This window comes from Microtus oregoni, unplaced genomic scaffold (assembly GCF_018167655.1).
Source record: "Microtus oregoni isolate MIOR12 unplaced genomic scaffold, Mior012 000011F_ref0000422, whole genome shotgun sequence".
Taxonomy (NCBI): Eukaryota; Metazoa; Chordata; class Mammalia; order Rodentia; family Cricetidae; genus Microtus; species Microtus oregoni.
The window spans coordinates 17,526,394-17,814,751 of record NW_024543070.1 but is presented as its reverse complement, the minus strand read 5'-3'; the positions used below and the strand labels follow the sequence as shown (position 1 = coordinate 17,814,751).

Below are 288,358 nucleotides of genomic sequence, written 5' to 3'. Positions count from 1 at the left end.
TCTCTGTAAGTTTAAGGCCAGCCTGGTCTACATATTAAGGTCCAGGATAGCCAGGACTGCCACAAAAATTACTTACTTACTGAATTAATTAATTAATTAAAATAAATGCAGGAAACACAACTAACAAGCCATTGTGTCTTTGTTTCTAAGGACAATGAACAATAAACACAAATTTCTATAAAATTTCTTAACAGTGGATGGCTAGTTGGTAAACCCCTATAGAATAGGCTGAAGAAGCAGAGCAGGAGGATTATGAATTTGAGACACTTCCCAATGGCTCAGTGGTTAAGAGCAGTTTGTTCTTCCAGAGAAGTTGGGTTTGATTCCCAGCATGACTCACAGTGGTATGTAACTCCAATTCTAAAGGATCTGATGCCGTCTTCTGGTGTGGGAAGTCCTTCTGTATATGTGTTGCTTTTATTGGTTAATGAATAAAGAATATATTTTTGGCCTATGATAGGGCAGAATAGAGCTGGTAGGGGAAACTAAACTGAATGCTGGGAGCAAGTAGGTGGAGTCAGTGAGACACCATGTAGCTGCTGTTGGAGGAAACAGATGCCAGAACCTTGCCAGTAGGCCACGACTACACAGATTAATGGAGCTGGGTTAGTTTAGGATATAAGAGCTAGCTAGAAATACACTTAAGTTATTGACCAAACATTATTGCAATTAATATAGTTTCCGTGTAGTTATGTAGATTCTGGACGGCTGGGATTGAATGAGCAGCCTCTGACTACACTCTTCTGACCTCCATGGGCACTGTCGACATGTGGTACACAGACATACATGCAGGCAAACACACTTACACATATCATACCTGGCAAATATACTTTTTAAAAAAGGTTTTTAAAGTGTGTAACTGGGGGACTGGAGAGATGACTCAGCAGTTAAGGGTGCCTTCTACTTTTGAAGAGGACCAAGGTTTGGTTCCAAGCACCCACTGTGGTAGCTTCCATTTCCAAGGGATCTGATGCCTTCTTCTGGCCTTTGTGGGCTCCTATGCACAAACGGTGCACATCAACTCATGTAGGCTACACACATACACATAAATTTTTTTCAGAGCTGGAGAGATGGCTCAGAGGTTAAGAGCACTTGTTGCTCTTCCAGAGGTCCTGAGTTCAATTCCCAGCAACCACGTGGTGGCTCACAACCATCTGTAATGAGATCTGGTATCCTCTTCTGTCATGCAGATGTACATACAGGCAGTACATAATAAACAAATCTTTTAAAACTACCTGGCCAGAGCCATGTGTGGTGGTGCAGTTCTTTAAAAAATTTATTTCATAAAATATTAAAAAAAAAATTAAGTATGTGGCCAGTGACTGGTGAGATGAGTCAGTGAATCAGGCATTTGCTGCCAAGCCTGATGACCTTAGTTCTACCCCTGGGACCCACATAGTGAGATAGGAGATCTAACTACCAAAAGCTGTCTGCTGACCCCCACATACATAACATATAGTAGCACACACACACACACACACACACACACACACACACACACACACGTGCACGCGCGGTGGCCAATGCCAGTAGCCCTAGCATTTGGAAGATTGAAACAGGAGTTTTGCTCTGAGTTTCAGGTCAACTACTGTTAAATAACAACTCTGTTTCAAAAAGAAAAAAAAATGGGGCTGGTGTTGCAACTCAGTTGATAGAGCACTTGATACGTGCAAGAAGTCTTGGGTTCAAATCCCAGCACTATACAAACCAGGCATGGAGTACATACCTGTAATCCCAGCTATTGGGAAAGATTAAGAGCATTTGCTATTCTTCTAAAGGATCCAAGTTCGGTTCCAAGTATTCACATTAGTTGACTCACAACCATCTAAAACTCCAGCTCCAGAAGATCTGATGCCTCTGGCCTCCTGAGGCATCCGCACTAATGTAAAATACCCGCATATAGGCACACACACCTACAAATAATTAAAAATAGCAAAAGAATTATTTTTAAAAGTACATCATATATAGTGATAGAGTTCTGTAATTAACACTTGAAAGGTTAAAACAAGAGGATTTTGAGCAGGCCAGTTTCAGCCAGATCTACACAGTAACTCTATCTAAATGAATAACCTTTAATAGATGAAAACCTACATCTCTTTATAAATATACATGTCTATTATGGGAAGACCTCAATTTTATCCCTGGAACCACACACACACACACACACACACACACACACACTTTTGTACTTGTGTATGTGTCTGTGTGTGACTCTATCAATATCTATATTTCTCATATATCTTTTTCTATATACATGTGCTTTTAGTTATTGATAAAGATTATTATATCCAAAATGGCTTTTTCAACCAAAAAAAAACCCCCACATTTTGGGGCAAAATGTAACAGAGCCATCTGGAAGAAATTATTTTTATGGTTAATGTACATGGGTCAACTGATCACACCATGATGACTCTCTGGAATTTTGAAATCTCATTGAGAGATTAATTTGTGTTTTTATCATGTAAGCATGTCAAAAAGGGTGAGTTGCATCTCTTTGGTACAATTAAGATACAGAGAAATGTACAAATGTATCTTGACTAAAGTTGGTTCAGTGGAACTATTCCAGACCAACAGACTGGAGGAGGCTTTTCTTAAAATAGATTTTGCAGATTGGTGTGTGCTCCAGATCGGATTAATTTGTGATAGTAAAGAATAGTAAAGAATGTAATTTTACGTATTTCTATTTCTGTCGTTTATTGACAAGCACTTTTGGAGTACCTGTAGTTTGTTGTTGTGTAATATCAACTTAGGAGCCGTATTCAAACCATCTAGCCAGCACCCAATTCCTCACCTAAAATCTTAGATTCAAACCATCATATAAATCAACGGCTTTTTTAGAAAGGAGCTCCCAGGCATGCTAATGCCAAATGAGGTACAAGCTCTTAATATAGAAAGGAAGAAGACATTTTTAAAGCTTTGGGTAATTCTGAGTTTCCATTGTATAAAAAAATAGTTACATAGCATTTTATTCTCACTAGATTATCAAAAATTAAGAAATATAACAATATCAATTATTAATAGAACATATAATTCTTATGACCTGTGAGAGAGTGAGAAACATTTGGCATTAGTTATCTCACAAAATTAAAGATGTATATATTCAATAACCCAGCAATCCTATGTACATGGAGAAATGCTTGAATGTATGATCAGAAAGTATGCAAAGACTGTGTATGGCAGCAATATTTGAAATAATGTGTGTTGGGGGGGGTGAGAACTGGGAACAACCCTAATATGTATGGATCAAAAGAAGAATAAATTGCATACTATTCACGAAATAGGATGCTATATAGTAATAAGAACGAGTAAACTATTATTATATATAACATGGATAAAACTTTAAAAATAAATATAATTTCAAATGAATATTGGAAGATAACATTTTATAAAACTCAACAAACTTGTAAATTAAACAATATATATTTTGGAATACACACCTGATCAAATTCAATTTTAAAACACTAAGCTGACGCCTGGCAAGCTGGCTCAGTGGTTAAGAGCTCTGGTTGCTCTTCCATAGGACCCAGGTTCAATTCCCAGCATGGTGTCTCATAACCATTTGTAACTCCACTTCCAGGGGATCAACCCCCTCTTCTAGCCTCTGAAGGCACAAGGCACATCTGTAGTGCACAGTCACTCATATATCAAAATACTCCTATGCATAAAATAAAATGTTTTTAAATTTTAAAAACAAAACCAAAATAAAGCTGAGCCCTTGTGTGGTGACGTAAGCCTGGAACACAAGTACTCAGAAGATCAAGACAGGAGGGCTAAGAGTTCAGGGCTAACTTAAGTTACATAGCAAAATCTAATCTTTAAAAAGGAAGAAATGAAGGAAAAAAGAAAAGAAGAAAGAAGGAGTTGGGTGGTGGTGGCGCATACCTTTGATCCCAGCACTCAGAGGCAGAGGTAGGTGGATCTCTATGAATTCAAGGCCAGCCTGATCGAGAGTAAGTTCTAGGACAATCGGAGCTACTCAGTGAAATTTTGTCTAAAAAAAGAGAAAAAGAAAAAGAAGAAAGAAAAAAAGAGGAAAAAACTATCATTGAATAACAAGCACAAAAGTTAGGGTGCTTGTTACCCCTGTGGGCAGGAAGCCGAGACAGCGGGACAAGCACAAGTCAGTCCTACTGACGAGAAGGTGTTCTAGTTCTTAGGGTGGAGGTTCATGATGTCTATTAGAATAGTAAACTTTATACTTAAAACATATGTTACCTCTATGTCTGTTCTGTATTCCAGAACAAATTTTAAGAGCTCAGTCTAATCCATCTTTGGATCTCCATCCAGTGAGAAATATGAATGCTGATTCTTGCTGTGCATGTTTTTAAAAAAAACACACACACATGCCAAAAAAACTGAGGATAGCATGGCCCCTTCCTCAAACAGAAATGAGGGGGGGAAAGTTCTGAAAAATAAAACCATCTCAGAGCTACTTTCAGGTTTTAAGAGAAGTATGAGTCTAGCAGAAGCCAGGAGAATATATGTAAAACGACAGATAGGTGAATTACATTGCATCCCCACCCCACCCCCAACATGCCACCATAGTGTGCGAACTCTCTTCCCTCCCAGATTCAGGCTGAGGTCTCATCACTACCAGGTGAAGTTAAATTCATTATTACTAAGTAATTAAATATTTCCTCCGAATGAAGACATCACCATACATTGGCAAATACCCCAAAGGTGTGTCACAAAAATTTGAGGGTAGATTTTTTTCCAAAGGAAATGATGTAGGCCTGGGTTTATAGAACTTGGTCCCTAATACAGAGAAAGAAATTTACCCAAAATAAGACTTGGCAAAGCCCTCAGTTTATCATACAGTAAACTGATAGATTTTTACATTTAATCTGAATCTCTCTGCTTCTTTCTGATCATTTAATAACTGTCTTGGTAATTGTTTGGTTTAACATCGTGCTAAGGATGTAAAATGTATGGGTTTAACTGCTATATAGGTTTTATAGTCAGGCCATGAAGTGCACTTGTATGCCACAGAACAACGAACGGAGAAACTATGTTTGATACAGAGGAAGTTACACAAAAGATACTGCTTTATAGAATGTGTATTAGGATCTTTGTCTTTGTATTCAAGTATAACATTAATTTTCACAGTGAACAGCTAGGGCAGTTTGCTAAATGTCTCACAATGGATCTCTAAGATAGTGAAAAACAGATACTTACAGGTACTAGAGAGATAGTTCAGTGGTTAACAGCACTGATGGTCTTGCAGAGAACCTGGGTTTAATTCCCAGCACCCGCAGAGAGGCTCAAGACTGTAACTCCAGGTCTAATGGATCCCTTTCCTTCTTCTGGCCTTTGCAGGCACAACATGCAAGTGGTGCACAAATATACATGCACAGGCAAATAACCCATACACATAAAATAAATTTTTTAATTAAAAACAAAATAAAATAAAACAAAACTGGAAACCAGGCATGGTGGTTCATGCCTTTAATTCTGGCCTTTAATAGGAAGGCAGAGGAAAGCTGATATCTGTGAGTTTGAGGCCAGACTGGTCTATATAGTGAGTTCTAGAACAGCCAAAACTATCTAGAAAGACTCTGCATCAAAAGAGAGAAGAGAAGAGAAGAGAAGAGAAGAGAAGAGAAGAGAAATAAGGAAGAAAAAAGAGAAAGAATTGGTACAGGAAAAATATTGTCCTTGTTTAAATTACCCTTACCACGCCGCGCGGTGGTGCTGCACGCCTTTAATCCCAGCACTCGGAAGGCAGAGGCAGGTGGATTTCTGTGAGTCTGAGGTCAGCCTGGTCTACAAGAGCTAGTTCCAGGACAGGCTCCAAAGCTACAGAGAAACCCTGTCTTGAAAAACAAAAACTAAAACAAACAAACAAAAAAGTTACCTTACCCGAGTTACATAGTTGCACCAGTCTTTGTTCAACTTCATAATGAGATCCAATCAATCCATCTTGCTTTATATAGCCCCAAATACTTCAACTTCTGATTGAGGACAGAAAAACTTTTGCCTGAAGACAAACTAAAGAAGACAATCTCAATTACAGCTCAAGAATGCAAATTTAACGTCTAAAATAAAGTGATCCGAAGCAAGTTACACAATTTATTAAGAGAGATTGTAAAGCAGCCACAGAACTTTAATAGATGCTGTTGCTCAGCAAACAAGACCCGAATTTGTAATGTTTTCTGACATCTGACAAGCCCACAGCAGTAAGGAAGGTGTTTCTTAGCTATCCAAAAATACTCAGAGCAAAGGAAAAGGTGGTGCAAGGCGTTAACATGAAAACTCATCGGAGACTAAGGAGAAGAAATATGTATTAAAAAATCTTCGTCTCAACTGGAAACAAAAAAGTGTGACATTATAGGAAGATCAAATAAGAAGGGGAAAATGAGGCTGTCTAGGATGTCAGAGCAGAAGAGAAAATCATCCTCTCAAAGGGGCTGAAATGTAGTGTGTCCTAAGAGGAGGACAGAGAGAAGTGATGGAAAAGGGGGAGAAAAAGAGAGGGAGACAGGTGACAAGAAGAGTGAAAGGTATATGTATATAAATATAAATCTCCATATAAAATATATATGCATACACACACATATATATGCCACAAGTGTTAGTGTGCACCTTTAATCTCAGAACTTGGAAAGACAGACAGAGGCAAGTGGATCTCTGAGAGTTTGAGGTCAGCCTGATCTACACAGTGAGTTTTGGCCAGCCAGGGCTACATAGTGAAACCCTATCTCCAGAAACAAACAACTCACAACTCCAACCAAAAAAAAGGGGGCGAGGGGAGTGGAAGCTAAGAAGGAAGTCTGTCTGGGTTCAGTTCCTAGCTCTGATACACAGCCAGTTGAAATCTGCAAGCCAGGGTCTGTGTGTTTCAGTGTTCTTATCTGTAACACAGGGCTGTAAGAATTCTATGACTTAATCTGAGTGCTTACATACACCAGGCATACAAAAGAGTGCTATGGGGCCATTGGGATGAATGATCTTGATTATCAGCTACCAGTGTGTGCGCACAGAGTAGAGGTCAATGTCAAGGGTTCTCAATTGGTGGCTACTCTTTTTTTTTTTTTTTTGAGACCGGACCTCTGTTCATCAGTTCTCCTAGACTGGTCAGCAAGCCCCAGGGATCCTTTGGTTTCTGCATCCCCAGCTCTGGGATTACAGGTGTGCACGTCTATGCACTTCTGGAGAAGTTGAACCAAGGTGAGAAGACACACCCTGAATGTGGGTGACACCATTGGCATACACCCTGAATGTGGGTGACACCGTTCCATGGTCTGGGGCCCCAGACTACACGCCTTTAATCCTAGCACTCAGGAGGGAGAAGCAAGTGAGGTGGATTTCCGTGAGTTTAAAGGCAGGCTGGTCTACACAATGAGTTCTAGGATAGTCAGTGCTACATAGAAAGACCTGTTTCAAAAAAAGAAAGAAAGAAAGAAAGAAAGAAAGGAGGAAGGAAGAAAGAAAAAAAGAAAGAAAGAAAGAAAGGAGGAAGGAAGAAAGAAAGAAAGAAAGGATAAGAAAAGCAAGAGTTTGATAAAGAAAGGAACATGAGTGAGTTTGAAGTTGCCGACGAGGACACAGAAGTAGCCAATAACTGTTAAAGAGATTAGCACAAGCCTCCAACTTGTAAAACTTAAACCTAATTGAAAGGAGAGAGACTGAACAGAGAACCAACCACAAGGGAGGTGTTTTCCCAGGTTTAGCCTCTAAGTACACAGTGGCCACTACAGCTATGGTAGAATAGAAAAAACAATATCTCAAACTGCCAGCAGAATTGCTAGCATCATCTGTAAAGTTTTTACAGCCTGATAGGCCTCTCCGCTGGTGCAATAATCCGAATCAGACCAAATCAAACCGAATTAGAAAAAAAACAGTTTTAATGGGTGCCAGCGCTCTGGATGGCCTTCCAGTCCCCAGAGAGGAGACAGAGAGGGGGAAGGAGAACCAGGAAGATCACAGAGAAGGGAAAGGAAGACCAGAAGACTACCTGTTTGTTCTCTGGGGGGCAATTTAAATAGCCCATGGGAGTGATCTTAACCCTCTCTGGAGAGGAGTCACCATTTGGTGGGCTTTCTCAGAGGTGGAGTCTGGACTGCAGCAACTCCAGGGGAGGGGGCTTGGGGTGGAACTTTTTCATCCAAACATTCCAGACTCCTTGGATGCATGGATGCCAGGGGCTGAGGTGGAGCCTTAACCCAAACATTCCATACTCTGGGTATAGAGGTGTCAGCTGGGGTGACGCTTCCAACCAAACATCATCCACCTGTTGCTGGTCTTGGAGGTAAGCAAAATGCAAGTGTTATGGGGTCCTAGAGGTTTGCTCCAAGGCTATTGAGCCAGGTGGGGTGTGCCAGGGTCAGATTCACTACAAGAGACCTTGAGAGGTCATTGAAAAGCAGCCTAAGTTACAATGAAAACTCCAGGATGTTAAAGATGCCAGGACCTGGAGATGTCCAACAAATGGTGCTACCAACAGTTCCAAGAGCAGAATATGAACCTGCAGGATTTAGTGTTTGCCATGCTAGGTTCTGGTCTTGCTTGGTCCTATATTTCCTTGCTCTGCCCCTGTTTCTTCCTTTGGGGATGGGAATTCTTATTCTGTACCATTGTGTGTTGAAAGGATGTAATTTTTAAAAAAGATTTATTTGTTTTCTTTTTTAATTTTATGTACATGTCTGTCTATGTGAGGGTGCCAGAGCTCTGAGACAGGAGGTGAAGACAGTTGTGAGCTGCCATGTGGATGCTGGGAATTAAACCTGGATCATCTGGAAGAACAGCCCCTGCTTTTAACCTCTGAGCCAACTCTCCAGCCCCGTAATTTATTTATTTTTTTATGCTACAGAGGATCACAAAAGATTCCCCAGACTCAGTAGACACTCTGCACTGAGCATTTGAACAGTGATGAAGCTGTTAAGACTTTGGGGAGTCATGAAGATGGACTGAATGCATTTTTTTTTCCACTATGAAATAAACATGAAAATTTAAGGACCAGGGATGGATATTATGGCTTTAGGAAAAGCTAGATGGGGCCACCAAGATGATTCAGTGGGTAAAGTGCTTGCCCCTCAATTCTGACAACTCAGTTTTGGTCCGTGGATCCCACAGTGTAATGAGAGAACCAGCTTTTAAAGGTTTCCCTCTGACCTATGTGGAGTAAAGAATTAGGAATGGTCCTCTGACCTCCACGAACTCAGCCACGTATACACATCATACAGGTACACACAAAAATAAATGAAAGAAAAAATATTTATTTATTTTATTGGTGTTTTGCTTGCATATATGGCTGTGTAAGAGTGTCCAAATCCATGGGACTAGCATTACAAACAGTTCCAAAAGCTGCCATGTGGGTGCTGGGAATTGAACCTGGGTCCTTTGAAAGAACAGCCAGTGCTCTTAATTAGTGAGCCATCTCTCCAGCTCCAAGATAAAAAATTAGGTTATGTGTTTGTAGTTGTCAAATTGACAAGGAATAGACTTGTTATTAATAATCAAGACTGTCGTCCCAATAGCATTTTGATTTAACAAGGAGACAAACCTCTGGGTGTGTCTGTGAGGGCATTTCTAGAGAGGATTAGCCAAGGTGGGAAGACACCACTCATAGCAGGTGTCACAGATGGACTAAAAAGCAGTATGCAACTCTCCTTTTCCCTGACATGAACAGTACCACCAGCAACCTCGCGACCCTCTGCCATAACTAGAGCTGTTCTTGCCACCATGCCTGCCTCAGCAAACTGTGAGCTAAAATAGCCATCTGTTCCTTTGGTCTCATTTGTCGGGACTTTCTTACGGCAATGAGGTGGTTACCAATGCAATTGTTGCTATACTTTTGAATAAAAGTATCTAAAGCCTTGCATGGTGGCACATGCTTAGAATGTTAGCACTGAGAATGCTGAGGCAGGAGGGTCAAGAGTTTAAGGACAAGCTTATCCAGGCAGTGGTGGCACATACCTTTAATCACAGCACTTGGCAGGTCAAGACGGGTGGATCTCTGAGTTTGAGGGGCCAGTCTGGTGAATTCTAGGACAGTCAGGGCGACACAGAGAAACCCTGTCTAGAACCCCCCCACAAAGCCATCCTGAGTTATATAGCAAGACCACATCAAAAATAAAAAGGGGTAATACTGATGATGATATTTAGCCAGTAATTAAGAAAAAATCGGGTACAGGTTTATAATCTTTTATCCAAAATCCTTGAGACAAAATGTATTTTTGAACATTAATTTTCCTCATACTTAAGAATGTAATGTTATCTACATCTTACTGAATATGGTGTTCTGAGCAGCAACCCTTTATCATACATTAATATTTCTATCAATAGGCACATAAAAATGGAAGATATAGACTTAAAACAGACTATATCAATTCCAATCTGATTTTATCACCAAATAAATTTTTTTTTTTGGATTTTGGGACCAAGGATAAAGGACTGTGAAGCTGTAACTGTAGCAAATTGTAAATCTTATTGTATTAAATAATAGAATCATCCAGACAGAGAAATAGTGGTATTAAGTGAATGATTTCAGCAAGCATAAGAAGTATTCAGAAGCTCCTAAAGACCTTTATCTCTCAAGGGTAAACTAATATACACATTACTATAATAAAGGATTCTATTTGACTATACCTATATGTGATATAAATTGTTCATAATGCCTAGACCATCTCTTACATGCTCCAGTGACTATTTTGATCTGTTCAAATATTTCCTCTTTAGAGAGGCTTCCTTGATTTAAAATATAAGGTAGGGGGTGCACACACACATTCACACACAGTCATATGGACACTCTTTCCCCTTGTCCACTTTTTCTTCTTAGTACTTACCATTGTCTACAATATCTGTAGATATTATAATATCTATCTGTTTATTAGCTGCCTTACGTAGATGGAAAGCTCCATGGTATCAGAGACTTTGTTTGGTCTGAGAATCTAGAACGGCGTCTTATATAGGCAGTTGATAAATACTGTTTGAGAACTGACACAAGATAACAAGCCTGATGGACACCGAGGGTTCCAAGAGCTAGACCTGATATTATAAGTAACTATATATTATACTTACTTTACAGAATGAAGTTCAGGGTGGCTTTTAAAAAATGGGAGCTGACATGGAGAGAAGACTCAGTAGTTAAGAGAGCTGCCTGCTTTTCCAGAGGTACTGAATTCAATTCCCAGCACTCACATGGTTGACAAAACTGCCTGTAACTCCAGTTCCAGGGTATCTGTCACCCTCTTCTGCCCTCTGAAGGCACAAGATACACAAGTAGTGCACAGACACACATACAGGCAAAATACTCATACACACAAAATTTAAATCATGAAATATATACATGTATAATATATAATCTAAACATCAGCTGTACTAGTAATAGGACTCCAAAATAGTAATTAAAAACATCTCATCATCCTATACACATTTAAGTAATACTGATTTGCATCTATGAAGTAAAAATTAATCACTGTATTTGTATTTAATAATTCATTTTGTTTGAGTATTTCAGTAGACAAGAAGAAAAGGTACTGAAAAGATAAAAACAAGCCATACTTACATTATATTCTTAAATATGAGGAAAATTATTATTATTACTGGCGTTGGATGCCAGTAATCCCAGCGCATCAGAGATAGAAGCAACAAGACCAGGAGACCAGGAGGCCATCTTTGACTACATAGCAAAGTTACATAAGACCCTGTCTCAAAACAAAAGGTTAAAATAGTCTAGTTAGTGCAGACTATAATCCAGCTATGCAAGAAGCCAATGCAGGCGGATCACAAGTTCAAGGCCTGCCTGGGCTACAGAGTGAGTTTAAGGCTGACTCATAAAAGCTTTAAAAAAGAAAATTAAGGACTTTCTGAGTAAGACTCTGTGCACTCAGGAAATAAGGCCAACAACTGACAAACAAGAGCTCATAAGATTAAAAGGCTTCTGTATGTGGGTAAAGACACTGACCACCAAACCTGATAGCCTGAGTTTGATTCCCAGGACCCTCATGGTAGAAGGAGAAAATCAACTCCTGTAAGGTGTCCTCTGACTTCCGTATGTACTATGTGACCAACTTGTATGCACACACAGAGAAATAAATAAATGTAATTTAAAAAATTTTAAATGTGGTGTTGAAGAGATTGTTCAGTGGTTAAGAACACATACTACTCTTACAGAAGACCTGAGTTTGGTTTCCATCACCCATTTGGGTGGCTCCAACTACCTGTAACTTCAGTTCCAGGCGATCCAACATTCTTCTGGGCTCTGCTGACACCTACATTGAGAAGTGCACATACCTGCACACAGACACATTCACATGTTTGTAATGAAAATTATATATTTATATATTTTCAGACAGCATTTCTCTGTATAAGTCCTGGCTGTCCTGAACTCACTGTGTAGACCAGGCTGGCCTCAAACTCAGAGATCCAACTGCCTCTGCCTACTGAATGCTGGGATTAAAGGTGTGCACTACCACTGCCCAGCAAAAATAATTTTTTTTTTTGAGACAGGGTTTTTCTATAGCTTTGGATCCTGTCCTGGAACTCTTGTAGACCAGGCTGGCCTCGAACTCAAAGAGATCTGCCTGACTCTGCCTCCCAGTGCTGGGATTAAAAGGAGTGCACCACCACCGCCCAACTTGCAAAAATAAAATTTTAAAGAAAGAAAATGAGATACATATACGGGACACATACAACAAAACTTTATTCATCTCTGAAGGAAAAATTATGAAAATTTCTGGAAAATGAATGGAACTGGAAAATATTATACTGAGCAAAGTAACCTAGGCCCTGAGATGTAACTCTGAGTGTTCTCTTTCAAATGCAAATCCTGGCTTCACATGTTTAGATTTATATGCTTAACATGGAGCACCTGGAGAGGCCAGCAAGGTAGAAAGGGGTGCTTTGGGGTGGAGGGGAGACCTTCAAGGAGGGAAAACAGAGGAACATGTGATATTAACTAGAAAAGGAGAATACTAGCAGAGCAAATATTAAAGTGGGGATGGGGTGGCTGGATGGGAAGATAAGGAAATGGGAAAAAGAAATGCATGAAAAAGATGCATGTAAACCTATTTTAAAAGTTAATTTAAAAATAAAAGCTAATTAAAAATATAATGGAGGATTGGTTCAGTGGATAAAGGGGCCTGCCACCAAACCTGACAACCTGACTTCAATCCCTGGGATCCACATGGTGGAAGGAGAGAACCAACTCCAGTCAGTTGCCCTCTGACCTCCTGTGGGTGCACATACACACATACTAGTAGTAATAATAATAATGATGATGATAATAATAATAAATCCCCCAGCACTCGGGAGGCAGAGGCAGGAAAATCTCTGTGAATTTGAGGCCAGCATGGTCTGAATGGCTTCCAGGCCAACTAGGACTATATAATGAAGCCTTATAAAAATTTAGTTTAAAAGTATATATATATATATATATATATATATATATATATTTACACACAAATATATATAATAAGAAAAGAGTTTGAAGGGAGGTTCCAAGGCACCTCATATAGTGGCTAACACTGCTCACAGAAGTTGTGGGTTATTAAATAAAAATTCTAGTACCAGGTTTAGAATACCACCTTGTGAGTTGTTGGCCAGTGAGACCCTAGAGACTCTTCAAATAGTATAGATGATTAGTGTTGCCCTTGAGTGCTCACCAGAAGTAGATGATAAAACCCTATTGCAGAAGGCACCACACATTTTAGCTACAGGACATAAAGAAATCAAACTAGAAGCTTTCTCCCTATTGATTGACTTTCTTAGCTACCAAAGATGTTATGCAGGCTTCAGGGGTATAAAGGTCACCACTGATTTTACTCAGGTGTGAACCCTGCAAGCTATAACACCAGCCTTCCAGGCAAGATGTACTTTCTGGTTCAGTAGTGGCATGGCTGTTATAGGGGTAACCAACCACTTTCTCGTTAGATTTGAGGCCCACACCCCAGGAGAAATTCATTCCTGGTACTATAAACCTGGTCAAAAGCCTACAAATGGGGAAGTCACCTATTCAAGAGAGGGGAAACTTGCTGTTGTTGGTTTGCCAAATGAACATGGTGTCAAATTATGTTTATACCCATAATTAATGCTCTCAGATTTGGTTAGAGAAACTTGTTTGCAATGGGCAATGATTAAAGCAGAGAATTATAACTGGTCACAGTGCTAAGAATAAGTGACTGTCGACTGCTCAGCCTTAAACGGGCTATCTACATTACCCTTTCCAAAGCTCAGGGAATGTGAAAGATGGGGGAGCGTGTGAGAGCCAGAAGATGGGAAGGACTGTTTTGAAAAACTGTCTTCTGGAGAGGACAAGTGGCCTGTCAATATCCCATCATGGCATGGGGAGGGCTCATAAGGCCCATCACTCCCTGAGAGGAGCTGTAGGCAGCTAAAGGTTGTTGGGGGAGGAGAAGTCATATTCCTTAGTGGTGGATCCACTATTAAAGCGTTCTTGCTCAAGTGACTTCAGTTAAATGGGTAAAAAGACATAAAAGTAGGAGGGACGCTTGTTGGGAAGAAGGGGTTCGGTGAGATGGAGAAAGTGGAAAGGAAAAGTCCATGGGGAGAATGCTATCAAAGCACACTGTGTGAAATTCTGAAAGAAAAAGAAAGAAAGAAAGAAAGAAAGAAAGAAAGAGGAGGATTGGAGAGGTAGTGCCTTGCAAGCTCAGGGAACAACAGTCTGAAACGCAGAAACTTGTGTATCCTGCATAGCCTGCCTGGGATGACGCAGGAATAAAGAAATGACAGATACACAGCCGGTAAAAGCTGTGAGCTGAAGCTGCTCTGACAGAGGGAACCAACTCTACAACCTGGGAACTCAGTTCTTTTATTATGCACAGCACAACAGGAGGGATTAGCTAGTCTCAGTGGGAAGTCTCTGTAATAAAGTCTCAGGTTGCAGTTGGGGGGTAGGACGGGGGAGGGGGGTGGGGAGTTGCTAATTTTTGCGTACTCTGTCAGCAACATCAGCATGAGGACCAAGGGATGGCTTTGCCCCTTCCCATGGGTGTCAGGCCCTTAACATGGCCATGCCTGTCAACAATACATATTCCCCAGGACTTCATTCACTCTCCCACAGAATCCATATAAAAATGCAGAGTGTAAGATACACACTCCTAATCCTATGCTGGGGGTGGGCAGAGACAGGAGGATCCTGGGGCTTGCTGACCAACCCACTGTAGCCTACATAGCTTGGTAGTAGAACACTCGTACAACACAGAACATGTATGTTCAGCCTCCAAAATCTAACAAATAAAAATAAAAACGATTATTACAACACAAAAAGAATTTAGTTTACTTTGTATTTGAATTTGAATTATTGCCTTGTTCCCCCACCCCCAAACCCTGAAACATTTTACTCAACACAGAAATTCTGCTGGGATCCATCTGGTCACAAAGTGTTACTGGATTAGGTTACAAAATGGGTTAGACTCGGAGGTGATCCAGGCAGCATAGTGGCAAAACATTGAGGTTCTAAAAGAAGCAGCAGAGGAATTATGCAGTCATTGTACAATGCCAGCAACACTGAACACACAGATTCACCCTTTGAAAAGGCCTACCTTTCCTGTCCATATCTCAGCTCATCCGTATGTTGATTTTAATATACAAATTTGTTTTTATCTGTTTTCATATTACTTTAAGACTGTACATGATGGCATATACCTTTGATTGCAGCACTGGTGAGACAGAGGCAGGTGGATGGCTCTGAGCTGGAGGCCAGCCTGACCTACATTGTGAGTTCCAGGCCAGCCAGCTCTACATAGCAAGGCCATCTCTCAAACAACAACAACAACAACAACAAACCCCTCCAAAACACAAAATTAAATTGAGTTTAAAGAGAAGGAAAGGAAAAGCTATAAAGTAGTTACACCCTCTTGGGGCCAGTGAGAAGGCTCAAAGGGTAAAGACACCTGCCACCAAGTCTGACTTGTCTTAGATCCCTAGGACCCACCCAGTAGAAGGAGAGAACGAGTTCCCACAAGTTGTCCTCTGACATCTAAATATGTGCCATGGGTGTGCATACACATACAATGTAACTTTAGAAAAACTTTAAAGAGGTTTTACCCCCTTGGGAAAAGTATCTAGGATATCTAACACTTTCAAATTGCTGTACTCGTAGCCTAGAAATTGATATACCATTAATTATAGTAAGAATGAGACATTGTATTATTTTAGTGTGTTACTTTTAGCAAGTGGCATATACTTTTAATCACAGTGCTCAGAAGCAGAGAGAGGTGAGTCTCTATGAGTTCTTGGTCTGTATAGAAAGATCCAGGCTAGCCATGGTTATACAGTGAGACTTTGTCTCAAAAAAAATAATAATAACTTTTGCCTTTAATTTTCTGCTCCTACAGTCTTTGATGACTAAAACTGTCATAACTAGATTCTGCAAAGATTTTTAAGTGCATATGTCTGAGTGTATGGCACCATGTACACAAAGGCCTCTGAGGAGGTCAGATCCCTTGGAACTGGTATTACAAATGGTTGTGAGCCACCATATGTGAGTGCTAGGACCTGAACCCAGATGCTCTGCAAGAGTAGTAAGTGCTCTAAACCACTAAGCTAGCTCTCCAGCCCTGGAAATTTTCTTTTAACTTGGATAAAAAAATAATAAAAATAGCCAAGCATGGGGGTGCACACTTAATCCCAGCATTTGGGAGGCAGTGGTAGGTGAATCTCTGAGTTCAAGGACAGCCTGGTCTGCATATCAAATTTTGGACCAGACAGGGTTACATAGTGAGACACTGTCTAAAAAGGGGGGGGGGTTAAAAAAATAAATGAAAATAGATTGTATGCTTCCAAGAAGAGGGACCCCCATAACAAATTAGCACCATGTTCCACTAAGCTATGATTCCAGGCTGGAAAGAAGTAGGTCAAATATATGAAACCAGAGAACTGACTCAAAAAATCAGAGGTATGGGGCTGGAGAGATGGCTCAGCGGTTAAGAGCATTGTCTGCTCTTCCAAAGGTCCTGAGTTCAATTCCCAGCAACCACATGGTGGCTCACAACCATCTGTAAAGAGGTCTGGTGCCCTCTTCTGGCCTTCAGGCATACACACAGACAGAATATTTTATAATAATAAATAAATATAAAAAAAATCAGAGGTATATAAAATTTGATACACGAGATCAGACTTAATTACTGGTCCCATTGCTCTGAGACTGCACATTAGTTAGTGTGTTTCCTCTAAATAAACCCATTTTGGTGGTGTTATAGGAAGGAGGATGAAGAAAGATCCCCTGATTCTCCACAGACAGGAACTTGTTTATCTACTAGTGAGAACTGGTTCAGTATCATGTTAATATTGAAGAAGTAAACTAAAAGAGTACAACTCAGTAACTCTCACACCAACAAAGAAAAAAACTGAGCAAAAACTGAGTGAAAATTCAAAATTGTTTGCTTGGTCTCTTTCAAGGAACCTGTGAGTTCAGTCTCATGCTTCTAACCCTTGTCTTCAAGTTCCCAAACTAGAATGAAACCAGATAAAAGCCCGAGGAACCACTTCACACCCTAAACACGTGCAAACTTTGCTCAACAGAACATTCTACTGCCAAAATAGTGCTGGCAGAAGTTTGTAACAAAAGCCCCAGGCTGCATGATTTGCTGGCACTGGAGAGCTTTATAATACAGCCGAGCTTGAGAACTACTAACTCACTTGAGACTCCTCCTCCAAGTCTGACTTGAGAAGGATGAAAGCTATCATCAAGGACTTTATCAACACTTTATCCTCTCTCCAGAAATAATTGGATTTCCCACTCTTGGTTGTCATGCCTCTATAGCCCTTGGTGGCTCTGTTTACACAGCAAATCTAATGCAGGCTATTTTGAAAGGCACATAAATTCAATTTTATTGGGTTGGTTTGGTAAAGGATAAGGAGAGAACTACTATACATCAACAAAATTAATTATGACAAACATGTTTAGAGAATTCTTGATCCACAAATTTTCTACACATCACAATTTATTATCTTCAAAAAATGTGGGGGATAGTGGGTTTGGGACCTAGGCTACATGAGACTCTGTTGTAAAAAATAAACAAAAAATGTGGGAGAAGTTAAGATATAGAATTACTTGTAAATTGCTGCCACTTTCCATCTGTTTCAGCCAGTCTTCTTCACTAAGTTTGAGTGATGACGTTTACTTTGTGTGATTGATATAAGAGAGCCAGAAAAGAAGCCAAGAAGAGTTTCTTCACGAGGGTCAGCAACAAAGCACTGTCTGGGGGAATCTTCTTAAGCGTGATAGTGGAGAACTGAAAATAAATTGTACTTAAATTTAAAAATTGCAGTTAGAAGCCAACACTCAAGAGGCAGAGCAAGAGGACCTTTGAGTTCAAAGCCAGCCTTAAAATAGTGAGTTCCAGTTCAGCCAGTTACATAGTGAGACTCTGTATTTAAGAAGAAAAAGTTGCAGTTAGAAAACCAATGTCTACACGGGTTGTGACTTTATACTTGCTAAGTATGAAATATTGTGAAGCATGGTTTGTTTTCTGATTTAAAAAGAAAAGGCACATTCAAAAGCATCACTTGCTTCTCACATTTAAATGTTCCCTAAAGTTCTCGGCTTTTCCTTCAGTGACCCATGCAGCTCATCAGTTTCTGTGGTCTTTTCTAGAAGCACTCTGATTCTTAGCTCCAACTCATATTTTCACCAGCTTCTAATTTCCACAATGGAAACATTTAGAACAAGATACTTGAGGATGTCAGGGCACTGACTATCTATAGTTTTAAAGACATTTGTATAGTAGTGCTGCCACCTAAAGATGAGGTGACTATAAAAGCAATTCAAAGAAAACGACCCATCACTCTTCAGCCCTTCTCATTTTCTGGCCTCTGACCAGAGATTAATGAATATTTTGTTGCATTTTAAAAGTGTAAGTTCAATGGTTTCACGATGTATTACCGAGTATCATGTTCTATAGCACAAATATCAAATTCAAACCTTTTCAGCGGTCCCTCTAATTCTTTTCAGCCCTTCACCACTATCTACAACATATAAAAGGGTCATTGAATGATACTCTGAAGACAACAGTGGAGGGTGGTGGACAGAAAGACTAAAGCTTTCTCCTTCATGGGTGAAACCATCCTTAAAATTCTGGACAACTAACTTTTCCAACTCAAAAATTCTTATCTCTAAACCAGGATGTATCGTGCCTCCTTTCTACTTTCTCACAGGTTTCACCAGATAAAATTCTCTTGAAGATTAGTGAATTTTAAAGTTCTATTGCCTAAAAACAGGGCATTTGCCGTGGATGTTCAAAATAACTTTAAAATCTGGTCAGTTATTTAAGTTATTCTCGTACTTTAAGAAAACAACAAAACGTTCATTACTCCGTAGTTAGAGGCGAGAACGTGTTGGAGACAGGCTGAAGAGTAATGGGTCGTTTCCTTTGAAATGCTTTTTTAGTGGCCTCTTTATTTTCCCAAATAATAGATGGCTTCTCTGGGAGATCTATTTAAATAAAGATGGTGAAAGCCGACTGTTATTTATTCTGCAGACCATCATTAGCTGATCTATGTCAATTCTGTGTGCTGCGTGTTGAGGTCTGAGATGTTACATGCACCAAAAATCTCAAAGTTGGTAAGATGTCATAAGCAATCTTAAAGGACATTATACAGTCCTGGGTTTCACCCCTGCATAGCAATTTATGAAAAATAACTCGCCCCTTTCTCTCTCTCTCTCTCTCTCTGCACAAAGACGCATAAATAATATTTATCAGGGTTTTGTCCTTAGTCACATTCCCTCAAAGGGGCCCAGCTTCACCTACACTGCGTGGGAGGCTGGGCAGCAACCCCACACTTCCTGTCAATGGTTGCTGGAGCAAGAGCCTCATCTAGCCTCTCCGCTGTCGCTAATTCCTCCCCTCCTGCCCCTCTTGGCCGGTGTCTGAAGGCCAAGGTGAGACCCTCCAGGGAGATGAAAGGCTAGCTGCCCCTGAGCCAGCCCGGCGGAGGGAGGGGGCGTGTGACGAGGTGGCGGCCGGCAGCAGCCGCAGTGACGCTGAGGCCCTAACGCGGAGCTGGCGCAGGCCCTTCAGGCTTCCACCCGGGCCTGAGCCCCGCCTGGGCCTCGAGAACGCCGGAGCGGGATGAGCCCCCTAGGGGCGCCCCGGGAGCGGGGTGGAGAGGGAGCGACCACCCGGGCCCGGTCCTCAGACGCGCCTCGGGGCCTGGGCTGCAGTATTGACGCGCCTAGAGCGGCGAGGGCGCGCTCCCGCGTGTGAGGCAGGGACGGGGAGCGCGCTCGGCTCCCGCGGCCTCCACGGAGCCGCGAGCGCGAGCCACGGAGGGGGTGGGCAGCGCGGGGCGCGCGCTGACGTCGCCGGGAGTCACGCAAGGAGCGCCGGGTTACGCGCCGACGTCTGGCTGCCACGACTCGCCGTGGCGGCGGCGGCGGCGGCGGCGGCGGCGAGCGGATCCCGCTGGGGAAGGAGAAGGAGAGAGGGAGAGAGAGAGAGCCGGAGGGGCTGTGAGTGAGCGGGAGGAGCCGGGTGTCAGCCCGGCCTGCCCGCGGGAGCGAGACCCAGAGCGAGCGAGCGAGCGAGGCCCGAGCCCGCCGCGCGGCCGCCGCCTCCGCCTCCTCCCCTCCCCTCCCCTCGCGGCCCGCCCCCGCCCGCAGCCCGCCCTCGTCGCGGCTCAGCCCGGAGAGCCCGAGCGAGGCGCCGTTCGGCTCGCGCCGCCGTCCAGAACAGGTGTGCGCGCGCGCCTCCCCCTCCCTCCTCCTCGCGCCCGCCTCGCGCGCGCCGGCTTCCCTCCCTCCAGCCCGCGCCCTCCCTCACCTGCGGCAGGACAGCGCCCGCCAGCCCGCCCGCCCTGGTAAGCCCCTCGCGACCTTGCTTGCTGTCACTGCCACAGTCGAGGTGCCGCCCACCCTGTCCCCTGCCACAGTCCTCTCGCAGCCCAGAAATCATTAGAGTGCCATTGCAGACCCAGGCGGTGCAGCAACGCCCCCTCCCCCCCCATCCCGGGCCTGGCGGAGACGAATGAACCCCCTCCCACTTCCAAGAAGGAACATCATAACATTTCCCCCTTTTAAGAACAATTCTCCCCCCGCAGGCACTGGAGACCATAAATGATGCGGGGTTTTTTGTTTTTTCCCCTCTTCCATCTCTGAGCTCCATTTCCACAGACCACAGTGGCCCCGAGGCCTGGGACAGTGCGCTAGACGTGGCTGACACTCCCAGTCCTGCATCCCTTGGAGGTGGGAAGAGGAAGGAGGGATCTATAAATTAGATTCCACTACCAATCCTTCTTCTGCTCCGCCCCCCACCCCCATTACATACGCCCAAGGTGCGTTGTTGGCTTTTTTGTTTTTTTACATTTTTTTTTAAAGGGCAAAGCAAATCGGTGCTGACATCGCCAGGCCCAAGGATGGGTGGCCCAAGCAATAGCCCGAGCGCTAGGTCTGCCTGCCTGCTCATTAGCTTTTGTCGGGGTGGGGAGTGGCGGTGGGGGCAAAAGGAAGGGATGTGAAGCTGGAGGGTCTCCTCTGAGACCGACAGCAGGACCAGAGGTGACTTGCGATGTTGTAGGAACCCTGCAAATGTATCTACCGTAAGCCTGAACTTTGGTAGAGAGAAGCCCCTAGAGACCTGCAAGGTGTAACAGAGCTGTCGGCAGTCGTCCCCCTCCCCCGAAAAATGCCACCTTTTCCGTTGTCTCTGAGGGAACTATTTGAGGCTCGGTTTTCTTCTGGGCCCCTTACGTTACTGTCCAGCTAAGGACTTTAAGGCATATATTTTAGCGGTGATGTCTATGCTACCGTCCCATGTCCTTGGAAGGGAGATTTACAATAGGCTGGATTTGGTTTGGCATCTTTTGGTAGACTGCCAGAGGGGAAAGGAAAATTTTTATTTACTTTAAGACCCCCCTTTTCCCCCCGCCCAAAAGACTTAAAGGGAATTGCGGCTTTGAAAATTGGAGTGTTGGCTAAAGTATGGAAAAAGTTGCTGATTTCAGTTCCTTGAGTATAGTACTAGTAAAATCATTTAAGTATCAGATGAAGAGAGAGCTTTTGACATTTGAATCGGTTTTGTTTGGACCTTTGGGGTCCTTAAATGTTGGGTTCTGTGCATTTTTTTATGGAATTTAGAATGTGTGCTAAATTTAACTCCTCTGCAGATGTTTAAGATGAAAACCTTTTGGAGATGCAAAGTTTATTTATCACTAAATATTCCTTTTCTGAATTTGAATATTTAGTTCATATTTTTAGTTCTAAATACTCATTCAGTGTCAAAGAAAGCTAATTTTCGAGAGTGGGTAGGCTGTTGAAAGCTTCTTTAAAAGGACTCGGGCAATACTAGTGCTGTGAGATGGTTATGGTGCTAGCGTCCGTCCGCTTACTTGTGTCCCTTCCTCCCTTGGTGGAAGCCCTAAAGAAATGGAATTCTTCTGCTTTGAACATTTGCAGCCTAACATTCTGGTTGTTTTTTTTAATGATTTAAGTATTGAAGATAATTGTCTGGTTTAACCCAAGTAGCACTTGAATAAAGTTCAAATGTTCTCTTTTGGGGGAAGGAGGGATTTGGGCTTTGTAAAGTATTAATGTATTGTTTCTGTTGGGAGCACTACAATCAAGAGTTTACTACACAGAGGTAAATAGCTTCTCCTCAAGTTTATTTTATTACTATGTGTTGTTTTTTCCTGTAAAAATAAAAGGTGAATTACATTATTTTAGAATCCCTGTAGTTGAGGCAGAGGAAAATTGAGGATTTTTTTCCTTCTTGGTTTATCTCAATCTGTGCCCTAATGCAAAAAAAAAAAAAATGTGGGTAAGTGTGTTAAATATGTAGTGACTAAAATTTTTTTTTAGTCTTGATTCTCTTTAAAGTGTGTATATAGTGTTGATAAAGAGACTCAAAGGACCTACAAATCTTTATCAGGTAAATGTAAGCAATTTTTGAGTGAAAGGGAAATAATTCTTTTTGATGATTTTTCATTAATATAAATATTTTGCTACACATATTTCGTTTCTTTTTAGTTTTTCCTACACTGGAATGAAATTGTAAGGTTAGTCTTAACAGTTATGTATATTGAAGTAATAGATTCAAAGAGCTAAACACTAGAAAAGGTTTTTCATTTATCAAATTAGTATATTTAGGTAGTTAACAAATGGCTAACAACCTCTTTAAATCTACAGTTTTCTTAAAGATCTTCAAAGCCAGGAAGCAAATATAATTTTTAAATTTCTACTTAAAGTTCTAAACATTTTAAGACTGTCCTGTATGTTAATATTCATTTCTTCCTGGCTGCCTTTTAAGACGAATGTCATACCTGTAGCTTAAGGAAAGCCGCCTTTTACCTTTTAGACAGAGAAAAAGTCCACATTTACAAGCTTATCCTGAAGTTGACGCTCTTGATGAAGTAGTAAAAATATGCTACCTAGCTAACATTGTTGAATTGTTTGTGGGGGAAGCTTCAGTCTTGTTTACTTTTTAGAGATATAAAGAAGAGCTGCTGGCTTGTACAGGTAGAAATTACATATACGATGACTGTATAAAGCATATAATTACTCAGAAGTCTCAGTCATTTGCTGGTTTTCACTCGAAATTCCCACTCTAAGTGTGCAAATGATATTTAATTTGTATTCTACTTAGAAACCCCATCAGTTGCCTTCCTCTGAGGAAAATGTCAATTCCTGGTGATAGCTCCTCTTCCCAGAAAAGCAGGGCTCTCCAAAATTCAAACTGCTTCAGAACCCCTGGAAATAAATGTTTGGATTAACTGCGAAGTTGATTCGGGAAGGCGATTTGGAACCCCAAGTCTGGGAGAATGTAGGAACTGGCAGTGGGTGGCCTCATCAAAATCTCATTGGCCTTGCTATCTTGAGCTCTCGTTAGGCGTATGGTTTTGTTCTTTGTAAAGTAAACTCTTTTAAAAACGGCAGGTACCTCTCTAGAACCGGACTTCACTGGACCTTTCCTTCAGTCACACGTGGAAGCGTGAGACCGCTTTGTTCTATGCAGATCCCGCGTCACTCAGCATTTAGGTTACTGGAGTTGCCGGGGTCTATCCAGGGTCCTGACTGTTTCAAGGAACAAGTAGAGAGCCAGTAGGCACCTCTGTGTCTTCAGGAATTTGTTTTTGTGGTAGGAAATCCTCTAAAAGTTCCGGTTTCCCTTAACCCAACAGACTTGGGGATGGAGGAGAGAGTGCAGAAAACTCAGCACTGAAAAGGCCCTATGTGTAAGTGATTGCTTCTAAATTAAGGAGAAATTCTTTGTGAGGCCCTTAGCAAAGGTTTCTGTTTCAGAGTGAACTTCCTCTTCAGGGAGCGCTTTCAGATGTCACTGTATGCAGGTGCATGTTTCTCAGGCTGGTTCACGGGATTCCCTAATTTGCTCTTTGGTGACCAGGGTTATTTGCCCTCTTTCTTCTTTATTAATGGGAAGTGAATGTGCCTAACACTAACTAAAATGGGGCTCTTGCTGGGGAAGACATATACACCCAGTGGACAGGTTTGCCCCCAATATAAAAGGCCATATTAAGGGGCTTTTCGGGCTCAAGACCTGAAAGGCATCTGTCCATAGACTGATCTTACTTTAATTCTTTCCCCGTTAGGCAACCTTAAAGTTACCGGTTTCTGCAGCTAAGTGGGGAAGGCGGCTCCTTATTGTGGAAGAAAAGGAGTTCAGTAGAAGTGGAACCCACAGATGAATAGGCATATTACTAGGGTAGAGGCATCAATCTGTGTCGAAAAAGCCAGAGATAAGGCTGCATGGTCTGTATCCTCTCCAGTAATGTAGAGTTTGGAGTCCATGGCAAGGGTCTTCAGGAAATAGGCCTTCTCTGTGCCACAGGGCTGCACACTGCAGTAAAGTACGAGCACGCACTATCCTTCTGGATGTTGGAAAAGAAGCCCTAGATTATGAGTTATAGTTTAAAAAGAAAATTTTTATTTCTGAGCTCCATTTTTATTCTTGGGCCCCTTTCTATGGGCACAGGAGATTCCTTTTAGTAGCTAAGACTGATTGGTTAATTAATGGTCAGTAATCTGCATAAAATCCAAGATCTTTTAATATTTTACCGGGGGTGGGGGCTCTTTTGGATACTGGGAGTTTCTGGGTGGAAGAGTAAAGGGGTAAGCAAACCTGCTTTAATGAATCCCGTAAGGAACTGCGTTTCCCAGGAAATTCCTGACATTTTTAGTTCATGAATTTCCGAAAGCCTGATTGGGTTTTCTCCTCCGTTCTGGGTCCGTCCAAAAGAAGAGTGGGCCGGGGTCTGAATACTCAGCAGGGTCTGGTTCATCTGCAGAGCTGGCCGACAACCCAGGCTGGGCTGAGCCCTGAGCATGGTGCCCCCCTTCCCAAATCTCAGAAGGAGGAGGGGGGAGGCAACCAAGCAATCCTGGTCCCAAAGGGGTCTAGTTGCAGGTTTTGGGGTGAGTGTGGGTTTCTTTTCTATTATTGTTTTGGAGTAAGGGCATAGCCTACGGGAATCGGCACTGCGGGCACCTCGGCCCTGGTGCGGCTACTGTCCTTAGCCCAGCTCCCCCCGCTGGTGAGTGCGCCCGCCCGACTGTGCGGGGCTGCGGTTGGGAGGAGGGGGGAGCGGGATCATCTGAGGCCAGAGCCGCTGCCGTGCGCGGGGAGGGGGAGCGGCGGGAGCGAGGGGAGGGAGAGGGGAGGGACGGGCTAGGTGTCTGCTGCTCCGCGCCACTGCTGCCGGCGCCTGGTCCTCGTCCCCAGCAGCCCCCTCTGCAGCTAAGGGTTTACCACCGCAGCACCTCTTTTTCCTCGCCTGCCTCTTCGGCCACGGCTCTGCGGTAGGAGACAGCCCTGCCGGGTGGCGGGCAACCTTGTCTGGGTTTGGGTCTGGGTCAGGCCCACAGGGGAAAGGGAGGCCGTGACTCGGTATACCCTCTGCATCCTACTCTGCTGTGCTACGCAGGCCCCTCCCCCAATCTTCTCTTTGGGGGTCACTGGAAAGCAGAGTCAGGACTGATGTCTGTACTTAATACGGCATACCCCCCCCCCCAGTTCCCCGGCTCCCCAAGTCGAGGCTGCCTAGGGTCTGGTCAACAGGGGTAGCTACGGCGGCGGTGGCGGCAGAGGCTGCGGTGGCAGCAGAACTGCGACGCGGTGCTCGCTCCCGCTCCCCCCCCTCCGGAGAGGGGTGTAGGGCGAGGGCCGGCGGGTGGGCGCCGCCTGGCGGGCAGGCGGGCAGGGTTGCTGGCCTGGGGAAGGGGCGCAGTCACGTGCCGGCGGGCGGGTGGGCGCGTACAGTAGGGCGTCCTGCTACTGTACTGGGGAGTCAGTGCCCTGTTACCGGGTCTCGTCTGTCTCGTCTCTCCCGCAGATCTCGCGAGAGTGGCTGACTGGCTGTGGGGGTTGCGGCGGCAGCAGGCGGAGCCGGGGAGGGAAAGCAGCGGCGGCTGAGGCGACTGAGGCGGCGGGCGGAGCGGCAGGCGGCGGCGCGGCGGCGGAGCGCAGCATCATGGCGGACCGAGACAGTGGCAGCGAGCAGGGTGGTGCGGCGCTGGGCTCGGGCGGCTCCCTAGGGCACCCGGGCTCGGGCTCAGGCTCCGGCGGGGGCGGTGGTGGCGGCGGGGGCGGCGGCGGCAGTGGCGGCGGCGGCGGGGCCCCGGGGGGGCTGCAGCACGAGACGCAGGAGCTGGCCTCCAAGCGGGTGGACATCCAGAACAAGCGTTTCTACCTGGACGTGAAGCAGAACGCTAAGGGCCGTTTCCTCAAGATCGCTGAGGTGGGCGCTGGCGGCAACAAGAGCCGCCTCACCCTCTCCATGTCTGTGGCAGTGGAGTTCCGCGACTACCTGGGCGACTTCATCGAGCACTACGCGCAGCTGGGCCCCAGCCAGCCGCCCGACCTGGCCCAGGCACAGGACGAGCCACGCCGGGCGCTCAAGAGCGAGTTCCTGGTGCGCGAAAACCGCAAGTACTACATGGATCTCAAGGAGAACCAGCGCGGCCGCTTCCTGCGCATCCGCCAGACAGTCAACCGGGGGCCCGGCCTGGGCTCCACGCAGGGCCAGACCATTGCGCTGCCCGCACAGGGGCTCATCGAGTTCCGTGACGCTCTGGCCAAGCTCATCGACGACTATGGAGTGGAGGAGGAGCCGGCCGAGCTGCCCGAGGGCACCTCCTTGACTGTGGACAACAAGCGCTTCTTCTTCGATGTGGGCTCCAACAAGTACGGCGTGTTTATGCGTGTCAGTGAGGTGAAGCCCACCTACCGCAACTCCATCACCGTGCCCTACAAGGTGTGGGCCAAGTTCGGACACACCTTCTGCAAGTACTCGGAGGAGATGAAGAAGATTCAAGAGAAGCAGAGGGAGAAGCGGGCCGCTTGTGAGCAGCTCCACCAGCAGCAGCAACAGCAGCAGGAGGAGACCACCGCTGCCACCCTGCTACTGCAGGGTGAGGAAGAAGGGGAAGAAGATTGATCAAACTGAATGAAACACACACACACACACACACGCATACACGTACGTGTACACACACACACACACAGCCACACACAGAGAGAAAATATACTGTAAAGAGAGAAAATAAAAAGTTAAAAAGTTTAAAAAAAAAACTTAAACTCCAAGGGAGCACCACCCACAGAACCTCCACCAACTGACAGTTTCTCTTCTTGACTTGCCACCCATCGCTGGATGTTGTCCACTTTATCCACCATGTAAAACAGTAAGCAGCTGCTAAAAACAAAAAAATATACAAAAAGTAATAACATTATATGAACTGTGTTTCCTACTTGATTAAAAAATATAAAGAACTGAGTGTTTATTTCCCTAATTAACCAAGAACTTTTGTACACGTTTAAGCTATTATTATTAAAAGTGTTTGCAAAATGGTCAAGATTATAATATTGCTGAATTATATAAAAAGTCCTTTTCATGTTGAGCTAACATTTGACTTTAGCACAAAAAAGAGATATTTTAGAACACGTAAAATAATATTTTTAGTTTTTCTCATTTTGTTACCAAATTTCAAACCTTACATGGAGGTTATTATAGTATATTTGACATCCTATATACCTGTGATTAGAGATGTGTATATATATGAGGGCTAGGCATGCTGTGTGTCTGAGCTTTGTCTAAATGTTATGCAGAAGTTTGTAGAGTTCAAGGTACGTAGGTTTAATTCATGCAAGGTAAACAATAAGTGCTCTCTTTTATACAATATGCATTGCATCTGGACCTTAAACATATAAAAATGGTCAGTGAAACTTCTGTGAACATGAAGAAATTATTAAAAAAGGCATTTAAATGAAATTTGCTAAGTTGTGATTTTTATGGTTGGAACCAAAGTTATTCAAATAGTAAAAGAAAAAGAGAAAGAAAAAGGAAATTTCCCATAATATTTTTCTGCATCTGTTTGCTTTGACTGAGTAGGTGTTTTGTTATTATTGTGTATATGAGATGTACTTGTATTGTTCATAATATATATTTTTTATTATGTGTAGAAAGATTTTAAAAACCTAACTAACGTGCAGCAATTTCCAGTGAACCTGTACTTGGATATCAGGTAGTGAGTCTATTTGTGGTCACTAGCACTGTCTCCTAAACTTGTAAGAGGTCTGAAGCTATCCTTTGATTTTTTTGCCAGTGCTATTAACTTATGTAGACCTGTTTAAAAGCAAAGCAACACCATTATAGTTATCCTACTGAGCCATGGATTCTGAGTTTCCTTTAAAAGTGAAAGCCAAGTTGGTGTATGTAAAGGATTTCCATGTAGCTGTGGTGCTAGTTATTACTGGCTACATTATATGTAAGTGTTTTGTGTTCCCCAAGTGTACAAGCCTTCTGTCAAAAGTATGTTCTATTATCACTCATATTCAAAGTTTAGGGTATGAAAATGCAAGCTTAGGAGAGCACTTTACCAAGCTGGTGTCCTCCACTGAAATTGTTTGTAACGATAGTCTTTTACAGGTTTTCATTTGAAGATGTTTGTGTGCTTTTAATTGACAACTAACTTCTTGCTGCTGTATAGTAAAATATTAATATATTTTTTATCATTAAACTGCTGCATGACTATCATCTTTGAGTGAAGAGAAAAATGTTATAAAAAGATGCCTTAAATACAGTACATTTTGGTTTGGAATTCTGTAGAAAGTATTTTGGTAAAAAAAGAAAAAAGAAAAAAAGAGGATCTTGGATCTTGTCTTGACAGAGAGAGTTCTGGACATGCAATTGTTTCTTGGCAAATCCAGCCATCTAGATCTACCTGCTGTATGTAGAAGAAACCACCGGTAGGACTGGGAACGGTCAGTACCTTTCCCATTGGAAAGCATCCGCCTAGGAAGGCAGAACAGTTGTCTTTTTTGAAGGATTTTTTTTTCCTGCTGGCTCTTTAGGTTTTGATTTGATATTTTTAAGCTTTCTGGTTGTACGTGTTGAATAACAAGCTATTTTCATTGTACTGTGCATTTTCCACTGTTTGCTTTTCATATTCATACAATGTTAACTATGAGGTGACCGTACAATAGTTAGGGGTTTCTTTACTTACAAAATCACTGGAAATTATTAAATTGCTTTCCCCTCCCCCCAAGGTGCATTTTTTTATTATTTTCATATAGTAAAGTTGAGCTTTTACAGTGCATAATGTGACATTTGGAATGCTTATCAACTGCATGTAAACATTAATAACCTGCACTTTTGTCTTAAGGTTTGTTGAGCTGTTTTGTTCACTGTACTTTAACTGTGATATGGAAAAGATTGCATTCTCTGTGCTGTTTCTAATTAGGAAAGAGAATTGCTTTGATTTTGTCTCTTGTTTACTATAGCTTCTTAAAGTTAAGCCTTGTGCTACGAGTTGTTGGAGTATTCCTAGATCAGTGTTTCGTAGTAGCCAGCAGTCAGTAGTGCAAGTCAACAAAAACACAGCAAACTTAGGCAAAGTGTCCTTTCTTTGAGATGCAAGTTCTTTCATTAGGTTTTCTTTAGGGTCAACTGCCTAAAGTGAAACCTTTCTTACCTATAGACTTCAGATTCTGCTTGGAATCCTACTGGATCAAGAAGCACATGTACTGTGCTGTTGTCTTTACACTATAACAGTTAAACACAATCTTACTAGGACTTTGAATCCATTGTCTGATTTATGGTCAGTGGGTTTAAAAAGAAATCCACACGCAGATCTTTTAAGACTTAAAAAGTGGTCATATAGAGAAGACTGAGTGACTGTAAAGATGCTCTTTTTGTTCAAAGCATCTCACTTTCTCCCCATCAACCTCCTCACCTCCCTTCCCCTTCTCCTGTTTCATCCTCCCCTACATTTATTTCTCTCCCAGGTGCTCGGTACTTTACCAAGGTTCTATATTTCAGTGTATTATGTTAGAGTCTCTTCATGTTTTTAGTTTTACTAGTGGGTAGCCCCAGTTTGTGCTGAAAAAAGAAGGGTATATTTGACCATATGTGTTGTTCATAGAAGACAGTATGATCAAATGTGCCAAAAACAAGCAAACAGAACTTAATTCATGACAAGTATGCCTTATTTTTATTGATCTGCTTTGTCTTACAATTAAGGTCCAAGAGCTTGGTTAAACTATGTTATTTGCCTAAGTAAAAAAAGAAAACTTGAAATGCATTGAGCTATTGATGTTCTTTAAAAATGAGAGACACTGTCAAGTAATTTGATCCAGAGATCAGCCACCAGATTTGAAGAATATGTGCGTATGTGTGTGTGTGCGCGTGTGTGAGTGTGTGTGTGTGTGGTGGTAGTGGTGGTGGTATTTGTGAGTCCCCCCCCCCTTAAATCACCAAATCTTATTTTAAAGCTACCTTTTATTTGTGCCTCCTATTTATCATTCAGATGTTAGAAGCAGCAGTCATCCAGCCACAGGGGGAGCTAAAGTTAACTAACCAGAACTATAGAAATCATCATACATGCCTTTGACAACAAAGGAGGTTCATAAGAAAGCCATGTTGGCTTTTCCTCTACTAGACACACATTGAAGGTAGATGAACATTTGCCAAATGAGAAAAAAAGACAAAGTAGTCAGGAAAGACAAACTCTTTTCCAGCTTCTCAAAAGCCATGGAAAGTAGAAACCAAAACCAATGAGAAATTTAAAAAACTCTGAAAGTCTCACTTTCTAGTCCCATGCAGGGGTTAAAATTTGACTCAAAATGGAAAGTCTGTCAATTTTTGTTTTTAGGCCTTTACATCTAAAGATGGATAACTATTCCAGTTTGATTTTTTTTTTCAGGTAATGGAGAAAGCTGCTAGTGATTTTAACCCCTGCCGAAAGGAGACAGATAATTTCATTTGGGAGCAAATACTTATTGCCTTGAGAAATAGCACTATAATAGCCTATGTTAATTAGTCGTAGAATAACCTTTATCCCTTTCAAGCTATGCAAATTATTAAATAAGTGTAAATTAGAATTCAATTAAAGAGAGTTGATTATATTGCAATCAGATGGTATTCACAAACTTAACTGAAGCATATACAAATAAAATCTATTAGTTTAAGAGTTTTTTTAATGCTGACATAAATATAATTTAACTACCTAGTGCTGCACACTATTAACATTGTATGATAGGTCTGGGAAGACTGCCTCCTTTTTTTTGAAGAGAGATTAAGAATTTTTATAATTGTTTTTCATCAAACTTTAATATTTTTGTCAAGTTTTTAGGTATTTAATTTGTAAAACAGTTTGCTTTGTACTGGCATACAGATATTAGGGTATTGATTTTAAACTTTTTGAAGCCAAGTGATCAAGTACATTTGTAATAAAAATCAATGGATCTCTATCATTTGTACTCACTGTTTTTATTTCTTGTTCTTGTCATTGTAGGAATTTGTACCTTTTTCTGCAGGAAAATGGAGCTAAATTTGGGTAGAAGGGGTGAGGAAGATAAATCTGTTGAGAGTAGTCTGGGTGGATTTGGTGGCTCAAAGCATGTCATAGCATCAGAGTTAGTGTGTTGGAAAAGAAGTAATGTCATCTTTTTTCTTCCTGATTTTTTTTTTAAGTGGAACTTAATGTTTGGAGAGGTTATCTCAGTTTTGTTTCTGTACTTGAAAGTTTTGTGTTTTGGCAGTGTTGAAACTTTTTAAACACATTTTTCTCTCATGACATTTTGTGTTAATTGGCCAGCCATGGTGACCCCACTATGGGCATGGGATTATTTTTATCTTTACATGACTTACCTTCTCTTCTCCAATATTTCCATTAGTTTTTTTTTCATATTATACACTTATATTTCTAGATGATTTTAGAATGGGACTTCCTGAAATGACTCGGGTAGCTTTCATAACTCCAGTTAATTTTAATATATAAGTGTACTTTTAATATTTTCTTCCCCATAAAACAGAAAATCATCCCCCCCTTTTTTTGTTGTTTCTTGGATATTAGGATGAGATTTTGTTTACTGTGTTAAAGAAAGCTAAGACAAGATATTAGGATGAGATTTTGTTTACTGTGTTAAAGAAAGCTAAGACAAGGGTATCTTGAGCACTTTAGATTCGAAATAGTGGGTGATAACTGAATATAACATTTATGGTTGTTACCTCTAAATGTGAGTATCAGTAATTTAGAGGGAACTCAAGTTTTGTCATGAGAATAGACTAAGGGAAAGATCTTTTTTTTTTTTTTTTTTTTTTTGGTTTTTCGAGACAGGGTTTCTCTGTGGTTTTGGAGCCTGTCCTGGAACTAGCTCTTGTAGACCAGGCTGGTCTCGAACTCACAGAGATCCGCCTGCCTCTGCCTCCCGAGTGCTGGGATTAAAGATCTTTTTAATTGCTTAAGCAAATTTACCAGTTTTGTAAGTTTGTTTTAAAGTTTATCAAATTTTAAAACATTGTTTTCTTCATTGTAAGCCAATTTAGGCCATTCATAGTAACATATTCTATAAAACTAAAGTGATGACTACTTAAGATGACTATCCAGCAGCATTAATATTACCATAGCTCTGCAGAGTTAGCAGTGCATTTTTTTAAGAAAAGCTGACTTAAAGATTTATGAAGCTATTTGATCCTAAAACCAAACCTAAATTTAAGGCCTAGGCCATCCTAGCTAAGACTAGCTTCTCTGAACAGAAATTTCATTATTATGGACTACGTAATGGTGATCTAAACTAGCATTAGTAGAATTTCAAGATTCAAGAGCAACCAGATGAAATATAAGAAATGTGGCTGGTTCTAAGTAGTTTGTCATCTTCCATTTACAAAATGACTACCTGATTTTGATATTAAAGGGCCTGGGCAGCTTACATCTTCAGAAAAGTTGAATGTGGAAAATAGCCTCCTGGTGATGTTTTCTTGTAAGACTTTTATAGTTATTCTGTATTCATGTTAGGTTTTACGTATCTTTCCTTCCATTACATTTGGTTTCTCCTCTCTCCTTTCCTCTTTCCCTCCCTCCCTTCTGTTGTCTAGCTTTTATGGAAAATTGGCTTGTTGATAGGTGTAGAAATGTGGTGATCTTTTATATAAAATAAAACTAATTTTTACAGACCAGAAACATTTTATTCTTGGAATCATAATATTGTTGTGCTTCCATGAATACATACTTTTTATTAATAATTTACATATTAAATTTTTTAGCATTTCATGGGGGGAAAATTAAACTAATGAGTTTTAATTTTCTTGGTTTAGGTTCCACTTTAGTAATTCAGAAGCCCTATAAGGTTAAAGGTCATACTCTTGTGTTTTGCAGTTGTGGCAGTATTCTTGCTTGGTATATATTTTGGTCTAAGATGTCTTAATGCAAAAGGCTTCTAGGAGGATTTAAATAGCAGTTAAAAGTTACAAGACAGGTGAAATCTCACTTTTGACTAGCTCAAACAGTAATAACAATCAGGTAATGATTTACACTTGTTGACATGTCAAACTCTGCTGAAATGGACTGATAGTTGACAGTGCAATTAGTTGTTGGTAGCTCTTGACCTCCTTGCAACAACATCTGACACTTTGACTCCTTCATTCTCTCTTCATGATCCCACTCGTGACACCTGAGCATCCCTCCTTTAAGAAGAAGTGATGACTCTTTCCTTTGAACTGGTAATCCTGAAAGAGTTCTGTATTTTGAGGTAACTTGGCCTTTTTTCTTTTCTGACCATTGTTTTCCTCATAGTCTTAACTTGGCAATTTGAAGAGCATCTAAATGAGTGCTTGTTAGGAAATCTGTGAAATGAAGAATGTAAGAAGCATGTGTTTAAGTTACTGAGAACTGAGACTCACTGGTGTATAAATTGGAGAGCAGAAAGGGTAAAGCTGTTTGTGCATGGAGGTGTGAGAGAAAAGAATGATTGGAAGTAGGAGGGATTTTTATTGGCAGTAGGAAGTACTAAGATGAACTCTGGATGACAGTTGTTGACTAAGAAAATGAGGTTCAGCTTCACTAAGGAGGTGTCATGTCCACTGTCAGTGAAGAGAAAACTGTCCGTCTGTTGCTAGTTGTGGTGATGATGATGGATTATACAAATCTGCTTTGATGTGTATATATGATGGTTTGAGGGTTTATAGTATGTCTGTTCCTCTGAACAAAGTCAAGTAGCACAATTGTGAAACGGCAGGTTTCCTGGTCAACGCAGATTGGTGTTAGGAACTTACTATTTTGGAAAAAAAAGAACAGTTCAACCTTTTGTTTGCCATTTTTAAACTGCCAGTGATATTTATTGTACACTCTTATCTTGGGCTCTTGTCACATTGTAGCTTATGTTTGCATTTCAAGATTATCTTTCTAATCTACAAGATCCACACCCAGAGGTTCTTATTTTATAGATACTTTAGCCTTTGGTCCACATAATTTTTTTAGAAGACAGTAAACCAGATAAATCACTGAATGGCTATTTTAAGTATCTTTTCTATTTCCTTTACATTTGTGTCCTAACAGCTATCTAACATTATGGATCGTAAACCCTTGGTAATGCGGTTCCAGAATTAGACAACACATCCCCTGAATTCGTGTTTCTGTTTGTTTTCCTACTTTAAAGTTGTTGAATTCCTTAAAGTTAGTGTAGACAGGTGTTAATTCTAACTTAATATATCACCCAGGTTCTTGTTCTTTGTAAGGTGTGTTGACAATGATCAGTTATCTGTTCTATAATCCCTGGAGTGTTTTAAATTATTTAAGGTAAATACTTGTTTTAAAGTTACATAGTTCAGATTCAGATTGACTGTAAATTTACTATGGGTTTATTCCCAGTAATTTTGACACATTACTTTAAAGTTTTATTTTAATCAGATCCCTATACATTCTTGCGATAATTTGTTTTTAAAATAGCCAAAAGGAAGTTTTGGTCTATACTTGGTCTTTTCTCAAGTGTCAAATTCATTAACAATAGCAGGATTATTTTTACATAGCTTATTTTGCAGAGTTGACACTTAGTATAATTTTCACATTTTATTGTGTGTCAGATTTTAAATTATAGCTAACATACTATAGTTTAAGTCTGTGCAGAGCCTTCTTAAATAGCTCCTCCCTTAGGAATTGTTTAAAAGAAGTAAAGAACTAGTGCTTTAAATGACTGAGACAAGTCTGAAAGGTTTCCTTGAGTCTAGGCAATGGAGATAAACGATAGCCCATTTCTATGCTGCATACAGTTTTTAGGGTTTGATAATAATGTAGAAAAGTGCAAAAGCAGAAAAGACTGTAAAGTGGCCTGTAAATTTATAGTTTTCATTATTGCACTATTTATCTTTGCACTTGATTTTTTGGAAGTTAAAGACTAGTCACTTTCACTTTTGTTTCTAGTCTTTCTTAATTTCTTGCAAGAATTATTTCAATATTATCCCACCCAAAGTTAAACTCATATGCAATTACATATGCTTTATAAGGCCAAGAAAATATTTATTAATGTTAACTATGTAACAGTAAAATTTGTTTTTATAAAATTTTTAATATGGATCTTTATTTGCCAATAAAATTCTTTATAAATGTGAGCTTTATTAAACTGTTTAAGAAAATTAAAAGCTTAGGATAGGAAATATGTCTATGTATATGAAATTGTGTCTTTGAGATCCCACATCCAGCCAGGTATGGCCTGGCTTTGGAGTGTTGGTATGTTTCATTTAGCAAATGATATGAGTCTTACTGGGCACATGCTTAAGAAACTGGAAGTAAAGTAGACGGCAGTTCCCTTTTCTGTGTAGCTTTCCATAAAGTTCATATAGTTCCTTCGTGGTTTGTGTCACATAACTGGTATTACGTGAAATGACCGTTCCTTTTGAGAATTTAAGATTGACTCACTTTTTGAGGGATGGGTCCAGCAAAGGATGTGAGACTTTGATTTAACCAGAGGCAGTCTTAGCTTCCTTGATGTGCCTGCATAGAGAGCAAGCAGTGTACCTGTGAATGTGTGATGCTGTATTCAGAGCTGCAAAAAAAAAAAAAAAAAAGAAATTGAATTTTCTCAATGGAACAGAGAGATATATTTTTGGCTGGAATTGTTTTTATAAGTTACTTAATGATCTCATTTTCTATTTCTTTCCCTGTAGCTTTTTACACATCTCACATTTAAAACCAGCAAGTAAGAGGCCTCTTTTCAGATCTGGATATTCTGAATGTGTTCTGGATGGGGGTGTTGATCGTGACATGTTCTTCCCATGTTCTTCTGGTCATTGTGTTTCACAGTGTTTGCAAATTCTGTTGAAAATTGAGTGATGTTTTTGAAATGAGAATGTTGTCTACAACATGGTGTGGATGCTTGTGGCTAGATTCTATGGAGGAGCCTGTAGCTTTGTTTTTAATTTAAGTAGAAAGTTTTAGCATAGTCCAGGTTTTAGGGTTATGTACAGGAATTGAGCCAGGTTGTCTACATGTGGACCAATTTTGGAATGAAAGTTAGTGAATATGAATTTGACTCTAGATAATTCTGTACACGAAACCGCAAGTTAAAGGCTCATATCATTAGAGTTCCCTACGTTTGATGGCCTTAGCTCTTTAAATGTGGGTGACATTTATCATTGTATCTGTGAATTTCCTTAGGAAAAGAAAAGATTCAGTCTTTATACCTTTTCTTGGAGGCTAAATTTACTGCATATGGAAGTGAGAAAATTGTAGCAAGTGGCTTTATTTTTTTAGTGGAGGTTAACCAGCTTAATTTCTTTTCCTACTTTGAAGCACTTGTTTCCCAAATATGAGTAAAGGGAAAGGAGCAGCCCCCCAGGCCATTGTTGTCTGCCTCCATTTCCTAATCCTGTTATACAGTGAATTACGGGTATCCCTCTAAGTCCCTGTAACGCTTTGGGGGGGGTCACAGATACCTTTGAAAATCTGATGAAAGTGATGGACCTTTGCCCCAGAAGAAAGGTGCACATTATACAGATAATTTTACTACAACCTTAGAATCATCACTTATCTTCTGAAACCCAAGTTATGAATTTTTGCTCTTTGCAGACTGTACACAAAATTTTAATGCAAAGTAATTGATAAAATTTAGAGCTATTGGCTTAAAACATTTCGGATTGGAATTATTACATGGTGGCCCCTACTAGCGAAATGTGATATTGCAAATAGCTTTGTTAGACTTTATAACATCCAGATAGAAGGGAAAGAGAAGTAAAGTTATGAGAGCTGTGTATGAGGAGTCAGGTTATCTCCAGATATGGGAGCCATTCCTGGTTCAAGGTAGGGCTCCGGATGCCTGACAATGTTAGCAGGGTAGAGTTTGATAAACCACAATGCTCAGGATGCCAAGGGGTTAGCCATTATCTTAACCCCTTCCTCACCAAAAGATTTTAGTTTTGTCTGTTGGGAAAAAAGATGGCACTAGGAAAAAATAAGTTGCCTTACAACTTTGCTGGAACACATCAGTTTGGTGAAGTATGGGACACTAGTATTATTTTTGAGAAGGTGCATAAAACCAAAGTAAATTATTCTCTATGTAGAACATTATTTACTAGTAACATTTGTTTGGGTGTATTAGCTTTGACAATTTTTACCAGTAAATATTGACTTTATTTAAAACTGGGAGTCCAGTTTACATATAGGATAGTTGATATATCCATCTTTTCCCCATGTAAAGAGTAGTCTAAAAGATTTATGCATACTTTTTACTTTTCTCTCTTGATACCACGGGGTGGGAGGTAGGGGTGGGGGAGGACTTTCAACACCTGACAAATGTCTTCAAATTTAAAAATCAAGAAGCAGCACTTTAAGTCTAACTCCACGCCATTTTAGTGCATGTATTAGTTTAATAATGATTTTTGGTGCATGCCTTTGGGCTTATTCAAAAGTGTACAATAGAAAAGTGTATTTCCTTTCTTAGAAAGGAGATGTTTTTCTACTTTGCAACATGTGATTACAAAAATCTTCCTCTGTGGGAAGATTAACTATGTATTGAACTACTGAAAAGTATATATTTTTAGATATACAGAAGGAATCTACACGGGGCAGCATTCAGACCTATATAGAAGTCATAGCATTCTGTATAGGACCAAAAGGAAGTAACATTAAACACTTAAACAGACTTTGTTGGGTAGAAATACCTTTCAATCTTGCATTGACTTCAAAAAAGAAAATGCCGCAGAAGTTTGCTTAAACTTTTGTTTGAATTTTCTCTGTCAGTGTATTTAGCCCAAATGCAGCAGCTTTGGGTTAGCACAATGTAAGAATCAAAACACAAACTAAATAGTTCAGTCTGGTTTGCCAATCCAGCTTGACTGAAATAAGTAACCAATCACTTGCAAACTGAAAAACTGTCCAGCTTCTCTGAGGTTTTGACAAAATAACCTTGGCTGATGTGGGAACACTCCTACTTTGAATTCTGACCTGACAGTGAGGATTCATGCTTGACATGATTTCAAACCTGACAGTGTCTGTTTAAGGAGCCATGGTACAGTTTGCTAATTCAATCCCAGTACCTGTTGATTACCTGTAAGATCTAGAGTCCAAAGTAGCCAGCAGCCGTATCCCTGAGTGCTCTGTGCCCATCAGATATTGTGAAGTAAGCAGAGTTGGGACGGGTCACAGCTCTGAGGTTTGACCTCGGGTTGTAGACAGCCCCAGATTCAAGAATTGTATCTGCTTCCTTGGGAGTCATCACTGAAATAATGTCCCACACTGCGTTACTTACTGTAGATGCTCTCCAGGAGGAGGCCCAGAGCACACGTCCTAATTGTGGTACTCAGAGAGGGGGTGCTAACTCTGATGCCCTGGCCAAATTCCAGTTTAGGGATGTGGGTCTTCTTGTCATTCTGATTGGAAATGTACATCACTTCCCATTTTTCCTATTGCTCTCGGTGCAAACTACACAAATCTGTTCCTTTGCCCCAATCCCAAGTCTCTAAGATACTGACTGGTATTGTATGGGCCAAGTTCATGCCTTATCTTAATGCACAAGAGTTGAAATGAGTGAGCTTGACATCATCAGATGCCCTGTACTTGGAGGGTAGACTCTTGTGACGCTTGGGGATGAAACCAGCCCTCTTTTAGCATATGTTAGAAGATATGCACTGGTTGAAAGCTTCCAGCCATAAGGTATGAGCTGAAACCAGTCTTCCCTCTTTTCTTATAGCATGATGAGAACGTCTGTTGGGTTTTCAGCAGTTGGGGAAGGCCGGAGTTCTGCAGCTTTAATCTGGGTAACTAGCTGGTTTGAGCAAGACTTTGGTAAATTAACTGGGTTCTCAGATGCCACAGACTCCGTGAGAAGTCACCATTATTTTCAATGGCCATGATAGAGTCCCCTGTAGCCGTTACTTTAAGATACATGCAGAGTTGCTTTATTTTGAGCTTTTTGTGTACACACAATCCCAAACTGGAAAAACTTTAAAAAGAATCCTGCTGTGAAAGGTATATATTACTCTAGATTTTTCTTACTGTAAATATTGTAAGATTGTAATACTGTCGATATTTTATTAACCAACAAATGTTAATCTATGTGAAATCAGACTTATTTTCAATGTGCTTCTTATTTACTGTGTGTGGTCCCTGTTGCTGACAGTATTAAGTTATATTCTGATGTAAGATTAACTTTATTAAAGAATGTAAACATTAATGTTTCCTTATGGGAAAACAAATAAAGTATAAAGAAGACAATTCTTTTCATTGAAATATACTGTGTATTTACACTTGCTAGACCCAGCACCACTTATAAACTTAGTCCACTGTCCAGTTTCAGTTAACACAGCTGACACGGTTGTGCTCCGCCTGAAAGTCTAAGCCTTGCTGTTGTTGGAATATAAAGAGTTTGTATTTGTCTGCTGTGAATCATCTTGAAATTTCTAATCAAGTTTGTAAAATTTTTATAGTAAAAATTTTAATGACAATTTAAAAAATTACCTTCTCTAAAGGATGGTCAAAACAATGTCCTTTCAGAAATAGAGTTGTTCTTTACTATCTTTCCAAAATGACTTTGGTTAAATGGACCAGGTGTATATTAGTTAAAACCTAGGGCTAAGTTCTTGATATTCTTTGAGTTTACACGTTAATCCTTATTGGAGTTGTGCCAATATACAATAGAATATCATTAATTTGCACTGTTTGGGGACCCCATTTAAGAATGCTGAATTTTGCCAACTAAAAAGTAAGCAAATGCAATTTTAAAAGTAAATTTGAGCATTCTGTGTTAAATATGTGCAGTTATTACCATATGAAGAAGCGCAGTGTGTTGGGCTGTAATATAACCATATTTGCTGTCATGTTCTCCCAAATCAGCCGGCTTGAGTCTGTTCACTACCAAAGCTGAAGCTAGCGAGGTCTGCTGTACTGCTTAGTGAAGTATTGTGATTCTTTTAGGCCTTGGTTCTTACAAAATATATACTGTAACAGTATACTTTGTACAGATTTAAATTTTATTTGAAAAAAATGAAATAAAGTAGGCAAAAAATAAAGATGTTTATTTTTCATGTGACTACATAAACAGATCATCAGTCTTTTGTTTCAGTCTTTGGGGGGGGGCGGTTGGTGGCCTGTTTGTTTTGTTTCGGTTTGGTTTTTGGTCAATGGAGACACCTCCAGAGCCTGATAGTCGGTGGGCATTTGCCTACAACTCATCATTAATGAGGAGGTTAAATGTGCTTTCTCACATGGGAAAACCACATTTTTAATTTTATTTTAAAACAAATTTTTTCTTTATAAAATTTTTTTGTGAATAAACTTCCTCTGTGGATTCTTGAATCAACTTTTAATAACTTGTCTGGCCGTGTGATAGTTAACTAAGCTGCTCTGAAAAGGAGGGAGAACTTGCAATGAATCCTGCTCCTTTCCTGTGAAGACCTTGTTCTGTTCCTCTCAGCTTTATGTTGGAAGTTGGTTTGGAGAAGTATACGGGTTACAGGAGTCTATGACGTAAGATGAAGAGTTGTGTCTTGAAGTAAGATCCTTTTCACTGCTTTTCTAATAGAATAGAAAAGCAGAGAGAAAAGAAGCCACAAAAACATAGCACAGGAGTAAATCTTCAGTACACTTTTATTGGATCATTCTAGAACAATAGCCCAACCTTCCTAACATTGTGGCCCTTTAATACAGTTTGTCTTATGGTGACCCCCAACCTTAGCATTATTTCATTGCTACTTCATAATTATAGTTTCGCTACTGTTAGGCATCATATGTAAATATCTGATCTGTGAGTCCAAGGGGGTCATGACCTGTGGGTTGAGATCCCCTGTTCTAGAAGATCAGATTATCTAACCAAGGAGAACCACCTCTTGGACTTCTGAGTAAAATTTTAAAAACAAGCAAACAAAGGCCTTATGGATATGTCTCCTTGGCTTTAAGAAGTAGAGTTTTATTTATTTGTTTTGTGTATTTTTGCTTTTTATCATTATTTTAATATTTTCACATACCTTCAAGCAAGATCAGAGGACAAGTTACAACAGGTACTTCTCCGAGTTGTTCCTGGTAGAAAAATCACACCGTGTAAAGCCCTCTTGGTGATGGGCTATGTTTTAAAAACTTACGCATGACCACAGAATATTCCAGTTTACAGCTCCAGACTTCTCTGGGTTAATCCCAAGGAAATTTGCTATTTTTCTCTTTTCATAACAAAATGTAGAGACTAAGAGTTGGAGTAAGTTCCATAAGTGACAACTACAACTCTGATTAAAAAAAAAAAATGCTGGGCAGTGGTGGCGCAGGCCTTTGATTCCTTGGGATAAGGCCTTACTAAATTGTCCAGACTAACCTTGAACTCACCCTGTATCACAGATGGACCTTCAACTTGTGGTCCTTCTGCCTGGGTCTCCTGAGTAGTTAGGATTATAGTCCTGTGTCACCAGACCTGGCTAAACTAGTTTCCTCTAGTTCTACAATGCCTGTGGCTCTAGGGAACACACAGAAAACAGTTAGGTGCTTTCTGAAGAATAGATGCTCCTCTGTCCTCAAGAGTGGGGATCAGGTAAAATCCCTGGATCCTGCTAAGAGGAGCAGGAGCGTCTAGTGAAGACTGTAGGCAGAACCTGCTCCTGGGACGTACTGGAGTGGACAGAGTCTGAGGTGAGGGCCTATGGCGGCCCTGCAGGTCATCTCCCAGACTCAGGATAGGTATGAACTGCAAGTCTGGGCCTAGATGGCTTGGAGACTTCTTAAGAAAAGAACCCAGAATCACGTCATAAAATTGGCAGTCTTTCCCCACTACCTCCTTCCAGTGGCTGTGAATTTTTATTTAAGCATGTGGCATATAACTGACTTTGGCTCTTTTACATGGTGTATTTTTCTTTTTTAGCAATCTCTTTGTTCTTAGTTCCAGTAAAAGTTGCTTTCTAGGCAGATAGGACTTCCCCCACCACCACACACATGGACATCTTTGGGTACCAGGATTTGACAGGACTTTTTGATCTATGGTATGGGTTTTAGAGGAGTTTCTGTTCATTTGGGATCAAAGGAAAGAAATCCCTCTGTAGCATCTGACTGCCAGTTCTGCTGGGGTCCACACACCTCCACTACTATCACTTCAGTACGTCCTCACACTTTGAAAACTTCAGGAGCTGTATATTTCCCCTGAAAATGGGATTCCACTTTAATATTGCAAATCTCCAGGTGTTCCCAGTAGCATTAGTACAGTTTTCCTACCAATGATAATTCTAATTACTTTGATTTGTTCATATCTGACTGTCAGTGAGAAATGTCCCAAAAGAGACTGAATGCTCAGTGTGTACAAGCAGGATATCTCTGTTACAACCAGCAGGGTTGGCCTGTTAAAGCCATTCCCTTAGGCAGCCTGAGCCCGGGAGCAGCTCCAGCCTAGCTGTCCTTTTGTCTCTGGCAATAGCTCCGGTAGTGGGTGTATAATCACTGTCCTGAATTTTTCTGAGCCCCACTATCTTTTATGTTTTAAGTACTGAATGTGTAAAATTAGATGCCGAAGTGTTTTTCCTAGGTTATTTCATTCTTACTTCAGCCCCTGTAATGTGCAAGCACTCTTACTACCCACCTTTTACAGATGAGGATGCTCACTGTGGCATGGGATGATTAACCTGCCCCAGGGCTCCACCACCAGAATTCCACGCCCAGGTATGTGGATGTCAGAACACATCTGTGTTCTCCATGCTCTGCTATAGTGCCAAAGCCATGATGGTTTTGTCTACACACCTCACTAATAAGTAGATCTCTCTGACTTTGACATTGCCTCGCCGCACAGGTGGTAAAGCCAGTGTGCTCTTTACAAAAGAGATTCCTCTGCATAGTTCAGAGTCACATTTCCTGTTCTAGACTCAACTTGATTCATGAATGAATTATCCCTCCCTTTCATAGGCGAAAGATTCAACTTGGAGCAGATCTAGAGGAAGCTGGCAGATGGCCCTTCTAGGCTTCTCTACTGCTTTTCTTCAAGTGAGCACAGCCTGAAGCACTATTCTTCCTCCTCCCCTCACCACAGCAACCTCAGCCATGGGTTCCGTGAATTCGGCTCTTGAGTTGTCTTGTTGGATTTTGTTCCTTCTCCATTTTCCCATATTCTAACCACCCCACCCTCTGACAGACACCTGTTCTTCCTTAGAGCAAACCTCCAGTCCCAACCCTGATAGATTCACATAGAAGCCCAACAGTAGTTAGTATCAATAGGTCTCCAGAGAGGCTCTGGTCTGCCCAGATTCCCAGAACCCCTTCTTCACTAGCAGTTGGCCCAGTATTTGGATCAACCAAAGCCAATCTCATCAGCTTCCATTCAAGTGTTTTGCTTGGCTTTTTACATTTCAGAGGGCATTTCCCTGTACCCTCTAAAATGCTGTTTCCCAGATGTTTCCTGACCTCCACGGGGAGGGAGATTCAACATCTTTCTCTCCAGAGGCTTGTCCCAAAAATAAAATCTCAAATTCCTTGGGACTTAGGGTGGTTTAGAGGGCTGTGGTATCTTTGAATCTTGTCTAAAAAGGAAGATCATAATTTAAACTTAGCACCCCTATGATTATTGTAGTCTTTAAATCAGTGATTCTTAAATCACGGGCCTAGATCAAGAGCATTAGTGTCCCCTCAGAAACTGTTGTTGGCAATACAAAGTCTTTTTTGATTTTTTTCTTTTGTTTTGTTTGTTTTTTGTTTTTTTGTCCCACTCCCCGATAGCCTGGAACTAGCTCTGTAGACCATGCTGGCCTTGAGCTCACAGAGATCTGCCTGCCTCTTGTCTCCTGAGTGTGGGCCAACTCCCAACCCCTGCCCCCAGCGGCAGTACAAATTCTTGGGCCCCACAGACCTACCAAATAAGAACCTCTGGTACTAGAGTCCTTCAGGTGATGTGACACACACTAAGGTGTAAGCTTTCTTTTGAAGTCTTAGGTTTAAGAATATGATAAAAACTGGGGGCTTTCTCAGTGACTTCATAGAACCTACTCCAAAGTCCAAGTTAAACTCTGGAACTTCCCATCCCCACCCCAACTGCCACCTGCCATCAAAACTATCATGATAGGGGACGACAACCTACTCTCTGTGCATCCATACTGTCAGATGTCACCAAAGGTATGCATCCCCTGCAGACGCACAGGAGTCAGGTTTGCTGCTCTCTGTATGTGCAGTAATCATAATCCATTGATAATATTGATAATATACTACAACAACCAGAAAAATAGGGGTTGAAGAGATAGCTCAGCAGATAAGAGCATGGACTCCTCTTCTAGAGGACCCAGGTTTGATTCCTACATGGTGGTTCATAACCATCTGCAACTCCACTCTCAAGGGATACAACACCCTCATGATGCACAGACAAACATACAAGCAAAACATCCATATACATAAATGTTAATTTACGGAAAAAAATTTAATTCTAAGCTGGGTATAGTGGAGCATTCCTGTAATTCTAGCATTGCAAGCTGCATGAAGCAAGACTGCTCACAAGTTTGAGGCCAGCCTGGCCTGCACAGAGAGATCCTGTCTGAAAAACATGAAAGAAAGGAAGAAAAACCATGGACCATCAGTCCAGGCATCTGGGGCCAGATAAAGGAACTGCCTGCTTGTAGAGCTGGGAGCTGAGTGTCACAGTAGAGTAGAACTGTCAAACTCCGCAGCAGGCTAAGGCCAGGGGAAGGTGATGGCAGCTAGAGCTTTATCAGTGGCAAATCTTGATCTCTCAAGAGAGAGACTCCCAAGACCAGGGCCCCTGTTTGAATTCTTCCTAAAAGCACCTGAGCTGTCAGTGACTGGCAGCCATGCCCAGCGTCTGACTTTCTTTCTTAGATTTATTTATTTTTATTTTATCTTTATGAGTGTTTTGCCTACATTCTATGTGTGCCTGATATTTGTGGGGGTCAGAAGATGTTACCAGATTCTCCCAGACCTGGAGTTACAGCTGGTAGTGATCCACCATGTAGGTGCTGGGAACGGAACCTGGGACCTTTGGAGGAGCAGCAGGTACTCTCTAAGTCCTTGACTCATGACTCAGAGCAGCCTCATTGGGGTGTAGGCAGAGTTTTTCATGGGGACTGCTGGCTCCGCAGTAATCTACATGGAGACTTTTTATTGTAAGTGCTTGACTGATAGCTTAGGCTTGTTACTAACCAGCTCTTTCAACGTAACCCATATTTCTCATCTATGCTCCACCATGTGGTGGTACCTTTTTTCAGTATGTTCATCTCATGCTTTCTCTGCATCTGTCTGACTCCGCCCTTCTTCATCTCTGCTCTCTTTTTTGTCTGCAAGTCCTACTGTTGGCCAGTCCACCCTTTATTAGACCAGTGAGAGCAGCAAATATTCAGCACACAAAAAAAGATTATCCCACAGCTTTGGGGAAATCTTTCCTCTGTAACTGGAGCCTACTAAGGAGGCTGACTGAAAGATATGTCCAGCTATAGGGATTGATTACCCCATAAATCTCTCCCTGTGACTGGTTCTAAGAAGTGGCCAGGCTTGCTTGCTTGCTTATTTATCTATCTGTCTGTCTGTCTGTCTGTCTGTCTGTCTATCTATTATTTCATTAGGCCAGGTTTCATTGTGCAGCCTTGGCTGGCCTGGGACTCACAGAGATCCATCTTCTGTTTCCCAAGAGCTAAGACTAAAGGTGTGTGCCATCAGGCCCAGCAAAAAGAGGCTTATTTTTGAACTTGCTAACTTCACACTACTGAAACAGCAACTTAAATTCACTCAGAAGTCCATTTCTCTTCCCATCTTATTTCTCTCTGTTGCAATAAATAGCATCACCATATACAAATTGTTTAAATCAGAAACAAAACTTGTTTTCTACTCTACTCTCCCTCTTCATTGGCCACATCTCCTGGACCACACTACTGTCCCTGTAGCTCAGTGGTTCTCACACTTCACACTGTCTCAGAGTCTCCTGAGGGACTTGTTAGAACACATCTGCTCCAATAGCTGGAGGTGGAGGTCAGTGGGGAAATGCCTAGCACATGTGATGCCTGGGCTTTGATTCCTAGCACCGCATACATACATACATACACACACCACACACATACCACACACACACACACACACCTATACCACATGCATACACCACACACATGCACCTATACCACACACATACACACTCCAAACACACCTACACCAGACACACACAGACTCTACACACCCCACACCTACACATACACCACACACACATACGTATTCCACACACCAGACATACCCACTTTATCCCTCCACATACACACACCCCACACCTATACAGTATGCGTATATACACACACCTACACCACACACACTTCACACACCTCTATTACACACAAACTCCACACACACTACACCTCACATACCACACACACATCTACATACACACTCTACATCACAAACACACACGCACACCACTTACACACCATACTCCACAGAAATACTCCCCACAGGTCCTAATAGGCCTATCTTGAGTTTCTCATTCAACAGGTCTGAAGTGAACCCTGAGGATTTTCATTTCTAGCAAGTTCTCAGGTAATGCTCCTGCTAATGATGTAGGAAAACATGTTGAGAAACACCGCTCATCTGTTTTCCTACCTAAGTCATCCCTACTTGTCCCCTACTGCATCCTGCATCATCCCTTCTGGGCTCCTGGAACCAATCATGCCTCCTGAGGTCCATTCTTACACACTATAGCCAAAGGGAGCTGTTTGGTTTTGAGACAGAGTCTCACTATGTAGCCTTGACTGTCCTGGAACTCACTATGTAGACCAGACTCCCTGCCTCTGTTCCCTGCTTCTCACTCACTCAGGATAAAGTCTAACTCCACTGCAGTTACACGGCCACAGTGACCTGACTCTAAATCTGGCTTTCTCTCTTTCTTCTCAGCCCCTTGTCAGTTTCTCTCAGTTTCTTACCCATGTGGAGTGCAGGGCCGCCCAAGGGTTTTTACGCTTCCTGGAAGGCACTTCATATGGCTGCCCCCTTCACAGGCAGGCTTCTGCTCCTGTGTTGGCTCCTCAGAGGCATCCCTTGACAACCCAAACTGAAAAAATTCCCTTCAATCTCCCCCTCAGCACTCTGCCTAGTGCTTCCCACTGTTCAAATTTCCTTCCTTGCTTATACATTTTTGTTTTTTTGTTTTTTCCAGACACGGTTTCTCTGTGTTGCTTTGGAGCCTGTTCTGGAACTAGCTCTTGTAGACCAGGCTGGCCTCAAACTCACAGAGATCTGCCTGCTTCTGCCTCTTAAGTGCTGGGATTAAAGGCGTGCGCCACCACCGCTCAGCCTGCTTGTACGTTTTTATCTCTTGGTAGTATAATGCTGAGAATACGATTCCTAAGCTATCTCTAGTACCCAGTCAAGGCTGGCTCACATTTCCTGGGCCTTTCTCTTGGGAGTTGGATGCCCGCTTTCCTTGAGATGAGCCAACTGAGCAAAGGGAAGAGACTCGCTCTTTGAGGACAGTTCGCCCCGTTTCCACATGCTAGCGTTTTTTTCCCTCACTAAGGATCTAAAACGGAAATGAAAACAGCCAAACTGCGGACAACTTTCTAGGACTAAAGTAGAAAAGAATTGTCCTCATTTAACAGGCTGTGGTGGCACCTCCTAGGTAGAGGCAGGAGGATCAGAAATTTGAGATCATCTCCAGCTACATAGTAAGTCCAAGGCTAGCCTGGGCTCTATGAGACTCTGTCTCCAAAAGAGGGTTGGTGGGTAGGAATTTCTTCCTGGTTTTAAACATAAAGTAAAAATGAAGCTGCTAGGCTCAACTGAGTTTAAAATAGACGCCTTGATAATTTTAAGGCTATGGAATTGGACTCAAAAAACAAAGTCATACATAGAGGTGGGACACAAAGCTTGAAACTTGCCAGCTGACTCCCCAAAGTAAAAGGGTAATCTTTTGAGAACTAGGTTTCTCTGTGGAGGACAGGGACAGGGAGCATGACCTGGGAGACCAGATCCCGGTAGATTCCCTGATCTTTGGGGAAGGAACAGTGGGAATGGAGTCTAACGTGCTAGATGTGAAATCAGACTCAGGTGCAAAGCCAGGCTTCCCCCTCATTAGCTCTGCGGCCTCACAGCTCTACCAATAGCCCCTGCTCACAGTGTCCTGACCTGTGAATGGGTACACAGGTGCCTACCCAGCAGCCCCTGCTCACAGTGTCCTGACCTGTGAATGGGTACAGCGGTGCCTACCCAGCAGCCCCTGCTCACAGTGTCCTGACCTGTGAATGGGTACACAGGTGCCTACCCAACAGCCCCTGCTCACAGTGTCCTGACCTGTGAATGGGTACACAGGTGCCTACCCAACAGCCCCTGCTCACAGTGTCCTGACCTGTGAATGGGTACACAGGTGCCTACCCAACAGCCCCTGCTCACAGTGTCCTGACCTGTGAATGGGTACACAGGTGCCTACCCAGCAGCCCCTGCTCACAGTGTCCTGACCTGTGAATGGGTACACAGGTGCCTACCCAACAGCCCCTGCTCACAGTGTCCTGACCTGTGAATGGGTACAGCGGTGCCTACCCAACAGCCCCTGCTCACAGTGTCCTGACCTGTGAATGGGTACAGCGGTGCCTACCCAACAGCCCCTGCTCACAGTGTCCTGACCTGTGAATGGGTACAGCGGTGCCTACCCAACAGCCCCTGCTCACAGTGTCCTGACCTGTGAATGGGTACACAGGTGCCTACCCAACAGCCCCTGCTCACAGTGTCCTGACCTGTGAATGGGTACACAGGTGCCTACCCAGCAGCCCCTGCTCACAGTGTCCTGACCTGTGAATGGGTACACAGGTGCCTACCCAACAGCCCCTGCTCACAGTGTCCTGACCTGTGAATGGGTACACAGGTGCCTACCCAACAGCCCCTGCTCACAGTGTCCTGACCTGTGAATGGGTACACAGGTGCCTACCCAACAGCCCCTGCTCACAGTGTCCTGACCTGTGAATGGGTACAGCGGTGCCTACCTCCTTTGATTATTGGCAGACGCAAGTGAAATAGCGTACATCAAGGCTCATAGCACAGTGCTTGACAGAGTGATGTTAATAAAGTTTGCTGTTATTTTTGTCCTCTTTATTTTTTGTTGTTAGTTTTAAAAAATTGATGGAAACAAGGGTCAGGAGAGATGACTCAGAGGTAGGTGTGATCACTGCTTTTCTAAAGGACCTGTGCAGAGTTCCCAGCACCCACATCATCCGGTGTAGATCCAGATCCAGCGTATCTGATGCCTCTTCTGGTCTCTGTGGACACCACATACATGGCACACACAAACAGTCATAGATAAAAAAAATAAATCATTCCCCAAAGGGGTGGGTGACAGTGAAGGGGAGCCCTTGATAGGGTTCAGTAGCAGCCACATTCCAGGTAGGACACAGAAGAATAGCAAGTGTGTCCGAATGAAGAACTAGATTTCGTTTGGCTGGAGGGAAACCCATCCTGACTCCTTCCCTTTGCAGCTTTGGGCCTCTTCTACTGTTCTGCCCCTGCCCCTGACTTCACAGATAGGGCTATATGCTAGACCACATTTGCTGGGGCTTTCCCCTTTGTGTCGGTGTTCCAGGCCTGGGCTGTCAGAGACCTCCTGACTGGAGTAGAGGAAAGAGCATAAGCAGACTATGGCCTTAGTCTAGGGGCTCTGCTTTCTTCTGGATGCTGGTGGTAGCTCTATCTGTCAAGGGTGTGGGATGTCTAGAGGTCAACGTTGAATATTAATTTACCTGCTGGCCATCTAAGATAGCAGCTAATCAGCCCCAGAAATGGATCTGGAGTGAAGGGAACTGGATTTACCATGGCCAAGAACATTCTAGTCCTAAAATACTCTAGAAATTCTACCCAAGATTAGACCTTCGTGGACAATGTACATTCTTCTCATGAAATGATTCTTAGTTTTCATTAAGAAAACAAAAACAAACTCTCAAGCCACAGCTCAAGTCATTTCAGAATTACTTGTCTTTTTTTTTTTTTTTTATGTATACAACATTCTGCCTCGATGTATGCCCGCACGCCAGAGCAGGGCGCCAGATCTCAGTACAGATGGTTGTGAGCCACCATGTGGTTGCTGGGAATTGAACTCAGGACCTCTGGAAGAGCAGCCAGTACTCTTAACCTCTGAGCCATCTCTCCAGCCCCCCAGAATTACTTGTCTTATATTGACCATAGGGCAACTAAGAGGCTGTGTCTTTCAGCATGCCTGATGGTCAGGATTCTTAGCCAAAAAAGTCAGAAAACATGGTAGCTAAGGCAGCAAGGGAGGAGAGCCACCCTCCTTGGGAGGCCTCTCTTGTCTATATGAGGAGTTTGGGGATTCTTAAACCCACTACCCCATTTCCCCCAAAGTGTGGGTACAGTAGTAGCAAACACTGCTGTGCCTATTGTTGCTCAAGAGGGGACAGGAGCTCCGAGGTAGGAGGAGGAGTCAGATGGCTTTGTTATGTAGATATGTTGGTTGCAGTACTGGTCTGGGTATGACAGTCTCTTCCTGCTGTCCCCCTGTGGCTCATGGTTGGCCTACAGCCAATGTTTGTGCAGTTAGGAAGGAGCTGTTTCCTTCTGGGGGCAGTGACTCTAAGTCCTGAGTCTGCTTTCTAAGTTTTCTAGGGGCTAGGGCTTCTCTTTACCTTACCTCTGTCTGGCACATCCTTTCACGAGGAGTCAGATGCATTTATTTACTCCTTATATTTCTCTTGAAATCCTTCAATATAGCAGGGCAGTGTTGGCAGACGTCTTTGATCCCAGTACCTGGGAGGCAGAGGCAGGCAGATCTCTGAATTCCAGGACAGTCAGAGCTAACAGAAAAAGTAACCCTGTTTCAATAATAATAATAATAATAGTTATTATTATTATCATCATCATCATCATCATCATCCTGCAACCTCTGAAAGCTAAGCTGGGGTCTGAGGGATCCCCTGGTGAGTATGATCCACCATAGAGGCTGTGCTCCAGTCTGGCCAGTCTTGACTAGCATCTCCATTTCTCTCAGCACACTCCATTCCTTGTTGTAACTCTGGTCATGCTCTGCATCTGATCATGAAACTTCATCTACTCCCCTTCTCTCAAGTACACATATTCAACCCAGTTTATCCATTGGCATTGAATACTGTGAGATCCCGAAGAGTTGAAGGTGTCTGTCCTCCTAGCTGAATCAAGCAAGTACCTGCTGAACTTAGAATCTGCTCACAAATGAGAAATGGGAGCTGAGATAGCATAGCACGGTGGTTCCTGACTCCAGGAACAGACATGATCTCCACAAAGTGCAGTCATTGGCTGGCAGAAGCTCCATCAGACATTTTTTTTTTCCTTTGAGAGAACATCCTTGTCAGAATGTTCTCTAGACTGGGTGTCAAGTGAACTCTATAAGACACAGGCTTATAGACCTATATACTCTATATAGACTCAGTTCTCAGACTATACAAAGTACCCAGCTCAGCCAAGAGTCTTAGAATACCCAAGAGGGTGCCACAAGGTGCCATGGCAGGGGCCGTGATCTTAGAACTAAGCAAAGCTGAGAGGTCTTTTAGAGACAAAGACCACACAGGATGGCGTTTCCTTTGTGTTCCTTCCCAAAGCCTCTTCCTCTCCAAAGGAAGTGAAGACTGGAGAGATCGTGCTGTGTCCATACACTCTGAAAGAGGAGCCCACAGACTGGAGCCTGTGATGGCTACAGGGACAGCCCTTCCTCCAGGGGTAAAATTGGTCCTGCTCTTCCCACCAAGCTTTCCTTTTCCTCTGTACCCTGTTCCACTTAGCCCATAGATGTTGGACAGCTATCAACAGCACTAACTTGAGTTAGCTCTCCATGGTAGGATGCTTGGGGGGTTGATGGATGCTCAGAAACAGACTCTTCCTGCAGTAAGTTGAATTCTGTCAGAAAGAGAAGACATAGTTTCAAGGCCATCTCTTCTCCCATGCTGCTCCCTCTCACAATGATCCACTCCTCAGTGCCGGACAAATCATTTCTGTTTTTGTTTTAATACATATTTGCAAAAGGCTTTTCATTTTGATATACTCAAAGGCATTAGTTCTTTCCTTTTTGGCTTTGTGTTCTGTGGTTCTTAAAGGCTTACCTGTCAACTTTCAGATATTTTCTTGTGCTTCTTTCAGAGTTGGGTTTTCTGTTAGATCTTTAATTCATCTGGAATTTACTTTTATAACTCTCTCGGAGGTTTGCTTACTGACCAGTATTGTCCCATGGGCCATCCTCTCCCAGGGCCTTCAAATACTGTTTTCATACTGGATCACCCATGGATACATGTAGCTAATTTTTGATTCTTTGTTGCTTTGAACTGTTCTTCTGTTACCTGGTCCAGTACCATAACGTTTTAATTATTGTAGCTTTGGGGTATGATTGAATGAAACGTATTTCTCTCTTTTTTTTTCCTCCCACATATACTTACTAATCAGCTTTATGTGGTTTTTAATTCCGGGCATTTTTATTTTTGTTTTTATTTGTTTAGGTTGTTTTCTTATTGTTTATTTTTTAGAAAATAAATTTGACTTGCTGCAGTGTATAGCTAATCACTAGCGTGTCAGTTAACAGAAGAGCCCCTGACTTCAGGCTGACTTTCTAAATAGCTGATCAAGTTTGATTGAACAAACCATCTTAGGATTCTGGTTGGAATCTTACTGGTTGTGTGTATTGGGAGAATTGGTACATTTACAATGGTAAGTCTTCTCATCTAGAAACAGAATGTCCCAACTGTGTCTCAGAGGCTTCCAGGGAGACCTTGTCTCTTGGACCACCTCTAAGATCTTCTCATTTCCCCGGGCTGGTGTCCTGAGCCACCAAAGCCTTGTAGTGCTTTGTCCAAGACTCCAGTGGATGCATCCCTTAGTTCCTCTCAGAGCTGGCTCAACATTTGCTTTTGCTCAGAAATTCTAAGGTTTTTTTCTTTCTAAACCCAAAGACCTCCAGAGAGATTGGCCCATTTTTTCTCCCCTCCATTTGCATGTCATTCTCAGTATCTCCCTTTCCATCACCTTTTTGTGAGCCTGTTGTCTCCAGTCGAAACTTCCCGAAGACCCTAGCCAACTTGCAACACAGCTCTTCCTTCCTGCCTCCTGTCTTCACATCATCCGTCATTCTGAACTCTGTTGAGGTAAGAACGGTGCCCACAGGGTGTTTAAGGGGAATAAACACTGTCTGTGCCTCTGCAGTGCCCACCCTAAAGACACCATGTACCAGCCTGTAGCTCTCATTGCTAGCCTGAGCCCCACAGAGTTTCTAAGAATTCCTAGCCATTTGATTCCTAATTCTGTCCCCACAACAAGCTGCTCCATCTGGATAACTGCCAAAGGCCTTGGGGTGAAGGCAGAAGGCTGCAGACCCTCTCCTTAAATCCCTCTCTAGGACAGCAGCCGCTGTCTCATTGTCAGCATGAATCCTGAAAGGGCCAACACACAATTCTAATTGTGTGGGCTCTTGTACCAGGTGTGAAAACAAAAGGCCACCATGAGTCAGAGTACTCCAGAAGATATGAATGGACCGTAATCGTAGGTAGAGTGGCAATGCAAAGCCACAGAGTTCCAGCACACAGACACCTTTTGCCCAGCCGTGTTCCCCTCTGCTTTGCATCTTCGTGACTCTCCCTGTATCAAGCTCCTTGGGGAGTCAGCACTGGTTTCCACTCTACCATACGTTTGGTCATGAGGCATCTTCATCTGCTGCTTATACAGGGAATACAAGTTAAAAGTGAGCACTGTGGAATCCACAGCAGTAATTAGAAAATTGCTGTAGCTTGGGACTGTCACCAAAATGTTACCTTAGACATTTATGTTTTGAAAGCCAGAGAATGAAGCTAGGCATAGTGACATTAGTAATCATAACACTTCTGAGGCCGAGGCAGGATCACAAACTTGAGACCAGTGTGAGCAACACAGCAAGACCCTTTCTAAAGAAATAAATAACTAAACACATATTTTAAAGGGCAGAAGGAACCAGTCCCTACCAGAATTAACCAATTCAGAGACAGGAAGTCTGCCACAAGAGCCGAAAAAGTCCTGGTAACACAAGCAATACTTCAGAATCTGATTCCTTGAGATTCCCTCTTCCAAAGGTAACACTCTACAAAGATCTTTTCCCCAGCTAGTCCCCACCCAGCCCCCAAGTTGCTCAAGGCCCAGTCAGCCACCCAGTTTTACATGTCTAAATCTGAAATCAAAGTCCCAGGCAGGGGAAGGGATTGTCACAAGTAATTGCAACATCCCACAAGAATTTGTTTGGGAGTTAAAAGGCGCCAAACCTGGGTCTTCTCCAGAGCATGCAAGTCTGAGCTTTCTGAGAACCACATTTGATGCTTCCAGGGTGTTAAATGTAAATACTTTGTCTTAGGGCTGCCTGGCAGCTTTAGGGGATTCTGTAGGGCCCCCGGGTGGCCTTACATATGGTGACAGGTGCATATTTCCCTGAAAGAGGGTAGAGTAAGTTAGCCACAGGCCCTCAGAGGTGGCCTTTATCCTGGGCCATCCTCTGCACACCACCCCTGGGAGGAAGAATTGGGAGAATCAGGACCCAGGTAGCCTCAGGGGGGGACTTGAATGGGAAGAAAAAGGCCTGGCCTTCTGCTTCACCTTCATATCTTTCTCACTAACTTACACGTTGCCCCTTCCCTAGCCCTTACCTTATTTCATTTTATCTCAACATTTCATCTTTATAGGCATCATTTTGAGATGATACCCTCTATTTTCATGTATAGAAAAAAAGAGCTATCTTTAAAAACAAAAAACACTATAGAAGTTGAGTGTGTGGCATATCTCTGTAACCCAGGCACTGGATATGCCGAGGCAGGAGGATTGAGTCTTTGAGGACTTCTGCAGTCAAACCCTGTCTTTTTTTTTTTTCCAGGACAAGATGCCGGGCGATGGTGGCGCACGCCTTTAATCCCAGCACTCAGGAGGCAGAGACAGGTGGATTTCTGTGAGTTCGAGACCAGCCTGGTCTACAGAGCTAGTTCCAGGACAGGCTCCAAAGCCACAGAGAAACCCTGTCTCAAAAAACCAAAAAAAAAAAAAAAAAAAAAAAAGATTTCTCTATATAACAGTTTTGGCTGTCCTGGAACTCCCTCTGTAGACCAGGCTGGCCTCAAACTCACAGGGCTCACCTGCCTTTGCCTACTGAGTGCTGAAATTAAAGGCATGCACAACCATTACCTGGCCAAACCCTGCCATTAAAACTGGGGATGGGGTGTTGAAACAGTGGTTTAATGGTTAAGAGCACTGGCTGTTCTTCCAGAAAACCCAGGTTCTATTCCCAGCACCCATATGGTGGCTCACAACCATCTGTAACTCCAGTTCTAGGGGAATCTAACACCCTCTTCTGCCCTCCCTGGATACCATGTAAGCAAAACGCCATACATTTAAAAAAATTTTTCAAAAGCAGCCTGTAGATGGAGTTGTTACAGGCCACTGAGCACACGAATCCTGTGAATCCTCTCAGTAACCCCCTTTCTTGTTTTTGTTTGTTTGCTTGGAATTTTTGTTTGTTTGTTTTTGTAGATAAGCTCTCCCTTTCTCTCTCTCTCTCTCTCTCTCTCTCTCTGTCTCTCTCTGTCTCTCTCTGTCTCTGTCTCTCTCTCTCTCTCCAGAGCCCTGGCTGTCTGGAATTCTCTCTATAGACCAGACTGGCCTCACACTCAAAGAGATCTTCCTGCCTCTGCCTCCTAAGTGTTTGGATTAAAGGCATGTTCTGCTGCCACCTGGCGAGGGCAATATTTCTATTTCCCATCAAACAAAGAAGAGACCAGGCCTGGCAAGATGAACAAGCCTGGTCCAGCCATCCTACTTGTTTGTCTGAGTTTCAGAGGACCTGGGGATAAGTCACTATGGCCCGTTTTTCTTCCTCAAGGAGAAGAGGAAACAAAGCCATGACACACATGCCGGCCTCAGAAGTGTAAGCTGTGCAGACCTGTGTGGAGGGACGTGCACACCATGTCGTGCACACCGTGTCGGCAGGTCTCAGGCCTCCCCTGGATCATTCAGAGATATTGATACATGATGCCTTAGGGATGAGGATGAGAGGAGGGAAAGCCAGTGGTGTGTTGTAGCTTAGAGAACCTTCCATTGTCACAAGCATGTGGTACCTAAGAGGCATCTGAACCCTGACTACTTCCTCCTAGTTCTTCCAGCTGTCCCAGAGGAGTGGCATGATTTCTCGCTGACACCACACTGGCCCAACTTCAAAAAAAAAAAAAAAAGTGAAGGTCAGGGCAGTCAAAGCAGGATTTTCTGTTTGGAAGCCAGGGGTATGACTGACCCTCAACCCAGTTTCTTTTCAGCATAGCCTAATACCTCTGTCCCCTCTGCTGATTGACACGGTAGGTTTGTTTAATTAGTCAGAGGTTAGTCAAAGTGCAGCTTGTCCTCAGAGTCAATTCATATTTACGGAGTTACTGCAGTGGATGATGCCAGAGCTGCTGTGTGTTATCTGTATCAGCTTAGGGAACAGACTTCAACCCCTTGAACCTGGTTTGAGTGGGGAACAAGAGCCAGCCAAGGAGGAGAGCTGGGTGGATCTCTGAGCCATGGGCCTCACCTCCCTACCGACAGTGATCATGCTAAGCCTCAGTGCCTGACACAAGGGAGACTTAGGAACTGATGACTGTGTTCATAAATTTTCCAAAAGGGTGGCAGAAGAAGGTGACTGGAAGATCATGTCTCTCTGGGGCCCATTCCAGGGGACAGAGGAGTAATGGAAACAGAAGCTATGGGGGACATGCGCCCTTAGCTGTACTTGCTAAGCATCATACATGAATAAATGAGACAGTGTCTCCCTATTTTTCACATGGCCCTTTCTAGGAAAAGGAGCAGGAGGTAGTGACTGATGCTGGAGGAAGTGGAGTCTCCTTTAGCCCTGACTTGATTGCAAAGGGAAAGAAACCTAGTGTGGGGGGAAAAAAAGAAAAGAAAAAAAAGAAAATAACAACAACAAAACCCCACTAGACTATGTGGTTCCATTAGGCCAGGGCCCTCCTCCTCTTCTTTTGCCCTCTTCCTGAGTATGTTAGAATCACACCCCACTCTTAACCCTGAAGCCTTCTTGCTTGCCTCTTTTCCTAGATGGTACTTCATTGGGTTCCCAGCCAGAGCTAGCCCTCTCCTGTGGAGTGCATTCACAAAGCCATTATTGTGACAAGTTCTGGTGTCAGTGCTTGCTTCCGTCTTCCATGAACTCTAGGACTGCCATACCTGACAGATATCTCACAGCTTGCCGTCGTGACGTTGAGTGTTGGGTGGCATGAGAGTTCCATGCTCCACACTGCTTTATGGGTGTTAGTTTAGAAATGCCAGCTCTTGACTTTCCTGGAGCCTCCACACTCCTCCATGGAAGTGACAGCATAGCCAGATATGTCTGGGCTTTTCAGCTGAACTGCCAGGCTTGACCTGTCCCGGCCTGCCAGAGGGTCAGGTTACAGGGGTTACCATGAAGCAGCCCCAGGCATCTTTCTGGAAGCCGAGATCAAGTAAGTAGACATGCCACTGAAATAAGACTCGGCGGTCTTGTCTGTCTCCAGCTGCCAAAAAGATGACTCTTAGAAGTCAGACAGTGCACAGAGAAACCCTGTCTCGAAAAACAACAACCACCACAACAAAAACCAAACAAAAAAGGCAAAGACAGGAGCGTGGTTGCAGTAGCCCAAGACCTTCCCCCCCAGATTTGGACAGGAAGACAATGAAGCCTGCAAGCGTCCCTCCAGGTTTGCTTGTTTTCTCTCTACAAAGTCAGGGTTGGGATAGGAACTGCCCAGCCACCTGAATGACTTTGATGGGGCAAAACTGACAGCCAGATTGTCAGTTGTGCTCAACTCTGATAGATCTAAGGTTCAGAAATCCCTGCGCCCCCTGCTGGTCGCTCAGTCTGGCTTTTGGCTTCCTCCCCTGGAGCCCCCCCCCCCCCCCCAGGCTTCCTGGCCGTCCTTTTTTGCTCCCCTGTACTGGACTGACTGCTTCAGTGGTTTGTAGCATTTTTGCCTTTGACCCTAATGGGGAGCTGCTTCCCTGTCCCGCACGCAGGGTTTCTTCCTTTTTGACAGATACCCTTGGGTTCACCAGACTCTAAAAGAAGCCCAGGACTGGTACTTCCTAATAAACGCTGGTCAGGACTGTAAGTGGCAGTCTTCCCATCTCTGTTTTCTCGGTATGCTTGCCTGCCTCCCCTAGAGAAGAGGCTTTCTCCTGAATCTCCCAATGCTGAACCATACCTTTATTGGTCTCTGGGTTTGGCCACCCTCCTTTTCCCAATCAGCCCTCCACTTCACTCCAGACAGGCCAGGAGGATTCTCAGTTTCTCTTTATACATCCTGTCCAGTTGGGACATTCCTGTAGGCCCAGCTTCACCATTTTCCCTCAGGAGCCAATTGTGTTTCCCTACTGTGTCTGTTGTCTACCAACTGTGTTGGCCTTCTGAGACTGGAAGCATCCCGAGGTTGAAAGCCTTAACTCCCGTAAAGCCTGGACAAAGCCCTTCTCCCCAGGGGCTCTCAAAGGAATGTTGTGCCTCTCCTGAGGAAACGTCCTGACACTCACTTCCTCAGAGCTCTCCTGGGTGTGGCTGCCAGGGTTGAGGTCTGGCCAAGGCCGTCTTTGTCCCAGGTCACTCCTAGAGATTGGGTGAGGGTGGAAAAACGCTGGAAGATGAGGTTCCTAGGTGTCCTCCATCACATTAGTGGAGAAGCTTACAAGGAATTTGGAGCATATAGAAAGACCAAAAAAAAAAAAAAAAAAAAAAAAAAACCTCAAGGCTCATAATGGCCCTATCCCATCATCTGCCCCTTTTCCTCCCCAAGGCCGCTTGCCTCCCCATTTCCAGAGTGACCTCGGGCGGAGCCCAGTGCTGCTGTGGACAGCTCATTCCGCGGCCGCGCCCTGCGAGTCCCCGCGCCGCCAGGGGGCGAGTGCGGTGCCCGGCAGCTCCCAGGCTCCCGGGTGGCCCGCACTGCGCTTGGGAGAGGTCGGACGGGGTAAGACGCTGCCTTCGGTGACCTCCAAGCCCAGCTCTTGGGAGCGTCTCATGCCTTGGGGTTCCCAGGTCCCGGGATGGGATGCAGTCACACCGCCCGGTGATCCGGGCACAACGCGAGCTGCTGACGTGCAGGCTCTTGGCGCTGCCTCCCGCTCCTCCGGCCCCCTTGGCCGCCCGGGCCCAGCCTCGCGGTGGCCCACACCTCGAAGCCGGCAGCTGAGTAGGCCGCATCCGGGGCGCAGCGAGCCTAGGACATTGGAATGTCGGTGGGAGGGGGGCGGCGAAGAAAACGCACTTTTCCTCCCCGCTTTCTCCTCCAGCCCCTCCGAAGAGGCCGCGCGGGCCAGTGTCTTGCAGGGTGCGAGGGGCGGACCCCGAGCAAGCGGCTAGTAGCTGTGCAGCTCTGGGGCGCTGCCGCGCGCACCTGTTAGCAGGAGCCCCCGCTCTCAGCCCCCCACCTTCCAGACCCCCGGAGTGCGCGCAGTCTCCTGCGACAACACAGGCTACCAGAGCGGCAGTAGCCTCCCAACCCAGCAACGTCCAGCTTTAGGTTATAGAGGAAAACAAGACCGGGGTGGGATGGGGGTGAGTACGCAGCTACATTTCTAGGTTGCTTCCTGAGTCCCCCTCGAGTCTGCAGCGGCTCACAACAGCTCCAGGGCCGCATTAGACAGCCTGGTAAGAGGTTCTTTTCATGGAGAAATACTCTGCTCCTGGAATCACAAATCAACCCTTGTGAAAACTGCCAGAGTCGGAGCTGGGAGAGCCCCCTGTGTTTCCACACTATCCTTCATCCTTCCTAGGCGTTTCTTTCTTTCTATTGTTGAAGAAATCCTTCAAGTTGATGTTTCATTTTAAAGGGAGTCCTTGAAGCAACACCTCTGCTTGCCTGCTGTCTTACATTTTTGGGTTCGGTTGGTTTAGTTAGAGTCTCACATAAGCACTGATTTCACATCCAAGCGTTCAGAATGGGTTTCTGTCCTGGAAATGCCAAGGCAGAGCCAGATCAACCTATCTTCTGATTCATGGCTGGTAGATAGACTCTCAATCCTTTAAGGAGGGAGGGGATCCTGAATAAGGGTACTTCACTGCACACCAGGATGCTCACAAGAGCCTTGCCTCCCAAGCAGCTTTGAGCCAGTACTAAAGTATAGCCCTGCCCTGCTAACAGCATCCCTCTGTATGGTTACCAGTCTGTGGCAGATGGGAACATCTGTAGAGAATTACAGACAATGAGAAAGAATTCCACGGTGCTTGGAGCACATGCCAAGAGAGTGGGGAGAGAAGTCAGTCAGGGTGTAAGGGACCATCCCCATCCCTGACAGAACCTGTCCTGGTGCCTGCCCTTCTCAGGAGGCTGTGGCGCCCTGGTGGTCACTCAGGTTTCCTGGCCAGCTTAGGATGGCTTACCTCTGTAGAGCCAGCCATGATAAGGTACATAGAAACAGAGCACCCAAGGAAGCTCTCTACTTCAGCCATTATCACCTGCCAGTGTAGGACTCTGGCTATCGGGCATCAATAAATTTAATGGAGGTCGGGCATCAATAAATTTAATGGAGGCCTTAGTCTCAGTAGTTTGCCCTGAAGCAATACCTGGTTGCAGGAAGAACCACAAACTGAGATTACCTGAGCACCACCCAAGAACAGACCATCCAAAGGAAATGCCTAACGTTCCAGCTGTTGTAGATAGGATCACCTGCCAGCACACTCACCAGGACACCCCTAGGCAAATGTCAGCCAATCGGGTCCTGAACCTTAGAAACCCCTCACTCCCACCTTTACTACCTACTATAAAATCCCAACTCTAACTGAGTTCAGGGTTCTTCAATTATTCCAATATGTTGGACATCTGGAGAGACTTGAGTTTGTAAACGTGTATAAAATAAAGGCTCTTTGCTTTTACATTTGGGGCCCCGTCTCCTTGTTGGTTTTTGGGGGACTTTGCGGATCTGGGCATAACACCTCATCTTGTCCTCCATCAAGAGGAGTTAAGGTTTGGAACTTTTAATTAAAAAAAACACTTCTAAGACTGGAGCAATGAGATTTTGAACACTGATACTTGCACACGGCCCTCCTCCATTAGCCTCCATCCTTCTGGCTCCAGAACTGGCTCGTTTTCAAGGTCTAGCTAAAATAGGTCCCAACCCCCATCCCTCAGAATAGCGGCAGGGCCTGGGCAGCAGGGCTCCAGGTCTGGGACCCTTCCAACAACACGGCCATCCTAAGAGCTGCCTAGGTTATGTTTCTCTCCCACTCCATGTGTTTTGGTGGCACGGACTGCCCTGCTTCCAGGTAAGGACCACACTGCCTGCGCAGCCAGAAGGCCGCTCTGTTAAGCACTAGAACAAAGTTGTAAGAGGCAGCCTTCCATAGCCTAGCCATCCACAGACTGGCTTGGAGAAAGCTGAGAATTCCTCTGCTCCCCTGAGCAGGCATGCAGGAGTCCTCAGAAGGGCAAGCTCCTCACCATAGTGCAAACACTAACCATGGCCAGAGGGTGGGAAGGTATTCTGTATAGTACTGGGAACTTGATGTAGGCCTTAAGAAGCAGCAGTGTGGCCAGAATCAGCAAGCATCCCAAGTCTTTGTGTATAGTCTCTTACTCTCCCAGCCGACAGCTCCGGGGTGGCCTGCCTGGAAATGTTGGTGTCCCTCTGCAGACACACAAGTACCCATGCCAATACAACGGCTGTGCTGGAGCAGCCTGCCCATGATGAGACAGTCTTTAAACTTGTCCTGCTTCCTTTTCTCATTACAGCCCAGTCGTTCGTCTCCCTCACCAGTGTCTGGAGGTGGCATGCGGAAAGGAACCGCAGCTCCTGCCTTAGACCCCAGTGGCCCTGTTGCTCCCCCTTTTAAAGCACATTGACCTTCTCTGTAAGGCATTATGGATGCTAAACAGATTCACTGTTAGTCTGGACAGCACTGAGGAATCCTGGATCAATGCTAGGAACATAGATTAAAAATAGTCATTACCTTTAGTTGTTCACTTAATGGGTATACGCAGAGATAAATGCATGAGTCTTATTATTTAATCCTTTTAAATTAATTAGTTGTTTGATCTTATTTATTTAACCCTCACAGGTCTCTATGAGACATCTACTGCTGTTATATTTCATAGCTTAGGAAATAAGACTCAGTCTGGTGTGGTGGCGCACTCCTTTAACCCCAGCCCTTGGGAAGCAGAGGCAGGTGGATCCCTGAGTTCAAGGCCAGTCTGATCTACAAAGCAAGTTCCAGGACAGCCAGGGCTACTCAGAGAAACCCCGTCTTATTTTTTTTTTTAAGAACTAAAATCAAAAAGAAGAAAATAAGGCTCAAAGAAATGAAGATCACACGACCTGTCCTTGTCCACTTCAGGAGCTCCTGGTTTCCCACCCCTCCGTCATCCTACCCCCAGGTCCCTGAGCATGGGAGAGAGTACATGAGCATCCCTGCTTTTCCTTCTGCTCCACATAGATGGTCTCTCTGGCTCTGAATGTGGTAACTTGAAGGTAAGCTGTGGGTCCTCCAGGTGTGGGTACATCAGCTCCCAGAGTCCATGTTTTTGGGGGCTGACTTCCCCAGCCACCTGGGCTACCTGCCTCCATTCCCATCTTGGGCCTAATTAGTAACCCCCTAACACCCCTGACACCTAGCAGGTAGGCAGAGTAAGATAGCAGAGGACCCATAAAGCCAGACGCATCCTCTAAATCCAATGGGGGATGGGGGGTATGGGTGGGACATGGAGATGGAGAGTTCAGAGCCTCTACAACTGAAATACCTCAGAGCTACCCTCCCCTCTCCAGAGGCCCCCATTTCCTATGTGAACGTGGGAAGGGAAGGGGTCATGTGGGAGGGATCACTCTTGGCCTGATAGTCACCCCACATCTTGTGACAAAGGGATGAGGAGAATGAAGGGAAAAGAGGCCTTGCATATCTTCATATCTTACAGAAGGGGCAATGTTAGGCGTGGGAAATGAGTCTCCCCAACACCCCCCACACACACAACATCCACAGTTCAGCTGTGTGCTCTTAATGTTACCAGGTTTGGCCACCACCCACACTATGTGGACCCCTTTGGGCAGCTAACACTTGGAAGTCTTACATATTAGGACCAAAGATGAGACCCACCCCATCTTTGGCCGGTAGCAGTTGTGAGATGAAACAGATACTTGACCAGAATGCTGGAAATAGTATAACGATGGCCACTTGAAATAAAAGAAAGCCCCAGGTACTTAGGACAGATGCTGCCAATAGCTGGCCACTTGAAGGAGGGAGGGAGGGGAGAGAGAGATCCTGGGGTGCCTTGAGGGAGTCCAGGGGAAGAAGTAAGCATCAAGACAAGAGGGCCCTGCGTGGTAGGTGCCAGTGTCCCTGCACAAGAGCCTCGGGACTGCTGAGATTGGGTCGCTGGCCTAGACAGAGACAGAAGCGAGCTCCCAGGTAAGAAATCAAGGCCCAGGGACAGGACCTGTGGGTTTACAAGCCGGAGGAGGCAGGGACAGCCAGAACCTCCCACGGACTCCGGGATCTCGCTGCGAACCAGCCCGGGAACATTCCAGCATAATCGCAGTTCAGATCGGCAGCCCCGGAGGCCTAGCCTCAGGACCTGGCGCCCGCCCGCTGCTAGCGAGTTCGCCTGGGGCTACCCGCCTGACCCGGTGGGGACTTCGGAAACCCTACAAAAGCTGGAGGCCCAGGGGTTTCTCCCCTCTCCAGGTTCAGGGGAACCGGGTAGAATTGGAGGGTGGGTGGGCAGGGAGCCAAAGACCCCAAACCGGGGAGGAACACAAAGATCCTGTCCGGAACCAAATGGAACTTCGCAGTCACCACGCCTCTGGGAGGCCCTCCTTCGGCTACTATTTCTGGAAAGGACTAAAAGGGCTGCCCAGTGTCGCAGCCCAGGCCTCTGCAGCACCTGCTCCAGGTCCAGTCCCGCTGCTCTCCTCAGGAGGGGAGGAGGACTCTGTCTGGAGCAACAGCCCCCGCCCCGAAAGGCGAGGTCAGAGGGCCAGCTGGACAGATTTAACCGCTGAGATGGCCCCTTTCTTCCTGGTATTGGGGAAAGAGCCACCATGGTCATCCTCAACCTGCCCCAGAGCCTTCTTTACCCCGGTACAGGGAAGCGAGACTCTGGCATTAGTGGAGACAAAGTTACAGTCCCCTTACCACTGAGGCCAGCCAGGACACCTTGCTTTCTGGAGGTCTGTAGCAGGAGTTAGGAAAGTGATTCTGAAGATTTCTAAGCTTCCGGTGTGATGCCCAAAATGCGCTGTCAGCTACTACGAACCTAGATCGGGACACTCCTTCACCACCGGCTCCCCAGACGGCTTCCCAGACGCCCATCTCAGAGCCTTCTCCAACAGCAGCCAGTTTAGTGACGTCATCCCAGGATTCTTGCCACTACCGACATTGGTCTCCAATTTTTCATTCATTACTTTTTTTTTTTTAATCCCTCACAACCCTCATGAGAGTTTGGTCCTGTTTTACAGATGAGGTAACCCCAAGGCTCAGGAAGTGAAGTGTTCCCCCAAGGTCGTATACCTTATAGGAGACAGAAGCAAGATTGAAACTTGGCCTACCTGACTCCAAAACCTACGTGGTCGCTCAAGCCCTTCCCCCAGCAGACCAGCATTACCCCCTCCCCCCACCACCAAACCAAGGCCTCCCGGGCATCGGGCATCGGGCATGGGGCATCGTTCTGGCCCTGCAAGATACCTGTCCTTCACCAGCCCAGGACTGGCTGTCCAGAACTAGAGAGAAAACTGGGTTCAGGAGGAGTCTACTGTTCCCACACCCTCATCCTCTTCCCCAAGGCTCTTTAATCTAGTGTCTCAAAAACGAGAGCCTTGGGGGGTGGGCAGGCATCCAGCCAGCATGTCCTGGCACATGAGAAGAAGCTGAGCTCAACTTTGCCCATGGACTGGGCACAGCCTGGCCAGCGGCACGGGACACGGGGGGCGGGGGTCGTGTCAGAGTAGCCATAGTCGCTTTTGTTAGTTGGGATGACTGCATTCAGAAGTGGGGAGGAAGGGCCCCAGACCAAAACTCCTGGAGTTGCAATGGAGGGGATTTGCAGCTCAAGGTGGCAAAGAGGGTGCTCAAGTATCTAGGATCCCGCCAGCACAGCTCCCAGCCCCGGGAGCTCGCTGTCCTTCCTAGAACCCTTGAGAAAAAGAGACTGGAACGTTCCACCCTTCTCTCTAGATCTGAACCCATCAGTAGCATCCACAAAAATAGAACTCAGTTTCTTTCCAGTCAACCCCTGATGTACCCTCACCTCCCCAAAGAAGTCCAGGTTTTAGAGCCAGAGGAATTTGGGTTCAAATCTCAACGCCTCTGCTTTTAGTTGTGGGACTCTAAGCCTTTCTGGGATTCTGAACTGGCAGAAAATTGTGGCAAAAGTTCAGACTATGGGGCTGGAAGAGTGGCACAGGGATCGGGAGTGCATACTGCGCTTGCTCCCCGCATCCACACCAAACAACGCACAACTCCAGTTCCGAAGCCTCTGGTCCGCAAGAGCGCACGCACGCATGTACACACAGGCACACATACATGTTTTTCAAAGTGCTCATTAAAAATGTACAATGCTGCTCCTCGGATGCCACCACACACCAAGATAGCTCATGTATGGTCTCACTAAACTCTAATGCTAGTCTGTGGGCTGGGGAGACACTTCAGTCTGTCTAATGCTTGGAACACAAGCACGAGGAACTGGATTCACTATCCAGCACACACAATTCCTGGTGTGGCAGTAATCCGAAGCAGAGACCAGGGGATCCCTGGGGCTTGCTGGCCAGCAAGTTTAGCCAATTGGTCAACTCCAGGTTCTCGGAGAGAGCCTGTTTTAAGAAATAAAATAGAGCTGGGCAGTGGTGGTGCACACTTTTAATCTCAGCATGCAGGAGGCAGAGGCAGGTGAATATCTGAGTTCATGGCCAGCCTGGTCTACAGAGTGAGTTCCAGGATAGCCAGAGAAACCCTGTTTCAAAAAGATGAAAAAAGAAAAGAAGAAGAAAAAAAAAGAAAATGGAGAGTAATTGAAGAAGGCACAGCATCAACCGTTGACCCCCTTGCACACTCACATTTTCACATGCATCTGCACCCACAAACTCTGAGATCAGGGCTACTAACTGCCTCACGTTAGAGACAAGGAAACAAGGCTTGGGTTAAGTTGCAAGCTGCAGAGCTGGGATACTTACCCCCTCCCCTGACTCTGATTCACTGTGCTGTTGGCTACCCCTCTGTGCTTCTGGCTGCTGTGGATGGATACCCACAATTGGGTGGTTCCCTACCCCCTCAGTAACAACCAGAAGTGCCAAGCTCAGCCTCCTACCCTGCCTTTTGAACCTGTGACAAGCTTTTCCTGGCCGCCTCCCCAAAAGTCCCTACTCCTTCCCCAGGGCCCAGCTGGGGCCTGACATCCTGTGGGTGTGTGCAAGGGCAATGCCTTCTTAGCAGCCTGCATCCTCTGGTGTGTTTGCTTTTGCCTCCTCCCATATGGCCACTCACCAGGCCCAAGAAAGCCGAGTTCCACTGGGTCATCGAGTGGTTCCCAGGAAGGACTTTTCTTGGATAGTCCTTCTTCCTCAGCAGCTCTCATCTCGCTCCCTCGGGGAATATCCTGCGACCAGATTCTGCTTCCTAAAGCAGTTAAAACTACCGCTCCTTTTCGGCCTGGCTCATTACCCTACCCGCATGCTGTCCGATTTTTGTGAGCAGGCTCGCAGTGGCTCTGCTCACCATGGTCTCCATGGCACTGCGCAGCACAGGAGACCCAAATGGTAAATGAGGGAAGGAAATGGAGGCTGGCTTGTCTAGGCCCCATGTCCTAAGGAAGCGGAGAAACTGCAGGAAATCCCCCCCACCCCCCGCCCTAGCAGTGATTACAGCAGAAATAGCTCTGTCCTCAAGCAGAGGGCAAGACCTGTCACCATCCGGGCTTCCTGGACCAATTCACAGCAGAGACCAGAACCGCGCCTGCTCGCCCCAGACCCACCCCTCACCTCCGCGGTCCGTAGTCCGTTACTTGAACACCACGGTTGCAGCCTGAATTGCCAGTTCCTTCTCCAAAAGCAGCCCCAGAGACAATGACTAGTGTCGTTTAGTCCTTGTGCCCCACGTCCTGTGTTTTCAGCACCTCACAGTGGTCCTTAGAAATAGCTTTTCCGTTTCCATTTCACACCTGAGGAGGCTGAATCAAGAAAGGTTCTATCTGCAAAATTCTCTAGGACACATTCCTTGAGGGGAAGTGAAACTGAGCCGCCACGTGGTCACTGCTAGCATAGCTTAATCCCAAGTCTTTGCGCCTCAGGGACCCGCAGTCCAAGGTGACGACGGTCTGGACCAGGTGCTGTCTGGTAGGCTACTCCCGACGTACTCGAGCGTGCTGAGTTCTCTGAATCCGGAACGCAGCCTTCACCCTCGCTGCTCCCCCCCCCCCCACACACACACCGTAGGGCATCTTTCGCTGATTAAGTTGACAAATATTTACAGAATACCTACAACACACTAGACGCTTTAGCAAAAAGAGCTCCCAGAGCCCATTCTTACAGAACCCATACCAGTGGGAATTAGGCAAACGCGTGTCCCATTACAAACCACAATGTGAAGGAAGACCCTGAGTGGGAACATCAGAGACAGAATTTAGACAGGAGTGAGTGGCCATAGATAATATTTATGCATTCATGCAACAGGCGAATAAGCCGGTTGATTAGTCAGGACCAGGAAAGCACTCGGGGCCTCCTGCCCGGGCTGCAAAGAACCGGAGCTTTCCCGCGGTCTCTTCTCTTGGGGTAGGAGGTGGGGGATGCTGCAGCCCACGGCCATTTTGCTATTTGCTGAAGTAAAGAGCTCATGAGATTAGAGATCCCTGTGACTTCGGAAGTAAAGGACGACAGAAAAGGCAAACGTGACTTTTGTGTGTGTGCGTGCGTGTGTGTGTGGGGGGGGGGGGGGGGGCAGCGTTGCTCTGGGATAAAACTGGAAGGACAGCGCCCTCCACGCCCCGCTGCGTTTGAGCTGCTGGCTCCTTGCAGCCCTCCCCTGCCCAGAATGTGGTGCTTTGTCGCCACCTGGTGGTTGGAGCGGACACTGCATAGGGCGGCTGGACCCCGCCGCCTGGGGTGGAATGCAGGGCGTCGCTCTCTTTGCGCAGAGGCTAATGAACCCTCAGGAGGTTTGGGTGACTTCCCGGCACGGGGCAGAGGTGGGGAGAAGGAGCGAGGGTGGTGCATGGTGAACCGCTGCTTGAAAGTCAACTGACTGGGGACCGACAATGGCTTCATTGTGTCCGGGGCCTTGACCTTGATTTCCTGCCACTCTCATCCCTGGAGTATGGCATCACCAGGGTCTGATTGGCCAGGAATCCTCTTGGCGACAGTGGGAGGGCTACAGGGTTGGCCACTCATCCTTGGGCTCCCCAAAGGCCGCGAAGAGGAGCTGGCCCTACTCCCCAGGAAACCCAAGGGGCGGGGCAGCCTGTGGCCGGTGGCTCTTGGGAGTCAGCTGTCGGTCCTTCGCCAGCAGGAGGCAGACTCTGCGGATCCTGAAAGGCTGTGAGGCCTAAAACGTGGAATCCTCAGTCTGTGCGACCAGGTTCCATCGGGCTTAGCTCTAGGGTCCTTGTGCACAGGAGTTAGTGCCGCCCAGTTTTTTTGTTTTTGTTTTTTGTTTTTATTGCTCACACATAGTCACACATTTTCAATGTAAAAGGCAGGCATTCCACAAGGTAATAAAAGCTAAAGCTGCCGGTTTTGGTTAGCACTCCTTAGGTAACTATTATTCCTGTACTGTATACCCTTCCTGATCCCATCCAATCTATTTATATTCCGGTTTGTATATATAGAAATGTGTGTATCATCGAGGCAGGGCCTGGGAGCCCAACTCCCTACCTCCCGAAGCTAGGGCAGGAGGGTAGAAAGTTCTAGACCAACTAGAGCATTTTAAGGAAACCCTATCTCAATTTTCCTTTTCTTCTCTCCCTCCCTCCCTCCCTCCCTTCCTTCCTTCTTTTCCTCCCTCCCTCCCTTCCTCCCTCTTTCCTTCCCTCCCTCCCTTCTTTCCTTCCTTCCTTTCTTCCTAACTTAAAAAAGAGGGCCGGGGATATAGCTGAGGGAAAAAGCCCAGGATGTGTTGAGCTCCTAGATTAATGTCTAACACCGCAGAAAGAGGGAAGAAAGAAAGGAGGAAAGAAAGGAAGGAAAACGTGATGTTGGACTAGAGGAGTCGCCTAGCAGTGGAGAGCTTGCTTAGCATGTGCAAGGCCCTGGGTTCAGTCCTCGGGATATCACACACACACACACACACACACACACACACACAACACAACACACAGAGAGAGTCTGATTTTTGACTTCCAGCTCTGAAGATGGAAATGAAAATAGCAAAGTAGAGAGGTTGTCTGGGATAGTTAGCACGGTACTTGGCACACGGTGTCTTGATTTTGTTCTTGTCGTTGGACCCCAGACCCCAGCAGCTCCTTCCTCCTCCACGCACAGCCTGCTCCTCCCATCCTCCATCTCCCTCCTAACGAACCAGACTGATAAAAATCTGTGTCCCTAATGCCTGTGTTTTTTGAAAAGCTAGAAAGAGCAGCTGGTGTTTTTGCAGTGTGTCCTCCCCTCCCATATTTGACCTAGATGGGACCACTCACTCTCTGTAGAGAAAACATTCCTATTCCATGTCAGAAGAAGAAATGTTGACAGTGACTCTACACACAAAGACAAAGCTGTCCCTGGAGAATGCTGAAGGGGAGGCCAAGGGCTCTGCAGCACATAGAAAAAACTGAAGAAAGAGAAACTTGACCTGGGGTCCCTGCTAGAACATCTAGCTGTCACCTGTTGATGCTGTTGCGGTTCCCCTGTGCTCTCCACCCAGAGACCACAGGACCCGGAAGAATGCTACTCCAGAGGATGCAGCGGGACATGCATGAAACTCCACAGGAATGAAACAGGGTCAAACCACGGGTTCAGCAAGTACCCTCTGGGCACCTGCTATGAGTGGAGGGGGCCTCCACAGCGCTTCGCAGCCAGGGGTCCCTAGAACACAGTAGTTAGATTGAGAAAAAACACTTGCAGCAAATACCGACTGGTATTCTTTCTGAGTTTACTAGGTGCCCAGTGCTCTAGAAGACTTTAAACAAGAAGGCGCGTCTGGCCTTCAAGCAACTTGTCTTTCAATAAGTTCCCTACACATGGTAAGTAACTGTGTCCTTTTCTCTGACCTTTTTTTTTAAGGTCTAATTTACACGCAGTCTGCCTTTTAGTTTGCCGTCCTATGAGTGTTGACAGATGCAACCATGTAACCACCATCACAATTCTTATCGCTGCTACAGTTTCCCTCTGTGCCCTGGCACTAATCTCGCCTTCAGCCCTGACCACTGATCACCACTGCTCCCGTTCTCTTCTTGGAGCTTCTCCTTCCAGGTGAATAATCTCACAGTGAGTATGCCTTTTAAAAACAGTGCGTATGTGTGTGAGAGAAAGAGAGAGAGAAAGGGGGAGGAGAGAGAGAATGTGTGGCGTGGCGGACCTGTAGAGGTCTGTAGAGGACAGCTCTTTTGGGAACCAGTTTGCCCCTTCCACGGAGGGTTCTGGGCCCCAAACTCATCAGGTTTGTGTGGCAGGTGCTTTTGTCGTCTGGGCCTCGCTGGCCCCAGTGCAAAGCTTTCTGTGAGCTTGGCCCTCGTGCCTGCTAGGCAAGGGTCACACATTGTCACTGGGCTGTATCTCCCCACCCTCAGCAGGCTTTTGTCCCCAGCATTCTGCCTTGCCACAGTGCTATGGGGATTCATCTTCATTAATGTGCATATCCAATGATATACAATTGGCCTTCATTTTTTTCCCTTCAACTTTTTTTTTTATTATGAACATTTCCTAATATAGAGTTAAGAGACTAATACAATGAACCTGTCGGTCTACCGCCTAGATTCAGTAACTGATGACATTTTGTCATATTTTTAAATGACATCTTTCTATATAGACATACATTTACTGAACCATTTGAAAGTAATTTATAAGGGCTAGAGAGATGGCTCTGTGATTGCTTTAGGCAGTAGTGGTGCGTACCTTTAATTCCAGCACTCGGGAGGCAGAGGTAGGTGAATCTCTGTGAGTTCAAAGCCAGCCTGGTCTACAGAACTAGTTCCAGGACAGCTAGGGTTGTTACACAGAGAAACCCTGTCTCGAAAACCAACCAAAACAACAACAAAAAAGAGCGTTGGCTGCTTTCGCAGAGGGCCTGGGTTCAGTTCCGAGCACTCATATCAGAAAGTTGACAGCTGCTTGTAACTCCGGTTCCAGAGAATTGACACCCTCCTCTGGCTTCCTAGGCCTTCTGCAGGCACATGCACACACACATACACATAAATAAAAAGACCTTTTGTTGTTTTTTTTTTTTTCTCAACTGATGGGATTTTCTTTTTTCCCTCTTTCTTTCTGTTTTTCCAGACAGGGTTTCTCTGTGTAGCCCAGGAACTGTCCTGGAACTCGCTTTGTAGTCCAGGCTGGCCTGCTACTCAGAGATCCACCTGCCTCTGCCTCCTAAATGCTGGGATTAAAGTCATGCACCACAACTACCTGGCTGTTTCATTTCTAAACTTTTGGAACTTTAAGCTTTCTGATTTGGGTGCTGAGAACTGGACTAGGGTCCTCTGAAGGAGCTTCAAGCACTCTTAACTACCGAGCCATCTCCCTGAACTTTTACATTTGTGTTTAGGTTTTGCGTGAACACGAACAACTTCACATCCCTTGAGGAAATAAGTAGGCATAAGATTGGTGTGTTACAATCTTGTTTATTTTGTTGTTGATACAGGGTCTTGCTATGTAGCTCAGACTGGCCTGAAACTCATACATAGCCCAAGCTAACCCCAAACTGCACATTCTCCTGCCTCATTGTACCGCGTACTGAGGTTACAATCGTCCATCACACATCTGACTTAGTAATAATTACTGGACTTGCTCCTTGTTGCTCCCACTTCCGCTTTAAGGATGAGCTTAGCTTTCTAACAAGGATCTCCAGTGTATAAGATGAGATGTGGCACAAAAAAAAAATAGTGTTTGTGAAGTAAATGTGTCTAGGAAACTTCTTGTGACCCTCCTGTCATCTGGCACCTCCCGTTTTTCCCTACTGTCCCTGTGGTAGAGCTCCTTGGCCTGGCGGCCCCATTTAGAGTTTGCATCCTTTCTCACACCCACTCTGGATTCCTGCCGTGCAGCCTGGAAGACTGGGCCATGACACTGGAAGCCATGGAAACACCACACTCCCTCTGATGCTCACTGGACACTCGGAGGTCCACTCTGTGCTGCTCTGAACTGTGCTGCCCCTGGACCAAGACCCACTCGTCCCACGGCCGAGATCATTTCACTCTCCATGACCCTAACTTCTGTATCTTAAAGGCACCGAGCAAGCCTTTCCTTGATTTCTTTGCCTGCAAGGAAGTGGCTGAGATAGAGAAGGGCCCAGGCTAGACTAGAACAAACATGGAACCACAGAGAGATCAATAACTGTTAAAAATGCAAAATCTGAATAATTATAGGTGAAATGGTACTTCAAAAAATAACATTTTTAATTGATTCTCTGAAAATGTATTCATGTATACGATGTATCTTGATTATATCTACCCCTTATTTTCCACCTCCTCTCCTTAGGTCTTCCCAGGTATTGAGTTTTCTTTGGTTTTATGAGTTGATCTTACTGTGTAATCCTGGCTTCCTGGTCTGGAACTATAAATCAATTGCCTTGGACTCAGAGATTCTCCTGCCCCTACCTCCCAAGCACTGGGATTAAACATCTGAGCCACCAGGCCCCATCAGGTACTGACTTTTTAACAGATAGTGGTAGAATCATTGACTATCTGGCCTGACGAGATAGTTCCGTGGATAAAGAACTTACTAAACAAACCTGAAGGCCTAAGTTTGATCCCTAACTCACGTAAAGATGGCAGGTGAGAAATGATGCCACGGGGTTGTCCTCTGACTTCCACAGGAGAACCTTGGCACCTACACACACACACACTACTACACACACACACACTACCACACACACACGTACGCATGCACATGCACACACCACATACTCATCATATACATGGAAGACATCATACACACACATATCGCACACACAGTAATAAATACAGTTTAAAAAGAATTACTGAATATCCATATGGAAAGCATTGCAATTCAATCCTGACTTGGACCCAGCCACTGATTGTTTTCTGAAGGAGTAGTGTGGGCCTGGGCTTAGTAGCCACTGTGTAGCGTGTATGAGCCCTGTGTTTGAGCCTCAGCCGAGAGGGAAAGACAGAGAAATGAACACAGAGGTCATACACCAGAAACAACTTTGCACTATCTCTCTGCATATATGTGCGTGTGAGGACGAGTGCACGTACAAGTGTGAACGTGTAAAGGCCCAAAGCAGACTGCCTAATGCCTTTACGACAGGGTTCCTCATTTTAAAAAATTTTCTGTTTATTAAACCTATTGATTTTTGAGACATTGTCTTGCTATGTAGCTTAGGCTGGCCTTAAAGTAAACAGAGATCCTCTGAGGTAGTTTGGATCTCCGGTTGGTTGTTGTTGGGCTTTGTTCTTGTTTTTTCTTTCTTTCTTTCTTTTTTTTTTTTGGCTAGTCAGGCAGCCAGGGATCTTCTAGCCTCTCCTCTGCCCCTTGCAATACTGGAATCACAGGTATGTGAGGGACCAGACAGTTTTTATGTGGGTACTGGGATCAGAATTAGTCCTCATCTTTATGCACTGAGCAATCTTTTTTTTTTAATGTTTATTTATTTATTATGCATACAGTATTCTGTGTATATGCCTGCACGCCAGAAGAGGGCACCAGACCTCATTACAGATGGTTGTGAGCCACCATGTGGTTGCTGGGAATTGAACTCAGAACCTTTGGAAGAGCAGACAATGCTCTTAACCTCTGAGCCATCTCTCCAGCCCCTGCACTGAGCAATTTTAACCGCTGAGTCATTTCTTCAGCCCTAAATATTTTTTTCACAAAAGATTTTTATTTAGTAAGAAATCTTATAACTCAGCGTACTAAGACAGTCAAATTAAAATATGAAGGAAATAGTTTAACAAATGCCTCAAAACTACATCTACACATGGAAAGTTTCTCAACATCATTGGCCATTAGACTTGTACATTAAACTCCCAATGAGATAATGATGTAATACCAAGTGTCAATTAGACAATTAGGTCAGTTTTTTGGTTTTTTTTTTTTTTTTTTTTTTGGCAGGGTTTCATTATACAGCCCTAGCTGACCTGGAACTCTCAGAGATTCCCCTGCCTCTGCCTCCTAAATACTGGGGTTTAAACGCATGCACCACCACACTTGGCTAGAATAGCTAAACTTTGAAAGAGTGGAAATGCCAGTCTTTCAAAATGCATGTGTCTGTAATCCCAGCCATCAGGAGGCAGAGGCAGGAGAATCTCTATGAATTCAAAGCCAACCTGGTCTACATAATGAGTTCTAGGCCAGCCAGGGCTACACAGTGAGACCCTGTCTCAAAGAAAACAAACAATAACAATACTTTAAGAAAAAAAGAACTGGAAATAACATGTGTTTGGTAAGAATATGGAGCAATTAAACTCTAGCTTAGTGTGTGGAGAGATAGCCCAGTGGTAATGAGCACTTGCTCCTCCTCCAGAAGACCAAATTCAGTTCCCAGCACACTATTCTTAAGGTAGCTTGGAGCTTCAGCTCCAGGGAATCCAATGCCTCCAGCCTGTGAGGGCACCTGCACTTAAGCACACATACCCACACAGATACACCATATGTGTATGCATACCAAGTTAAAAGTAAATACTAAGGTTTTAAAGAAGGCTAGCAGGTTGCTAACAAGAGTGTGAACTAGAACAATTACTTTGGAAAAGAGTCAGAATCCCTTATGAAACTGACCATACTCTGACCGTAAGCCCAGCAAGCTCCATAGCCAGTATGCACTAAAAGACAGAAAGAAAATAGCTGTTCATACAAAGACAGGGATTGTCAGAGCAGCTTTGCTCAGAACATCCAGGACTGGAAATGGCCCAGGTATCCATCAGCAGGTGAATAAATTACAGTAGATTCCCACAATGGCTTATCATTCGGTAATAAAAAGGACAATAGGCCGGGGAATGCACAACATGAGCGCACTGATTAGTTTTTGTCAAATTGATACAAGCTGGAGTTGCCTGTGAGAGAAATTGCCCCTATCAGATTGGCTTGTGGGCATGTCTCTAGATTGCTTTTTCCCTCAATTAATGATTGATGTGGGAGGGCTCAGCCCACTGTGGGTGGTGTCACCCCTAGGCAGGTGCGCCTGGGTTGTGTAAAAAGCAGACTGAGCAAGCCGTGTGGTCCAAGCCAGTAGGCAGCACCGCTCCAAGCCCTTGCCTAAGTTTCTGTCTCTAGGCTCCTCTTGAGTTCCTCCTCTGACTTCCCTTAATGCTGGACTGTGCCATGGGAATGTAAGCGACATCAACCCTTCCTCTCCTCAGGTATTGGTCAGGGTTTTATTACAGAAACAGAAAGCAAGCAATGCAATGATTGAACCTCAAAAGCACACGAGCTCAGAGACACCAGATGGAAGAGTGTGTTCCAATCAAAGTTCTAAAACAAAACAAACCAGGAAAAGGTGATAGAGGTCTCCTGTAGGAGACCCAATCTTAGCAAACCAAACAACAAAACAATGATAATAATACTGAATTAATGAATAGCAGTATCATGTGATAAGTCCTAGCAGGAAGGAAATGTGGTGTTGTCAGAGAGAATGATGAAGAAAGGACTATTTTGATTGGCTGGTCAGGGAAAACTTCTCAAAGGGGTGACATCTGAGCAGTGGGTGGAAAGAGGGAACCACCCATGCAAAAACAAGGTAGAGGGCATTCCAGGCAAAGAGCATTGAAGAACAAAGGCCTGGGACCAGGAAGGAGTTTGATGAGTCTAGGCCCAGTCTGAGGCCATGGCAACTGACCAGGTCAGGATGGGCGGAGAGGGAACAGAAGCCAGATCCTGCAGGAACTTCCCAGCCCTGATAAAGACTTAAGAATTTGAGACTGTAAATCTCTCAGAGTCTAGTGAGCAGAAACACTTGGGCACATAGAAGAGTCATGATGACAGCAGAGAGTGGCCAGTGCTACTTGGTACATCTGGGAAGCCTTCACAGAGTGACATTTCTCAAGAACAGGAGGGTGGCCGAAAGGATGGGTTAGTCTGGTGGGGTGTACTGTCTAAGGTGCCTACAGGCATGAAGCCGCGCCTGGGACAGTCGTAAGTTGTAAGTATTATTGAAGGGCTTCCTGTGGGAGATGGGAGGCTCCAAACTTCTCTCAGCCTCGATCCTGCAGGGCATGAAACCCCCTGAAGAACTCCACATCTGGAAATATCAGAGTGATGCTATCCTTCAAGCAGGATCTCCAGCCTAGGCAGGCAGACAGCAGGAACCAGGGCGTAGAGTGAGCTAATGAGGGGAGGAGTGGGAGTGGGACCGGGTCCTGGAGAAGGGTCAAACTCGGCCACTCACCAGTACGCCCACCTAGGCTGAGGAAGAGCTGCGGAGTTTGAGGAGCCAGAGGACATAAGTTCTAGCTTCGGTGGACATCTGCTCCTGAGGACAGCTGCCCATCACACGGCAAGACCCAGAGGCTCCAAACGCTGGATTTAGAAACTTTGGGTCTAGTATGAAACTCAAGAATCTGTATACATAAAAAAACATGCAGGAACATTTGACAGGCTATGGGAATATTCTTCACTCACATGATAAGATGTATATGGGGGGATCTGTCAAAATTTATTTAACTGCCTACCTTAAAAGGGGTGCAACTTATCGAACATAAGATCTACCTCAGGAAGAAGAAAGTGAGCCAACAGGTGTGGTGGTTCACGCTCTCTCTGATATAGGGGACTCCACACCTTGTGGCTGCCCAGGGAGCCTCTCCAGGCTCCTGGAACGGGAGGCAGAATGGGCACACTCTCATCTGGGTTGAGGCTGAAATGGTCCAGAGAGCCAGGTAAAGCCAGCAGCTCCCATAAAGCTCTGGGTGTGATGCGAACAAAGACAAAGCTGGTGAAGAATTGTGATTGATTGGTCCTGGCTATCTGCACCACAGCGGTTCCTGATCAACCTTCAAGGATTTGATTCCCAGTGCTGCGGAAACTGTATTACATTCTTGTAATAATAGCACTTGTGTGTGGGGGGGGGGGGGAGAGGGCGAAGCAGAAGAATTAGCAGTTCAGGGTCATTCTTGGCTACTTAGAGAATTTAGATCAGCCTGGATACATGAGAGCCTGTCTCAAAAACAAATCAAGACACAGCAATTAAGGGGAATAACGTTTTAACTTGTAAGGGTGTGGATGGGCCGGTCAGCAGGTTCCCGAGGTGGGGGTGGGGACTACAGTGAACTGAAGAACAAGCACCTGGGAACTGAGCCGCCTGGACCACACTTTCGCCCTACTGAGCGTCCACACAGTGCTTGAGCCTGAACCTTCTAGGTTGATGACACTTTCGTGAGGGAACTGAGATTCAGAAAGATTCAGCTAATGGTTCTAACTCCCAAAGAAAGGATGTAGGAGCCTACAGCCCCCCCCGCCCGACACGCTGTGCCCTATGTAGCACCGTGCCACCTCCCCCAAAAATAAGAGAAGCCACCTGGTAATCATGAGTGATTTTCACAAGGGTGGGTGTGGGTATAAGCTGTGTCCCTGCTCCCCAGAAGGTATCCACGTCCTCCTTGTGTGTGGCTTGAGCGGCTTCCTATAAGAGGGATCTCAGACCCAGAGGAAGAGGAATTTGGAGCCTCACAGTGCAAACAGAGGTAGAGGTTCCAGCCGGCAGCACTTGCCTGGGTCTTCTAAGAATCTCACAGCAGCGCCACATGTCCTCGCCTTATCCAAGCAACAGAAGGAGGTGATGGAGGCAGCAGCAGCAGCAGCTACAGCAAATCTGTCCCCCTTGCTCCACAGGGTTGTTTTGCTCTCATGAAACACACATGGCAGATGGTTGTGAAGTTACTATCTTGAGAGCTGATAGAAATGAGATTTTTTTTTTCTTGTGCCAGATCTCATTTCCTTCTGAAACAATTCTTGTAGTAAACAGAGGTTTTTGATCTTGTTAAGATCCAAGGATGGGGATTCCTTTATATATTTTAACTATAAATATTTTCTTGAAGAGTTATAATCTGTTGATGGAGGGATGCTTTTGGTTGTTGTTTTGTCTGTCTGTCTGTCTGTCTGTTTGTTTGAGACAGGGTTTGTAGCTCAGGCTGACCTGGAACTATGTAGCCTAGACTGGCCTTAAATGCTTGGTAGGTAATTCTTCTGTCTCAGCTTCTATAAAGCTGTGATTACAGATGCAGATCACCCTACTTGGCTTGATACACACACACACACACACACACACACACACACACGTATGTATGTATGTATGTTCATTATGTGCATGCAGAAGCCTCAGAGAATAGGAGAGGGCGTCAGATTCCCTGGAACTGGAGTTACAGCAGCTGTGAGGCTGTGAGTTACTGTGTGGACGCTGGCAGCTGAGCACGTTTCTTCAAGAGCAGCCAGTATTCTTAAACCTTGAACCACCTCTCCAGCCTAGGGTGTTGTTTTTTGTTTTGTTTTGTTGAAATGGGGTCTCCTCGTGAAGTCAGAGTTGGCCTTCATATATAGTCAAGACTGGCCTTAAACTCTCTATATAGCCAAGGTTGGCCTTGAACTCCTGATCCTTCTGCATTAGCCTCCCACTGTGCTGGGATTACGGGTATTCACCATCATGCCCAGCTGGTGCTATTTTGCTGGTGGCCAGGAAAGGAAGAGACACTGCCACTACCAGAGACCAATTTCGGCTACAAACCACAGTGGATACGCCCTCCATATGTTTCTCTGTGGCTACCATCTCTTGACAAATGGGCCAGCGAGAATGAAAACCTTGCTGAGTGTAGGAGGTCCCAGGCAGAGGCGACATGGAAGGACCAAGAAGTGGGTAGACTGTGACTTGCATGAGAATTATTTTGAACCAAGCCTTGCTCGCTGACAGCATAATGATTATTATTAGAGCCTCGGATATAACATGAAGCCCACCCTAAAGTTAAAATTTCCCTTTCAGAGAAGTGTGGCCTGCCAGCCCTGTGTAAGATGAAGATACTATGCCAACCTCCTCCACGACACGGAGAAGGCTCCAGCTATTTCCTTCCTGTGCCTTCTCCAAAGCCCTTTGCTTCTTGGGTAAATAAGGACTCAACTTTCTTACCTTAGTCTTAAAAAAAAAAATCAACCTAAGAGATGTGAGCATTCCAGAGTTGCAGGCTTCTTCTCATAGCCAGCTTTGGGGTTGCAGTCCGGAATTCTACTTCCCAGGGACCCAGTGGGTCCAGTGCGACCTCAAACAGAGGAACAGATCTGTGTCCAGATTACACCCAGCAGATTTTGTTTGACTATTACAGTATTTTGAAACTTGATTTTGCTTTGTTTTTGTTTGTTTGTTGTTTGTTTTTCCATTGAAATGTTGCTTGCTGGGTTTTGCTGAAAATAAAATGGGAGCTGGTGAGATGGCTTAGTGTGTAAAGAAAGTGCTAGCGGCACAAGCATGGAGACATGAGTTTACATCCCTGTGTAAAGATGGACGGAGTAGCACACATCCACAGTTCCAGCACTCCTACAGTGAGACAGGAGGCAGCAACAGAGGCTCATGGGCTAGCTAACCTGGTGTGCATGGGAGAACGTCCACAGCCCCATCTTAAACAAGGTGGAAGATGAAGACCGACCATGGAGGACTGTCTCTGACCTCCACATGGCAAGCACACACGAGAGAGAGAGAGAGAAAGAGAGAGAGAGAGAGAGAGAGAGAGAGCAGAAATCTGAGTGGGACATGGTAACCCCTGAGAGAGAGAGACAGGCATAGGAAGGTCAACAGTTTGAGGCCACCCTGCTCTACATCCTGAGTTCCAAGCCAGCTAGGGCTAACCTGTAAGAATCTGTCTCAAAAAGACCATAACAAATCAGAGAGCCTGGCCACATTGAGCTGTGTTCCCCATGACAAACTGCTACTACTTGAATAGAGTAGTTGCTTCCTTTCCATAAAGCTTTTTCCCTGCTTCACTACGGACGCTACCACTCCCAACCATTTCCCACCCACAGGCTAGAAGTAAGTTCATGCTAAAGGCAGATATGGGCCTGTGGATTTCAGCCTCACTCCTGCCACTTAATCTCCATGTTCCCCTGAACAGAAATTTGCCTCTCTGTCTTTTGAGACGAGGGTCACATGTTTCCCAGGCTGGTTTCAGATTCGGTACGTGTCAGATGATGGTCTTGAACTCCTGATCTCTCCACTTCCCCAGTGCTGACTGGCTAAAATATTTCCTTGTTGCTACATCTCCAGAGCCTGATATAACCCCTGACCCGTGGTAGTTATCAGCAAATGTATTAGATATGTAATTCTAATGCCTCCCTAACTCTTGTGTCACATACTAAATTCTCCTTGTCCTATTTTATAAAAAAAATGCAGAAGAGCTGGTAGGTTCATTATTTCCAAATCATGTGTACTGGTTTTCCTTTTGTTCTTCTTTAAAAGGTTGAAAGGCAGGAAGATGTTTCAGGGTTGTCGGGGCTTTCTTTGTCATCGTCAGCAGAGACCCAGCCCAGGAGAGAAATGGCCTCTGCTCTAGGGCTGGCTTTCTGAGGTCACTTTCAGGATGCCAAGCTATGGCAGGAATCAGTTAGAAATGCATGCATTTTCGTGCTGCCTTTGAAAGCTTTACAAACACACTTAGGGCATTAAGTGCTCCTTGAAGCACCTTCCTTAGAAGCCGGGCTTTCAGAGAAGTCTGTTGCCGTAAAGCCAAAGGCCAGTGCTCTCGGTGGCTGGACTCTGAGTACCAGAGTTGTCTGCTCATTAGATGTTCCTTTGCTGGAACACCAAAGAAGATGAGTGATTATCAAGGGAGTTCAAGCCTCCTAGAATATTCTATGACATCAGCCTTTTGGAACTTTCAGTAAACTTACACTCTTGGTGTTGGTGGCCAGTAGGGGTCAGCTCCTACTTCTCCTTACTAAACTTCCACGTTCCTTGGGAAGCCATCCTTCCCTCCTGTGGAACTTAAGGAGAATGAGCTTACTTCTCACTCCAGAGGTGAGCACAGGGCCAGCCAAGGCTTCACACCCCTGCCTACAACCCTACACTCAGAAGAAAGCCAGTTCCATATGTTATCCAAACCCAAGATTTCATCCTGGGGCTTTCCCCAGCGCTGTTGACAGCCTCGGGTGTGCTGAGCCTTTCAGTGGGGAGCAGGCACTGGGGCACTGAAGGACTGACTTCCCAGTAGTCCTGAATGAAGATGCGTGGAGGAAACAGAACCAGAAAGATGCCTATCGTCGGCTTTCCCCTGGATCCAGGTACACCTAGTGTTCATATGAACTCAAGTGCTTTGACTAGCGCTTGCAGCAAAGACCATCCCTACTCACAAATCTCAATTCAAAAACGTACATAGGAAAAAGGCACAAAGCTGAGACCCATTGCTCAGATGGAAACCACGGCCAGAGGCTGACAAATGACTGAGCTTTTTCCCTTCACACGCACTGTAAATTCCATGAGAGCACTGGACTAGGAAACAGTAGTTTTGTTTGTGTTTGGTTTTGAGGCAGGTCACAGGCTATGTAACCCAGGCTGGCCTCAACTCTATAGCTGAGGCTGACCTTAAATTTCTGGTCCTTCTGTCCCCATCTCCCAATGCTGTGTTTACAGATGTGTGTCATGAGCTTAGAAGTGAGCCCCAATCCAGCCTTGTTTCTTTTTCTTTCTTAATTTTTTTCCTGGTTTTCTCTGTGCAATGGCTTTGGCAGTCCTGGAACTCTCTCTGTAGACCAGGCTGGCCTCAAACCCACAGAGATCCACCTGCTTCTGCCTCCCAAGTGCTGGGACTAAAGGTTTGCACCATCACCACCTGGTTCCCCCTCATTTCAATCCCACTTCATGGAAGGAGGCGCTAGCCATTCTTCCCTGGGTTTTGTGCATGTCTGGTCATGGTCACATCTGTCTTCTGTCTACCGTGGGGGCGGGAATGGCACTGAGATGAGCCAAGTCTTAGCAGATTTCTCCAAAACTTAAAAATTTGCTGTGCTTGACTGAAGAGAATTTTCTAGCATATGCCATTGGCCCTGTAAGCTACAAAAAGATGTCCTGTTAGTGTGCCTACTGACATTCACTAATAGGATTACCGAGGATGCCATGTTCCAGGCTCCATCTCCCACACAGGGACATGTGGGGGTGGGGAGAGCAGGCTTTCTTTCTTGGGAGTGGCAGCTCTAACTCCTGGCAGGCCCTTAACCCTTAGAAACTGCACCTTTGCTCTATGGACCCAACCTGGATTCTGCTCCCAAACATTTTTTTTTTTTCACAAAACAATGTATTCCATTCCAATTCCTCAATTCAAGGAACTTGAGTGGTTCCTTTTCATTTCTAGACTCAAGATACTTTCTTCTGCTTAGTTCTTAGTTTGAAGCACTTAACTGTATGTTGGGCTCCAGGCTTTGGTTCCACAGTTTCTTAATCCTCAGGGATGCTGTAAAGCAATTAGCAATCTTATCTCCATTGTTGAAGGATCTATTTGCACAGCAGTTAAGTCACTTGGTCTAGGTCATGTGACCAGTAAATCACAGAGTCCCACTGCAATCCTGCCCGTCCGGATCCACACCCTGTGTGCCTACCAGAAGAATCCATTATCTCAAAAACTCCTACACTCCTTCTCTCTCTCTTTTCCAGAACTTCCTGGTTTTCAGTCAGCTTAGGTTGGTTTTATGGGTGTCTACCGTTCTTCTTTATCATCTTTGCTTATATGTTGACTCATCCATCCATTCCTTCCTTCACTCAGTAAAGCACATAAGGCTGATCTTACACATTACCTGGTAACTCCCAGTTACCTTTGCTCATTCCTTCATCCGTTCACTCACAGAGCCCCGGTTCAGATGCTTTGTGAGATAGAATGCCCACTTTCTGCCTAGGTTTCAGGGCTTTGACCTAGACCCTCCCTTTCTTAGAGTGTACCATAGCCAGTGTAACTGGCATGCTGTTTATACTACGGACAACAAGGGCCCAAAGGATGCGGCAGTTTACAGTTCAGTTCCACTGTGGCTTGGTAAACTCCCATGCTGCCTGGTCTTTCAGCAGGAGTTGGGTGTCTGGAAGACCCAGCCAGGGTGATTAGAAATTAATTCTCTCCTCTCTATATAGATAGAGGTCTATATATTCCCTGATGGTCTTGAACTTGCTTTGTAACTGACGGACAACCTTGGATGCCTGTGTTTCTGCTTCTACCTCCCAAGTCCTTGACTACAGGTATAAAACCACAATTCTCAATGTGGCACCGAGTAATCTAACCTAGGGCTTCATGCATGCCAGGCAAGCATTCTACCAATGTAACCAGACCCTAGTCTAAGAAACATTATTTTTTTTTCAAAAATGCTGACCTTGAATTCTCTATAGCTTCAAATGAACTTTGAATTCTTCTGTCTTTATATTCTAACTGGTATGAGTACAGGCATGTACCACCATGCCTGATTTACACCACGCTAGGTAACAAAAACTGCTTGCCTTACATGCGTGAGGCCCATAGTTTCCGTAGTAGACTTTTAAAACTATGAAGGCTCTGGGAGTGTAGTTCTGTGAGAGATCACCTGACTAGCCGTGTGAGGAACCAGATTTGATCCCTGGCACCACAAAAATAGAAAGTTAAGAATGTGGGCTCTTCCTTTGCCCTGCAGGGCCCCTAGAGTGTATGATTATCTTGTGAGGTAGCCTCGTCGTTTTACTGATGGAAGTAAGACTTGCCCAAAGCATAGATTCCCCTCATTGTACCGTGTTGTCGCCACATCATTGGACAATTCTTACCGATGAACACATGTTGAAACTCATTGCAACTTCTTTGGTTCATGGACTTCCCAGAAAATACGCCTTACCACACATTGTTTCCTCGAACAGAAACTCATTGCCATTGTGAAAAGATCTGATGAAAATCCAGCAGCTTCTACCCAGGCCCGATGTAGTCCTGGGACATGTCAGATCCTAGAGTAGAGGCATGTGGTTGTGTCCGCTAGCCACATCACTCGTTCTTGGAACCTGTCAGCAGCAACCGCGAGCTTTTACTCACAGGACGCCACTTTGTCCATCAGCAGTGGAGGCAGGGGAAGGGATGTTTGTTTTTCTCCTTTGATAATGATTCCTTCACGGCCACCCCTACTAACTCAGGAAAGGGGGAGTAGCTGGGATTTATTGAAAAGATGCATTGGCTTCCTTTCTTCCCCAGGGCAGCCCCCATATGTCCTGGTCTTCAGCAGATGCCATAGGCTCTTCTCTCTTTCAAAGCAATTACCTTTCCGCTTCATCCCCACCTTGCTCACCCAGAGTCGAGACAAGGAGACTCGTTAGCAAGGGCCTAGAAATAGTCCAGACACAAGGAAAAAGCCTGTATTAGTCAGGGTTCTCAAGACGAATAGAACTAACAGAAGAAATATATCCCATGGGAGGTTCGAAAATCTAGTAGTAGTTCAGTTCATAAAGCTGAACGTCTCGGCTTGACTCCAGTATATGCCAGAATCCCAAAGCAGGCTCAGGAAATGAACTTGCCAGTGAAAACAATCAGGCAGAGTGAGCTTCCTCCTTCGCTGTCCTTTATATACCCAGATTAAAGGTGTACTGTCCCACTCAAATGATTTAATTAAGAAAAAATCCCTCACAGGTGTATCCAGCTGCTCGGGGTCTAGTTAGTTCCAGATGTAGTCAAGTTGACAACCAAGAATAGCTGTCACACATCCTTAATCCCAGCCCTCGGGAAACAGAGGCAAGCAGATCTCTGAGTCGAGGCCATCCTGTCTATAGAGTGAGTTCCAAGACAGCCATACCCCTAGTCCAAGAAATATTAATCTTTTTTTTTTTAAAAAAAAGAGAAACCCTTTCTCAATAAATAAAAATCAAAACCAAAGCCCCCTCTTCTTTTTTCTTTTCTTCTTTTTTTTTTTTGACAGAGTCTTGGTGTGTAGTCTTGAACTTAAGGTTTTCCTTCCTTTCCAGAGGGCTGTGATTACAGGCGTGCACCACCAGTGCAGATGAGCCTGTCTTGATGAATACTGTCAGGATGTAGTTATGGATGCACCCACAGCTGTGTAAAGGGCGGCTCAAACATGCCATGTTCCAGAGATAGTTGTGGGGGTACATGTGGATGACCTCTAGTCCTCGGAGGCTCAAGAACAAGGCTGCTCTTGTCAGCCTGCCTTCAGCCTGAAGCCATAACTGGGCAGGTGCTCTGTGGTGTCATCTTCCCGGCCCACTCCTTCCTTCCAAGCCTCACTCTTTCAGTCTCTTGGACTTCCGTCTTTTGATGCTGTTATATGCCTCTGCTCTGTCTTCCCTTTCAGAAATCTGTTTCCGAAACCACTGCCCACTCCTCCCTTCTCCCCACCCCCACCTCAGGATCCAGCAAACCTCATCCTGGCCCCACCCTCTCCTCTTATCCCAACTCGGATTTGTTTTCTAGATGGAGGTCTTCTCAGTTCTGCCAGACGTCTCAGGCCTTCCAGCCTCTCTTTCTCTCCATTGTTCTCTGCCTGGGTTCAAGTTTCCTTTTTTCATTAAAACAAACAAACTAAAGCCGGGCGGTGGTGGCGCACGCCTTTAATCCCAGCACTCGGGAGGCAGAGGCAGGTGGATCTCTGTGAGTTTGAGACCAGCCTGGTCTACAAGAGCTAGTTCCAGGACAGGAACCAAAACCACAGAGAAACCCTGTCTCGGGGAAAACAAAAAACAAAAACAAAAACAAACTAGGGTCTCATTCTGTGGCGCAGGCTGACCTTGAGCCTTCTGTGACCCCATTACTGCACACTCTCACCCTAGGACCTTCCAGACTCTCGTGTTTCCAATCCCTCTTCTCCTTTAGCTCTTCCTTAGAGTTGCAATGCTTCTCTGCTTTCCACTGCTGTCTTCCATTCATGTGCTATACTAGTTAGTGGGGTTCTTGCTTAGCACCAGCATGGGTTTGATTCTCAGCATCAAATAAAACCAGGCACAGTTGTACTTACCCACAATCCTAGCACTCGGGACAGAGGCAGGAGGATCAGAAATTCTCCAGCCTCAGCTACACAGAGAGTTCAAAGCCAGTCTGGGAAACATGAGATCCTGTTTCAAAATAAATACATAATAAAATACACGTGAAAAAAATGGTACTACAATAAACAAGTAGTTAGATGTGAGGCAGCCATTACACCCCCCCCCCACACACATGTATGTATGCATGTTTTCTTTTATTGAGAAAGGGTTTTATTGTGTGACCCAGTCTGGCCTCAAACTCAGATCTTTCAGGTTCAGCCTGAATGTTGGCATTAAAAGCTATGAACTATGGTCAGGTTATTTATCTATGTATTCTTGATCTTCCGATGCTGTATCTCAAGCAGCCTGGCCCCAAAGGGTACTCAGGTGGTTAGTTGTAAATTAACTTCTTGGTCAAAGATCCTATTGTGTGAAAGCCTGGGAGGACATACAGAAAGCCTTGGTAGAGGTTCAGGGAGTGGGAGACTAAAACTGAAATGGAAGTCAGCAAGAAGTGAAAGGCTCTCAAAACGAGGCCCCCGGGGTGTGCTTCATTTTCATTTCATTTGTTTACATTTTCATGGTCTGTTTGGAAAGACTGGACAGTGACCGAGGTGTAAAGATACCAGTGTAGCAGGCCGGGCGGTGGTGGCACACGCCTTTAATCCCAGCACTCAGGAGGCAGAGGCAGGTGGATCTCTGTGAGTTCGAGACTAGCCTGGTCTACAGAGCTAGTTCCAGGACAGGCTCCAAAACCACAGAGAAACCCTCTCTCCAAAAACCAAAAAAAAAAAAAAAAAAAAAAAAAAAAAGATACCAGTGTAGCAATCAAGATGAGGAATTTGGGTCGCTTTCCCCCTTTCCTTTGCCAGTTTTGGGAGGCAATCTGGCCTTGCTCGTGCTGAAATATACTCCAGCCCCGAAAAATCAGTTTCCAAAATGAAAATCGAAGTTTTTTTTTCTTTTTCTCATCTTTTTTTTCAAGTAGTACTAGGAAACTTGTTATAGGGTGTTCTCCGGGAGCATCGCAGCGGTTTCTTTTCCTGTGGGAATAGGTGACCCTGAGGATCCGGAGGTCCTGGCCGGGATACATAAATATTCCTAGTTTTGCAGTTAGTCTCGTTACAGTCTCAAGCACTGGTCACACACTACTGCAGCAAGGTTTATGGCAAGTTTAGTCATCCGCTTCAGCCCGACAACTTCAAAGTAGGCTCCTGAACCTAGCTAGCTAGCAGCGGAGAAGAGGCCAGGCGGCATCAGCTCACAACCAGACGAACTCTGCACCGAGCAGACCCCAGAGCCCTTGCCATTTCTCTCAGGCTTCAGCCTTAGCGACGTGAGGCAGGCTGCCCGCAACGAGTTGGAGAGGAACTCTATAGACAGCCTGGGACCAAGGTGCCAAGGGCCAGGCTGTGTACCCTACCGCGTTGCGGGGGGAGGGGGCGGGGCTCGCGCTATGACACCGCCCTCGCTTGGCCCCGCCCCCTCGCTCGTTGCCAAGGAGATCAGGTGACTCGGGGCTTCCAGCGCTTGAGGCGCGGGTGACGTCAGGCGCGCCGCTGCGGCTCAGTGGCTCGCGGCAGGTGCGGTGCTGTTGGCGTAGTCGGGTCCTGTCTTCTTCAACAAGACCGGGTCAGCACCCGGCCGCGGCGTGGAGCAGAGAGGTGAGGGTGGTGGGTTTGGAGCGGGGCGGCCAGCCCAAGGCGGGGAGGCACGGGCGGCTGCGCGGGCAGAGCTGGCGGGACCCGCGGCGTGGTGGGTTGGGGCGAGCGACTCCTGAGGAAGAGGGGACTCCACGGTGCCACCGCCCGTCGTCTGTGGCGAACTGAGAGTCTCCCGTGGTCTGTGGGGTCCGAGTGAGTCCGCGGGCTGGGAGCGGAGCGGGCTCGCCCCACCCTGTCTCCGGGGACGTCTGCGGGAAGCTGCTGGATTTCTTCGCCTTGGGCTGCGATTTCTGCGGCTCGGCGGGCGACGCGTGCTCGGGTCGAGCTTGTTTGGGAGTGGGGGGACCGGTCGCGGGGGAGTGAGCTGCAAAGGACTAGGGAGACGCGGAGCGGAAGGTGTGGGCGCAGGGAACCCCGGCCGCCTGCTGTGGGCGCCCGATCGGGATCCGGGTGTACACCTGTTGAGATGAAACCGGAGAGGGTCCTGACTGAGGGCAAGGAGAGAGGGGACCTATCTGGGATGGAGAATTTGGAGCATTAAGTTGGGACTTGTTGGGAAACAAGCTTGAGCGAGCTGAGGCACCGTTTGCAGTGGGGGGGGGGCATGAAAACTGGGTTAGGAAAGGGAGATCACTGTGATGGGGAGGCACTGAAGTGGTTGGTGTGATTCCCGAATAGTTGACAACACCTGAACTCTGGTGAGGGTTCAGGCAGCCTAAGTGCCGGGAACACTTCAGCACATTTACATTTTATTCTAGAAGGGTCGTACCCAACCGTGTCTTATTTTCTTGTATCCCATTTGACTGGGTAGAGTGACTCGTGAGAGAGATAGGCTTTCTTCGTTTTGCATAGAGTCTGGAATGTTCCCAGCACATCGCCCTTCAGAGACCTCAGCACGTCTTGCAAAAAAATACCCCTATCCCTAGGGTGAAATCCAAACCGAACTGATTGGCAGGCGTTTCAATGTGGGAAGTCACTAAAGGGAATTAGCACCAAACCAAGCTTATGGAATGTTGAGGAAGGTGTAAATTGTGAAACAGCTCACAATTTTTTCCTACTCAACTTCCCTCGGTTTCTGGTCTTCTCAGAGGGAGATTGCTTAACTTTATATGTGGATGGTGCCTGTGTGTCTGGTTTTGGTTCTGATTTTGAGGAGATAGTCTCATGTAGTCCAGGTTGGCTTCTGCCTTCTTATCCTGTTTCTACCTCCCAAGTACTGGGTTAACAGGCACACACCATAAACACCCAGCTTTGTTTAAATATTAATTGGACTATTTTTTCTTGATTTCCCAAGAAACCAGAAAAATGTATTTTGAGTTTATGATTTGGTGATGTATATATATTTTGTGTTTCTGAAATATATCGATGCTGCTAAAGCATCAAATCTTTTGTTTTCTGTAAAGAACTGAAACGATCAAACTTTCCCACCGATTTGTATTGTATTTGTTTCACTCCAGAAAACAAAATTGGACCTCCAGGGATCTTGTATCGTAAAAAGCAGTTTAGGGAATTGGTAAGAACTTAGGAGGTGGCCTCAGCTGATTTACATGTAAATACAAAAACTAGTCCAGCACTCTGGAGAGCCTAACTAGAGTGGTTGAGATGAGGAAAATGAACTTCCAGCCAGCTGTGAAATCAGGCTCCATAAAAGAATCCCTAAGATAGGTGATGTTAAAACAGACACAACTACAAAACAGCAACGTGCCTAAAGGCCTCAGAGGGTTTTTCTTTGGGTTTGCTTTTTAATGATTTTCCAAATCTGTGTAGCCTTGGCTGTCCTGGAACTTGCTCTGTAAATCAAACTGGCCTAGAATTCACAGAGATTCACCTGCCTCTGCCTGCCAAGTTCTGGGATTAAAGACAAGCACCACACTGCCCAGCTAGGCCGAAGGGGTTCTCAAGAGTCTCTGCAGGAATCTCTTAAGAAAGGTTAGAAATTGCTGGGCAGTGGGAGGCAGAGGCAGGCAGATCTCTCTGAGTTCCCGGGCAGCCTGGTCTACAAAGCGAGTTCAGCATAGCCAGGGCCATACAGAGAAACTGTCTCAACAAACAAAAAAGAATGACTAGAAATTAGATGCTTTAGCACATCAGTTTTTTTTTTCCTGTTAAAAGTTTTCCCAGTTTCTGATCGTATTTCAGATGTCCAGCTAATTCCACCTCCTCTGGAAAGAAACAGGCTTTCCCATCCCCCTTTCCCAGACAAGGTCGCAGGGAGTTGTCAGGACAGATACATAGACTGAGAATTTCTTTGGAAATTTTCCATTTTCTTTCACCCTTGCCACTCCCACGTGTTTTTCTCCTTGGTAGAGAACTTAAGAGTTCATTGTCAGGGGAAAAAAAAATGTTAGTGTGTTTTCCTAAAGACAAGCTGTGATAAACACCAGGGCTGGCCTTCCAGCATTCGAGACCCATGGTTTTCCTTACATGGACCGGGGCCAAGGACTCACTGTTGGAGTCTTGCCAAGCATCACCACGACCCACACGGGGTCTATCTCACCCTCAAAGTGGGAAGAGTTGGCTGCTGTTGTAATTCCAGTATTTAAGAGGCAGAGAAGGGACATTGCGAGCTCCAGGCCGTCAAGGGTTACATACTGAGTTTGAGCCAAATAATCAAAAGAATTGGGCAGAGGTGAGAGGCTTAGCCTGGTATATTTTGAGGCTTTCATCTCTGTCACTTCTGCCACTCCCTACTTGTGGTCGGTGCCCTCTTCACGGAGATACAAGAATTAATGAGAAGCTATATGAAATTCAGATTGCTCCAAAGCAAGACTTTTTTTTTTAATATTCCTGAATGAATGGTGTATTTGAGATGTAGGAATTTTTTTAAAAAGAGGTAAAAGTTACAAATTTTTGCTAACATTCCATTTACACTTAGAGGCCTTTTTGCTGTCTACCCCACCCTACACCTTCTGCCCCTCCCACGTCCCTACTCCTTACCCCATGCCTGGAATCAGTCAATGATCAAGGCCTGGAAGCCTGAGATTAAGCGGGGGACTGGAGAGATGGCTCAGTGGCTAAGAGCGCTGTTGCTCTTCCTTAGGACCTGGGTTCAATTCCCAACACTCACATAGCAGCTCACAACTGTCTCATGCCCTCTTCTGGACTCTGGGCACCAGACAGGCACATGATGCACAGACATACATGCAGGCAAAGCACCCATACACATAAAATAAAAATAAAATGTTTAAAAATGAAGAGGTAAAAGTTGCAAACACTTTTGCTAGCATCCCATTTACACTTAGAGGCCTTTTTGCTGTCCACCCCACCCTGCCCTATAGTTCTATGGACTTAGTTACTAATGATCAAGACCTGGAGGCCTGAGATTAAACACTTGTTTGTATTTCATGTGCAAAAAATAAGCACACTTTTCATTATCTTATACTCTTTCTCTATTACCAGGTGTTGATTCTTTCAAGCACTTGCAGTAAGCCAGTAGCAGCAAACTGAGGCTGGGCAACTTCTTACCCAGAATCCTTTGATGGTAAGATTGTTACTGGAAGTTGTCTCAGCCTGTGAGGAGTTAGTCCTTAAAGCTCTTCCAAGGAAGAAATTGGGAATTCTGCTCACTATATTGATAAAGATCAGAATAGTTATCTTTGAAATTTCCCTATCTTGTTCGGCCACAAGTCTGACCAGAGAGAAATTCAGGTGTTTGCTATTGTTTCAGGAACTCTGTGGAGTTATGACATCAGCCCTCAGACCTCTCACTTTGTTGCCTGAGTAAATCTTTTTTACCTGAGGGAATTTAGACAGAAGAGGCTTCCTGTTTCCTCAAGCTAAGCCAAGTGCTGTGTCCCAGACCTCAGAGCTCCCCACATTTGTCCAAGTCAGCTAATTGGCTTGGCTCTAAAATGGGAGTCAGCAATGAAAAGCAGCAGGATAGAAGCCAGGGCACTAAGAGCCAGCTCTCCAGCCTCACCCGCGAAAGGTTCATGCCACCTTGAGAACTGTAGCCACAGGAAGTTTTAGGAAAGTGTGGAAAAGTGCTACCCTGATCTACCAGGGTTCTACTTTTCAGCGGTACAAAGTCTTACCCATATAACCATTCTCGTTTTTTTCCCAGTATAGTGTTCAATAAATTAACTACAGATTTTCAATGCCCTCTCTCTTTTCAATGCCACCTTTCCTCTCTTCTTTTCTCTCTCTCCACCTTTTTTAAGGCAGGGTCTCCTCTAGCACGGACTGGCCTCAAATTGCTGTATGGCCGAAGCAAGGTTTGAACACCTGATCCTGCTGCTTCTGCTTCCCAGGAGCTGGGATTAGAGGCACGTGACACCCAGTACTTCATTATGTACTTGTTTTCTGGATGATTTTGTACAGCTGTTGGCTAGTGTTAAGTGTTGCAAGCACATTGAAGATAGGCTGAGCTAAGCTATGGTGTTTACTATATTAACCACATTTTTTAAATTTATGATAGTTTCAGCTTATGATGGGTTTGTCTGAATGTAACTCCACCATAAATAGAGGGACAAATGTGTGTAACTGGCAGGGTCCTCACATCTAAAGCAAGGGAGACAAATGGTTTGAGTCTGACCTCTGAGCAGCGGGTAGCTGGCAGATTGACAGCTTTCTGTACTCTTAACTAGATGGTTTAAGGGAGCGTTGGCAGTCGTGGTGGGAGGAAGGTTTGCTTTACCTGATGCCCTCGTTAGGGAGTAAATGCTTGCTTTATTCAGAGATGCCTATCGCTAGTTCCCTGATGACTTATGCTTAAGAATTTTTAGCTAGTCCCAAGAGCATTGCCAGAAAATATATCACATTGAAAACTACCTAGACATGCCCAGTGGCAAGAGGGAGGGCAGGATGGTGAACAGTTGAGCTGCAGAAATATCCAGGGAGAGGGAGACCTGGGAATGGCCTAGACTTCTTCCCTGTTTATTTCATCATCAGGACTGTAGGTAGGAGCAGCTGGAGAGGCGTGTGAGCAGCAGACATAGGAACATGCCTGTCTCGTGTCTCCTTTAAGCCTTGTTCTTGCTACTTTCCTGATGTCCCCAGTAGCCTGTGGACTTACTCAGTCTTTCCAGCAAAGGCCACTGTTAAGCTAGTGGTAGATCCCAGTTGCTGCAGCCCTCTGCCTCTGCTGACTCTTGAATTAAGATTCTTGGTGCTCTTCAATGTCTGATGGTGGCTATAAAACTGGTGGGGCGCCAGGCTGTGGTGGCACACACCTTTAATCCCAGCACTCGGGAGGCAGAGGCAGGCAGATCTCTGTGAGTTCGAGGCCAACCTGGTCTACAAGAGCTAGTTCCAGGACAGGTTCCAAAACTACAGAGAAACCCTATCTCAAAAAACCAAAGGAAAAACAAACAAACAAAAAACAAAACAAAAAAAAAAACCCCGGTGGGGCTAAAGTTTTCAGGTGAAGAAGAGAAACCTCAAGTCTTTCTCACGCTTCATGTTCCATATGTGTGATTTTTGTCCTATCTCCATGCCTTCCTTGATGTTTTTTAAAACACTTCTCATTTTTAAATTTCGTATATGTATGGGTGTTTTGCCTGCATGTATATTTTTGTGCCACATGCATGCATGATGCCGTGAAGTTCAGAGGAAGGCATTGAATCCCCTGGAACAGGAGCTGCCTTGTGGGTGCTGGGAGTCGAGCCTGGGCCCTTTGGAAGAGCAGCCAGTGCTCTTAGCCACCAAGCCACCTCTCCAGTCCAACTCTTACACTCTCTTTATGGGGGCAGCGGGTTTTGAGACAGGGTTTCTCTGTGTAACCCTAGCTGTCCTAACTGCTCTTTGTAGACCAGGCTGGCCTCCAACTCATAGAGATCCACCTGCTTCTACCTCTTGAGTGTTGGGATTAAAGGCTTGTGCCACCACTGCCCTACTTCCAACTCTTATACCCTTTAATTGGCTTAATTAGTGCAGCTGTCGGTAACCAGCTCTCATTTCATCTTCTTAAAACTTCAAATTTTTATCCCAGAACTCACCTGGTGGGGAAAAAAAGGAGAAAAACTGACGCCCACAAGTTACCCTCTGACTTCCAGATGTGTACCATATTGTACATGTGTGCTGGAGTGCACACACACACACACACACAATAAATGTAAAGATTTTTTTAACTTGAAATCTTATTTACAAGGGAAACTATCATTGCCTTTAAGTTGAAAAGTACTGTACCTGCTGCCACAAATAGAAGGTGAATATTATAAGCTAAAATAGAGTTGTTTGTATATGTTCTCTAAATCATAGTGCATACATGAGTCACCCATGGTGAGTTTTCCAGGTGGCAGTAGGTGGATGGTAGAGCTGGTTTATGTAGGCGGGCTTTCAGAGAAGTCTCCCTAAACCTTGTCCTAAAACTTGTATGACAGTCTGATACTAAGAAAGCCACAAAATGAAGAACCTAGTTGCTGAGAATAGGTAACTGCGTATGGTAACACACACCTACAGACCTACCATTCAGGAAGCTGAGCTAAAAAGGATTGCAAGCTCCAGGCAAGACTGTCTCCCAGAAAAGACAAGTATAATATAGAAACCTCTGTCTTTGTTTTTTTGTTTTTGTTTTTTTTTTTTTTGTTTTTTTTTCCGCTGCCATTTTGATGCAGTTTGCCGTAAGGAGGCCTAAGAGGTGGTGACGGTGTGCTCTGTGTTAACTCAGGCCGGAAGCTCAGGCCTGGCTTTGGCTGATGCCATAGTGCGGTGTTGTCCTTTCTGTGCAGGTGTGCCCCGCGAAACTCAGGTTTTCCCCGGTGGCGAGGGCAGTCCTGTTAGTTTCTAGGCTATTTGACTCCTTTGACTCAGCTGCTTTGAGTCCTTCATCTTTTTGCATGTGGAGTGCTCTTTGTAGGTGTCAGCAGTGACGGAACGTTGTCATGTAGCATTTGTTTCTTCTAGTCTTTGTTACCCATGCCGCTCATACCCTAGACCAGAAGAGGTTGGGCCGTGCTGTTGGGGTGGTGTGATCTCTGGGAGCCCCATGTGGTCGGTATCCATGCACTGCAGGTGTGAACTGAAATTTACTATTATCTGTCATGGGTTACCTGCCGTGTTGACAGAGCTGTGGCTCTCTCTGAGGGCTAGAAAAGGAGCTTTCATGGTGGAGCAGAAAGGGCCCTTTGGGTATTCATCAGTAGCTCAGTTAAATTGCCATCACATTAAGCTGTAGGAGCCTTTTACTAAGCCATCAAGACGTCAACTTTTCCACAAAGCCTACTCTAATGCTCTGGGAGGCTGTGGAATCTGCCTTTCAGGGGCTGTGCTGGTGGGGGACCTGACCTGGGAAGTAGCTTTCTCAGGCTCCTTGGGAGGGGTGGCCCTGCCCCTTTCTAATGTGTCCTCTCAACTTGGCAGGGGGCAGGGTTCTTCCTCTCTCCTGCTTTCTATGCACTAACCCCGTTCATTTCCCTAACTCCTCTCTGTGTTAGTAGCTTTCTTCCCCCTCCCTTCCCTTCTGTTCACTGCTGCCCCCTCTTTTGATCCTTTCTCTTGCTGGGCCTCATTTTCTCTGTTTCCACTTTGAGGGTTGCCTTGTTTGAAGTCCCAGAGTTCCGGTGCTGTCCTGTGACTGGCTGTTTTTTGCAGGAGCAGCCAGCCATAGGCTTTTGGCTAACTGCATTGTTGGGCTGCTGACCAGAGCTGAACCGCTTGGCTGAGTGAGGCTCCAAGTAGGGCCTAGTATGAAGCGGGTGTGGATTTGCCTGCTGTTCTTAGACTGTCAGGCCAGGGGCTGTGCTGCGCCCCCAGAGACTCCTTCTGGAAGCTCAAAGCAAAAGGGAGTCCCGCATTCAGACAACCTGTGGTTCTTGCCGAGGACCAAACACAATGAAGGCTGAAACAGCCTGGTGGCCTGGAAACCTGCTAGGTGCTTACAGTTATGGGTGCTGCCTTGGAGCCAGGTGTTCCCGCATGGTCAGTGGAACAAATTCTATTTTCCTTGTACTTGGAAGTATCTAGAAACAGCCTTTTCTTCTCAATAAATTAAGACATAAGTTAATTTTTTCCCTAAAATCCATGTGACTTTTAGTCAGGGATAATCAGTAGGCATTGTGAACCTTTATTGCTAAATATGCCATATGGGCTAGGCATATTTAATCCCGAGTGCTGGGATTAAAGGTGTGTGCCTGGCAGAACCTAATTTTTTATTTATTTACTTTTGATTGATTGGTTAAGAGAAGATCTTATTGCTTATTGCTGGCTGGTCAGAATCTACTATGTAGACCAGGCTAGCTGGCCTCAAACTCAGAGATCTGCTCACCTCTGCCTTCCAAATGCTGGGATTTTAATGCCTGACTTAAAACTTTATTTTTAAATCCAAATAGCTAAGTGAATGCGCTATATTGCAAATTTCTGCTTTGCTTTGTTGCTGTTATTTAATCACGTCGGTCATGTAATTCTGTCTCATTGTTTTGAAGGCTCTCAGTGGTATTCTATAGTTTGGGAGTACTTGGGTTTATTTTACCTTCTCATAATGATGGACTTTTAGAATACTATGTACCCTGTGTACGTGTTATGTTGCTGTTATGAATATATAAAAATGTGTATATATAAAATTTTAAATTTTTAGCATACTGCTGTAGTATGTTATCTGTAAGATGAACCCCCTAAAAGTAGGTCTGCCAGTTCAATAGATAAAATGTTCGTTTATTTATTTGGGATATAATTTTACATATGACCCGGGCACAGTGAGAAACAGTTGTAATCCAGTACTTGGGAGGCTGAGACAGGAGGAACTCAATTACGACCAGCCTGGGCAACATAGGGAGATGTCAGGAAGGAAGGAATGTTAGGAGAGCAGGCGTCCTTCAGTAAACACTGCTTCTGAATGGAGTTGCATCTGAGTTCACTTTCCTCAACTAGCTGCCCATCCACTGTTGCGGCCTGACTTTCCCACTGAGGGCTCTTCTGCTTGTACCTCATCTTCAGGGACTTTGTAGAGCCCTGAGGTGTGGCTCCGGGACCTTCTAACTTGAGTTTGTCTAATCTGAGTAGCTGGACCACTTAATGAGACCTTTGCAATTAGAAATCTCGCAGATTTTCCTTCCTGGAAATAATAGACTAATAGAGAAGTTGCTAAAGCCTAAGCTAGTGTTAGAACTCTTCTCTGCTGCCAGCTCTGGTCCTGATGCTAAAGCCTAAGCTAGTGTTAGAACTCTTCTCTGCTGTCCGGCTCGGGTCCTGATGCTCAATAGAGGTGAATAAAGTTCTAAGATTCTTTTTTTTTTTTTTTTTCGAGACAGGGTTTCTCATCTTCTTAGCCAAAGATGTCCTGGAACTCACTCTATAGATCAGGTTGGCCTCGAACTCACAGAGATCCACCTGCCTCTGCCTCCTGAGTGCTGGGATTAAAGGCGTGCACCACCACGCCTGGCCCTAAGATTCTTTCTGAAAACAGTAAAGGGTAATTATAAAAAGGGAGGCATATAAAAGAGCATCCTAAGTCTGTCCTTAGCACAGCAGTGTCCTTAGCACAGTGGTGTCCTTAGCACAGCAGTGCTCACCTTCAGCCTCATTCTGTACAACAGGCTCTTGCCATAGTGATCCCCGTCCAGCTCTGAAATGTACTTCGTTTTTTCTTTGGTATTTCCCAGATTGTTGCCTCTGACTAATGTGTGAAGTTGGAGTAGTTCTCAGTAGGATCATCACTTCTGCTTAGAAACTGACTTGTCTACTCTTGCACGCTGTGCTCTTCGTGTCCCCTCTTAGAGGTTGATCTGTGATTGCTGCTGCTGCTGCTGCTGTCTCTGTAGTCAGAACAGGAACTGAGTCTTGTCCACACTGTCTCAGTAGTGCGGGAACCTCTAGTGGAGTTACAGCTGATGTTCCGGAAGTTTTCATGGGCTGAATAAATGGCAGATGTGAGTTAGCATACCCAAGTTACAGTGACGTAGACTATTTTAGTGAAAGCTGTAAGTCAGGGAGATAGATGGCTGCGCAAAATCAATCATTCTAGAGCTTTTTTTTTTTCAAAGCTCAACAATCCTACACATAAAATTATGGTGTAGATCCAAAAAAAAGTTGAAGGGCCTAGAATATAAAACAATCTGTTTACAAATATCCTGTTAAAAGGGCAGCTGAAAGACATGGAGGCCTTTAGGTTAAGATCATGTCTTCGTGTCTTTTCAACTTTAAAGATAATTATACAAGTTGCCGGAGGATTCTTAGACTAGAAGTATCCTGACTTCAGGCTTCAATAAGATCAAAGGTGGGAAAGTGTGAATGTCACACACACAAAATCTTATTTATCCCTGTGTTTTCACCCAGCCAAATCTTCCTAGTTACCACAAAAAGTCACAGCTACAAAAGCCAAAGCAGAGAGACAGCAGTGGACAGACACAGGATAATAGTTAATAAGGGGAAGATTGGAAATAGGAAGGAAAATTGACTCATCAGAAGAGGCCAAGTCTTAAGAGGCAAAATGGTCATTAAAAAGAGCAAGCAGCATAAATATCTCAGAAAGCATGAAGAAAACGTGATTTCCTCAGCTTACTAACAGTGGCTGCCACATGAAGTATAATTTTTAAAAATCACCTGTGATTTCAGCATCTAAGTCAACAATGGTAGATTTTTTTCCTTATAGCTATGTATTTATCTGTTTGCTTTACAATGTAGAATATGAAAACTTGACTGTTCAACTCGGTGGATTTGTATGTTTTTATGAGAACATGACTCAGCTCAAGATCAGATCATTTCTGCCATTCTGGAGGTCTGTCTGTCTTGAGTGTCCTGAAGTCTTGGTGGCTCTTGCTCCTCAGATGAATGAACATCAGTGGTGATGCTTGAACAACATCTGGCTGACGGTGCTCACTTGTCTCTGAGAGTCACCGGGTTGCCACAGTGATGGTTCTTTGATTTATTATTTCTGGGTGGCCGTTGTTTGCCCTGTATAAACGTACCATAGTTTATACTGCTGTGCCACAGATTGTTTCCAGTGTGGAGCAATTATAATTCACAGCTACTCTGGGGTATGTGTCTTGTGATGGCCTTCGAGCTTCTTCCCTTCAGCATATAGGAACATGCTGAACACATGGGCCACCAGCTGCACTGCATACACCAAAAAGTGGTCCCTTTAAACTGCTTAGTGGTGATACAGCAGGAGTTGTAGTTTGTTAAAAGATTCTGTAGTTTGCACAGCAAGTAAATCACCAATGACATAGCTCCACGGAATCCTCAGAATGAATACTGTAGTTAAAGCAGGACTCTGTAGCCATTCCGATTCCTCAGAAGCATCCCTATAGTTAAGGGAGGCATAACTGGTTATCAGGGAAGAGAATTGCTGAGTCAGAAGAGAAACTGAACATATGACATGCTTTTTCCTAAAAGTGTGATGCTCTAGCTTTTATTTATAGTTCTGTGATGTGTTGAGTTATTTTTGTATATAAAGCTAGGAATCACCCCTCCCCCCACAGCCATTAATCTAGATTATTTTATTGGGAACACAGTCTTTTCCTTTCTGAATTGCAGAGGTGCCTTTCTGTTAAATTAAGTCACTGTACTGTGAATTTGTTTTAGGACTTGACATTCTATTAATTTTTTTTTTTTCGAGACAGGGTTTCTCTGTGGCTTTGGAGCCTGTCCTGGAACTAGCTCTTGTAGACCAGGCTGGTCTCGAACTCACAGAGATCCGCCTGCCTCTGCCTCCCGAGTGCTGGGATTAAAGGCGTGCGCCACCATCGCCCGGCTCTATTAATTTTTTTTGAAGTTTAATTTAGGGGATAGCAAGATGGCACAGCAGTTACAGGCACCTACCACCAAGCCTGATGACCCAAGTTCAATCCCTGGGACCCACATGGTAAAAGGAGAGAACCAACTCCCACAAGTCATCCTCTCGTCTTCACATAAGTGTCATGGTACACTCATGCTCACAACACACACACACACACACACACACACATAAACAAACATACTGTGTGTTGCACATTGTTATAAGAGGGTTTTTTTTTTTCCGAGACAGGGTTTCTCTGTGGTTTTGGAGCCTGTCCTGGAACTAGCTCTTGTAGACCAGGCTGGTCTCGAACTCACAAAGATCCGCCTGCCTCTGCCTCCCGAGTGCTGGGATTAAAGGCGTGCGCCACCACCGCCCGGCTATAAACAAACATAATAAAATTGGATAATTACAATAAAAATTGAATTGAATTTGGTGTATGAGAGAGAGAGAGAGGAGAGAGAGAGAGGAGAGAGAAAGGGAGAGATGTGGCGTTCCTCAGGTTTGCATGGCACCTTGTTTACAATTGTGCTCTCTCCAGCCCAGGATTATTCTGTTGTATTACATTGATCTTTTTGTTAGTTTTTATTTTAGCAAAATGTGGAATTGTGCAGACTACATAGCTTTCAAGTTTTTTCTTCATATGTGTGTGTGTGCATGTACATAGGTAGGCCAGAGGTTGATGTCTTTTTCTAGTCTTCTTTGTTTATTTCATGTTATTTTTTTGAGACAGGGTTTCTCTGTGTAAGCCCTTGCTGTCTTAGAACTCACTTTGTAGACCAAACTGGCCTCGAATTTACAGAGATCCGCCTGCCTCTGCCTCCTGAGTGCTGGGATTAAAGGTGTGAGCCACCACTGCCCAGTTTTACTTTTAACTTTGACAGTTTTGTGTATACACACACACACACACACATATTGAGTAGAGTTTTTTTTTCCACATCCTGTTAGCCTGTCTCAAAGTCTCCTCTTGTCCGTTTTCATCTTATTTTTTAGACAGAGTTTCTCTCAACCTGGAACTCGTCATTTTGGCTAGACTAGCAGGCCAGGAAACTCCAGGGATCCCTTTGCTCTTCCCCAGCACTGGGATTATACATCAATGGCTGCTGTGCTCTGCTTTTTATGTGGCTTCTCGGATTGAACTCAGGTCTTTATGTATTCCTGGTAAACTCTTTGCCAGCTGAGACATCTCTCCAACTCTTAAACTCTGCCGCACAGAATTCAGTTGTATTTCGAGAGCATAGAGCTAAGGGTGTAGTTTAATGGTTGAGTGCTTGCCTAGCATGTGTGAGGCTCTGGGTTGAATCTTCAGCACTGGACCCCTACGTATACACACAGAAATGAAAACAGAGCCCACTAATAGATAAACTAATGAGATGGATGTACCGGAGTATCTTTTTTCTTCTATAGGTGTGTGGATTATGATTTCTTTTCCCTGCTTTATGTAGTACCCATGTGGAGGTCAGAGGACAATTTGTGAAAGACAGTGCTTTTTTCCCAAGGATTGAACTTGGGTCATCAGGCCCGGAAGAAAGCTCTTTCACCTGCCAAGCCATTCTGCCGACCCCTTTTTGGTCTTTTTGTTTTGCTTTTGGTTTTCAAGACAGGGTTTCTCTGTGCAGCTTTGGAGCCTGTCCTGGTACTCACTCTGTAGACCAGGCTGGCCTCGAACTCACTGAGGCTTGCCTGCTTCTGCCTCCCATATGCTGGGACTAAAGGCAGCACCACCACCACCTGGCCCTTTCTGGTTTTTATGTTGAAGGCCTCACCCTCCAGTGTCTGATAATCTTTGTCCATTCATTAATATATAAAGCAGTAAATAGAAGTTCTCTGTGCATGGCCTTACCATAGTTGACTGGAGAAGTCATTTCTTTGTTGTCCTCTTCTGTATTGGTGTTGGATTTGTTTTGTTTTTGAAACAAGGTTTTTCTGTGTAGCCCTGTTCTTGTACTCACTCTGTAGACCAGACTGGCCATGAACTTAGAGATTTGCCTGTCTCTGCCTCCTGAGTGTTGGGATTAAAGACGTGTGTCACTACTGCCTGGCTGGTATCTAATTTTTTACCACTGTTCAGTTTTTTTTTTTTTTTTTTTTTTTTTGGTTTTTCGAGACAGGGTTTCTCTGTGGTTTTGGAGCCTGTCCTGGAACTAGCTCTTGTAGACCAGGCTGGTCTCGAACTCACAGAGATCCGCCTGCCTCTGCCTCCCGAGTGCTGGGATTAAAGGCGTGCGCCACCACCGCCCGGCTTGTTCAGTTTTTCTGAAGGAAATGTATTCACCATACTGCCCATAGGGGCAGTGCCGGCAGCTACCAGGTAGACTGTAACAATGGCATTTTTCAAAACTATCATATTTTTATTTCTTGGCCTTGATGAGTCCTTACAGTGTCTCTGTGAACCACTTTCCCAAACAGCTATTGCCCATCTCGTCATACTGCAGAATGACGGTGATCTTGAGGCTGTGTTGTGTGCGTCCTGAATGAGATGGGGAGAACAGTGGATAGTCTAGTCCATTCCCGGATCCTGCTGTGGCACCCTTTCAGCTCTTCCCTTTGAAGCTCCAGTTTGTCTTTAATACTTCATACTGTGTACATTCGTCTTTAGTAATGCTCTACTTTCAGCAAAGCTCATGTTTTACCAAATTTATGAGGGAAACCAGTCAAGTAACAAAGTCCAGTGTCTCAGATTCAAAATTAGTACTTTGCTAATGAATGCAGCATGGTTTGTAATTCATGTGTCTGTGTTAGGGGATCTTGGTCAGGTCAGTTTGTTTCTTTAGTGGCTGGACAATAATAGGTTTGCCCTAAGTGAAGTCCTGCTTTTCAAATCCTAGCTCTAGACCCTTGATTCCAGTTTAGATTCTCTCTCTCTGGCTTTTGCTGTTCTTTCATTGTGAGTGGGTTTTTATTGTTTGTTCGTGTTTGCTTAGAAGAAACTGAACATAGAACTATCTCTGTCCCTGTAAGATGGCTGCCTGGGGAACGCAGGCTCATGCGGGAGGGAGTCATGGTTGTCGGAGCCGTATGGCTTTCTGTGCGTGTCTCCAAGAACAGATGATTTTGTTTCCTCTTTAGACTTGTTGTTGCTTGAACAAAGGGAGAAAGGCATACACTAAAAGGAGCCGTGATTGAGGGGCAAGGGCACATTCATTTGGAATAGTGTTTTGATGGTCTCAGGGAGAGAAGCGCACAGGACAGCGAGGAGTGAAAACAGACAAATGGGTTGAGAGTAGTCAGGAAGTGTGGCGGCAGCAGGCTCCGAGTGTGACAGTTCTGCACGCTTCGTTGTTTCTTCTACACTGCCCATTGTTCTCAGAATCATGTCTTTGGGGAAGGATAGCCTTTGGCTTTGCCTGGGATGAAAATGGTAATTACAGCGTAGGCTTGCTGGATGGATCAGCTTAAAACACAGTTTTAATGGAGTTAGGTCATATATAATGAATTTCAGGCAGAGTAGTTGCATTGACTATGTTCTACTTTGATGACTTAAATAATGGGAACCAGGCAGTGGTGGCACACATCTTTAATCCCAGCACTCTGGAGGCAGAGGTAAGCAGATCTCTGTGAGTTTAAGGCCAGCCTGGTCTACAGAGTGAGTTCCAGGAAAGCCAAGGTTACATGGAGAAACCCTATCTCGAAAAACCAAAATAACTAGCTAGCTAGCTAGCTAACTAATTAGCTAACTAGCTAACTAACTAAATAATAAAGGCATGGGCATATGAGAGTTAATGAGATTGATTTCTAGGTTAATTGGCCTTCCTGATAGGAGAGAAGAAACAAACTGCACAAGCGCTCAGTGTTCCCTATGTCTACGTTCGGGCAATGCTTGTCAGATTAGTCACTGTGGGCAAAGGCTTCTTAGCGTAGGATGGGATGTCGTGTTGGCATATAACAGAGGTCAGAGAATGGGAAAAATCATCGACGGTTTTCACTGTTTGTTCTTGAGGGATGTGTGTGCGCGTGCATTCGTGTGTGCACATACAAACACACTTGCCATGATGCGTGTGTGGAGGACATTCTCTGTTGTTTGTGGCTGTGTACAACAGGATTACAGACATTTATGTGCTGCTGAGCCTGACTTTATGTGGGTTCTGGAGAGTACAACTCTGGTCTCACACTTGAGTAAAGCAGCAAGTCCTTCACTCGCCGCCGAACCATCCCCGCAGCCCCACTAGTTGTTTTTTGAGTCCCTATCAGACCCTGGAAAAGTAAGACTTTAAAGTGGGAGGCATAATGCAGATGATTCCCTTATAACACTGATTCCAAACAAACACTGATTTATAATTTCCTTCAAGGGCCTCTCCCTCTCCCCGTCCTTCCTCCGCTAGGTTTATGCCTTTACTCTAGCAGTCATTTTGTCTTCCAACCCTTTGCCAAGAGAAGAATTTGAGCCACACTGATATCTACTCCCCACTATAGCCCACTTCCTAGTGTGTGTTTAGTTACACATCGTCGCTTGTTACTTAATGAGGTAATCACTGGTTCCCAGGACTAGAAACCCTATACAGACAGCGTAGGGAGGCTGGACTTTAGTCTTTAATTTATAATCTGTTGTACAGTCGTCTGGAATTCCACCTTCTTTTTATCTGCTTGTGTGAAATGCCCACTGTGTCTTAAGGCTGACACAATTGCTGATTGGCTGGCAGTTATTTTGCCAGTCATAGTTTTCATAGACTTTGTGTGTCTGTATTAGTGGCCAGGGGAGCTTGGATAAACATGCTAGAGCTTTCTACTGACTGAACCACTGCAGACTGGTCACCAGTCCCAGTGACCAGGAAATGACTTTTATCATCCGCTCAGTTCCGGGTTCCTTGAATCATTTGTGATGAAAACGGGAGATGCCGACCATGATTGGCTTGGCCGTGGAGGCTCCCTCCTGGAGCTGGGACAAGATGAGCTTTTCTTGAAGCGCATGAGCTATAGAAAGAACTGATGGCATCTAACTGGGAATCTGGTAACTATTTGGAAGGAAGAATATGGAAGTTAAATAGATAACCAGAAAAATATGTTACTTTAATCCAGAACCCCTAGGGAACCTTCATAGCTCTGGCCTTCAGGAAATCACTTAATATTGATTCCATATTCTGGAGAAGAATTAATAATGAGATGACTAAGTTGTGATTATTTGACTCTTTCCTACTATTTAATTGGGGTTAGAAGATACTCAAATAGGTGAAAAGTTAAATATTAGTCTAGGAGATGCTTAACAGTCAGGCAGTCCGGTATCACAGATCTCATGCCATTTTGTGACTCATGTGGATTATGGCCTGTTCCCCAGTTATGATTTGTTTGCTTTTAATCTGGAAGTCTCTGTGCCAGGCACTGTGGAGATTGTAGCGATGATGGAAGCAATATGTTGGCCCTCAGAGCTTCAAGTCCAGTCAAGAGAATATTTAATAGGCTCGGGGGCTAGGAAGTGTAGCCTCCCTCATAGAAACAAACCACTGTGGGCAGGAACTTGTGAACTGGTGAGTCTTTCAGAGAATCCCGAGAGTGTGGAAGCCTGGGGGAAACTTTTTCTTGGTGTACTCCATGGGCAGCTCACTGCTTAGAGCAGTGGGTCTGGAAAGAACTATATTATCCCAGAACCCAAAGCAGGGATGTGTCTGGTCACTGCTGGCAGTGCCAGCTCTTAGTACTACTGTAGCCTAACCTTGTTTATTGGAGGGTTTTCTAGTGGAGCAGCATCTACTATTCTGGTTGTGGTGCTGTTAGATTTTCTACTCTCTTAAAGCTGTCCACCACATTCATGGACATTTCAGGGAATTTAAAAACAAAAGATCTGGTTATCATCCAACACATTTATTTAAGAGACCACAGGTACTAGGCAGGTACATGGTGGTGACCCCAAACTGACTTGATTGATCCATTGTCACAGCCGACTGTAGAACAGAAAGGAAGACAAAGGGGAAACATGCAGCCATGTAAGAGAATAGCCTTGTGGTTCTGGTGAGAATGAACCCAGATGGACACGGCCAGAGGTGTTCCAGTCTTTGAGACACCTTTAAGGCATTTGGTAAATGATCTCATCAGCTGGAAAATGTTTCCTAATGATTTTCATATGCAAATAATTTTTATTTCCTTTGTCTCTTAGGTGCATTGCTAGGTTCCTGATGAATCCAGAGAACCCTCCACCATATCCGGGCCCTGGCCCAACGGCCCCATACCCACCTTATCCACAACAGCCGATGGGGCCTATGGGAGCCCCACCTCCTCAGGGGTACCCCTACCCACCTCCTCAGGGATACCCCTATCAAGGATATCCGCAGTACGGCTGGCAGGGTGGACCTCAGGAGCCTCCCAAGACCACAGGTGGGTGTCTGTGACTGTGGGAATGTGCGTGTCTTCAGTGCCACACCACCAGAGAGTGCTGGCAAAGAAGAAACTCTGACCTTTGTGGTTTCTGATTGATGTTTGGTGCTGACGCACAGAGTGAGAAACTTGAGGCCCCCAGTCAGTTCTACCTTTCTCCTTTGTGCCCCTTGGACCCTCTGTGTGGATGACTTCTGGGCTACTTGCTCTCTAGGGCCTACCTCCCATTCAGTGATTCTCAGCCTTCCTAATGTTGAGACCCTTTAATACAGTTCCTTATGCCGTAAAATCATCTCATTTCTACTTCATCACTGTGATTTTGCTATTGATAAGTCATAACGTAAATATCTGATATGCAGGGTGTGAGACCCCAAAGGGGTCGAGACCCACAGGTTGAGAACCACTGTCCTACAGCACTGATGGGGAAAATACCGACTGGTATCTCTCTCTTCCAGTTGTGTTTTGTTTTGTTTTAGCTTATTGGGGTTATTTTATCTGTTAGCTTGTTGGCCCTCAAGTCATCCTGCTTGCTGGAGTTGGTTTTCCTAAGTCTGTTTAGTCTATGACTTGAGAGTGCAGTTGTTCTGAGTCCTTCGTGTATGCGAGAACAGTGCAACTCAAGGCAGTTCACTTATTGACAGTGAACTGTTAGTGGCCTGTGAGGACAGAAAGTGAGAGCAAATGCTTAAAAAAAAAAAAGAATAATTTGATATTCCCGACAGTCAAGCATGTAATCACACTTCACAAAAGCTGTCGGTCAGTGCAGGGTTAGAAATAAAACATGGTGAGAAGCATTGTGCTGCATACATGTCTCGTGGCTATTTATAGCTATTCATAGCTGTTTCAGCTTTTAAAAATAATTAATTTTACCAACTTCTTGGTTTATGCCAAATGGTTTCCCAAAAGCTTTATGTCCATCAGCATTTAATCCTTGCAGTAATTCCAGGAGCAAAACTAGGGCCTTGTGTATGTTAGACAAGTGCTCTGCCCCAGAGAGACCTCCTGCCCGGCACGCTTTAGGGTTAATCCAGATATACACTCTCCAAGGTGTCCGGTCAGGGGTTTGCACTTTACTGGGCTATGGAAAGGAATTAGCCTAGGGTCCGGCTTGTCTGGTAGCCTCTGCCCAGTGCTTGTCCGGCATCTCATCCTTCACCCAGGGCACTCGTGGTCGTCTGTGCCATTTCCAGGCCTACCCTCTAGTGTGCATTTGATGATTTTAGAATTTAGAATATTCAGTTTGTCTAGAGCAAGCATGTCCTAGATTTGGTGAACTTCATGCAGAAAATGCCGATTTGATTCTCTTTTGTTCATTTAATTAGTATTGATGTCAGCCATTTTGAGAAAAGAAAGCTTCTTTATTCCTAAGATTAAAGGACTCTTAGTTTAGTGTTAGCAATCATAATTCACAAATGCAGCTGGAAGCTATTTAACATCCTTCTCCGCGACTGTGAATCATTAACTACCTGCATTCATTGTGTGCCCAAACAAAGCAGGTACTGCCAGCTGGTCAGCTTTTCTCAGGTGGGGCCCCGTCTGTGACTCGCACTCTGGGGGAGGCGTTCATTACAGAGGGAACCTTTGGGGAACTGGTTCACTCCTCATTCTTGGCCTTGTGTCTGAGATCTCCAGTCAGATCATATGCTGTCCTATTAAAGTATCCGAGCTTCACATGGAAATTTAAGCCTTTCGTCTCCAGTTAGAAGATTTTAGGTTTATCTCCTGCAGCTCTTCCTACTGAAGTTCAAGTGTGTACTCAGTTCCTTCTGTTAATAGCTGCACAGGTGGAAATGGTTCTTCCTCCTTCAAAGGAAGGAGGCCATTCTTAATCGACTTCTGGTAATTATTAAGGGCTTAATATGCATGTGATTCGTGGGTGGCCAAGTAGCTAACCTAAGAACTTTCTTTGGTCATCTGTTTATGATACATAGTTCATTTTTCAGGCTTGTAGTAAAGGGTCTGCAGGATGGCTCCATGGGCAAAGGAGCTTGCTGCCAACCTGACAGCTTGTTTGATAACCAGAACCCACGCCTGCATGCTGTCCGTTTATCTTCATATACTTGAACTGTGGCGTGTGCACACACACAAATAAATAATAAAGAGATTTTTAGTAAGAAATTGTGACCCAAACTAAAAACAAACAAACAAACAAAACAAAACCTTTTATCTGTCTCAGAAGCCTAACCTTTGGAAATCACATAAATGGAAGTACCTGTGGGAATAAGGCTTCTCAAAGGGCATGCCAGCAACTTGTGTTTAGGGTCTCTCACGACTTTTCCTAACTATAACAAGTACTTCTTGTGCGTTGTGCTCACTGTCAGCCTCGTGTAGTGTTGACAACAAACCTGTAACATCAGCCCCACGCTGAAGAGGTAGAGTCAGAGGCTTATCAAGGTAATATTTTAACTATTTATTAATGACGGTACACCCCAAAGTTCACTGACTTAAAACAGTGGTTGTATTATTATTCTGTGTGTTGGCAGGCAGGGAGATTCTTTTATTTCACGTTATCTCTTGTGGGGTCACTTGTGTGATTTAACCCAGCTGTCAGTGTGGCTGGGTCCAGGATGTCCAAGATGGTCTCACTTTGACGAATAGAGTGTTGGTTTGCCTGCACGAACCACTCTGTAGCATCTCTCGTCATTGGGTCGACTAGCTCCCAGTCCTGGAAGGAGATATATTTTGCTGTTCGTATTCTCTCCCATGAATTAAATAGATTCATATCCAAGACTACCAGGCATCTCAGCCAATAACAACATTAGTTTAAACAGTCCACCATTGAGGGTTTGGAACTCTCAGCAGTTAAGAGCACTGGCTGCTCTTCTAGAGGACCCAGGTGCCATTCCCAACAGTCACATGTCAGCTCATAACCATCTGTATGTAACTCCAGTTCCAGGGAATCCAACACCCCCTTCTGTCCTTTGCAGACACCAGGCATGCACATGGTACATAGACATACATACAGCAAAAATAAAAATAAAAAATCTATCGTTGAAGTAGTTTCTATGTGGACTAGACTTGTTACTTCGGTTTCACACTCACCCCTCATTCCCACTTTGCTCCATCCTGCCCTACACATCTGCAGATCAAAATAAAACATCTGCATGAAACCTGTCATCACCTCTTTCACATCTCCAGGAGAACTTCCTCCTCCCGTATGTACACGAATGGACTCACTTATTGTTCGTTTTATGTCCAGCTTAGCTCCTCAGCGCCCATATTCAAGTAGCCTCACTGTTTTCCTCCAGACTGTAAGGTAACCTGTGACAGAACCTCAGCCCTTATCACTAATGAGCAACAGAGACCGCCCCCCTCCCCAGAGGAAAGACAGCTTCCAAGATAAAAAGGGAGTGTGGGAGCAGAGGCTTCAGGGAGCAGAAGCCCTCCTACAACATAGAGGGAAGGAACCCTGAAATATGTTCAGGATTCCTGGGAAGATGAATAAGAGCAGGGGTGTGGGATGAAGGGAAGCTCGAGACACCACACTTAGCCTTGAATGGGAACAACCCCGCACAGGATCACATATGAGACTGCTGTGGCAGCCAGATCCTGCTGGCTAGAATTTAAGGCTTTCTGCTACCAGTGAAAGTTGTGGTCAGCTGAGCAATTAAATTAAAGATTATAATTGTAATTTCAATAGAACTTTGTAGGAAAGGTTAGTTCAGCTCTTTTCTGCGCGACACAGACCATAATAACAGTGTGCTTGCTCTCTGGCAACCCCTACCTGTGTTTTGAGACAGGGCCTCATGTAGTCCAGGCTAGACTCAAACTCACTGTGTCGCTGAGGATGACCTTGAATTTATTAATTCCCTGGTTTCCCAAATGCTGGATTAGAGACCTGCACGGCCATGCCAGGCACCACTGCACCCTTTCTGTCCTGTCGTAAGTTTCATAAACATTCCCGCGAACTTTGCATCAAAATAAAGTCGTGCTTTGGTTTGATTTACCCTGCACTGCGGAGAAGAGGTGCATCTGCTCCTCTTCGGTGTCCCTTCAAGAGGCTGAGAGGGAGAGAAGCATGGGGGCAGACTGGCTATGAGGCTGCTAAGAAGATTCTCTTGTTAAGTCTGGACCCAGAGGCCTTTGTTCTTGTGTTTCCCGCCAGCCTTGGGCTCTCCACTCTCACTCGCTGTGCGTGACTTCTTCAGTTTCCTTAAAGATTTCATTCAGTTCAGCCATATTCTGTCTGTCAAGCCTTTTAGTTTGGGCAGAATTTGTACTTCTGATTCATTTTAACAAGAACTCCATAAGTAGTCACCGACCAACTATCTTAGCTGAGTGGTTTGAAACACTTGGGTGCAGGGTGTCTCTCCCTCTGCTTTCCCCTCCCCTTCCTTCCCTTCGTGGGAAGCTTCAGGGTGGTTAGGTCCCAAATCTTCCTTTAAAAATAAACAAAATACTCATTTAACTTGATCCTAAAATAATTTCAGATGTATGTAAACATTGCAAAAGTGGTACAGATCACCCAGATTTCCCCAAACCACATTTAATCCCAGTGCAATAGTCTGTAATGTTCATTTTGTCCCTCAAATGATATTTCTCTCTTCCATACTCTTTGAGGCAGGCTTTTGCTATGTATATGTAGCTCAGGTGGTCTTCAACCTGCAATCTTCCTGCCTCTCCTTTTTGAGTGTTAGGATTACAGGCATACACCCTTATACCTGCCTTCATCCACTCTTTTAGTCAAAGCAGTCACAGCTCTCTAGTGTATATTCCATTCCAAGGGAGAGGAATTAAACCCTCCTTGATTGGGGAGGGATGGTGGCGTCATTTTGCAGGATGGGAGGTCTTTGGAAACACAGTTCTGGCAGTGGCAGGTGAACCCCACACAGATGTAAATTCTTATGAACATGCAATAGTAGAAACAGTTGGGTGAAAAACTGAACGTAACAGTTTCTCTAATCTTGTATCAGAAAACAGGTACCAGGCCTGGTAGTGGATGTCTGCCATTCTGACTGCCTGAGCAGCTGAGACAGGAGGCTCACATTTGAGGCCTGCCAAGGCTACTGAAAAATAGGCACTCTGTTTTTAAGGAGAGTTCTGTAACTGTTAGATCATGAAAAGGGATTTTAATCTTCACTAGATTAAATGACTCCTGCTCAGGTACGTCAGTGCTGAGAGAAGAACGAGTCCTGCTCATGTGACCCCAGGGTAATCACAGCAGCAGGGCCGCTCAGGTTCTGAGTCACAGCAAACATCACTAATCCATATTGATCTTTCTGTTGTGTGTGGATTCGACTTCTGAGTCCTCACCCAAGCGTGCTAGGCAGCCATTATTAAGTTTGAGTTTCACATGGACCCATTTATCATTTCTTACTAAGCCAACTCCCTCTTTTTAGAGAAACTGATGCCTCAGAACCATTAGGGATTTGCCAAGGTTAGTGAGTCCTTTTGTTTGGGAAGGATTGGTTGTGTTAAGACAAGGTCCTGCTTTGTAGCCAAGGCTGGCTTCCTCAGACTTGAGGCATTGGTTCTCCACCTGCTTGGTGGGATTGCAAGGCGTGAATCATAACTCCTGGCTAAGAGTTTTGATTAAGACAGAGGGCTTTGATTTCAAGCCAAGCGCATTTCCTCCTTGTGCTCTGGATATCCAACACAGATCTGCCAGAAATTCTGAAGCACCCACCAAAGGAAATTATTTTTCTTACCCTTTTCTCTCTCTAATCTGTCTCTCAAAACACAAACATAAAACAAAAATATCTCGTAATTAATAGACCAGTAGTTTCCTCCTTTTCTTCTTCCTCCTCCCTCTCCTTATTTTCTTCCTCCTCCCTCTCTTGATTGATTGATTGATTGATTGACAGGGTCTCACCATGTAACTAACCCTGGCTATTCTGGAACTCATTGTGTAGACCAGGCCGGCCCTGAACTCAGAGATCCTTCCTGCCTCTGCATCACAAACCCTGAAATTAAAGGCGTGCACCACCATGGGAGCTATTAGTTTCCTGACACAGAAATAAATCAGCATCTGATAAACGAGACTCGTATTCCCTTACTAATACTAAAATCCAGGCGAGTTTCTTAAACTCCCTGGTCTTTGACTGTGCCCTGCCTCCACTTGGAAGTCTTAAAAAGGCAGTTTTTCCTCTTTTGTCTCTTCTAGAAAAGGGCTGAGTACATGTTGTACACAGATGTGTATGTGCATGTCAGTTCTACATGCACATACAGGCACTCACTAAATATGTGTTGGGTGAATGGAAATGTTTCCGAAGGTGGTTGTGAATTTGCGGGTGTCTGGCCCTCCCCATTCTTTCTGCCACCCTTCCCTTGCTGTAACCACAAGACCTGGTTTTATATGTAGTCTTCTAGGACAGGACTATGGTATCTGACAGGGTGCTTATTTAAAAAGGATTCTATTTACAGCACTATCCTTTGGGATGCCATGTGGAACTACAAAGCCCAATTGGCCCTGGAATTAGGTTTCTAAGTTGGAAACCTCACATTGACCCCATTTCGGTCCTTTGTAATCTGAGGGGAAGGAAAGGGAGTGTATTTTCTGGGATTGCCTTTCCAGGCTAATAAAAAGTGAGTCAGAGCTGTGGGGAGTGATGGAGATGCGTGTTTTTCTTCGTGTGCTCCATTCTTGAGGTCTCGCCTGCTTTCGTCAGTTAGTGTGAGGAGAGAAGGGACATCGCTGGCTGATCATCCTGGGTGTGGGGCTGCAGCCTGCATGGCGAGAGCTTTCATGCCTTCTGTTAACGGGAACTGCTCGTTCCCGGAGAAGCCTCTTCAGCCTGGACAGTCTGGGGCCCTTTTTTTTTTTTTTTTTTTGGCCAGGTGTCAGATGACAGAATGTCTCAGCAAGGACACTGAGTCGTGACACCAAAAGCCACATTGATTTAGTACTCCAAGTAGCATTTATCTAGTTTGTGGACGCCAGCTTCCTATCCTGTAAAAATGGGATTATAGGCCCATGGTAAAAATAAATAAAGGAATGCGCCCTCCACAGCATATGACACATCCGTGGGCAGTGTAACTTTTGTTTGTAGGTGAACAGAAGTGGGGAAGAGCAGGGAGTGCTCAAAACAGGAGGGAAGACTAGTTGCTGGTTCCCCATCACCCTACAGGATCCACTGGCCCGGGGAAAAGGGAGTAGTCCCAAGTCACCTCACCTGTAATCATAGCCTCTAGCTGGCCTTCCTCCCTTGTACCCCTGATGTGTATTCCCTACCAAGACCCCTAAGTAGCTTCCATTTTATTTAGGTGAAAGCCAGGGTCTTTGCAGGGTACCCAGCTTTGTGAGCTGGCTGCTGCCACGCCTTAGCCTGCTGCTTGCTCTCCTCTTCTGGGGCCACCCTGGGCACTTGCCAGGCCTCACTACAGACCCTTTGCACAGGTTGTTCCCATCACCCAGGCTTCTTCTGCCAGATAACCTTGCTCTCTCTCGGTTCTTGCTGACCTTTTATGGCTAGAAAGGCCTTCCAATTGCTTCTTTCTCCCTTAGTCCTTTGTGTACAGTACTCAGACTAGCCCTAGTGTCCCTGTCTGTCCACCTGTTTCCCTTTCTGACACTGTTTACTGGTTCATGGCTGCCCCTTCCCCCATGTAATATAAGCTCCTTGAAGGCTAGGCCTTGTGTGTGTTTTCATTGTTGTTTGAGAAAGGGTCTCACTATGTAAACTAGGCTGGCCTAAAAGCCTGTGCCACCACACCCAGCAGGGGCTCCTTCATGCCAGGGTCACTGCTGGATCTTCGGGTGTCTTGTGCACTCTTCTCTCAGGCCTCCCTTTTCCTCTGGTCTTATTTGGACTCAGCCTACTGGGCTACATCATGCATCAGGCTTGGTGCTGAACGCTGCATACATATCCTTATCATTTCATTGGCATGACAGTTAAACCTGTAGAAGGTGGAGCCTCGCGAAGAAGCTGGTTTGTGAAGATGCGAGCTAGCAGGGGCAAAGCAGGCATCTGATAGCAGTATCTGGCTTGTAGCCTGCTCTCTGTAGACACTGCCTTGGCTGCTCCACCCCCTCCAGGATAGGCCGCCAGTTCCTTTGGACTCTGCTTACTCCATTGTTGCCTTCCTACTCCAGATCTGGCTGTGGGCTGCACTTGGTGTGCCTTGTGCCTCCAGCACTGCTTCCTCCTTGGCCTCTTAGCTCATCCTGGTCCCTTTCTCAATAGCAAGAGTTGGCTGCTGGGCAAATTTCCCTTTGTAGTGGATCCTTAGTTTATCATGTTCAGGATCCTTAAAATTCTTCCCTCGATCACATCTCTGCTACTCTGGGTAGAAGTCTGGGAAGACACCCTCTCTCTTTCTCTTTAAAAGAGTTATTTTTATTATTTAGTTATTTGTATGGGGAGTGGTCTGTGCACATGAGTGTGAGTACCTACAGAGGCCAGAGGTTGTCAGATCCCTCTGATGGCTCAAATTCAGGTCCTCAGGAAGAGCATTATGTGCTCTTAACCACTGAGCCATCTCTCTGGCCCTTGCCTTCCTATCTCTTAACTCCTATCCAGGGACATCAGTTCGAGTGTGCCAGTGCTCAAATGGTATAGTAGTAGAATCCTTTGGGAAAGTTCTCCGGGGTCTTATATAGGCCTAGACAGCATCTCTTAAGATCGTATCTGGGCACGTCACAGGGTCTGGACACATCCTTTTGCTAGAAAGGAGACATGAAGCTCCTGGTGACCACCAGGACAGTCTGCTCTGGCCTCTCAACTGGAAGAAGACAGATTGCTTATGGGCTCTTCCCAGGTTTGTAGCACTTGGTAGAGGCTCCGACCCTAGCTCATCCTTATGGCCATCTCGGAAACTTCCTCTCCACCTGAGAAACTTGCTGGTCCTGGATGTGGAAGGAAGCCCTCTTCCTCCTTCTTGCAGTGTTCCGTTGCCCTCCTAAGGTGGGGGCTCCACCCAATGCCTGGACTTGTGTGTGACAGGTGGGAGGAGGTGACTATAAAACAGCATTTAAGTCTTCCCTCAAATTCTTTTCTAATCTTAGAGTAATAGCCAGCATTCAAAAAGACCAAGACCCGTCCTGGTCTATCCTGCTTCAGGATGTTTTTGTTCCTTGGTCTCACCAGGCACCCATTCCTACTGAGCTTTTACAAATACCGTTTCCTCTGTGTTGCTTGAGATATCCTTTACCCCTCTCTGACTGGCTGGATAGAGGTAGCCCCTGTGACTTCTTTGTGGTCATATCCTGACTGGGAATGAAGAAAAGACAGAAGTATATACAGCAATGCTGTGGTCAGATGGACTAAGTACACTCTGATATAATGGCTCCAACTACCACACAACCTGGAACCTCGGCATGGTTATTGTATACAGCACAGTGAGAGGAATTGGCTAGTCTTTGTAAACATCTGGAGGAAGAAGCAATAGCTGGTAGTTTTTGCACACACTGGTCAATTTTCCTAAACATTCACACTTGGACCAGAGAAAGGCTTTTGCCATTCTGAGCCTGGGAATGGGGAAGGCTTTGCATTTTCCCATGGGGTCTGTGGCATTGGTCTTTGTATGACTGTAGTTACCTCCAAGTTGGAGTTAGGTTTCTGTCCTTCACTCTGCTGTCTTCATTCAGAGTTTTATAACCTTGCCTTTAGTTATAGAATCCTTTTCACTGATCTAAAAGCACCATGGTAGATCATGTCCAGTTTAACTGATCATCAGATTCCCTGGTAACTATTTGAAAGTGATTTTAAAATGAGCAGTTAGCTGGGCATGGTGGTGCATGCCTTTAATCTCAGCATAGGGAGGCAGAGGCAGAAGCAGCCTGCTCTGCATGACAAGCTCTGGGGCAAACAGGGCTACATAGAAAAATCCTGTCTCAAAAAATCTAAAAATATGCAGAGAGAGGACGAGTAATGTAATGTAGGACAGCGCAGAGGGAAACTGGAGGAGCCTTTTCAAGTTGTTAAACCCAGCTTGATTTTGCAGAAAACACTGAACACTTCCTTCCTTCCCTTACTCATTTTTGGTCTGAGAGCATTGTTAAGACACTAGCAATCATGAATGTCTGAGGAATCTGAGCTCAGAGGTGTAGCTGGGGGCATTCATATCCCATGAGTTCCAGCTCCCACTATCTTCAGTCTCATAACATACTAATAATAGCCTCAGAACTTTAAAAAATTCCACTTATGCTCCAGATACCCCATCATCGCCGTTCATTTTCATGTCTTTTCCTGGGCAGTTCTCGCTTCCATTCACATGTCCTTTGTATGTGTCTGACAGTGGGCTGTTATCTCGTGGGCACCATTGTGTATTGGTTACAGCAGCTTTCCTGTAGGGCAGGTTTCTCAGCATTACTGACCCCTCTACCAGAAATGCTTTATGGGTGTTTTCCTGCGGCATTGCCGCGTATTCAGCGGCTTCCCTGTGCTCCAGCTGCCAGCTGCCGCAGAGGCTCTTGGTTATGTCTCCAGAGCTTACCAAACCTTCTTCAAGGCTCCGCATCACCTTCCCCTGAGAACACTGCTGTAGAGTCAGAATCACTAAAAATTGTGGTGGATCTTTGCCTTTGAGCCCAGAGAAGGGAAAGGTCTTCCTAACCCATTTTGTCAGCTCCTGAAAGGTACAGGACGTGGCCTGCTGACCTGATGGTGGAATTTGGAACTATGTAGAACTTCTGGGCTGGACAGGCTTCATTTCTCAGTTTCTATGAAACCTGGGGTTAGAGACCTAGATGCTATCAATTCCTATATTAAAGTTATTAGAACAAAAAGTTTCAGGCCAGTGTTTTTGTTTCATTTTTTATATTAAATATTAAGTAGTTCTTTTATTAAATAATAAATACTAGCTAAATAATAGAGCAAATATTTGCTGACTAGTTACTTATGTTGGCCGCTTTTATATGCAAACTCATTTAGTCCTAAGAGCAACTCTGTGAGGTAAACCTTCTTGTTATCATTGCCATATGGATAAGTAGACGTGTAAGGGTCAGCATGTCCCTGGGCAGCAAAGGTCTGGTGGAGCTGAGATCCAGTCCCAGTGGTCTGAGTCGGGAGCCTGGGCTCCTCTGCAGTGGCTGCTTCACTGAGCACCTGTTGCAGTTCCTGGTTCTGAGAGTCTCACAGATTAATTTCTGATTTCTTCACAGTCCTTCGGGGCACATGGCAATATCCATGGGAGACAGAAACTTACAGAAGCTATAAGGTCGTGCTGTGGTCTCTCGGGACTCTGGTCAAAAGCCTCACTTGCTTCCATGTATCATGTGGCCTCCTATGCACAAACAAAAACTATGGAGGAGATGGCTCAGTGAGTGAATGTGCTACCACCAAGCCTGATGACCTGAGTCTGAGCCCCAGGACCGTATGGTAGAGAGAACCAACTTCCTCAAGGTCCCCCACTACTCACACAAATAAATAAAATTTAAAAGATTAAAAAACGCATAACCTTGGCACCACCACTCTTTCAGCAGGTACCGGTTACATGCATCTTGTCACTCAGGGTCAGTGACAAGTGCTAGTGTCTAATCGGACCTTATTTGAGTGCTTTGTGGACATCATCTTCCTTAAGCTATAGCAGTCCCAGAGGAGAGAGAAAGTGAAATGACTTTCCTGGTCTGTTGACATAGTAGCTAGCTGAGCCTGATTCAGAACCTGCATCTGTCCATTTTCAAGCTGTGTTAACATTTAGGCCCTTTTGCCGGGCGGTGGTGGCACACGCCTTTAATCCCAGCACTCGGGAGGCAGAAGCAGGAGGATCTCTCTGAGTTCAAGGCCAGCCTGGTCTAAAAGAGCTAGTTCCAGGACAGGAACCAAAAAAGCTACGGAGAAACCCTGTCTCGAAAATAAAAAAAAATAAAAAAAAAAAAAAACCAACAAAAAACAAAAAACATTTAGGCCCATTTGCATTAAAGGAATAGTCTTTAAACACAGCATTAGCAATAGCAACAGTGTTGTTAGTTGTAAAGGACTTGTTGGTGAGTTCTCTCTGGTGGTACTCAGTGGACAACTTCACAAAGACAGTGAGAATGGCCGTCAGGAGTCTCCTAAGGACTTAGCACCAACTAGGTCCAGCACTCTAAGGGTGGTCTCCTTGGTAAGCGTGCTGAGTCTCTTAGACCTGTGGGTTATGTGAAGGCAGTCAAGTCTGGTGCACAGGACTTTAATCCCAGCACTTGGGAGGCAGATGGAGGTGAACCTCTGAGTTCAAGATCAGCCTGATCTACAGAGAGTTCCATGACAGCCAAGGATACACAGAGAAACCCTGTCTCCAAACAGAAAAAAAAAGATAGTCTAGCTATGAGAACCTTAGGAGACCACAGACTCCTAAAGATGGGCTCTCTTTCCCCTTTGGGGGAGCAGAGACACGCTGTACTTCAGTCCTGTACTTTATACACAATGCCCCGTGTTTCTTGTTTTGCCCAGCACTCGGAGGTAATGGAGTATGAAAACACAACTGCCCTTGCGGACTCCTTTTCCTTGGCTAGCGGATGGGTATATCCACGCCTGCCGGCTGAAAGCAGGCTTGGGCTGCCGAGACCAGTTTGCTCACTGCATTCCCAGCCTCCCTTTACCCACACACAGCCTGGGTTTTCTGCTCAAATATTACTCTGCCTTATCTTGAGAACACAGGGCTCACATATCCTTCACTTTTCACCTAGATTTTTATTTTTATTTTTTAGTTAGGCCAGTAGAAACAGTGCAGACGCTGGCTTGGTGGGCAAGAAAAACAAGTCATAAACAAGGAAGTTTAAGCTGTGGGCTAGATGGCATGGATAAGTCTCAGGAGACTGGCTGAGCACACACTGTTGGAATTTCTCTTTGCAAGCTTCACTCTATTGAGCAAGACCAGTGTTTCAGGTCCTTAGTTCTGGGGACCCAGGGTGACAGGAAGCTCCCCTAGATACTTCCTTCTGAATAGCAATAAGGCATTAGCTGAACTGCAAGGACCTCTGCTCGCGGGCTTGCACTGAGCAGTGTGGCTCTTGTCACACCAGCTGCCCATGTGGCACAATGCCCAAAGCCACCTAGCACCATCCGCCCAGTGGTCAGTGTGGTTAGCCATATTGGAAACCTGAGGAAGACCTCTTTACAACTGAAGTCTCCCTTGGGTTTTCATGGAAGTCACTTTGAGGAGAAGTGGCTCCCCAGGAAATGATGCCTTGTTCAAATTCTGCCCTCCACCAGTCTCATGGCTCCCCGGAGTTGAGATGCTCTACAGTTTGGGCTCTGCCACAGGGTGATTCTCATTGGGCTGCTGACGGAGGAAACAGCAAGGATTGCTGTCGGCACTGCTGAGTGAGGACTTAGCCTGGCAGACAGTAGCAGTGTAAAAACCGAATCCAGAACTCCCTGTGGCCAGAAGAGCTGGTTTCTTTCAAAGCCCAGCTTAGTTGCTTTCCTAACACCCAGGGCTTCTGCCTCTGGTTAGGCCTGGGTTCTGGGTCCCCCATCCCCCACCCCCCCAAGAAAGGGTTTCTCAGTGTAGCCTTGGCTGCCCTTGAGCTTGCTCTGTAGACCAGAATGGCCTCGAAATTACAGAAATCCATTGCCTCTGCTTTCTGAGTGCTGGGATTAAAAATGTGTGCCACTATGGCCTGGCAGGCCTCGGTTCTTGTATTAAGAAACCTGGCCATTTAAAAAAAATACTTTTGTGGAGGCTGGAGAGATGACTCAGTGGTTAAGAGCAAGTACTCCTCATTCAGAGGGCTGAGTTCTGCTCCCAGCACCCATATAAGGTGGCTACTACAACTCCAGCTCTAGGGCCATCAGATGCTTCTAGTCTCCATGGGCCTGTGCACTCACACCCATGTACACAGATACACACATATGCACATAATTGAAAATGGTAAAAATCAGTCTTTTAAGATGACTATATAAGTTACTGAGTTGGGGAAGAGCCTGGGATGGGTCAGTGGTAGAGCCTTTGACTAGCATGCACTGTTTCTGCCATCTGAGTCGCAGGAATTGAACTCTGTCAGGCTTGGCAACAGGTGTTACTAACCAAGCCCTCTCTCTAGTTCATTATGCAGGCCTTTTTGAAATTTGTCTAATACATGGTCTTCATCCAGGGGATATATCTGAAACTAATCCTGTACTCCACAGAAGCGTTCTGGGTGTTTGATGTTCTTGTTCCTGTCTCCATTTTACATTGTCAAGGCTGACATTGACTGCATCTTAGCCCCTGAGAATGTGAGCCTTCAGGAGTGGGTATCAGTTTATACCGAGGTCTCCATTTCAGCTGTTAGCCTTACTCTACTGACTCCATGCTATGCTTTTGTCCACCCCAGTCTAATAAGTGCCTCACCTATGATGTTGGCATTGGGATGTCATCCCCAGTTGTTTCTGTACCTTATTATCTGAGACAGGATCTATTACTGAGCCTGGAGTTCACCATTTCTGCTAGACTGACTGGCCAGCAAGCCCCCAGGATCTGTCTGCTCATCACCATCCCCAAGTACTGGGGTTGTAGGCATATACCATCTGACTAGCTTTTTAAGTGAGTTTTGGGGCTCTGAATTCATATCCTCCTGTTTGCACAGCAAGTACCCTACTGACTCAGTCATTCCCCAAGACCAGTTGTTCTTTGTTTTTTAATCACAAAGCAGTGTAACACACTATGAAAAGATTGCTTTTCCTTTTAACTCTTGACTAATTTAGAAAGAATAATACAGTAACAGTCATGATTTTTCTTCCATTGTGTGCTGGGCACTGCACTAACTGCTTGTGAAGGAATAACTCATATAGTCACCCTAAGAGGTTGCTGCTATAAGTGCAGCCATTTCTCAGGAGAGGAAACTGAGCCACAGAGGGGTTAAGGGACTTGCATTTGACTTCAATGGACTATGCCAAGTATATTAAGCATAACCTAAATCCAGTGAACTTGTGTCTATAAGAGCTGGACCTTGGGCATACAGAACTGATGAGGCCTGCCTTCCATCTGAGTTAAGTGGAAAAGCTGGCAGGGACCTGGGGTTCACAGAAACACACCCAGTGAATGGACTCTGACAATATTCGAGTCATGCCTTTATCCTCTTGTTTTGCCTTGGCTCTCTGGAAGAGTGGGTGTACTCTCCAGGGAATATTTTCCTATCAACTCTTAGGGTAAGGCTTACCTGTTTGCACCAGGTTTTGAGAGGTCAATAGTACTCTCTTCTTTTTCCTTCCCTGCTGTGGGGGGTTGGCTTATGCATTTAGATTGGGATACTGATTGGAAAAGATCCCCCTCCTAGGGTGGGTCTGACTCACTCTTGGCATTTCAGACATTAGGAGCTTTTGAAGCATGGGGGAAGGGCAGACTGCACGTGTTCTCATAATTTCCTATTCTTGGGATACAGCTCAGGTTCCTGCTTGGGATCCTTGGCATCAGACCTTTCCCCCTTTGACTAAGATATCTCTTCTCAGAGACCATAGGAGCAGCCTAGAGAAGTTTTTTTTAATATTTATATTTATTTTATGCGAGTGAGTGTTTTGTCTGCATGTATGTATGTGCAACATGTACATGCCTGGTATCCAAAGAAGCCAGAAGAAGGCAAAAGATCCCCTGGAACCAAAGTTGCAGGTCACTGTGAGCTGTCATGTGGGTGCTGGGAATTGAACTCAGGTCCTCTACACAGTGATGTTAAGCACTGAGCCATCTCTCCAGCTCCCTAGAAAAGATTTTTATGCCTTTCATTTGTACTTTTCTTGAAGGTAGAATCTCCTTATGTCTTTATTTTATTTTTAATAGTCTTTCTAAACTTTGGAGGTAGAACCCAGGATCTTCTATATGTTTACCACACAACCACATCACCGACTCTCAAGCACGTGCCCAATTTAGAGGATTTTACAGAGGGAGCGTAAGGTTGAATTAGGAAAGCCAGGCTTGACGGCACACACCAACAATCCCACCACTTGGGTATTTGTGAAGCAGAGGCAGGTGGATCTTTGTGAGTTAAGAAGCCAGCCTGGTCTGCATAGTGAGTTCCAGGACAGCCAGAGCTATATATAGTGAGACACTGTTTCAAAAAATAAACAAATAACAACTCCATAAGATTGTATTTGTGAGTTCTTAAATGAGCAGAATGATTTTTTTGAGTGTATCATGTACCACGTGTATCATAGGTTATTTGTGAAGGACTACAATTCATTTCCCTTACTCTAAGAGTCCCCTAAAATTCCTCTCCAAGCCCCTCTGTGAGCCTTCGAGTAACCATGAATTTCCTAGAGCTGTGGGCAAGATATTCTGGGCTGTAGAACTAAAAGAAAGGTTCCAAAAAGACCCTCATGGGAAGGTGCGTTCTGTGGCTCAAGGCCTGCTCTCCCTGGCCAACAACTCAGCACCACCACTGCTCTGAGCTCCATTTGCTTGCGTGATCCTCTCCCAAGATCTCTCTGCAGTCTAAAGTGATGGTCCTGGTGCCGGGGATGGCTGTCAGCCCCTTTACAGAAACGTTAGGTATGCAGGTATCCAGGTCTTGTCTGAGCATGCTAGCACTTGCCTGTAGTTCAGCACTCTAGAGGCTAAGGCAGGGGGATTGTGAGGTTGAGCCTTGCCTAGATTATATAAAGAGACCCTGTCTCAGAAAAAAGTTTTATGGTTAACTGTCTTCCTTGAGTACTTGTGGCTGATCGGTTTTGGTGTTTTCTTCCTAATATTTATAGTTCTTCAGAGAGCAACCAGCTAAATTTATACCTGCAGCTTGCTTCCAAGTGAAGCTGGAATAGCAGCTATTCCAGCGACAATAACAGACACACAGCAGATTGCTTATTCATTCACTTGGTGTCTTCTGTGTGCTAGGCCTCCTCAATTCCCTACGGCAGGGTATGGGCAAAGAATGGTAATGGCATTAAAGACCTGAGCAGTTTTATCCAGGTAGAACTAGGAGGTGGAGGCTCACCTCTTGAAGGTCAAAAGGGATCCCTAAGTATGATCATTGCCTCCTTTAGTCCTGAGAGAAGAGTGATGAGGGTAGGAGTATTGGAAGGGTTCGTAATGTCAGCTAACTTCAGCCTTCTGGTACTGTGGGCTCAAGTACCAAGGATGACTGTGTGTAGTTGTGAATTTTATTTATTGGGAGGCAGCACTCCTGGCCTTTCTGGGTTGTCATCCAGCTGCCTGGCATTCATTCCTTTCTACCTGTCTCCTTGTCCCTTGTTGGTTCTTCAAAAACAAGTTAGTTCGTTGTATTGAAGTATTTACATAAAGCTCTATCAGCTTTATGTAATGCCCACGCTGCTCCCAAGTCTCAGCCCCGGGGCCTTTGCCGTTCTTTCTTTGGGTGTCTGTCTGGGGAATAGCAATAGCAGCTGATCACTGAACACTGATGTGTACTGGACACTGGCCTATGTGGATTAACTCAGCAAGGGAACTCTGCCTCTTACAGATGAGAAACTAAAGCTAGGAGAAAAACTGTTGCTTCCTCAGAGTGGCCTTGAGGCTGGCTGTGGGGTGCCCCGCTCCAGGCTTCTTTCCTTTCTCTGCAGTGTTCTTGGCAGGGCCGGTTGTCAGTGAGATAGATACTGGTCTGCTGTGCACAGGCAGACACAGCTGCACAGTGCCCAGGAGTATGCTCCAGGGTGAGTGTGTGGCATGGTGGGCTTCCCGAGCTCCCCCAGAGTGCTTTTGTTGTCTTCAGTTTCCCTGTACCAAATGGGTGGGACTATAAATAACCCCACTGCTTTGCGCAGCTGAGCCGTCCTCATGAGTGTGTGAGAGCCAAGCCTTCCTGGCAGAGCGGAGACTCCATGTATCCTACCTACTTCACCTTCAAGGCCAAAGGGTTTTATGGCAGAGACTGGTAGCCTGTTTCAGTGGAACTGTGATGGTGGTGGCTGTTTTGATTGCCTCGGTGACTAGCTGGCCAGATGATTGTGTTGATCATGGGAGAAGGTGTTTCTCTTAAATACTGGCTCTGTCTCCTGGGCTAGAAGAGTTCCAGTCAAAAAGCCCAACACTGCCTCTCTCCCTTTCTCCACTGGGGAAACCTCGGGCCTCTCCTTTGACAAACAGTGTGTCTGTGTGAGCAAGGGAGTGGTTTTCAGGACCCTTTGTCATTGACTTTCTGGTGGATGTTGGCTTGTCGCGGCTTAGGAAAACAACAGCATTTGTGACTAACAGAGCTCCCCACACTGATCTTCCCAGACGTGCAAGGGTAATCTTCGTTTCTCTAACTCCCGGCCTTGTGCCCATCAGTTCTTACTCGTGAGGTCTGTCCATTCCGTCATAGCCATTGGCAATGTCGTCCTGTCCCGTTCTTGACCTCAGCGCTCTCACTGCACCCAGGAGAAAGCAGCTATTTTTACTGTCATATAATTATGTCTGCTGGCCAAGGAAGAAAACAGCCTGGAGTGTTTTTGCATAAATACATCTGTGGGAGCTGTTAATTAGTAACCTGGAAATCTGTTCCTGGTAGAAGCCAGTTGTGGTCTATATACCTAAGATAAAACCTGCCTTGTGTTCACTAGAAATGATACGGTTGTGTTTGCTCTCCTGGAGAATGTGGCAGATACTGTTTGAATGAGACTCCTGGGGCTGGCACAACGCATGAGTCAGGCTGACATTGCTGATAATAGTCGCCTGTGCCTTTCTGTGCCTGGGCACCAGCAGTGAGAGCCAGCAGCTTCCTCCTTGGCGATCTCTGCCCAAAGTGCCTGCTCCCCTCAAAGGAACTTCTCCACTTCCCCTTTTCCTGTAACCCAGGACCTGAAAACCAAGAAAGCGACCGTTTCTCTGATTTCTGTTTAGCTCTCGAAAAAAATCATTGTAGTGTCTTATTTTCTTTTTTTTTAATATTTATTTATTTATTTATTTATTATGTATACAATATTCTGTCTGTGTGTATTCCTGCAGGCCAGAAGAGGGCACCAGACCCCTTTGCAGATGGTTGTGAGCCATCATGTAGTTGCTGGGAATTGAACTCAGGACCTTTGGAAGAGCAGGCAATGCTCTTAACCTCTGAGCCATCTCTCCAGCCCTGTAGCGTCTTATTTTCAAGGCCACCTGGAGGCTGGGCAAACTCTACTACTGAGCCTCTTAACTCAGTCCTCTTAACACAGGCTCCAGAGCTACACAGAGAAACCCTGTCTTGAAAAATCTAATAATAATTTTTTAAATTTTGAGACAGGGTCTCACAAAGCTGCCCAGGCTAGTCTAAAATCCAGGTTCAAGCCTTGAGTTCAGTAGTCCTCCTCCCCAGCCACCAGGCCTGACTTGCTCGCTTTAGGTTTCTGTTCTACTTCTCTTGAACACCCCCCTCCTCCTCTTTGGTTCTCTGGTTCCAAACATCTTTGCTGCTGCTATATACAGTATAACAGGTCATGTGTTAGCCGCCCTCACCACCATGTCATCCTGCGAGGGTGGGACCACCAGACCATGTGGGCCGTACTGATCAGAAGAAGATGGGGCCAACCAAAGTGATCCAGGATTGACAGCCATCCCCCTCAGCTCATTGTGAAAGGACCCTTTCCTGACTCTGGACTTCAGTTGTGTTTCCTGTTGATTCTGCCTGTTCCTCCTAGCATGCGCCTGTGTGCAGCATCTGTTTCTTCTCCCAAAGGGTTCTGTGAACTCCCCAAGTTAGCCAGTGTGTTCTTTTTCTAGACTCCCCTCCAGGGTTGGCTGTGTCAGGAAGAGAGAAGTGGGCATAGAGGGGGAGACTGAGCCAAGTGTCAACAGTCACAGCTGGGCTCCCCTGGAGCATTGGGAGGTGCTGGGACAGGAGCAGTCTGTAAGAGTCGACAAGCAGAACAGGCAAGCATCGAAGAAGGCAGAGCAGACTTGGTTTTCTGGTAACCACCTGTCTCTGACTGACTGGAGCCCAGGCTAACCATAGGGAGTACAGGCCAGAGGAGAATCAAGGCTGCTGCTGAAACACAATGACGCTGGACCACCAGTTTTGCCACTGTGAACTAAGCTGTGGTGTCCTCACCTCCTGATGTTGAAGAGCCCTGGAAGCCTCATGAGTCAGTAGAACACTAAAGAATGTAGGCTTTGATCCACTCAAGCTCCTTGAAAGGATGTGTGTAGTTACATATTTGTAACATCAAATCTGTTCTTACCCTTGTCTGTGGGCATGGTCAACATTAACTGCATTTACATGGTTGGTCAGACATTGTCTCCAAAACTTTTCTTCCCAAACTGAAACTTGGTATCTCTTGAATAACAGATCCACATGTTCTCCTTTGTTCTGCCCTTGACAACCTGCCTTTGCCTATGGATTTGACTGCTGTATGTATCTCAGATAAATGGAATCATATAATCATATAGTATTGCCCTTCTGTGACTGGTTGATTTCATGTAGTGAGTCTTTAGAGTTTATCTGTATTACAAGATGTGTCCAAATCTTCTTTCTTTTTGAGGATGGATAATATTCCATTGAAGATATATTCCACATTGAGTTTATTCATTCATGGTCGATATTGAGTTGTGTTCACCTTTCAGCCATTTTAGGTAATTTCAAATAGTGCAAATAATGATCATGGGTATACATATTTGTTCAGGTCCTTGCACTCAGTTATTTGGATGAGGGTATTAAAGCAAGATATCTTTAAAGATTAGTTGCTGAGGGCTTGACTTTCAGACCAAAAGTCAGCTTTACTCACCTTCTAAATTTAGACTATACATACCCATGAGTGGTCACCTCAGCATCACGCTACGTTTTGATATTTGATCGGCTTTCACAACAGGCTATGGCTGTAGTTTTACCTATCACCTTCCATGGAGAGCTCTCGAGTTGGTGATGTCCTTGCAACCGTGGGAGTACTCTTGACATCCAGTGGGTGGTCTTGGGCTACACAGAACCCTGCTTATCTTTTGATTTTTTTATTCCTAGAAATGGCTCCATCTGGGGACTTGAAGCCATGAGGTGCTGAAGCCTGATGATTCTTGTCTTCTGCTCATGGCAGCTTTGTGTAGGCATGCCAGTGTCCCCCAGGTGGATAACCTGCTTTTGTTTCAGCTGGTTCTTAGAGAACATAGCGAATCGTGGAATTATATGGAGATGTCCCCTAGGGAAATCTGGTCCACTCGTGAAGTTCCTTGGCATCGGGAATTGTCACTGGACTGGTTGTACCAACTAATGACACACCTGCATGGGAGTGGGCTGCAGCTCTCCTGGGCCTGCGTCCCTTTATGTTGGCCTGGCGTTACTACTAGAAATGGAGATGGCTGGTTGTATGAAGTTGTGTTCTTAATGCTCATTGGTGTTCTAGACCCATAGATGAGCCAACCAGATTTCTTTTGCATAGCCACAGACACAAGGTAAGGACCTAGGTTGTGGGCCATGCAGCTCATGTGAATATGCAGGGATCCTGCCAGCCCCTGTCACTGCTACCCTTCCCTGGATCTCAGGCCCAATGTGGGCAGCGTGTGAACAGGGAACTCAGAATCCAGTTGGGATGTATGAAGACAGCTTGGACCTGTTCTGCTGTTCTGATGACCCGAGTAGGAAGGAAGATCACCAGCTCTAGTCTGTATTCCTCTAACTCACGTGTTCCTGCCCATGCACTGTGCGGCTGGGATTGGCCTGGAGTAGTCCCTCTCTGCCTTGGTGCTCAGTTGATAAGGCTGGTTCTGCACCATTGCAAGTGAATGTGCTTGCAGGAGTCTCAGGCCCCTAAGAGCCTTGGGAGGCTGGAGATGGCAAGGAAGGCTCCTCCCATGAGCTGTAGGTCCTGGGTGGTGGAGAGCAGAGGCCTTTTTTTCTGACTCTTGGCACGGGGCTACTGGGACAGATGGAGAATAACCCTCCGGTATTCTGTTGACAAGACAGTCTCATCTCGGGCACTCATTACAAAACACTAGTCTCAGTTCTGAGAGGTAAAAAGAGGAGGATCCAAGTTAGGAACAGAGCTGAACCAGGGCCTGACCTGGGGAAGGAAGGGGTATCAGGCAGGGACGGACCTGCCAGGGCCTAGGTTATGCCCTGCTATTGTCTTGAATGCTAGAGGTCTCATGGGGGGGTGGGCAGAGGGTAAGGAGGGTATTTTCACAAGGTGACCCAACCTTGAACTGAGTCTTTGGAATCCACTTGGGCAGAGCCAGCTAACGAATCAGGCAGCTGTCTGGGAGCTGACTCAGAGCAGGGTACTATCTGCCCTGAGCCCTGCAGGCCATTCCTTTGCCACGGAAAGAAGAAAGAAGAGTTATTCAAAGGGTAGGTGGCCCCATCAGTTCCTGGAGGTGGACGGGCATGTTTGCTCACAGGTGCTACTGCCCAGTCTGAGTCTTTGAAAGGCTGAGGCTTAGCAGGTGGTCTGGGCAGGTGCAGGTGAAACCCATGGGAGGAGCAGGGTTCCTGCTGGGGTGCCCAGGATCTCCAGGCCTTCAGCGGGTGAGGTACATTTTTTACTGAGGATAGACCTGTCAGTCCGGTTGTAGCTATGTCTGTGTTCTTGAGCTATAGCCCCTGGACTGCCCTCCCAATGGTTTCCTCTGTTTCAGGCTCCATATGTAAGATCCCCTCCACTGACTGCCCTTGGAAGTACTCTACCTGGGCCTTACCTGGGCTTCTAAGAGTTGGACTTCCCAAAGGTGGGACCTGGACTTTGGACTCCACTATATTGAGGCCAAAGGAAAAATGACGGGAACTGCGTGGAGCTGTGTGTGAGCTGATGCCAGGGAAGACAATAGGCAAGACCTTGATTTCAACTATGGCTAACTAGTGTGTGTGCCACCACTGCCTGGCCTGTATGGCTGACCAGCGTGACTGTTTTGCATTCTGATCCTTTAGGCGAGCTTTATTTATTAAAATACAAATGAAATATCACTACAGCCAACAGTCCAGGCAATTTCTCAACCGAGGCCTCTTCCCAGGTGACTCCAGCTTGTGTCAGGTTGACAAAAACAATCAACACATCATCCCTTTAGGATACCCAAGGAAGCCAAAGCCCCCCTTTCCATATGTCCCCTTATCATCCGTCAGTACAGACTTCTGTGACCTCTAACACATGGCGGTCTCTCCCACCAAGCAAGCAAGCATCTAGTAATGTAGCATCAGATGCCAGCCTGGGTGTTCCCTTATCTGCTTCTCAAGTTGTCTACCCATAATAGCGTTAGATCCCAGAGGTTGAAGGCTCAGTCTCCTTCTAGATAGATGCTGGTTTTGGTCTCTTTGCTTGGCCTGTGGTTCCAATCAACTTACCATTAACAGGAGTCCCCACAACCCTCTCCTAGTTCATTTGTTTGCTGGAGTGGCTCAGGGAACACTTTGGTTTGCTGGTTTATTATAAAAGCCAGTACAGGAGAGCCGGGCGGTGGTGGCGCACGCCTTTAATCCCAGCACTCGGGAGGCAGAGGCAGGCGGATCTCTGTGAGTTCGAGACCAGCCTGGTCTACAAGAGCTAGTTCCAGGACAGGCTCCAAAACCACAGAGAAACCCTGTCTCGAAAAAACCAAAAAAAAAAAAAAAAAAAAAAAAAAAAAAAAAAAAAAGCCAGTACAGGAGACGGGGTGAAGAGGTGTAGAACGTGGAAGACTTCTGTGCCCTCTCCAGTCTGACACATCTAAGAACTGCCGTAAAATTAAGGTTGCCCAGAAGCCCCAAACTCTGCCCTTTGGAATATTTTATGGAGATATTGCCAGGCAGCCATGCAGCTGGGATTGGACTGGAGAGACAGGTGACACAGAGCAGGGGAACCTGGCAGGGCTGTCAGTGCCGCATTCTTCCCTCCAGGGTATTGAGCAGGACCCTCAGGGAGTGAGGAGGGTCTTCTGACCTACTTCGAGGTAGGCCAGAGAGTTCATTTTTGTTTTATTTTGCTTTTTGAAACAGGGTCTTACTATGTAGCTCTGACTGTCCTGGAACTCACTGTGTAGATCAGGCTGGCCTTGAACTCACAAGTATTGGGATTAAAGGTGTACCACGTCCAGCCCTAAGGGAGTTCATTCTTTATAGCCAGTCCCAAGACAGAAAGGCGGAGGAGGCTCTGTGTTTCTGTGGATCTCCTTTTCGGAAAAGAAGCCCAGTTTCTGTCTCTGGAGGTAGTTAGGAGCCAGAGACCGTGAGACAAGAACTAAATAACAGAATCTCACCTCCTTCTGTACACAGAAGGCCTCCTCTGTTTTGTTTTGTTTTGTTTTAATCTGACTTCCATCACCAGAGTCCGGCAGAACCTACCATCCCTTCCATCCTGCACACTACTTCCTGCTGTGCCTCAGGTTCCTGCGGTAAGGAGAAGGGCTGGAGAGATAGGGACAGGAGTCTTGAAAATGTAGTTAGGGGGCTGCCTTTTTGCGTAGTGCCTCCTGGGGCATAGGGTAGATTGTTTTAGGCACTTGGTGTTCTCTGCTCCTAGAGCTGGTCTGGGCCATGGGGGAACATGCTAGGCACCTGTGAGCCATGCCAGCCTGTCTGGCAGACTCTGCCTTAATTTCTCTGATATAAACCCCAAGCATACTGGCTGCCTCCCTTCACCCGGCTTCCAAAGACCAGAGTTCCGCAGAGTTCCACAGCTACCAAATACAGGCCTTGGTGCTGCAGACAGAATTTTATCACGTGAAATTCGTACTTCTCTTTGGGTCATTCACAGCCTGGTACTTGATTTTACGCTGCAACGTGCCTGGAATTAGGTTCCTTGACTCTTACTGGGCCCGCTTTCCGTGATCACTGCAAGGCGTCCCTAAAGGACTGTGCTCTTGTTATGCTGGTAAGCAGCCTGCTTTGGGGACAGTAGGTCAAATCCAGGTCTCTCGAGTGCAAGGAAGAGCACTTGGCTCGGAGGCCCTATGCACAGTTCGGGCAGTAAAGGACCAAGTGCTGTGGCAGGAGCCTAGGTTCCTGAGCAAACGAGTGATGTGGTTGGTGGGCAAAGTGTGGGACAGTAAGAAGGTGCTGCAGATTACCTGGCAGCTGGCTTTGGACAAAATCATGTAACTATTTGGAGTGGTTTCCTTCTCCATGAAGTGAATCACAGTATGCTGGCCACCTGCAGATGTGCAGGGCTTCATGGGTTTGGGCCCAGTGATGGTTATGATGAATTATGAAGGCCATGTCTGGGAGATGCAGGCAGGGGTGCTGACTGGGAAGCTTCAGTTCTGTATCCTGCTCAGCTGTTGGAGGGCCACCTAGAAGGAGTGTTAAAGGAGATATTTGCAGCAGCTGAGCACATCCTTGGTGTGGTGGATGGGAAGTGAGTAGGCCCTGGAGTTTCTCCTGATAGGGCACCCTAAGGAACCAGGCCGCAGCAGTGGAGAGCACTAGAGCTGAGACGCAGGGACTCAGGATGGGGGAAGAGCATAAGCAACACACTGAGGTGAGCAGCGAGGGGATCCAAGATCTGGAATCCTCCTGGGCGTTCAGCAGACACCATTTCCTGTGTTCTCCTCCTCCTCCATGACCCAGCTCAGCCGAGCTCTCAGTTCCTAGAAAAACGCAGTTCTGAGAGGTGATGGTAAAGCCAGCAGCGCTGTGGTGAGACGGAGGAGGGGTCATATGTTTGGGGCATGGCCTTTCGGGGTTGTATTTGTACTCACAGGGGCCCAGCTCTAAGAATATCACAAATGCCTGAGCCCTGTGTTCATCCGGGGCCCATAGGCAGCAAGGGCGAGAGGAATCTGACTAGAGTAGCCGCTTTTGGATACCTGGGGCCTGTCATCAGAGGCTGCAGTGTGGCTGGGCGGGGGCATAGGTCAGGTAGGGTCAGGCCAGATGGGACTTGTAGCTGACAGGGACTTGAGAAGCAGTCCAGGTCAGTCAGCACCAGGACTAGCGCTTACAGAGAGGACAGAGAGGTCCGAGGCAGCCAGAATCACAGTTACCTTCCTGCTGGAGCTGGGCCCTCTCCACTTCCCTCCCTTTTTCACTTTGATGTGTGTGGCTTTAGGTTTAAGAAAAGGTGAAAAACGGGAAGTAAAAGCCGCTACTCTTCCCCATACCCTGGCATTTAAGTTTCTTACATTGTGTCAGAAGCATGGATAACCCTTTCCATATAAATAATATGAAAACGTTACTATATCCCTCCTTACACTACCGGCCACTAGAGACCTACTGAGCTCTCTCTAGAGGCTGCTGCTCTACTCTGTGCTTTGTCTTCCTGATACTAATGGTTCTTTCTCAGCCAAAGTAGTTGTAGCCCATTCCTACAAATTCCCCTTCCCATTGTGTACGTCCCCGCCCCCAGGTAGGGAGTAGCCGATAGTAACACTGATTGTGAGGATTAAATGACTGGGTAAAGCTTTCCCAAAACCTGGGCTGAGGGCAGAGGCTGTAACTGGGTTGTTGTGGACCACGTCAGTGGTCCGTCAGCTCCTGCTGAGCGCAGACACGGAGTGGCCCTGTGCTGTCTCGTGGAGCTGACGGTTCTGTGTGAACCTTGCAGTGTGGTAAGTGCTGCCAGACGGCCGCTGCTCCAAAGCTCTCTTAACTGGTCTCTCTCTCCCCGCCCGCCCCTCCCAGTGTACATTTTGGAACGGGAAAGGAAGACGGACACGGCTGGCGGCTGTCAGGCAGCCCTGGCTGCATGCTGGGCTGCGCTCTGCTGCTGCTGCCTCCTGGACAGCTTGGACTGAGCAGCCAGAATCCAGTTCTCCTGCAGCCGCCGCTCCTGCTACTGGAATAAACAACCAGTGTTACACAGGCTCAAATTTTTTTTTATTTCTTTGGAAAAAAATGCTAATCTGCAGACTAAAATTCTAGCACCTGTAAATGGGTGTGAACTGGTATTTCTCTTTTGCCCTCCAGATTACCACTGACCTTGAACAAATACCAAATATATTTAAATTGTGTGTGTACACACGTACCCATGTGTTCATGTGCCATGATACACACATGGAGATGAGACAGCTTAGGAGTTGGTTCTCCCACTCTCCATGTGGACTCCAGGAGCTGAACTTGGCAGTGTGTGTCTTTACCCACTAAGCCATCTCTTTGGCCTCCAGTATATATTCTTAGACTATTTTTTCCTATTAATTTGTCTTTTCCTACTGATTTTTTAGAGAAGCCTGGTTTGCTTTGTTTGCAGGGGGAAACATTTGAGATGTGGTCTTACTATGTAGCTCTGGCTGTCCTGGAATTTACTCTGTAGACCAGGCTGGCCTCAAATTCACGGATGATACCTACCTGCCTCTGCCTCCTCCACGTGCTGGGATTAAATGTGTGTGCTACTATGCCCAACTGAGAAGTCTCTTTTTGATACATGTTTGGTTTATAAGCTTACAGGCTTACAATTGTCTTCCATTGGGTTATCTTATGTTGTTTCTCTCTCTCTCTCTCTCTCCCTCCCTCCCTCCCTCCCTCCCCCCTCTGTGTGTTTGTGTATATGTGTATGTGTGTGTGTGTGCATGTGTATCTCTGTGGAGGCTGGAGGAGCCATTCTGTTTCTTTGAGGTAGGTACTCTGTCTGAACTTGAGCTGGTGTTTGGGTTTGGTTTTGTTTCTGAGTTGGAAGCCTAGGGATCCTGTGCCTGTGCCCTGAGCAGTGCTGGGATCTGAATTCTGGTCCTCGTGCAGTGAGCACTCTTGTCCATCTGGTTTGCTGTTCCTTCAGTTCTCACTGTGCAGTCAAGCTTCACTGTTTTCCTGCCTGGGACTCTCCATGTAGAATTCCTTCCTTTCTAATTATTACTCAGACAAGGCAAGTCATAGAATCTCTCCATGGCCAGCTCCAGACCAGGGGCAGAGTGGTGGTGGGGGGCAGAGGTTAGCGTCTCCGACTTGCCTTGAAGAAGATAAATCCCAGTGTCTGTGCTACCCTGGGAAGAAGTTATAAGCTACGGGCAAAACATATGTCTATAAATATCACAGCCATCCCTCCCCCATTAATTTGAAATGGGATTTGCTATCTACCAAGTTCCCATTTATAAATGGTGTGGTCTCTGCTCTCCTGGCTCTTTTCAATTTCTCTAACTGGAAGAAAACAGGAACCTGACCAAGACCTTGAACTGTATCCGTTTGGCATAGATCTGCTGTAGGTCTTCGTTTACTTGTTTTGAAGCCCTGACTGTACTAGGACTTGCTATGTAGATCAGGTTGGCTTTGAAGTCACAGAGATCCACCTGTCTCTGTTCCTGAGTGCTGGGATTAGAAGTGTGTACCACCATGCCCAGCTTTAAAAAAAAAAAAAAGTTGTTTTTTTTTTTTAAATTCATTTTATGAGTAACTTTTGTCTGCACTTACACAAACAGGCAACTGTGTATGCCTGTTTACAAAGAGGTCAGAAGAGAGCTTCAGGTCCCCTGGAACTGAAGCTGTGAATGGTTGTGAGCCACCATGAACAGGGGCTCTTAAAAACACTGCACCATCATCCAGCCTTGTTTTCTTTCCTGTGTATGTTTGTTGGGGAAAGTTTCATGTAGCCCCAGCTACCCTTGGACTGGTGATGGAACCAAGGGTAACCATGAACTCTGCTATCCAAGCCTCTACCCCCAAAGGCTGGGATTATAGGTCATGTCTATCATTTATCCTAACAGTGTATTATTTAATAACAGCTTTTAATTTTGATAAAATCCAGTTTATCAATTTTTATTTTATAGATAATGCTAAGCTAACTTCAGGTAATGAGGATTTTTTTGTTTTCTCCTAAAATTTTCCTATTATATATTTAGATTCATGATCCATTTAAGGTTAATTTTTTTGTTTCATTTTTTTCTTTTTGAGACAGGGTTTCTGTGTGTAGCCCTAGCTGACCTGGGACTGATTCTGTAGACTTCACTGGCCTCCAACTCCCAGAGATCCACCTGCCTCTATCTTTTGTTTGTGGTTTTTTTTTTTGTTTGTTTGTTTGGTTGGTTTTTCAAGACAGGGTTTCTCTGTGGCTTTGGAGCCTGTCCTGGAACTAGCTCTGTAGACCAGGCTGGTCTCGAACTTAAGAGTGCTGGGATTAAAAGCGTGCACCACCACCATCTAGCTAAGGTTAATTTTTAAAATAAAATGTAATGTTTTAGTTCTGGGGGTGGGGTCAGGTGTGGTATGCATGGAAGCAGAGGCAGGTGAATCTCTGGGTTCTAACTAGCCTAGACTATAGAGCAAGTTCCCTCTAGCCAACGCCACTCTCGGAAAACCCTGTATCAATCAATCAGTCACTAAGATAGTTTAGGATTGTTTGGTTTCTGCATTCCAGTTTTCAGCATTCTTTATGAAAAAGCCCCCCTTCCTCGAGCCTGCTCTACATATCTGTGAGCCAGTAGGCAAAGTGGTGCCAGTCTTTCTGTTCTTTGTTGTTCCTTTGATCTGTGGAGCCACAGGAGAGAACAGTTAAGTCTTGACTACTGTAACTTTGGAGGGAGACAGTACAGTACAGTTAACAGTCTTGACTACTGTAACTTTGGAGGGAATTGTACTTTAATCATCAGTTTTCTTGCTTGTCTTACATTTATCTATGAAGTGTCTTGTGATTTTTGTTGGAACAGCATTAAATCTAGATCATCGTGGAGCCTGATCTTATTTTTACTTATTTACTTGAGACAGGGTCTTTTTTTTCCATGATATTTATTGAGCTCTACATTTTTCTCTGCTCCCCTTCCTGCCTCTCCCCTCCCCTCTTCAATCCTCCCCCAAGGTCCCCATGCTCCCAAATTACTCTGGAGATCTTGTCTTTTTCTATTTTCTACTTCCCATGTAGATTAGATCTATGTAAGTCTCTCTTAGTGTCCATATTGTTGTCTAAGTTCTCTGGGATTGTGGTTTGTAGGCTGGATTTCTTTGCTTTATGGTTAAAAACCACCTATGAGTGAGTAGTGATAATTGTCTTTCTGGGTCTGGGTTACCTCACTCAAAATAATGTTTTCTAGTTCCATCCATTTTCCTGCAGAATTCAAGCTGTTGAGACAGGGTCTCTCTCTGTGGCAGTTGGCTGAGACCCCAGCTGGGCTAGTACTTAAGTGGATCTTTCATCTGTTATATGACACGGGCAGCTCGTTCATTCACTTGCTGTGCATGGTGGCTGGAATCAGAGGCCCCCCCCCCCCCTTCGATGACGCAGGCTTCTGTTGAAACCTGGAAGCACCTGAGGTGCAGGGTCCATGCAGACTTTGAAGTCTTCACTGTGGTCAGGACAGAATTGTGGTGCCGTAGGCATGAGCAGGGTGGATTCTAGTGTTCTCTGCCTACGGCTAACAGACACATTCACAATTATCTCTAAAAACTGCTTCAGAGCCAGGTGTGGTAGCACAAGCCTTTAATCCCAGCACTTGGGGAACAGAGGCAGTCAGACGTCTGTGAGTTCAAGGTCAGTTTACACAGTGGCAGTTCAGTAGGGCTACATAGACCCTGTTTCAAAAAAAAAAAAAAAAAACCAACACAATTCCTGAATTAGGACCTCTGTATGAGACCCTGACCCTCTGCCGTGTGCAGTGGTCCCTGTGGTGGGTTTCCAGCACTGGACAAGCTGTCTTCTTCCCAGTGCACTCTGGAGCCTTCCTTACTTGTTGCCCCCTCCATCTGCTCCTCACACTGACATGGTCCCAGTTCCCACTCCCATTTCCTCCAGTCTGAGCTGAGTGTCAGCTGTGGTCCAGAAGGCACTGAGGAGTTGCTATTCTACCCCCAGTCCCTCCCGTGAAGTCTTCTGGCTGACCTCAGGATCAAAGGAAGCCGGGTCTCTGTCTCACTAAATGTCTCTTCCCTTTGGGGCACATCAGAGTGCTCGGCCAAGGCTGGAGCAGGAAGTGGCCATTTGGGATTCTCTTTGTGGCGTGTTTCCTTCTTTCATCAGCATGGGAAATTCTCTCAGGCTTACAAAAGCAAAATGGATTCTTTGTTTTACTTAAGTCAAGAGTATAAGCTTTCATTCTATACACACATCTGCTTAGGGTCCCGGGCAGCTGGTGCACAGGGCGTGGCACCGTGAGGGCTTTGCTGTGGTGTTGGCTGCAGAATTTGCAAGGCCAAGATTTGCATGTACTGTGCTGCTCCGAGGGCCTCCACTCTCCAGTATGTCAGGCCGAACAGTGTAATGTCTACCAGATCAATACAGCCACTCTGGACTGGCAAGGTTGCTCAGTGGGTAAGACCTACACACACCGGGGGGGGGGGGGGGGGGCGCATACACCCTACTCCCAGAATTTAAAAATGTAATAAAAAAATAATTGAAACAAAGAAAGACACTCTGTGAAAGGTGCTTGAGAAGACTGAGACACTCAGGGAGGCTGTGTACTGCCTTCTCTTCAGCGGCATCTTTATCCTGGGCAGTAGTTCCCACAACTTTGTCCTCTCATTCACAGTAGAGCAGGCAGAGGCTTTTCAGAGAAGAGTAAGTCTGGGACCTCAACTCAGTCCTGTCAAGTCCCCCACGTCCCAACAAAGGCCCTAACCTTCTCTGTTTAAATGGAATAGCACCTGCTTATCGCGGAAGAATGTCATCTTTACTGGAGAACAGGAAGAACTTCAGATACTTCAGCCTCTTGCACACTTAAGGCTTGCTGAGATTTTACATTCTCATTCAGACTACTCAAGTTTGATTAACCTTTGAAAAATAGCTAAGCCAGGTAGTGGTGGCCTACGCCTTTAATCCTAGCACTTGGAAGGCAGAGGCAGGTGGATCTCTGTGAATTGGAGGCCAACCTGGACTACAAAAGCTAATTCCAGGACAGGCTCCAAAGCTACACAGAGAAACCTTGTCCCAAAAAACCAAACTCATAGCTAGCTCAGTCGGTAAAGTGCTTGCCCTGCAAGCATGAAGGCCATGGTTCCATTCCCAGCATTCACAAAGCTGGGTGTGGTAGCATACAGCTGTAATCCAAACCCAGCACTGGGGAGGAGGTAGAAGCAGGAGACTCTAGAGTGCACTGCCCTGCCCATCTGGTCTACCTGGTGAGCTTCAGGTGCAGCAGGACCCTGATTAAGAACTAAGGTGAAACAAACAAGCTGAGGGATATGCGCTCTAGACTGTCCTGTCTCCTCCTCCAGTGCTCGGATAACAGACACATACCACCATCACACTTGGCTTGGGTCCCCACATACAAGCACTTTGCCAGCTGAGCCAGCTGCCTGCCCCTTAAGTGTTGACGTCGACTGCCTGGGTTCCTGTGTTCTTCACAACTCCAGTATTGGCGTGTTAGTGATATCTGTATTCACCACAGCCAGGAAAATGTTGTCCCGTGTCTATGAAGTCCTCCTCCCTCCCAGTCCCTGCAGGATCCACTAGCTAAAGCTGTATGTACCTGCCTGCTACCCTGGCACACAAAGGATGACTGCAGGTCATGTATGTTCCCTTCCCAACACACACACTTGCTTCATCTTGTGCCTAGACTGCTGTTAGTCCTTAATAACATGGAACCACACTCACAAACACACCTTCATATAGGCTGATAGGAGCCCCTCCCCTCACAGACCCAGGATAAGAAAACCTGTATTTTCATGATTTGTCCCATAGGGTGTCACCTCATTGTAGCTCCTTGTGATGTCCTCCCTTCTTGGCCCCATGCCAGGTCCCAGCAAACACTCTACCTCCTCATTTTGTGATAATCGGCTTCCTATGTTACTTTCTGATCTGTGAGGTCAGCACTGTGACTTGTTCTGTGTCATTAGTGACTCAGCGGCAGAGTCAGGACTGGGATTGGAACCTATGCACATAACCACTATTCTAGAGCATCAAGCCATGAGGAGTCGGAAAAGCTGATGAAAAGCTAAGCAAGTTCTCTTGAAGGGCCAGCAGGGTATCCACTCACCAGGCACTTAGGAAATTTACTGTCATGGGTGACTGCTAGAGCAGGTCTTGGGCCCCCACTCAAGCATCCTGGTTTTGGGTGTATTTGTTTTGTTTTGTTTTTTTGAGACAGGGTTTCTCTGTGGCTGACTCAAGCATTCTGGAGCAGGGCACTAGCAAGATCTTGACCACCATGCTGGCCTCAAAGGGAGACAGGAAGGAGACAGCTTTCTCCTGTCACAAGAGCAATAGTCCATGTAGCAAGATGGCTTGTCTTATGACGAAAGCCATCCTGACGTGCGGAGCCCAAGTTTAGGAGGGAGTCGGGTGGAATGGACAGGCGAGGATCCACCTTTAACTCACTGTGGAGTCCCTGTCGGACTTCTTTTTTTTTTTTATTTGGCTAATTCATTATTTCTGTTGTTTTCTCTCTCTCTCTCTCTCTTTTTTTTTTGGTTTCGAGATAGGATTTCTCTGTGGTTTTGGAGCCTGTCCTGGAACTAGCTCTTGTAGACCAGGCTGGTCTCGAACTCCCAGAGATCCTCCTGCCTCTGCCTCCCGAGTGCTGGGATTAAAGGCATGCGCCACCACCGCCCGGCTCCTGTCGGACTTCTTGTGTGACACTCCAAATCCATATGACTGGCCAAAGTGATCTCAGTTCTACACCTGCATCTCTGGTTCGGAGGCTCCCGCTGCCTGAGACTCTGCAGCCAGCCCTGTCCTCATACTTGGCTAGAGGGTGGTGGTGCAGTCCTACATATTAAGCCAGTACTGTTTGCACAGTGCTCAGTTGTGGCTTAGGGGTTTGGCTAGGGCTCCGTGTGTAGCCTCTTGAGTGCTGAGCGTATAGGCACGTGCTGCCATCCAGCCTTCAGTGTTCTTGTCCATCCAGAAGTGAGGCCATTGTGTTCTGCTCAGTGTTGAGGTGGACTGCTAACTACCAGGCTGAGCTTGTTACTGAGCCTTGGACAAAGGTGAGATTGTTTGGGGCTCGTCTGAATGACCCAGGGGTTCACTAGGTTTGTTTCCTCAGCCTCTCAGAAACCATAGTGGCAGCTGCACTCACTGAAGCTAGGCAGAGGACCCATGCCCAGATCAGCACTCTTACCTTCCCAGACCAGTCCACGAACACTCATGGTCAGAGGACTCCCTGCTCTACCTCAGGTATTTTACACTGAGGGTAGAAATTTATGTTTCATAGACGAGAGCATGAGACCAGAACTGAAGCTTCTGAGGGCATCTCAGGAGGAGCGATGTATGGGGGGGGGGGTAAGATGGAAGGAGATGAGGGAGGGGAGACTGTGGTTGGTATATAAGTGAAAAAGGAAATATAGGGGCTGGAAAGGCACAAGAGGCTGGGAACAGTCCTGCTCAGCGGCAAAGGTAGCTGTGGTCACAGAACCTGGCTGAGGCTATGCCAAGTCCTGACAGCACCATATCCTACGGGAGAGGCAGAGAGGAGTGTGGGAGGGTCTCCTAACCTCTCCTGTCCAGGGTAAACATTACAGACGTAAGCTGCCCAGCTGAGCCTGGGGTGGGGTGGGGCAAAGCTGAGTCTGTCCCTCCACAATCCTGGTCACCCTGCCCCCACCTGCTCACATACTTGTGGCCAAGCAGGTGCCTCTGAACATTGTTCACAACATTGCTGTCAGCAATAGGACACCTTTGTGCTGGAAAGCAAAAGATGTCACTGGAATGGATAGCCTCCAAAAGGTGAGGCAGAGCAGAGCCCCTTGAAGCTGTGTGCCCTCCCGTTCCCTGCATGAGGGGTGAAGGCCATCCTGTGACGGCTTGAGGTTCTATTTATAATGAAAATGCATAGGCTGTCTCCTTTACTTGCCTCGTGGTCTGCGCAGTAGAAAGGCGTTCGGGCATCTCCTGTAAACCCCAGAAGGCTGGGCTGCTTAGGGGCCTCCTGTTGATCTAGATGCCTTATGTGGGATGGTGGCAGCTGAGACTCCACTGGTGGGGCTTCTTAGCAGATACCGTGGCTATGTGGTCCTTAAAATTGAGGACACCCCCAGCCTGTCCCTGGTCTGAAACATGACATATCAAGGTACAGTCTCACTTCTTGTTGCAGGTCCATGTTCTTGTATTAAAGGCCTGCAGCATCAACCCTGCGTGAGGGCAGACTGTCTGAGTCTGCTCAGATGCGCCCACAGGCATGCATGGGGACTTGTAGACTCTAGCAGCAACCAGAGCCTCTGACTAATCATTTAGAAGGGCAGAGCAGAGCAAGTGAGGTTTCGGATGTCAGGCTGCCATCGCCTGAGAAGGCCTCTGTTCTCGTTCTTGTGACTCATTCCTGCCCTCGTAAGGGACACCTGTGAGGTTGTAGACTATCCAGGGACCAAGGGACTTCTGGTATGAGGTGTTGGGTGGCCCTGGAGAAAGACCCAGGGATTGGTGAGTAGAACACTGACCTTCCTTGTAGCACAAAGACAAGACGTGGGTGACCGCGCTTCCCATAACAGTCGAGCCCCCCCCCCACCCCACCCCACGTGCTCTGCACCAGGCCTCTGGGGCCGCTCTGACCATTCTGGTCTACCTCAGCACCAACTCTTGCATTTGCACCCAGATTGCAAAGTTCTAGGTATCTGTCCCTTTGCAGCCCCCATACAAGGCTGGGGCTGAGAATACTTACTGACAGCTGGTTCAAGGGAGAGGGATGGCTTCAACAAAAGAGGCAAAGCAGTAAAGGAGCCTAGACCCGATGTCACCCCAGCCTGATCATCAGACCCTTCCTGCTCTACTAATGGCCGAACAGGATGATCTCTGTCCCTACTGAATGAACAAGGCTAGTACTCTGGTTGATGTGAATGTACACAGAACCTAGAACCAGCCTCTGTCTCAAGTCTGGCCACCAGGGGGCAGCACTTGACCTCTAAGGATGCTCTCAAGCCGAGCAAGCTCTGCAGCGCCAGCACCTTTCCGGGCCAGGTGCAGCCTGCCCACTGCTTTGTACCCCCAGCTCCCCTTTTCCTTCTTTAGAAAAGAAAGGCTGAGAGGGGTGTGGAAGAAAGAACCCCACAGGGCTAACACCACTTACAAAGGCTCTCAGCAGCAGCACACACGCACTGCTTTGGCTATAGAAGGCAGCTACCAGGACAGTCCATCTGGGCTGGAGCCATCTCTGTATGACTGACTGGTACTCCCAGCTCAGCTTCAGTAAGTGCCCACCAAGCAGAGAATACGTGACTGATTCGATACTGGGAAGATGTGAGGATTCTCAGGCAGATTCCCTCACAGAGGTGACAGGAACAGTGGCAACATGGAAGACAGAGCCGCGCGGCCCCTAGGTGGACAGAAATCCTGAGGCAGAGACCAGGCCTTGCTATTCAGTACAGGAGCCACCCTCTGGAAATGCAATGAGCCCCATGAGGAGGTGGGCGTCTAGAAGGTAACTGTTGGAAGATTTACCGTTTCTAGGCCCACAGTCATGCTACAAGGATCTGGAAGGACTTCCTTTAGACTTACTCCTGGGCCACTGCTGCTTTCGTTAACTTGAAAGCAAGAAAGAGGTGGGTAGGAGACCTGTAGACCCCACCCTGTCCCCATCCCGGTCCTCCTAGCCTCAGTGTGAGGGAAGGGCAGTCAGAAGGGCTTTGGAAGGTTCTGTCCTCTGGAAAAGGGTGCCCTGGGCATCTTTTGACATCCGTCAGCAGTCTGAGAAGAATGGTCTGGAAATCTTTAGGTTACCAGGTTTCTAGGAATTAGTGAGAAATGAGAGCTGGCAGGAATGACCTTGGCTGATCTGGAGAAGGCGGCAGTGAAGGAAACAGGATTTGGTATTGTGTTGACTTAGCTGAGCAAGCTCAAGGTCCACTGGTCCCCACAGGAGGGAAGGCCCTGTGCCTGGTGCCCCATGTCTGCCCCTCAGAGAGGTAGAGGTTGGATGGCATTGTGCGGTAGGCTTTTGACTTAAGTTTTGGCATTGTGAGCAACTACCCAATGGATGTAGCTGGAGACTATGGGGCCAAGTGGTCTAGCATTAAACCTGTGCCAGATCTTAGCAAGCCAGGGCACTCTCCTATACCAGCTCCAGTGGCCAAGATATAAAAATAGAAAACACAGGACTAGAGCTGAAGGCCAGCTGCAGGAGAGCTGGCCTAATTCATAAAATCCGTACTCCTCTGCAAGTCTGAAGTCCTTACTGCTTATGGATTTGATGAGTTCTAAGGTTAAAGTAGCTTGCAGCTGCTCCCCAGTGTTTAGAATGGGCCATGGGGAGAGAGACCGAGCTGTGCCTACTGTAGGCTTAGATCCAACTCCATTCTGAAAGCTTCCAGCCATCTCCCCCACCTGACCTGGCTGCCCTCCCTGCTTGCTTTACAATGTAGTTTGCTGCTGAGCAGCTCTCAAGTTTTTGTTTGTTTGTTTGCTTGCTTGTTTGTTTTAAACTCCCAATTACTTCTTTAAGGCACAGATTTGAATTCTATTGGGCTTAGCTGGATCTGAAGGAGTGCCCCTCCCCACAACCTTTGTAGAGCAGGGGACAGCACTTCCTGTCTTCTTAGCTGCCTGAGGTCCACCAGCTTCACTGCCTTGGTTTAGGGTCATTCTGTAGTGTCCTAGTGTTCATCCTAGGAGGAAGAATGCTGTCCCCTTGAGTGATAGGGGAGAGGAAGTAGTGGGCAGGAGAAGCAGGCTGCAGAGCCCCTCCCTGACACCCTGCACTGGTCCTGGAGGTTTACACCAGACCATTCTCACTCTCCTCTCTGTTCTCTCTCCAGTGTATGTGGTGGAAGACCAAAGAAGAGATGACCTGGGCCCATCCACCTGCCTCACAGCCTGCTGGACAGCTCTCTGTTGCTGCTGCCTCTGGGACATGCTCACCTGATGAGCCCAGCTCTCCTGCTGGCCCTTCTGTGGCACCTCTGACAGGTGTGCCTGCTCCCATCTCTTCTGATTGCTGTAATACGTGGCTAGCTCTGCGCAGACACCGCTACCTTGAATCCTATGGAGTTTTAGATTAGTAAAGGTTACTGCTATTTAATTCAGTGACTTGATCTTTTTAATGTTCAAAAGTCATTTCTTACTGATCCTTAACAAATGTGCTAAATAATGTTACTTTTTGGCCAAAGGCTTAGTTATGAAATATATATTTATAATGTTTAAATTATACACTCCAAGGTAATGGCAATGTGTGCCACACCACTATATCTCTGCTCACACCCTGTATGTTTCAATAAATCTGTCCAAAACCTGGTCTCTGCTGTATTCCATCCACCAGAGCTTTTAAGAAGTAAGCATGTCAGCTGTGACCACTGCCCGAACCATAAAGAAGAATTTTTCTTCTATTCTAGCTACCTCCTCAGAGATGGCTTAGGCAGGCGTATTCACCAACACAGTTCAGACTTGCTTTTGCCCGGGGCCCTGGGAAAGGGACTTTTGGGTGACTGACTGCCCAGGGTTGCTCTCTAGTCCACAATCACAGGGCCTTCCTGTTCCCTCCCCTCCTAAACTAGTTGCCAACCTGTTCACCTCACATTTGGCCACAGGGTGTCGCTAAGCTGTCAAAAAACAAGTCAAGAGTTTCCTTGGCTGCTGGCAGCCCAGAGCAGCAGTGGAGGGTGGAGTGGGAGATGTGCTTCCAGTGAAAGTTACCTTTGGCTAAACAGTGAGTATGAGCTAGCCTGGGCTAGATGAGATCATATCTCCGAGAAACAACCCACAATTTTATATCATTATACACAACATCAATACCCCCAATTTGAGGCACAAAGCCCACCACCCTGTTTAACACCCTGCCTGGACTCAGCAACTGATCTTGAATCCCTGCAGTGGCCAAGTGTAGAGCAATAGGAAGGGATGAATTCTAATGTTTACTGTTTTGTTCTAAATACTTAAGTCTACACCTAGTTTTCAGTAATAGTTGTGTTTAACTGACGTACAATATAATTCCTGAAAGCTGAACAAAATGAATGAGCTGTCCCGAGAATGTGTGAGCCATCTCCCCCAAACCACTGCCCCCTTTGGGGTGCTAGAAAGCAGGACCACTGGCCCACCATGGCCAGACAAGAGAGAGCCTTGGAGATGCTACTTGCTATTGAACTTGGTTTGGGAATTTGGAGAGGAAACAAGGAAGAAATCTTGAGGCCAGCTGTGGCTCTGTTCACCTGTCAACTCTCTTCTTCCTCCTGTGCCCTACATAGAGGCCCGTGAGCTACCCGTAAGGACCAGAAGAGGAAAGAGATAAGAGCTGAGGAAGACACTTACTCTCTCCCTCAGCTGGAGAAATGCAGATGTCACAGAGCAAGACACAGCTTTTTATTGGTCTAACCCACATGCCTACTGACAGGCTCGGGCAGCCATCTCCACCTGCCCTCCAGACTTCCCTCTGTTGAGAGCTCCTGGCTTGCCCCCTGGAGAACAGTGTCCTGGGCAGGGGTGCCAACATTCAGGTGGGGCCTGAAGGGGGCTCAAGGTGTTGGAGAGACCGTGGGGCCGAACCCCGCAGAGCCCCTGCCTTGGCAGGCTAGCAGGGGTCAGGAGGGGAGGACACTGCCAGCAGCTCCTACTGTGCCCTCCGTGCCATCAGCATCTCTCGGATGTTGTCCTCGGCTTCCTTAACACTCCGCTCCAGGTAGGACTTTTTCTGCTGTAATATGAGAAAGAAGGGTTAGGACCAAAGTGAGCCGGCGTAGGTATTACAGCCACAGGTTATGATGGCTCCCCAGAGGCAGCAGACCTAGCCTGGTACAGGAAGCACAGATGCCCTGCAGAGGGCAGGCCATAGCACCCTTCCCCCAGAATGAAGTACATGAGGTTACACTAGATGAAGGCCAGAAAATTCCAGGACAAAGCTCCTGCCCCACATTGGGCTGTCTCCTCTGAGGGTTTTCCATGGCCTGAGCCAGGCACCCCCAGCCTCTGGTGTATAGGGCAGACAGCATGCACGCACTGTGCGGCGAGCCCAAAGCAGCAGTGGCAGCAACACAGCTCAGGCAGGCAGATTGAGTCAGGGAGCAATCTGCTTTTCTAATGAATCTGATGCCGCCACGATCCAGAACAATGACACACCATTTAGTAAAGCAGGCTTATGGAAGCTCGCCTCTTGTCCCATCTGGGTCCTAAATTAAAAATCTCAACTTCAACAAAGAAACATAACTACTTTCAGAAGACAGACCAGGACCACAAAGATTAGTCAAAGGAAATGACGTGTGTACACTATTTGCCCTGTGCTCATGTCCGGGGAACAGAGTTGTGGCTGTGTTTCCACTTAGTAGACATGACAGTGCCCATTGAGGATACTCAGAACCACCCCTCCTAGGTACATATGACTGAGGGAGCCCCACTGGGGTTTGGTGCCACCACTGCCTTCACCCAAAGTGCCTACATGACCCAGAGAAAATCTAAGGCAGACAGCAGGCGGGCCACACATCACCGTGCTTCCAGGGACATTACGACCTGCTCAACAGGCCCTCGCTTGCTTGGAAACTGAAGGTACAGACAAGGAAAAAGCATATCTACAAGGTGGTCATTTGCACCAAACCTCTGATGTACAGTCTGCAGGTTTCTGCCTTAAACTTCTCCCATATGGCCAGTTAGTTATGGAACAATGCATTCCAAGGCTCTGCAGAAGTGACACAAATCTGTACCAGTTCCTGTGTGAGCCTGCCTCCAGCTTGACCTTCCAGTTAAACCCCAGTCCCCTGACTCATCTCCCATCTGCCAACTTGCACCCACTTCCTTACAACACCAGGAGCACCATAAAAGCCATCAGGACTAAGACAATTCAGCGGCCCCAAATGTGTACTGTTGCTAAGGAATTTTGCTTAAGTACACTGCTTAACCCTGATACAACCTATCACTGATAGAGTGGGGATTGAACTTCCCTTGATAAACAAGCCTTAGAGTTCACTTTTGAGTGTAAGAGGCACACACTGATAACTGCTGGCTCATGACTGAAGAATGTGCCCACGTAGAGCTGGTCACAGTGCCACACACCACCTGGACACCTGGGGCCGAGCCTCACAGAAGTACAGACCAGGCCGTGGAGAAAGCAGAGCTTTCCCTGCCACAGCTAGCACTTAGGGACCTGGGTCTGTTGCCTTTGCTCCGACAAACTGAAGTCGCAGATGGCAAAACCATAAACTTAGAACATCCTTGCCCTTCCCAGGCATCTGAACAAACGCGGGTCATAATCCTCAGCACTGAAATGTTTTTATCCCATAGCATTTTTTCCTTCAACCATCTTTTTAAAAGATAATGCAAATAAGCTTTTCTCTCTTTAAATCTTGGCTGGCTGGTTTTGGTTTTTGTTGTTTCTTCTTTTTAACTTCCTTTTTGAGACAGGGTTTCTCTGTGTAGCACTGGCTGTCCTGGAACTCCTCTGTGGAACAGGCTGGCCTTGAACTCACAGAGATCCGCCTGCCTCTGCCTCTGCCTCCCAAGTGCTGGGATCAAAGGCGTATACCACAACCACCCTAGTTTTTATTTTTAGAAGCAGGATCTCCCTGTGTAACCTGGGCTACCAGTGTATTGTAGTAGTCTTCCTGCCTCTGTCTTGCAAGTGCTGATATTATAGGTGCACACCATCAAACCCAGCCCTTCAATCTTCAGTTTAAATAAATTTAATGGGCAATTCTAAAAACAGCCAACCACTAACTCAATAGTTTCTGTCTCAGCCTCAAGTACAACTAAGCCCAATGACACCCGACCTAGACCATGGCACCTGCTGAGAGGTGAGCTCTCACAAAAGGTACCCTGCAGCCCTGTCTCCCATGAACATACTCTTGAACACACACCCCGAAGTCTCCAGATTCAATCCCGTTATGGATTCTAAATCCAGCTAATGTCCTTGAAAGAAGGTGATGTGCAGACAGGTCCCACACAGAGGCAGAACGCCGTGTGTGCTCTAAGTAGAGACTTGAATGATTTGCCTACAAGCTGGAAAAGCAAGGCAAGCACTTTGTGAGGCCTTCCAGAGGAAGGGCAGACCCGCTGTACCTTAATTCTGGACTCAGCCACCAAGAAATGGGAAACAAATTGTTGCTTTGCTGTCCTAAATCTATGAATTTGTGGTGACTTCTTATGTAGCTAAGAAATCTACACAGCACCTGAGAAGATGTGTGTCCCAGACACAGTCCATACCGAAGTCTCCTCTGAGCCGAGAGGACCTCCTGATGTGTCACACCTCCGGCCGCATCAACTGGGAAATGCCTCTGAACATTTAAATGCTGGGATCATACTTCTCTCAAAAACAACTGTGAGAAACTCAACCAAAAATACAAATGAAACCATAGGAGAGGATAAAGAAAACGAAGGAAGCAAGACTTAGCTAACCACTTCCCGACTAGTTTATTCCTGAGAGGTCAGGAAGTCAGCTCCAGTCCTGAACTGGCTCTGACACTGCAAACGCAGGCACTGTCCACACACCTGTGAGCCCTGCCTCAGAAGTATCTGGAACTTCCTGAAGTGTCTCTGAAGTATCTTTCTTCTGCTCCTGACCTCTACCCAGTGGCTGGGGTCTTCCTTCCACAAAGCCTTCTCTTCCATAGCTTCCCACCTTAGAGGAAAAGGCAAAGCTACTTTGTCTGTGGGCTGATAAATCCAAACAGCATGGCCCGGGCGGCTTTTAAATACCAGTGTTCTGCAGGCTGGGGCGAAGACCAAGGCTGATGAAGGATCTGGTTGGCACTGCCTGGTCACAGACAATAGTTCCTCCTAGCAGTGCACAAGTGAGCTCCCTGGTCTCTTATAAGGACACTAATCCCATTCAAAGGGCTCCACCCCCATGACCTGATGACCTCCCAAACCCAGCTCCAGGCCTATATCAAGTGTCAGCTCATCTGAGGAAGACACATCCAGTGGGCAAACTTGGTCCTGTCTGTGCCTGGGTCCTAGAGTCTAGAAAGGCTGGTGCACAGCAGCTCCTGCTGCCAACGTCTTGGGGCCCTGGCACACTCTCTGCTCCTTCTCCCCTCCAAGTTTAACAAACAGGGAACACGTACCAGAAGGGGCAAAGGCAGAAAGTGATCATTCTTCACAATGCCTTTCCTGTTTGGGTTTTAGTCCCTAACCTTTTGCCCCTGGATATATATAGATTTAAAACTAAATCTTCACTGATGTCAACAGGGACATCAGAGCCTTGACCTCTCAAGTCAAGTTAACTGCTATAGCTTAGGAAACAAATCATTCCAAGTCCCCAGGTTCTAGACTCTGGAGTCTGGAAGATACTTCACTATCTGGTGCCTGCCTTGGGGCTTCTGTGAACTTGGACAATGGGAGCCCCCGGAACCCACCCCTTCCAGCAGCAGTCCTGGGAAAGGCATGTGCTGTCCCTCACAGCAGCTGCCTCCTGCCTCTCCAGTTCCCCTCAGAGCCCTTTCCCTAGGGAATCTTCTAGTTCCACCAAACCACAGAGCTGTGGGTGCAGCGACATTCTTATGGGACCTTCTTTTGATAAGAATTTCTGAGACTTCCTGTGGGTTCAGCATGGCCAGGGACGTGATATTGCTGGAGTTCTCGCTCACAGATCCAAGGTTCTTTTTCTGGGAGATAGTCTGAGGCTGGCTTTTCAGTCTCATCAGAGGGACAAGGTTCAAGTACTCAGAACTTTCCCAACATGACACAATCTCTCAGATAGACTCCTGAGGTAATTCACCCCGTGACTCTCCAGGTTTCTCTCTCTCAGGAACTCTCTTCTAAATCTGTACTTTCCCCTTCCTGTTTGTCATGCCTTAGGGTTTAAAAAGGAAGATTTTTGTTTTGTCTTTTTTTTTTTTAAAAAAAGACAAGGTAGCCTTTTTTTTTTTTTACTCAAGCAGTCTTTAATGAAAACTGTATGAGACGCCCCTACTCCTGCATCTTCTCAATCGTTTCTTCCTTGTATTTGCCCTTCTCCTTTCCTACTTGTCGAGACTTGGCTTTCCTTTCCAGGATCTTCTTTCGGTCTTTGTCCAGCTTTAGCCTGGTGATCACCACCTTGCTGGGGTGGATGCCCACGTGGACAGTTGTGCCATTAGCCTTTTCCCGCTGCACCCGTTCAATGTAGATGACGTATTTCTTCCTGTACACTTGGACCACTCTGCCAATCTGCTGGCCTTTGTAGTGTCCCCGGACAACCTGAACTTCGTCATCCTTTCGAATGGGCATTGAGCGAACATTGTACTTCTGTCTCAGCTCTTTGGAAAGTGGGGAAGACATGATCTTCCTCCAAATGTGAGAAGGTGCATTGAAATGCCGTTTGCGGTTCTTGCTCCGGTCAGAAGTCACAAAGGGATTGAACTTCATTTTGGCGGCTGCGATCCAGCGATCAAGGTAGCCTTTTTTTGTGTGTGTGTTTTTTTTTTTTTAACCCAGGCTGCCTTTGAGCTCATGATGGGAATACAGTTGTGTACCGCCACACCAGCTACTATAAGCTCCCCTCTTCGCTCCTCGGCTCTTTCCATGTGTCCCTTGAATATGCCTCTCAAATTGCCCCTTCTCCTCGGCGCCACAGTAGGCCTCCACCTAGCCCTGTGCTTCCTATCCAGGCTGCAGAGACAACAGGCAGGGCTGTCTTGTCTGCCTGAGATATTTTGTGAGATCCATGTCTTCAGAGGCCTTCTGTTGAGTCTGACCTATTCTGGCCATCTACTTTCTCCTCACAGTGAACCCCAGCTTCTAGCTTCTCTAGACCCTCGCCAGCTTCAGAAAACTGAAGGCAAAGACTATCTCCTCCTCCTCTGTCCCTTGACATCCCAGATTAAAAGTCCAAAGAACAGTATGACAGCTCATGCCTACCATACATAACCCAGCACCCAATTGTGACTTTAAAAAAGAAAAGAAGAGAAAAAGAAATAACAAAAACGGAGTTGGAGAGGGGGCTCTGTTGGTGGTGTGTGGATTCTCAGCACACACTTAAAAAGCGAGTGTGGTGGCCCATGCCTGCGATCCTTGTGGGAGAGAAAGACACAGGACTGCCTCTGGGTCCCACTGGCCAGATTTGCTGAGGCCCTGCTGCAAAGGAGGAGGTGGAGAGCAGCTAGTAAAGACGCCATGTAGACCTCTGGCCTCCAGTCTCTCACACTGAAGGACACGCACAAACAGGCACACAAAGCACAGCCCAGACTTCTGACCACTCTCGGTCAGACATGTAGCTGGTCCAAGGGGCAGTGCCCACCATAATGAAGCTAGAAAAAGGCCAAGATATACTAAAGGTAAGGGAGTCTATCTTGGCAGACAGGAAGCCAATGTGGAAAGCAAGGGGGAGAGGAAGAAAAAGGAAGGAAGACGACAGGCAGGACAGGAAGTTAGGAGGCAGTGGGAGCATCTCTGGGACAGCAAGGATGTCTGATGACCTGGTGAAGAGAGTGTAACAAAGACAGGAAAAGTCAGGATGTGATAGAAGAGTCAGGTACCGACCACCCGTGAACTCCCACTGAAGATGCTGGTCCCACGGTGACTGTAGAACCACAGCTCTGAGGGACAAGCTCAAAGAGAACAAGCACCTTAGCAGGGTACGGTGCCTGCATTCTTATAGAAACTACAGTAGGAACAGCCTTTAGAGGCCATTCTGCTCAAGGACAGGAAGGAGCCCATAACTTGTTCAGTAGACACAGACTGTAGTTTTCCTGCAGAGAAGCTAATGCTGCTCCCATCTGGGGTCATACCCCAAGCCACCTGGATCCTCTGCTCCCTGTCCAACTCAACCCATCACGACAAAGCGCTTGCTACACTGCTCCAGTAGTGTGGGAGAATTGTCTGTATTCTGTCAATCATGTTTTAAATAAATGCTGATTGGCCAGGCAGGAAGTATAGTCAGGAAAACCAGACAGGAAGTAGAAATGATGCAATGAGAACAGGAGAATTCTGGGAAGGAGGAATTGATTCCTCCCAGTCCTGTGCAGACCACTGAGGAAGCAGGATGTGACCTATCAGCTGAAAAAGCTACCGAGCCATATGGCAAAAAATAGATCAAAATAATGAGTTAATATAAGCTACAAGAGCTAATAAGTAGCCTGAGCTAATGGGCCAATCAGCTTTATAACTTATAGAGATTCCTATGTGATTTTCTTTTTTTAAAAAAAAATATTTATTTATTATGTGTACAGCATTCCTTCCATGTGTGCCCGCAAGCCAGAAGGGGGTGCCAGGTCTCATTATAGATGGCTGTGAGCCACCATGTGGTTGCTGGGAATTGAACTCAGGACCTCTGGAAGAGCAGTCAGTGCTCTTAACCACTGAGCTATCTCTCCAGCCCCCCCCCCGTGTGATTTTATTTGGGGCTTGCCAGCTGTGGGGTACCGGGCGGGACAGAAACCCCAATAAGCAGCCCCCCTTCATGTTATACTCCAGCATATCAGAGCATAAACTCGGGATTGGGGGGGGGGCTTTCTTCTTCCAAACCAGTGGCTAGACCCTAGGTCCCCCTGAGGTCATGTGACCTCTACTGCTATGAATACCATTGGTGAATAAAGAAACTGTCTTGGCTTGTTGATACGGCAGAACTTAGGTAGGCAGGGAAAACTTAAACTGAATGCTGGGAGAAAGGAGGCAGAGTCAGAGAGAAACCATGGAGCCACAGCCGGAGACAGGCGCTGAAACTTTGCTGATAGGCCACGACCTCGTGGTGATGCACAGATTAATGGAGATGGGTTAAACTAAGATGTAAGAGTTAGCCAATAAGAAGCTAGAGCTAATGAGCCAATCAGTGACTTAAATAACACAGTTTCTGTGCGATTATTCTGGGGCTGAGCAGTCGGGAACCAACAAGCGACCTCATCACAACACTGCTGCCTTGCCTAAGAGTTCCATTTAAGCTCCAAGAAAGCTGGGGGGCAAGGGTGAAGGAAAGCTTACAAGGAGTGCAGGGCCAGGAAGCCAGCTTGTCCAAAGCAATGGCAATGAGCAGGCTTCACCCAGTCATCAGCAGCAGGCAACACTGGCTTAAAAGTGAGGATGAAAGCCCAGAAATCCTGTCCACTGGCCGGCACTGACACAGGCTGGGACACTGGTTCAGCAAAGGTTAGGGGAGAAGGGACCCGGAGAGCAGTGGTTTCTCGTGTGGTTCCACCCCACAAGCAGAGCATCAGCAGGGAACTTGTCAGAAATGCGCATTCTTGGGCCCCAACCAAGACTCACTAAATCAGAAACCCTGGGTTGAGTCTGATAATCTGTGTTTTTACAGCCATCCGGTGATTCCAAAACCTGCTGAATCCTGAGAGCCAGTGTTCCAAATCAGGAGCCAGGAAAATTTTCCAATGAAAGGCCAGATAATAAATAGTTTATGTTGTATGGGGCTGTCTGTTACTGTAACACGAAAGCGGCCACCAACAGTGTGTGAGTCAGTGGGGTGGTCTCACCATTCGGCACAGCAGGCCTTGGAAAACAGACTGAGGCCCAGATCTGCTCAGCAGCTGTAATTTGCCAGCCTCTCTCCTCAAAAAGACAGAGCTTTCCAGGGTGGAATGAGCAGAGCAGGTGGAGTAACAGTGACTTTAATCAATGAACACTAACAAACACGACCATTTCCATGAACTCATTCATTCAGCTCGCTTCATGGAACAGCTTTCCCGACTTTTTCCTTCAACTGGAAATGTCCTGGTGTCAGACATTCACGGCACCCCACTCCCAGCTGCCTGGATGAGGCCCCATTCACTGGGGGGCTCTCTGCCTTCTGCTTACGGAGGTTGCATCATCAAGTGACTTCAACTGGAAAGCAGATGACAACCCACTGACACCCCCCCATATTCCACACAGCTCGGGGTACCCACTAGATTCCACACCTTCAGTGATTGTGCCCCTCCAGGCTGGACTCTCACCACCACCTCGAGACCTCCCGGACACCAGTGCCTGCGTCTGCTCCAGCACGTCTTCAGTCACTCTCACGGTCCAGTGTGCCACCCTGTCCCTTCCCTACCTACCTAGCTTATATGCCACAGACCAGAAAGGAATTTTAAATTTTCAAAAACACAAAAACAAGCTGGGTGTGATGGCGCACGCTTTTAATCCCTGCACCCAGGAGACAGGGGCAGGCAGATCTCTGTGAGTTTGAGGCCAGCCTGGTCTACAAGAGAGTTCCAGGAGAGCCAGGACTATTACACAGAGAAACCTTGTCTCAAATATAAACAAACAAAAAAATGGGACTGGAGAGATGGCTCAGCAGTTAAGAACACCGGGGGCTCTCCAGAATCCCGAGCTCAATTCCCAGCAACCACATGGTGGCTCACAACCATCTACAGGAGAACTGATGCCCTCTTCTGGCCTAAAGGTGCACAAGCATATGGAGCACTCATACATAAAATAAACAAACAAATCTTTAAAAAACAACTTTATTGCCCCCCCTTTCTCCTTTGCCCTCTCCCTCTGTTGCAGCTGCCTAGAAGATACTAGCCTATGTTAAAGCAATCACCTATGCATGCCTGCAATGGCTAGGTACTGCTGGAAGAAACGTTTCAATGTGCAGAACAGTTCCACAGACCATGACCCTCAACGGATACTCATTGGCCAGAAACCCTATTAAAGTCCTCAGCGTGTCCACCTGTCTACGCTCCAAAACTGGTTCATACTCGTCTCTGTCTTCTTGAATCTCGTTCTCCAGTCTCCCTCAGCTCACCAGAAGAAAGAAAATCTAACGATCAATGCTTTCTGCTGCTGAATCTAATGAACCCATGTGTGAGATGCACCCTCCCCACTATTAAGACGGACAGCGTCCCTTCCTTTCTGTAGGAATCAAAATCAGTCTCCTACTTAAGCAACAGTGAACTTCTGGTATTGATAATGACTCTCCAAAACACAATAAATAAAAGTGAATTTTAAAGATGTTTTAAAGAGGGGTGGGGTGGAGACATGCTTGACCTGGTGTGGATTTTGAAATTGCAATGCCTACCTCCAGTGACACACTTCCTGCAACAAGGCCACGCCTCCTAATCCTTCTCACATAGTACCACTCCCTGCCGACTAAGCACTCAAATATATGAGCCCATGTGTGCCATTTCTTATTTAAAACCACACAGAATGTAATAGGCTTCTGAGGAAAAGCAGTCCACAGGAGGAAGCATCAGAGGTAAGCAAGACTATTGCAGAGGTGCTTCTGAACATAGACCAGGGCAGATGTGTTCAGAGAACTGGGTATCAACAAAACTGGAGCACAGAGATGGGCAAATGAGAATCAGTCTTAGACAGAGTCTTGTGTGGGGTATTTTGTTTACACTCTGACACTCCAGAGACTACCAATAAAGTTTACCTTGAATCCGAGGGCAGTGTTAGCTACTAGTTGACCGGAATTAGTCTTAGAGGTTTTGGAGGACCCAGGACATAAAGAAAGACACAGAAAGTAGTAGGAGGAGCTTAGAATGATTCACAGGCCTTTTTTGGACCAAGGGTGGGGGAAGGCCACTGGTTGGTCGCTTCTCTGGTCAATCAGGTTTTTACCCTGATATCCAACTCCCATGAGCTTTACTTAATAACAGAACAATAAAAGTAATTGCTTCAGGGTCTTCTTATTTGTTTGTTTTTTAAGACAAGGTCTATCTACATAGCTCTGGCTATACCAGAACTCACTATGTAGCCCGTTACCCTGGAACTCAGATCTACTTGTCTCTGTCTTCAGGGTGCTGGGATCAAAGGCATAGATCACCATGCCCAACCAATTATACAGGGACTTAAGCCACCAAAGTTCCAGTATTTATCTTAAATGCAAAATAAAGCCACAAGGTTTTAAACTCTAAGAAAAGTCAAATCTTTTCACAGAATCTCCTTCTGACTAAAGCTCAGAATGAAAACACAGCTTCCCTCAGAAGGCCATGAGTCATAAACAGGTAACAGGTGTGCTCAAGACAGTGTTTCTTTGTCCGCAGCGAAGCTGCTGTCATGGCTAAGCATCCTGGACCTATCTGCGATGTGCAGATAGAATGTCTGAGTTCTATGGTTGAGAGATGCTGTGAAGTACAGGATTACAGACCACACATTTTAAGTGCGGGAATTTACCAGGGCGCTGCAGCAGTCTTTAAAAGACAGTGTCTTACCCGTACCCTCCCCCAAGTCAGGCAGGGGTGGTGCTCACCTTAATCCCAGCAACTCAGGAGGCAGAGACAGGAGGATCTCTGTCTGAGTTCAAGTCCAGCCTGATCTATAAAGGAATTCTAGAATAGTTGGGGCTACACAGAGAAACCCTGTTTCAAAAACAAACAAAAAAGGGACAGTATCCTAGTGGTGACAGTGAACAGTAAATATAAAGAAGAGAGAGATTTGGGGAGGGGAGAGGCGGGGAGCAGAGAAAAATGTAGAGCACAATAAAAATCAATAAAATAAAATTTAAAAAAAGAAAACAGAAAAATAGATTTTAAGGAACATCGTGAGGAAGAGTAACAATAGAATTTCACCCAAACCTTCGCTGTAACCTGCATGAGGTATCAGATGCTGGGGGAGAGGGGGGGACAGGAATGTTCTCCAGACCCCCCACCTTGCTTGGGCTTGCATGCTGGCTGGCTGGCATCACCTTTTACTGAGCTTAGGAATCCAGGACCAGGATTGCAAGGGAAGATTACAAATTTTATTTTCAACATACTGTGTATAAGGCACCTATAACACGCCCTAGGTGGATGTGAGGTGAAAACCAGACTGGACCTCAAGTCGGCAGAGACATCAGTTTGGGGCTGGGGAGAAGGTGTGGTTAATGGACTGCTTGCTGTGCGAGCCTGAGAACCCAAGTCCAATCCAAGCACCCGTGGGCCAGACCATGGACAGCGGCACACTCCCCAAAGCTGGAGGCAGAGCTGGTGGACCCCTGGGGCTTACTTACAAGCCAGCCAACCTATCTACCTGGAGAGCTCCAGGCCTATGAGAGGCCCTGTCCAAAATACAAGGAATGCCACCCAAAGTTGACTTCTGTCCTCCACATGCACATAAGCGCCTGCACACACGTGAACAAAACATAAACCTTTAGCGCCAGCACTCAGGAGGCAGAGGTGAGAGAGCTTTGTGAGTCTGAAACCAGCCTGAGCTACACAGTGACTTCCATCTAGCAAGATACAAGAGACCCTGTCTCAAAAAACAGAAAGCTGAGAATATAACTTGGGAGATTGAGGATGTAATGTAGTTCAGAACATAGTACCTACCTAATACATGTGGAGCCCGGGATTCAGTTCCCAGGACCACCAAAAGAGAAAAACTAAAATCTCTCTCACACACATATCTATAGATTATGGGCAGTAGAATGGCTCAGTAGGTAAGGGTGCCTGCCACCATGACCACCTGGGTTTGATTCCCAAGACTCACATGACAGAAAAGAACCCATTCCTGCAAACTAAGATATGAGTGACATTGGAAGTCACGAGAAAGGATGACACTATAGAGTATAAAAGATTAACCTTAAAGAAATTCAACAGCTTCTGACTGGAGGTAGATGAGGAACTAACAGGCTAAAGAGGAGAAAAAACAAGAGGAAAGTGGCCTAGGAAGACACGAGATCTGACAGGAGCAGTGACAATGTCACCGGCGGTGCCTGGTAGGGACGAACGGACATACACACACACACACACACACACACACACACACTCTGGGAGGCGGGGACAGGAAGAAAGTAGGGTCACACATAGGAGGGACAAGAGGGAAGGAGGAATGGATGGAGGGAAGATGGGCTGTGTGGGAAAGGAGGGTGCTATATAGATTCTAGGATATCTTCTACTTTGAGGCCTGACCCCTATGTTTCATGAAAGAAATGAGGCAATATTGTAGTTGTCAAATGTTTCCCTGAGAGACCCTGGGCCTTGTCAGACTCAGGACCACTGCAGAAGCATGCTCATAACCAGACAGAGAAGTGCCGAGAAGGCCAGAAGTGCTTGCTCAGGAAATACAGCAGCCAAGAAGATGTCCTCAGAGACCATCCAAGGCCAAGGCTGAGAATCCCATTAAGTACTTGGAGATCAGCAAAAGGCAGCACAGAGAACTACCAGTATCCTCACAGAAACCCTGCGGGATTGCCTGTCTCAGCTGACAAACTTTACAAACCTACACACCACAGGTCTCTTTCCAGGAGAAAAATACAAGGGTTTGGTATATAATCAAGAATATGGAGACACACTTTTAAAAAAAAATCAAGGATTTTCTTAATATATATTATATTTGCTTTTCTAAGATTAAGAAACGGTTCATAGGGTTGGACAGATGGCTCAGCAATTAAGAGCACTTTCTGTCTTTCCAGGACTCAATTCAGTTCCTAGCACCCACACTGTCTGGTGACTACTGTGACTCCAGCCCCCGAGGCTCAGACGCTCTTTTCTTGCCTCCCTGGGCACCTACACATACATGGCACACACACACACAGACACATATGCACAGCAATTGCTTTAAGGTTTCTAAAAAGAAGGAAACATGGATCTCAGTAAAAGGAACTGAAGGACTCTCACTCCACTAACACAAGAGCAGTGGCCGCCCGTGTGCACCCTGCCCGTCTTAGCAGGAGCCAGAAATCTAGTGTTCACGGCAGAGTTTGGCCTGAAGGCCCAGTAAAGCAGAGTGCACAGGGTGTGCCCAGCTGGGAGAGGAAGCAGGGCCAACACCTCACATTCTTAGAGGCGGGGGTGTGACTGACTCAGCTCAGTTGGGGACAGGACTCCCGCAGGTGTGTGAACTTGTGGCCAGGCTCTCTGCTCCAACTAAATCAAGAACTGCTTGCTGTTTTCCTACAACTCAATAGCAAAAAGAGCAATTAAAAAAACAAAAACAAGCAAAGGGAGCGGGGAGCCGCTCTGTGGGTAGTGCACTAACTTGTTACCAAACCAGATGAACTAAATTCAATCCCAGCTCACGTGGTGGAAATTGTCCCCTGGCCTCCACACAACACATACACACCTTCATACATAATAAACAAAATTTAAAAGTTAAGTTAAATCGAAGAATGTGAAAACAGAATTTTCTTTTTAAAATGACATATTAATGGTCAATCAGCACATGAAAAAATAATTCGACATCATTATTTATTACAAAATTGCAAATACCACAAACATCTAGTATCACAATGAGAGGTCATTTCACTATCTTCAAAATAACAAGTGTTGGTAAGGATACAGAAAAACTGGAACCTTCTGTGTTGATGGCAAGAACATAAGGGGTGCAGATACCATGGGCAACAGTTGGGGAGAAGTTAAGACAGTAAGTCATATGACCTGCCAGCTTTCACAGGAAGGTGATGCCAAGAGAAAGAAACCCAAGGTGCTTGCTGGGACTGTCCTTAGCCAAGGCAGGAACAGTGCGCATGCCCATGAGTGTTTAAGACATTATGGAATATTCAGTCTATGGATTACTATGCAGACAAAATGAGGGGGGAAGTATTGGTAAATGCTATATCACAGATAATCCCTGAAAATAATTACGCTAACCCCCAAAAGTTATGTTATACAAACAACAAAAATAATCAATCTAGGACCATGGTGATTACTTGGCAGGTAAAGGTGGCTGGTGCCAAGCCCCACCACAGCCTGTATTTGATTCCTGGAACCCACACCACAGGAGAGAACAGACCCCCAAAGCTGTCTTCTGACTCCATACAGATGCTACGGCACAAGTGTTCCTACACATAAGTCACACATAATAAATAAAAGTGTAATGAAAATTTCTAAAGAAAGTCAGGCAATCTAGAAACAGAAAACAGATGAATGGCTGCCAATGGAGACTCAATGGTGGGAAACTGTAACCAGTATGCAAGCCGGATTCCTTTGGGAAGACGGTTATACAACAGTTTTTAGCTCAGATGCATTTTATCTCAATTAAAAAAGGTATTCTCAAACCGATGCACCATCCAGGTGAGGCACTGTGCTGCAGCCTCTGTCTGGAACAGGTGCAACAGAGAAGGAGCACCTAGCGGATGCCACCCCAGTTGTACACCAAGCAATCTGCAGCCACCCAGAAATTTAAGGGAACCACGCACACAGTGGCCAGGGAAGACAAACCGACACGCTGATTTCTGAAAATTAACTTTACTACTGCAAGCAGAAACTCTAAGCATTTAGACTAATGAATTAATAGGGAACTCAGAGAGGCAATGAGCAAACAAAGGCAAGGAAACTTCCATGTGATCACATTACTACTTCCCAATTGAGTTAACATATTTATACAACTGAAAAAATAGAGATATGGCCACCGGAAGCCCATAAAAGGACCTGGAAACGGTGAAAACAAGCTCAAAGCCACGGCACAGATGCATGAGTCACAGGCACCGCCTGTCTGATCTGTGTGGGTCAACAGAGGGCAGAACTGAGACTACAAATCGACTCCGATATCAAAGGGCTATTTATAAAGCTTTCCAAAAACCTTGGCTTTTGCTTCATCAAATAGAAAGGGAAGGAGGCTCACTTATACCTGTCCGTATCACCCCAGGAGACACTGCTGTCTCTAAACTAAACTTCTAGGCTAGACAAGCAACCAAGACCTTGTTCCCAGCCAAGTGCTCTGACAGAAAGACCAGATCCACATCACCCACTTCTCCGTCCAGGGTGATTGATACAGAGTTCAGACCATGATGAAATCATTCATGGACCAAACGTCACAGTTGTCATTTGTCCCCAGCTCCACACCCACTGTGCTACCATGGAACTGGTGTAAACAGACTGCAGTTTCATATGCTATTAGATCTGATCTAAATAGCTGACATAATACCAATTAAATTTATAATGACTTGGGAGTAATAAAAGCGTCCTTGGCACAGTTCTCTATGCAAGCATGATTCAAGGGGTGGTTTCATTTTGCCCTTTCTTCAACCCCTAGGTGCCAGGCTCTGGAGAAACCACTCATAATCTCTACTCAGAGCTGAAGTTTTAAGAGAATTATAATTTTATAAAAAGATCAAAAATCCTAGAACATTCAAGCATTCCATAAGAATCCCAGTTCTTGGGCTAGTAAGAGGACTCAGAGTAAAGAAAGGTGCTTGCTACAAATCTCTGGAACCCAGAGCAGGAGAGAAAGGAGAGAACCAAGATACACACACACACACACACACACACACAGAGAGAGAGAGAGAGAGAGAGAGAGAGAGAGAGAGAGAGAGAGAGAGAGAAATGTTTGGAATAATTTTCATTCTTTAGAGCCAAAGTGAATGATGGCATGCGTTGGGGTCTGGTGGCAGGATTCTGGCTTCCCATCTGATGTCCTCTCTTTCTCTGAATTGGTCCTAGCCCTGCCAAGCACATGTGATCTTTATTTCCCAACTATGGGCAAAGGACACCAATTCACGAGATGGTTTTCTCCATTCTCCATGGCTGTAAAGAAATCAGAGCACCAGATACCACACTTATATCCTCCAGTCCAGCAGCGAGCCCTAGAGTTTATGCTTCTTGGAGGAGTCTCAGGGCCCCATGGCACAATTAAGTGAGGTAAACTATAGTTTCAACAGTAGATTCTTCAAACAAAATACAGAAAGTTACTTTTTCTTGTGGAATTTACTACAACAGTTTAATGTCAACAAGCTACATCTACTTATGTAGACAGGGCTTTAAAACTGCTACTGAGGGAAAAAAAGTCGTTCAGAGATCTGAACGGCATTTCATCCATCATGTATCTACAGCATCAACACAGCCAACAAAAGTGTTCCCTGGCCACTCAAACAAACAAATGAACTAGGAGGGGCTGTGGGGTCTCCTTCCTGACAGTAGCTGCTTCTGGCTAACAACAACGAGGCTATACCACTGGGGAGAGAGCTTTTCAGACTCCAGTCTCATCAGTGTTGTGTGGTGGTGACGGCAGTGGTGGTGGTGATGGCGGTGGTGGCAATGGTGGCGGGCTGGTGTGTGTGTGGAGGGGTTGTTGGGGTTTCTTTTTAGGTCATTTTGTTCTCTCCCTATGTAATCCTGACTGGCCTGGAATTCACTATGTAGACCAGACTGGTCTCGAACTCAACAGATCTGCCTCCCCCTCCGGAGCACTGAAAGGTGTGTGCTTCTGCATCTAGCTTTGGTTTCTGTAAAAACCAAAATTACAGCTAGATGCTGGGGAATGGCTTGCCTAGCTTGTGCAAGGTCCAGGGTTCAATCTCCGGTACTGCCACGAGGGAACAATCAAGCTTTCATTTGTTAGCTCTGGGTGACGAGTACACGTCTGCTGGTTGAGACAGGGTCTCACATGACCCATGCTTCTCTCAACATCACAATTTCTGACCTTCCTCCTGAGTGCTGGAATTGCAAGCCTGTGTCCCACACCTGGTCTACATGGCACTGCTGACCAAACTGAGAACTGAGTTACATCCCAGTCCCAAATGCTGTTTAATCTATGCCCTGATTTTCCAATTAAAAACAAAACTTTTATAAACATTTGATGGCAAACGCATGATCAGTACACAGGTACAGTGGCACACGCCTTTGATCCCATACTTGGGAGGTAGAGGCAGTGGATCTCTGTGAGTTTGAGACTGGTCTACATAGTGAGTTCCAGCACACTTAGGGCTATCTAGTTGAAACCCTGGCTCAAAAAAATCAAAAAGGAAAAAAACACAAACAAAAAACAGATGTCGGGCTCATATCATAAGTAAATAATAAATTACTCATGTGCAAGGCTTAGTACTTTTAAAATTAGTTTTGAAACTTCAAGACTGACTAGGAAACACTGGTGTACAGAGGTTAGCAACATCTGTTCCTATGAACACGTGGATCACCTCTGGGAGCCCAGGGCACATGGAACAGTGTATGCAAACCACAGCGAATGAGTCACTGGCACCAGGAACAGCTACTTACTCAGAAGTAGAACTCAGACCAAGCGAGTGAAAGTAATGCCAGGCATTTCCTTTCAGCTCCCTTCTCCTAGACCTTTCCACTCTGACACGGCCCTGCCCACATCATCTGTGATTCAGATCCCTCCATCTCAGCCCCCCAGCTGTGGGGAGGTGACAGCCAGCCCACAGTCCATTAGTGACACTTTCCCCAGAGTGCTTAGATTGTGTGTGCAGAGTTCCAATTGTCTATATGTCTATAATCCCAGCAGGTAGAGACTGAAGGATCAGGAGTTCAAGTCTTCCTCAGCTACACAGTGAGTCTGTAGGCCAGGCTGGGCTATCCAAGACCCTGCTTCAAAACACAAAACCAAAAACTTCCACCACATCTTAAAGGTTGGAGAATGTCTCCATCTTGTGAACCTGTCCCAGACCCTCTCCAACAGGAGAAGGATGTAAAGTGCAGGAGGGAGAGATGACTCCAGGACACAGGACAAAATCCTAGCCTTGCCTGACTCCTCTCTTCCGCGCTCAGACACAGTCATCTTCTCTGCCTTCATATTTATCCACTGCCACCGCCACAGTCCAAGACAGCAGAACCTACCACCTGGATGGCACAGAAGCCTTCATCAAACTATCCGCTGAGGCCAGCAGGAGACGTAAGAGATGAGTGAAAGCCGGGCGTGCTGGTGCACACCTTTAGTCCTAGTAATCGGCAAGCAGATCTCAGAGGCCAGCCTGGTCTACATAGTGAGTTCCAGGACAGTTAGGGCTACATAGTGAGACTCTGTCTCAAAAATAAAAAAATAAATTAATGGAGGGGGGGTGGTAAAGCAAACACTCCTGGTCTACATAGTGAGTTCCAGGACAGTCAGGGCTACATAGTGAGACTCTGTCTCAAATTTAAATAAATAAATAAATAAATGAATGAATGAATAAATAAATAAATAAATAAATAAATGGAGGGGGGGTGGTAAAGCAAACACTCCCAAAGCCTGCAGTATCCAAGCTTCATGTGAACACCAGGCTTCCCTCAGACACACTCAAGCCTTCTGTCCAAAAAATCTGCAAAGAAAACAATCCATTTTTTGGCTCTCGTATTAAAATGGTCAGATTCAGACACTATCCCACTCCAAATCAAAACAGGAATTATGCAAAGAAAGGATTTCAGATGAGACTTTAGCAACCTAGACTATGAAAACCCAAGCAAGTCCTCAGTCAGTCAAGTCAAGAAAAACTCAGAACACCAGAAGCCTAACAAATAACAAAGCCTTCCTGGTTTTCACCCAATTCACCTCTCTCTGTGACACACGGGGGACAGGAAGACATGCGGGGACCCTTCAACAGCTTCACAGACACAGACTGCTGGGTCTCTTGTACAGCGTTATTTTGATTAGGAGAAATGGAGAGCAGAGATCCAGACAAACCCAGGCACAGTTTTCCATGTGGCTGTCTCTGACTCTCTGGCTGGCTTTCGGGACCCTATTCTTCATACTGGGTCGCCTTGCCCAGCCTTAGTACATGGGGAGGTGCTTAGTCTACTGCTGTGTTTTGTCCACAGTCACGGGAGGCCTGCCCTTTTCTGAAGAGAAAAGGAGGAGGAGTGGATGGCGGCCCCTCGCCGCCTCCCCCCACACTGGGACGAGAAGAGGGAGGGGAAACTGTGGCCAGGGTTTAAGAATAATTAGTTAATTTTTAAAACCTGCTGAAAAAGAAAAAAAAAATCAAATACAGGAAGGGCCAGCAAGATGGCTCAGTGAGTCGAGGTGCCTGCGGCAAAGCCTGGCTTTTGGTCCCCAGGACCTACATGGTAGGAGGACAGAACTGACTCCTCGGCCAAGCTGTCTTCAGACTGCAAGCAGGAGCCTGTGCATGATCACACACAAATACATACAAAATAAATAATGTTTCAAGTTTTAAATTAAATGCAGGAAGGTGTATTGGAGGCACATGTGTGGTTAACTTCTTTAATCAACCTGACTCAAACACCTGGTTAGGGCTAAGTGCATCTCCTTCTCAGACACCTGGTTAGGGCTAAGTGCATCTCCTTCTCAGACACTAGCTCTCCCATTTGAACCACCAACCCTCTGCCTGCCTTCTCCCAACACACACGCTCTCGCAGTGCATCCCCACTATCAAAAGCCAGAGGCACAAGACCACAAATGCATGTTAATCTCCAGCACAGACGGAGTCACAGCAAGCTTTGTGAGCCCCTGGCTCTGGCTCTCCACTGTAAATGGATGTGAGTATACAGCCCTATGGGGTTTGAGAAAGAGGAGCACTCAACGGTCTTGTCAGTATTTTAAACAAACATCCTATGGGAATGGCACCAGGTTGTTTTCACCTTCCTTCCCAGGAACTCAACTGAGCACCATCCTATGCAGCTCATCAGCAAAGGCCTTAGAACTCCCTCCCCTTATTTGTTATTTTAGCAATTTAGTGGAGACGCCTGACAACTAAACAGGCCTAGAATAGCTAAAGGGAGGGGGATTATCAAAAACTACCAGCAAAAAACAACAACCAAGTCACCACTTCCTCCACCATAAGAGAGAACCATTTCCCACATCTCTGCAGCATCACACAATCTGAACCTTTGGAGTCACAGATAAAAATAGTATTGCAGTATAGAAACCAGTGGAAACTGATACGGTTTCCTGAACTGGAATTCTGTTCCACGCTCACATCTATTTTCTTAAAAACAAAAGCAGAAGTTGGGTGTGGTGACATATCTCTGTAATCCCAGCACTTGGGAAGCTGAGACAGAAGGACCAGGCCTTCAAGGACAGTCTTGGTTACTTAGCAAGTTCATAAGGGCCAGGGCTACAGAGACCCCCATCTCAAAAACCAAACAAAGCTGAAGTAAATAAAACCGAATTGTTTTACAAAAAAAAATTTAGGACTAGCCAGCAGTGGTTAAAGGCACTTGCTGCTTACGCCTGACTTCAACCCCAAATCCCACATGGTGGAAAAGACCTGACTTCCCCTCATCTACTGGCCTCTGCCCGTGTACTTCAGTGTGTATGGGTTCATGTGAGAATGTGCGCACACACACACACCAGGCTGTGAGCCACCTGACGAAGGGGCTAGGAACCCAACTACAGCCACTGCAAGAATGATGAGCACCCCCTTTGCTGAGTCGTCTCTCCAGCCCCATTACAAACTACTTTTAAACCATCACAGGAACACCTCTGACTTAAGTTACCACCAAACTATGGAGGGAGATACCATCCTGCCACAGATGTGCTCACTAAAGCAGACAGAGCCTTCTCCTCACTGAGGAATGAACACTCTGGCTTTTCCTGGACAGCACCTTTCTGTCTGTCTCAGGTTCTCATGGAGTCCTGGATGGCCTGGAACTACATAAAAAAGGAAGACCGTCAACTTCTGATTCCCCCTGCCTCTACCTTCCAGAGTGCACCTGCTTGGTCAGTATCTGTAGCTTGAAGCTGGCGATCCCCTGTACTGTAAGAACAGCAACTGACCGAGTGAGAATGAGGGTAAGTGGAAGTCCACATGGTTACACCACCAAGGAGCTGCTCACTATCATGAAGGAAAATTTAAAAAGGAACTCATCAAAAGAAACAAGCCTCTAGGTAGCCCAAAAAAGACCTGAGGCCCAGGAAGCCAGGAGTCTGTATCTATGACTGGACATATAAAGTGTGTAGCAGCCAAGGCTGAGGTCAATAATCCTCTGAAGCATTCAACAGAGTGACTGCTGTGGCACCAACAGTACGAGAGGAGCAACAAGGCCACCCAGATTCAGATCCGTGAGAAGAGAACAACTGAGCCAAGATGCAGGAAACCACCTCTGGGTTCACTGCGATGCACACGTAGTTACTGAAGGGAAAACCTAGCAGCAAAATGAAGGCTTACCACCAGGGAGTAGAGCCAATCAAAGGGATGAGCATATATAAAGTATCTGTAATGTGTGTTTTACAGACAGATAAATAATAGAGTCGACTAGTTAAAAAGAACAGTCCGTTGAACTGTTTACATCTAAATTCTCCTCAGACCAAAAATATTTCTACTGAGGATATGAAATATACCAAAGTTTCTATTTGGGCAAATTTTACCAACTATAACACAACACATGCACACTAAGGCACTGGGAATAATGATGCAGGGAACACGTGATCAGAACAAGAACACATGTGGGCACTGAGGGACCGATGCCTACACTACTTCTGAAGGCCAGGTGAGCATGAAGTACATTCCGCCTATGACACCAGGACACGGGGATCACACAGAGTTCACAACTAGGCTCTTTTACACTTACGTCTTAAACAACCAAAAACTATTTTAAAATGAACATTTTTGTAAATGCTGAGAATGCAAATGAACTCCATAAAGAAATAACCAGCCATGTATGAAATCTCAATGTACGAAGCACTAAAAACCATCACATGGCCGGGCGATGGTGGCGCACGCCTTTAATCCCAGTACTCGGGAGGCAGAGGCAGGCGGATCTCTGTGCGTTCGAGACCAGCCTGGTCTACAGAGCTAGTTCCAGGACAGGCTCCAAAGCCACAAAGAAACACTGTCTCGAAAAACCAAAAAAAAAAAAAAAAAAAAAAAGCATCACATGGCCCAAAATTCCAAGCGAAAACAAAGGAACTTGGCTGGAAACTTGGTCTTTGCATTTTTTAAAAATAAAAAAATAGCCAGGTAGTGGTGGCACACGCCTTTAATCCCAGTACTTGGTGGCAGAGGCAGGTGGATCTCTGTGAGCTCAAGCCCAGCCTGGTCTACAAGAGCTAGTTCCAGGATAGGTACCAAAGCTACACAGAGAAATCCTGTCTCAAAAAAAAAAAAATTAAAAAATACAAATAAAGTCATAAGTGCCTTGCTGTCTAGCTAGTACTGAAAGTTAGAAGTTTGTAGAGTCAATTTCTGACATATATTCCTTTCTAAGGACTCAAGTTCTGCTGGGGTGAAGATAAAGGTAGTCTCCAAAAAGAAGTCCCCTTCTCAGCATGAGTATGCTATAAACGGTCTGTAAGGATAAGAATGGACTGTGCCCTAGAACTTCTATACAATGTGATACTAGACAGCAAGGAGGATAACAAGTCACCTCGGATAACAAACACTTCACACACAACAAAGTCCAAAAAGAGGTTAAGTTACATTATTTTTAGGATACATTTGCAGGTAATAATATTAATACTTTTATTCTATGGGTGCTTTGCCTTGATGTATATCTGTGTACCACGTGCCCGATGCCCACAGAAGCCAGAAGGGGGCACAAGATCCCTTAGAAACAAGATACATATAGGTGTGAGCTGCCATTGTGGGTGCTGGGAATTGAACCTGGGTCCTCTAGAAGAGTAGCCAGTGCTCTGAATGGCTGAACTATCTCTCTGGGTCCATAAAGAGTAAAATAGAGCTGAAAAGATGGCTCGGCTGCTAAAAGCACTGACAACTCTTGCAGAGGAAACAAATTTGATTCCGAGCCCCCCAGCTGCCTGTAATTCCAGCTCCAGGGGATCTGACACTAGCTTCCTTGGGCAATTGCCCTCTCATGTACGCACCCACACTGACATACACACAAACCCACACTCATACCCACACAGACACACACACACGTATAAATAAAATAAAACTTAAAAACAAATCTTTTTAGATTTTTAAAAATAACTATCTTTGTGTAGGAACATTTTGCATGTGTACTACATGCATGCCTGGTGCCTTTGGAATTTGAAAAAGGATGTTAGATCCCCTAAAACTGGACTTATGAATGGCTGTGAGCTGCCATGTGGGTCTGGGAACTGAACCTGGATCCTCTTCAAGAGCAGCAAGTGCTGGATCATCTCTTCAGCCTCAAAACAAATCTTTTTTGAAAAATTAAATGGTTACCTCAAAAGTTAGGGTAGTGAAAATAATTAACTAATTAATTTTTTAAAAAGTCAGACATGGTGACACATGCCTTTAATCCAAACACTGAGAGGCAGAGGCAGGCAGATCTCTGAGTTCAAGACCATCTGGACTACAGAGGAGTTGGACAGCCAGGGCTATGTAGAGAAACCTTGTCTTGAGAATAAAAGGGGGAAAATAGGGTGAGATGGTTGTCAGGCATGGTGGCACTTTCCTTTAAACCCTGAACTCGGGAGGCAGGGACAGGAGGATCTCTGAGTTTGAAACCAGTCTGATATACACAATGAGTGGCAGGCCAGCCAGGGCTATAGTGAGACCCTGTCTCAAAAAGAGCAGCTGCCTGTGGGGAGGGGCAAGGGGGGTGCAGTGTGACCAGGGAGTGAAAAACAAACATTCTGGGCACCTCTGGTGTCTTGCCCATATCTGATTTCTCAGCCTTATAATTATTATCAGTATTTGCTTTATAATTCTTAAACTATATTTAATACATATTTCTTTGAATTCCATATGTCATTACAAAATAATTAATTAGACTAAAATTATAATGGGTTCTAAGCTGAGTTATTCAAGCAGCTGAAATGGGCATATTCCATGCCTAAGATTTTTGAGTTATTTTTAAAGAATTATTTAAAAAAAAAAAAAAGAATTATTTTATTATAATGGGGGTGTGCATGCTGGTGCAGCTTGTGGCAGAGGCCAGAGGTGTCAAGCCCACAAGCTGCAGTTACAGGCAGTGTGGGCAGCCTGAGGAGAGCAGTGGGAACTGAACGCAGGGCCTGCTGAAGAACAGTGTGTGCTCTTAAGCACTGGCAATCTCTCCAGCCCTCGTGCTAAATGTTTTTAAAGCATTCTGGGGACCTCCAAAGACAGGTCCCATCACAGAACCACTGCCAGCTCAAAAATGAAATATTTACAGCAAAACTGGACATCCACCACAAGTGCCACCTGTGCTCTGGAAAAAATTACCCTCAGTGGGAAGAGTAAAATTTCCTTAAATTGTAGGAATTCCCCCAAAATATGTTCTCATCAGGGATCAGAGCTAAGCCAGTTGTAGCATCACAGATGCCTCCTATCTGGTTCCTGCATCAGTTCTCTTCCACTTTCAGAATTTAATAAAATGTTTTGGATTTTACGTATAGCCTGGGCTGGGGAAATATTTCAACAACCCTAATATTGCAACGCTTTGCCTCAGAAATGGCACAAAGCCAAGGACCAGAGGCCTGCATTTCCTCACTCTTACTCTGTCACTGCTGAGCTAACCAGGGTGGTGGCAAGGGTGGTAACCCTGTTGGACACAGAAGGAAAAGGAAGTGGCAGAAGAGCATAGAGATGTGCCTAAAAGCAGAGAGACCACGATGGGGATCAGCCTCAACAGTGCACCAACCAGAGACCCCGAAAGAGCTCCACTGAAACACAGAACAGCACAGGAGACAAATTAACAACAATTGGACTGACGACTCTAACAGCGGATGCTAGAAATAAGTGGGAAGCTACTTTTAGAAGAGCTGAGACAGCCCTAAATCAAAAGCGTATGCCCTGAAGTGTGCATGCAGTAACCATGGACACTTACTCCCGCACAGCCTCTAATATCACTGCCCACTAGACTGGCGGATGAAAGACACATTCCTAAATACCCTTAGAGAAGGAGATCCCAGCAATCTTTCATCACTAACTGAATATGCAGAAGAAAAATAAGAAGAGAGAATTATTAAAATTAATGTGAGTCTGTTCTAGTACCCAAGTGGGTTTCAGGTACAGGAACAGACGATTAATGTGTGCAATTAAAAAAAAAACACCTAAGAGGCAGGCTGTGGTGGCACACGCCTTTAATCCCAGCCCTGTGAAACCAGAGGCAGGAGATCTCTGAGGCCAGTCTGGTCTACAGAGTGAGTTCCAGGACAGCCAGGGCTACACAGAGAGACTCTGTTTCAAAAACCCGAAACCCAAATCCAAAACCAAAACAAAAGCTCATAAGGATTTTTTCAGGAAAATTTGCTTCAGGAAAGAAAAAGATCTTGCACGTGTAGGCTGATGGTAAAAACAGAGGTCATTGGCCAGGTGGTGGTAGTGCACACCTTTAGTCCCAGCACTCAAAAGAGGCAGAGCTCTGAGAATTCAAGGCCAGCGTGGTCTACAAAGTGAGTTCCAGGGCAGCAGGAATGTTGCACAGAGAAACCTTGTCTTGAAAAACCAAAACCAGAGGTCACAGGCAGAGATGGAAAGTGAAGGTGGCTCACACCACTGTTTTGTGGCCACTGCATTTCTGTTCTTTACTGGCATTTCTTTACAATTAGAGAGAGAGAGACAGAGAGAGAGACAGAGAGAGAGACAGAGAGAGAGAGAGAGTGTGTGCGCTCTCACACACACGGGCACCATGGAGATCAAGAGAACGACTTCAGAATTGGTCTCTTCTGTCTCTCTGTGTGTTCCAGGATTGCCATCGGGTTTGGCAGCAATCACCTTTACCATCTCACTGAAACAGCATCGTTTAACACTCATAGGTTTGTTATAAGCCAGTGTTGGGCACATATACCATTAGCATGTCTTCAACAGTGTACGCTAACTTCTGTCTGTGTCATATTGTAGTAATCTCTGGGATACCTCAAACTCCCTCATTCCTCCTGCTCCCCCACCCCTGCCTCCCTCCAGCCTACTCCCAGCTACTCCTCCAAAAGGGTAAGGCCTCTCTCATAGGGAGTCTGCCATATGCATTTTCTAAATAAAATGATATAGGATGCTAGTTAGGGTAAAGTATAATGCAAACACAACTCTTGTAAGTACTGGGAAAACAAAAAAAATCATTTTAGCCTTAATAATATAGTTTTATAATATATGCTTAAAAATACATGCTTTATTGTTACCAAAATCTGGGATATCTTCAAGGCTTGTCTGTATGTAAGGCAGACATAAGGTAGGAGGAATGGAAAATAAAAAATCAAATAGAAATTTACATTATTAAATCAGAAAGCCATCAATAATTATCAAATGACATAGAATAATGTTTTATTTTTAAATGTATATATGTATGTATTATGTATAAAAATATCTATACTGAACAAAGTTTAAAACAATACATACCAAATTGTGCACTAACATTTGGAGGGATACAGGAAAAAAAGGAGATTATATTTCCATGCTTAATTTTTTCTATTGCTCGAGTTTTTTTTGCTTTTTATGGTGTAGATGTATAATTTTTATAATATAAATAACATATAAAATTAAAGATCTGAAAGAAGAAAATTAACTGCCTAGAGTAGACGTTATTTAGCCCTGATAGTTTTCTGTAGCTTTAATTAGCCTTTCAGATAGGCACCAAAGGCCCTAACTTGGTTCTACTAAACAAAATATCCAGCAGTATTTGGGAGATCTGAAAGAAAAGCTTCTACAAAGTAAATTCCCTTATGCTCGTTAGAACTGAGCAATATGCTAAAATCATCTATGGCAATTTTACCTTGGTAACCTGTGTGTGTGTGTGTGTGTGAGAGAGAGAGAGAGAGCGAGAGCGAGAGAGAGAGAGAGAGAGAGAGAGAGAGAAGAATGCAGATGTCCACAGAGGCAAGAGGAGGGCAGTGGAACTCCATAGGTGGTTGTGAGCCAGCTGCCCTGGGTGCTGGGACTGAACAGAGGTGTCCTGTGGAAGCTGCTCATGCTCAAACTCATGAACACTTACTTCTCTAGGCCCCTGGAGCATATTTAAGTATAAAAGCTAAAAAAAAAATAAGAGCAGAGAGTATAACACTTGCCACCCAAATCTGACCACCTGAGTTTTAGCCCTAAAACCCACAGAACCAACTCCCAAAAGCTGACCCTGATCGCCGCTCAAGTGTCATAGTACACAAACAAAAACATTAAATTTTGCACAAATAGTTAATGTATATTTATAACTTATTCAACACGGATATAAGAAAAAAAAAAAAAACCTGGGGGCAGCGCGACAGCTCTTCTGGTAAAGGCACTTGCCAACAAGCCTGATGACCTGACTTCAATCTGTAGGTCCCACAGGGCAAAAGGAGACAACCAGCTCTGAGTTGTCCTCTGACTTCCACACACAAGCCACAGCACATGCATGTTCCACCACCACAGGAAAGAAAAACATCATTTCCATACAGTGACCCTGCTTAACAATCCAATATACAGCTTTACATTCAAAAGCCAGGAGTGTTGGCATATACCCACAACCTCACAACTTAGGAATCGGAGACAGGAAGATCAGGAGTTCAAGGTTATCTTTGGCTACACAGCAAGTTAAAGGCCAGTATGAACTAAATGAAACTTAGTCTTGAAAGCTATAACACAACAAAATTTAGACACATAGAACGACTTTAGTTCTGGTTTGTTTCCATAAAGCATTTAAGCACATGGGGCTGAGGAGATGGCTCAGTAAAGTGTTTGCTGTACAAACATGAGGACCTGAGTTCAAATCCCCAGCACCTGTACCATCACAGCTGGGAAGGCAGAGACTTGAGGGTTCCTGGAGTGCTGGGCAGCCAATCTAGCCACATCAGTGAGCTCCAGCTACAGTGAGAGACTGTCTCAAAAACTAGAGTGACAGAGAAAAATACCAAGGTTGACCTCAGGCCCCCACATGCACACAAACACATAACACACACACACACACACACACACACACACACACACACACACAAAGGAAAAAACTTGCATTCTGCTATTTATTCATCAGAACAATTTTCAAATGTATTCACTTAGCTGCAGAAAACAATTTTTTGTTTAATCTATATGAAATAGTTTCATTTGGGTTTTTCAGATATTTTTGTTTTTTCTTGAGTGAAACTAACAGGCAGAATATTTGCTCTAAAGCAGCTCTGAGGCACAAAGGCAATAGAACAGGCTATAACAACAAACTGGTTACTGTAGGCTGACAGATTTTTTTCCTTATGGTTTTTGTTTTATTTTTACGTTGCATCTTTCCAAGCCACTAATACATCAAGTTAGTTTAAATTATCAGTCAAACTAAAGTAAATCTAAGAAGCTCTTCCACACTCCCAGGCTATGCCAAATCAGTGCCCTGAGAAACCCCCACTGACTAGAGGGGGTGTCTCCCTAATTCAGCAGAGGGTTGAGTCATATTCTAAACCACTGCCTCGACAGTACTGACAGAAATTAGGTCACCTGACCTATGAAGTCATAGTATATCCACCCGGTCACAGGAAATCTTGGTACCTAAGAAACAGCCAATCTAACTGTTGTGATGTACAGGACCGGCCCTTCACCAAAGCCCCAGGAAAAAAATCCCATCAAAGGTCTCAACCATAAGAAAACTGTAATAAGCTTGAGCTTCCCACCACTTTCTAATCTATTATCTTTTACCCACATTTTAAAGATGCTTGTTTTCCTCGTAGGAGCACACACCATCACTCAGACTGTTTATTAATTATGGCTCCCTACTTTGTTATTGTCTAAATCTAAGATAAAAGAGTTGCATGTAAAAGAGACAGTATAGAAAGACCCTCTGGCAGCTGCGACTATTGTCCATTATTCTCTCCACCTGCCACAGCCTAAACAACGCACTACTCTTTTGTCTATGGTTTGTTTTTGTTTTGTTTTAAAGAAACTGTGTAGTAAAAGGCAATGGAGAATACACATTCAGACCAACACCTTATCTTTAAAAACTGCCTACAGGGGGCTGGAGAGATGGCTCAGCTCACTGATTGTTCTTCCAAAGGTCCTGAGTTCAATTCCCAGCACCCACATGGCGGTTCACAACTGTCTGTAAATCCAGTTCCAGGGCATCTGACCTTCATACCAATGAACATAAAACAATAATAATAAAATAAATTTACAAAAAAACCTGCTTACAGTTTTAAAAAAAAGTTTCGTTTCTTATCTTCAAATACTGCTATGAATATACTGTTTTAACAATTACAGTAAATTAGAGAAAATGAAACCATGACCTAAACTCTGTCGGTCATGTTCTCGTTTAACACAACACAAAGGAGTTATCACGTCTTTTCCCTACGAGCTGACTGCTGTTGTCATGTGGACATACCTCCAGTTCTTTAATTTTTTCTTCTGCTACTTTCTGTTTTTCTAACAGCTGGTTGTGAATTACTTCCTTGGATTGTAGAATAAACCTAGAAAACAAAAGCGTTGAAAATGATGGCACATGGCTACTGCATTCCAGATCAACAGTTACACACCCACAAATACTCAACACTAGATTCAGGACCAAAAAAGAAAGAAAAAACAAAAACACCCTGTTACATTAAATACTCTGGAAACCATAATGGTTATAAGCTGTCTTAGCCAAGGAAAAAGAAAGGGTTAAAAGTGCATTCTGTGTTCCTATTTTAAAGACAATCTGACATTGAAAATATTTACGGATAGGAAAAAATGGCAAAAGCATTAAAAAAAAATCTATCAAAAAGTCAACATATAAGCTACCAAAATTCCTGGTAACTTTGAGCTGTAGACTTTTGTGTAGACTTTAAAGCAGTATTTGTAAACTGCAGTGTCCTTCCATCTTTTAGAGTTTTCTGCAGCAGCCGTAACTCATGACCTTTCAAAGTCACAATCAAGTACTGTGCTAGGATCAATGCCTTAGTGTGTCTATGAGCTCCACACACAAAGGCACTGTATAAGCCCTAGTATCTTTTATTATTATTCCCAGAGTATGTAATACCTCTGAAAAGCTCAAAATGCACAAATAGAAAGCTTTAACTTTTTCCATTTCACAGTCAGGCACATTATTTACCAGTGCTGAGGGTAAATACGGGGAAGCTTTATATATTAAGAGTCTGTTCTGCGGTGTTACACTCATAATTCTTGCTTCAGGAAAAAGAAGAACAAACCATTTCACTGCTTCAAGAAGAGGGCTGAATGAAGGATTTCTCTTCTACTGGAACCACAGAAAAACTCCAGTTACTCAAACCACTCTCAGGATTGGCTAACTAGGCTAAAACAGATTTCAAGGGACAGCTGCAAATACTTAAGAGTATGGTTCCCCCTTTGCACTTAAGGATTCAGCAGCAAAGAACTAAACATTATCTTTTTAACAAAAAAAAAAAAAGTCAAACAAATCAAGGTAATAACCATTTGTAATCTTCTCTGCCAACTTTGAAGCAACATCATTGTACCTAGGCGGGACCTCACCGAGAAGCTGTTATCACGGAGAGTGGACAAGTGGAAGGAGTCCACCAGGGCAACTAGAGCCCTGACCCCGGGGAAAATGTCTTCTCCGTCATGAATAGACCTGACCGTACATAGTAATACAATCCCATGCCCATATATCTTTTTTATAGATTTATTTTACTTTTATGTGTATAAACATTTTGCCTGTGTGTATCTGTGTACACTACATGTGTGCCTGGCATCCATGGAGGTCAGAAGAGGACATCGCTGCCTTAGAACTGGAGTTAAAAACGGTAGTGAGTTACCACCTGGTGCTGGGAAATGAACCAGGGTCCTCTGTAGGAGCAACAAGTGCTCTTAATGTCTGAGCCACCTCTCCAGCCCCTAGTTCAGCTATCTTAACTATGATTGTTTATTATCTCCTGGAAATATTGCTCACACTCATTTAAAAAAAATCATTAATTGTAGGTCTTTCCCTATAGAACCCATCATTTCTAAACGTTCTCACTGGATCCAAGAGACAAGTGCTATTTCAGATAAGACTGTGTCGCACTGGAAGGGTTGGTGTTCAGAACCAGGTGATGCTCTTCAGGAAGAGCTGCTCTGAGCTGCACTGGTCTTAGTGACAGGACATGAAAAGCATCACACAAGGCCAAGCCCAGGAGCTGTCAATTACACCATTCATGTACCATTTGGCTAATCAAAGTCCTTTAGGCAGGGAAGTAATTTTCAAATTAAATACACATTTTCTAACAGCACTGGTTGCCTACCATTGAGTAGTATTCTCAAATGATAGGTCTGGGAATTTTTCAAGGCTAAGATTAGAAGTCATTACTTTATGTGGCCTTTAAAAAGAAAGTTATCTGAACAGATACTAAATCTCTTGAGCAGAAAATAAAGTCACTAGAAAGCAAGAAGAGTAAACAACAGAAACACATTGTCCATAGCCACACACACTTAAGGTCAGTATCTTAGCCAGGCCAACTTCACAGGCCAGTCTACAACCGCGAGCTCAAAACATCTCAGCCATCCAGATATTAAACAAGATGAGAATTTTATAAGCCCAAATGTTTACCAAAAAGGGTTGTTACACCCAGCACTCATGAGGCAGAGGCAGGCGGATCTCTGTGAGTTCGAGACCAGCCTGGTCTACAGAGCTAGTTCCAGGACAGGCTCCAAAGCCACAGAGAAACTCTGTCTCGAAAAACCAAAAAAAAAAAAAAAAAAAAAAAAAAAAAAAAGAGGGGAGCTGGTGTGCAGGTGACAGCTGGGGTCACATGACCTGTAATAGAGCCACTGCTCTGCAAAAGACCTGAAGTCAATGTCCTGTGTGACCTGTTGCATTAACTCCTCATTTGTGTGCAGTCACCTGGATAACATACTTCCCTGACTCCTTCCCTCTGAGGAAACCACAGGCTGTGATCCAGATCATACCACAGGACTGACAGGTGAGGTTCCTTTTTGTTTGTTTGTTTGAGGCAGGGTTTCTCTGTGTATCTCTAGCTGTTCTGTAACTTGTTCTGTAGACCAGGCTGGCCTTGAACTCAAAAACATCCACTGCCTCTCCTCAATATTGTAAAACAAGTCAGGTGCAAGGCGCATGCCTTTAATCTCAGAACTTGGGAGGCAGAGGTGGGCAGATCTCTGTAAGCTTAAGGCTAGTCTGGTCTACACAGTAAATTCCAGGACAGCCAGAACTATATAGTGAGACCCTCTCTCAAAACAAGCAAACAAATAAAAAAAAATATAGACCCAGGAGCTGGAGCAATGGCTCAGTGGCTAAGAGCACTGGCTGCTCTTCCAGAGGACCCGGGTTTGATTCCTAGCATCCACATGATGAGCACTGGATGCTCTTCCAGAGGACCGGGTTTGATTCCTAGCATCCACATGATGAGTCACAACCATCTACAACTCCAGTTGCAGGATCTGATGCCCTCTTCCAAACTGAGAGCACCAGACATGCATGTGTGCACATACATAAATGCAGGCAAAACACTCATACATATAAAATAAGATCACACACACATACACACACATACACACACACACACGGCCTGGAGAGATGGCTCAGTCATGAAGACAGCATATCATTCTTGTGAAAGACCTGAGTTTGACTCTCAGCATCCATGTGAGACAGTTCACTACCACCTGTTAAATCCAGCTCCAAGAGCAGCACTTCTGGCCTCTGACACATGTGTACACCTCCCTGCCTCAAAGCACACAAACACAAAATTTAAAGTAATAAAAATTAATCTAAGCTGGGCTGTGGTGGTGCATGCCTTTAATCCCAGCATTTGGGAGGCAGAGCCAGGCAGGTCTCTAAAGTTCAAGCGAGTGTGCCTCTGTGTGAGCGAGTGTGCCTCTGTGTGAGCAGGTGTGCCTCTGTGTGAGCGGGTGTGCCTCTGTGTGAGCGAGTGTGCCTCTGTGTGAGCGAGTGTGCCTCTGTGTGAGCGAGTGTGCCTCTGTGTGAGCACAGCTGTGTCAGGATGCCAATGCCTTAGATTCATCAGAGGGCAAGGTTTCCACCAGTCCAAATACAAATGCTGAGAGATGGCCAGCCAATCTTTAGGTAAAAACAGTATATGCAAAAACTGCCAATTTCAACTTCCTCCTCCTGGATGGCTGCGTGGTCAACCCCCACCACTCCCCCACAGAGACCAAGATCAGAGCCCCCTTCCTCTTCCTTCACAGTGTACAGAATAAACACTGAATACCCAGCTGTGGATGCAGGCCTGCCCAGGCCCAGCCTGACGTTACTTGTGCCTGTCTTTCTTAATCTCCCTTTGCTCCCACTCAGGTTTCCAGCACCCAGTCATGGGTCATGCGTTAACCATAGCTAGCTTTCTCAAAGTAGTCGACAACTACAGATCCCCGAATATGCCGAGTCAAAACTTGACATAGTTAGACAGGCGGCACAGCCCACGCTAACGCCAAGAAAGGCAGATGAGATGCACTCCAGAGGGTGGCAAGAAAGCTCGGGGGGGGGGGGGGGGGAACTGCTGTGGGAGCCCGAGGGCCTGAGCTGGGAGAGAAACCATCTACAAAGTAGTCTCTTCACTTGCATACTCCCTGCCGTACATCTCACACACACTCTCAAAAAAATAAAGAATAAAAAAGACTACCATAGGGGCTGGAAAGATGGCTCAGCAGTTAAGTGTGCCTGCTGTTCTTCTACTGAACAGAGTTACATTCCCAGCACCCACAATGGCTAACAACCACCTACAATAAGGTCCAGGAGATACAACTCCCTCTTCTGGCCTAAGCAGGCCCCGAACACACGTGGCATACACATACATAAATTTAAATAAAAACAAAAACAATCAACCTTTTATTGATGTCAAGCAAGAAAAAATGAATAATAAAACACACAAAAATAAGTCCTCAAGTAATCTCATGTAGTTAGACCTAGGACGAAAAAAGGAGAGAAGGAAAGAAACCTTTAAAGAGATCATGAACTTGCACTTTCTAAAACAAACAGACCACCACCCTAAACCACCACTAGGACACTCAGAGTCCCAGCCAGTTTCAAAAATGAAAACTCACAAAAAAAAACAGAACAAAGTATAAACTACTGCAAACCAAAGATAATGACAGTCTTGAGGGCAGCCAGAAAAATGACACATTATATTCAGAGATAAGAATTATAACAAACTATGCAAGGAGAAGACAATGGTATGACATTTTCAGAGTACAAAAACAGTATTAACCAGCATTATATACAAGGTGAAAATATATTTCAGAAATAAAAGAGAAATTCAAACAAAGGCTGAGAATATTTATCCTGGCAAATATGTGTCATAAGGAATGCTACAAACAGTTCTTCCACCAAAAGAAGTGCCAAGGCTGGGGACAGAGCTCTGGGGCAGAGTGCCTGCCCTGCCTGGCGTGTGCAAGATCCTGAGCTCAATCTCCAACACTTGGAAGGGGGAAGGCAAGAGGATTATGTTTGAGGACAGCCTAGCTACACAGAGAGTTCCAGGCAAACCTCGGCTATACTTACCCTGTCTCAAAAACAAACGAACTACACTTGTCCATAACCAACTAATTCTCAACGGCACCAAAAATATATACCGAAGAAAAGACAGCCTACCCAATAAATGGTGCTGGGAAAATTGGAAATACAAACGCAATAGATCAGACTTGATTCCTATCTCTTACTCTATACAAAACTGCATCAAAGATCTAGAGGCATCACAGACGCAAAAATCTTAAACTACTGGAGGTAAACAGAGGAAATTATTCAAAGCATTATTACAATTTGGGTGTCCTGGTGATAGTGACTCTTCCCTGTAATCCCATCACTTGAACACTCTGATACAGGAATGACTGCTATAAATTTGAAGCCAGGATTTACTAGGATACCTAGTAAATTCCAACCTGAGTGGTGATAAGTAGGACATCTGTCTCACATAAATAAAAGATAAAGAGACAGAATGACTTTCTAGACAGGAGCCACCAAAGACATGGGAAACAAGAGATTGTTTCATGACACTAATAAGCATCTGCACAACAAAGAAAATAACTAACAGAGATGAACCAATCTGCAGAGGGAGAAAAATATTTTCAACTGTCAAGTCAAAGAATCAATGCCTAGACTACACAGAGAACTGAGAAAACATGCCAGGGAGCACTGGAGCTAGGGGTACAGCTCCTTACACGTAAGAGACACTGGGTCCAATCACCATCATCACATAAACCAGGTTTGGGGCCTATAATTCCAACACTCAGGTAGTGGAGGGAAGGGGGGTCTGAAGTTCAAGGTCATCCTCTACTACAAAGAGAGTTAGGGCTAGCAAGACAGTGAGCAGGAGACTGACAACCTGAGCTCAGTCCTGGTATGCACTTAGTGGGATGAGAAAAGCAACTCCTGTAAGTTATCCTTTGCTCTCCATATACTTGCATGTCCCTAACCCTGATGGCACGCGCACCCGCACACACACATATATACACACGCACACACACACACCCCACGGGGACAAATAAACTACAGCACTCTAGATGCGTTTCACAGCCTCACAGCCCTTTCCCCTACACTCAGGCTCTTCCGTTCTTTCCACTGTCTCTTCCACAAAGGCAGAACTAAGTTCTACAGAGGATGGTATAAATGTCTTATTATGGGATAAATAAGGAGAAATAACATACAATGAAATCTTTCATAGCTCTTAGGTGATTTTGAAAGCTCCCCAAACAAATTATATCTAAAGAAACAGATGTGCCAATTTCCCTAACCCAATCATTGCATATTGCATGTTTGTATTGAAGTGTCACTAACAGGTTGGGTGTGGCACACACCTTTAATTCCAGCAGGCAGAGCTCTGTGCATTCAAGGTCAGCCTGGTCTACAAAGGGACTGCACAGTAGTCCTGACCAGCCAAGGACTACATAGTAAAATCTGTCTAATGAAAAGGCTTATACTATAGTTATCTGACTTACATTTTTGACTGCTCAGTTGAAAAGAATGCTACAGAGGCTGGAGAGATGGCTCAGTGGTTAAAAGCACATGCAGAACAATTGAACTGGGTTCAATTCCCAGTACTGACACGGTGGCTCGCAACCATCTATAACTCCAGTTACAGAGATCCATCACCCTCTTCTGACCTCCATGGGCACCAGGCATGCACACAGTGCTCAAACATACATGTGAGCAGAACGTCCATATACATAAAATAAAGTGATGAATAAATATTTTTAAAAAGTGCTTAAGGAAAATAAGGCTAAAGCAGTCAGTGGTGGTACGGATCTTTAATCCCAGCATTCAGGAGGCAGAAGCTGATGGATCTCTGTGGGTTCAAGGCCAGCCTGGTCTACAGAGTTACAGGAGAGGAGAACCAAGGTTACAAAGAGAAACCCTGTCTCCAAAAAAAGCAAAAACCTCCAAAAAGAAAGAAAGAAAGAAAGAAAGAAAGAAAGAAAACGAAACACAGCTATATAATGGTAAGATGGAGCCCACACAGTAGGCAAGCGTTATAATCCACGGTAGTTTAGACTGGGGTGGAGTTAAGAACAGCTCAGATTATGGGCTAAATTCAGAAAACCAATACTATTTGCTACTGGGCTGACTATAAGATCAAATAAAAAGGTAACTCTCCAAAGATTTGGAAGCACTTGAAAGGATGGAAAAGTCATTTGCTAAAATGGGAAAGACTAAGCAACACGGCTTACTCATAATGAGCAAGAACTTTATGTTGGCCAAGCTAACTCTGAGATACATATTAGAGCACCAAGAGAGAGGTGCACCAGACAGGTGGATAAGCAAGCTCAGCATTCAGGGAGGCAGACTAAGTTAAAGATAAAACTGTGGGCCTTTTCGATATATAAGAAGACATTTGGAGGCTGGTGATGTAGCTGAGTCATGAGGGACCTGCCTGGTATGCAAAAAGTCCTGGGTTCAAACTCCCAAACCACAAACCAGTTATGGCAGTGCACGCCTATGAACCCAGCACTTAGGACGGAGAGGCAAGAGGAGAGATGCACGGTTGGTAAAGCGCATGCTCTGCAAGCACAAGGACCCGAGTTCAGATCCACAGCACTCATGTAAAAGGCCAGGCTGTGGTGCACACCTTGTAACCCTAGGGCTGGGCAGACAGGGACAGGAGGCTCCTGGAGCTAACTGACCAACTAATCTTGCTGAACTGATCAATTTTAGGTTCAGTAAATCTTGTCATGGAAAAAAAAGGGGGGGGTAGAAAGATGGTTCTCATGTGGCTAAGGGCATTTGCTGCTCTTTCAGAGAACCCACATCTTCACATAGAGGCAGACATGAACATGTACACTCAGCTATACAGTAAATTCAAGGTCAGCCTGGGCTACATACGACACTCTGTCTCCAAAGAGAGAAGGAGAGGTAGGTAATTCCAGTAAGACAATTAAATATAAAAGAGAAAAAAAAAATCTACACAGTAAACCCAAAGTCAACTTAATGTTTACAGATGTGAAAGAAAAGCAGATGGTAGGACCGAGAAGGAATGCACAGCTGGACTCCGTCCCATCCTGCGGGGACAGGGGAGACTCAGCACTCACTGCAGGGCATGAGCACCCACCTCGCGCTCCTGAGGACCCCGGCCCACCTACAAACATTCTGTGTTCTAGAGAAGCAGCGAACACTGCAAGGTTCAGTTTGTACTAATTTAAAAACATTGTCTATTTTTAAGTCAAAACCATTGCACCTGAAATGGAAGCTGTAGTACGTTAATCTATTTTAAAACAGGTGTTTATTTTAGGTTACTCTCTGGCATTCTAAGTGTTCTGGTAAACAATCACTCTGATGTTGACCACTCTTATTCTGGTCTTGTCAAGCCTCAGATGCTGAAGCAAGTAGTGAAAAAGCTGGCTTCTTTTATCTAAGACATGATCTTTATTTCACTGGGAGGTTAAAACACTGGAAAAGGTATAATCAAGGATAATAAGAAAGTTAATCTTCTATGAGTACTGAAAGACATATACAGAAAGAAAATTGATAAAAGAGCAGAAAGTCATAAAAAGCTTTTTTAATAATTTATTTAACTTTATTTCATGTGTATTGGTGTGAAGGTATAAGACTCTGTGGAACTGAAGTACAGACAGGTGTGAGCTGCCATGTGGGTGCTGGGAATTGAACCTGGGTCATCTGAAAGAGCAGCCGGTGCTCTTAACGGGTAAGTCATCACTTCAGTCCCCTATAAAAAGTTATTTTTGACACACGTCAAAAGTCAGTCAGAAACACACATACAGGATGCCTATTGGAAGCTCGTTTGGCAATCCTAGTTCTTGGGAATCTGTATCAGGAAAGTCAACGTTAGTTTGAGACTAGCCTGATCTACATGGTGAATTCCTCCAAGCCAGACTAGGCTAAAGTGTGAGAACATGTCTCAAAACGAAGCAAAACAAAACAAAAAATAGGATGCACACTGCCGTCCAAATCTTTTACTCTCGGCCAACATAAAAAGATGGGCGGACAGCAGTCATGAGATCTTACCTATTTAGAAATAGATTTTTAATACTAGGCTCTAGATGCCTGAAAGTTTTGATATCAGAATAATTTAAGTCCTCTTTGAAGCCAAAAGGATAATGTCTTCCAAACACCTGATCCATTTCAAGGTAATGGATATGCCTCAAAACAAGGATGGCTCAGCAGTAAGGGAGTCTGCCACCAAGTCTGGCCACAGGACTTCAAGGCCCAGAACCTAGGTGATGGAAGGAGAGAAGTGACTCCCTCATGTTGTTCTGACTGCCACATGTGTTCCCATATACAAGAGATTAATTAATTAAAATCATTAATTTTAAAAAGAGACAGGGGCTGGAAAGATGGATCAGTGGTTAAGAATGCTTGCTGTACCTTCGATGGACCCAAGTTCAGTTCCCAGTACCCACATGAGGCAGCTCACAACCACCTGCAACTGCAGGAACACAACATGTTCTGACACACGTGTGCGCGCACACACACACATGCACACATACACGCAATTTTTTTAAACAAGAGAGGTAATAAGAATTCCTGACCAGGATGGATCTAGAAAACATATTGAGTGAGGGAACTCGGACTCCCAAAAGACAACAAATATCTTATGTACTCACTCTCGAGTGGCTTTTAGACATAAAGGAAAAAAGCAGCCTACAATTCACAACCCCAGAGAACCTAGACAACAAAGAGGACCCTAAGAGAGAGAGACATACGTGGATCTAATCTACACGGGAAGTAGAAAAAGGAAAGAACTCCCAAGTAATTTGGGAGCATCGGGACCATGGGAGAGGGTAGGAGGGGAGGGAAGTGGAAAAAAATATATACCACAATAAAATAACTAAAACAACAACAACAAAAGAATTCCTGACCAAGACAATGAGATATTCTCTCTCAGGCATCAGACTCAATCCTTCTGTCTCGGTTCCATGCGCCCAGCAATGGGTTAAAGGGGTGTGCCATCACTCTTAGATCTCACCTATTTTTTGATACAAGTATTAAGAAAAAAAGAATACTAACAAATCGTTAGTCTCACACCCTGGGTCAGTTCTTTCCTTTCGGGAGTTTGATTGAACCGGCTACAGTCCTTGACACAGCACTGCAGCCCTCCCATTCAGATCAGACTGCAAGCTGCTCCTAAATCTGTCACGATGACACAAGCAGCAGTTAAAATCAGAAAATTCTTTAGTACACTTAAAATGGACTGTTTTCTTCTCAAGTCAGTCGGCTAGAGCACAGTTCCCCAGTGACAAAGCAACACGGGTGGCTGCGAGTGTTTGTGAGTGGTGGTACAGATGCCTGTTTGCCATCAGCTTAGACACACTGTGGCACTGTGCCGTTGAGTCACTGCAAAGGCAGACTGTTTAATCCTTTCTGTGGAAAAAACAACAACAACAACAACAAAACAAACAAACAAACCACGTATCAGGTCTTTTTCAAAAAGCTATTTCTAATTATTTTATGTGTAGGCATGTTTTGCCTATATGTATGGCTGTGTACCATATGTGGCCTGGAGCTCATGGAGGACACAAGAGGATACCAGATCCCCTGAAGTTACAGATGGTTGCGAGCCACCACATAAGTGCTGGGAATTGAACCCTGGTCCTCTGGAAGAACAGCAGCCAGTGCTCCCAAGCACTAGGTCAGGTCTGTATGTGTCAGGAACTGTAGATGCTACACAACAGAATGAATGCAATAGATTCTTAAAAAATAAAAAACAAGAAAAACTTAAAGCCTAAAAATAAGTAATGCCATAACAAGGATACATTAAATAAATACTCATTTTAGCATGTCTCAGATAAGAAACTTCTTTTTCTGACAACTGACTCTAACAACACAACATTTTCTAAGTTAATGTTCTGTTTCCAGTGAGAATGTTCACATTCTGGAGAACTCGGGAGGAAGACAGGAAGGAATTATTAAAGAATCTTCTGCAGAAGAAACATGACTATGTGAGTCTTACGCAAATGTCTGCTAAGCGCTGCAGCCTAAAAACAATTATGTCACTGCACACAGCAGGAGAACAAGTCATAATAGCATCAAGTTTTAAATCATTGGCAACTTAAGAAAATTAAGATTACTCAAAGGTCGCCTCTCTCCAGAGATGTGCCCATCTGGGGTTCTATACATATTCGACATCAACAAAACTGAAGTCATTTTTCCCAAACACACAGCAGGAAAATTGTTTTTCTTCCCTCAGAACTCTGAGCGAGAAAAGCAATGACTTTAAATGGCTCTGTATAAAAGCCTGAGAAGGGCGAGTCCGTGTTCTGTTAGGAAAAGCGGCTGAGCAGTAAGAACCTCTCTTAAAAATAAAAATGTTTTACACAAAAAGATAAAAAGCAAAAATATTACCTCTGAAAATCATCTTTGCATTGCTTCTAAATCCTAAAATACAGGTTAATCCCTCGGGAAAGAATATAAAAGGAAGTCACACAACTGTATTTACAATAGGGCTCTCCTGCCAAAAGTAATCTACACATTTCCCCGTCTGTACTCAGCATCAAGTACCTAAACTTGAGCCTGGAAAGCCGACTCTTCCGGAGGCCCTGAGTTCAATTCCCAGCATTCACAGGGAGGCTCACAACTGGCTATAACTGTGGATCCATGGGATCTGATGCACTCTTCTCTTGTGGAGGTGTACGTGCAGACAAAATACATAAATAAACAAATCTTAAAACGTAATAATAAACAAATATCTTAACCTGATTCTGGTGAGAGCAATAGCATAGCCTGTGTTTATTATATCACAACAGCAGAATGAACAATGCCAACAATGTTTGCTGTGCGATACTTTTTAATTTTTATTTCCTTATCTCCTGGAAGTAAAATATTACTTTCTTAAATTTTAAAATTACCTCATTTAAACTGGAAGATAAACTCAATATAGATACATGAAAGTATAAAAGGGCTACAATCCTAAGATAGCACAACTATTACCTATTAATATTTAACATAAGTAGACTATCCTACCTTTACCAGATGTCACAAGTGAAATTACAAGTCAACTGTCACACGAAAGAGTAAGACAACAACAGCACGAACAACATTACAATTTTGGACAAAGGGCAAATCGACCAAGTGGCAGTGAAGAGTTTAGATTTCTTTACCCTGATTAGCTGAAAATCTGCTTGGATGCATTTTACGCAGTATCTCTTGGCTATCAAGAGTGCACCTACTATTTCACTTCCTACCTAAGCTGCATTTAACTTGCGTTTATACTTCTAGATCTTTCAGCCAACAAAGATCAACCGTAAAATTACTTCAACAAGTAGAAATAGCCACACTCCCCACCAGCAACCTCTGCATTGCTAGACGCTTATCCAGCTGGTGGATTTATACCATTGTTCATTCTTAGTTCCTAATGTAAAAAATACCCACAGAACGGTAGCATACCTCTAAATTGGTCTAAATATGGCACCAAGTTATTTTTAGTCAGTTTCAAGCTTTAAAAAGGGACTTATCATTCTTTTCAAAGGCTAATCTACTCAAGTTGCTCCCATGTTAAAAAAAAAAAAAGATAAATAAAAGGCCAATTTATCTGTTTTGAAAGTTAGAAATGTTATTTATGCACTGGTCAACAGTGTGTCACGCTAGTCCTCACATCAAACCAGTCAGAACTGCACCTATTGTTTATAAATATACAGTCTTTTCAAACACTAGCATGGCTAAGTGTTATTTGTGCATACTTAAATATAATTCTTATCAAAACATTAAGATTATTTTTAAAAACTCACCTGAGCCTATATACGTAAAAAAGAAACTCACATTAAAAATTGTTTCTTATTTGTGAAAAAGATACAAGAAATATTCAGATCCCTTTTATTTGAAATCTGGATTCCTCCTTGCACACTAGGAAGATGCAGAGACAAACCCTTGCAAATCTCCAGACAGACCGTCCCACAGTTGTGACTTTCATCACACTTCTCAAAGCAGCGCGGTGAGGTCAGCTCACAAACAGCTTAAGCAGCAGAACCAGGAATCGGTGGTAGTAGTATCAGGCTACATAACAGCCTCTCCAAAGAATATGAAGTAAGAGAATGAAAATGTGCTGGCACCGTCCCAAAAGACGGACAGCTACAGCTTCGAGCAATGAGGTTCAGAGCTTACAGTGAAGAGAATTCCTCTTCCCTGACCCTGCAGCTTGACTTTCCTGACTTTAACCCCAAAATAGCCACATAGAAGTTATTGAACACTGTCAACCATCTCTCTAAATATAAGCCGAAGGACATGTGGGATTGCAAAGATCTGTTTAAATACACACATACCCTAAAAAGGAAACTCTGTCTTCCATCGATGTGAAGATGAAGAAAGTCAGACGCAATTTACTGTATAGAACAGCCTTTGTTACCCAGGAATTGTGCCTACAGCATAATTCTGAAGGTTTAGGGATTTCTTTGTTGTCCGTTTTGACACACTGAAACTGACTGGCAATGAAAATTAGTCAACTTTCTCAAAAGAAGTAATCCTAGCAGTAATCAAGGCAGATCAAGCAATGCTAAGAAACAATTCCTTTGTCAGTTCTAAGTCAGTCTCACTGTATAACCAGGCGAGCCTAGAACTCCCTGTCTCCCAAACTGGACGAGAAACTCAATCCTCCTGCTCAGCCTCCCAAGTACTGGGATTTAAGGCATTTACCACCACACATGGCTTTACGTATTACTTTTATAATCTCATCTTGACCAAATCATACATTAAAATAGGATTATAAACCCTAATTCTTGAACCTCTCACACTTTTTAAGCATAACTTTTCTCTAAAGAATCAAGAAGCTAGGCATAGCAGCACAGGCCTGTAACCCTAGCACTTAGAAGGTAGAGGCAAGAGGATCAGGAGTTCAAGACCACTCTCACTACACAGAGTTTAAGGCCAACCTGGGCTGAGATTCCACATCAAAATAAACAAAAATGACTCAAAAAATCCTAGGCTGAAAAATAGTCAATTTAATTCAAATCAATATATATTTATTTAACATGTATTTTGCACCAAACATTATTCAGAGAATGGAGAAGTCAAAAGTAATCTATGGACAGGGTTTTAAAAGAGTTGATCTCATTGGGGAAATCATATGACACACTCAGTGTGTTCTACTAAGAGTCAAAACAAAAACCTGGTGTTGCTGATGAAAGAGTGGGTAAATCCAGACATCGCAGGATCTGAGCTGTATTCAAGCTCCTTTCACAAAGGGAAGAAGAATATGAAAACCAAAAACAGAATGAGCAAAGCTTTTCCGAAAAAAAAGGACAAAAACATGACATATATGGAAGAAAAAACCAAAATACCCATATAACAAGGGTAAAAACGCCTGGTAAACGTGCCAGTGCTCTCCTACCCTCAGCCATGACAGACATCAGCAATCAATCATCTCGATTCTGGCACTGTGAGGAACGGATGTCAGCAGACAGGATTAGTTCTCCCATAATCGCACTCTTGGGAGCAAAGGGTAGGTGATAGGAGCTCAACATGATCAAGGCTACAATAATAAATTCAGGCTAGCCTGGGCTACAAGAGACCCTATCTCAACAACAACAAAAAACTTGAGAATGTAGATCAGTGATATAGCACCTGTCTAGCAGGTATGCGGCTCACAGTTCAATACACTGCACTATAAAAAAGATCAAACAAACAGAAAAATAGTAGTTGTGGGTCAAAAGAAAAGTAGAAAAACCTATGGCTGGCTCTAAAAAAAAGCAGAGTTTTAGATTCTAAAATCATTTAAAAATAAAAATGGGGGTAAACCCATGTAATTAGAATTCTCAAGCAGCATTCAAAAGGAAGGTAAAGGCTAGGATTAAAGAAATAAAAAACAATGTTAGGCTCAAGATTACTCAAGACCATAAATTCAGAAGTAGGTATTCCAGGGTTGGCATCAGGAAAGAGAACATCCTCATGACCAGATTGGCACTCAGCAAGTCTCTCCTGCTCTGAGGCACCAATACGCTGGCCAACAGCAGATGCGGTTACCTCACACGCCCTAAGTGCCTCGCGGCACAGGGCAGACTCACACTGCATCAAGTGCAGATCACCAAGACGCTCATCTTAAAACCAAGGCTCATCCAAAACTCTAAAACCACACATTTCTCTTAAGAAACGGAGCTCGTATGAAATAATACCACTCTATCATTAACTACTTAGACATAAGCCTTACACTCTTTGCATGAAATACAACCTATTGGTAGAATTTTGGACAGAATGAAAAAACAGTAATTCCTACCTCATATGCAGAATGTTTACTAAATGACATTATTCTAATTAGATACAAAACTTCAGGGCTGAGGATGCAGCTTAGTGGCTAAGGACTTGTCTGACGTGAATAAAGCCCTAGTTTTGATTCTTTTTTTTTCCATTTTATTGATTTTTATTGTGCTCTACTTTTTCTCTGCTCCCCTCCCTGCCTCTCCCCTCCACTTCAGCCCTCTCCCAAGGTCCCAATTTACTCAGAAGATCTTGTCTTTTTCTACTTCCCACCTAGTTTTGATTCTTTAAGTCAAACATAAAACAATTAAAACTTTTTTTAATTGCAAACATTAATTTCAGGGCAGCACATCCCAATCATCCTAGCCCTTGGAAGATACAAGATCAGAAACTAGCAGGAAGCTAGCCTCAGCTACATGAAGCCCTGTCTCAAGAAAGAACAAAATGCTGGGCATGGGGGTACGTGTGTAATTCCAGCACTCAGGATGCAGGGGCAGATGGTTCCCTGTGAGTTCAAGGACAGTTTGGTGTACATAGTGTGTTCCAGGCCAGTCAGAACTCCACAGCTCCATAGAGAGACCATTTAAAAAATAATAATAATAAAATCTTTGGCTGTTATAAACAAAGGCTAAAGTAATAATGTGAAATCCAAGGATACTAACAGGCTAGCATTACTGTTAAGACCTAAGGATATTCAAATTGAGGGATAAAATTACCTCCGGTGAATGCCAGCAATGTATTTCACACTACACAGACACACAATCAAGGGTTCTATTTTGTTCTCATTCTTTTCTGTACCATTAACAACCTCACAGACTGGAGCCAACACTGAGCACCTGCAATCTCAGCACATGGTGGATGGGGGCCGGAGGACCAGGAGTTCAGTCACCCTCCACCTGTAACCTCAGCACATGGTGGATGAAGACAGGAAGACCGGGAGTTCAGTCACCCTCCACCTATAATCTCAGCACGTGGTGGATGGAGGCCGGAGGACCAGGAGTTCAGTCACCCTCCACATGTAACCTCAGCACGTGGTGGATGGAGGCCGGAGGACCAGTTCAGTCACCCCTCCACCTGTAACCTCAGCACGTGGTGGATGGAGACAGGAAGACCGGGAGTTCAGTCACCCTCCACTACAAAATTAGAGTGAGACTGTCTCAAAAATAAAGACAAACAAACAAACAAACAAAAAACACAAAAGGGACTCGCACTCTCTTACAATACGACAAAATGAAAAATGTGAACATAAAAGAAAATGCATGTGGTTCATTTGAAAAAGCAAATCCAAAATTTATCATCACTTCTCTCTTAGCAGAAAGAATGAATTTGTCACGGAAAGGGTCACCTTGTCATGATGTCATTCTAAAGTCATTACAGAATTTTACACATGTTATGCTTGCTTCCAGTCAATCACAAAGAAGTCATCCTGAGACCGAGGTCAGATTCCATTCTAAAGATCTCCAAACTTAAAGGAACGGTCTGTAAGAACATAACATCAATGCAGACACAGAAACCCCTACTCCCCAGTTTAAAAAAATCAGCTCTTCCCCTTTAGCTAACTGTAATGGAATGTGGCCCATACACAAGGGCTTTCCCATTCTTCATTTTCTCAGAAATATAAAGCAGACTTAATCTTTCTTATAAGGAGAATATGTTTGTGATAGAAAAAAAATTGTAACATAGTGGTTAATTATATTAATAAGCCCTTTCCCCCCTCATTAGCCCACTCAAATTCTCAGGAGTGCTTTTCCTTTCTCAGCAAACTCAATTTCCTCTCATTAAATTTTCTTTAAATAAATAGTTGTTAATTATTACAAAGGGGGCACCTGCACTCACTTGCACAGACCAATACACAGACACACCATACATACATAATTAATAGTACTTTTTTAAAAGGAGAGGGGGTGCAGTGATGGTTCAGCAGTTAAGAGTCCTAGCTGCTCTTGCAGATGGCCCAAGTTCAGTTCCCAGCATCTACATCAGGAGACTCACAAACACCTACAACTCTAGTTCCTAGGGAACCCAAAAACTCCATGGACATGGGAGACAGACAAGAGAGCTACACAGAGTGTGAGATCCAGGACGGCCAGGAATATACAGAGAAACCGTGTCCTTAAAAAGAAAATAAAAAAAGGAAGCTTTCCTAAGTTTTAACCCAAGTTTTAAAATAAACAATTCCACCATTTAATTCACACGAAAGCAGGACGACAGCCGTGCTTTACTCACATCCTTCCAACGCCTTCATACATGTTGGTCTCATCTACCAGCGTCATAATCTCTGTGTCTGTGAGGTGCGCATGCTTTTTCGTTCTGTTTAGCTGTTCAATCTGTAGGTCTGCAAGCTTCACCTTCTGCTGAGTATCAATAACTTTGGCTTGAAGCTCTGTGAAGGCCTAAGGAAAACAAGACCCTGATTTAGAAAGGAAACATTTAGGTCAAAGCCAGATTTATTAAAACAGAACACACTAACCAAAGTTGTCAAACTTACCAAATAAGCACAAATGAGAGTCAACAGAATTCTAATACTATGCTAAATTCTAAAGGTACCCTATTCAGACAACGTGATCAAATGAACAAGCAAAAGTCCATTAAATAACAACCGTATTTCAAATAACTAAAGAGTAATAAAAATAAATAAAATACTCAGGGGATAAAGCTCAGAGATCCAAAGCAAGAACTGTAAAAGGAACAATTCACTACATCTGTATTATATACCTAGAATTCAAAGCACTTCACATCATTTCAAAATCCTGGCTGGAGACTCAAGAGCTGGTGTCTCAGGCCTGTAACACTAATAGCTGGGAGGTGGAAGCAGAGGATTGGGAGTAGTGAGGACTCAGACACAAGATATCCAAGGCCATCTGGGCTATAAGACACCTTGTCCCAAAAAAGAACTTTTTTTAGGGTCAGTGAGATTGGCTCAGCAGATAAAGGCACTTGACACCAAGCCTAAGGGCCTAAATTTGATCCCTGGGTGCTACACGGTAAGAGAGAACTGAATCCCTCAAGCTGTCCCCTGACCTCCACGTGTGCACCCTGGCACACCATATCAGCACTCACCCTTGAGAGCGCGCGCGCACACACACAAATGCAATTAAAAAAAAAAAGATAGATCTATAGATGGGTGGATAGATACATGGACAGACAGAAACAGACAGTCAGGTAGGTAGACAGAGGTCCATGAAATGGCTCAGCAGGCAAAGGTTCTTACTACCAAGCCCAATAACCTGAGTTCCATCTCTGGAACCTGAATCCACATGATAAAAGAAAACCAGCTCCCCAAAATTATATTCTGACCTCCTCACACTCTGACCACACACCAGCATCATGACGTGTGTACCCACACTCACATACATCTGAGATTTACATGCCATGGATAGAGGTGCACACTTTGAATCCAAGCACTAAGGGTAGGAAGAGGCAGGAGGATTTCTTGTGATTTCAAGACCAGGCTGGTCTACACAGTGAGTTCTAGCTAGTCAGGGCTACATGGTGAGTTCCTGTCTCAAAAAGGAAAAAGAAAAAAATAGTGCATGCCTTTAATCCCAGCACTCGGGAGGCAGAGGCAGGCGGATCTCTGCGAGTTCGAGGCCAGCCTGGTCTACAAGAGCTAGTCCCGGGACAGGCAACAAAGCTACAGAGAAACTCTGTCTCGAAAAACAAAATAAATAAATAAATAAATAAAGAGCTGCAATTTACAGCATGAGAGAATGCTGTGTAAGATTAAGTTTACAAGTTTCAAGTCGAGAATGGCAAAGAGCAAGACCCACATACTTAGCATCCCCAGAACAATAACAAGTGACTTCTTTTATTAGCAACAACAGCTATTTCAGCTGTCCCATTGCTTAAACAGAGGTTAACCAGAGGCAGCTACTTAATATGTTACTGGGAGCTCGGGAAACATTCAGTCAGTTGACTTAAGGTTCACTCCCCATGACCCACAAAGAAAGTTGAGCTTGGGAGTGGAGGGAGGGCTCAAGGACTAAGAGCATTCAATGTTCCTGTAGAGGACCTGGGTTTGGTTCCTAGTACCCACATAGCAGCTCACAACCACCTGTAACTACAGTTTTAGGGTGATCCAAGGCTCAAGGGGGCTGTACACATATGGTAAACAGACATCCATGCAAGCAAGATGCCCACATACATAAAAATACAACTTGTTGAATGCTAGGCATGGAGGCAGAGAAAAAAAAAGAGGCTCCTTGAAGCTCATTAACTAGACAATCTAGTCAAAGAGGCAATCCCTAGGTCCCAGTGAGTGACCTTATCTCAGAATAAAAGATGAACAGTCCCTGCCTTGAATGCAGGAAGCCCTGGGTGCAATTCCTGGAACTGGGGAGACTGGGTAAATGCTGCATGCCAACTACATAGCCAAGTTCCAGGTCAGCCCAGACTACATGAGACCCTGTCTTTAAGGGAAAACAAAACAAAACAAAAGCAGAATCTGGGTCAGTGAGAAGGCTCTTCTTGCCTAAAGGCCTGATGACCAGGGTTCAATCCCCAGGAACCACCTGAACCACCTCCCATAAGTTATTCTCTGACCTCCCCTAAGCAACTTGAAGATGTCTCTCTTTTTCTCTCTCTCTCTCTCACACACACACATAAATAAAAATATATAATATTTTAATATATGCTGCTCACCTACAAAACATACTGTTATGATAATACCAAATTCTAAACTCTACTTTTGAAATGAATTTATTATTGTGTGTTTGAGTACGAGCCAGCGTGCTGCGGTCTGCCTCTGAGACATTGTGTGTTTGAGTGAGTACGGGCCAGTGTGCTGCGGTGTGCCTCTGAGACATTGTGTGCCTTGAGTACGGGCCAGTGTGCTGCGGTGTGCCTCTGAGACATTGTGTGTTTGAGTGAGTACGGGCCAGTGTGCTGCCTCTGAGACATTGCAGAATGACCCTGAGCTCCTCTCTCTTTCACCATGGGTTCCAGGGACAGAACTTAAACAGGCAAAAGCCTTCACCCACTAACCCATCTTGCTGCCTGGGGTTCAATCTTTTAGGCCTTTTCCTGCCAGTGACCTTAGCACACATCTGTTACCCTAATATTCAGGAGGTAGCAGCACAAAAGAAATTAGGGGTACAGGGTCTGACCAAACCAAACAAACAAATCACATACCAAAAAAAAAAAAAAAACACTAGAAGGTTACCTTTCTAGAAAAGTAGATTTAAACTTAATGAATTCTAGGGAGCTTTCTAATTATTGCCAAATCTCCACCAAGGAAGCACATTCGGAGTTCTTAGTAGTGTTAGGGTCCTAAGACTTTTAAGTGGCAAAAATGTTTCCAATTAACCAGCATTTGACTAGAGACTGTAACTCCAGAACTCAAGAGGCTGAGGCAGGAAGCCAGCCTGGAGTTCAAGGCCAACCTGGACACACAGTAAGTACCAGGCCAATCTAGGACAGACTGAGATACTGTCTCTAAAAAAAGAAACAAAATAACAACAAATTATCATTTGTAAGTAAAGGATAGAACAAAAAAAAAAATCCAATTCCTCTGACCGCTCATTTGGAAAACTTTACTGTACTCGGGGAGGGGGAGTTCTTTAAAAAGGAGAACGGCCCTGGAGGATTAAGGCCTTGATGAGAACATTGATATAAGAGTGTCTGGTTTTCTGAGGTGTAGAAACAAGGGCCTTCCAAGGGACGGTAAAGAATAAATGTCCTAAAAGCAAAGGCTGAACTAGTAGTTTTTCAAATCAAGTAAGGAAACCGAATTACAGAAGGTGCCCAGGCTCCAGCAAGCACTTTGAAGGGCATGTGTGGGAGACGCTGTCTTTAGCTCTTACTTTTAAATTAGATCCCTGACGGCTCCGAATAGCTGAGAGGTGACTCTGGCGTTCAGGACATGAGGACACACAGCAGCCCACTCACCCAGCCGCCCTAAGCAGCTCCTGCCAGCCAGAGCCCCCGGGGAACCCCGGCCCGCCGAGGCGGAGCGACCCCGTCTCAGGACTCCGGAAGCCAGCCCCCGCCCCTACAGTCTCTGTGCTTCGGCGAGACTCCGGGCCCCTCTCTCTTCTTGTCCCCACTCGCCTCATCATTCAAACAGACGGCTCTGTCTGCTCAAAAGCCCCCGTTACCTTCTTCAACTCCAGATCCACGGGGGCCGCCATATTGGAGCACTCTATGCGCCTGCGTTAGCTGCAAGCCGGAAAGGGATGGGAGAAGGGCGCTTTCAGGTTTAATTGCGAGGCTTCCTTCTGCGCCTGCGTATAAATCAAACCCTACCCCAGATTTCTCACAATGTATATCTACTCCATTCCGTCACTCGGTCATGAGACAAGTGGCTCTAAACATTGGGAACTCCGATAAAATTTGATAAACGTGTAACCGCTCAGGTGTGGCTCTTGGTTACCTTCCACACACAATTAGGCAAATATCTTCGTTTGAGCTGCGGGATTGGAACAGGTGTGTTCATACCCATCAAGCACAGTCCTTCAGGTAATCCCTGTGCTGTCAGGGATGTATAAAGGCCCCAGCTTCCAATCACCGAAACTTAATTCTGCTAAAGACTCCTCAAAGATCTTCTAACCACAGCACTTTTCAAAACAAGCCGTATTTGATAGATGAAATCAGATTCCTGGCTGGAGATGCAGTTCAATTGGCAGAGTACTTGCCCGGCACACGTGAAACAATGAGATTGAGCCACAGCCCCGCATAAAATAGGCGTGATGGTGAATGCCTGTGATCCAAACGCTAAATGGGTGGAGGCAGGAGGATCAGAAGTTCAAGATCAGATCAGCAAGATGCACAGGGAATAAAAGTGCTTGCCCCCAAGCCTGCCTACATGAGTTCAATTCCAAGAACCCAAGTGGTGCAGAGACCTGACTCCCACAAGTTATCCTCTGACTTCCATATTTGCGCCCCTGCACGGGCTTATGCACACACATATACAATAAATAAATGCAATTTTAAAAAATTTTTATTGTTGATTTTATTGAGCTATACATTTTTCTCTGATCCCCTCCCTTCTTCTCCCCTCCCCTTCTACCCTCTCACATGGTCCCCATGCTCCCAATTTACTCAGGAGAGCTTGTCTTTTTCTACTTCCCACGTAGGTTAGATCCATGTATGTCTCTCTTAAGGCCCTCTCTGCTATCTAGGTTCTCTGGGATTGTGAATTGTAGGCTGGTTTTCTTTGCTTTATGTCTAAAAACCACTTATGAGTGAGTGCATATATTTGTCTTTGTGGGTCTGAATTACCTCACCCAATATGATGTTTTCTAGATCCATCCATTTGCCTGCAAAATTCAAGATGTCGTTATTTTTTTTCTGCTGTGTAGTACTTCATTGTGTAGATGTACCACATTTTCCTTATCCATTCTTCGGTCGAGGGGCATTTATGTTGTTTCCAACAAATGCAAATTTTAAATTACAACTAGGAACTGGAGAGATGGGTCAGAGCATGTACTCCTCTTCCAGAGGACCAGAGCTTGATGCTTGACTCTCAGAACCGTGTCAGAAGACTGACAATGAGCTTATCTCCAGTTCCAGGGGAATCCAACACTGGACTCTGCAGGCACCTGTGCTCATATAGTCTCTCTCTCTCTCTCTCTCTCTCTCTCTCTCACACACACACACACACACACACACACAAACACACACAAATAACAAATACATAATTTAAAATAATAAGAAGAAATCTTTTTAAAATTAAAAAAGTTCAAGTTATCCTCAGAAGCATAGAGAGTTGGGGATCAGCTTGGACTGCATGAGACTTGTCTCAAAAAAAAAATGAAAAAAATAGCAGATGAGGGTCAAGCATGCTAGCCTGTGCCTGTGATCCCAGGAAGCTGAGGCCGAAGGATCACCATGAATTTAAGGGCAGTATGCTCATGATTCCAGGCCAGTGTAAGCTGGAACACCATGCCAGGAAAGAGAAAGGGGCAGGATACCAACTGGGATCTTATACAGAAATATATTTTGGCTTTGTCTGTCATTCTCTCGTCTCTGCTTGGCACACCATATACTTCTTTAATGTAAGGACTTATATAATTCTAGCGAATACACAGCCAGTGTCTAACGAGAAGTATGTTGAAGCACCCACATCTCCCAACCTCTGCTTTACACTTGGGTACTTTCCGATCTCTGAGCTGGAACACGGTTTCCTATAACTCACCTCACCAGTTTAAGGATTATCTCTTCAACTGTGTCTCCTTTATCATTTCACTCATCCATTGCGTTTTTACTTCAATAACCACAAACTTTAATGTTTAATTTAGTTTTTATTTTGTTCTTTTGAGACAGAATTTTACTCTGTAGCCCATGCTAGCTTAAGCTAATCCTCCTGCTTCAGCCTCCCAAATACCAGCATCATAGCTATGCACCTCCAAGTCCTGTTAAACTGCAGTTTCTAAAATTCTACTTAGGCCAGCCTGGGCTACAAAGATAAATTCTGCCTCAAAAATCAGGGGGAAAAAATCCACTTGGTCATTTTCAAATCCCTTTGCTCTTTTCCATAATTTCGAAATTACTTTATACTGAGTGCAATTAGAGCATATTCAATGTAAGTGCTGTAGATTTTCTTCACAACGCCCCAAACCCGAGATTTCCTGGATGCGACTTCTTTTATTGAGAACATCTGCTGGCTCTCTCTTGGAATGTTTTGATCCTAGCACTGGGGAGATAGATCCGCTTAATCTTTGTTCAGACCATCCAGGGCGATATGGTTTAAATACAAGAATAAAAGAAACGTCTTTGTGAATGGCTTCCTCTTTTAGGGGGTGGGGAATTTGTTTTGTTTTTTGAGGCAGGGTTTCTCTGTGTAGCCCCGGCTGTCCTGGGATTTACTCTGTAGACCAGGCTGGCCTCAAACTCAGAGATCTGCCTGCCTCTACCTCCCGAGTGCTAGGATTAAAGGCATGTGCTACCACAGCCCAGCTGAAATTTATGAGCTCCAGACTATATTTATCAGGTGTGTCTGTGAGTGTGTGCGTGTGTGTGTGTGTGTGTGTGTGTGTGTGTGTGTGTGTGTGTAGGGATGAGACTAGAGCGATGGCTCAGCTGTCAAGAGCACATAGCAGCACACAATTGTCTGTAACTCCACATCAGCAGACACATATAGGTAAACACACATATATGAAGGTGAAATACAAAGACACATGAAAAATTAAAAATATTAAAAAGGCAGTGGTGCACGCCTTTAATTCCAGCACTCAGAAGGTAGAGGCAGGTGGATCTCTGTGAGTTCAAGGCCAGCCTGGTTTACACAGCAAGTTCCAGGACAGAACTACAGACTACACAGAAAAACCCTGTCTCAAAAAACAAATTAATAATAATAATAATAATAATAATAAATGGAGCCAGCAAAGAATTGTCAAAAGAGCGTTCTAGACAGAGGAAAAGAAAAGAGCAGAGAATTTGGGACCGAGGTGATAGCTCATTTGGTAAAGTGAATTTGCCTTGCATAAGAACCTGAGTTTGGTACCCAGAATCAATGAAAATAATAAATCAGAGCATTTAGCACTGGGAAGGTAGAGACAGACTAAGCACTTGTGGGCCAGCCAGGCTATCTGGAGAGTTCCAGGAAGAAACCTTCTCTTGAAGGAATAAAAAGTTGGGGGATTGGAGAGACAGCTCATCAATTAAGGGGACCTGAGTTCAAATTCTAGCACCCAGATCAGGAGACTTATAATAATTGCTTGTGACTCCATCTCAGGAGATCTAATGATTGTGGTGTTCACAGACACTCGCATACATGTGGCATATAGGCAGACAGACGGACACAAACATACATGGTTAAAAGTGTGTGTGTGTGTGTGTGTGTGTGTGTGTGTGTGTGTGTGTGTGTAGTGGTACCTACAGAACCATACCCAGAATTGTCCTCTGTCTTCTGCATGCACTCGATCACTCACATACACGCATAATCTCACAAACACGGTTTAAAGAGGGACAAGGTTGGCATGTTAAGAAAATAAAAAGAATCAATGTAGCAGGATGGTAGAAGATATCAGTGTAGAGACAGATGAGGTTGGATGGTGAAAGACCTTGTATGGTTAGATTAGAATGTCATTTTGAGTGTGATTGGAAGCCACTATATGTTTTCATATTGCTTATTTCTAAATTCTTATGTGTGCAGAGGACAGCATGTGTATGTGTACATGGGGGTGTATGTGCAACTGTGTGCAGAGGGCAGCGTGTGCAGGTGTGCATGTGGGTGTATGTGCACCTGTATGCAGAGGGCAGCATGTGCAGGTGTGCATGTGGGTGTATGTGCACCTGTATGCAGAGGGCAGCATGTGCAGGTGTGCATGTGGGTGTATGTGCACCTGTGTGCAAAGGGCAGCGTGTGCCCATCCAAATGCTGGGCTTAAAGGGGTGCGCCACCACTGTCCAGCTATTTCTAGATTTGTTAAAAATTAGAATATGAGAAGCTAATAGATAAAACTAAAAAAACTATATTTTGATGTGTGCTTTATATCAAATGGCATATATTAATGGGCTCCTTTTTTGGCAGTGAGATGGGGGGTGTGGTAGTTTGAATGTAATTGTCCCCCATAATTCCATAATCCCACAATCTCATAGGGAATGGTACTTTAAGAGGTATGACCTTGTTGGAGGAGGTGTGTCTCTGTAAGGGCAGGTTTTGAGGTTTCATATACTCGGGATACTGACCAGTGTGTAAGTTGACTTCCTGCTGCCTTTTGGTCAAGATGTAGCCAGCACTGTGTCTGCCTGCACACTGCCATGGCCCCTGTCATGATGAACTGAACCTCTGGGCTGTAAGCAGACTATCACAATTAAATGTTTCCTTTATAAGAGCTACCATGAGAAGCTTCTATTAGCTTCTCAGCAGATTTCTGTGAGTTCGAGGCCAGTCTGGTCTACAGAGTGAGTTCCAGGACAGCTAGGGCTGTTATACAGAGAAACCCTGTCTCGATAAAACAAAACAAAATAAAAACAAACAAAAACAAAAAAAGCAAATCTAGAAATAAAACAATTCGCATAAAATAAAATTGCTGAATATATAAAAATTGTTTTATGCTGGGCAGTGGTAGTATACACCTTTAATCCCAGCTCTCAGGAGGCAGAGGCAGGAGGATCTCTGTGAGTTCAAGGCCAGCCTGGTCTACAGAGTGAGTTCCAGAACAGCCAGGGCTGTTACACAGAAAAAAAACCTGTCTCAAAAAACAAACAAAAATTATTTTACAGTCTATGTTAGATATTACTTCTATTTTAAAACCAATTTCAACTTCAATGACTTTTTAGATTATTCTGATTTTACAGATATTAAGCACAAAATGGAATTTAAATGCATTATATTTTAAAAGAAGCAGGAAGTAGTGACTCCTGCCTGTAATTCCAGCATTTGGAAGAGCAGGCCAGAAGACCAGAGGTTCAAGGTCAGTCTAGGCTGTATCCCTAGCAAGTTCCAGATCAGTACAGGTTACAAGAGACCCTGTCTCAACCTGCCCCTCCTCCCAAACTGTATTTTGTTTTTGTTTTTAAATTACAGGGCCTGGAAAGATAGTTAAGTGGCTAAGAGCACTGACTGCCCTGGGTCCCTTCCAGAGGACCTAGGTTTAATTCCCAGCATCCAAATGGCAGCTCATAACCTTCTGTAATTGCAGTTCTGGGGGTCAGACGCTCTCTTCTGGTCTCTGTGGGTACTGCAAGCATATGGTGCACAGACATAGCTCTGGCTATCCTGACACAGAGACCTGCCTGCCTTTGCCTCTGGAGAGCTGGGATTAAAGGCATTTGCCACACTGGCTCTTTCTTTTTTAATTGATGTGTGTGTGTGCCAGTGTGAGTTTATGTGTACCGTGTGTATTCTGGGGCCCACAGAGAAGTGGGGGAGGGACCCAGTACCTTATTTTAGTTCTTTCTTGTCTGTACAGTTAAAAAAAAAACAAAACAGCAAGCTGATGATGCAGCTAAGCAGGTAAAGGTGACAACCTAAGTTTGATCCCTAGATCTACTCAGTAGACGAAAACAAACCTCTGCAAGATGTTCTTTGATCTTCACGTTAATCTCTTTGCCCGCACACACACCACACACATACACACACATACCACACACACACACACACCACACACATACCACACACACACACACACCACACACACACCACACACACATACATACACGCACACACCACACACACATCACACACACAGTTTCTTTAAATGTAATTTTTAATGTTTTTTAATATAAAATTTTAAAATTCATTAAATAAATAAGGAAGAACCACAATAAAATGAGCAGACGGAGAGCTGGAGAGATGGCTCGGTGGTTAAGAGCACCGGCTGCTGTTCTAAAGAACCTAGTTTCACTTCTCAGCATCCACATGGCAACTCTCCTGTTCCAGGGGATCTGACACCCTCACACAGACATACATGCAGGAAAAACACCAATGCAGATAGAATAAAAATAAAAATTTGTTGTTTAAAAATGAGCAGATGAGGGTGGACAGATGGATCTGAAGTTAAGAGCACATATGTTCTTCCTGAGTGTGGTAGCTTGAAGAAGAACGGCCTCCATAGGCTCATATATATAAGTGCTTAGTCCCCGTGGAATGAAACTCTCTTTGATTGGTTAGAAGAATTAGAAGGCGTGACCTTGTTCAAGGAAGTGTGTCACTAGGGACTAAGCTTCTGATATCGTAAACAAGACCCCAATTGAATGCTTCCTTTTATAGGAATTGCATGGTCATAGTGTTTCTTCACAGCATTAGAACAATTACAAGCTGGGCAATGGAGGCTCACACCTTCAACCCCAGCACTTAGGAGGCAGAAGTAGGTGGATCTCTGAGAGTTCGAGGTCAGCATGGTCTACATAGAGCGAGTTCCAGGACAACCAAGGCTACACAGAGAAACCCTGGCTCAAAAAAGAAGAAAAAGAAATGAATAGATATGGTCTAGGTATGGTGGTGTAACCTCCAACCCCAGCATTTCAGAGGCTGAGCAAAGGGGTTCCCTCTGAGTTCAAAGCCAGCCTTGTCTACATATCAAGTTCTGGGTCAGCCAGGACTGTCATAATAAGACCATGCCTCAAAATAAATAAATAAGCAAACAACTAGCTATATCCACAAAGTGAATCTTGATTGGAAACTTGATGGGTTTCGAACCACTACAGAAACATGTTTCTAGGCCTGCTTAGTAGGGACTATCTAGATTAGGTTAGATGAGGTGCAAAGAGCCATTTTAAACATGGGCAGCACAATTTCATGGGTGTCGATTCTGAACTGAATGAAAAGGAGAAAGGGCGCCAAGCACAGCGCTCTTCTCTCTCCGCTTCCTGACTGAGAACACCACGTGACCAGCTGCCCCTTGTAGTGCCTTTGATTCTTCTAAGACTATCCTTTCTCCTTTATCTGTCACAAATATCTTATTTTCCTGCAATATTCCCGGGTATATATTCTAGGCATCTATATAGTTTGGTGGCTGAGTGTCTGCCTACCATGAGCCAGACATTTAATCCCTGCAAGAACAAGAAGATAGCTGGGAACCCTTTCTCTATACACCCTTGTTTTCTATTTCCTGGAATCACCTCTTCTTGATATAGAAGAATCTTCATATCATTTTTGCCATTCCCAATATCCCCCCCACCCCCGCCTCATGTCTGTGGGCCAAATGTGAGCTCTCAGCTACTTCTCCAGCACCATGGTCCCCACCATGAGAGTCATGGGCTTGCCCTCTGAAACTGTAAGTCCCTAATTAAATAATTCTTTTGTAAGTTATAAATTAAGATACATACACTCTTACCACTCAGCTAAACTACTCTCACACTGAACGAGCCATGGGCAGATAGTTGGACAATGTGGAAATCAAGTTACACGGTAAACTAGGAAATGACTTCATAAACAGAAAACTTAGAGCAGAACTGATCACTTCCACTACATATCCGTCCTCAATTTCTCTGTCACAGTAACAGAATTTGTGATGCTTAGCTAGGCACATAATTGCCTGTGGTAATAATAATGATGTTTTCCAGCCATGTTTGGGTGGATGAGATGGGACAGAGGCAAGCCTTCTGCATGTCTTCAAAAGGAAGAGGTGTCGCAAAGGTGCTGGGCCTGGCAGCATGGAATATATAATATCGTAGTGACCTGAGGACTGAGGCGACAACATGAAGGCTGTGGCTCTGTGATGGTAGGGAAACTGAGGCACAGAACATTTTAGTGAATTTCCAAGGCTCCTGGGTTTTCTTCATCTAAAGCCACAAAGGACGTATCAGTGAGTCAGGGGGCCTGAACTACAGACGTGGAAGTTATAAGACACTGAAGAATGGAAAGATCTGGAAAGGTAAGGAAAATGTTGGATTAAATGATCCCTTATTGCAACTGAGGTCTTGATGACTCAATGCTCAGCTACGGTTTTCAGTGACTCAAGAGAAATATTTGACTGCTGAAGTCAGGGACACAAAGAAACACCTGAGAGCCAGCAAGACGGCTCAGGACTCAGTGTGTTTGCCACCGAGCCTTTCGTCCTGAATCTGGTTCTTGGAACCCACACAGTAGGAAAGAACCTATAATTCCTACAAGCGGGCCCCTGACATCCACACTTACACCAACACATAAATACACTCAAATAAGTAAGTGAATGTAAAAGCTAAAACAAACAAAACTAAACAAGAGCAAAACAGCAAATAAGAAAGAGAAAAATCCACAAGCATTTCCAAGCCAGGGTCGGGGACAGTGGCTCAGTGGGCAAAGACCCTTGCCACCAAGGCAGGTAGGAAACCTGAGTTTGAACCCATGGAATCACAGGATTGAATGTAAAAAGTGACTCCTACAAATCTCCACACGTGTTCCATGACACCTACACACTACACACAATACACACGTGTACACACAGTGAGACCATGGCTCAGGCAATCACGGTTTGGTATGTCTGGATGAGGGGAACATGTTAATCTCTAAGGAGAAGGGACAAATCGGTACTGAGGACCAGAGCTGGGGGGGGCCTTCCGAGCCAAGCTAAAAAGCTAGAGTTCTCTCATGTGTTGCTGACAGCACAGAGGCTGTGCGCAGGTCGGTCACTGGTCATATTACCCTTTTAAAGGTGACCATAGGTGCTTTGTGTAATGTGATTCCCAGAAGATGAGAAACCAGATCTCAGAAGCTGGGGCACTGCCCAGACACCAAGAGGCCAGAACTACAGTAGGTGAAGAAGAGGCTATCACCAGGGGCCGTCAGATTTTCCAAACATCCTGTGCTCTCTTGGGCTAGTTCTCTTTCGGGTTTGCCTTGTCACAACCACTTCTACGTGATTTAAATTATTGGGAAATTATTATGAGCAGAGTGGTTCAGCGTGTATCAGTGCTTAAGAGGGAAATCCTGACACCTGGAAATCCACATCCAAAAGCCACGTGCGACCACACACACACAGGAGACAGAGATCAGAGACTGACCTGAGATCTCTTGGACAAGCTAGTCTGGAGTCTGCCGTACGGTGGAAACAAAGATCCTGCCTCAGTGAGTGGAGGGAGAGAACCCGCCCCAAAAGCTGTCCTCTGAGCTCCACTCTCCTACTGTGGCACCATGCATGCCACGTGTACACACACACACACACACACACACGCACGCACGCACACACACACAAAATACTTCTACTATTACTAATAAGAACAACAAGGACAAAACTTAAGCCAGCGCAGTAGCACAGGTCTGTAACCCCAGATTCTGGGGAAGTAGAGACAGGAGGATTGCAAATTGAGGCCAGCCTGGGAAACTTATTGAGACCCTGACTCAAAATAAAATTTAAAGCAGGCTCAAACTATAGCATAGTAATAGAGTTCTTGCCTGGCATACACAAGGCCCGTGGTGGTTAGCACTAATTGCCAGCTTGACATGCCCTAGAATCACATGTGAAGAGAATCTCAATGAGGGATTGTTTAGTTTGGATTGGCCTGTGTACATCTGTGGGGGATTGTCTTGATTATGTTAATTCATTAATTGATATAGGAAAGTCCAGTCCTCTCTGGGCAGCCATTCCCTAGGTAGGGTGGGGTTTTTTCCGGGTTTTTTTTTTTAACAGGGTTTCTCAGTATAGCCCTGGCTGTCCTGGAACTCACTCTGTAGACCAGGCTGGCCTCGAATTCAGAGATCTGCCTGCCTCTGCCTCCCAAGTGCTGGGACTAAAGGCTTGTGTCACACTACCCAGTGGCAGGGTGTTCTTAACTGCATAAGAATGGAGAGATGACTGGAGGATTAAGATTGTCTGCTGCTCTTGCAGCAAATTCAGGCTCAATTCCCAGGACCCACATGATGGAGTCTGTAACTCCAGTTCCAAGGGATCCAACACTTTCTTCTCACTTCTGTAGGCACCAAGTACACACAAGGTGTACAAACATACGTGCAGGCAAACACTGATACACATAAAATAAAATTTAAAAAACATTTTTTAAAAGGTGGAGAAACTACCGGGTGGTGGTGGCGGACACCTTTAATCCCAGCACTCAGGAAGCAGGGGCGGACAGATCTCTATGAGTTTAAGGCCAGCCTGGTCTACAAAGCAAGTTTCAGGACAGCCGAGGCTGTTACACAGAGAAACCCTGTCTCGAAAAATCAAACATAAATAAAGTGCAGAAACTGGGCTGGAGAGATGGCCTATTGGTTAAGAAAACTGGCTGCTTTTCCAGAGGACCTGGGTTCAATTCCAGCACCCACATGGCAGCTCAGATCTGTCTACACCTCCAGTTCCAGCAGATCTGACACCCTCACACAGACATGCATGCAGGCAAAACACCAATGCACACAAAACAAAATAAATTACATTTATATTTTTAAAAAATAGCACATGCTTTTAACCCCAACACTTGGGAAGCAGAAGCAGTAGGAGCTCTGTGAGTTCAAAAAATCAACCTGAGCTACGGAGTGAGTTCTTCCAGCAGGGCTACACAGAAAAACCCTGTCTTAAAAAAGCAAACAAAAAAGAGGAGAAACTGAGATGACAAAAAAAAAAAAATAGCAAGCAAACTCATGGGCATCCATTTGTCTCTGCTCTTAGATGCGATGGGAAAAGCTGGGTAAACTTTCTGTCTTTCCCACAGTGATCAGCTAGGACCTGGAACGGTTGCAGGAATAAACCCTTTCTCCTCTAAGTTACCTTTAGTGAGGATATTTTTATCACAGCCCAATGTTCAATGAGCATTATTTAAGAATTAGGAATAAAACGCTTTCTCTGCTAATGCACACACATGACTTTGCTATTTGTTGAAGTGGGTTTCCACGGAGCTCAGGATGGCCCATACTCAAGGCTACCCTCCAACCTGCCCATACTTCCCAAGTGCTGGTCTTACGCAAGCTGTGCTGGCTTGTTTCATGTCGATTTGACACAAGCTAGAGTCCTTTGGGAAGTGGGAACCTCAATTGAGAAAAGCCCCCATCAGATTGGCTCGTGGGCAAGCCTGTGGGGCATGTTCTAGATTGATGATTGGTGTGGGAGGGTCCAGCCCACTGTGGGTGGTATGCTATCCCTGGCTAGGTGTGGTGGGGGGTAGTATGAACAAGCAGGCTGAGCAAGCTGTGAGCAAGGCTGTAAGCAGTGTTCCTCCTTGGCCTCTGCATCAGTTCCAGCCTAAGTTCCTCCCCTTACTTTCTTAGATGCCCCACTGTAGCCAGTAAGATGAAATAAACCCTTCCCTCCTCACATAGTTTTTGGTCATGGTGTTTTATTGCACCAATAGGAACCTAACCATGACAGCCAGCATGCACACTAAGCTTCTTTCCTATTATTCCTTCCTTCCTTTCTTCCTTCCTTCCTTTCTTTCTTCTTTGCTTTTCTTTTTTTCCAAGACAGGGTTTCTCTGTGTAGCTCTGGCTGTTCTGGAACTTGCTCTGTAGGCCAGGCTGGCCTTGAACTCACAGAGGTCCGCCTGTCTCTGCCTCCCAAGTGCTGGGATTAAAGCCATGCGCCATGACCACGGCTCTTTCCTGATATTTCTACATAAGAATTCCCATCACAACTCTTTATGGAGGGGCAGTGTGGTATAGGGGTTAAGAGAATTCCAATGCTGGGGAATGGCTCTGGGGGGAATTGCTGTGAAACCATGAACCCCCTAGAACTCACATAAAAGGGGTGCAGTGGCACTGGGCTGTAATCTCAGCACTCCTATGGCACAAGAGGCAGAGGCCAGAGACTCTCTGGAAGATTTCAGGCCAGACATCTTGGCATACATGTTGGTGTACAAATTATTTATTGCTCTGCACCTCAGTTTTTCCATATGAAAAAGTGGGAACAGCAGTGTAGTAGCTACCATGCTCCTTGTAGGAACTAAACAAACTTACATATGCTAAATATTTAGAACGGTGTCTGCAACACTAAGCTTGCTGTGAATAACTTGAAATTATAGCTGTTATGAACATTTATCCCCTGGTTTCTTTCTTATTTTTGTTTTTGTTTTGTTGACATTTCACTTCCAAGCTCTCAGTTACCTCACCCGAGAATAGTAAGAAAACGTGGTGCTGTGGCCGGGGAGTAGCCACTGTCATACAGAATTGAACTACAAGGAACTGAGGCTTGTAAGACCTCCCAAGAGGGCCACCTACCAATATCCTCAAGAAAGGGGCAAGTAGCTGGGGGTAGCTAACTGGTAAAGTATATGCTTAGCAAACATGAGGCCCCGGATTTGATCTCTGGTACCATAACTGCCCAGCCCGAAAGAATGGGCAGTCTGTACTTATGAAACTGAATTCTATGTGGCAGTGTGCCCAAGAAGGGGATTGCAAGGGCTGAGAACATTTGCGAGCTTATATGGTAGCTCTCTGACAGTCTAAGACATAGAGATGATGAGGAAGGACCCTTCTCACGTGACACATTGCTAAGGCAGTATGAGTTAGCCCTTCCAGCAGACAAAGTAAATTTGGGACTGGCAAGGTCTCAGCCCGGAAAGGGGTTGTCACTGTGCCTACCAAATAAAACAGTCATAGGAAACTTTGCAAGGAGGGGAAGTGAGTCGTCACCAACAGGAACTGACGGTGGCTTTTCCCTGGCATTTTGCCACGTCAATCTGCTTGTGAAAATTCCAAAGAAAGTTAGTATTTAAATCAGCCTGGTGATTAAGCCTGTGTAAGCAAGAGAGGTAGGAAAGAGAGTACAGCAAAGACTGGATTTTAGCCCATTGGTCACCAGAGAAGTGAGGGTACGAGACCCACGAGAAGCGAGAGCCAGTAATGGGGGTTCTGCCTACAAGTAGGCAAGTACTCCATCACTGAGATACCCCAACCCCAGTTGTAAGTGTTTAAATAAAAGCATTTAAAGTTGGAAAAAGGGGGGAAAAAGGAGGGGGATTAATACTAATCAAGAAATTTAGATTTTAAAAAATAAGCCCCAAACCCGTCAATTCTGTTATTAATTCTCTTGGTGGGGAGTTGAGACAGGGTTTCTTTGTGTATCTCTGGCTATCCTAGAACTAGTTCTGTAGACCAGGCTAGCCTCGAACTCACAGAGGTCCACCTGCCTCTGCCTCCTGAGTACTGGGATTAAAAGCATGTACCTCCACCACCCGGCTTGTTATTAATTCTTATACGTGACCCCTAACAAGTGTAGGTAAACACTGGAACACTTCAGCCACGGCGGACACATGTACCTGGGAGGCAGAGTAAGACAGATCTCTGTGAGTTCCAGGCCAGCCTGGTCTACAGAGACACTCTGTGAATTCCAGGACAGTCAAGGCTACAGAGAGACACTGTCTTTGAAAAAAAACCCAGAGGAAAAACAGTAGATATAGATATAAATGATATAGGTATATAGACAGAGGCAGTCGCTGATGAGGGGAGGTGGAAGTTTCCACTTCCTTTTGTCCCAGAAACGAAGGCAAAGGCGTCCATGTGGGTTTGAGAAGATGGCAAACTTGAGTGGCTGAGGAGAAATACCCGCAGTGACCTCATAAGTCTTACAGAAAGCCATGTAGACCCAGGAGGAAAATTCTCCAAGGACCATGTCAGACCTTGCCACATTGTGTTCTATTGTGTTCTGCTCCCTGAAGTATATGGCTCTATGTGCAATTTCTGGAAAGGAATCCTAGACTCAAAGAACTGGTAGGGTTGAGTGGCTTATGCCTGTAATTCTACTCCTCAGAAGACCAAGGCAGGAGGATTGCCAATCAAGACAAAGCCAGCCTGGGCTGATTATGCAGAGAATTGTAAACCAGCTTGGATTACAGAGTGAGGCAACACTTTCTCAAGAGAAAGAGAATTGATGTCTGAGTTAGGACTCGAGTCCCAGAGCCTTGGGTTTGTTTCCAGAGTTCTTTGTACTCCACCCTCTCTTGGGGGAGGTTTGATGAGGCTGCTGTCTCAACCGAGAAATTAGTTTAGTTGGAAGTCTGTCTGTGTCTAGAGGGCTCCTACTTGCAGTCACCTACCACTGATGGCACTTAGATGAGTGGACCTTGAACAGTAAGTACCCTGAGCCCAGAGCACCAGGGGAAGGCAACACAAAGAATCAAATGTCTCTCTGCAGTCAAATTCAAAGAAAACACAATAATAACATAATTCAGACTCTTTGTGTATATTGTATCTTTATGTGACTTATTTTTCTTTACTCCTTTAATCTATGACTGTCTGTACTCTTTTATATTACTTTTACTGTCTCTCTAAAGCTTTACTTCTCTTTATAACTGTCTATACTCTTTTTCCTCTCTCCCAAGCCTACGTACATTTTTAACTGCACTGTGTCTCATATAGAGGTCTTTTATGTCTGAATCTGTTCTATTGTGTATCTGAAATCCTTCTCTGACAAGGAACATTTAAAATGGGAAGCAGTGTGGTTGCGGCAGCCATGGATGCTGGCTCCACCTCTCTTGGCCTTTCAATATGGTGAAGGTATGTTTACTGCCAGCTCTGGGACTTCTGTGTTCATCACCTCAACTCTGGGAAGCACCATGCAGCACATAAACCCTTTTTGTTTGAGTAAAAGCTAAATCTTCCATACAGCGCACTGAGCAACCTAGAAATATCTCTGTGTATGGCAGCGGGAATCCGCCACGCTCTCTTGCCTGTGCATGCCTAGCAGACCTGATCAGGCCAGATGTCCAGGCAGAGAGTGCTGAGCTGCTACTGTGCTCTCAGTACTTTCCTCCTAACCCTGAGTGGGCGTACAGTACCTGAAGTGGATGGCAGAACATGCATGTTAGCCCCAATTGTTTGGGTGCCATTTGTAGGCAGAGGCTGCTCGTTCATTTCCTGGCCACCCAAACCAGAAATAATTACACAGGAACTATATTAATTACAGCACTTCTTGGTCAATAGCTTAGGCTTCTTATTAACTAACTCTTATATCTTAAACTAACCCATTTCTATTAATCTATGTATTGCCATGAGACTTGTGATTTACCAGTAAGGTTCAGTAGCTACATGGTGTCTCCTTGACTCCGCTTACTTTCCCTCTATATCTCTGTTCAGATTTCCCACTTTGCTGTATTCCGCCCTGCCATAGGCCCAAAGTAGATTGTTTATTAACCAACGGTAATAAAACATATTCACAGTATGCAGAGGGGAATCCCACATCACTCCAGGGCTCAGCTCCCTAGAGAGACCAGGTGACTGATTCATTGGGAACTCTGAGTATTGTGGGCACACCAGCCTAGTTAGGTTATCTTCAGCAGTTTATGCTAAGTGTGTGCCTACAGATGCTATTCTGGATCTGGGTGGGCCTTGACTTAGTCAGTGTCTTATTGCTGTCAAGAGACACCATGATCTTGGCCAGAATACTCCTGTTCTCATTGGCCCACCTCTACTTCCTGTCTGGTTGTCCTGCCTATACTTCCTGCCTGACTACTGGCCAATCAGCATTTATTTAAAATATAATTGACAAAATACAAAACATTGTCCCACACCACTGAGAGTTCTATATTTGAATCTGCAGCCAGCAGGAAGAGAGGGATAGACACTGTGCCTGGCTTGAGCATTTGAAATCCCAAAGCCCATCCCTAGTGACATACCTACTTCAACAAGGCCATACCTCCTAATGCCACTCCCTAAACATTCAAATATATGAACTTATGGGGCCAATCTTATCCAAACCACCACAGGCCTAGTCTCCTTACCATCTGAAAAAGGTCCTAATAATCCCCAGGTTATTACTTCAGGGCTGCAGAAATGGCTCGGCAGGCAGGTAAGAGCACTGGCAAGCAGAGGACTGACTGTATTCAATTCTCAGTGATCACACGGCAGCTTATAACCCTCTCTAACTCCAGTTCCAGGAATCTTCTGATTTCCTCAAGCAGGAGGCACATGTGTGGTGCATGAACATCATACATATATATACATGTACTACATATACATAAAATAATAATCAAATCGTTGTTTTTGTTTTTTGAGATAAGGTCTCACTATGTAGCTCTGACTGTGCTGGAATTTACTCTGTAGACCAGGCTGGTCTCTAACTCTCTGAGATCTACTTGCCTCTGCCTCCTGAGTTTTGGGATTAAAGGCATTCACCAATACACCAGCTATCAAGATAATTTGTTTAAAATTACTACTTCAAAATGATGCTCCCAAGGACATGATTCGTTATTAAAATTACCAACAGAATTTAGTCTTATTTATTATTCTTATCAATGAGTGTATACTCAAGTGTATGATGAGGGGGCACAGTCCATGTGGCACAGAGTGCCACAGTGTGTGTGCAGAGGTCGGAGATTAAGTTTGTAGAATTGGTTCTCTCCTTTCATTTTCAGGGGCGTGGAATAGAGGTCAGGTTTGAATGCCAAGAGGCTTATCTGTAGCGCCATCTTGCTGACCCAGGAGCACTATTTTTTTATTTAATTTAATTTAATTTAATTTTTAAGGTTCAGTTTTGGGTCAGTTTCAGAGACTGCAGTCCACTCATGCAGGAACACTTTGTAGAATCCCTAGGAGCAAGGGCACACAACATGGATTGCTCATGTTGTGGCAGACCAGGAAGCAGGGTCTAAAGGTCAAGAGGAGTCTGAGAAGTGTTGAGCCCCTCCTGGATCTGCAGGAGGTGTGTAGGGTCCAGAGAATCTGCCTTGTTTGTTTGTGTTTGTGGCAAGGCCTTACTATAGTCCTGGCTGCCTGGCCTGGAACTCACTATGTAAACCAGGCTGGCCTCTAACTCACAGAGATCCTACTGCCTCTGCCTCCTGAGGACTGGGATTAAAGATGTGTGCCGCCACCACGGCTGGTGAGATTCTACTGTTTCACGAGTTCACCAGGCTTGGGAGCTGCAGTAGTTGAGGTCAATAGTGAGTAGCAGAGGTGCTTTCTCAGCAAGGAGAATTCAAAATCACCTCAGAGCCTGGCCCTCGAAAGCTATTCTGGTGTAAATACTTCCAGGGTTTATGACAAGCAGAGAAGGATTAGAATTCTTGGAAAGACAGTTAACCCAAGAAACCCTAGAGAAAACAGAAGTATTCAAAAGGCGGTCACGGCCCTGTGACGTGGCACTGTGACCACACCCAGGCAGATCAGCTTTCTGCTGACGTGCTTAGCTCACCCTTGAGGCTTCTGACTGGCACTCTGGGGTCTGCAAATCCTCAGCCTGTGGGCAGCAGAGCATTAATACAAAGCCATTACTTCTCGGCAATCTCAACGTCTTAACAAAACCTACTCATGGCACTAAATTTGCTTGGTTACGCATGCGGCAAGAATGTGTTCATGAGATGCTAGGCACTGCCCGAGCAGTGGAGGAGACAGCATCTCTTTTTTAAAAAAAATTATTTATCTTTGCTTTATGTGCATTAGTGCTTTGCCTGCATGTTTGTCTGTAGGAGAGTGTCAGATCTTGGAGTTACAGTCATGAGCTGCCATGTGGGTGCTGGGAATTGACCCTGGGTCCTCTGGAAGAGCAGTCAGTGCTCTTAACTGCTGAGTTATCTCTCCAGCCCTGAGACAGCATCTCTTGAGTCCCCTGTCATCCTTACCATCCATCATAGGCTCAGGTTCATTCCTAGAAAACTGGCTATAGACATCTTGGCCTTCACATTGGTGGTCCCCTCATCTCATTTCCCTTGCTTTCCTAGGACTTGTCAAGCAGCTTCTTGACTCCAGGTTTTCTGTATACTGAATCCTTTTCTAGAGTATTCTTTGCGTTTGGCCTGGTCCCTTACAACTTAACCTGTGGATCTCAACTCAGTACCCGTTTCATGAAGGACCTTTAGCTGACTCTCAGTCCTCCAGCTGCCTTCTCAAAAGCACATTCTGATTTTCCTTCATGACATTTTTGGGGGATTGGGAGACAGGGCTTCATGTAGCCTAAGCTGGTCTTGAACTCATTATGTGGCCAAGACTGGCCTTGAGCTACTGCTCCTCCTGCTTCCATTTCCAAGTCCTGGGATCACAGACATGAACCAACATGCGTGGTTTTATGCAGAACTAAAGATGGAATCTAAGGCCTCATGCATACTCACTTCCAACCAAGTATAACTGAGTTACCACCCCAGTTCTATCATTGTTGTTTTTTGGGGAGGTTAGCTTTTTTTATACTTAAATATTTTGTTTTATGTGTATGAGTGTTTGCCTACATGTGTGCCTGTATACCATGTGCTTGCCTGGTGCCCACAGAAGGCAGAAGAGTGTCAAGTCCCTGGGAACTGGAGTTACAGATGGTTGTGTGCTGTCATTCAGGTGCTGGGAATTGAACTCAGGTCCCACGTAAGAACAACAAATTCTCTTAACTTATGAGTCATCCCTCAAACTCCCACTATTAGTGTATTTACATGATTATTTTGGTTTTTATTTTTTATGTGTGTGGGTGTTTTAATTGCTTGTCTATGTACCACATGTGTGTCTATTGCGCTTAGAGACCAGAAGAATCTCGGATTCTCTGGGACTGAAGTTACTTGTGGTTGTTAGCTACCATACAGGTACTGGGAAACAAACCTGGGTCCTCAGGAAGAGCAGCTAGTGCTCTCAAGTACTGAACCATCTCTCCAACCCAACTTTTCTTTGTTTTGGTTGGCTGGTTGGGTTTTTTTGAGACAGGGATTCTAAGGCTGTCCTGGAACTCACTATGTAGACGAGACTGACTTTGAACTCACCGAGATCCACCAGCCCCTGCCTCACAGCAGCAGAACAGTAACTAAGACAAGGAATGAGGCTGAAGTCATACTTCAGTAGGGCTGAGTACCTCTCTAAGGGGTTTTGAAGGAAATGCTAGTCCTTACTAGGGCCATAACCACGGTGAACTGCAAAGGGCAGGCTGCAAATCTCAGAGCTGGAGAAGAGAAATACAAAGAAGCCACTGGTCAGGTGGCTAGGGAGTTAGGAGGTGTTCATTGGCATTCCCGGATGCTTAGTGCAGACTTATAGAAGAGAAAACATAGTCCCTGCCTCCAAGGCTCATTCATAATCTGTTGGCGGAAGACAGGTGGATACCAGAACTGTAGTTTCACTGGATGAAGTATTTACAGGGCCATGAGTAAAGCTAGCATGTGGGGTGCTCAATGGGGCCCAAAAGATGCACAAGAACTAGCAGACTAGGTGTTCACCCAACCCAACACCTGTACATTACTAGTTATGTGCTACATACTGGGGAGAAGGCAATGAACAGACAGACACAGCATTCCCCTGTCTCACAGAGAAGACGGCCACTTACCAATCACATAGATGCCTCTGCTTTCATGCACATTAGCAACAAGAAGACCCTGGGTACAAATGTGATCACAGCATTTGCTTCTGGAAAGGAGAACCCAAAGGCCAGGCTGGGGGCTACATTGCCCGGTATATTGGTTTTACTGTTTGCATTTTTATATGTGGGTATTATGTGAATTCCTCTGTGTGTATGTATGTGTGTGTGCATGTGTGTGTGTGAACATGTGAGGGGTGGGGGTGCATGTGCATGCATGTGTGTATGTGCGTGTGTGTGTGTATGTGCGTATGTGTGTGCCTGTGTGTGTGCGTGTATGTGTGTGTGCTTGCATATGTGCCTGTGTGTGCATGTGTGTGTATGTGTGTGCATGTGTGTGCATTTGTGTGCATGTGTGTGCCTGTGTGTGTGTATGTGCATGTGTGTGCATGTGCGTGCGTGTGTGCATGTATGTGTGTGTGCGTGTGTGCATGTATGTACGTGTGTGTGTGCTTGCATGTGTGCCTGTGTGTGCATGTGTGTGTGGTAGTGAAGATAAACCGGAACTTTGTACACACTCAGCAAAGCACTTTACCACTGAACTGTATCCCCAGTATTCTTTTTACTTTTAAGGTTTTTTTTTTACTTAAAATTTTAAGTATTTATTTATCTGTTCATTTATTTATGTGTGTGAGTGTTTTGCCTGTATGTGTGTATTTGCATCTTGTGCCAGCAGAGGTCAGAAGAGGAGTCAGAGTCCTTGGAACTGGAGTTAGGGATGTTTTCAAGCGACCAATGGGTGCCAGGAGTCACACCCAGGTCCTCTGAGAGAACAAATGCTCTCATTGAGCCACCAATCCAGCTCTACTTCCAGTTTTGAGACTGGGTCTCAGTAAGTTACCTATGCTGGCCTTGAACTTTGGGACTTCTTGCTTTAGCTCCTGAGTAGCTGGGATTCTAGGCCTCCACCACCAGGTATAGAGAATTCCCCTTTTAAAAGCCTGTAATGAGGGAAGGAGAGCTAGTTTGCTGTGAGGAGACACCATAACCAAGGTAATCTTTAAAAGAAAGCGTTTGAGTGGGTCTTGCTTACAGCTTCAGAGGTTTAGTCCATTATCATCATGGCAGGGAGCATGGTGGCAGACAGACATGGTGTAGTGGTGACTGAGAACTCACCCTGATCTGGAGGCAGAGAGACAGAAAGACTAGGCATGCCATGGGCTTCCCCAGTAACACACCTCCTCCAACAAGGTCATACCTCCCGATCCTTCTCAGTCTATTAACTGGAGACCAAGTATCCAAATCCATGAGCCTTGCAGACCATCTTCGTCAGTGTTCTATTGCTGTAAGGAGACACGGTGACTATGGCAACACTTAGGAAACATTTTATTGGGGATGGCTTACAGTTTCAGAGATTTAATGCAATATCATCATGGCAGGGAACATGGTGGCACCCAGGCAGACATGGCGCTAGAGAGTAGTTGAGAATTCTGCATCCAAATCTGTGGGCAGTGGGAAGTGAGAGAGAGAGAGAGAGAGAGAGAGAGAGAGAGAGAGAGAGAGAGAGACTGGGCCTGGTTCGGGCCCTTGAAACCTCAAAACCCATTTCCAGTGACAGGTACACTTCCTCCAACAAGGCCACACCCACTCCAGTGAGGCCACACTACCCAACCTCTCTCAAGTAGCGCCACTCCCAAGCAGTCAAGTGTTGAGCCTATGGCGGCCATTCCTATTCAAACCACCACACTTCTCGTTTCTTTTAGCATTTGATATCCTCGTTTATAATGCTGATCTTTCTGAGCTGTTGCCGCAATCAAATGAAGCCTTAGAAAAATTGAGTCAGATGTTTTCCTACCCCATCTGCTGTTGTTGTTTTGTTTTCATTTTTATCTGTGGGTTCAAGGCCAGCCTGGTATAAACAGTGAGTTCCAGAACAACCAAAGCTACACAGAGAGACCTTGTCCAGGGGAAAAAAAATCATTTTGCCAAGCATGGTGACACATGTCTTTAGTTCCAACACTCAAGAGGCAGAAGCAGGGAATTCTCTGAATTTGAGGCCAGTCTGGTCTACAGAGAAAGTGCCAGGACAGCAAGGACAGCCAGGACTATACAGAGACCCCCTATCTTTTAAAAAACAACCAAAAAAAAACTATTTTAAGAATTTTTTTTTTTTTGAGACAGGGTTTCTGTGTGTAGCTTTGGAGCCTACCTGGGCACTCACTTTGTAGACCAGGCTGGCCTCGAACTCACAGAGATTCACCTGCCTTTGCCTCCCGAGTGTTGGAATTAAAGGCGTGTGCCACCACAGCCCAGCTCCCAGTGTGTGTTTCTAATTTGAGTGTTTAGCCAGCATGTGAGTCTGTGTACCACTTGCATGCAGCTCACTTAATGACCAGAAGAGGGCGTCTGCTCCCCTGGGACTAGAATTAAAGATGGTTGTTAGGGGCCTCGTGGCATCTGGTAGTTGCACCCAGAGCCAGAAGAACAACCAGGGCACTTCACTGCCATCTCTCCAGGTCCTGTTTGCTCTTTTGAGACAGGGTCTCAAGTGACTCAGGCTTGGTCTGTACTTGGTATGTAACTGGAGATGATCTTTTCATTGTTATGTGTGCGACTGTATAACGTGTATGTGGCACATGTGCCTGCGGAAGTCAGAGGTCAACTCTGTGAACTCAGCTCTCTCTCTCTCCACGTTTGTGTGGCTCTGAGGACTGAACTTGTGTTGCCAGGCCTCTGTGGCACCTACCGAACCCATCACGACAGCCCTCCAGAGGATGACTTGTTCTGCCCCCCTGCCAGAACTGGGTGTACAGGTGTGTGTCACTACACCCTGCTCTCTTCTTTGTCATGCATGTGTGTATGTGCACGTGGGAAGACAACCTCAGGTGTCATCCTCAGGACCACCTGACACTGTATCTCTTACTGGCCTGGAGCTCATCAATTAGGCTAAGTAGACCGGCTGTTGAGCCCCAGAGGTCTTCCTATCTCTAGCTCCCAGGCCTGGGATTTACAGGTGTGAGCCACTACACCTGGCTGCCTTCTCTCTCTCTCTCTCTCTCTCTCTCTCTCTCTCTCTCCCAACTCTCTCTCCCTTGTATGTGTACACACATACGTGTGTGTGTGTGTGTGTGTGTGTGTGTGTGTGTGTGTGTGTATGGTCTCACTATGTGGCCCTTACTCTCCTGGAACTCATTGTGTAGACCAGGCTAGCATTAAACTCAGAGATCACCTGCTTTTGCTTTCCAAGTACTAATATTAAAGGTGTGCTCCACTGTACCCATCCTTAAAGATTTATTTCATTGCTGGGCAGTGATGGCACACTCCGTTAATCCCACCACTGGGGAGGCAGAGGCAGGTGAATCTCTGTGAGTTCGAGGCCAGCCTGGTCTACAAATAAAGTTCCAGGACAGCCAGGGCTGTTACATAGGGAAACACTGTCTTGAAAAACAAAACAAAACAACAACAACAGGTTTATTTTATATTTTATTTATGTGCATAACATTTGACTGCCCACCATGGAGACCACAAGAGGGTATCCCGTCCCTGGAGCTTGAGTTGCAGGCCATTGTGAACCACACGATATGGGTGCTGGGAACTGAACCAGTGTTCTCATTTGTTGTGGGGTTTTGATTTCAGGCCTTCACAGTTGCAAGGCGAGTGACTGAACTGTCCCCACAGTCTCCCTACTTTACTTACTTGCTTGTTTTTGACACACTCTCACACTGCAGCCCAGGCTGGCCTCAAACTCTCAAACTTGGCAATCCCCTTGCCTCAGCCTCTCAAATGTTGGGACTGTAGGCATGAACCCACGGCAAACTTTAGTACCACCTGCTTAGAAAAAAAAGATTTAAAAAAGAAAGTCTCTACATAGAAAGTAGAATCAGATAGAAGAATCTATAATTCTGGCCCGGTTCAGATGTTACTGAGACATGAGATGTGAATCACAGGGACAAGTGTTTCCTCCTGAACAGTAACCTAATCTACTGACTGCTGTGAAAGAAGCCAGGGAAGGAGCAGATGTGGACAGCAGCCTCTCCCCAGCCCCTCTGAGCACCAGCACTCTGAGCTTTCTCTGTTCCTGTCCTTTTTCATACAGGCAGGGGCTCTCTGTGTAGCCCAGGATGGCTCAAATTCACAGCCATCTCTTCTCAGCCTCCCGAGTGCTGGGAGGCAGACGTGTGCCACCACACCCAGCTCACCCTGTATTCTTTCCTACTTGGCCTTTGGATATGCTCTTCCACCCTGTCACCTGGAGCTCTATGCTTAAAGTCTGCACATGGGAAGACTCTGTTGGCCTCCTGAAGTCATCGTGCCGTCAGTCAGACTCCTTGTACTGTTCTTACCTCTGAATTGTACCCTTTACAGGTGTGCACTCCCATAATGGCCTTCATTCAACCATCCATTTATCTGACTATTTTTTTTCTAAAATCCTCCAGCATGGTAGGCACTGATCTGAATACTACAGAAACAGTCATAGGTAAGATAAGACATAGATGCTTCTTCTTCTTCTTCTTCTTCTTCTTCTTCTTCTTCTTCTTCTTCTTCTTCCTCCTCCTCCTCCTCCTCCTCCTCCTCCTCCTCCTCTTTCCTCCTCCTCCTCCTCCTCCTCTTTTTTCCTCCTCCTCCTCCTCCTCCTCCTCCTCCTCCTCCTCCTCTTCTTCTTCTTTTTCTGATACAGGGTTTCTCTGTAGCTTTGGAGCCTGTCCTGGAACTAGCTCTTGTAGTTCGAACTCACAGAGATCCTCCTGCCTCTGCCTCCTGAGTGTTGGAATTAAAGGTGTGCGCCACCACCACCCCGGATTTTGCCCAACACATAGCAGATACTAGCTGGGAAGCAGGGAAGCGCCGTGAGCATGAATGGCAAGGCAGTGACAGAGGAGCAAAGGTTGGCCCATAACACGGTCAACACAGCCAGCTCAGAGGCCTCATCCCATCTTGAGGGGCTGCAGCACTTCCAGAGGGCATTGGAATGGTTTGGGACCTTCCCTCCCCTTCTTAGACTTCGAGCAAGCAGAGAAAGAGGAAGGAGAAGAGGGATTTGTCTTTACTTCTTCCTGCCAAGTATGGAAATGAGGAAGAGCAAGCCAGAGCTCAGGGATCCCTGTGCCTTCCTGTGCCAGAGCGAAGGAGCTGGCAAAGCCACGTCCTCTTTCTCAGGGTCACCCAGATAACTGCAGTTTCTCATTGCCTTTGTGTGAAGGTGTGACCTTTGGCGCATTGTCCACACTCTTTCCTTATCTGGCAACACTTTAAGCTGTGGAGACAGAAATGGCAGAGATATCAGGTGGAAGGACCTGGGTCCCTGAATCTCTCCTTGGAATAGAGCATCCTACTTGTAACAAACTTTTTAATCTTATTTTATTGGGTTTTCTTTTGCTTTGTTTTGAGATAAGGTCTCTCTATTATGTAGCTCTGACTGTCCTGGAACTCGCTCTGGAGACCAGGCTGACCTCTAACTCACAGAGATCCACCTGCCTCTGGCTCCCAAGTGCTGGGATTAAAGGTGTGCACCACCGCACCTGGCAGAAGCACATTTTTTAGAGATTGCCTGACTGAGAAAATTTCATGATGGGCCTCTGCAGCTGGGAGTTCTCTGAGAATTGCTGGTATTATCTGAATTACCCCCTACCTTATTCTGCAGGCTGATAACCCCTCGCCAGCCCAGAAGCCTCCCCCCAGGCTCTGGGTTTACTGTTCACAACCCGACAGCTGTGCACTGGACATCCCAACCTACAGGCCAGTCATCACTTCTGACTTACAGTGGCCAAAGCTGCCCTTGCTGTGTGGCTCAGGCCCCAGCCTCAGTCTCTTCCCTACTGTAGCCCCCTCTCCGTAGATGGCACCACTTTCTACCCAGGCATGCAAGCCTCAAACTGAAGGTCATTCTTGACTCTCCTTCCCTGTCTCTTGCCCTCCGTGTATCTTAAGTTCATAGGCTTCTCTCCTCCAGCACTGCAGCCTGAATCATCTTCCCCAGAGTGGATCTGCTCACACCAACCCCTTCCCATAGTCACTTAAATGTCCTAGGCCAGCTCCCATCACGCTGTCCATCCACCCAGGCTCTTTGGCACAGCCTTGAAGGCCCTGCATGCTCCTGTCTCCTACTGCAGTTCTTCTGACCCTGCGTGTGTTACACCAGGCTCCTTTCGGTGCCTGGTTCACGTCCTCTGCCCAGAACTACACAACCTTCCTCTTATCTTGATTGCAGCCCAGTCTCAATTTCAGTTTCACTTTCTCAGAGCCCTGCCCTCTGACCGCTGCTCATTCCAACTCTCTTGGTGGCTGTGACTCATGTCTTTCCTGTTAAAAGACAGTGTCTGGGTGCTGGACGTGTCTTAGCAGGAATCAGAGACTGCCTACTGGGCGGTAGTGGCGCACAGCTTTAATCCTAGCACTTGGGAGGCAGAGGCAGGTGGATCTCTGTGAGTTTGAGGCCAGCATGGTCTACAGATAAGAGTTCCAGGACAGCCAGGGCTACAAAGAGGAGCCTTTGTCTCAAAACACCAAGACAAACAAGCAAACAAAATAATCAAACAAAAACACCAACAGAGACCACCTATTAGATGGCAATGCACTAGAACAGCATCCAACGGTTTAAAGTTATCGCGAGAGCTAGCCAGGCATGCTGGTGCTTGCTTTCATTCCAGCACTTGGAGGCAGAATCAGGCAGATTTCTCTGAACTGAAGCCAGGTTCATCTATATAGTGAGTTTGAGGCCGACCAGCCAGGGATGCACAGTGTGGCTTTAATTAAAGGCAAACAAACAGAAAGCAAACAAAACCCTACAGAAAAAAAAGTTGTCATGCTAGTGCCCCTTGGGAAATCAGTGTTCTTGGTGACGGTGAGTGGTAATTTCTGTTTCTCTGCTGTGTCAGTCAAGGTGACTTGCCCCCATTTTTTTTTTAAGTCTAAAGTCTCAAGCCTGTTAAATATCAGAGGGTGACCTTGAACTCCATCTCCTGCGTTCACCTCCTGAGTACTGGGAGTATAGGCCTGTTCCACCATGCCTGCCTCATGCCCACATATTTATGACGAAAGCTCCAAAGGAGCAGGCGGTTTGCCCCCAGGAAGCGGTACAGTAAACCAGCCACCTCTGGCTGGCTAGGCCGCATGACAGCCTGGCCCTCCACCTACTGTTCTTGTTTCTGGGCACCAGGCGGAAATGTAATGTCATGACACATTGGGGGATTTCTTTCTTCCCCTACATTTTTCTGATGTGACTCCAGCCTGGGAGTTGGGGGAGCACGGGCCCTGGGAGGAGGGAGGCCAGAGGCAGGAAAGCTAGTTGCCTCGCATTCCTCAGCGCCTCCGATCGCATAGCTCAAAGAAAGAAAGAAGCTAGCAAGCTTTGGCAGATGCACTGGCCTTTCAGCTCCTGTTCTGGCAGCTTCAGAGGCTACTTGAGCGCGCTCTCTGCCAAGGCCCTGGAGGCAAGCACTCACTCTGCCCAGTCTGCCAAGATGAGACAGAAGGGGTCAACGCCTCTTGACTGACATGGGGAGCACAGAAAGACACCCCTTCTTTCTGCTCAGCCTGACATCCAGTTGGCCCTGAGCCATTCAGTGTGTGTGTATGCAGGACGAGGCTGAAGGGGGTGTCAGTGCTAGAGTGCCTGCCCTTCCCAGCCGAAAAGCTACTGTGGGTATTGGGCAGTCTGGGGCAGCTCTGCCCCTCCTCCACCCTGGGGATGTTGGAGGGGGCAGCCCTTGGGCAGATGTCCCCACCCAGCTGCCGGGCCACTGCCATCACATTCCATGGCAGCCTAAGAGCCACAGAGCATGACTTGAGAAAAGAGAGTGCGGCCTTGATCACCATGGAAACCAGGCTTCCTAGGAAAAGGTCACATATTTGATGTGGCTGTCATCCGGGCACCTTAAATGCAGCACTGTTTCTGTTTTCCTAAGGACACTGCCAGCAAAGAAGGCCTGAAACAGTGGGGGTGCCAGCTGACCTGCTTGTCTGGCATTAAACAAGCTACTGTCAACTTCCTCTCAGCAAAGCCCAGGCTGTATCCATGCCCACATGGCCTGACCCCAGCTTGTACCTACCGGAGCAGCCCTTTAGGCGAGGCTTGAGTCCAGAAAGAACTGAGCTGGGCTATGGATCCGGAAGAGGAAGTACAAACAAGACCCAGCTCGAGGGAGAGAATGACAAAGGAGAGTGATAGCTGTGATGCGTGAGTACTCGCTGAGTCCATCCAGGTGCTGAGGCAAACCCTTCTGTGCACCGGAATCTCAGAAACACTGAGAACCACCAAGCTGAAAGGGCACGGTGGCGCACGCCTTTGCTCTCAGCACGCAGAAGGCAGAGGCAGGCAGATCTGAGTTTGAGGCCAACTTGGTCTATGTAGAGAACCGGAAGGCATACACAGTGAGAACCTGTCTCGAAAAATAAGAAAGAAAGAAAGAAAGAAAGAAAGAAAGAAAGAAAGAAAGAAAGAAAGAAAGGAAGGAAGGACGCTACATAGCATGCCTAAGATTATGTACAAGTAATAAATAGCACGGTCTCAATTTTAACCCCATTTTATCTGACCCAGAACATGAACATACAATCTCTCACTCTCTCTCTCCCCCCATCTATCTACCTATCTATCATATATATATTACATTCATCATTGTGTATGGTGTGGGTGCTGGCATGCCGTAGAAGTTAGAAGATTTTCACGAGTTTGTTCTCTCTTTCCACTGTGTGGATCCTGAGGATTGAACTCACAACCTCAGGCTTTGTGGCAATTGCACTCACCTCTGGAGATATCTTACTTCTAATTGTTGAGATATCATCTCTCTACGTAGCTCAGGCTGACCTCTAACTCACTACGCAGCCCAGACTGGCTTGAACTGGCAGTCTTTCCAGTACTGATATCACAGCACACTCAGCTAGAAGCTGAGTTCGACTTCATCTTCACTAATTCGTTTATACATTTAGTCATTCACCTAGTCACTCACTTGTGTATGAATCAAAAGTTTAGCCAGTGTCTGTGATGTGCTGGAGAGCAGACTGCGAAAGGACAGGCTCCGTGGCCTCTGTCTTAGGGTCTCTAAACTGTGAGAAGACACCACGGCCGGAAGCAGCTTGCGAAGGAAAAGGATTTATTGGGCTTATGTGTCCACATCACTGTTCATCACTGAAGGAAGTCAGGGTAGGAACTCAAGCAGGGCAGAAATCTGGAGGCAGGGGCTGGTGCAGAGGCTGTGGAAGGGTGCTGCTTACTGGCTTGCTCTCCAAGGCTTATTCAGCCTGATCTTTTTTTTAAATAGAACCCAGGACTACCTTCCCAGGCGTGGCCTCACTATCAGTCAGTGGTTAAGGAAATTGCCCTACAGGCTTGCCTGCAGCCTGATCTTATGGGAGCATTTTCTCAATCGAGGAACCCTCCTCTCAGATGACTCTAGCTTGTGTCAAGTGACATAAAACTCAGCAGCACAGCCTCCAAGGGCTCACAGTGGGAGAAGCGAATGAGCAAACAGGGAATGACGGGGCACAGTGGGACGAGAGGTATGCAAGAGGGGCAGCACCAAGTTTCTCCTCTGTGACATGGGAACAAACAGAATGACCGGCTCACCTGTGGGTGGCATGCTTTCTCCTTGTGTCCAGACGCTCACCTGGAAGAGCAGTTGGTCTGCAGTATTGAATTTGAGTCAGACTTCATCAGCACACATCCCTATGTTGATTTGATTAGTCCTCCCTGGTTTTTGAGCATACTGCTTCCTAGTTCTTTCCCTCCCAACTCCCCTGGCTCAGAAAACAACAACAAAAAAAAGTCAGGTCTTTATTACTAGTGGATGGTCAGGGTTATTTCCAGGTTCTTGACTCCTTACTCAGGGTTTGAAATAAAAGTCCATACAGATTTGCCAACAGCAGGAAAAAAAAAAAAAAAGAAAAAAACCTCTGTGTAAAGCAAAGCAATAGAAAATACAAGCTGGGTGGTGCTGGCGGTGCACACATTTAACCTTATCACCCAGGAGGCAGAGGCAGGCAGATCTCTGCGAGTTCCAGGCTAGCCTGGTCTATAAAGGGAGTTCCCAGACAGCCAGAGCTGTTATACATAGAAACCCTGTCTTAAAAACAACAAAACCCCACAGCTGAAGCTGGTTGCTCTTACAAAAGACTCAGATTCTGTTCCCAGCAACCACACAGTACCTCACAACCATTTGTAACTCCCATTCCAGGGGATCCGATGCTCTCTTCTGGTCTGTGTGGACACAGGCATGCTTGTAGTACACATATATACGTGCACTCACATAGACACATAAAATAAATAAGCCTTATCAAGAAGATCAGAACACACCGCAAGTGCACAGCAGGCCACATGAGAGAAGATATTCAAGGACTCCAATTATCATCTGGGGCTTTCTTTTATAGGGTTCAAGAGGAGGGGGGTGGTTGGTTACTGTCATGATCAGTTTTTATCAACTTGACACAAGCTCTGATCTGGGAAGAAAAACTCCAATTGAGAAAATGCCTCCATGAAATTGGACCGTAGGCAAGTTGGCAAAGAATTTTCTAGATTAATAATTGATGTGGGAGGGGAAAGCCCATTGCGGGCGCTGCCGCATCTGGGCCCATGGTCCTGGGTTGTAGAAGGAAGTAGGATGAGCAAGGCATGAGGAGCAAGCACTCCTCCTGGACTCTTCTGCCTTGGGTTCCTGCCTTGGCTTCCTTCAGTGGACTGTGGCTTGGGATACGTATGCTAAATAAACCCTTCCTTCCACACGCTGCTTTCGGTCATGCTCTTTATCACAGCAATAGAAAACTAACTCAAACAGTTATAAAGGCTGTGGTGAGGGTGGTTCTCTGTTTTTATCAGTTAGCACATAGAATTATTTTTCTACTGTGGACATCCCTTCGTACAACTCAGCTGACTTTGATTATCCACACACCTCATTATGCATGGGCCTGAGATGGCAAATAGGAGGTCCTTCCTAAAAGTTCACTCGAGTAACAGTTTCGCTTCATGAGCATGCACCAGTTCAGATCAGATGCCCCCTCTCCTCTATCCCAGGGTGTAACATTTGAATAGAAACTGTCAACATTTCACGGTCATTTAGGGGAGAGAAAAGTTATGCCATTGTTCAAATAGTAGTATATGTATATATAGCTTAATCCAGGGGGGGGCTTGGGGCTGCTGGGCGCACTGTTCACAGAGGGATGTATTTGCTTATGGTGCAGGTAAAGGAGTTAGATTACCAAGTGCCTTATTAGAAGAGGGGGTAAGTCAGGTGATGGTGGCACACTCCTTTAATCCCAGCACTCAGGAGGCAGAGACAGAGGCAGGCGGCTCTCCGTGAGTTCGAGGCCAGCCTGGTCTACAGAGTGAGTTTCAGGACAGCCAAGGCTACACAGAGAAACCCTGTCTTGGGAGAAAAAAAAAAAGATAAGAGGTGGTGAGCATAACCCAAATCAAGCAGCCTCCTGTCGTCCCAGGTTCCCAAACTATCCCTGCCTGTTCGTCTCACCTGGAGTAGCTACATAGTGTATGTAGCTTTAAATTTAAATTGTACCGTACTAGAGCCAAACAGGGAAAATGGATCGGCTGCTTTTCCTTCTGTCGTGTACCCAGGAAAGTCTGCTCTCTGTCAACATTGGGCGAGAGTTAAAACGAAACTAGGCCCTCATTATAAAGAAATCAATGCAGTGAGTTATAGGTTGGGTGAAGAAATAAGGGTTCAGGGAAGGGGTGATTTAATTCCTCCTGTCTGTCTGGTTCCTACACCCACAACATATGTCTTTGGGCAACCTCCCACACAGACTCTGACCCACTAGCTACAGCTCTCCAGCCCTGAAAGGAGACCTTTTCCTGAGATTCCCTGCTGGTTAGTAATGGGCAAAATGCTGGGAGGGAAAAATAAAGAGAGAAAGGGAGGGGAGGAAGGAGAGGGGAGGGGAGAGTCTTTGAAAAGGAGAGGGCAGTTGGCCTCTTTCACTTTTGTGTGGGTGTCAATGAGCTAATCCATCAGTCAAAGCAGCAATCAAGAAGAAAGTGTGCAATTTGAAAAAGTTCAAAAAGAGAAGCCAACTGGCAAGCAACCACCACACTATATTAATTCAGTGGTGGCCTGACCATAGAGACACCAATCACGGGATGGGGTGATTCTAAGTTCTTCTTCTGCCCTTGATTGAGGTTGGCCTCTAAGTAACTAACCTGCTTTGTTCCCATCTTCTAGAGTCTTGGCCTGGGTCAAGCACCTCACCACAGCAAAGAGGAAATGATGGTACAGCCTTGTCCTCTTCTCCGTGGAGAATAGTGCCAGGATGAGTCATGGCCCTTGAAGAGGCTGGGCCCCCTGGACAAGGTCAGCATCCGGCAAAATTACATTAGCTAATAGCAATCAAGTGTGATTACTTCACCCCTGCAGAACCCAGGGCTGTCAGTCATGAATCTGGGGCTAAAACTACTCCTGTCCTGGTTTGTGTGAGGATCAAATAAAATCTTCTAGAGAGCATGCCACACAAAGACCAGGGTGTGAGCTGGACGAACCGATGGACACCTGCAATTTTTGAACTGGGGAAGTGGTAGAGGAAGATCAGGAGTCGCAGGCCCCGCATCCACCCTAGTCCATCAGAATAGCTTAGCAGGGCTTCCTCCAAACTCTACCTGCATCTGAAAACTCCTCACCACCTCCTCAGCTACCATCCCTATCCTGGCCATCACTGTTTATTCTCCAGTCTGGTAGAGTAGTCTCCTAACTTCTTATTTCTCCCTAACTTACCAACTCCTGCTTCTAACACTTGCGTCCATAGAGCCCATTCCCTGCAGAACGGTCTCTTTTCTAAAACACAAATCAAATCACATCATTCCCTGGGTCAAAGTACTCCTTGGCCCCCAAGCTGTTTACCGCAGTCTGGGATGGAGGCTCCGTGTGCCCTGGCCTTGCTCTGCTCTTCAGCTCCAGTGACTGCTGCAGCTGCAGGCGCCCATTTCTGCCTCGTGCACATACAAAACCCATGCTTTCCCTTAAGCCTGTTTTTAACTCAAGACCTTCACGTAACTGCTCCCCACCTGTCTCAGGCCAGATGCTGTCTTCTCCGAGAACCCTTCCTGAGCCCCACCCCATCTGAATTAAATCTTGTCCCAGCCAGGAGTATAACTTATTCCAAAATTACCAGTTTCTGAAATGATTCTATTTCTTTCTGCACATATTGTCGGCCTCCATGTCAGTGTTATTCATTGACAAGTGATTGATTCTCCAGGGACAAAACTAGAGCCTGATATTCTTTAAATGCCCCCACTTTTTTTTTAATTTAAATTTATTTTTATTTATTTTTTTTACAGCACTCTTTTTTTTATTGAGAAAAGAAAAAAAAAGTATCCGCCTCCTCCCAGCCTCCCATTTCCCTCCCCCTCCTCCCACCCTTCTCCCCCTCCCCCAAACTCCTCTCCCCCTCCCTCTCCAGTCCATAGAGCAGTCAGGGTTCCCTGCCCTGTGGAAAGTCCAAGGTCCGCCCCCCTCCGTCCATGTCTAGGAAGGTGAACAACCAAACTGGCTAGGCTCCCACAAAGCCAGAACATGAAGTAGGGTCAAAACCCCGTGCCATTGTCCTTGGCTTCTCATCAGCCCTCATTGTTTGCCATGTTCAAAGAGTCCGGTTTTATCCCATGCTTTTTCAGTCACAGTCCAGCTGGCCTTGGTGAGCTCCCACTAGATCAGCCCCCTTGTCTCAGTGGGTGGGTGCGCCCCTCGTGGTCCCGACTTCCTTGCTCACCTTCTCCCTCCTTCTGCTCCTCATTGGGACCTTGGGAGCTCAGACCAGTGCTCCAGTGTGGGTCTCTGTCTCTATTTCCATCCATCACCAGATGAAGGTTCTATGGTGGTATGCAAGATATTTGTCAGTATTGCTATAGGATAGGGTCATTTCAGGTTGCCTATCCTCAGCTGCCCAAGGGACTAACTGGGGACATCTCCATGGGCTCCTGGGAGCCACTCTAGGGTCAAGTCTCTTGCCAACCCTAAAGTGGCTCCCTTAACTAAGAATTGTGGTTCCGTGCTCCCCTGTCCAACCTTCCTTTATCCCAATCCTCCTGTTTCCGCAAGTTCCCCCCCTCCTTCCCTTCTAACTTTTCTCTCCCCATCTCCCCTTACCCCCATCCCACCCCACCCCCAAGATCCCAATTTTCTCCCCGGCAATTTGGTCTACTTCCCATAGCCAAGAGGATAACTCTATGTTTTTCCTTGGGTTCACCTTCTTATTTAGTTTCTTTAGGTTCACCAATTGTAGACTCCGTGACCCTTATTTATGGCTAGAAACCAATTATGAGTGAGTACATCCCATGTTCATCTTTTTGGGTCTGGGATACCTCACTCAGGATAGTGTTTTCTATTTCCATCCATTTGCATGCAAAATTCGAGAAGTCATTGTTTTTTACCGCAGCGTAGTACTCTAATGTGTATATATTCCATACTTTCTTCATCCATTCTTCCATTGAAGGGCATCTAGGTTGTTTCCAGGTTCTGGCTATTACAAATAATACTGCTATGAACATAGTTGAACAAATGCTTTTGTCATATGATAGGGCATCTCTTGGGTATATTCCCAAGAGTGGTATTGCTGGGTCCAGGGGTAGGTTGATCCCGAATTTCCTGAGAAACCGAAACACTGATTTCCACAGTGGTTGCACAAGATTGCATTCCCACCAGCAATGGATGAGGGTACCCCTTCCTCCACAGCCTCTCCAGCACAGGCTATCTTTGGTGTTTTTGACTTTAGCCATTCTGACAGGTGTAAGATGATATCTCAAAGTTGTTTTGATTTGCATTTCCCTGATTGCTAAGGAAGTTGAGCATGACCTTAAGTGTCTTTTGGCCATTTGAACTTCTTCTGTTGAGAATTCTCTGTTCAGTTCAGTGCCCCATTTTTTAATTGGGTTAATTAGCATTTTAAAGTCTAGTTTCTTGAGTTCTCTATATATTTTGGAGATCAGACCTTTGTCTGTTGCGGGGTTGGTGAAGATCTTCTCCCAGTCAGTAGGTTGCCTTTTTGTCTTAGTGACAGTGTCCTTTGCTTTACAGAAGCTTCTCAGTTTTAGTAGGTCCCATTTATTCAATGTTGTCCTTAATGTCTGTGCTGCTGGGGTTATACATAGGAAGCCATCTCCTGTGCCCATCTGTTGTAGGGTACTTCCCACTTTCTCTTCTATCAGGTTCAGTGTGTTTGGGCTGATATTGAGGTCTTTAATCCATTTGGACTTGAGTTTTGTGCATGGTGATAGATATGGGTCTATTTTCATTCTTCTACAGGTTGACATCCAGTTGTGCCAACACCATTTGTTGAAGATGCTTTCTTTCTTCCATTGTATACTTTTAGCTCCTTTATCGAAAATGAGGTTTGTGGGTTAAAATCCGGGTCTTCTATATGATTCCATTGGTCGACTGGTTTTTATGCCAGTACCACACTGTTTTCATTACTGTAGCTCTGTAATAGAGTTTGAAGTCAGGGATGGTAATGCCTCCAGAAGATCCTTTATTGTATAGGATTGTTTTGGCTATCCTGGGTTTTTTGTTTTTCCATATAAAGTTGATTATTGTCCTCTCCAGATCTGTGAAGAATTTTGATGGGATCTTGATGGGGATTGCATTGAATCTATAAATTGCCTTTGGTAGAATTGCCATTTTTACTATGTTGATCCTCCCAATCCAAGAGCAAGGAAGGTCCATCCATTTTCTGGTATCCTCTTCAATTTCTTTCTTCAATGCCTTAAAGTTCTTGTCAAATAGATCTTTCACTTCCTTGGTTAGATTTACCCCAAGATATTTTATGCTGTTTGTGGCTATCGTGAATGGTGAAGCTTCTCTGATTTCCCTCTCTGCTTTCATATCCTTTGTGTATAAGAGGGCGACTGATTTTTTGGAGTTGATCTTGTATCCTGCCACATTACTAAAGCTGTTTATCAGCTGTAAAAGTTCTTTGGTGGAGTTTTGGGGGTCACTTATGTACACTATCATATCATCTGCAAATAACGAAAGTTTAACTTCATCCTTTCCAATTCGAATCCCCTTGATCCCATTATGTTGTCTTATTGTTATTGCTAGAACTTCAAGCACTATATTGAAGAGGTATGGCGAGAGTGGACAGCCTTGTCGTGTTCCTGAGTTTAGCGGGATGGCTTTGAGTTTCTCTCCATTTAATTTGATGTTAGCTGTCGGCTTGCTGTATATAGCTTTTATTATATTTAGGTATGACCCTTGTATCCTTAATCTCTCCAATACTTTTATCATAAAGGGATGTTGAATTTTGTCAAATGCTTTTTCAGCATCTAATGAAATGATCATATGGTTTTTTTCTTTCAGTTTATTTATATGCTGGATTACATTGATAGATTTTCGTATGTTGAACCAGCCCTGCATCTCTGGAATGAAGCCTAGTTGATCATAATGAATAATTTTTCGGATGTGTTCTTGGATATGGTTTGCCAGTATTTTGTTGAGGATTTTTGCGTCGATGTTTATGAGTGAGATTGTAAATACCCCCACTTTTTATGGATCAATGAATATCCTTGCTCCAAAATGTACCCTCCCACCACCGTATCTAGATGCCTTCCCCTTCAGAGCAGAGATCTCATTTGGAAAGTGTCAGGGAGGCCTCCACAAATATTTGCTGAATGAATGGGGTTAACGCAAGTTACACCAGCAAAGAATGTCACCCTCGGAAGGCCCAGCCAGTCTCAGGAATCAGTGTGCACCAGCAGGAGCTTGGCTTGCAGGAAGTGTTGGCAAAGGGAAACACTTCAAACCAGTCGAGTTGAAGTGACATATTTGGACAGAATTACTGTCCCAGGGCTGCTCAAGTCCCCAGTATTTACGAGGGTCCCTTTGACATTGAGTGTAAGACAGCAGCTGGAAAAGCATCATTTAGCTTTAAGGAAAGGGCAGAGGACCAGCTGGGGCCTGAGTTTCATTCCTAGATGTGCCATAAATTAGGACCTTGGACAGGTCAAAGAATTTGAGGCCAGCCTGGGCTACATGGTGAGCTCCAGGACCCTGTCTCAACAAAGAAAACTCACTATGTAGCTGAGAATGATCTTGAATTCTTAATCCTCTTGACTGGGATTGCAGGCATGCATCATCAGGCCTGGGATTGCAGGCGTGCATCATCAGGCCTGGGATTGCAGGCGCGCGTCATCAGGCCTGGGATTGCAGGAGCGCGTCATCAGGCCTGGGATTGCAGGCGTGCATCATCAGGCCTGGGATTGCAGGCGTGCATCATCAGGCCTGGGATTGCAGGCGTGCATCATCAGGCCTGCCTCTGGATATTTTTCAAATGATTCCTTTTGCTGCATAATTTCTGGATAAATAGAAAACCAAGACTGGGCAGTGGTGGCACACACCTTTGATCCCAGAACTCGGGAGGCTGAGACAGGAGGATCTCTTTGAGTTCAAGGACAGACAAGGCTACATAGAAAGACCCTGATAGAGACAGAGATAGAGATAGATAGATAGATAGATAGATAGATAGATAGATAACAGTCCAACCTGAAGAGTTCAGGAATATCACTTACGAGTTAGAACTCAGACTTGAGAATTAAGTTTCTCAGTACCCTGACTTTATCCCTTAATTATAAGAGTGTCATCTAACTTCTCTCAGCCTCGATTTTCTCACCTATGCCACAAGAAGCACCTAATTTCCAGACTGTGGTAGGTCAGTCAGTGCCCTGATGGTAGTGAGCACGAGCATCCAATAGACCCAGATACTGTTAACCTGTGAATGATCGTGGTGGCACATACGTTTAATCTCAGTACTTGGGAGACAGAGGCAGGGCAGATCTCTGAGTTCGAGGTCAGCCTAGTCTACACAGAGAAAGCCTATCCTGAAAAAAACAAACAAAAAACTCTCAAAGGTATTTGGATGAAAAGCCTGGTGATATTCTTTAAGGCTCAGAGCACCAGTTTTTCCTGATGGCTGATGGCTGAGAAGCGACTGCAAGTTCAGCTCCCTGGGACCATGGTGTCAATCACAGAGAAGGCCAGAAGACTGTAAAGTAGAACTCCCATCAGCAACAGGGGCAGGAGGAGAGGAAGCAGAGAGGCTGGAAGTCCCTGGCCTGCAGGAAACATAAGCTCAAAACCAAAGCATACTCAGAAAGTCCAGCCCTGGCCAGTGGAAGAGCTTGAGACCAGAAGCTTGGAGCCAGGGAAAAGAGCACCACGGAGAGCCAAAGAAGCCATCTCTCCGGTTATGCAGTCTTTACCAGTCTCTGTGATTACCAGAGGCAGGCAAGGGTCCTACACAGAACTGGATAGAAGGCAAGATGAAGTGGCCTTTATCCAAGCTTGTTTATGTTTTTTGTTCTTTGTGATAGGGTTTCACGTAACCCAGGATGACCTCAAACTTTCTTTAGAGCTAAGTAATGCCATAAACTTCTGATCCTCATGACTTTATTTCCCAAGTGCTTGGACCAAGCTTAGAGATGAGTTTGATCACCGGAACTCACTTAAAGACTAGAGAGAAGCCGGGCGGTGGCGGCGCAGGCCTTTAATCCCAGCACTCAGGAGGCAGAGGCAGGTAGATCTTTGTGAGTTTGAGGCCAACCTGGTCTACAAGAGCTAGTTCTAGGACAGGCTCCAAAGCTACAGAGAAACCCTGTCTTGAAAAAAAAAAAAAAGATCAGAGAGATTTGACTCACTAGAGCTGTCCCCTGGCCTTCATACATGTGCGTTCACTCCCACACAAATAATAATGCATTAAAAATGAATCTCTTTAGTGAAGTATAACACAGAGAAAAATGTGCAAGTCATATTCAGTGGATTTTCTCAGAGAGAACAGTCCTGGGAATCCAGGCAGTAGATCATAGAGCAACTTCGTCTTCCCTGTGACTATTTCCCAACCAGTATCTCTTTCCTGATTTCTTTCACTATAAATTGTTTTATTTTTAGTATCATGAATTATTGTTATAAGGGAGCAGGACCTGTGTATGTATGGTGGTCAGAGGAACAACTTGGGGAGTCAGCTGTGTGTCTCGGGGACCAGACTCGGGTCATCAGGCTTGGCTGAGCCATCTCGCTGGTCCAGGCTTTTTTTACTTTCTATGTAATTGGATCCACACAGAAAGTCCTCCCTTAGGTCTGGCTCCTTCTGTCACAAACGCTGTAAGACTTATCCACTCCACTGCTCAGCCCTTTATTGTTAAAATCTGCCAGTTTGTTTATTCATTTCATCATCAGATACTAAAAGGGGTGTTTTGTGGGATTTTGTTTGGTTTTGTCTTTTGTACTGGAGATCCAGGTCCTTGTGCATGCCAGGAAAGCCCTTTACCCCCAAGCTACAGACCACCACCCCCAGCCCTGCTTTTTTGTTTTCATTTGTTTTGAGACAGGGTGTATGTAGCCCAGGCTAATGCCTCCACACACACACAAGACAGGGTTTCTCTGTGTGACCCTGGCTGTCCTGGAACTAGCTCTGTAGACCAGGCTGGCCTCAAACTCACAGATCCGCCAAGCCATGAGCCACCTGCCAAGTGACAGTCAGTATAAACCATCACACTGGTTGGTGACTAAGAGTTTAAAAAAGGTATTCAGTGTATGTTCGTGATCCCTGTTTGGGCCAGGTACAGTGGTTCCCACTTGTAGTCCTAGCACCCAGAAAGTCATGATGGACCCTTAATTTCACTTTTACCCTGTTGTTCAACCCACCCTCCCTGAGAGAGGCACCTCTCTAAACCTTTCAGGCCAATGGTAGATTGACTCTGCTCCCTTGATGGTCTTGGAGTTTAGTTTTCCTAACAATAGTGTATGAATGTAAAAACCCCGAACGTCTACATCTCAGTTTTATTAGGACGATAAACACACATCATTGGGCTAACAGTTTAGTGGGGGCAGATCGACTATAAGCAAACAGGAATGTGTCAGTTGTGCTTGAGAACGATGGAGGAACATAAATCCCTCTAAGGAGAGGATGGTACGTTGAAGAATGTTCTGTGTGTGATGGGTTGATCAGGGAAGGCCTGCAGAGTAGACAAGATCTGTTTATGTGTGGGTCATATGTGGGGATTCAAACCTTGGACTTCTTGTCTGCAAAGCATGGGTTCTACCACAGAGCTACCACTCCCAGTTCTGAGTTATGTTTTAAATAAAAGATCATTCCGGTGAAGAAACGAGGTGGAACTAGGAAGGCAGGAGGCCTCCCAGAGTTTAGGACTGAGGGGATGCAGTGTTGGACTGGGTGATGATAGGGACAGTTACATACATACATTCAAAAAGCATAGCAGACAAAAGCTGCTGGTGGATTGGCTGTGGGGCATGAGAGCAGAACCAAAAACATCTTGTTCTTTCCAGGAGTGACAGATGCTTGCATGTATGGTACACAATTAAATCCCGAGTCTAGGACCTGACAATTAAACACATGTAAGTCCAGCCAGCCAAACGTCCTATACCAAAGTTCTAGCCTTTCTGTGTGAGAAGTAGTAAGCATTAGAACACAGTAACTAGTCCCAGCTCACAGTGTAGTCTTGGGCAAGTTCTACAACCCGAGACTCAGTTTCCTCTTTTAGAAAAATGAGATAACAATAGTACCCCCATCCTGGGTACAGAGTGAGAACAGAAGTCATAAATATTCCCGACACTGAGACAGCCTAGACAACTCCCATGTTAAACAAATCCCCAGTTAAAACAAGCAGACTAGAGAAGGGGGGAAATGGTTCCGTCAGTAAAGTGCAAACACAAGGATCTTAGTTTGTATCCCCAGGGTCCTTATACAAACCAATACACTGGTGTGTGTCTGTAATCCCAGACCCTTGGCAGGAGAGGCAGACGCAGGAGAATTCCTGAAGCTCATTGACCCACTAGCCTAGCCGAAATGAATTGATGAGCTCCGGGTCCAGTGAGAGACTCTTGTCTCAAAAAAACGAAGAGCAAGCTAGGCGTTAAAGGCCTACATGCCTTTAAACTCATCACGAAGGAGACAGAGACAGGTAGATTTCTGAGTTCTAAGCCAGCCAGGGCTATGTAGTAAGGTTTTGTCTGAGAAAAAAAAAACAAACAAACGAATAAATAATAAAGGAGAACAAACATGAAAGATACCCAAAGTCAACGTCTGATTTTCACACACATAAGAACAAAACAAGCAAGCCCAGTGCAGTGGTGCAAGCACTCGGGAGGCAAAGGCAGACAGATCTGAGTTCAAGGCGAGCCTGGTCTACATGGAGAGTTCCAAGGCAGATAGACAGGACTCCACAGTGATACCCTGTACAAAACAACAACAACAACAAAATTAAGCAGACCATGGAGTAAGGGTTATCTTTATTTGGATCACAAAGTATAAATATGAACGAGGTTTTGGAAATATAAGTTGTAACAGTTCATAAATGGCACCAGAAACTTCCATGGGGACCATAACAGTATTACAGTTTTGGTGAGACTGTATAGTTTTCTTACCCAAAACCTTCCCTACCACCAACGCTCTCTGTAGCAACTGATAGGTGATCAATTACCTAGAATAGCCAACTCCAACATTCCCTGCTCCTCCTCAGCCTTTTTCTTTCCTAATACCTTCTCCAAACTGTCCTCTGCCCTACCAGCCTCTGCATGGACTAGCACCAGAATGGCAGAAGGAAGGGAAATGACTTGACACAATTGGGGATCGGAAAGGGTGATGGAGGAAAAGGGACCAGGAAACTGAAGGCCTGGACGCCCAACATCTTCTGTGAGGACACAGGTAAACACCAATATCTATTACACATTGACGTCAGCACCGTGGGCTTGCAAAACACGAACAGTAGACAAAAGGCAAGACGGAAGTCCAACTCACAGAGTGGCTCTGCCCAAATCAATTCCTGCACTCTGACCGTACACAACCCCCCGGATACTCTGCTCCTGGGATATCTTCTGAAATGTAGACAGACAATAAATTACAACAGATGGGTTGCAGAGCACACGGGAGCGTGGCACACTGAGCCAGATGGTAGAGCTGCAAAGAGGTGGGCCAAAGTAACAGTCTAGGCACTTGAAATATTATTGTTAGATTGTTAAAAACTAAATAAATTAACATACATAGAATAAAATAAATATATAATTTAAGAGGCATTTTACAAACAAATAACAAAAAAAAAATAGTTGTTATTTTTCCCCTCTGGGTAGAAGTCCCAAAATTCAGAGTTCTTGGGCTTGTGGTATTTCACAGTTAGCTCATCAAATCCAGCGTGCTGGAGGGTCCAAACAGCAGATCCCTTGGGGCTACTTGAACATACAGCTTCTCAATTCTGTCGCTTTCTTCCAGTCCATAAATCATTCCTCCTTCCTCTCCTTTTTTCAGTCAAAAATCCTGGAGCATATGAAGTCTAGCTGGCACTTTAATCCAGAAGCTAAGTATTTAAACAAGCCGGTGGGTTCGGTGAGGGAGAGTCAGAAAGGCCTGGAGGGCTCTCCTGCTTCCACTGTTCTGATCGGGATCCCAGTGGGCACCGTCTGTTTGGCACTTGGAGGCTCTGATATTTTTGCAGAGCAATTTTGGGAGGCCCAGTCAGGGTAGCAACTGGGAATGAAGAAGTCTTCGCGGCTGCTTGTGAAGTCTTTCTCCTCTGCAGAACTTGTAATGAACCCCTGTCTCAGAGGTAGCCGTCCTCTGAAGGTTCCTGAAACACAGGAGGGAGGTATTTAAAGCTGGGTCCAACCTTATGAGATGCAAAGAGCATTCGGAAGGGGAGCTGAGGGCACTGCAACCTTGTAACCTAACTGGAGATGCCTCACCAAGTCTCTGAAGACCATTCTGCATCACAACTCGGACTCCTCCACAGCAGTAACCTGCCTCCTGCAACCCCCAATCAAAAGGATTCAGCACTCACTGAAACCTCCCCAAGACCCACCCACGCCTTGGCCTCTCTGTGCTGCCCAGGGAAAAGAGTGGACCGTTACCTTGAGCACAGGTCCTTCTCAGTGGGAATTAGTCATGCCCAGCTTCACTTTCTCTTCATTTTCCACATCATAACCTCCTCGCCTATGGTACCTGAGGAAGATAAAGGACTGTGAGCAGATGACAAAGTTCAGGTCCCACAGCCAGCCCTCAAAAGGAACTCCCATGATGCCTCTCCATTTCTTGAAAAAGCAGAGGGTATGGCAACTCATTGGTCTTTAGCCAAAACCTAGCTTTCCCAGGGGATTCCTGTCTCTACCAACACAACATTTCTATATTTATGTAAATATCTATGCATGCTTTTAGAGATGGCACCTCATAACCCAGACTGGTCTAGCATTTCCTATATAGCCCAGGCTGGCCTCATAGCAGCTACACACCTGTCTTCCCTGGCTTTCTTTATTTTAATATTATTTGGTTATCCAAATATCCTCACAGAGTATAATCCCTGAAAGATTATCATCAATAATATTATCCTTGCCTTTACTACCAAACCACACCCTAATGCCAGGAGAAAGAAATATTTAAGATGTGTCTCCATGGGTGAGTCACCAGGCCACAGAGTTAGGAAATGAACCCCGTGAGGAACAGAGGAACGGAACCTGTATGGCCTGGCAATAGGTACCTTGGGCTCTACCCACCGGCTTCACACTGTGTCAGACAAAATAGTTTCTCGAAAATATATAGTAACAAGCCGAAGGGTATGAGAAGAGGCTGTAGGCCTAAGTCCTAGGAGGAGAGAGAAGCGAGCGGTTTACAGAACTAGCCTTCACGGTCCCCAAACACTCACCTAAACATGAGAAGTCCCACTATGACAAGCAGACAGACAGACGACAGCACCACAGCCACCACAGCCAAGACTGTAGTGTGGTCATACGTTATTAAGCGATTCTCCACCGGTAGGGTCAGCCCATGACACCTCTCTCCATGGTAACCTGGGTGGCACCTAGAATAACAAGACGAAGACAGAGTTAAGGGTGTATGCACCCTCTCTTCCTCTCGCTCCACCCCACTACTCCTCAAGTCCCGCTTCAGGCGGGGAAAAGGCGAGGGAGGAGCTGGCGGTCTCCGTTTAGATGTATTCCACATGGGTCTAATCTATTACATCTGTACTAAGGTGTTTTGCTTAAGCCACTTAAGAGGACTTGAGCATCAGGGCTGATGGACTGAGTTGAGGGGATTCGGCATCACTCCCTCTAGAGAGGCCCTTCTACATTCTGACCCAGAAATAAACCCAGCCTTGCCCATCGATGCATCCAACATGCAGTCCCTCCCCGCCGCTGCTCAGTCTATTAATAGGCCCTGTCCCTGTGCCAGGAATCGTTTTTCTCGTTTCCTTCATTTAACTCCTAGCTCCCAACCTGGGAGCTAAGCTACAGCCTTTGGCCTCTGAACGCTGGACGCTGGACTCTCGGGCCTCCTCCATCACAGGACAAAGCAAACAGACTGAGATAACATCTTCCTGCCCAGCCACCCTGTCGCAGCCTGAAAGAATGTCAGAAACAATCCCTTGGCTCTTCTCGCTCAAGAAACACATCACGTGACAGCCGCCGCTTGGAACACAAAGCATTTCCTTGAAGCTCGTAGGAAGACTGCTGAAGAAACACGTTCACACCCCTTCCTTTTGAGCACCCCTGAGATCCTTTGATGTCGGTGGGAGCCCGTGCTACAGAAAGGTGGCATCGCTTCCCAAGGTCATGCAGCAGGGCAGCAGCATGGGCATGGATTCTAACTTGGCCAGCTCCCTCCACAACTGCTCACCCACCAGCTGGGGATCTTAGGCCAGCAGTTGTTGAAGGAGGCACCAAGTACCCAGTGGCCCTCCACTATGAACTGCATCTCCCTGGAGGAGGTTGTGCACCTGGAGCCTCGGAGCCTGGATGTAGCCCTCTTTCCCGATGGCAGGGCCCTGGGAGGGGTGGGGCTGGGTAGCACTCAGGACTATTTACACCTACTCCTGGGTATGGAGCAGCATAAAGACAGGTCAGGCCAACAAAGGACAGAATATCTTCTTTACCTAGCCTTTTCAGCATGTCTAACCCTTGAGTCGGAGTGGGGAAAATACATCCCTACCCTGCCAGGACCTAAAGGAAGCTCCTGGGAGTGTCCCTGGAAAATCATGTGTTCACAGAGATAAGGGGTCAACGAAATTAAGTAATGGGTCAAGTCTCATAACTAGGAAGCAGCAAGGCCAACATCAGAAGCCACTATGATTCTATGCACTCCCACTGCGAGGGACCAGGTAGCCTAAGAAAACCTATCTGGTAGGTCCTGGGCTGTCGGACCTGTCCACTGGCCATATTGCTGTCATTGTTGATTATTCACAGCTTTATGAATAAATAGAAAGTAATAAAGGCCGGCCGTGACCAAGCATCTGCACTAACTGCTCCACAGGGATTATATTATTTCATCTTTAGTGCTGGGGCCTGAACTCAGGGCCTTTGATTTCATTGGACATTTAAGGTCAAACCACCTGTGAAGCAGAAGCTGTGATCCCCATTTTCAAGCTGAAGGAGCCAGGGCTTACCCTCTGCTAAATAACATGCCAAAGTTACAGAGTTAGTGAGTAGTAGAGCCTAGATTAAACCTAGCAGTCTGGATGAGTTCAGCAACTACGCTATTCCTGGGGAAGGAAGCTGAAGCTCATTCTGTTTTGCACTTCCAAACCATCGTTCAAACCCCCACAGGTAGTTACTCAGATGATAGAAATAAAACTTGGCCTCAGAGTCCTGCAATTCAGTTATATAATCCTTCTACCACCTCTGTCCTGAGTCAAAAGGATAATAATGCAAATGTGCTAATATTACCCCACTTCTCCCTCCCTTCAAAGCCTGGCTTCCCCAGGGGAGGAGGCGGGCTGAGTACATTCCACATATCCCTGGATGCAGGGCAAGATCATGTGTCTTGACCCAAGCCAACACACACACATTCTTCAAACTAGGACTCGTTTCTCCTCTCTCTGTCTGTGACCCACTTTAGAAGAGGAGATCCTTCCGGGGTGCAGAGATCTTGTCAACACAGTCTAGCATATTTCCACAGCTACCCCTGACGTTGGAGGAAGCATCATTTGATAGAGGAGAGCATGATAAATGAGTTCCAGACCGGTTCTTCTATTTCTACCCAGGTGATCTTGGGTAAGTCACACTACTTTCCTAAACTCTAGTTTCCTCGTATCGAAACCAGAGGTAATAAAAGCCTACCTCGCTGGAGCATCACGACCAGCCCAGGCCCCACTTCGGTAGTTATTATAGAATCAAAGCAGAGGGGAAAGGCTGCATCTCAAGGAATGGGATGTTCAAGCCAGATGATGTCAAGAGAAGGGGGCCTCTGAATGCGAGCAGTAGGGACAGACCTGGGCGGCTCCAGGTCTGTCTCTCTTCTAGCTCAGTCCTTCCCGAACCAACTACCCCCAGGTTTCCTCCAGCTACAGGAAACTTTGCAGCCAATCTCTGGGTCAACAGCCAGTCAGAAATCCAAGAAAACTGCTCTTTGAGGGAAACTTTTGGCTGGTGACACAGAAGGGTTTTCCTGTTAGTGGTGGCTGTCAGAGGCTGGTTTAGGAAGCCAGCTAGCCTCAAGTTCACCACAGCAGCCAGGACACACCCTTGCTGGCAGTGTCTGGGTCTAAAGTAGAGGAGAAGCCACAAAAAGGGACACAGATGTAGGTGCACAGATGTCACATTGCCCCAAACCAGGATCTCTGTTGTCAGAGAACCCACCCTATAAAGTGTACCTAGGAAGCTGACAGAAAGTCTTCTGGTCACTTGCTGCGCCCTGAGACTAGTAAAATCCTAATGGGTGTTCTAGGACAACAGCTGCCCTCCATAAAATCCTGTTCAACTCCACAAGGACAGGGACAGAGGAGGAAAGCCAACACCCAGTGAGGCCTGGGAGCATGAAAAGCATGCTGGGATAGGAGTGAGACCCTATCTTCTTCCCATGGATTTATTTAGATGTTGATCTCATGCAAATAACTTCCTACTCACTCTCTGTGGCTTCCTCATTTTTCAAGTAGAGAGAGAAAGTTTTGCCTTCCCTCCCAGAAAAGGAGGCTTTTGGAAACCCCAAGAGACCATCTGTTTTCATCCCTTCCAACAGTGTACGGCACCACATGAGTGCTCATCATGCCTGCTGGGCTGAACTAGATGTAAAGGCAAACAATGAAGACCTCGAAGAAACAATACCAATATGATTACCATCACTATCCCTAGAGCCACTGGGAAGGTGGCCTTACACAAGCTTTTTTGGGTTTTCTGAGCTTAGAAGGTCAGGGGAGTCCTGCTTCTCGACTGATCAATGGAAGCCCTGCACATCTATTTGCCAAACCACCCTGGAGCACAAACAGCCTGAGCCAGTGTGGCTAGACAGACCCCTGGCTCTAGTCCATCTCGACTGCCCTCAGAGTCACTTTCTCCTCCCTGAGCTAATGATGCCATCTCGCATGTGTAAGACAAACATTTCCTGTCCTGTTCCAGGACACTGGGAAGGAGCAGACAGAGATCCTGCCTCTCCAAGACACTCAGCTCTCGCCCAGGGTTGTCACAGGAAGGGACACACTGACTGGGAAGGTGGGAAGCAATGGGTCTGTCTACCAACTGCTAAATACAGGACAGATCTGCTGTGTAGGGTTAGATGGGACAAGGATGCTTTCAAAGCCAAAGGACCCATGCCAGTCACAGGTGGAAGAGGTGCCATACAGAATGGGCCACAGAGTACACACAACAGCATCCTGGACCGTCCAGGGTCTCCTAGGAAGGGTCACAGGGCTCCAAGAGTCTGTGTCTCACTTGACAGGGAAGATATGGAAAGTGGTCTGATGTGGGGTACTGGCCTCAGGCAGAGTGGTGACATTATACCTGCCAGAGAGCAGGTATAATCCCTGAGGGGCTGCCAAGGTGGCCGCTTGCTGGGTTTGGCCTATGAGAGAACAATGATCCCACGACCCCTCCACCCACACTCCTGCAAACCGAGTTAGGTTCCTGTGAATCCTGCACAAAGAAAACCTTCTCTAGCCCATTCTTCTAGACAAGATCAATATCCTCTGTGTCTCCCACATCCTTCTGTCCCGTCTGGGTGAAAAAGTAAAGAGTAGGGGTTTCAACTCATTCTACACGACGGTTCCTGTCTTGTAGTCCTGCCACGCATTAGTATCAGCCCGCATCTACTCATTTGCATGCTCGCATGCACTTGAGTACACACGCCTGCACAGCATGTGACTTCAGGCACCTACATCAGCTCCACTCCTTCTAGGAACCGACTCAGCCATGTTTCCTATTGGCTTTCCTTCCCCGAGAAGGGTCCAAGGCCAGAACGAAGGCCCTCCTTCACCAGTGTCAGCTCTCCTGGACACACGCTCAGTTATGGGTGTGCACGAGGAAATGTCCTGAAGGATTGGGGAGCGTCACAAACCCATGCCACAGGAAATTGCATCCTCTTTGGTGGTAGCGGGGACTTCCGCTGACTAAAAATGTGTCCCTTCCTTTGAACTTCCTCTCAGAGGTTGAAAAGAAGCTGGGTGAAATTATGAATTCAAGGAACAGTGACAAAGAGAGCCTGTGGCCGACAGAGCTGATGAGATTGGTTCTGGGACCACTTACTTGCATGATGGAGCCCGGAGGTCCTTTACGTATTTGCATTCCCCGTGGATGCAGAAGTCCTTGTATTTCCTAAGACATGGGTCTCTCTTCTTTCCTAATCCCTTGCCTTTCTTCTTTTTTTTCCCGTTCTTTTCTTTGCTTGGCGTGACTAGAGCTTGAGGCTTGGAGGAGAAAGCAACTGCAGGAAGAAAGGTACCCAGTTAAGCCTCTCAACTGTGTCCTTTGGAAAAAGTATCTTCAGATCTAAGCCAGGCTGACCTCAAACCCCCCATCCCTCCCATCCCAGTGTCTGAAACACGGAAATTACAGACGGGTACCCCCCCAAGCAATGAGGGTGTACACGCTATTTGATCCCACCTAGAGTCAGAGACCTGGGAAAACTCTTTAAGAACTACCAGAAAGAGGAAGCTTTGGGAGGAAACAGAAGTTGGGTTGGGTTCCAAGGAAGAAGAGCCTCATTCTAAGAAAGCCAGAGAAACTGTGGTTCACTGAGCAAAGCTACCGGCCTCGCGCTCGCGTCCTGCCCACCTTCTACCCCATCTGCGACTCCCCCACATCTACTTGGTTCTATTTTAGCCTTCAGTCAGCCTCATTTCCTGACACCGTACTCCGTGACCCACTTGCAGGAAGATAGTGTCACAGGCAAAGATGGCTTTGGGGTAAGGAACTTGGTTGTTTGGGGGTATAAAGCTTCTGAAATAGGAGCGTCTAAAACTTTATAGCCCTTCACAGGAGCTCCCATTCACATCAGGGAATGTTTGGTGCAGACCTAGCTCTGAAACAGCAAATGGGCCATCCCTGATTTAAAAGACCTTTTTCAAATATCTATTTAGATTTATTCCCAAATGTCCTATTTATACCTGGGATAGGGAGGGAGGTTACAATATGTACAAGAAACCATGCAGAAGGAACTGGACTATGATATCCCCCTCTTCTTTCCATACTGTAGGGACTGGGGGAGAACCACCTCACATCCACCTGGAACCTGCCATTAGCCCAGGACTCTGGTGCCAGCCTGTCCCATCCCTGAACCCCACAGTTACAAGGTGCTCACTGTTCACAGCTACAGCTTGTGTCTGGCAGAAAGGGGAACATGATTAAGTTAAGACTAGGGACACAGAATCCTCAAGACAAATGAGACTTCAACAATGCCAGGGCACTTTCAAGATGAAAACCATAGCATCCCCAGAAGGCAGGGACTTGTCCCGGGGCAGTGCAGGATTGCGGTCAGAACTGGGGTCTCTAGTCCTGTTCCAGGCTCCTTTAGAGTTCAGAGAGTGATGTAAATGGCCAGAGAAAGCCAGTTATTGGGTCTCCAGGGAAAGCAGAGCAGGAGGACCCAAAGCAAGCAGAGAGAATAAGAAGATTGACAAGTTAGGCTCCTGCCGAGGAGAGGGAGCAGTGAGTCAGGTTGGCAGAGGTATGAGGAGCAGCCATGTGGGTGGGGGGTGAGTCACTGCCCAGCCCAGCCCTACCCAGCCTAAGAGAGAGCCAGGAGAATCCAGACTGTTGAGGACATGGGTGACCCCAAGGGTCCACTGTAGAGAGGATGAAATGTGGGACCCTGGCCTCAGTTTTGGAGCAGAATCTTGACTTGGGCAAAGCAGAGCAAGCACCTCAGGAAACCTTGGGCGAGGAGGGAGCAAGGAGGCGGAGCAGCAGGTGGGCTGAACAGGTGTGTCTACTTCTGACCAAATATAGTCATTCCGGGGCCACAGGGCTCAGGGCTGGCTCCACCTCTGAGAATCACTGTAAGTGGCCACTGGGTTCTGGACTCTGCCCAGTCCCTGTGTTCAGTCACAGATCCAGGCTACAGAATCACACATAACTCTTTCCTCTGGGAGTCTCCTTAGAGATTCCAGTGGGCAGGAAGTCTACAAGTTTCAGATCTACAGCATTTCAAGACAGCCTCCTAGAGGCCCAGCACTCACCCTTCATTGCCAGCTGCAGGGCTACTAGCCTCGTTCACCTAAGCCAAGAGTTCCTCGCTGCCCTGTCTTTCCTAACCTGGAGAAAGGTGGAAGGAGACTAACACTGCACACTTTCCAGGCTCTCACCTAGTATCTCTTTTTATATAGAATCACCACATATATAAACATACTTTAGACAGGACTTGCACACCCTCCCCCCTTTTTTGCATAGATAGTCTAGCGAAGCACAGGGGAGTGGTGAGTGCATGTCTTTTATCTCAGCGCACCGAAGACAGAGGCAGGCAGATCTCTTTGAGTTTGTGGCCAGCCTGATACACCAAGCAAGTTCCAGGACAGCCAAGCTACACAGAGAAGCCCTGTCCTGAAACACCCCGCCCCTAAAAATAAGAAACTCTAGAAAAAGCATCTCAGCCATGCCTTTCTTCTAGCATCTAGCTTACCTCCGACGACAACCTGCCTCTTTCAGTTTGCTCCAAAGTATACAGAAGTAAGAGCCCACACCATATGAGACCAAAGATAGCACTATATTGCAGAAACCCCAACTCCAATCAGTCCAGGAGCTTTACCTTGAACATCCCCTCAAGGGGTGGGTGGGGGCAACTGAATAAATCTCAGGCCTGTGCATTCTTCAGCTGCAAACAGCATCTAAGGTTAGGCTACCTCCATACCCACCTTTGAAAAGATCCGGATCTGTCTCTACTAAGTCCTGGACTTCCTGAGCACGACCGTCTCCCGTGGGTAGCAGCTGGTCTGTGGATCCAGTGGGAGAGTCGGGGTTGCTGGTTGCTGCCGCCAGACCTCTCCGAAGCCGCTCCAGACTCTCACCGGTCACCAATGCGGACAACACTGGGCAAGGGAAGAGAGGAGGCCACATCAGTCCCACCGCCTAGACCCCGCACCACCAAGCAATCGAGGTCCACGCCCGCTCTCTAGGGCGCACGGGCCCCACCAAGTGGTCCGCTAGGGGAGGAGGTGGGAGGCAACGCATCGACCTTCCCACGTGTCCCCCGCACGGTGCCCCCACCCCACTCCCTACCTCGAAGACATCAGCTGCCCTCTTACCTGCGGCCAGAAAGAGCTTCAGCATCACCGACGGCAGCAGCTTCATGGTCCGGAGCCTGGCGGAGACGGCGAGGCAGCGATCACTTTGGATGCAGCGGCAGCTGGACGCCTGCACCGGGGCCAGGCGGCGGAGGGCAGCGAGATTCCACCGGGCAAGGTCTGCCCGCTTCTGGGTGCGATCCTGCCGAGGTGCCCTGCGGCCGCGGTAAGTCTGTCTGTTCGGAGTCGGTCCGCTCGTCCGCCCAGCCCTTGTACGCCCGTCAGGCCGACCAGTCACGTACCGCGTGCAGCTCCCGGGGCCGACTGAGCGCTCTCTGGCAGCGCGCGACCGGGAATAAGGCTCCTGGAAAAGCAGTGGAAGCCCCGCCCCACCCGGCCCCGCCCCCTCCTCTCCCCCTCCCGCGCCAGGCCGGGCCGGGCCGCAGGCGCTGCCCCGGTCTAGGCAGTCTCGGCGGGAGGACCCGGAGGCGCTCACATTTTTGGGACCAGGCCAGAGCAGCCGTGGCCGGAGTGTGGGTGTAGGGCGAATGACCAGCAGGTGGCGAAGCCAGGATCTTACCTTTCCTCCAACGCCGGGCGTGCTGCAGCCTAGTGAAAGCTGAGCTGAGAGCTGTTCCCGGCCTGCGTCCCTGCATCTTTTGACAAATCCCTGTTCCATACTAGATATCTGCATTCAGAAGCCTACCGACACAGCCAGCAGTAAATAATATTTCGTTTATCGTTTAAAAAATAGATATACGAATGCCAGCTAGTCTCCTGAGGGCAAAGTGACCAGATCTGAAGTTGTGGTCATTTGATGCCAATCCAGCAACAGCAAAGGAAGTTAGGAGTGGCTTCCACTGCTTTCCCCCAGGGGACATAGTCTACTTTAGGATTTCTGAGCTATGCAACATAATTCCCAGGTTTTTGCGATCAGAAAGACACAGATTATGGGACAAGCTTCATACTCTTTCTTAGATATTAAGACCACTCTCTCAAACATAAGCTCTACTCTCAAAGGACCCAAGCGGCTAACCTAGATGAGTATGTGCAACCCCTGCCAGATTGATGTTTCTCTTTCAACTGGTGTATTTACGGGGAAGGGGGTCGTCCGGAGTCAATGTCCTGACTCAAATAATGATTCCCTCAGTAAGTATTTCAGCTCCCGGGGACGTGCTGGGTAGGGAGTTTGACACAGGGCTGGGTTGGCATTCAGAGCCCTCAAATTGTGCCAGACGGAGCACTTGCCTGATTCAGCCATGTGTAGGGATAAAAACAGGCCTGCTATTTATACACTGTCTATCCCATTCTTTATCCCCACTCCACCCCCGCCTTTGCAGGGGTCAGTCTGGCTCGTCCCCTCTTAATTTTCCCCATACATTCCCGGGTCTAGGTTTCCACAGTGCACTGCTGTGTCTACAGACTTAGATTGCTACTTATGTGTGACCTTGGATAAGATAATGGAGTTTATATCGTAGGGAGGAAGATATTTTGTTTTATTTAATGCGTATGGGTATTTGCCCACATACACGTCTGTGTACAACATACCTGCCTGGTGCCCACAGAGGTCAGAAAAGGATATCAGATCCCCTGGGACTGGAGTTACAGATGGCTGTGAAACCCTGTGTGGACATAGTTAATCAAACCTGGGTTCTCTGGAGGAGCATCCAGTGGTCTTGACTGCTGAGCCATGTCTCTAGCCCCTGATACTTGGTTCTACTGAGCCCTGGTCTCTACATATCCTGAATGGAAATGACGGTAGTCACACTAACGAGGGCAGCGTTGTAGAGAGCTTTCTGAGGGCTGAGGAGGAAGCACACATAAGGCAGAAATGGGACAAGCTCTGGGTAAACTGCTGTTGTCACCACTGGACACTTCACCTTGGTTACTTCTTTTCCTTAGACACCCTTTTCCCTCCCTTCCCTAGACACCCAGTCTGACCAGGCGTAGACAAATGGTTCTCAGACGGAAGCTTACTTCTCACCTATTTGGCAAAAAGCCACCTTGGTTTCCTCTGGGTGCTCGGTATCGGGTCCAGGACCTCGGCAGATGGCCACCACCCCAGCCACACCTTCCCCTCCTCCAGCAGGTGTCTGACTGCCTTCTTAAAACTAAAGCCATCAAGGGGTCAGGGTTCTCCCCAGGGAAGGGTGGAGGGAACTATTTCCTGACATATGACCAAGTCACTCCCCTTCCCCCTCCCACCTCACACCCTGCTCTCCTGTCCTAGCCTGCTTCTTCCTTCCTATGTTAGGTCCTTCCGCCTCACCCCCACGTCAGCTCAACCTCACCAGGGCAACTCCAGGCTTTCATCACACCCAGGAGCCTCACCCTATCCAGATCTGTGTGTCAGGTTTTACAAGGAAGGGCCTGGAGAACAGAAGACGAAAGACCTCTGAAATGGACTTGGGATAGTCACTTCCCTTCCCAGAAGTGCAGACAGCCTGGGACCAGAAGACTGAGCAAAATAAAACAAACTACAGAATGGACATGCAACTCAGTGGTAGAGAATTTACCTAGCATGTGCAAAGCCCTGGGTTTGATCTTCAGCTCCTCAAAAGGGGCAAATAAGAAAAACCACCACCACTAACACCACCAACACCAACAACAACACCAACAACAACAAAAGCAAATCCCTGGGCACAGAGATACATACCTGTGACCCCAGCACCCGTAAGGTGGAGGGAAGAGGATCTGGAGTTAGTTCAAGGTCATCCTCAATTATACGTTGAATTTTAGTCCAGTCTGGACTATATGAGGAACATCTCAATCATAATTCATCCCGGGATGGCCTCATATGGCTTAGTCCATAAGCATTCATGGAACACCTTTCAGATGCTGGGGAGTGAAAGAGTGCTAAGATGAGCATTCAAATGCTGTGCCAGAAGATGGGCTCTGGTGCCCGTACTCACACCTTAGATCTGGTGATGGATTAGCAAAATCTTATCTGAAAAAGCAATAAGTAGACAGGCCTGTGTCTGTGACAGAGCACTCCAAGTCGCGTCAGCAGTGCCAAGCGTAGGCTACAGAAACAAGCTTGACGCATGCAGAGAGTAGCGGGAAGACCAGAGAAGCAGTGATAGGAAATCACAGTGGGACAAAGGCCAGGTCAGAGAGTGGAGGGCATGGGGGATGTCAGAGTAGACAGTGAGTCTTATTCCCTGTCATTGTGAGAATTCAATGAGATAGGAATGGAAAACCAGAGTTATACAAGAATGTTCCACGTTCGTTTTTCCTCTTACCCAGGGCCCTTTTCCTGCTTTGGTTGTCAAGGACCAGAGACACAATCCTAAGCAGAGTTCTGATGGGCAAGTTTGCTTTCTTTAACTATCCACTGAGTGTGAGCAAACTGAGGCTTGGAGACTGACTAGCCTTTTACTACCAGTGAGTCAAAGGGGAACTAATCTAGAGCAGACCATGGCATCCTGTTTCCCAGCCCAGGCTGGGTTCCCAGGCAGCTAGAAAGGCAGGCTCCTTGGGACTCCAAGGGCTGCTGACTCACTGCTAAAGCAGTAAGTCCTTGATTTGAGAACTCTTGCATGCCAGTGTAGAGGAGCTGGGAGAAAAGCAGCTACACGAAACTGGAGTGGGGCGGGCATGAGGGGTGCTCTTGGAGAGAGGCGGGCATGAGAGGTGCTCTTGGAGAGAGGCGGGCATGAGAGGTGCTCTTGGAGAGAGGCGGGCATGAGGGGTGCTCTTGGAGAGAGGCGGGCAAGAGGGGTGCTCTTGGAGAGAGGCGGGCATGAGGGGTGCTCTTGGAGAGAGGCGGGCATGAGGGGTGCTCTTGGAGAGGGACCACTCATGATCCCTTCCCCTCTGTGGCTGGGATATATACTTTGTTCATGGATTCCCCTCAACCTGACTGTGCATCACAATCACCAGGGAATATATTAAAAGCCCAGCCGTAGTGGTGGTACAGACCTTTAGTCCAAACACTTGGGAGGCAGAGGCAGGTGGATGTGAGTTCAAGACTAGCTTGGTCCTGGTCTACAGAGAGAGTTCCAGGACAGCCAGGGCTACACAGAGAGACCATGTCTTGAAACACAAAGCAAAACAAAGAAGACCTAGACTCAAGGTTGGGGATGTAGCTCCATGGATGGGCACATGCCAAGCACGTACAAGGCCCTGCACTATAAAAAACAACCAACTAAACAAACAAAAGGTAAAGGCAGATATGGTGGTACATGCCTATAATCTCAGCACTTGAGACCAAGACAGAAATGTCAAGATTTCAAAACCTGTTGGAATTGAAACCTCTGAGGCAGGGGCAGAATGTGTATCTGAGTAGAGATACACATTCTTGTGCTCAGTGCTTAGCTTGTGTTGCCTTACTTGGTCCTCCGACATCAGATATGCTAGTGACGTCACCCCCATCTTAAAGGATTAGAGCTCGAAGATGTTAGTAACAGCTCAGGGTCACCCAGCTAGGATCACTGTGGCTGACCAACTCGCAACCCTCTTTGATTTGAGCTTCTAGCTTCAGTTTCACCATAGCTGAGCAAGAGGGTAGAAGACAGGGGCTTCCCCTCTGCCTCTGCAGACAAGGGCATCATCAGCTTTACTGAGGGAGTCCTGGGGTGCAGTAACTGGGCTGAAAGGGGGTTTGAATGAGAGCAGTGGAGCAGTGAAATGGATACACACCTAGGAACCACACAACTCTGAGTTCCAGTTTGAAGTTTGGTGCTCATTTTTGCTTTTTTTTTTCCCTCAGCTCATTTTGCATTTTTTTTTTTTTTTGCTCTATTTTATTCATTGGTCTTGAAATCCTTGCTGGAGTCATTTCTTGCCTTCCCTCATGTGGGTCCCAGATATTAAACTCAGGCCCTTAGGCTTGACAGCGGACCTCACCTGCTGAGCCACCTCCCAGCCCTCTTATTAAGCTTTCTAACCTGCAGCAAGTTATTCAGTGTCTTCTCATACAGTTTATACATCTAAAGCTGAGGGCGATGATAGTGATGGATATCACAGGGCTCTTGTGATGGCTAGATCAGATCACATGTATAAAACAGAATATGATGTCTGACGTAAACTAGGTGGTAGGTGGCTAATGACAGTGGTTACTATGAACGAATTCACCCTCCCCTTCTCCATTTTTCTTCCCAAGTGGGGATTTGATACATATCCATGCACGCAACACTTCCTGTGCCCTGCTTCAAGACTTAGATTCCTCACTTGAAAAAACGAGGTGTTGTTAGGCTATGGTGGTGCTTGCCTTTAATCCCAGCACTTGGAAGGGGCAGAGGCAGGCAGATCTCTGAGTTACAGAGTGAGTTCCAAGACAACCAGGACGGTTACACAGAGAAACCTTACCCCAAAAATATAAAAAGAAGAAAAAGAAAAAAGAAAAGAAAGAAAAAAAATGAAGGTTTAAATAATTGTGCTATGTCTAGGGCCAGGGAAATCCATCATGCTTTTTTATTTTTATATTTTTTCTTGTCGTGCTGCTATCAGAAGGCTTGCTGAGACAGTTCTCTGACAATCTAGAGTAGCTAATCTAAAACACTGATCTGCCCTGGACCAGCCTTCTTTGGAGATGATGTGCTAGAGATGGCCATGTGTTACAATGAGGTAGAAAATTACAAATTTGGAAGCCTCATCCTAAGAACAGCAGTTCTGACTCAGAGTTCACACAAAAGCTTGTGGGCAGAGGATTTGATTGTGTCCTAAGCAACCCTAGATCTCTTTTGGGTTGGGGAGAGTGATTAAAGAGCCCTTCTACTAGGGATGCTTTAGCAACAGGTAGCCAGGAGGCTGGAGTCACCCAAACTCAGACGGCCAGGATGAACGATCACGATTCCCTGTCTCTGCCTGGTTTCTCTTAGCCTATCTGAGTCAGCTCATCATGCAATTTTAGAATGTTGAATTCTGGCCTTTCTTTGGGGTCCCCTGCATCCTTTTATGCTGGCCTGAGGCATTTGGTAGTGAATACTCCATCCTGGGAATGGCCATGCTCCGATTCCTGAGGGGGGTCAGGATTTGAATAATATAAAGAATAGGGATGGAGTGGTAGGATGAAGCTTTGGTAGAAACATCTGGAAATCCACAACACTCAGCCAGGAAAGGACATTTATAATATTCCCTATTCTCTCCCATTCATTTCTATTTCCAACTGCATTTCTGTGACTTTATCCTTCAGCCATTCCATAACACAGACGACTTTATGCTGGCAGGAAGGGTGCAAAGGATTTCCCCTTCCTCAAACAGTCCAGCTCCTTTGTCAAGCCTTAGATTCCTCATATTAAAAAAAAAAGAGAGAGGGGTTCAAGCAATCATGCCATGTGCAGGCATTGGCCATGGAGATCCATCTTGCGTTATTTTGTCACGGTGCTTTCAAAGGCTTGCCGGGACAATCCCCAGATTATGTAGTGACTGATCTACAGGCGTTATAGCTTTCGTCTGTGACTAATCTCTTTGCTGGTAAGTTAAGGCCAGGCTAGTGGTGCTGCATGCCTTTAATCAGGAGGCGGAGGCAGCAAATCTCTGTGTTTGAGGCCAGTGTGGTCTACAGAGTGAGTTCCAGGACAGGCAGGAGTTACGCAAAGAAATCCTGTCTCAAAAACCAAAAATCAAAAACAAACAAATAGACAAAAGCATCCACTTAGGGTGCTCTTGAGAGAATTGAAGCAGATAGTCTCGGAAGTGCTTAGGAAAATGCAGGGCTCCGGGTGAATAAGTTAAGCACTGTCGTTAATTTTTCCAGTGCTTAACCTTGGAATGCAGTCACACCATACCCCGTACCGGAAACATGCATGTTCAGCTCCTCATTGGTATGCAGTTACGGGGCAGCAATTTAACAGTTTAACAGCCATCTACAGTAGACAATGGTTTAGGAAGGAAAAGATACCGCCCCCTAAAGGACACTCTAGGAATTTGTGGGGAGTTTTTTGTTATCAGGTAATTTTTAAGACATCTGAGCAAAAAAGGGGCCAGAGATGCATAGCTAAGGATTGTGCCCAGCCAGGTGGTGATACACAGCTGTCCTGCAATTCCAGCACATGGAAGGGGAAGACAGACAGATCTCTGCTGAGTTCAAAGCAAGCCTCTTCCACGCAGTGAATTCCAGGCCACGCAAGAGTACATAGTGAAACCTGTCTAAATAAACAAACAAAAAAACAAAAAAAACGAGAGGCCTCAGCCCTAAATGGGATGTTTAGAGCATATTCCTCCCTCAAGGCTCAGGGACCTGCACAGAAAAGGGGACAAAAGTATCTGTAAGAGCCAGAGCTGGTAATGACTTCAAGGCAGCCGTGTTTTCCAGACATAATAGGGCAGATACCTATATGAACTCAGTGATTGTGACACAACACACAAAACCTGTACAATTTCAAGCCAGAAAAAATGTCCCAGCATGGAGGGAGAAGGTGGACACCAAATCTTACCCCTAGCTTAGGAGTCATTGGTGATTGGTTTTGAGGAAGGGAAAGTCAGTTTTCTTTAATGGTGTGACACCGGGCATGTCAGGACAGACCCCATGCCCAGAGGAATCGGTCAACACAAATGGACTTGATGAGTTCAAAGACAGAGAAACAGAACAAGAAGTTGGGTTATAGGGAGGAGTTGGGGGTGGGGGAGGAGAGTCAATGTGATCAAAACAACTGCATGAAATTTTCAAAGAATTCATTAAAAAATTACCAAAAACCATAAAAACAAACAGAGAAATAAAACGAAACACCAAAAAGAAGGGGCTGGAGAGATGGCTGCTCTTCCAGAGGACCTGGTTTCAATTCCCAGATCTCACATAGCTGCCCCAATTGTATAATTCCAGTACCAGGGGATCTAACGCCATCTTCTGGCTTTTAAGGGCACTGCATGCACATAGCAGACATACGAGTAGGGGGCACTCATAAAATAAATCTTAAAATACATAAAATGGAAAACAAATAAATCACTGTACATTTCATGCTTCTTTTGAGCTGCCTTGCTGGGTTCCTCCTGGCTGAAAACCTGACTACTTGAGCTTAAACCTATTTCAAATTTATATAAAATATAGAGGTTTTCCTTGAGCTTTTCCTAGAAGGAAGTTAGAATGGAATGCTTGTTTTGGTGATACCTGCATCGGTCAGTATTTATAGCTGTCATATTCCTGGTAAGCATATATATATATATATATATATATATATATTTCTAGACTGAGGATTTACATATTGAATGATTTTGTTTTGAGATCAGGTGTATCCTGCTATGATGTCCAGGCTGACCTTGAACTTCTGGGCTCAAGCACTCCTTCTGCCTCTACTTCTGAGTATCTGGAACTTAAGTTGTTCCATTGTGCCTGCCTCCCGGTATTGATTTCATTTGAAGACTAAGTGTGCACGTAGGTTATTGCCTTTGAACATCATTTCAGGATCGTAATGGAGTTGTGTGAACAGCAGATGTTATAAAAATGAAGGGTAAAAAAGTAACTTTCTTTTTTTCTATTGCTTTTCTTTTTTTTTTTTTGAGACAGGGTCACATGTTTCATAAGCTCATAAGCTGGCCACTGAGAACAATTCTGAACTAATTCCTGCTTCCCTCCCTCTCCCAAGAGCTGGGATCACAGGCATCCACCGCATCCTGTTTATTCAATGGTAAGAACTGAACCCCAGGCTTCACACATACTAGGAAAATATTCTACAAACTAATCTACATTCCAGTCCAGATTTTGAAGGAGTTAAAAACTACTGACAAAAAAGGCATGCATGAGTGTCAGTGAGATGGTTTGGTGGGGAAGGATGCTCACCACTCAGCCTGAGGAGCTGAGTCCAGTCCCTGAGATGCACAGGCAGCAGAGATCAGAATTCTGATAGTTGTTCTCCTACCACACACACATTCTCTCTCTCTCTCTCTCTCTCTCTCCACACCTTTTGTTAAAGTGTTGTTCTAAGTACAATTATTGATGAGATCTCTTGTACAGATTCTTGCAGAGTGGGTTTAGCTGTCACGACTACTAGGTATAGACAATTCCTGTTTTGGTTTGTGTGTTGTTTGTTGTTATTTGGTTTATTGCTTGTTTAGTTGGTTTCTCTTGTTTGTTTTCAAGAGAGGATTTCTCTGTGTAGCCCTGGCTGTCCTGGAGTTCACTCTGTAGACCATCTGGCCTCAAACTCAGAGATCTGCTTGCCTCTGCCTTATGAGTGCTGGGATTAAAGTTGTGCACCACCACTGACCAGCTATTTGGTTTTTTTGATATAAGGTCTCACTGTGTAGTCCTGGCTGTCCTGGAGCTCTCTGTGTAGACCAGGCTGGTCTCAAAATCTCAGAGGCAGAGATCCACCTGCCTCTGCCTCCAGAGAGCTGGGATAAATGTCTGTGCCACCACATCAGGCTCTGTTTTGTTCAGCAAGGATCTCTTTACCACTTACCTTCATCTGGGGAGTGGGCGGGCACACTCATCCCATATGCTACTGCAGGAAGATTTGAATCTTGGGAATTATCTACCCAACCAACCATCTTTGTGTCTATGAAATAAAGCTGAGACTCATAGACAAGGCCCTTCATCAAGGTCTCCCTGAAGTCTATCTATGATGTCATCGGGATGAGAACCAGGTCATTGAACTCCGGGGTGCACATTCAGGGCTGTTCCTATACACAGCATTCCTGGCCCTGTCTAGGAGACCAGAGGCCTCCAAGCTGACCTGGCTTCCTAGGCAGCTCCTTCTCCAATCCGCCCAGCTCTGAGCACCCAGGTTCAGAGGTTGAAATGAAGCGTGGAGAGGAGTGTGGTGGTCCCAGCATTTATAAGGAACTCTCGGTGTTGGGCCAGAGATAGGCAAGGACAGACTTTCCTGAACTTTGGCAGAATTTATGGTGGCTAGTGTTTATGTGGGTTTGGGGTTATTCATGCCAAACCCATGATTCTATCCCCTCAAGCTTTCTTGAGTCACTTGCCCCCTAAGGTTGGGACACATTCTTGAAGGAATGGTCACAGGGGTTCCCCTCCCCTTTCAGCCCCTAAGCCAGTTTCGGCTCCTCTGGGGACTGAAACCACCTCAGTGATTTCATGAATCCTTCCTCTGCCTTGGACCAACCTCCTGAAGCATTGGGGAGGTTGGAGGATGGACACTGAATCCCATTTCCCGCGAGGGCTTAGATTCTCAGTCAAACGAACCTGATTGTCCTTCCCCTCCCCATCCTGAGAGGCACCTCCACCCTCCTCATGCCACCCCTCGGGGCCAGTCTGCATTGGGCCAGGACTAGGCAGAGATTCATATACTTCTCCCTGCCATCTTGCCGTTTCCAAGCCTTGACAGAAAAACAAAAACATAACCGCTCGGCCTTAGGGAGCGGCTCCTGCGATTCAGGCCATGGGGAGCAGCGCCCTCGTGTGGCTCCCAGAAGAAGCGCGATTCTTGACCCAACCCTTTCCTTTCTATGCGGTCATCGGACAAATATTTATTGAGAGACACTATGTGCCAGGCTGCCCAAGGCTCAGGGCCAAGTCAAGTAAGATACCGCTTCATGGGCTGTACAGCTGTATGTGTGTGTGTGGAGAGGCAGGCAATAAACCACAAACAATAAACAAGGTTACTAGTAGTGATAACAGCTAAGTAAGAGAAACAAAACAGAAATATCATAGAATGACTCCAGAGGGAAGGTTCCTTGAATAAGTAATATTTGAGATGAGACCTACGTGCAAGGATCCAGGCATGTGAAGACCCAGGGAGAAAACATTCCTTGTAAAGAACAGCAAAGTCTCTTGGGCAGAACCAGACTTTTCATTACCCAGAAAAGGGGCTGGAGGCTGGAGGGGAGGAGGGTAGAAAGAAGGCAGCAAAAGAAGGATGGAGATGTATTCAGAAGGGTGGGTTGGTGCTGTCACCAGCAGCAGCAAGAGATGCAACTAGGGACTGGAGAGATGGCTCAGAGCTCTTCCAAAGGTCCTGAGTTCAATTCCCAGCAACCATATGGTGGCTCACAACCATCTGTAATGAGGTCTGGTGCCCTCTTCTGGCCTGCAGTCATACACACAGACAGAATATTGTGCACATAATAAATAAATAAATATTTAAAAAAAAAAAAGAGATGCAACTAATACTGCTGCCTAGGCAGCCTGAAGCCCTTCCCCTCAGGCACTCAGGACTTCAGGGAGCGTGTGTGCTGATCTCTTCCTTTTTCTTATTCACAGAACTTCATCTTGGAGAAGACATTTTTAAAGATACATTATGTAGACAGCAGTGGTGGCGCATGCCTTTAATTCCAGCACTCGGGAGGCAGAGGCAGGCGGATTTCTGTAAGTTTGAGGCCAGCCTGGTCTACAGAGAGAGTTCCAGAACAACGAGGGTTACACAGAGAAACCTTGCATAAATAACCAAAACCAAAATTTTAAAAAAGGTACATTATGTAGGCCTGCAGCTGGAGAAAGGAGTGACCTTACTTATATATAAATCGGAAGGGGTTGAACTCGAGGCTCAGCTCATTAATGTGTGTGTGTGTGTGTGTGTGTGTGTGTGTGTGTGTGTGTGTGTGTGTTTGTCCTCGTGTAGTGCTCCAGCCTCCCAAGCAACTGGGATTACAGGCCTGTGCCACAGGTCCAGGTTAGAAAGACTGGAGGGGCAGTAGGGGGGGGGTCTTGGGTTGGGGGTATTTTGCCATGTATTTCTGTTCATCATCTGTGTGCCTTTTACCTGAGAAGACCAGAAGAGAGTGTGTCATATTCCATGGAGCTGGAGTTACTGACTGTTGTAAGCTGTCATGTGGGTGTTGGGAATCAAACCCGGGTCCTCTGGAAGAGCAGCAAATGTTCTTAACCAATGAGTCATCTCTCTAGCCCTAAAAATATTTTTAAAAGAATCCTTAGCTTGGGGTGGTGGCACATACCTTTAAGGCCAGCAGTTAGGGGGCAGAGGCAGACAGATCTCTGAGAGTCCAAGAAGACCAACTCAGTCTCTGTAACAAATTCAGTCTTTGTAACAAATTCCAGGCCAGCCAGGGATAAACAGTGAGACTCTGTCTCAAACAAAGAAAGAAAGAAAATCCTGCTGCTCGGAATATGGACCTTGGGAAGTGAGAAAGAGCCAAAGCCAAAGAGATTATTGCAAAAGGCTAGTGGGCTACCGAAATAATTCAGGTGCGAGATGGTAGTGGCTTGGATCATAGCGGCAGTGCTGGAGCTGGGAAATGTGGCTGGACTCTAGGTACATTTGGAAGGTAGAATCAATAGAATTTGGTTAAGGACCACATTGTTTTTTTGTAACTTTGGTTCCAGGAACTCATACACACATACACACCCCTCTACCTCCTTCAGCGAGGGTCTGAGTTAAAGGGGCACATATCTAAATTGGGTTTCCAGACATTGGATAAAAGAATTTTGACACAGGCATGTGTTCTCCATGACCTGTCTCCACTTTCCAAAGTCAGCCCACTTAAGAGCCCTCTATCTTCTGTCTGACTTGCCCTGTCTAGATTCCACAAACCTAGTTATTCATTAAGTTCCTTCTTTGACCAAATGTGTGTCTGTGGCCCCTGTGCTATATTGTTGACACCTAAACAGTCCTGGATTTGTAGTGTCAATATTTGATACAGGATGGCCAGGGGCAACAGAACCTGGGCTGGGGATCAGTTACTCCTATTTATTTATAAAAAATACAGTGAGGTCAGACCTGATGTACATACACAGGTGGGGCGTTTCTGAAAGGTCTGGGAATGGCTAGGTCAGTCTTACAAACACTTAGGCCAGCAGGGGTCAGAAAACAAGCAGAGGAGGAGATGGCTGGTATTTTCTGGAGCCAACAGGATTGGCTTTGCTTGTCCTGTGCTGTGGTAAGGGGTGCAGTATAAATGGGCCAGCCAGAGGGCCCCAGCACAGCACAGCACAGCACAGAGTACAAGGTTTTGTGCAAGCCTCCTCAAGATGAAGCTGCCAGGGCAAGAGGAATTTGAACATTCCAGTGCTCATGAAAATGTTCTTGCTGAGGAACTGGACAGTGGCCTTGGCCCTGGTCCCAGCCTTGGTGGTCCCTCAGACACAGACAGTGGGGAATCGGGGGTATCCAAGGATCCTCTGCTCTTCATTCAACTAAACGAGCTGTTGGGCTGGCCCCAGGCGCTGGAGTGGAGGGAGACAGGCAGGTGAGTGGAACCTGGCTAGTTCTACAGCATCCTTCCCACTGCAAAGTAGGATGTTCTCCTTGTATTCTTTCCACGAGATTCCTCTACAACATGGTTCTGAGTTCTCTGAGACCCAGTGAAGGGTGACTGACTGCTCAGGGAGAGAGACCGTCTGTACAACTGGGTCAAGGGCAGCCACACTGCCCTGCCTGTGTCCTAGACATGGGAGGGAGTCTACCAGCAACACTTGCTCTCCCTTTATCACAGGTGGATGCTGTTTGAAGAAAAGCTAGAAGTAGATGCGGGCCGGTGGAGTGCCCCCCATGTGCCTACCCTGGCACTACCCAGCCTCCAGAACCTTCGAAGCCTCTTGGCTGAGGGTATTGTACTGCTGGACTGCCAAGCTCAGAGCCTCCTGGAGCTTGTGGGTAGGCTTGGGAGACATTCCATTCCCTGGGAATTTCCCCCCAAATCTTAGAATCTTCCAGAGCCTATCCCACCCCATCCTACCCTAGGGACTGCTGTTTCTATCACAGAGATAGTGATGGAAAAGCAGCGGAGGTCTCAGCACTTGGCAGGCAGAAGACAGGAGGACCACTGAGAATTGGGCAGCCCAGTTTATGTAGTGAGACTTTGTCTCAAAACAATGTGGGAAGGGGCGGTTCAGCAGCCTTTGCTTTTCCTGAGACTCTAGAAGGAAAGACTCAAGGAATGAGAAGCAGGGAAGGGAACCAGGGATGGGATAGAGAGCTCTTGAGTGGGGGTTTGAACTTCATGCCTGTTTCTGCAGAACAAGTGATCAGTGGGGAGTCACTGAGCCCGGAACTGAGAGGACAGCTCCAAGCCTTGCTGCTGCAGAGACCCCAGCACCACATTCAGACCACAGGCATCAGGCCCTGCAGAGGTGAGAGGTTCCTCTTTGGGCCTAGGATCAAGACTCTGGGATAGGAGGAGCCCAGGTATCATCTATGTTTCTTGAGCCAGGAGTGGCCTCGGCTTGGCTCATTCCTCAGGCCAAGATTCATGGGCAAAAGGAAACCAGGTAATGGTGAAGGCGGAAGAGTGGGAGTACCAGGGCCATACCAGTCAGGGCTCTCCAAAGGGGTATCCGTGGCAGCTACTGTGCCGGGAGCTTTGAATGCACTATCTTCTGATGACAGTTACTAGGAAGGCTTGTATTACAGGTATCCTCGAGTAGGCCTGCCCCTAAGGCTTGTGCTCCTAACCACCATGCATTCCTGCTTTGCAGGGCCCAATGCTTTCAGAAATGCTTCTTTTGATGAGGACACACCCATGAAGGTTTGTGGCCCTTCCTTGGGCAAGGCTGGGAGGGAGATCAGGAATTAAGAGATCCACGCTCCACCAGGCTCTTTAGTTGAGTTTCTGCCAGCGTTTCCCTCCCTAAATGATCTCTCACACTCTGCAATCCAGCTCCAGAACCCCTTGAAACAGAAGCTGCCTCCAGGAGCAGAGGCAGCAGCAGTGCTGGCAGGAGAGCTGGGCTTCCTGGCTCAGCCACTAGGGGCCTTCGTGAGACTGCGGAATCCAGTGGTGCTGGAACCTCTTACAGAGGTGATCCTGCCTAGCAGGTGAGGTGATAGACTCAGGGCTCCAGGGCACAGAAGGAGGGTGGGGTCTTTGGATCCAGCTCCCCAAGAGTGTCTAGGAAATGCTACCCAGGGGTCATTCTGCAGGGCTGGTGTGCACTAGAGCAGGTAGGGAAATCAGAGCTAAGTGTCAGAGGCTGTTCTTAGCAGGCAGTGCTGCCCCATGAGAAAGCAGCTTAGAGGCCCCTTTCCTTCTTCAGGTTTTTCTGTCTCCTTTTGGGTCCTCCTACCCTGGGAAGGAGCTACCATGAGATGGGTCGGGCAGCAGCTGTCCTCCTCAGTGACCCGGTGAGTGGAGCAGGTGTTCCTCTGTGTGCATATCTCTGTGTGTGGGGCATATGTATAGACTCTAATCAGAAATAACAGTGAGACCAGGCGGTGGTAGAATCCCAGCACTCGGGAGGCAGAGGCAGGCGGATCTCTGTGAGCTCGAGGCCAGCTTGATCTACAGAGTTAGTGCCAGGGCAGGCTCCAAAGCTACATAGAGAAACCCTGTCTCCAAAAAACCAAACCAAACCAAACCAAAAACAAAAACAAAAAACAAAAAAAAAAAAAGGAAAGAAAGAAAAGAAATAACAGTGAGGCAGAGTGTGGCTTTGTGTTTTGTAACATGGGGGCTGACCTTTCCATAGCTACCAATGTAGCCGCATTACAATAGGCACAGAATGAATGAATGAACAAATGTATGCACTTGTGGGTGAATTATGAATTTCTCTGCTTGTAGCTTGTGTGTGATTTTGAGAAAATACAAGTGCAAACACATGAAAGAGTCCAAATAATGCATTTACTGTCCACCCTGTGACCTTAAATGCAGCAATTCCAGTGGTCAGTTCGTCGGGCAAACAATCTTCATGACCTTCTGGCAGCCCTGGATGCCTTTCTACAGGAGGTGACAACTCTACCCCCAGGTCGGTGGGACCGGACAGCCCGGATTCCCCCGCCCAAATGCCTACCCTCTCAGCACAAAAGGTACCCGGGGTCCTAATTCCACACAGACCTTTCCCTTGGTTATGGGTCTACCGCGCTCCCCAGCTAAGTTTGGATTTCAGACAGTGAGACTGTGACCTGCATCTAACTTCTCCTGGACAATCTGAGGGCGCCCTTAGTAGCCTCCAGCGGGCGGGGCGTCACGTACTCTGAAGTCAAATCTCACGTTGGCCGGAGATGTCAGGGCATCTGGGGTTCTCTTTCTGCCCAGACCCCTCTCAGAACTGCAGGAAGTCACCGGCCTCTCCCGTGGGAGTGCGGCCCAGGCAAGGGACAGGCACCACCATGGCCAGCATGCACCCAGCCCGGAGTTACAAAGGACGGGCAGGTGAGGAAAGCTGTGTGGGAACAAGGGGTGGGATCCTATGGAAGAGTAACAGGGGCATCGAAATGTGCAGGCAATGTGGGAGGGGCTCTCCTGGATACAGAGAAAAGCAGGATGCAGGTGCAGGGTGTGGAAATCTGGATCACTGACGACCCACGGGTGGGAGGCTGTTTGGGGGTCTTGTCCAGGACGTGCGCCGGAAGGCATGCTGGTACCCCAGCGATTTCTTGGACGCCCTACACCCCCAGTGTTTCTCAGCTGTGCTCTACATTTACCTGGCCACAGTAACGAACGCCATCACTTTTGGGGGTCTGCTGGGAGATGCCACTGAAGGTGCCCAGGTGCGTGGGTTTGTATGATGGGTTTGGCATAAACTCCGATGTCCTACCTGTCTGACCTCTTGGGACTGAGTGGTGCTGGGACTCCACAGGACCTTGGTCTCCTATGTTGGGATGCCAGAGTCCTATGAAGAGCTATGTCTACTTCCAGGGAGTGCTGGAGAGTTTCCTGGGCACAGCGGTGGCTGGAGCTGCCTTCTGCCTGATGGCAGGCCAGCCCCTCACCATCCTTAGCAGCACGGGGCCAGTGCTGGTGTTTGAGCGCCTGCTCTTTTCTTTTAGCAGGTAGGAGACCTCTCTCACCTTTCTAGCCCGTTGGTGGGTGAAGAGAGGGTGAGGGCTTTCTATGCCCTGGGTTAGGTGGGGAACAGTCAGCCCTGACTGTCCTCACTCCCACAGAGATCACAGCCTGGACTACCTGCCCTTCCGCCTATGGGTGGGCATCTGGGTGGCCACGTTTTGCCTGGTGCTGGTGGCTACAGAGGCCAGCTTGCTGGTGCGCTACTTCACCCGATTCACAGAGGAAGGATTCTGTGCTCTTATCAGCCTCATCTTCATTTATGATGCTGTGGGGAAAATGCTGAACTTGATCCGTGCCTATCCAATCCAAAGGCCAGGATCTCCTGCCCAGGGTTGCTTCTGTCAATTCCCAGGCCCAGGAGGTGAGGGAAATTGGTACCTCAGCCAGGTGAGGAAAGAGGTGGGAAATGGACTAAGTTCAGGAAAGGCTGAGTACTTATCCAATAACCAGAAGTTTCCATTCTGGTTCAGGATCAGTTACAAAATAAATCTAGGGAAATCCCAGGACTGTCTTTATTTCTGACAGCCCTGACATGGGCTTTTGGGCTTCCTAAGAGGGAAGTCTTCAGAAATACCCATCTAAGAATGGCAGCACTGGATGGGGACTGGTTCCACCAGAGGAGCAGAGCTAAATACACCAACCAGGTAGTCACTCTTGAGAGAAGAGAGGAAAGGGTGGGACCAGGCATGCCTGTCTCACCTCCTAAAGTCACCAGTCAAATAAATCACATTCTGAGTGAAAGCAGATAACTGGGGGGGGGGGTTTGGGGTGTCACACTTGCATAGATCCCTCCAAATGGAAGGTAGCATCAGGAATGGGGGAAGATGTCCTTTGTGGGGAAGGTCTCCAGGGTGAGACAAGGTCTCACGTAGCCCAGTATAGTCTCCAACTGACTATGTAAGCAATGATGACCTTGAACCCCAATCCTCCTGCCTCCATCTTCAACTGCTGAGAGTATAAGCGCGAGCCATTAACTATCTAGCTAAAAATGTATCTTTTCTAATCTGTATCTGATTCTACTAGTCCTGAATGAGACCACTTCTCGCTCCGGTACACACAGATCTGAGAGCTCATGCATTTGGTCAATGTTTGAGCAAGTGTTGTGGCTCAGTTTTGTGCTCAGCACCAGAGGCCCAGATGGTAGGGAATCCGGGGGTGTGAGTGTACGGAGTAGCAGCTTGAGAACACTCTTAAGTGCAACAGAATCAGCAGAATGGTCAGAATCAAGAACTTTCTAGTTCAGGTGGAAGGACAAATTAGAATCCTGTGGAGAAAAGCTTCTCAAGGAAAGAGGCTTACACTGCAATTCTCTGCTTCCCAGGAAATGTGTCAGAGTGGACAAGTGCAAAGCACAAAGACACAGATGTCTTAAGTGTGGTGAGTGCCTGCGCCTAGAAAGGTCTAAGAAAGAAAAAGAGTTAGAGCTCTTCAGCTCTTCCCACCTACAGAGGAAAGAAAGCTTCATTGGTTACTTGAATTTTGCCTATGCTCAATTCTGGGTTCCTGATGTCTCTGTGGGTTCCCCTTCCTCTAATGCCCACTGTCCAATACCTCCCCACTCCTCTCTGCAGCACCTAGGCCTGGTCAATGCATCCTTGCTGTCTCCAACTGAGTGCATCCGGCAAGGAGGCTACCCTCGTGGTCCCAGCTGTCACACGGTGCCAGACATTGCCTTCTTCTCTCTTCTCCTCTTCTTTACGTCCTTCCTTTGTGCCATGGCCCTCAAGCATGTAAAGAATAGCCGCCTCTTCCCCTCTGTGGTGAGTGCCATTTTCTCTTTCTGTGGGAAAGGTCTGGTTCTGGCCCTGGATCCTGTCTGCAAATGGGAAAGGTTAAAGAAGAAATGGGATGGCAGGCCCAGAGTAAACTGTCCACTGTATGGCCAGGTGCGCAAGGTGTTCAGCGACTTCTCCTCAGTCCTGGCCATCCTGCTAGGCTGCGGCCTTGATGCTTTTCTGGGCCTAGCCACACCAAAGCTCTTGGTGCCCACAGAATTCAAGGTGAGAGCTGGACAGAAGGAGGGGGATGGTGGGGCCAGCAACTTTGGAGTAATAAGATGCATAAATTCCATACTTCTCTTCCTCTGAGCTGTTTCCTTCATTCATGATAGACACAGTAAAAATGATGGTCTCACAGAGTCGTTGAGTGATAAAATGAGGTATTTCAACAGACACATAAGGAATGAAGAATGCCATATACAGTTGCTATTATCATAGGGTAGGTGTTGGAGGATGGGATCTGAGCAGCCAGCTTGAGTTTGAATTCCATTTCTGCCTCTTCCTAGCTGGCTCTAGGCAGCTTTGTTTGTTTGGAGACAGAGTCCCCTGTAGTTCAGATTGACCTCAAATTCCCTACACAGCTGAGGCTGGCCTTGAACTCTTGATCCTTCTTTTTAAACCCTCTGTGCTGTGATTTCAGGCATGCATCACCATACCTCCTCTGAGAATTTTAGTCTATAAAAATGGGATAATTGATAGTTGTTCTCCTATAGGCTGTTTTGGATTTACATATCATAGTGTAGTTTCTACAATGCTTGGCACAGATCACATACTCAGTAAATGCTGTTCCGGCTTCTCCCTGCCATGGACATGGCCCTGCCCACTTCCACACACCCTGCTCTTCTTTACACGCCTCATGCCAACTCTGATTCTGTAAAGCCGGAGCTCCTTCTGTAAGGCAGGATAGTGTACTGTACCAAACTTTGCCTCGACAATAGAAACCTTTCCCCCTAGATCCCACCAGGACAGGACAGCAAGGGGGTTCTCATGGGGGTAGTTTTAGGGTTCAGAACCCCAACCAATCACCTGGGCCCCCTCCCCACTACAGACGCTTATAATTAGAGCAGACGCAGACACACCTAACCCTGCCCCACCTCTGCCCCAGACCAAGGCAGGTCTGAACCTGAGCTGTCCCATTCTGGATTTGGGGGTGGGGTGTGAACCTAAGGAGAAAGGCTGTGAATAAGAACAAAGCAGTGTGTGCAGGTTATATTCACCAACTCTTCTTCCAGAGAGAACCAAAGTCCAGAGCCCTTGGCTCCATTCAGATTAGCCCCTTCTTTCTGTTCTCTTTTAAGGCGCTGGGATACATGGAAGGAGGTGTGTGTGTGTGTGTGTGTGTGTGTGTGTGTGTGTGTGAGAGAGAGAGAGAGAGAGAGAGAGAGAGAGAGAGAGAGAGCTCCCACCGAGAATTTAAGATCTTGGAGCAGGAGGAGGTGGAGTGTCAAGGTGGGAGTAGGGTGTGCAGGTGAGGTGTTCTCGGAGACATTTTCCAACCTGTCCATGGAATGTCCCCTCAGCCTACACTCCCTGGGCGTGGTTGGCTGGTGTCTCCTTTTGGAGCTAACCCCTGGTGGCTGAGTGTGGCAGCTGCCTTGCCTGCTCTGCTGCTGTCTATCCTTATCTTCATGGACCAGCAAATCACAGCCGTTATCCTCAACCGTGCAGAATACAGACTGCAGGTAAGGCTGCCAGGTCAGGTCCTAGACAAGAGAAAGAAACTCCAGAGTCAGGTACATACGGCACTTCTAGCTTCCAATCAACCCACTTTTCCTGCAGAAGGGAGCTGGCTTCCACCTGGACCTCTTCTGTGTAGCTGTTTTGATGCTGCTCACATCAGCACTTGGGCTGCCCTGGTACGTCTCAGCCACTGTCCTCTCTCTGGCCCATATGGATAGTCTTCGGAGAGAGAGCAGAGCCTGTGTCCCTGGTGAAGCCCCTCACTTCCTGGGCATCAGGTAAAGAATAGAGTCAGTGGGCTGGAGTGAGAGGGGCGTGGCACATACGGGATATGTGAGTTATTTGGGCAGCCTGAGTTCTGAGTTTAAGCCCCGTAAGAACTGTAGCCGGGCAAGTTGGTGCCTCTGAGATGGGTGAGGGGCCTCTAGAAGAGCATTAGACAGGTGGTGGTGGCACACAACTTTAATCCAAACACTGGGAGGCAGAAGCAAGCAGATCTCTGTTTGAGGCAAGCCTGGTCTATAGAGTGAGTTCCAGGACAGTCAGAGCTACACAGAGAAATCTGGTCTTGAAAAACCAAACCAAACCAAACCAAATCAACCAACCAACCAAACAAACAAACAAACAGCAATCCCAGCCCCAGAAAGAAGAGCATTATACACGTAAGGGTGAAGGTAGTCAGGATGACGTGGAGGGTGAGGTGCCACCTGACTGTCCTCACTCAATGTAGAAGCCTGCCACGGACACCGCGAAAGAGTCCATGACAAAAACAACTGTGTGGCCATTGGAAACAGAGTCCACCTGAAATGCATGAAACTGACTAACTTCATAAATTATGAAATGCAACTCTTTATGGCAGTGGAAACTGCTAATTTCCCACCACGATAAAAAACAAACTATGGAACTGGGGATGGAATTCAGTGGTGGTGCTCACCAAGTACATATGAGGCCCTAGCTCAATTCCTAGAACCACCAAAACAAACAAACAAAAGACACAGGGGGCTGCTGAAGTTCGGTGGGTAAAGGCACTTCCGGTCACACCCCATGACTTCCTGGGACCTGGGTGGTAAAAGAAAGAACTGAGTCCTGCGAGTTGTCCTCTGACCATCACATATACACCAAACAGGCACCTACTTACGTAATGCATGCACATACACAGTATAAATAAGTAAAATGTAATAGAGCATTTTTTAAAAACCCAAACAAAACAGAACAATGAACCTGACAGATGAGAGGCCCAACGCCCCATGCTGGAGTGCTTTGTCTTTCCTTTCAGTTCTGACAGCGGGCAGGGGGCCTTTGCCAGGTGACCTACAGAGGGACTCCCTCCTCTCCTCTCTGGATGCCCGGTCTGCACTAGGCCTGGTTAAGGGGTCTAGCCTGGATCCTCCAGGAGCACACTTCTTCCTTCTCCCCACAGGGAGCAGAGGCTGACGGGTTTGGTGGTGTTCATCCTTACAGGCGTCTCCATCTTCCTGGCACCTGTGCTCAAGGTATGATTTTGGCCAGGATGAGGGCCAGTGCAGCAATAACAACAGAACTGACTCTGCTAGAATACTTCAGTGTTTTAGGAACTGCATTTTCTTCTCACATGGTTTCGATAATCTTCATGTTAACTAGCCCTGAGAGACACACATACTCTGCAAATGAGAAACCTGAAGGTTAAAGATGTAAAGTAACTTGTAACTGCCCACCAATTTCTCAGATTAAAAAACCCAGACTTCCAGAGCATGGTGGATTATACCTGTAATCTCAGAGCCAAGAGGTTGAGGCAGGAGGCTTGCTTCAACTTTGAGGCTAGTCTGCATATACAATAAATTGTAGAACAGCTTGGGCAATAGTGTGAGACCCTGTCTCAAAAGAAACAAAAAAGTGGTGGTGGTGGAGGTGGTGGTGTGTGTGTGTCTGAGATGGCTCAATGAATAAAGGTATTAGCTAACAAGCCTGAAGGCCTGAATCTGATATTGGGCCTAGGTCTACAAGATGGAAGCAAAGAACTGATTCCAACATGTTCTTCTCTGTTCTCCATGCTTGTACACACACACACACACACACACACACACACACACACACACACAGAGAGAGAGAGAGAGAGAGAGAGAGAGAGAGAGAGAGAATGTAATAGCAATAACAACAAAAGAAACCAAAATAGATCAGGCACTTAGGTGGTAGAGGGTCAGGAGTTCAAGTTCAAGGCTAGTCTCACTTATATAGTAGGTTTGAGACCATCTTGGTCTACATGAGACCTTATCTAAAAAATTAAGATTTAAAAAATGTACCTAATTTCTTGGCCAGTAGGGTTTCTGTTCTGTGGAGTAGGACAGGGGGATGCCATCATGCCCAGAGCTCTAGAACTGTCCTTGTTCCAGTCTCCCAACAAGCTAAGACTATGTGTGTATTCATATCCCAGAGAAACTTCAAAGCAAAAAACCATTTGCTCTTTCTCAAGGCTTATGAAACTTGTGCTGGGTACCCCACTGTACTTGGTGCCTAAGAGAGGGGAGGAGAAGAACTAAAAAGGAATATGAAACCAAACTTTACCAGAAACTTCACACACACACACACACACACACACACACACACACACACCCTATATAATATAACTAGCTAGCTATAGAAGAAAAGGTAAACAAACCGAGTAGCAAAGTAGTCAAGGAGGGTGTGGAAATGTCAGACAAGAGTCACTGGCAGAAAGACAAGAGCCGGAGGTTAGGCAGGGCCAAGGTCATGGAGGCTGGGTAAGAGTACTGCAGTAAGTAGGAAAGCCAGATGGACTGGATTAACCACTTGCTAAGTAGGTTGACTCTCATAAATGGTATACCATCCACTGTTCCAGGAACTGGAGGTGAGGTATACCGGGGCAATGACATATGTCTCCATCCTCCTCGGAGTCTGGTGATAGAGCACAGATCTTTAAAAGTTAAAGCAATAGGATGACTTCAGATGATAACTCCTGTGAAAAAAATAAAAGTGGGTAAGGTGATTAAGAGCGCTAGGGCAGGCCTGGCAAGATGGTTCAGTGGGCAAAAGCATCTGCCATGCAAGACTGATGACTGGCCTGAGTGCAGTCCCTGGAAACCATGGTAGAAGGAGAAACCCACCCCCACAAGTCCATCTTTGACTTCCATACGCAAGCTGTCGAACACATATAGTAATAGCAGTAACTAAATCTTTTTAAATTTTACACAGTTCCAGGCCTACTTCAGGTTGAGTAGTCAGAGAAGACCTTTCCAGAGTGAAATGAGATGAAGCATGAGTGGATGTAAAGTCCAAGAGAGGAGAATTTGATTGATTGATTGGTTGGTTGGTTGGTTGGTTGGTTGGTTGAGACAGGGTTTCACTGTGTAGCCCTGCCTATCCTGGAACTTGCTACATAGACCAAGGTGGCTTTGAATTTATATATATTTTCCTGCCTCTGCCTCCCAAGTGCTGGATCACAGGTGTGTCACCATGCCCGGGCATGAGTAACATTTTAGGAGGAAAGAATAGCAAAGGAAAAGGTCTTGAAAGGGTAAGGAGCAAACAGCAGCATATGAATGGAGCATGGAGAGCAGGGGGCGTGTGATGGTAAGACAAGAGGAACCTGGATATGGTGGTACGGTGTGATCCCAGCATTCAGGAGGCCAGGGCGGAAGGATGTAGAGTTGTAGGGCAGCAATACTGGATGGATTAAAAAGATTGGAGAGGCATGAGAGGAGAGGTATGGGCAAGTCACTTCGTCTCTCTAGTTTCTCATCAGTAAGTGCAGACACTAATAACAAGCTACCTCATGTGATTGGCATGAAAAGACTCAATGAATCAGGTATGTGGGATGTGAAAGAAAAAGAAAGGCCTGGCAGGCTCCAGTCTGAAGGCCTAAGGTGGGGCACCTGGGAGGCTGGAAGGTAAAAGCTCCTTTGCTATCTCTCTACTTCTACTAGTTCATCCCAATGCCTGTGCTCTACGGCATCTTCCTCTACATGGGGGTAGCAGCACTCAGCAGCATCCAGGTGAGCTCATTACAAATCACCTAGCAACCTCACTCCTCCTCCCCACACTTGCCAATCTCACTCATGTCCATTATCCTCCTTCTCCTGGACATAGGCACTCTGCTCTCATGCTCCAGATGGAGAGGCCACGGAGCCTTCTTCCTTTCCCCTTGCAGGGCTTGTAGCTAACAGTGGCACCCTCCAAATTAACCCCATCATCCTGCCTTCTTTTCCTCTCATTCTCCCAGTTCATGAAGAGAGTGCAGCTATTGTTGATGCCAACAAAACATCAGCCAGACATGCTGCTCTTGCGGCATGTTCCTCTGAGCAGAGTCCACCTGTTCACGGCCATCCAGCTTGCCTGCCTGGGTCTGCTTTGGATTATCAAGTCTACTCCTGCAGCCATTATCTTCCCACTTATGGTAACCTGGAGTTCTGAGAGACTCTGAGCTTGGAGGGTGGCTGAAAAAATACTCCTCTTACTTTCCCTGGCTCTTTCTGTTGGAAATCTTAAGACCAAGAAAATGGCTGGGGGATACTTATGGATTAACTAATCCTAGAACTCTTGATTCACCAACTTCCCTAACTAATTTGGTCTTGTCCACAACTCCCTGGCCCCGCAAATAACTGAGCTCCTGCAAGGGCAATGCTGACACTTGTTACTCAGTGAGGCACAGAAGAGGAAGTTAAGAGCCACAAGTCTTACAATAGGATCAGTCTGGTTACTATGTACCAGGTGTGTGACCTCAGGGGCGTCACTATCTCTTGGGGCTTCAGTTGCCTTTTATGTACAGTGGGAGTAAACTGCAAACTGGGTATAGAGGTTTTTGCTTGTAACCCGGTACTTGGGTGGCTGAGGCTGATCAAAGTGAGATCCTGTCTTAAAAAAAAAAAAAATGAAAGTGGATGTATGGTGAACACCTGTAATTCTCAGGAGGCAGAGGCAGGGGGATCACCACAAGTTCAAGGCCAGCCTAGTCTACATAGCAAGTTCCAAGCCAGTCAGAGCTACTAGAGCTGCATAGTGAGAACATGTGTCAAAAAAAGAAAAGAAAAGAAAAAAAAAGAAAAGAAAAGAGAAGAAAAAGCTGATGGTGGATGATGCACACTTGTGATCCCAACATGAACCCTTGAGAGGTTGAGGATCAGGAGCTCAAGGCTAGCCTGAGCTACATAAAACTTTATCTCAAAAACAAAACACTATCAAACAAACAGAAAGGGTTTACTTCATAGAACTGTGTTATTATCTCACTCAGTGAAATAATAGGAAGCGTGACTGCTAGTCCCAGTGGCTGGCTGTTGCAGAGAGCCCTGGGGCTTGTTTCTGTTTCTGCAGTTACTGGGCCTCGTGGGAGTCAGAAAAGCTCTGGAGTGGGTCTTTTCACCACTGGAACTCCTCTGGCTGGATGAGCTCATGCCAGAGGAGGAGAAGAACATCCCTGAGAGTGGACTGGAGCCAGAGCACTTGTTCAGTAGAGACGGCAATGAAGATGTAAGCTCCAGGCCGAGTCCTTCTAAGAGAACGGGGAGGAGTCGAGAGACTGTTGTCAGAGCTGTCTCTAAAGTCTGGTATCTCATTCAGCCTGAAGACCTCAACACAGTCCTTCCCTCTGTCTCTGTAATAATACAGGCAGAATGAAGGGCTTAGGGAAATCTTCCCCAAAGGCAGTTCTGGTTTATGAGCCCATGGAGGTAAAGAGAGAAAGGCATGCAGCTCCCTGAGCTAGCTTCTCAACCCTGGTCTTTGTTTCGTTTTGAATGTGAATTCCTATCTAGTTCCTGAGCCCCTTATTTAGGCTTTTTTATTTTTCTTTTGGTCTGTTCCCAAACTATCTTTGAATTTTCCCCCACAGTCAGAATTGATGTATCAGCCAAAGACTCCAGAAATCAACATCTCTGTGAATTAGCAGGAATGTGGAGACCCCAGGAAACGGACACAGGTGAGAATGTGGGACAAAGTGCTCCTGGTATTGAGAGAGGAAGGTGTGAGATCAGACCTTGGAACCCTCCTGTTTGCTGGATGGGTATCCTTGCTTTCTACTCATATTCCGGTCCCTGGGGAACTCTGGAATTGTGGAGAAAATAGAAGGAACTTCCCCAGAGGAAAGAATTCCCAGAGGCAGTACTGAATTTTTGCCAGTAGAGGGAGGTCAAGCTTATTTCAAACACATCCCAGAGAGGAGGAACGACTGAGATGCCCGGGACATAAGACTGAGAGGGAGGAGGGAAGAATAAAGGCTATGCCTTTCTTTGCCCAGGAGCCTCTTCCCTGAGGGCTGGCAAGAACCGTGTATCCTCCAGACAAGTGGAGGGTTCTCTAGTCCTTGCTCTCTAGCCTTTCATTTTATTTACCCATGTAGCACTTCTGATTTATATCAATATAGAATAGACAAAACAATCATAGCCCCTGATCTCAGGAAGCTTAAACTGGAGTGGGAGAGACAAAAACATGGACAACTTTTGTTGTTGTTGTTTTGTTTTTTCGACACAGGGTTTCTTTGTGTAGCATTGGAGCCTGTCCTAGAACTCACTCTGTAGACCAGGCTGACCTTGAACTCACAGAGATTCATTGCCTCTGCCTCCAGAGTGCTGGGACTAAAGGCATGTGCCACCACTGCCCGGCAGCATGGGCAACTTTTAGTGGGGGAGTGCTGAATAAGGAAAGAAGCACAAGCCATGAGAGCAGAGAACCCTTGCACGGAGGTGGGGTAGGAGGAAGAAAAGGTTTCTAGTCGAAAGTAGCCCATAATTTGAAATCTGGAGAATGACTAGAAGTGAGCCAGGATAAGATGGAGGGAAAATATCCTATGCAGAAGCCACACCATGTGCATGAGCTGAGAAGCTGAACTTTCCTTATGGATGACAGGACACCTCTCCCAACCTCTACCTGTCCAAGAACCTCCATCACTTGAAATGGACTTTTTCTTTCTTTTTTAATTGAGAGGGTATTACTATATAACATAGGCTGCCCTCTAACTTGTGACCCTTCTGCTGTATCCTGAGTGTTGAGTTTACAAATGTATGCCACCATGTCTGGTTCTGCATGTTTGGGGTGTGTAGGAGAGGCTAAACAGCAAAAGGACAATTCACTGGCTAAGTCAGAACAACATCTCCCAGGCTTTTCATATCCTTGTTCCTTGTCCTGCTGTGCCCCTGTGCACACCTGCTTTGGGATCACTGTCTTCTCCCAGTTCACAGGTGTTTATTCAGAAAGGCAGAGCACTGGTGACCTTTGGCTTCAAGGCCAGATGTTGTTGGCTGGGGATCTGAAAGAGTGACGCAGGATTGAAAGGCAGCAGGCAAAGACTAGGTTACCTTTGGGTGGGAAGCAGCAGAAGCCGCTGGTTTGTTGCTGTTTAGGGAAGACAGACAAAGCCAGAAGGACCAAAACAGGCTCCAGTCACTCAGTCTTTACACAGTAATGCATCTGAACACAAGTCCTATTTATTTGTTTATTTATTTATTTTTGGTTTTTTGAGACAGGGTTTCTCTGTTGTGGCCCTGCTAACCTACTCTGTAGACCAGGGTGGCCAGAGTGAATTCCAGGTATCCAGAGCTGGTACACAGAGAAACCTTGTCTTGAAAACACAGGCAGAAGTGAAAACCAGCGAAACAAAAAGATTTATTTTAATGACTAATATGTTAATTTTTTGTTTTGTTTTTGATTTTTCAAGACAGGGTTTCTCTGTGTAGCCTTGGTTGTCCTGGAACTGAGAACTGCCTGCCTCTGCCTCCTGAGTGTTGGGATTAAAGGCATGTGTCACCACTGCCCAGATGGACAATATGTTTATTATATGTTTATTGAATCATCCTACGGCATTTTACAACATACCTGTTACTTAATATCCACTGAATAGTTTCTCCATATACTTATCTATATCATTATTTTTATTACCTATTGTCTTAGCTGCTTTTCTATTGCTGTGATAAAAATACCATGACCAGAGCAATTTAGGAAAGAAAAAGTTAATTTGGGGCTTCCAGTTTCAGAGAGTTAGAGTTGCTGACTGTCACAGTGGGGAGCATGTCAGCAGACAGGCATGGCACTGGAACAGTTGCTGAGAGCTCACATCTTCTTTACAAGCACAAGGAAGAGAGAGATTCAGAAGGGGTCCAGTGTTTTGAAACCTCAAGGGCACCTCCAGTGACACACTAGCTCCAATAAAGCCACATCTCCTAATCCTTCCCAAACAGCTCCACCAACTGGGGACCAAGTATTCAAATAGATGAGCCCATGGGCTGTTCTCATTCAAACCACCATATCTGCATATGACAAATAATTTTATTAAGTTGAAAAAATAAGAAAGAGTATACCAAATATTTTCTGCAAGTACAAGAATTTCTGTAGTATAAATATCTAGAAGTGGGATTAAAGAATGGTTAAGAGTATGAATACACCATAATAAAGCTACCATTTGTATATAAACTTAAGAATATTTAAAGAATATATATGTTTTTTAGGGACTGGAGAGATGGCTCAGCAATTAAGAGCTCTTGCAGTTCTTCCAGAGGACCTGAGTATTATGACCAGCTTCCATATGGCAGCTTATAACCATTCTAACTCCAGATCCTGGGAATCCAGCGCCCTCTTCTAGCCTTCTTGAGCACCAGCATGCACAAAATGCCCTTAAATACATACAGGCAAAATACTCATACATATAAAATAAATCTTGAAAAACATTTTGTGAATAATTAAACAAAAAGAATAATGAGTCAGGTGTGGTAATGTATGCCTACAATCCCAGCACTGGAGATGCTGAAGAGGGAGGATTACAAGTTTGAAGTAAGCCTAGACCATAGGGTAGGTTCATGGCTAGCCTTGGCTACATAACAAGACTGCCTCAAAATACCAAAACCAAAGAAGAGCAACTAATAACAATGAAGGAGATGGGGATTAGCCCAACGGTAGAGCTCTTGCTTAGAGAACATATGATCCCCCGACACTCCTGCCCTTTTCAAAGAGAGTAGCAATGAAGAGAACACCTTTAGGTTAAAAATAAGATATTTTAAACTGGGTCATAAGTACACATCTGTAATTCTGGAACTCAGAAGGCAGTGGCAGGAGAATTCTGAGTTCAACTACATAGTACATTTAAGGCTAGCTTGGGCTGTATAAAACCCTGTTTCAAACACAGCTCTCCCCTCACAAAGGGCTGGTGCCAACAAACCTCCTCTCTAGATCTCATTTCAACCTCTGAGTCTGGGTGCTAGAGCTGGACATATTGGTGAAGGAGCTGCCTAGGAAGCCAGGTCAGCCTCTGGTCTCCTAGACAGGGCCAGGAGAGCAGACCTAAATGGGCACCCCAGGAGTTCAGAGACCTGGTTCTCATCCTGATGATGTCATAGACTTCTTGGGTCCTTGATGAAGGGCCTTGCCTGAGTCTCAGCTTTCTTTCATGGAAACAAAGATGGTTGGCTGGGTAGATAATTTCCAATTAAGATATGGGAAACTGTCACAGGGATGAGTGTGGCCTCCCCCAAAGGTGCAGGTGCTGTTCTCTAGCAAGTGATAAAGAGGTTTATCTTTGCTAGTGTAGTGGTGTAAGCCTTTTATCCAAGCACTTGGAAGGCAGAGGCAGGAGGATTTCTGTGAGCCCAAGTGTATCGGCGTAAACAAATGCAGACAGATTGTAAAAATATATATATCTATAGCTTTAATGTAGAAATAGACTTACAGAACCACCGTTCCTCCGGAGACCAGGAAAGCAGAAGCGACGGCTGGGAGCACGTTCGCCAAATTTATAGGCAGACATTAGCCCGAGGCGAACACGCCCCCCAAAGGGCGGGACCTATCCCTACACCCAAGGCCAGCGTGGTTTACATAGCAAGCTCCAGGACAGCCATGACTATACAGAGAGATCCTGTCTCAAAACAAAAACAAAAAATCCCAAAATAAATAAATTAAAAAATCAACAAACAATACAAAAACCAAACCAAACCAAACAAACAACAAAAAAAAAAAACAAAGACCTCAAAATGGCCAGCAAGATGCTTGCCATACCCAAATTTAATCCACTGGACCCACATGGTAAAACGAGAGAATCAAATCCTTTGATACCCACATTCATGTTGTGGCATACACACGCACAAACACACTAAATAAATGTAACAAGACAAAAAAAAAGGCAGCCCATTGGTTGCTCTTTCACATCCAGGGAATGACACTTTCTTCTGTCCTTGGAGGTTACCAGGCACAGTGCTGCACAGACATACTTGCAGGCAAAGCACCCATACACATTAAAAACCAAAACCAAATCAAACCCCTACTGTAAGCTAAGCAGGTAATTGTGCTTGCCACTGAGCAGTTGATCCCTTATGGTGGAAAGAAAACAACAATGCCCCAAATTTGTCCTCTGATTTTTAAATACCTGTTGTGGAACACATGTGCCCACCTATCACCAAATAAATGTAAATTTATTATTTTTCTTTCATCTTTTAAAAATTTTTCTTTATGTTTGTATGTTGATGTGGCACGTGTGTGGTGTCTGCAGAGGCCAGAAAACAGTGTTAGAATCCCTGGAGCTGAAGTTACAGGCAGTTGTGAGCCACCAACATGGGTGCTGGTTATAGAGTTAGGGTCCTCTGGAAGCTCTGAAAGCAGGTGAACTTAACTGCTGAGTCACATCTCCAGCCTCCTTGCTAGCCTTTGAAAGGTGTTTGTTTGCTTGTTTTTAGTGAAAAAAAAAACTAGGCACTATCACAGGGATATAGGCAGATTTCCAGAACTGAGACTTGAATGTTAGACAAACAGTCTACCACAGAGATATAGCCTCAGATTATATTCATACATACACACATACATACATATGTACATTACATACACACATACATATAAGCTGGGTGTGGTGGCACATGTCTTTAATCTTAGCATTGAGGAGGCAGATGCAAGGGGATCTCTGAGTTTGAGACCAGCTTGCTTGGTCTACAAAGCAAGCTTTAAGACAGCCAGGGCTGTTACCCAGAGAAACCCTGGGGTGGGGGGGTGAAGACAAGGTCACATTGTTATAGCCTAAATTGGTTCCAAACTCTCAATTGAAGACTGGTACCAGTGTAGATTCCATGGTGTAACAGTGAGCGCTCTGGACTCTGAAGACTGGTTCAAGGCCAGTGAAAACTCTTTCTCAAAAAAACAAAAACAAAAACAAAAACCCACACATGCATGTACTAAGGTGTTTGTACACACATGTGTACACACATCACATTTTTAGAAGAGATATTTGAGGTCAGTGTTGGCTTCATACTGCATAGCTCTAGGAATAAACCAGTCTGATTAGGGGCAGCTAGGGAATCATAAAAGGCAGACACAGACACAGAACACAAGAAAAGATGGGTTTGTGTGGACTGGGCTTCCTGATGGAGAAACTGCAGCATCTCAGAAGATCAGTGTGTTTATTATACGGAGTTGAATGTGGAGGCAGGGTTACTACATACAGATAAACAAGAAGATAAGGAGGCAAATGTTCATGGAATACAGCTGGATCAAGGGGTTTAGCTAATCTCCATAGCAGCAATCTCTGTAGGGGAACAGTCTTCAGGCCATAAAATATCTGGGAGGAAAAAGCTACAGTGAACCCACTAGGAAGGCTTTGCCATTTCTCTGAGCCTCGCCCCAGGATGGCAGGTAGAAGGCTTTGATATTTCCCTCTGAGTCTGAGGCTGTCTATGTCACAACACACATTCACTTAGTACTTCACACACTTAGGACTTCCTCCACTCCCCACATCATATTTAGCCATTCAAACCAGGCCAAATGATCTTAGACATAAGCTACCATTTTCTGTCAATAAAACAGGGCCAAGAGCATGGATTTTTTTAGTCCTGTATGCTGCAAAAAATTAATTAATGCCTATAACACTGTTTGAAATCTTTAGATGAAAGACCTATGCTGTATATAGAGTTATTAGGGCCTCCTAAGGTTCAGGGAAACCCTTCACATCAACCATTTAAGACCTCTTGTCTCCAGTCTGAACCTGTGGAAGAATCGTTCTCAAACTTTTTTGGGCATTAAAATCCAGGGTTACCATGTGAATTCCCGGCCTCTTCTATGGTTCTTATTTCCTTAGAGGTTTTAAGTACTAAGTTTTGTGTTTTTCTGTCCTTTTGTCCAGTGCCTCATACTTCTTAATACTTGAGATCTTTTTCTTTGCAAAAGGATCTGAGAGTGTACTTGTATATGCTGGTTAAGTTTTGTCAATATGATATAAACTTAAGACATATCGGGGAAGAGGGAATATATATATTTGAGGCAGGGTGTCTTTGTGTGGCCCTGACTGTCCTGGAACTGACTCTATAGACCAGACTGGCCTTGAACTCGGTGGTTCACCTGATTCTGCTTCCCAAGTGCTGGGATTAAAGATGTGCGCCACCATACCACCAGGGTAAGAAGAGGGAATCTTTTTTTTATTATTAAAAATTTCTGCCTCCTCCCATACCCCCATTTCCCTTCCACTACCCCCATAAGAGGGAATCTTAATTGAGCAAATGCCTCCATAAGATTGGACTGTAGGCAAGTGTGTGAGAGTATTGTCTTGATTAATGACTGATGTCACCGTGCATGGTGTCATCCCTGGGCAGTCCTGTGATGTATCAGAAAGCAGGCTGAGTAGGCCAGGAGCACACCAGTAAGCAGTACACTCCTCTGTGATCTGTTTCAGGTCTTGCCTCTAGGTTCCCACTCTCAGTCACAGCACTGACTTCCCTCAGTGATAGACTAGCTATTATCTGTCTTTCTTGTTAATTGCTAGTGAGCTTAAATGATATCTTATTGTGGTTTTCATTTTAATTTCCATGATACTTGATGATGAAGCTCTTTTAATGCTTCTAAGCCATTTATGTATCTTCTTTGAACAAATGTTCCTTTTCCTTTTTTTTTTTTTTTCTAGATGTGGTTTCTCTGTGTAACAGCTCTGGTTATCCTGGAACTCTCTTTGTAGACCAGGCTGGCCTCACAAAGATCTGTCTGTCTCTGTCTCCCAAGTGCTGGGATTAAAGGTGTGCACCACCACTCCTGGTTCCTTTGCGTTTTTTTTTGACACACACACACACACACACACACACACACACACACACACACACAGAGAGAGAGAGAGAGAGAGAGAGAGAGAGAGAGAGAGAGAGAGAGAAAGAGAGAGCCAGACAGAGAATCCGTATTCCGACCTTTCAAGCAGAGGTCGGCTTTAACTTCTGATCCTTACCTGCATCTCCCCAGGACTAGGACTACAGTCATTTGCCACCATACCTACTCCTCACAGTGCCAGGGATGGAATCCAGGCTTGTGCATGTTAAGTATGCGTTATGAGCTAAATTTCTAAACTCAGGAAATTCTTAGTAACATTTATTTTTCTTTCTCCTTTAAGAGCCTAATGAGGAAGAATATAGAATACTGGTAAATTTGGTACTAATGCTTTAAATAATTGTGCTAAGGTACCAGCAGGTTAAGTACCCTCCACTCCAAGACAAGATTTTGCTGTGTAACCTTGGCTATCCTGGAACTTGCTCTGTAGATCAGGCTGGCCTTGAACTCAGAAATCCACCTGCCTCTGCATCCCGAATACTGGGATTAAAGGTGTGCAGTATCAATATTATTAATATTATTATTTAATAATAATCTAATTTAAAAAGATTTTTATTTATGTGTGTTTGTACATCAGGTATACCGTGTACATGTGGATGCCCTTGGAGGCCAGAAGAGAGCATTGGATACCCTGGAAATAGTATTAATTGTGGTTGTGATGTGGGTGCTGGAAACCAAACTTGGGTCTTTTGAAAGAGCATGCATTGCTCTTAATCACTGAGCCACCTCTGCAGTGCCCCTGGGCTACATATTTTAGGGTGATGACTGAGTGACTACAAAACTGTCACGTTTTACAAACAAATTCAAACGTGCATATACAAGTAAAGTGCTGTCTTTTAAAAACTGAAATAGGAGGTGGTAGATTAGAACTTCAAGTCTAGCCTGGGTCACATGAGACCTTTCTAGCACAATAGCATAGATTTTCTTAGTGATTTCTTTTTTTCTTTTAGGCAAGTATATATAGAATCAGGCAATATTTTAGCTCTATCACGAGTTATTTACCATTTTCTCAATAATGAACAAATAAGGTTTTAATGAATATTCATGTACACACATCCACATACACCTTGGCTTATATATTTTTTTTCAATATCTCTCCCCCAGAATTAAATAGGCTTGCTAAAGGAAAGGCATATGCATAAAAAATTCTGGGGTGGGGCTGGAGAGATGGCTCAGGGGTGGTGGTGGGTATAAGAGCACTGGCTGGCCAGGTGATGGAGGCACACGCCTTTAATTCCAGCATTCAGGAGGTAGAGACAGGTGCATCTCTGTGAATTCAAGCCCAGCCTTGTCTACAGAGCTAGTTCCAGGCCAGGCTCCAAAGCTACACAGAGAAACCCTGTCTTGAAAAACTGAAAAAGAAAAGAAAGAGTACTGGCTGTTCTTCCAAAGGATGTAGGTTTGATCTCCAGCACCCACAGTGTAGTTTGCATCTGTAACTTTTGTTTCAAGGGATTTGACGCCCTTGTCTTGCCTCTGTGGGTACTGAATACACATGGTACATGCAGGCAAAATATATATAAAATAAAAGTAAATCTAAAAACAAACAAACAAAACAAAATAAAAAAAAGACCACTACCATGACAAAAAAAAAAAAAAAAAAAAAAACCAAGCATGGACCAGTGAAATGGGACCACTTTGCAATCCTGAGGTCCTGAGTTCAACCCCCAGAACTTACATTAAAAAGAAAAATAAAAAATAAAATAAATAAAATAAAAAATTGGATGTGGTAGCACATATCAATAATCCCAATGGCAGAAACAAGAGGGACCATGGATCGATACCATAGAAGAGAACTGACTTTCCATTGGCACACCTGCACACACACACACACGCACACTCTATCTCTTTCTCAAATAGTCACCTTTACAGTGACCTTACTAAAGACTCTATCCCTCTGCTCTAGTGCTTGTGGCACATGAGAAGACACCAGAGAACTTATGAGGCCAATTATTGGACATGAGATTACAAGGCTCCAAGTAGTGGTCTAACCAGTTTTGTTTGAAATATTTCTGAGTTCTTTTGTCATTCTCCAGAATTCCCAACGTTCACAAGAAATGCTAGGTGTATAGGACAGTATTGCTGTTTCCTGTGGACTCTCTAGTGTGGCTCAATCTTGATTAAAAACTGCCAACTTACGAGCAGAAGTTTTGAGAGGTCACCAGCAAGCCTGCTCTCTTCTCAGACATGTTTTCTATAGAACTTTGTAATAGTGAAGTCATTCTCTTTAATCAGCAAACCTTTATATCTAAATCTCTCATAAAGTCCAATATTGCTGTTTTCTTCCCCGGTGCCACTACTGTTGACAACACAGGGTTTAAGAAAGGCTTCTACATGAAAAGTCCCAGAAGGAATCCTGACTTTTCTGGAGCTTCTACCAGACTCATGGTTCAAACAGGCTTTCTGTACACATGCTCTTGGGGCCACAGGAGACAACGTGCCATTTCTTTAATGAAGAACACCTGGTAGGTGGCACTGTCACCTTGCCCTGCAGGTAAACGCCTTGCTGCGTCTCCTGATTTATGGGCCTGCCTTGATGAGTGAGGGGTGTGGCAAACTGAGTTAAGTTCAAACACTCCAGAAGAGTTTCAGAGATCAGCCTGCAGAATGACTCAGGCCTCACCTGTAAGCTAAAATTGCTCTTCAAATTGGAGTCCTGGGCCTGCACCTTCCCCACTTTGGTAAGCACGTCTAAGTCTCACAGAAAACAATGTGACATGTAAGATCCTGTATGTTATCTTAGAGATTTTCCCAGGAGATACCGACACTAATGCCCAGTGCTCCAGCTACTGTATCAGAAAGGGAAACATGAGAGAAGGCAAGATGGCTCAGAGTGTAAAAGCACTTACCACAAAGTGCCCTTCACAGCAGACACACACAACAACAACATCATAGAGGTGTGAGCTGTGTGTGATTGTCAACACTGGTATTATTGGTACGTGGGAAGTGGAGGCAGGAAGTTAGTGAGTTCAAGGCCAGCCTCAGCTATATGTTGAGTCTGAGAACAATCTAGGGTATATGAGACCCTGTCTCAAAAACAAAAGCCACGTATGGTGGTCTACACCCTTGATGCCGGCACTTGGGAGGCAGAAACAGGTAGACATCTGTGAGTTTGAGGCCAACCTGGTTTACATAGTGAATTCTAGATCAGTCAAGGATACATAGAGAGGCCCTGTCTCAAAAATAAGTATTAAAAAAGTGATAGGATTATAAATCCTATCATTCATAATTCCCAGAGGATTCCCAGGAGTCTCTCTGACTCAAAAGTGCTGACTGACTAACTGCCAGGCCACAGTAACCTGTGAAGTGAGTGGGTTCTTGTGTTGGGGTTGTTGTCCAATGGCTCCTTCATCAACAAAGCCTTTATACATGAGAACCCAAGCTTCCACTGACCTGGGAACTTTAAAGACTAGCAGGACATGGCACTAGCTAAGGAGAGCTTCTAAAGAAAGCTGGTGTGGCTGCCTAAACTGTAGTGTGTAGCACATAAGAGTACATGTGAAAGGTACAAAGTGGCTATTTGAGGCAGAAGCGGAAATCTGGACTTCCTATTGATTGTAGGCACTCAGAACTTTTCTCCCAATGAGCATGTACAAATGTAGATTGGGCTGCGTTTCGGTACAGTTGCTGATGCACAATCCTCAGTTCCATGTTTGGTTTTTCCTTTACTATGTACCCATGTGGGAGAAATGCCATAGAACTGCTACAAGTTTTCATCTTTCATTGCAAAGATGCATCTTCCAGGGAAGGCAATACCCAAAGTATACTCTCCAAGGGCTCACAGGGAAGAAGCGCTTAGTCTCCATTCTGCAGTTTGGTATCTTTTTGAAACATGTTTCTAGTTACTGTAAAGATACTGACTGTGTGCGTTTCTTTTCAGCAGCTTCTCAGGAATTCTAGATTTGGCACGGGTTAAGTTCCCCTAAAGGATGAATCAGTCATTTATACCTTCACCTGAAAAATGGTTGTTCCTAGCCAATGCATGGTGGTGCATATCTAAGATCTCAGCACTTGGGAGGTCAATGCAAGAGAATTCCCTTGAGTTTAAGCCTAGAGTGAAACCATATCTCAAAAAAATCAAGTAAAAGAAGTACAAACAAACAAACAAGTACCCCTGCCCACTGCCAAGTATCCCATTTGACTAACTCTTCATTTTATATGTATAGTGATTTTTTAAGAGTCTCATATAGCCCAGGCTGGCCTTGAACAGCCTTGAACAAGCTATGGAGTCAAGAATGATCTTGAACTTCTGGTTCCTGCCTTCCCTTCCAAGTAATAGGATTACAACCATTGCAACCATACCTGGTTTGATGAGATGCTGGGGTTCAAACTCAGGACCTTGTGCATGCTAGGCTGGTACTGTACCAACTGAGCTATATTCTCAGCCCTCCTATAGTGATCTTTTCTTTAATACCTTTACTGAATCTTCTGATTACCCAGAGTAATGTACTTACAGATAAGTTGAAAATACAACTAAATAGGGGCTGGAGAGATGGCTCAATGGTTAAGAGCACTGACTGCTCTTCCAGAGGACCCTGGTTCAGTTCCCAGCACCCACATGGCAATGCACAACTGTCTGTAACTCCACTTTCCTGGGATCTGACACCTTCATACCAATGCACATAAAGTTAAAATAGTTATTTAGAAATAGAAAATACAACTACATAAAAGCCACTTACCATCTTGGGTCAGCAAGATGGCTCAGTGGATAAAGAGGCTTTATGATGACCTGAGTTCAACCTCTAGCTGGAGTCACAGGTGAAAGGAGAGAATCTACTCCCTCAAGCTGTTCTTTCCCCGCCACAGCCACATACACCCCTGGCAATGAACATACCCATTCACTCACACACATAAAAAAGACAGAACCGAAGAGGGGCTGGCAAGATGGCTCAGTTGTTGAGAACACTTGCTGCTCTAGAAAAGACCCAAATTCAGTTCCCAGCACCCACATCAGGTGGCTCACAATCACCTGTAACTCCAGCTCCAGGGAATCTGACACATTCTTCTGGCCTCTCTCTCTATATATATACATGTGCGCGCGCACCCCCCCCCCCCCCAGAACTTAACACTTATCATTCATAGGGTCATAATCTACCTGTATCTGGTACATGTAAACTTTGTTTTATTTTGAGATAGGGTTTTATGCAGCCTAGGCCTCCAACTCATTTTGTAGCCATGGTATTAGGATGAAGGTATGTACAGCCACACCCATTTTATTTTTTTTATTTAAAGATCTCACTCGTCTGGAACTTGGTATGTCGATCAGGTTGGTTTAAACATGTGGTGCTGGGACTGGAACTATAGTGCAACATGCAGGGGCTCACCTGAGAGCCTGGAATGGTTTGGAAGTCACTCTGTAGCCCAGGCTGACCTCAAGATCCAGTGATTCTTCTGCCTGTACCTCTCCAGTTTGGAGATTACAAGTGTGTTCCACCATTTGTAATGCTGCTTCATTAGTTGGTTTCTTTGTTCTTTTCAGGCAAGGTCTTTTGTAGCCTAGGTTGGCCTTGAACTTGACTGCCAGGTTTGCCTTATCTCTTGATCCACCTCTCCTTACTTCTCCAGTGCTGAGATTGATTAGAGGTGAGCACTACCATGCTGAGTTTCATTAACAAAACAAAAAAAAAATTGGTGATGGGAAGCTGGAGAGATGTCTCAATGCCCATGTCAGGCAACTCACAAATGCCTGTAATCCCAGCTCCAGATCTAACATCTAGTCTCTGGCACACCCCTATCCCAGCACTGAGGTTACAGACACACTTTTAAAAAGATTTTATTTTTAACTATGTGTATGTGTGAGCCTGCATATGGGTATGTGCATCTGAATGCAGGGCATGCAGAAGTCAGAAGTGGTATCAAACCCTTGAAGCTTGAGCTACAGGAAGCTGTGAGGAACTCAACATGGTGCTAGGAACTGAACCCCAGTCCTCTGTAAGAGGAATTCATACTCCTGACCACTGAGCCATCTCTCCATTCCCCTATCTTAGGATTTCTATTGCCATCATGACTGTGGCAATTCTTACAAAGAAAATCATTTAACTGGGCTAGCTTACAGTTCAGAGGCTTAGTCCATTATTATCATGGCAGGTGTCATGCAGGCAGACATGGTGCTCGAGAAGGAGCTCAGAGTTCTGTATCTTGATCCACAGGCAGCAGCAGAAGACTGTGTGTCACACTCGGTGTAAGCCTGCCCCCACAGTGACACACTTCTTTCAACAAGATCACACCTACTCCAGCAAGGCCACACTTCCTAATAGTGCCACTCCCTATGGGCCAGGCATTCAAAGAAAGCCGAAGTAAACCAATAAATTTGTTCACTTTGAGGATGTCATAAAATCTTTATAATTCTGTTCTGAAGGTGAACTGGGGAGGTAGTTGGTGGATAAAGTACTTGATTGTAGAAACATGAGGGTCTGAGTTCAGATCACAAAAGCCAGGTATTAGACACATGAGTCTATGTGGACCATTCCTATTCAAACCACCACACCCCTTTCTAAATTTTATTCTTACTTAGATGTATATCAGTTTGTGTGCAGGTGTCCAAGGGGGCTAGAGAGAAAGGTGTTGTATCCCCGGGAGCTGGACTTACAGATGGTAGTGAGCTGCATGATGTGAGTGCCAAGAACCAAACTCGGGTCCTCTCAAGAGCCACAGAAGCATTGTCATTCTCTTGTTCTCTCTATCTCTCAATATCAAGACAGGGTCTCACTATATAGCTCTTGTTTGGTCTGAAACTCACTATGCAGACCAGACTGGCCTCAAACTCATAGAGATCTGCCTGCCTCTGCCTCCCAAGTGCTAGGATTAAAGATATACCATGCCTGACCTAGAAACCTTTGATTTAGGGTCATGGCTCAGTGGTTAAGAGCACCAATTGTTTTACCAGAGGACCCAGGTTCAATTCCCAGTACCCACATGGCAGCTAACAATTGTCTGTAACTCCAAGATCTGATGATCTCACACAGACATATACACAGGCAAAACACCAATGCATATAAAAATAAAATTTAAAAATTTTAAATAAAATTTAAAATTTTAAAAAAGAAAAAAAGGATTTATTTTTTTAAAAAAACTTTTATTTCCTTGATGTGCATGAGTTCTTTGTCTGTATGTTTGTATGTACATGCACCACATGTGTGCCTGCTGCTCAAGGTCAGAAAAAGGGGTCAGATCTCCTGGAACTGGAATTATTACTTATGGGTTGTTGTTTCTTCTTTGTTTGCTTTTTATGTTTTTGTTTTTGCTTTTGTTTTGAGACAGGGCTTCTCTGTATAGTCCTGGCTATTCTGGAACTTGCTCTGCAGACCAGGCTGGCCCTGAACTCAAGAGATCCCCCTGCCTCTGCTTCCCTGGAACTAAAGGCATGTGTCATCATGCCCTGCTTATGGATGGTTGTAAATCATCATATGGGTCCCAGGTCCTGTGCAAGCGCAACAAGTGCTCTAAACTGCTGAGCCTTCCCTGTAGAAACAACAGAAGTTCTCAACCACTAAAGCATTTATTCAGCCCCAATACCTGGTTTTTATGATCTGAACTCAGGTCCTTGTGTTTCTACAATCAAGTACTTTATCCATTGAGTTGCCTCCCCCAGTTCACCTTCAGAACAGAATTATAAAGATTTTATGACTTCATCAAAATGAAACAAATTTATTGGTTTACTTTGGCCTTCTCTGTATAGAATGGAATGAACTATGATAGACTGGTATGCAGAGATTCACTGTTGTGAGAAAATTCAGGTTCCATGAGAAAGAACTACATGTATGGGCAGGAAAGATGGCTCAATGGCTAAAAGCAGCTGCTGTTCTTCCAGAGGACCTGAGTTCAATTCTAAGCACTCACATCAGGAGGCTCACAACTGCCTGTAGCTCCAGGGAGATCCGACACCTTTCTAAGTACTCCTACTTAGATGTACATAACTAAAAATAATGAAAATAAACCTTAAAAACTACATGTAGTCAAAGTCCCCATATTTATGATTTTTTTTTTTGTTTTTTCGAGACAAGGTTTCTCTGTGGTTTTGGAGTCTGTCCTGGAACTAGCTCTGTAGACCAGGCTGGTCTCGAACTCACAGAGATCCGCCTGCCTCTGCCTCTCGAGTGCTGGGATTACAGGCGTGCGCCACCACTGCCTGGCCCTGATTTTTTTTTTTTTTGGTCAAACTCATATACTTAGCTGGTGGGGGAGACACTATGATCAAGAAAATGGCTTTCCTGGGGCAAATTCTTAAAAAATATTTATTTATTTATTTATTTATTTATTTATTTATTATGCATACAATATTCTGTCTGTGTGTATGTCTACAGGCCAGAAGAGGGCACCAGACCTCATTACAGATGGTTGTGAGCCACCATGTGGTTGCCGGGAATTGAACTCAGGACCTTTGGAAGAACAGGAAATGCTCTTAACCATTGAGCCATCTCTCCAGCCCCCTGGGACAAGTTTTATCCATTGCTTTCAGACATGCTGACCTCTGCAATTTCTTCAAATGTGAGAAACTCAGGGGCATAATTTGAATTGGGGAAGAATTTGCTCAATGTATCTTGTTTTTTTTCCTAATAATAATAACAACAGTAATAATAAGAATACCAACAACAACAACAGCAACAACCCAGTAGGACTGAAGAGATGGCTTGGGGGATAAGAGCACCTATGGTTTTTGAAGAGGACCAGAGTTCAGTTTCCAGCACAAGACTGAGTGGTTTACAGGGTCTGTAACTCTCCTCTGAGGTTACCTGCACTGAAATGCACATACCTAAACAGGTAAACAAAAACAAATCTTAAAAAACCCATCATATTATGAGGAATGAGCCTCTATTAAGTTTTAAGAATTCTTCTATTAGCCGGGCAGTGAAGGCACACGCCTTTAATTGAAGCATTCAGGAGGCAGAGGCAGGTGGATTTCTGAAGAAGTTCGAGGTCAGCTTGGTCTACAAAGTGAGTTCAAAGACAGCCAGGGCTATACAGAGAAA

The 288,358-nt window shown here is 45.6% G+C and overlaps 5 protein-coding genes and 1 long non-coding RNA gene across 11 annotated transcripts; 3 read left to right on the top strand and 3 right to left on the bottom strand.

Annotated features, from left to right (window-relative positions):
• The first annotated feature begins 20,290 nt into the window (after positions 1 to 20,290).
• LOC121453318 (transcriptional activator protein Pur-alpha) lies at positions 20,291 to 40,709 on the top strand. 3 transcript variants are annotated; one of them, XM_041659993.1, is made up of 2 exons: positions 20,291 to 20,639; positions 26,248 to 40,709. In XM_041659993.1, the coding sequence occupies exon 2, from the start codon at positions 26,386 to 26,388 to the stop codon at positions 27,349 to 27,351; it is 966 nt and encodes a 321-aa protein (XP_041515927.1). In that variant the 5' UTR covers positions 20,291 to 20,639; positions 26,248 to 26,385; the 3' UTR covers positions 27,352 to 40,709. The 3 variants fall into 3 exon arrangements, with proteins under 3 accessions (XP_041515927.1, XP_041515926.1, XP_041515928.1); XM_041659992.1 differs by having other exon boundaries at positions 20,291 to 20,763; XM_041659994.1 differs by lacking the exon at positions 20,291 to 20,639 and adding an exon at positions 25,583 to 25,714.
• Positions 40,710 to 88,140: 47,431 nt separating this feature from the next.
• On the top strand, positions 88,141 to 143,899 carry LOC121453405. Its single transcript, XR_005975004.1, has 3 exons — positions 88,141 to 88,285; positions 106,024 to 106,241; positions 143,425 to 143,899. It is a non-coding gene; the product is annotated as an uncharacterized LOC121453405 (long non-coding RNA).
• A 1,047-nt stretch (positions 143,900 to 144,946) lies between these two features.
• On the bottom strand, positions 144,947 to 195,621 carry LOC121453351 (prefoldin subunit 1). The gene is made up of 4 exons (XM_041660067.1): positions 195,504 to 195,621; positions 191,635 to 191,801; positions 174,196 to 174,280; positions 144,947 to 145,292 (listed from the first exon to the last, which is right to left on the bottom strand). The coding sequence occupies exons 1-4, from the start codon at positions 195,534 to 195,536 to the stop codon at positions 145,209 to 145,211; spliced, it is 369 nt and encodes a 122-aa protein (XP_041516001.1). The 5' UTR covers positions 195,537 to 195,621; the 3' UTR covers positions 144,947 to 145,208.
• Positions 149,441 to 149,944, bottom strand: LOC121453349 (60S ribosomal protein L26-like). The gene has a single exon (XM_041660066.1). It carries the CDS (start codon positions 149,927 to 149,929, stop codon positions 149,492 to 149,494), a length of 438 nt encoding a protein of 145 aa, XP_041516000.1. The 5' UTR covers positions 149,930 to 149,944; the 3' UTR covers positions 149,441 to 149,491.
• A 40,490-nt stretch (positions 195,622 to 236,111) lies between the features above and the next one.
• Positions 236,112 to 246,630, bottom strand: LOC121453319 (proheparin-binding EGF-like growth factor). Its single transcript, XM_041659995.1, has 6 exons — positions 246,328 to 246,630; positions 245,938 to 246,111; positions 243,335 to 243,512; positions 238,528 to 238,683; positions 237,740 to 237,830; positions 236,112 to 237,459 (listed from the first exon to the last, which is right to left on the bottom strand). The coding sequence occupies exons 1-5, from the start codon at positions 246,371 to 246,373 to the stop codon at positions 237,758 to 237,760; spliced, it is 627 nt and encodes a 208-aa protein (XP_041515929.1). The 5' UTR covers positions 246,374 to 246,630; the 3' UTR covers positions 236,112 to 237,459; positions 237,740 to 237,757.
• Positions 246,631 to 259,135: 12,505 nt separating this feature from the next.
• Positions 259,136 to 272,223, top strand: LOC121453365 (anion exchange protein 4-like). Of its 4 annotated transcripts, none has more exons than XM_041660094.1 (21): positions 259,136 to 259,353; positions 259,600 to 259,760; positions 260,123 to 260,236; positions 260,582 to 260,631; positions 260,764 to 260,921; positions 261,140 to 261,227; positions 261,754 to 261,917; positions 262,138 to 262,254; positions 262,418 to 262,592; positions 262,741 to 262,874; positions 262,989 to 263,251; positions 264,212 to 264,271; positions 264,469 to 264,650; positions 264,777 to 264,890; positions 266,189 to 266,350; positions 266,448 to 266,524; positions 267,769 to 267,841; positions 270,269 to 270,337; positions 270,565 to 270,738; positions 271,653 to 271,808; positions 272,170 to 272,223. In XM_041660094.1, the coding sequence occupies exons 1-21, from the start codon at positions 259,136 to 259,138 to the stop codon at positions 272,221 to 272,223; spliced, it is 2,763 nt and encodes a 920-aa protein (XP_041516028.1). The 4 variants fall into 4 exon arrangements, with proteins under 4 accessions (XP_041516028.1, XP_041516025.1, XP_041516027.1 ...); XM_041660091.1 differs by having other exon boundaries at positions 266,448 to 266,626; XM_041660093.1 differs by lacking the exon at positions 270,269 to 270,337 and having other exon boundaries at positions 266,448 to 266,626.
• The last annotated feature ends 16,135 nt before the right edge of the window (positions 272,224 to 288,358 follow it).

Excerpts from the sequence above, each read along its gene's own strand:
- LOC121453318 (XM_041659993.1), top strand. The coding sequence starts at position 26,386 with ATGGCGGACCGAGACAGTGGCAGCGAGCAGGGTGGTGCGGCGCTGGGC.
- LOC121453349 (XM_041660066.1), bottom strand. The coding sequence starts at position 149,929 with ATGAAGTTCAATCCCTTTGTGACTTCTGACCGGAGCAAGAACCGCAAA.
- LOC121453351 (XM_041660067.1), bottom strand. The coding sequence starts at position 195,536 with ATGGCGGCCCCCGTGGATCTGGAGTTGAAGAAG. Across the intron at positions 191,802-195,503 it reads TGGATCTGGAGTTGAAGAAG|GCCTTCACAGAGCTTCAAGC; the intron begins GTAACGGGGGCT and ends TGTTTTCCTTAG. Across the intron at positions 145,293-174,195 it reads AAAAAATTAAAGAACTGGAG|CAGAAAAAGTCCTACCTGGA; the intron begins GTATGTCCACAT and ends CTCATATTACAG.
- LOC121453319 (XM_041659995.1), bottom strand. The coding sequence starts at position 246,373 with ATGAAGCTGCTGCCGTCGGTGATGCTGAAGCTCTTTCTGGCCGCAG. Across the intron at positions 243,513-245,937 it reads AGATCCGGATCTTTTCAAAG|TTGCTTTCTCCTCCAAGCCT; the intron begins GTGGGTATGGAG and ends TTCTTCCTGCAG. Across the intron at positions 238,684-243,334 it reads CTCCGGGCTCCATCATGCAA|GTGCCACCCAGGTTACCATG; the intron begins GTAAGTGGTCCC and ends TTGTTATTCTAG.
- LOC121453365 (XM_041660091.1), top strand. The coding sequence starts at position 259,136 with ATGAAGCTGCCAGGGCAAGAGGAATTTGAACATTCCAGTGCTCATGAA. Across the intron at positions 263,252-264,211 it reads TCAATTCCCAGGCCCAGGAG|GAAATGTGTCAGAGTGGACA; the intron begins GTGAGGGAAATT and ends TCTGCTTCCCAG. Across the intron at positions 270,338-270,564 it reads CAGCACTCAGCAGCATCCAG|TTCATGAAGAGAGTGCAGCT; the intron begins GTGAGCTCATTA and ends TCATTCTCCCAG.